This window comes from Bufo bufo, chromosome 1 (genome assembly GCF_905171765.1).
Source record: "Bufo bufo chromosome 1, aBufBuf1.1, whole genome shotgun sequence".
In the NCBI taxonomy this organism is placed as follows: Eukaryota; Metazoa; Chordata; class Amphibia; order Anura; family Bufonidae; genus Bufo; species Bufo bufo.
In genome coordinates, this window is record NC_053389.1 from 294,147,777 (window position 1) to 294,436,134 (window position 288,358).

Sequence of the window (288,358 nt, forward strand, 5' to 3'; positions counted from 1 at the left end):
CTAAATCTCTCAAAATCCTCTGTTCTATTGCTTGGTGACATGAAGTCCCTTTTGCCTTGAATGAACCCCTGCTGTGCCTGGGTGACAGGGGCCTAAATCTCTCAAAATCCTCTGTTCTATTGCTTGGTGACATGAAGTCCCTTTTGCCGTGAATGAACCCCTGCTGTGCCTGGGTGACCGGGGCCAAAATCTCTCAAAATCCTCTGTTCTATTCCTGGGTGACAAGAACCTCCTTTTGTCATGAATGAACCCCTGCTGTGCCTGGGTGACAGGGGCCTAAATCTCTCAAAATCCTCTGTTCTATTGCTGGGTGACATGAACCCCCTTTTGCCGTGAATGAACTCCTGCTGTGTCTGGGTGACAGGGGCCTAAATCTCTCAAAATCCTGTGTTCTATTGCTGGGTGACATGAAGTCCCTTTTGCCTTGAATGAACCCCTGCTGTGCCTGGGTGACAGGGGCCTAAATCTCTCAAAATCCTCTGTTCTATTGCTGGGTGACATGAACCCCTTTTTGCCGTGAATGAACCCCTGCTGTGCCTGGGTGACATGGGCCTAAATCTCTCATAATCCTTGGTTGTATTGCTGGGTGACATGAACCCCCTTTTGCCGTGAATGAACCCCTGCTGTGCCTGGGTGACAGGGGCCTAAATCTCTCAAAATCCTCTGTTCTATTGCTGGGTGACAAGAACCCCCTTTTGCCGTGAATGAACCCCTGCTGTGCCTGGGTGACAGGGGCCTAAATCTCTCAAAATCCTTTGTTCTATTGCTGGGTGACATGGACCCCCTTTTGCCTTGAATGAACCCCTGCTTTGCCTGGGTGACAGGAGCCTAAATCTCTCAAAATCCTCTGTTCTATTGCTGGGTGACATGAACCCCCTTTTGCCGTGAATGAACCCCTGCTGTGCCTGGGTGACATGGGCCTAAATCTCTCAAAATCCTCTGTTCTATTGCTGGGTGACATGAACCCCCTTTTGCCGTGAATGAACCCCTGCTGTGCCTGGGTGACAAGGGCCTAAATCTCTCAAAATCCTCTGTTCTATTGCTGGGTGACATGAACCCCCTTTTGCCGTGAATGAACCCCTGCTCTGCCTGTGTGACATGGGCCTAAATCTCTCAAAATCCTCTGTTCTATTGCTGGGTGACATGAACCCCCTTTTGCCGTGAATGAACCCCTGCTGTGCCTGGGTGACATGGGCCTAAATCTCTCAAAATCCTCTGTTCTATTGCTGGGTGACAAGAACCCCCTTTTTCCGTGAATAAAACCCTGCTGTGCCTGGGTGACATGGGCCTAAATCTCTCAAAATCCTCTGTTCTATTGCTGGGTGACATGAACCCCCTTTTGCCGTGAATGAACCCCTGCTGTGCCTGTGTGACATGGGCCTAAATCTCTCAAAATCCTCTGTTCTATTGCTGGGTGACATGAACCCCCTTTTGCCGTGAATGAACCCCTGCTGTGCCTGGGTGACATGGGCCTAAATCTCTCAAAATCCTCTGTTCTATTGCTGGGTGACAAGAACCCCCTTTTTCCGTGAATAAAACCCTGCTGTGCCTGGGTGACATGGGCCTAAATCTCTCAAAATCCTCTGTTCTATTGCTGGGTGACATGAACCCCCTTTTGCCGTGAATGAACCCCTGCTGTGCCTGGGTGACAGGGGCCAAAATCTCTCAAAATCCTCTGTTCTATTGCTGGGTGACATGAACCCCCTTTTGCTGTGAATGAACCTCTGCTCTGCATTGCTGACAGGGAACTAAATTTTGTGAAAACATCTGTTACTGATCGGAAGATGCGTGACTACAAGCGCACGCTGATGATGGCATTCCCACCTGACAGCAGGGGGAACAGTGGAAGCACAAGGCGAAGGCAGAGGAGGAGGAAGAGGTCTCCAACGCAGCTGGGGCACCACCAGCACCTGAGAAGGCATGGTTAGCATGGCCCAAATGTGGAAAAGCTTTGTCAGCCTTGGAGGTGCTGACCTGCCCTGCAACCAGTGTATAGTGTTAACGTGTGTTTAGCACGGCAGAGAGCATTATCACAGGCCGCAGCTTACGTTTATTAAAATGAACCAGGCATGGATCCCACAGGACTTGTCCGTACCTTGTGCAGAATAGACATTTATACCAGCCTCAACCATCCATTCTTGTACTCAAGTGCACTTATTCTTTGTTTTATTTTGTTATATTTTTCTGTATTTTATGTTATTTTAAGTCATTTCCCTATCCACATTTGTTTGCAGAACAGTTGCCATGCTCTTAAGCACATTTTGATGCCTTTTGCAGCCCTCTAGCCCTTTCCAGGACTATTTTAGAGCCATTTTAGTGCCCAAAAGTTTGGGTCCCCATTGACTTCAATGGGGTTCGGGTTCAACTTCGGGTCAAGTTCGGGTCCCGAACCCGAACTTTTTTTTTAAGTTCGTCCGAACTCGTCAAACCCGAACATCCAGATGTCTGCTCAACTCTAATCTTAATCCTAGAGAACATCACAGGGATGAGGGAGAAACGGCTCAGAGCATGTCACTACCTCTATCTAATTTACAGCAACTGTGAGAAGCTATCCTATCCGCAAAGGACATTATTCCTGCAGAATAATTTCAACATCTAGCGGCATCTATGCCATGACAAATTGCTGTTAAAGTTAATCCTTCATCGTTACCCACCTCTTTTCACCCAACTATTATAAAGCCTGGATAGCTAAAGAGATGCAGACACCAAAGATGTAATTATTATATCTGAACTCACTTTCACTCACCTGTGATAGACAGGAAATGGCCCATTTTCTATTGTAATGTATCCCCCAACTTGTAAACTCAGGAAAATAGTACAGCAAATCCCATTATTATGCACAGCATGGGCTGTTTGTGGGAATACTCTAGTAACATAGTAACATAGTTTATAAGGCTGAAAAAAGACATCTGTCCATCCAGTTTGGCCTGTTATCCTGCAAGTTGATTTAGAGGAAGGGGAAAAAAAACTGTGAGGTAGAAGCCAATTTTCCTTACTTTAGGGGGGAAAAATTCCTTCCCAACTCCAATCAGACAATCAGAATAACTCCCTGGATCAACTACCCCTCTCTATTAATATTATTACACTCCAGAAATACACCCAGGCCCCCTCTTGAACTCTTTTAGTGAATTCACCATTACCACTAGTGATGAACAGCAGGGGTCATATATTCGAATTCGCGATATTTCGCGAATATTTTGTAGAATATTCGTGGGTTTTTTTTACTCGAAAAAAAAAATCGGCAAGGTAATGATTGTGTAATATGCGAATTTTCGTAATTCGAATTTTTCAACTTACAACTATTAAACAAAGAAGATTATAGCACTATATTAGCTAAATTGCTCTATATTTGATTTTTTTCGAATATTCGCTATATTGCTATAACTTCGTTACGAATATTCGTAATATTCTAAAACAAGAATATATAGCAATATAGCGAATATTCGAAAAAAAACGAATATAGAGCAATTTAGCTAACATAGTGCTATAATCTTCTTTGTCTAATAGTTGTAATTTTTTTCTCATCTGAAGTCCAGATTGGAAAAAAATGACAACTATAAAAAAATGATTATAGCACTATATTAGCTAAATTGCTCTATATTTTTTTTTTTTTAATATTCGCTATATTGCTTTAACTTAATTTTTTCGAATATTCGTAATATTCTAAAACAAGAATATATAGCAATATAGTGAATATTCAAAAAAAACGAATATAGAGCAAAATTCGCAAACACTAGTACTCCTAAAGTCAAGTATATTGCAGCCTTCTTATTGGCCCACAAGCTAGAAGCAGGGAGGGATCATGTGTACTGATAAAAATAAAAAAAAGGGGGGGGGGAAATTTAATATTCGAAATTACGAATATATATAACTATATTCGAAATATTAGCGAATTTTCGAAGTACCTATATTCGCGATAAAAATTCGAAATTCGAATATTCGTGATCAACACTAATTACCACCTCCTCAGGCAGAGAGTTCCATAGTCTCACTGATCTTGTCGTAAAGAATCCTTTTCTGTGTTTGTGTACAAGCCTTTCCTCCAGACGCAGAGTATGTCCCCTCATCACAGTCCGGGGGATAAATAGATGATGAGAGAGATCTCTGTACTGACCCCTGATATATTTATACATAGTTATTATGTAACACCCCAGAGTTGTGTTACTACATGCCTCTACCGCGCTACTATCTTCTAAGAGCCTTTATACCGTCATATGATATAATTTATATTATGTCTTCACAAATGTGCATCTAAAACCATGTTAAATACTATTAACATAGTACATAACATAAGGCCGAAAAAAGATATTTGTCCATCCAGTTCGGCCTGCTATCCTGCAAGTTGATCCAGAGGAAGGCAAAAAAACCCTGTGAGGTAGAAGCCAATTTTCCTCACTTTAGGGGATTAAAAATTCCTTCCCGACTCCAATCAGGCAATCAGAATAACTCCCTGGATCAACGACCCCTCTCTAGTAGCTATAGCCTGTAATATTATTACACTCTAGAAATACATCCAGGCCCCTCTTGAATTCCTTTATTGTACTCACCATCACCACCTCCTCAGGCAGAGAGTTCCATAGTCTCACTGCTCTTACTGTAAAGAATCCTTTTCTATGTTTGTGTACAAACCTTCTTTCCTCCAGGCGCAGAGGATGTCCCCTCGTCACAGTTACAGTCCTGGGGATAAATAGATGATGGGATAGATCTCTGTACTGACCCCTGATATATTTATACATAGTAATTAGATCTCCCCTCAGTCGTCTTTTTTCTAACGTGAATAACCCTAATTTTGATAATCTTTCAGGGTACTGTAGTTGCCCCATTCCAGTTATTACTTTAGTTGCCCTCCTCTGGACCCTCTCCAGCTCTGCTATGTCTGCCTTGTTCACTGGAGCCCAGAACTGTACACAGTACTCCATGTGTGGTCTGACTAATGATTTGTAAAGTAGTAGGAATATGTTCTCATCACGGGCATCTATGCCCCTTCTGATGCAACCCATTATCTTTTTGGCCTTGGCAGCAGCTGCCTGACACTGGTTTTTGCAAATGTAATTTGCCTGGTTACCAGTAGGTGGCAGCAACACGTTGGCAAGGTACTAGTCCCAGTTTAGTGAATCTAGGCTGGAATGGATTATGCCAGTTTAGCTCCCCCTCTGTGAGAGAAGTGGGCAGTTCCCACATCCTGCAGCATGGGTGGAGAAGGAAGTTGGTGTAGCCTTCCCCCTGCTAGGGGAAGTCTGTGTGATAGCATTCATGAGAAACCCCCTGCATAGGGAAGACAGCAGCAACCGAGTCTCGACTGAGATTTGGTCATATTCACAGTATGAGCACCTTCAGCCTCAGCTGGATGAAGAAGCAGAAACTGCAGACAACCTCCAGAGTTCCAGGAAGAAAGCATCCCCTGAGAATCTATCTGTGAGTTGAGTCCAGAGACCTAGGAGAAGCATTCCTCTTCAGCTAGTCTGTCCCCATACAGCAGAAGTTACAGAAAAGTGCAGAAGATTAATTCCTATCACAATTACAGAGCTTCTAAGCAGACGACTTATCCTGCAAGCTCCAAATTTAAAGCAGAAGTATCTATTCCTGCCAATACTTGCCAGAACTTGCTGGGACCAAGAGACCAAAGCTGTATACTGCTTGGATGCAAGTTATTTCAAGTAAAGCAATGTTTGAACTTCATCTCAAGCTCTTAACATCATTTCTGCTGCAAAATTCCTCTATTACTCCTACTATCACTACACTCAAATTTAGTGTGCCAGGAGTCCAGCCGTACCCAGGTAGGAGACACCGTTGACACAATTATCACTATCCTACTGCAATTGGCGTCACGACAAATACAGAACATTAACCACCCATACCTGGCCACTGCAATTAGATCTCCCCTCAGTCGTCTTTTTTCAAAAGTGAATAACCCTAATTTTGATAATCTTTCTGAGTACTCTGGTCCCTCAAGTTACAATATTAATTGGTTCCAGGACGACCATTGTATGTTGAAACCATTGTAAGTTGAGTAATTGGTTCCAAAGCCACAAAATGTCATCCAAGATAAAAGAAAATGAAGATTTAGGAAAAATAGGCATATAACTAAGACAGATAAAGCAAGTCCTTACATATAACAGTCAGAAATAGCTGCTAACTAGCAACTAATACAGCTATTTTACCAGAGAAGCGACCTTGATTGGTTAGGTCTAACTCTGAGACATTGTATGTTGAGTCTAGCTTCAACTTACGATGGGTCAGAAATGACCATTGTATGTTGAAAATATTGTATCCTGAGGTCATTGTATCTTGAGGGATCACTGTACTGTAGTCCACCCATTCCAGTTATTACTTTAGTTGCCCTCCTTTGAACCCTCTCTAGCTCTGCTATGTGTGCCTTGTTCACAAGGCACACATAGCCCAGAACTGTAGCCCAGAACTGTACACAGTACTCCATATGTGGCCTGACTAGTGATTTGTAAAGTGGTAGGACTATGTTCTCATCATGGGCATCTATGCCCCTTTTGATGCAACCCATTATCTTATTGGCCTTGGCAGCAGCTGCATGACACTGGTTTCTACAGCTTAGTTTGCTGTCCACTAAAAAGTTCTTTTCCATGTCAGTGTTACCCAGTGTTTTATCATTTAGTATGTACTGGCGACATTGACTTTTCCTTCCCATGTGCATAACATTTGTCAGTGTTAAACCTCATCTGCCACTTCTCTGCCGAAGCCTCCAATCTATTCAGATCCCTCTGTAGCAGTATACTGTCCTCTTCTGTGTTTATTAATTTACACAGTTTAGTGTAATCTGCAAAAAAAATTATTTTACTGTGCAAGCCTTCTACAAGATCATTAATAAATATATTGAAGAGAATAGGGCCCAATACTGACCCCTGAGGTACCTCACTAGTGACAGTGACCTAATCTGAGTGTGTACTGTTAATAACCATCCTCTGTTTTCTATCACTAAGCCAGTTAGTTACCCACATACAGACATTTTCCACCAGTCCAAGCATTCTCATTTTATATACTAATCTTTTATGTTGCACAGTATCAATTGCTTTGGAGAAGTCAAGATATACGACATCCATTGATTCGCCACGGTCAAGTCTATCCACGATAGATGTTAAACTTGCAGGCATATAGTTTCCGGGCTCTGTTTTTGGACCCTTTTTGAATATTGGCACCACATTTGCTAAGTGTCAATCCTGTGGAACACTCCCTGTCAATATAGAGTCTTTAAATATTAGAAATAACGGCCTGGCTATGACATTACTTAACCCCTTCTAGACCAAGCTAGTTTTTACCTTCAGGACCAGGCTATTTTTAGAAAATCTGACATGTGTCACTTTATGTGGTAATAACTTTAAAACGCTTTTACTTATCCAGGCCATTCTGAGACTGTTTTCTCCTCACATATTGTACTTCATGACAGTGGTAAAATTGAGTCAAAAAAATACCAGATTTACCAAACAAAATTGAAAAATTTGTAAATTTCCAAATTTCAATTTCTCTACTTTTATAATAGACAGTAATATCTCCAAAAATAGTTATTACTTTACATTTCCCATATGTCTACTTAATGTTTGGTTCATTTTGTGAATGCCATTTTATTTTTTGGGGACGTTAGAAGGCTTAGAAGTTTAGAAGCAAATCATGACATTTTTCCGAAAATTTCCAAAACCCACTTTTTAAGTACCCGTTCATGTCTGAAGTCACTTTGTGAGGCTTACATAATAGAAACCACCCAAAAATGACCCCATTTTAGAAACTACACCCCTCAAGGTATTTAAAACTGATTTTACAAACTTTGTTAACCCTTTAGGTGTTCCACAAGAATTAAAGGAAAATGGAGAGGAAATTTCAGAATTTCACTTTTTTGTTTTTTTGATTTTCCATTTTAATCCATTTTGTCCAGTAACAAAGCAAGGGTTAACAGTCAAATAAAACTCCATATTTATTACCCTGATTCTGTAGATTACAGAAGCACCCCATTTGTGATCGTAAACTGCTGTACAGGCACACGGCAGGGCGCAGAAGTAAAGGAATGCCATATGGTTTTTGGAGGGCCATGTCACATTTGAAGACCCCCTGATGCTCCCCTAGAGTAGAAACTCCCAAAAATTTCCCCATTTTGGAAACTACAAGATAAGGTGGCAGTTTTTTTGGTACAATTTTAGGGTACAATTGATTTTTGGTTGCTATATATTACACTTTTTGTGAGGCAAGGTAACAAAAAATAGCTGTTTTGGCACCATTTTTATTTTATGTTATTTACAATGTTCATCTGACAGGTTAGATCATGTGGTATTTTTATAGAGCAGGTTGTTACGGACGCGACAATACCAAATATGACTACTTTTTTTGGTTGTTCAGTTTCAGTTTTACATAATAAAGCATTTTTTAGTGTCTCCATATTCTGAAAGCGTATAGTGTTTATATATAGTGTTTTTTGTTTTTTTTTGGCTACTGTCTTATGTAGGGTCTTATTTTTTGTGGGATGAGATGACGGTTTTATTGGTATTTTGGAGTGTGTATGACTTTTTGATCGCTTGGTATTACACTTTTTGTTATGTAAGGTGACAAAAGATGGCTTCTTTGATATGTTTTTTTTTTTCCACCTGAGGGGTTAGGTCATGTGATATTTTTATACAGAAGGTTATTACGGAAGCGGCGATAACTAATATGTATATTTTTTTAATTTATTAAATTTTACACAATAACAGCATTTAAAAATAAAAATAAAATCATGTTTTAGTGTCTCCATATTCTGAGAGCCATAGTTGTTTTTATTTTTTGGGCGATCGTCTTATGTATGTTCTCATTTTTTGCGGTATGAGATGACGGTTTGATTGGTATGATTTTGGGGTGCGTATGACTTTTTAATTGCTTGGTATTACACTTTGTGTGATGTAAGGTGACAAAAAATTGCTTTTTTTACACCGTTTTTATTTTAATTTTTTTACGGTGTTCACCTGAGGGGTTAAATCATGTGATATTTTTATATAGCAGGTCGTTACTGACGTGACAATACCTAATATGTCTACTTTTTTTTTATTTATTAAATTTTTATACACTAATATTTTTGAAACAAAAAAAAAATCATGTTTTAGTGTTTCCATAGTCTGAGAGCCATTGTTTTTTTTTTTTTTTTGGGCAATTGTTTTAGGTACGGGCTCATGTTTTTTTTAGCACAGTTTTTATTTTACTTTTTTGACAGTGTTCACCTGAGGGGTTAGGTCATGTGATATTTTTATAGAGCCTGTCTATACGGACGCGGCGATACGTAATATGTCTACTTTTATTTTTTTCCCTATTTTAAAAAAAACCATATACTTTATTTTGGAAAAATGACGCTTTTTTTTACTTGGAACTTTTTTTTATTATAAAAAAAAAAAATCTTCACTTTATTTTACCTTTTATATTTTTCCCACTGTGGGACTTCATCTTTCCAGGGTTTGATCCCTGTTTCAATTCAGTACAATACATTCTGTATTGTACTGAATTGAACTGTCAGCGTCTCACTGTGTTGCCTAGGAGACCCAGCACTCAGGCTGGATCTCCTGGGCTTCCGTAGGCTTGCAGCTCCGATGCCTGTGTAAGGCATTGGGGCTGCCATGGCAACCATCGACCCCCTGCCAGCACAGCACAGGGGGGGCAATGGAGTCAGAGGGAGCCCCCTTCCTCTGTATACCCTGCACATGCCACGGTCAGCACTGTCTGTGCACTGTGTGTGCGGTGATGCCGGTGGATGCAGCAGGGGCCCGGCTATCAGTAACAGCCGGGCCCATGCTGCGGATCGGGTGGGTGCAGCTCCTGCACCTGCCTGATCCCATCACGTACATACACGTGAGGATGCGGAAAGAAACCACATTCGCTTACGTACATGTACGTGATAATTCGGTAAGGGGTTAATTCTATTACGATACGGGGGTGTATGCCATCTGGTGTCGGCGATTTGTCTATTTTAATCTTTTTAAGACGCCGCCGTACTTCTTCCTGGGTCAGACAGGGCACTTTTAATGAGGAATTTCATTTTACTTTCTGTATTTCATCATTTTATTTTCCTCAGTAAATACAGTGAAGAACATTTTTTTTATAGCTTTGCTTTCTCCTCATCGTTCTCTGCAACTCCCCCCTCATCACTCTGTAAAGGGATGAAACCTTCAGTTTTACCACTTATATAATTAAAGAACATTTTAGGGTTAGTTTTACTCTCTTTGGCTATGAATCTCTCTGTCTCTAGTTTGGCTGCTTTTATTTGTCTTTTACATGTCTTTTTTTTTTGGTCATTTATTGCTTTCTTTACAAGTTTACTTATTCCCATAAGGTATGTACCTCTCACAATTAGAGTTTAGGATGCTATTAAAAATATCCCATTTTGTGGCTATATTTATTATTTTTGAGGACTTTGTCTTAGTTAGGCCAATGGCCTCTCTTAGTTGGCTAAATTTAGCTTTTTTGAAGTTTTGTATTCTTATGCCTCCCTGAAGAAACACTCTTTTGAATGACAAATAGAAGGTTATTATTTTATGGTCACTATTTCCCACCTGTCCCCCAACCTGCACATCTGTTGCTCTGTCAGATCTATTAGTACTAAGTCCAGTATGGCTGTCCCTTTAGTCAGATCCTGAACCAGTTGTGTAATTGTCTTTGGATTCCTTTATGAGATGTACAGGTTTCAGTTTTCCAGTCTAAATCTGGGTAGTTGATATCCCCTATAATAACGTCCTCATCCCGCCTCATCTTTCTTATTTAGTAGTAGATTTTCTGTGTTATATTAAGTGGCTTATAATAAACTCCTATCATTATTTTATTATTGTTTTTGCCACCATGTATTTCTACCTACAGTAACTCCACATGTTCATGTGCCTCACTTATATCTTCCCGGAGTGTGGGCTTTAGACAGGACTTTACATAAAGGCAAACCCCTCCCCCTCTCCGGTTTTGATGATCCTTTCTAATCAGACAGTAACTGCCCAGTCATAGCTATTATCCAGCCAAGTCTCAGTTATTCCCACTAGTCATAGTTCTCCTTAGACATTACTAATCGCAGTTCACCAGTTTTATTAGTCAGGCTTCTGGCATTAGTATACATACAGTTAAGAGGTTTATGTATATTTTTTACACTACACCTTTCCTCAGGACTGGTGCAAGGATTTTTGCCACCCTAGGCGAAAGCTAATTTTGCCAGCCCCTTTTTTGTCGGCCACCTATTTAATGATTGTTGCATGCAACATTTTACTTTTATCTAATTTTAGATATTCTTGGTGGTCATCTGTACCATTTTGGCCTCAAAACATTACATGACCCCCTACACTACATTACATTATTGACAACTGTAAGTTTTTACTTTGACTGGTGGTGGCCTAGGTGTGTTTATCAGCAGGTCTGCTCCAGTCACTGTTATGGGAGATCTGTGGATGACACTGTTATATGGTATCTGTGGATGACACTGTTATGGAGGGGGATCTGTGGATGACACTTATGCGGGGGATCTGTGGATGACACATACCGTATATAGCATCTTATGTGTAAGGTAGTAAAGAGATGAGCACTGATTTAAAGTTAAAATTACAGTTTATAAATGTATACTTCTGTGAGGGGAGCGGGGAGGGGGATCTGTGGATGCCACTGTTATGGGAGGGGGATCTGTGGATGACATTGTTATAGGGAGGGGGATCTGTGGATGACACATATAGCATAAGATGCTATATACGGTATGTGTCATCCACAGATCCCCCCTGTGGCGAAACCAACCTCGCCACTGGGTTTTGGAGAGGCCTGTTTATCAGCCTCTTGCCTCAGGATTATGGCCCATACTAACTTTTAAAACCCCTGAACCTATTCAAGTGAATTTTGGATAGGTTTGTCCCCAAATTATACTGTTTAAATTGATGTAAGTTATATGTATGGCCAATGTAAACTCACAAAGTTGTAACAATTTATAATAAGTGTAACTTGTCAGCTTGGGAGGAATATGCTGGGTGTGTTTCTATTGTGCCATTGTCCCATTGTGTGTTTAAATGGTGATGTCTGTCCTGTTGTCTAAGCATGTGTATTGGTGATTTCTCTTTGTCTTGAGAGATAATTGGATTACGCCTCGGGTGTCTCCAGGGCAGAGAGGAGGAAACCATGATGCATTGTGGGGATGTATTGTCTCTGTGTATCCTACAGTGCTGCATATCTGTCCTATGTCCCAGTCTTCATTCTGGTCCCCTAGGGGCGTGTACACCAGATGGGCTTGGTTGTTTTATACTTCCCTGTGGGCGGACCTGTATTTGCAAATAACTGTAATAAAAACCAGGCTGGGTGTGCCAGCACCTCAGACGACTGCTTGACCCTCAACACGGAGCCTTGTCTCGTTATTGGGGGGATCCGCTGTATGCTGTTAGAGACTGATTGCCAGTAGTGTAAGCTGATTCCTGTTCGTCTGCTAGCGGCTATTCGTGAGGTTCCAGTTTGGAGTGCTACTTTGTATCCAGTTCGGGAGGTTGGTGTCCTGCAGTAGCTGTGCCTGTCTCTCAGAAAAGGGGCATATCGCCTAAACGGATTTTAACCCCTTGTCTGCTGAAACGGTCCGTTACATTGGTGGCAAGCAGCGGGATCGTTCTTACAGCCAGAAGGACAGCTACAGGAGACACCATTTCTTTGGATTTTACAACTTAAGGGCAACGCATGTTTCAGTACAGCGACCCTAAAAGCACCAGGATGTAACCAGAAGTGGAGTACAGATACTCTGTGGAGGAATTTGACCGTATGATGTGGTTGCGGCTGAACTTCTTCGGACCCAATCCAGCTGAGAAATACGTGAAGTTCGTGAGGAGTCTAGTGTTCAAGACCCTACTATACCGGGCAGAAGGTGACGGTCAGCTGCCACGTTGGGTGGACCTCCACCGGAAGTTACAGTTGCGGGACAGAGAGAGCTCAGTCTCCTCTCCCCAGCGGCAGAGTGTCCAGCAGGGAATTGGGAGCCCAGTCTCCATTCCCCAGCGGCAGTGTGAATTGCAGGGAATTGGGAGCCCAGTCTCCATTCCCCAGCGGCAGTGTGAAGTGCAGGGAGAGGAGAGCAGCGTCCTCCCTCCCCAGCGGCAGGCTGAGTTACAGGGGGCAGAGGTAGTTGTTCCTGCCCCCCAGCAGCAGAGTGATATGCCGGGAAGGCAGTGTGAAGTGCAGTGAGAGGAGAGCAGCGTCCTCCCTCCCCAGTGGCAGGCTGAGTTACAGGGGGCAGAGGTAGTTGTTCCTGCCCCCCAGCAGCAGAGTGATTTTTTAGGAATTGGGAGCCCAGTCTCCATTCCCCAGCGGCAGAGTGTCCAGCAGGGAAAAGAGAGCCCAGTCTCCTTTCCCCAGCAGCAGGACACTGTATTGGGAGCGGAGACGGTCGGTCGCCCTCCCCAGCGGCTGGAAGTATGTATGGGAGAGGAGCTCGTTACCCCCTCTCCCCAGCGGCAGCTTAACGCACCAGGGGGAGACAGTAACCCCCACAACAGTGCAGATGGGACCGTGGTCTCTGCACCTACAGCACAGGCGGTAGAGACAGTCGGTCTCCCCCTCCAACAACCAGACTCTAAGCCAGGGAGCAACACAGAGACCGGGAGTACCAGCTTCCAACATAACCTTGGTGGACTCACTGGACAGAGACAGGCTACCAAATGCAACAGGTCCAGTATTGGGTTGTGGGTGGGCTGCCAGACTAACTCAGGTACCGACCGGCGTGAGGTCAGGTATCTGGTTAGTCTTCCCTGGGGGGGGGGGAGATGTGTGGCGAAACCAACCTCGCCACTGGGTTTTGGAGAGGCCTGTTTATCAGTCTCTTGCCTCAGGATTATGGCCCATACTAACTTTTAAAACCCCTGAACCTATTCAAGTGAATTTTGGATAGGTTTGTCCCCAAGTTATACTGTTTAAATTGATGTAAGTTATATGTATGGCCAATATAAACTCACAAAGTTGTAACAATTTATAATAAGTGTAACTTGTCAGCTTGGGAGGAATATGCTGGGTGTGTTTCTATTGTGCCATTGTCCCATTGTGTGTTTAAATGGTGATGTCTGTCCTGTTGTTTACACATGTGTATTGGTGATTTCTCTTTGTCTTGAGAGATAATTGGATTACGCCTCGGGTGTCTCCAGGGCAGAGAGGAGGAAACCATGATGCATTGTGGGGATGTAATGTCTCTGTGTATCCTACAGTGCTGCATATCTGTCCTACGTCCCAGTCTTCATTCTGGTCCCCTAGGGGCGTGTACACCAGATGGGCTTGGTTGTTTTATACCTCCCTGTGGGCGGACCTGTATTTGCAAACAACTGTAATAAAAACCAGGCTGGGTGTGCCAGCACCTCAGACGACTGCTTGACCCTCAACATTATTGGGGGGATCCGCTGTATGCTGTTAGAGACTGATTGCCAGTAGTGTAAGCTGATTCCTGTTCGTCTGCTAGCGGCTATTCGTGAGGTTCCAGTTTGGAGTGCTACTTTGTATCCAGTTCGGGAGGTTGGTGTCCTGCAGTAGCTGTGCCTGTCTCTCAGAAAAGGGGCATATCGCCTAAACGGATTTTAACCCCTTGTCTGCTGAAACGGTCCGTTACACCCCCCATAAGTGTCATCTACAGATCCCCTCCCCGCCGCTCACAGGAGTATACATTTATAAACTGTAATCCGTATCCTGCAGTAACTTTAACTTTAAATCAGCGCTCATCTCTTTACTAGCTTACACTCAGCTCCAGTAACAGGCAGTGCGGGCGGCAGCGCTCACTCACTGACGTCATGCGCCTGCGCTGCCTAGTGGGAGCAGCAGGCGCGTGACGTCAGTGAGTGAGCGCCGCCCGCACTGCCTGTTACCGGAGCTGAGTGTAAGGTAGTAAAGAGATTAGTGCTGATTTAAAGTTAAAGTTACTGCAGGATACGGATTACAGTTTATAAATGTATACTCCTGTGAGCGGCAGGGCCGGTGTAGAGTAGCGCAGGAGAGTCAGAGCGGAGAGTGCTGTGACTTCTACTGCGGCCAGAGCAGAGCCTTCAGCAAGAATGCGCTCTATGCGGTGGCCTATCTTGTATGCGGTGGCCTACCTTGCTTATGGGTGGCGCCGGCCCTGCCTTTCCTTATGAACTGTTCTAGTCCCTCCTTCCATTCCGCCCTCAGTTCCATTACCTTGCCCCAGGTCCCTATCTGCACTATCTTCCCCTCCTATAATGTAATTACCCGCCCCCAGTCCCTAGTTTAAACACTCCTCCAACCTTCTAGCCATCTTCTCCCCCAACACAGCTGCCCCTTCCTAATCATCCCTATGATACAGCCTGTAGCCGCAAAATTGGCCTAGTTCTCCAGGAACCCAAACCCCTCCTTCCTACACCAGTTCTTGAGCCACTTTTTAACCTTCCTATTCTCCCGCTGCCTTTCTTGTGTGGCTCGTGGTACAGGTAGTATTTCAGAAACCACTACCTTTGATGTCCTTGCCCTAAGCTTGTGACCTAAATCCCTAAAATCATTTAAAGGACGCGCCACCTACCTCTAACTTTGTCATTGGTTCTAATATGGACCATAACTGCTGTGTCTTCGCCAGCCCCTCCCAGTAACCTATAAACCCAATCCGCGATATGTCGAACTTGAGCGCAAGGAAGACAACACACCGTTCAGCGTTTCCAGTCTTTGTCACAGATCTCCTTATCTGAACCTCTAATAATTGAGTCTAACACTAGCAGCACCTGTCTGGTCTTCCCTGCTCTCCTTGTCCCATGCTTACTGGTGCTGACAATCCCCTGACTGGCAGAGGAAGTATCCGGCTGCAGCAGTGCTCTCCCTGAACTGTTTTTCCCCTCTAGTTTTGTTATTAAGAGAGTGTCGTGTACTTTCATTTTTTACATCCTATACATATCTTACTGAAGACACTACATTTTGAAAAGTAGATAATATTATTAAATTAGTAAATAATATTATAATTGCTTTTGCAATGAATTAATAGCTTTATAATATGACTATTTCAATCACCGTTACCTGTAATTATATATGTTCTGTGGACATTCTTGCAGTACTATATCTGTTGCTGAAAAGAGATCTGAAAACATCTTCTTGATACATATTCTCAGATGATGTTCCTAATCTCCCCAAATTATTCAATATGCTCTCATAAAAACTGGGACTTTTTCCAAAGCTTTCCTCCCAGAAATTGGATTCAGTTTAACTGTTCTCTATCCTTATTTTAGACTTGATGTCTTGTTCTGTTTCTAATCAAAGGAATGTACCCTCAGCTCAACAATCAATCACACACTTACTAATGTATCTGTGCCAAAAATCTGTCTAAAGAAGTGGCTCAAAATGGCACAAATTGGCGCAATTTGGTGCATCTATAGGGTTTTTAAACTTTTTCCGACTTACTCACAAGAAGTGGGGCTTAGTGAAAAGTCAGCAGGTCTTCATGGGGAGGGGTGGAGAACCATTTTGAAATCTAGCATATAAAACTGTCTAAAAGTAGGCCAACCAATCGTTAGTATGGAGCGAACCATATTGTAAATTCAATGTGGGGAGCCATGATGTCATGGCACCTAACATTGAATAATTAACGGTTTAATAAATAGTTATTACTTACCTGCTTAGGAAATGGTTTAATCCTGAAGCTGTAGGTGCTCGTGTGGTTTTGGGAAGTGTTGATTGGAGAATTCAGTAACTGAATCTTCTTGAACCTATAAAAGAGCAGAAAATAACGGTTTCAGCGCATTCGCGTAAGTATACCTCAAGATACATACCTGCAGTCTTCATCGCGATGGAGGATCATCTAAAGCAACTTATCTACAAAGCGGAGAGTCAAGGAGGGGAAGCATGGCTGAAGAAATGCTTACAAAGTGCTCCGGTACAGCAAGAAGATCTTCTTCCATCCACAGATCCTGTCTGCTGCGTAGGACCTGGCGCGAGCTCCGATCACATCGATTCATCTTCTGTTACTGGCGCGCGCATGCGCAGTAACACAGCGTCTGTATCTCCGGACAGAAAACGACAGAGGAAGGACAAGAGGGCATATTCTCCTTCCCAATATGCGCCTCCTCCTAGAAACAAAAAGATTCACTCATCAGTTAACCGAGTGGGCAGAAATTTCAAGCGTCCTCATCTTCAATCAACTGTCGCACAAGAGCCATCTCCTGCCACAGCTCCAACTGCCGATCATCCTCAGGCAAGATCCGTTACTGGTGAGCTAAACTCATTAAAAAATTTAAGTGACTGCAATCTGCAGGGCACTATCATTCAGGATACCAATTCATTTAGCATCGATTCTTCCTATCCGAAGATTCGCTTGTTTAATGAATTTTTATTATATTTATCTAAACAGGAAGAATCTCTTTCTAATGTCTGGTCTGATGTGATTATTGTCAGCCAAGTTAATGCAATTAATAGTGTAACTGAAGCTATTTCAAACAGTCAACCTTCATCTAATATGTGTAAAGTATCTAATCTTAATCCAGATGTGTCAGTTGTTCCTGAACTTGATTTTAGTTCAGGAATAAAGGAGACATCTGTGAAGGAAGCTCTCACTTGTCAAATTTCTCCTTTAGGATTTCATTTGCCTTTAAGTTTGAAGGAAAAAATATGGAGAAAAGAATATATAGACATATTTTCTTTACTTCCTTCTTCAAACGAAAACGTAAAAAATGAATCTTCAAAAGACAAAAAATCAGATTCTGATGAAAAAAGAAAACTGGCTGCAGGCATTCGGTATATACGCAGCAGTTTTAGGTGAAAAACACCCTAATTTATGTACTGGTTTATTTTACCATCTCGACTGTATTTTAGAAGCTTATAAAAATTTCTGCGGTACAGGATGGTGTAATTATGACGAATCTTTTCGTCAGAAGCTTGCTGTTTATCCAAATCTTACTTGGGGCAGCAAGGACGTTGGACTTTGGTTAAACCTCATGCTTCCTAACAAAAATCATACTTTTCGTCAATCTAATTCCCATACCGTCAAAAAAGGTATTTGTTTCGCATTCAACGAATCAACATGTAAATGGCAACATAATTGCAAATACCGACATGAATGTTCTTTCTCTTCCGGTGCTCACTCAGCCACCAAATGTTTTAAGAAACAGGGAATACATTTCCCAAATTCCAACAAAGAACTTCAATCATTTAAGCAAGGTGACACCTCTGAATTTATCAAGACTAATTCAGTGGCTAGGTCATTATCCAAACAAATTGATGGCTAACCTATTATCTGACAGTTTTTCAAATGGTTTTTTCATACCTGAATTTGCTGGTCCAGGTTGTATTTTAGTTGACAATGCATTATCTGTAAAACAAAATATTGATATTGTTAAAGAAAAAATTTTATCTGAAATTTCAGCAGGTAGAATAGCTGGTCCCTTTAAATTTCCACCATTTGAAAATTTCCGTATTTCTCCTTTGGCATTAGTCCCCAAAAAAGAACCAAATTCTTTTTGTCTTATTCACAACTTATCTTACCCTAAATATAGTTCCTTAAACGATGAAATTGATAAAAATAAAGCAAGCGTGAAATATTCTTCTTTTGACCATGCTTTGTCATTTCTACATAAAGCGGGCCAAAATTCTCTTCTAGCTAAAGCTGACATCAAATCAGCTTTTAGACTATTACCCTTAAACCCTATTGGTTATAATTCATTAGGTTTTTATTTTCTTGATAGATTCTTTTATGATATGGCCCTTCCCATGGGATTCACTTTATCATGCTTTTATTTTGAGGCATTTTCTACTTTTCTGCACTGGGTTGTAGATATTCATTCAGGTAGTGGATTCATGATACACTATTTGGATGACTTTTTATTTATTGGTCGTAAAGACTCTGATGATTGTTTGAATCTTTTGAATAGATTCATTAGTATCACTAATTATTTCAACATTCCATTAGCCTTAGATAAGACTGTTTATCCAACTACAAGTCTGAAATTTCTGGGCATAATCATAAACACCGTAACTATGGAATTTAGTATACCAATGGAGAAAATTCAACAAACAACTCATCAATTAAATTGCATACTCAAAAAAGAAAAAATTACGCTAAAACAACTCCAGTCACTTTTGGGTTCTTTAAATTTTATCTCTCGGGTGATTCCAGTGGGAAGGATCTTTTCTAAAAGACTTTATGCTGCCACTTCAGGTAAGTCCACACCAAAATATCATATTAGGATCACAAAACAATTAAAAGACGACATTTATGTTTGGTCGCAATTTCTATGTGAATTTAATGGTCATACCATTTGGCAAAAAGATTTTGTAGGTTCTGACACTTTATCTCTATATACCGACGCATCTGGTGCTATAGGTTATGGAGCTTATTTTAATAATTGTTGGTCCGCAGAACGTTGGCCAAAAAATTGGATCATTATTTCCAAATATTCAAAAAATTTTGTTTTCCTAGAATTATTCCCTGTTTTAGTTTCTTTAACAATTTGGTCCAAAGATTTCCAGAATAAGAGAATTCTTTTAAGATCTGATAACATGGGAGTAGTTTTTTCTATAAATTGTTTATCTTCCAAATCTCCATTGGTTTCATCTCTATTACGCAAGTTAGTTTTACTATGCTTACAAATGAATATTTGGATAAAAGCTAAATTTATTCCTGGTAAAGCTAATTATCTTGCTGATTATTTGTCCCGACAGCGCTTCAAGGAGTTCTTCTCAATGGCACCGCGAGCTTCCCGATTGGGAATTACATGTCCTACTCAGCTTTGGGAGATAACAGACGATTAATTGATGAACTAATTTCTAGTTCATTAGCCAAGAATACATGGGCAGCTTATTCTGCCGCATGGCTTGAATGGAACTTTTTCTGTTTATCTCAAAAATTTTCCTTTTTTGAATTTAATCCTGATAATTTCATCAAATTTATTCTCAATCTTTATAAAAATGGTTTACAGGCTGATTCTATTTCTAAAAAATTGTCAGGCATTTCTTTTTTCTTCAAACTAAATGGTCACAATTCTATTTTAAATAATTTCATGATTAAACAAGTTATTAAAGGAATTAAAAGAAATTCAGTTCCCAATGAAAAAATTAGACCTTTATCTATCGAATTACTACAAAAAGTTTTATGTAAGTTAGAGTCTGTTTGTTCTTCTGAATACGAAGTCTTTTTATTTTCAGCAGCTTTTTCGTTGGCTTTTTTCGCTGCATTAAGGATAAGCGAGATTGCTGCTGACAATAAAAATTCAAATCCTCCAATTTTGCAGACAGACATAAATATAGAAAACAATATTTTGAAACTTCTTATTAAAAAATCCAAAACTGATCAATTTAACAAGGGAATTTGTTTAATTTTAAAAAGTTATCCTATTAATTCAATTTGTCCGGTCAAAAATATTATAAAATGGCTCCAGGTAAGAAAACCTGATTCCAATGCTTTATTTAACCACATTGATGGCTCACATTTGTCTAAATTCCAATTTAATTTTATTTTTCATAAATGTCTCAAGGATTTAGGTTACATAAATTTTAAATTTTCTGCACACTGATTTCGAATTGGTGCAGCTACATTTGCTGATCAATTAGGTTTAGATAGTTCTATTATTAAACGTATAGGTAGATGGAGGTCCAATTGTTATAAACATTATATTCGGCCTAACCTTGTTATTCATTAATTTTAGGATCTTCGAAAGTTATATGGATTTTTGGGGACGAATTGATTCAATTGGCTGAGAGAAGATCTTCTTTTAGACTTTCTACGGTTAATTTAGGTTTCCCCAAGGACTTTTCTATAATTTGGTTTTCTTTCCCAGGCATAAAGATTTCTAATATTTATGAGAAAATCAACATGTATTCAAAAATGTCTAAACCTGATCTAATTATTTTACACATTGGTACTTCTGATTTAGGTAAATGTAAAACTCACTTATTAATTTATGAATTAAAAGATTTGTTAGGTAATATTAGTCAGTTACTTAATGACACTGTCATTATATTTTCGGATATCATCCCCAAGTTTTCTTGGTCCAAAAAGGAATTATCTTTTTTAGAAACAATTAGAAAAAGAATTAATAAAAAAATGGAGATTTATTTGAAAGAATTAGGACATAGTTCCTACAGACATGTTGAACTCGAAGGTTTTATTAGAGGAATTTACCATGATAAATATGATCAATTATCCGATATTGGATGTGATATATTTATTTCGGATTTACAGAACATGATTGATTTTGGTATTAATTAAAGGCTTGCAATGTTTATTGGGCCACTTTGTGTTTGATGTGGCGATGTGGGGGTTAAGTCACTCTTGTGAGTGGACTTTGTTGATATAGAGACTGGTTTAAATATTTATGATTATAATTGATGATTAAAAGTTTTATAATTTAACCAGTAATTATTTAATTGGTAAAGTAATAAGCATTGCGGCCTTTAAATACCCAACCATTAAATAAAGATACTTGTTTAATTCTAAATTGTGTAAGGTTTCTTTTATTCATGGGTTATATTAATAGGGGATTAGACATCATGGAGCGAACCATATTGTAAATTCAATGTGGGGAGCCATGATGTCATGGCACCTAACATTGAATAATTAACGGTTTAATAAATAGTTATTACTTACCTGCTTAGGAAATGGTTTAATCCTGAAGCTGTAGGTGCTCGTGTGGTTTTGGGAAGTGTTGATTGGAGAATTCAGTAACTGAATCTTCTTGAACCTATAAAAGAGCAGAAAATAACGGTTTCAGCGCATTCGCGTAAGTATACCTCAAGATCCCTCCCTCCCTTCCCTATTTTTCTGTCGCTCTGCTTATTGACGAGGGGTTAAGTCACTCTTGTGAGTGGACTTTGTTGATATGGAGACTGGTTTAAATATTTATGATTATAATTGATGATTAAAAGTTTTATTATTTAACCAGTAATTATTTAATTGGTAAAGTAATAAGCATTGCGGCCTTTAAATACCCAACCATTAAATAAAGATACTTGTTTAATTCTAAATTGTGTAAGGTTTCTTTTATTCATGGGTTATATTAATGGGGCATATGACATCATAGTCCAGGGATGGCCAGCTGTTGCAGAACTACAACTCCCAGTATGCCTAGTCTGCCTACAACTATTACCCTACAGCAGGGCATGGTGGGAGTTGTAGTTCTACAACAGCTGGAGAGCCGCAGGTTGGCCAGCCCTGGTGTAGTCAGTGAAAAGTGTCTATCTCTGAACCTCATTTATCATCCAGCCTGAGCCCCTGTGATAAATCTGGTGCAGTCTAGACAGCCCGTCTAAGCATCTGCCATCTACAGTCTTAGGGAATATGCACACGACTGTATGTATTTTGCGGTCCATATAAAATAAACTAGAGGTCCATTTACACAGGAGAATTCAGCAGGTGATTGTCAGTAAGGAAGCGTTCCTTGAATTACATGCTGTTACATGCAGCGATCTCCTCCACAGTATGGGAAGGAGGGATCGCTAATGCCATCACTTGACCCCACACCATTCATTGTTTGCCGGCAGCAATCGCTGTTTAGACGACATGGTTTGCTGCCAGCAAATGACTATTTAGGTGTCTGCATGAATGATCTATTACCTGATGAATTAGCATTTTGCTGGTTCTTTGGGTAATCGGTGGCACCTTTAGTCTGCCAGATAACCGCTAATGAGAGTTCCTATGAATGCTTGTTAGCGACTCTCTAGACGAGAATCAGCCAGTGTAAAGCCACCTTTACAGAGTAATATCGTGCAGTGTGCTTCAAAATGTTTCATGAATGTGAAACACATTGGGGGTCTTTTATCAAACTGGTGTAATGTAGAACTGGCTTAGTTGCCCATAGGAACCAATCAGATTCTACCTTTCATTTTCCAAAGGAGCTGTCTAAAATGAAAGGGGGAATCTGATTGGTTCCTTTGGACAACTAAGCCAGTTATACCTTACACTAGTTTGATAAATGACCCCCATTATTCTAATACAGGCTAAAGAGAAACTGACAACTAATTACTGGTAGATAAATTCCACCACTACACAGTCTAAAAATGTGCTAGATTTTTTAAAGTGGCTGATGCTAGATAATAAATCCGGCTCACTTTTAGATTGTCTAGTCTAAGGCCTCTTGCACACGGCCGTTGTACGGGCCCCATCCGTGCAGCAGTCGCGACGGATCCAGACCCATTCAACTTGAATTGGGTCGGTCATCCGTCCGCACCATAAAAAAATAGAACAAGTTCAATTTTTTTGGCGGTCCGGAGGCACGGACAGAAACACCACGGAAGCACTCCGTAGTGCTTCCGTGGGGTTCTGTGCCTCTGTTCCGCACACAGGCCACCGCCGGCAATGGCTGTGTACATGAGGCCTAAGGCAGTAATGTATCACAATTTTTTAGGTAATTTTTTTAGAGTCTGTGTTGTCATTTTATTTGAGGCAAATTTAACAAATGTTGTACATCAGTTCTTAATTTTGACACATTTGAAAACATGCACAAATAAAAATATCCAGGTCATAGTAGGGCGGATTTCAAAAAGTTGTGTGCCAGGTGATTTGTTTCAATTTGCCCCATATCGGATTAACTCTAAAAAGAGGCCAAAACACCCGTAACAGTGGTTGATTGATGCATAGCAGATCAAGCTAACATGTTTTTAAGTATTTAAAAATATAAACATGAATTAAAAATTCAAATCACCCCCATTCTCCATTTTGCTTATAAAGATAAACAATAAAAAAATATGCATCGTCACATTCAAAAATACTAATCCTACTGTCTTAAAACATAAAATCCCATATCGTGAATGGGAAACAGGAAAAACAAATGGCCATTTTTTGGTCTCTTCTCCTCCTAAAAAATGTAACCAACAAGTTATCAAAAAATCATACATCCCTTTACATGATCAATAAAAACTACAGATTGCCCTGCAAAAAAGAGTCCTCACACATCTCAGTAGATGGAAATATAGTTACGGTGGTCTGAATATGGAATATGGAAAAATTATACCTTTGGTATAGCAGTAATTATACTGACTCCCAGAATAAACATAATCTGTCTTCTTTACTACACAATAAAAAAATAAAAAAACAAAACCCATAAATAATGGTGGAATTGCGTTTACCATAAAGGTTCCATCAGCTTCCACTCTACTAGGTGAGATTTAAAAAATGCTTAGAGTGATAAAGCACTCTGCTTAGTAAATACAAAATGCCACGAATGGCACAAATCATATTAAAAATGTTGCAAACATTCTAAAAGTATACTCCACCAACATAACTAAACACAGTCCACGTTTGTTGTGCAAACTCTTTCACATTACCCCCTAAGTTTACACCACCTATTAGTTGCCCTAGTTTATGCCAGAATCGTGTGGCAGTATTTTTGCACATTTTTGGCACATACCGAATTTCTGCATCTTGCTGCATCGAAAGCCACACCCTTCAGGTAGGTCATGTCCATTTCCACACTAAGCTAAGGCCTCTTTCATCGCGTTTGTGATGACATCTGGGAAAAGGTGGTCAGTGGTTCATCCGTGAAAGATCCTTGTGTGCGTTTTTTACCCTCCATGTGTCATCCATATTCCACATAAGCTGCTTGGCTGAAAATTAGTTTCCAGAGCATCTCCTACTAATGGTCCGTGAAAATCAATGACAGATGCCATTTGTGTTGTGCCAGTGGTTTTCACTGACCCATAGACTTTAATGGGTGAGTTTGGTCAGTATCACGGACCAAAGTCGTACATGTCAGTGGTTCTTCGTTGAAGATGTCCATGATCTGTGTTTGTTCCGTGTGTTCATTTTCTTTTGTCCTCTGTGTGTCATCTGTATTCCATGTACACTGCTATGCTCAAAATTAGTTTCCACAGTTTCTCCTACCAATGCCCAATGAAAATAAATGACAGAACACGGATACTAGTTGCTCTGGAGGACCTGTCCTGTCCATTGATTTGATTTTCAATGTGCAATGCTTCATTTCTCTTTGCAGAGAAATAGGACACCTTGTGCCAGGTCTCCCCACAAATAATTGCTGATGAATGGGTGTCCCAACCGGTGGATACCCGTGATCTGCATATTATCAAAGGACCCTCCGATGTGCCAGTGGTTTGCACAAACCCATAGACTTCAATGGGCATGTTTGGACAGCATCTCTGACCAAAGTAGTGGATATCTCCCTAGTGTTTGGGTAAAAATTGTATAAGGAAGGTAGGAAGGAATGACTGGGGGGAGGGGGGCTAAAAAGAGGTTGGATTTGTAGATGTGGATGAATAGAGGTAACATCATTCTGGGTATGAGGTACATTCATCCATATTTAACCTCTTAGTGACCACTAATACACTTTTTTACAGCAGCCTAGTCTAAGTGCTGCGGAGAGTGGGGGCACTACTGTAACATAACAGCAGTGCTCAGCAGGTGTGCCGATCTGGGCTGTTTAACCCATTACATATCATGGGCAATAGCGAAAGCGCATTTAAGTTGTTACAGAGGGGAGTGGACTCCCTCTGTCTCCAATCGGCACCCTGCAAATGAGATCACGGGGGGCCGATGTCGGTGCAGGAAGGCCAGGGCCTAGTGTAGGCCCCAGGCCGGCCTTCAGCGTTTCTCAGCAGGCTGCACCTCAGTGGCACAGCCTGCTGGTGTATGTCAGTATAGCACTCTCGATAAAATACATTGCAGTACAGAAATAGTGCAAAGTATTTTAGGATAACCTATTATAGTCCCCTTGTGAGACTTAAATGGCTAAAAAAAAGTTCTAAATGAAAAAAAATTCCAAGGAAAAAAGAAACATCTTTTATCCATTAAAAAACACTTTTCATTGGAACAACATGCAAAAATCAAACCTCCTTCGCATATTTGATATTGCCGCAACCATAATGACCTGCACTATATAATTATCCTGATTTATTCCATATGGTGAACAATGTAAAAAAATAAATATAAAAACTAAAGAAATGGCAAAATTGCTCAAAAAGTGTTTTTTCCCCCAAAATTATACCAATGAAAACTAAAAATGCCCTCACACAGCTTTGTAAAATTAAAAAGTTCTGGGTCTTGGGATGCAGTTAAGTAAAATAATTGTCTTCTTTCTTTAACCCCTTAAGGACTCAGCCCTATTTCACCTTAAGGACTTGGCCATTTTTTGCAAATCTGACCAGTATCACTTTAAGTGCTGATAACTTTAAAACGCTTTGACTTATCCAGGCTATTCTGAGATTGTTTTTTCGTCACATATTGTACTTCATGACACTGGTAAAATGAAGTAAAAAAAATTTGGGGAAAAATTAGCAAATTTCAAAGTTTCAGTTTCTCTACTTCTGTAATACATAGTAATACCCCCAAAAATTGTGATGACTTTACATTCCCCATATGTCTACTTCATGTTTGAATTATTTTGGGAATGATATTTTATTTTTTGGGGATGTTACAAGGCTTAGAAGTTTAGAAGCAAATCTTGAAATTTTTCCGAAATTTACAAAAACCCAATTTTTAGGGACCACTACAGCTCTGAAGTCACTTTGCGAGGCTTACATAATAGAAACCACCCAAAAACGACCCCATTATATAAACTACACCCCTCAAGGTATTCAAAACAGATTTCACAAACTTGGTTAACCCTTTAGGTGTTGCACAAGAGTTATTGGCAAATGGGGATGAAATTTGAGAATTTCATTTTTTTGCCTAATTTTCCATTTTAACCCATTTTTTACACTAACAAAGCAAGGGTTAACAGCCAAACAAGACTGTATCTTTATTGCCCTAACTCTGACGTTTACAGAAACACCCCATATGTGGCCGTAAACTATTGTACGGCCACACAGCGGGGCGTAGAGTGAAAGGTGCGCAGTTTGGTTTTTGGAAGGCAGATTTTGCTGGGCTGGTTTATTTACACCATGTCCCATTTGAAGCCCCCCTGATGCACCCTAGAGTAAAAACTCCATAAAAGTGACCCCATCTAAGAAACTACACCCCTCAAGGTATTGAAAACTGATTTTAAAAACTTTGTTAACCCTTTAGGTGTTGCACAAGATTTAATGGAAAATAGAGATACAATTTCAACATTTCACTTTTTTGGCAGATTTTTCTTTTTAATATTTTTCTTCCAGTTACAAAGCAAGGGTTAACAGCCAAACAAAACTCATTATTTATGGCCCTGATTATGTAGTTTACAGAAACACCCCATATGTGGTTGTAAACTGCTGTACGGGCACACGGCAGGGCGCAGAAGGAAAGGAATGCCATACGGTTTTTGGAAGGCAGATTTTGCTGGACCGGTTTTTTGACACCATGTCCCATTTGAAGCCCCCCTGATGCACCCCTAGAGTAGAAACTCCAAAAAAGTGACCCCATTTTAGAAACTACGGGATAGAGTGGCAGTTTTGTTGGTACTAGTTTAGGGTACATATGATTTTTGGTTGCTCTATATTACACTTTTTGTGTGGCAAGGTAACAAGAAATAGCTTTTTTGGCACCGTTTTTTTTTGTTATTTACAACATTCATCTGACAGGTTAGATCATGTGGTAATTTTATAGAGCAGGTTGTCACGGACACGGCGATACCTAATATGTATACAATTTTTTTTATTTATGTAAGTTTTACACAATGATTTCATTTTTAAAACAAAAAAAAAGTTTTAGTGTCTCCATAGTCTAAGAGCCATAGTTTTTTTAGTTTTTGGGCGATTATCTTAAGTAGGGTCTCATTTTTGGCGGGATGAGATGACGGTTTGATTGTTACAATTTTGGCGTACATGCGACTTTTTTGATCACTTTTATTACCTTTTTTGGGAAGTAAGGTGGGCAAAATTTCAATTTCATCATAGTTTTTTATTTTTTACTTTTATGGCGTTCACCGTTCGGGTAAAGTAACATGACCATTTTATAGATCAGGTCGTTACAGACGCAGTGATACCAAACATGTGTAGGGAATTTTTTATATTTTTCATTTTTAATCAGTGATAAATGTGTTTTTTGATTTTTACTTTTTTTTCACTTTTTTTTTTACCCAGACCCACTTGGTTCTTGAAGATCCAGTGGGTCTGATGTCTGTATAATACAGTACAGTACACCATATAGTGTTTTGTACTGTATTTTACTTACACTTTGTCTGAACAGATCTATGATTTTAGCACAGATCTGTTCAGCACCATGGACAGCAGGATGCCTGAGAAGGCGTCGTGTTGCCATGGGAACCTTCCCCGTCTGCTCAGTAGTGGCCAGAACTGCGCAGACGGGGAAGGGTAAGGAGGGGGCTGTCTGGGGGTTCTCTCCCTCTCCATCGGGGGGCTGCAAAGGCACAGCAGCCCCCCGATGGGAGAGGGAGGGAGCTCCCTGAGCTGTTAACCTTTTCCATACAGCGGACCAACGATTATTCAAGGGGAGGCGGGCGGGGGATCGTGACGGGACCCCCCCGCGCATTTAGCCGAGGTGCCTGCTCAATGATTTGAGCAGGCACCTTGTTCCGATCACAGTCGGCCGGGCGGCAGTGATCGGAACAACACATGACGTACCGGTACGTCATGGGTCCTTAAGGACTCGGGAAACATGCCGTACCGGTACGTCATGCGTCCCTAAGGGGTTAAGAAAAAAGTTTTTTTAATATTTTTTATATCTTTATTGTAGTAAAGTAGTAAAACTACATATATTTGGTATTAATGTAATCGAACTAACCCAGAGAAAAAAGTTGCAAAATTTGCAAGGTAAAAACGCAATGGCAGTATTGCTGTTTTTCCTATTTTCCTTCCAGAGTTAATAAAAGTTAATCAGTAAGTTATGTGTACCCAAAATTGACACCATTAAAAACTACAACTTGTCCCACAGAAAACAAACCCTCATACGACTATATAGACAGAAAAATAAAAAAGTTATAGCTATTGGAATGTGACAATGAAAAAATGAAAAATAATCTGCTGGTCATTAAGGCCCAAAACAGGCTGGTCACTAAGGAGTTAATTAGGACAAGCGCTATAACACTTGCTGTCTCTGTGCCTGAAAATCATGCACATGAAAGCATTTTTTGTTCGCATCCGATTCACATTTTTTGTGGGTCGGATGCGGACCATTCACTTCAATGGGGCTGCAAACGATGTGGACAACACTCCGTGTGCTGTCTGCGTCCATATGTCCATTCCGTGCCGTCCGCAAAAATATGAACCGTCCTATTCTTGTCCGCATTATGGTGTTTTGCGGATCCGCAATTTATAAAAGCAAAACAGGCAATGGTGGTGTGCATAAGCCTTAGTCCTCCTGCACACGATCGTATGGCTTTTTCAGTGTTTTGCGATCCGTTTTTCACGGATCCGTTGTTTAGTTTTTTGTTTCCGTTGTGTTTCCGTTCCTGTTCCGTTTTTTCCATTCCGTTTTTCCGTATGGCATATACAGTATACAGTAATTACATAGATAAAATTGGGCTGGGCATAACATTTTCAATAGATGGTTCCGCAAAAAACGGAACGGAAATGGAAGACATACGGATGCATTTCCGTATGTGTTTCGTTTTTTTGCGGACCCATTGACTTGAATGGAGTCACGGAACGTGATTTGCGGGCAATAATAGGACATGTTCTATCTTTAAACGGAACGGAAAAACGGAAATATGGAAACGGAATGCATACGGCGTACATTGAGTTTTTTTTTTTGCGGAACCATTGAAATGAATGGTTCCGTATACGGACCGTATACGGAACGCAAAAAGCGGCTAGTAAACGGGGGAAAAAACGGTCGTGTGCAGGAGGCCTTAAAACTTCATCTCTGAAAAAGTGGCCTCTTTCTTTCTCCTATTACATCATGTTTTATTTGTAACAACCCACAGTCAATGGAAAATCACTGATGTGGAAACCCATTAAAGGGGTTATCCAAGAGTATAAAAAGCTCCCCCATATGCCCGGGCCCCTCACAATGAATATACAGTCGTGGCCAAAAGTTTTGAGAATTACATAAATATTGGAAATTGGAAAAGTTGCTACTTAAGTTTTTATAATAGCAATTGGCATATACTCCAGAATGTTATGAAGAGTGATTAGATGAATTCCATAGTCCTTCTTTGCCATGAAAATTAACTTAATCCCAAAAAAACCTTTCCACTGCATTTCATTGCTGTCATTAAAGGACCTGCTGAGATCATTTCAGTAATCGTCTTGTTAACTCAGGTGAGAATGTTGACGAGCACAAGGCTGAAGATCATTATGTCAGGCTGATTGGGTTAAAATGGCAGACTTGACATGTTAAAAGGAGGGTGATGCTTGAAATCATTGTTCTTCCATTGTTAACCATGGTGACCTGCAAAGAAACGCGTGCAGCCATCATTGCATTGCATAAAATGGCTTCACAGGCAAGGATATTGTGGCTACTAAGATTGCACCTCAATCAACAATTTATAGGATCATCAAGAACTTCAAGGAAAGAGGTAAAATTTTTGTTAAGAAGGCTTCAGGGCGTCCAAGAAAGTCCAGCAAGAGCCAGGATCGTCTCCTAAAGAGGATTCAGCTGCGAGATCGGAGTGCCACCACCAGTGCAGAGCTTGCTCAGGAATGGCAGCAGGCAGGTGTGAGCGCATCTGCACGCACAGTGAGGCGAAGACTTTTGGAAGATGGCCTGGTGTCAAGAAGGGCAGCAAAGAAGCCACTTCTCTCCAAAAAAAACATCAGGGACAGATTGATCTTCTGCAGAAAGTATGGTGAATGGACTGCTGAGGACTGGGGCAAAGTCATATTCTCCGATGAAGCCTCTTTCCGATTGTTTGGGGCATCTGGAAAAAGGCTTGTCCGGAGAAGAAAAGGTGAGCGCTACCATCAGTCCTGTGTCATGCCAACAGTAAAGCATCCTGAGACCATTCGTGTGTGGGGTTGCTTCTCATCCAAGGGAGTGGGCTCACTCACAATTTTGCCCAAAAACACAGCCATGAATAAAGAATGGTACCAAAACATCCTCCAATAGCAACTTCTTCCAACAATCCAACAACACTTTGGTGAAGAACAATGCATCTTTTAGCACGATGGAGCACCGTGCCATAAGGCAAAAGTGATAACTAAATGGCTCGGGGACCAAAACGTTGACATTTTGGGTCCATGGCTTGGAAACTCCCTAGATCTTAATCCCATTGAGAACTTGTGGTCAATCCTCAAGAGGCGGGTGGACAAACAAAAACCCAATAATTCTGACAAGTGATTATGAAAGAATGGGTTGCTATCAGTCAGGAATTGGCCCAGAAGTTAATTGAGAGCATGCCCAGTCGAATTGCAGAGGTCTTGAAAAAGAAGGGCCAACACTGCAAATACTGACTCTTTGCATAAATGTCATGTAATTGTCGATAAAAGCCTTTGAAACGTATGAAGTGCGTGTAATTATATTTCACTACATCACAGAAACAAGTGAAACAAAGATCTAAAAGCAGTTCAGCGGCAAACTTTGTGAAAACTAATATTTGTGTCATTCTCAAAACTTTTGGCCACGACTGTACTTACCTGGCTCCCTTCTCCCTGCACCGCTCCTGGTCCCTGCACCGCCAATGCTGCTTCTCCCTGTGCGCTATCCATTTTTTGTACTTAAAAATTTACCCATCCTTCTTTTTTATGAAATTTCTATTCTTGTCTTATTTTTTTTTTCTTTAGCAAAATTGTCAGTTTCTGATTTCCAGTGACCAGAGCTCTAAATTAAGTCACACCCCCTAAATTAAGTCAGATTCCTGACCAGACCTCTAAATTTAAACACCAGGAGCCGAAGAGCAAGAAGTAGAACTATTATCTATTGGATTATTCTTTTATTCTATCTATTGGAATACTCTATTTTAAGTTTAAAGAAAAAGATTGCACACTCTTAAAACCCAACCTCCTGACCCTGAGCTCCCTATAGTTTTCCAGATACAATGTTTATTCAATGTTTATCCAGTCGTCAGAGATCACAATGAGAATAAAACATTTATATGATGAATCCATTGAGATACTTAGGAATTTATTGCCAAGATTTTAATTCTTTCTTTTTTATTGGTCATTTGATTGACAGTTTATAGATTCAGTTTCTAGCTCTCATAAAGTATAAGGTTCACAATGTAACAATAAGGATGATATTTGTCAGACTTTTTCATCCTGTTTAAACCCTCATAAGACTATATAGACAGAAAAATAAAAAAGTTATAGCTATTGGAATGTGACAATGAAAAAATGAAAAATAATCTGCTGGTCATTAAGGCCCAAAACAGGCTGGTCACTAAGGAGTTAATTAGGACAAGTGCTATAACACTTGCTGTCTCTGGGCCTGAAAATCTAAAAAAGGCCTCATGCACATGAAAGCATTTTTTGTTCGCATCCGATCCGCATTTTTTGTGGGTCGGATGCGGACCATTCACTTCAATGGGGCTGCAAACGATGTGGACAACACTCCGTGTGCTGTCTGCGTCCATATGTCCATTCCGTGCCATCCGCAAAAATATGAACCGTCCTATTCTTGTCCGCATTATGGTGTTTTGCGGATCTGCAATTTATGGAAGCAAAACAGGCAATGGTGGTGTGCATAAGCCTTAAAACTTCATCTCTGAAAAAGTGGCCTCTTTCTTTCTCCTACTACATCATGTTTTATTTGTAACAACCCACAGTCAATGGAAAATCACTGATGTGGAAACCCATTAATGGGGTTATCCAAGAGTATAAAAAGCTCCCCCATATGCCCGGGCCCTTCACAATAAATATACTTACCTGGCTACCTGCACCGCTCCTGGTCCCTGCACCGCCGCTGCTGCTTCTCCCTGTGCGCTATCCATTTTTTGTACTTAAAAATTGACCCATCCTTCTTTTTTATGAAATTTCTATTCTTGTCTTATTTTTTTTTCTTTAGCAAAATTGTCAGTTTCTGATTTCCAGTGACCAGAGCTCTAAATTAAGCCACACCCCCTAAATTAAGTCAGATTCCTGACCAGACCTCTAAATTTAAACACCGGAAGCCGAAGAGCAAGAAGTAGAACTATTATCTATTGGATTATTCTATTATTCTATCTATTGGAATACTCTATTTTAAGTTTAAAAAAAAGATGGCACCAGGGCCGTCTTTACCAAGGGGCAAAAGGGGCAGCTGCCCCGGGCCCAGTTGCTCCTGGGGGGCCCAAGGCAGCTGCCTCTTGAGCCCTGCTAGCTACTGCCCCGGGTGTCAGGCTGTCAGCTCCACAGGGGGTGCTGCCATGCCATGCCTGCCGACACTGAGTCCAGGCATCATGATCGTACTGTGTTAAAGGGAACCTGTCACGGAAATTTTGTGTATAGAGCTGAGGACATGGGTTGCTAGATGGCCACTAGCACATCCACAATACCCAGTCCCCATAGCTCTGTGTGCTTTTATTGTGTAAAAAAAATTATATGATACATATGCAAATTAACCTGAGATGAGTCCTGTATGTGAGATGAGTAAGGGACAGTACTCATCTCAGGTTAATTTGCATATGTATCAAATCGTTTCTTTTTACACAATAAAAGCACACAGAGCTATGGGGACTGGGTATTGTGGATGTGCTAGCGGCCATCTAGCAACCTATGTCCTCAGCTCTATACACAAAATCCCCGTGACAGGTTCCCTTTAAAGTTGTGATCTAGGACCTTAATGACATCATCACCATATGACCAGTAACCTAGCAATTACTGGTCACATGGCTATGAGGTAATCACAGGTCCTATCAGGAGTGTTGCAGAAGTTAACTGTGGAGCTTTTTTGTGTGAAGATTACATCAGAAAAAGGTGACAGGGGCTATATACTGTAAACTACTGTATAGTGGGGTGCTGTATACTGTGTGGGGGCCTGTATACTGTGGTGGGCTGTATACTGTGTGGGGGCCTGTATACTGTGGGGGGATGTATACTGTGTGGGGGCCTGTATACTGTGTGGGGGCCTGTATACTGTGGGGGGGCTGTATACTGTGTGGGGGCCTGTATACTGTGGGGGATGTATACTGTGTGGGGGCCTGTATACTGTGGGGGGATGTATACTGTGTGGGGGCCTGTATACTGTGTGGGACTGTACACTGTGTGGTGGGCTGTATACTGTGTGGGGGCCTGTATACTGTGGGGGGGCTGTATACTGTGTGGGGGGATGTATACTGTGTGGGGGCCTATATACTGTGGGTGGCTGAATACTGTGTGGGACTGTATACTGTGTGGTGGGCTGTATACTGTGTGGGGGCCTGTATACTGTGTGGTGGGCTGTATACTGTGTGGGGGCCTGTATACTGTGTGGTGGGCTGTATACTGTGTGGGGGCCTGTATACTATGGGGGGGCTGTATACTGTGTGGGACTGTATACTGTGTGGTGGGCTGTATACTGTGTGGGGGCCTGTATACTGTGGGGGGGGGCTGTATACTGTGTGGGGGCCTGTATACTGTGGGGGGATGTATACTGTGTGGGGGCCTGTATACTGTGGGGTGCTGTATACTGTGTGGGACTGTATACTGTGTGGTGGGCTGTATACTGTGTGGGGGCTTGTATATTGTGTGGTGGGCTGTATACTGTGTGGGGGCCTGTATACTGTGTGGTGGGCTGTATACTGTGTGTGGGCCTGTATACTATGGGGGGGCTGTATACTGTGTGGGACTGTATACTGTGTGGTGGGCTGTATACTGTGTGGGGGCCTGTATACTGTGGGGGGGCTGTATACTGTGTGGGGGCCTGTATACTGTGTGGGGGCCTGTATACAGTGTGGGGGCCTGTATACTGTGGGGGGCTGTATACTGTGTGGGGGCCTGTATGCTGTGTGGGGGCCTGTATACTGTGTGGGGGGGGCTGTATACTGTGGGTGGCTGTATACTGTGTGGGACTGTATACTGTGTGGTGGGCTGTATACTGTGTGGGGGCCTGTATACTGTGGGGGGGCTGTATACTGTGTGGGGGCCTGTATACTGTGTGGGGGCCTGTATACAGTGTGGGGGCCTGTATACTGTGGGGGGCTGTATACTGTGTGGGGGCCTGTATGCTGTGTGGGGGGATGTATACTGTGTGGGGGCCTGTATACTGTGGGTGGCTGTATACTGTGTGGGACTGTATACTGTGTGGGGGCCTGTATACTGTGTGGGGGCCTGTATACTGTGGGGGGCTGTATACTGTGTGGGGGCCTGTATGCTGTGTGGGGGCCTGTATACTGTGTGGGAGTGTATACTGTGTGGTGGGCTGTATACTGTGTGGGGGCCTGTATACTGTGGGGGGGGCTGTATACTGTGGGGGCCTGTATACTGTGAACGGGGCTGTATACTGTGGGGGGACTGTATACTGTGTGGGGGCCTGTATACTGTGTGGGGGCCTGTATACTGTGTGGGGGTCTGTATACTGTGTGGGACTGTATACTGTGTGGTGGGCTGCATACTGTGTGGGGGCCTGTATACTGTGGGGGGGCTGTATACTGTGTGGGGGCCTGTATACTGTGTGGGACTGTATACTGTGGGGTGGGCTGTATACTGTGTTGGGGCCTGTATACTGTGGGGGGGCTGTATACTGTGTGGGGGCCTGTATACTGTGGGGGGGCTGTATATTGTGCGGGGGCCTGTATACTGTGGGGGGGCTGTATAGTGTGGGGGGGCTGTATAGTGTGGGGGGGCCTGTATAGTGTGGGGGCCTATATAGTGTGGGGGGGCCTGTATAGTGTGGGGGGGCCTGTATAGTGGGGGGGGCCTGTATAGTGTGGGGGGCTATACTGCTGTACTGTATACTGTGGGGGTCTGTATACTGTGGGTTCGGTATAGTGTGGAGTGCTATACTGCTGTACTGTATAGTGTGGGGGGCTGTATCGTGTATAGTTTGGGGTGCTGTATACAGTGAGGTGCTGTATACTGTGGGCTGCTATAATGCTCTACTATATACTGTGGGGTACTGTATAGTGTGGGGTGCTATACTGCATACTGTGTGGTGCTGTATACTATAGGGTGCTATACTGCATACTGTGGGGTGCTGGGGTGCACTGTAACACTAGGGTGAGCCGAGCCCTGGTCTCCTTCCTGCAGAGCGGTGCCCACTTCCAGCCTGAGCCGCTGGAGTCTTCAGAACTGGAAGTATTTACAGTCATTCACTGTACTCTACCAGATGTGTGGATTTTTTGTGTGTGTGTTGTGGTGGAAGGCGTGCTTGTCTGCTAAGGTGTGGGAAGGCGGGATCCAGGGGGCCCAAGTAAATTTTTGCCCAGGGTCCAATCAATATTAAAGACGGCCCTGGATGGCACACTCTTAAAACCCAACCTCCTGACCCTGAGCTCCCTATAGTTTTCCAGATACAATGTTTATTCAATGTTTATCCAGTTGTCAGAGATCACAATGAGAATAAAACATTTATATGATGAATCCATTGAGATACTTAGGAATTTATTGCCAAGATTTTAATTCTTTCTTTTTTATTGGTCATGTGATTGACAGTTTATAGATTCAGTTTCTAGCTCTCATAAAGTATAAGGTTCACAATGTAACAATAAGGATGATATTTGTCAGACTTTTTCATCCTGTTTAATTCCATAAAAAAGTGACTTTGACATTGATCATGACTTCCAGAATGTAGGTGCTGTGACACAGTGAGGGGTTGTGTCTCGCATGGCAGGTATTTTCCTCGCGGCATGTGCGGCTGGGCTGGTTTCCAGCCAGATGAGGTCAAATACCGGACCGGAGTTTAAGTGCCGGTCTGGGTTTTGGCAGCACTTGGCTGTCCTTAAATAGGCAGCTGGGCTCAGCAGAGATGTCTCTTTTTTGGGGATCTGAGGCTTTATGCCATGCTGGAGGGCTGAGATCCGTATGCTGGGGAAACAGGCCCCCTAAGCTTGCTGTGGACTACTGGAAGCAGAACTGCCAGCAAGGTGATTTGTGTTATATGAACTTTCCATTGTGTGTGAACTAACACCAAAACTGCAAAGTTACGTGCTGTTTTGTGCAATTGCCTCAAGTGTGAATAAACACTGACGTTTTGAGTTAAGAATTTGTATTTTGCCTCTGTACTGCGCCCGCTTATCCTATCTACCAGAGTTGACATTGACAACATGGAACTGTTATGTGTACAGTGGTAGGCACTAAACACAAGACGTGTGTGTCTACAGTATCTACAATATAAATAACCCTGTGCACTTCCAGAAGAGTGATGCTGTGAGGTGATTACGGAATTGTTGGTTTTTAATTGTTAAAGTAGAAGAAAATGTAAAAAAAAAGTCCCTCAGTCATATCAAGAATACATTTTTATATAAATTTTAGCCAAAATATTTTCTTTTAGAGGCTTGAACTTACACCCAACAATCCAAAAAGCTGTGAACAAATGTGCCACCATGTATACCATGTGCTCATGCAGATACTTATAAGCCCAATCACCAATGTCCATACTTCAGATGCAATCCATGTGGATAATTGGGCTGTGGCCCCCCAGGGGTATAGCTAAGGGGGTAACACACGTACCCTGGTGCTAGGTGCCATGGGTAGCCGAAAAGACACAATCTATTTTGGCATAGGTACTTAAATGCAGGGTTGTAAACTCATTATTTTGCCTGAGTGAAGAGACACCTAATTATGGCTCTTATGGCCCATAAAGATCGTCAGATAGTCAGCTTCAGGTGGCAGTGGCCAGTGGAACGTTCTTTATTTGGACCTTCAACTAGATGGTCAGTCATTATCATGAAACTCGGGGTCTGATAATCCACTAACATATCTGCTAGTGGTCCAAAGCTGGAGGAGTTTTTAATCACGGTGGTTGTTCTATCTCCGCATATTGTTTATCTAGTTCAGTGTGTTCTCTTGCTACTTCATCTTAAAGGGACTGTTTGCTTTCAAGAGGAAAGTGGACAACTCAGAGAATCAACCCGTATTAAGGAATGGTTGATTACATACCCACACATACAGATTCCGAGCTGTTGCTCCTGTTCAGACTCTGTTTTCCCAGCTCCCGCGGTGACGTTATGTCAACAATATGTAACTGTTGCTACCAGCCACTGGCCTCAGCTGTGCATAAGTCATTTTAACTAATTATATGAAGATTTTAGAGTAAATTGCTCAAAAGATGTAATCTCTGACAATGTAAACAGGGCTGCTTTTAGATAAAGTGTGGCCATAGGCAAAAATTCAAGATAGGGTCCCAAATGCTGAAATATTGTCCCGAAAAAGCAGTCATGCAGTCATTTTAGAAAGCTGTAGTGCTGATCCCTAGCGCTTCTATGTATATTTCTAGTGTCTTAAAAGACATGTTATACAGTATCCTCCCCACACACACAAACAAATTATTTACGTATATATAAATGTTGTATGTCCACATAGTAAGGGCCTGTTCACAAGACATTTTTGCTCTACATTTTGTGTGTAAGTGTGTATTTCAGGAAATATCCCAACAGCTACTGCAGGTTCCACAGGCAATGCAGCACTGGCAGCTGGAGGATGGTGGGGTGTGGATTCTGGACACTATTAGGCATGACAGCAGAGGAGGTGACAAGGGTACAAGAACCTGTAGGTTTCCTGCCCCCTCTCTCTGCTGCTGCCAGGGGACCCCAGGCACCTACATAGTGAAGTGATTCTGTGTCTAGGAGTGCTCAGTTCTGTGTTTTTTGCCTGCTTGTGCCAAGAGAGGAGGTGGGGGGAGTATAGGCAGTCCTCACATGCAGGAAGAGTGGTAAACAGGCCCCATACACAAAATTCAGATGTTTTAGGACACCCACTCACATTGCAGAATACGTACGTTTATTTCGGTGCAGATTCCCATACATGAAAACTGCAGCATATTACAGTACCAGTAACAATTTGCAGATTTTTTTTCTGTGCAGATATTGACCTGTTGGGCGGATTTCCAAATTTACAGCATGTCAATTATGTCTGCAGATTTCACCCTTTTCAATGGAAGGGTGAGATTTGTGGCAAAACCACATCAAATCTGCACCAAAAACCACTGTTTGACATTGCAGATTTTGGTGCAGATATGCTGCAGAAGCTAAATAAACCCACACTGAAATTTGTGTGGTTCTTATGTGTGGCTGATCAATAGCAATATGGTGCCCGTAAACCATTCCACCAATATCTGCCCTCCAGGAACCATATGGCGCTCTTTCTTCTCTGATCCCTGCCATGTGCCTAAACAGCATTTTGTGTTGCTGTGTTCAGGAGAAAATGCTTAACTAAAATAGTGATGCCTTTTTACCTAATACCCCATGGGAAAAAAATAATCATTTCCACAGCCAAGGGGGTCATTTATTATCCAGAAATATGCCTATATATATTATTCTGTGACTTTTTCCCCCTCATGCTAGGTCAAAAAAAGGGGGCGTGATGTGGGCGGGGTAGTGTGCAGGCCGGCAGGCCTGTCTCATTCATCATTTTCTACATAGGTTTTAGGCGTAGAAAATGGTCTAATTCTAAGCCAGCAAGGAAGCTGTCTTACATTTAGACTGGCGCTGGATGCACCAAAGTTATGTAGAAGCCGACGCCTCTTCATAACCTCAGCGGATCCACCGCCAGATGTCTTAAATGCCAGTCTTAATAATTGACCCCCCAAGTGTTTCTAAATTCTATTAAAAGCTTGAGGGGACAAAGTGGTCAGTGCATCCCTCAATAACTTCCTTGAGGGGTGTAGCTTCCAAAATGGGGTCACTTTTTGGGAGATTCTGTGCCTTCAAATGTAACATGGCGCCCAAAAATCCACATGGCTCTCCTTCTATTCTGTGCATTGTCGTGTGCACATACAGCAGTTTATGACCACATATGGGGTGTTTCTGTAAACTGCAGAATCAGGGTAATAGATATTGAGGTTTGTTTGGCTGATAACCTTTGTTGCCTTACAGGAAAAAATAGATAAAAATGTAAAATCTGCAAAAAAAGGTGAAATTTTTAAATTTCACCTCCATTTCCTTCAATTCTTGTGAAGGGTTAACCATGTTAGTAAAATCAGTTTTGAATAACTTGAGGGGTGTAGTTTCTAAAATGGAGTTATTTATGGGTGGTTTCTTCTACGTAAGCCCCACAAAGTGAATTAAAATTTCAATTGGTCCTTAAAAAAGTATATTTTGAAAATTTTCTTAAAAATTTGAAAAATTTGCTTCTAAAAATCAATGCCTTCTAACGCACTAAGAAATAAAATGACATTCACAAAAGATGCAAACATAAAGTAGACATATGGCAAATGTTAATTAATAACTACTTTATGAGGTATTATTATCCATCTGAAAAGCGGAGAATATCAACTGTAGAAAATAGTGAATTTTTTCAACTTTTTGGGAAATTTGGGACTTTTTTCATAAATAAAGGTAAAACATATTGACTCAAATTTACTTTTAACATAAAGTACATTGTGTTATGAGTATATGAGGATAAGTAAAAGCATTCCAAAGTTATTACCACATAAAGTGACACATCAGATTTGCAAAAATAAGCTCTGTCAGGAAGGTGAAAACTGGCTCTTTCTGGAAGGTGTTAATAAATAAATGTTCAACGTGCCGTCCCCCAGGGCCGATCATGTCCCAGGTTTATAGGAATGCAGAGTGGTGTGGTGTGGCATGGCCTTAATAGTCTCTGTGTGTCACAGCGCTCCTACCTGGATACCGTTGGTCCCCAGGGTTAGGCAATAAAGCAATAAAGGGGAAAGTAATGGTGGAGGTGAAGAATAAGTTAAGTCCAGAATAAACTTGCATCCATACAATATTTAGTCCTTCTCTTGGTTCCAGCAGGTTTCGGAAAAACTGGCAGGCGAACTTGAATATCCTGCTTTCTCCTTCTCTGTTGTGCTAAGCTCGGCTTTAGTCTGGTAGCTGGACTCTTGAGTGATTCTAGTACCTTTGGAGTGGGGTAACTTTGGATGTTGACCCCCTCGCAATACTCTGTAAATCTATAAGGAGTCATGGTGCTCTATGAGCTGCTTCCCTCTGGAGAGACTCCTGCTGAAGGGGGGGGGCTTCCCCTCACTGCTACATCTTAACACGTCTGCTTTCAACACTAGCATCCACTAAGACTGACCAAGTACTTCCTACAGCCCCTCCCTTGGTAGGAAGCAGGACTAGCCCACTTCTGCCCAAAAGGGGGGAAATGGAATGGTAAGTTCCATTCTATCTAAAGATTTTTCTCTGCCAGATACACTGCCAACCACTGGTGAACCAGGCACATTACATTAACATAACAGTGACATAGCAATATTAGGAATGCACAGTGCAAAAAACCTGGAATAAATACACAGTGTCATGCCCCGCTCTGAGGATGTGCGGAGGTCGGCCAGGATAGCAGCACGAGTTTAGTGTTTGTTTTGGAGCGCCTCTCATCAGGTGCACTGGGTGGAGTCATTAGTTTAAATAGCACACCATCCAAGTGCTCTGAGCGGATTATAGGAATCATTGTGGTCATGGAAGCTAGGAAGGAAGGTTGTCTGTTCCAGCTCAGCAAGCTAAGTGTGATTTCAAGTTTGGTTGTTTTGTGTCATCTCTCCCATCCAGGTTCTGTGCGAGCAGGCTGCTCCTATTTCCCTTCTTCACCATCTTAGGGAATTTAGGGTGTTTCAGCCCAGGCACGGGGACACATCATACCTACCATTAAGGTCTGCATGTGGGCTGAGCATTGCAGGGAAAGAGGTCAGGGATTAGTTAGGAGGTGACCCTTCCCCTGTCTCTCGTCCAGAGCCTGGTTGGTGGGTTATCTGTGAGTTTGAGTGCACGCCCGCCGTGACACACAGATGACATTATGGTTAGCATATTAGAGACAGTAGCAGGGTGTAGAAATGGTAGTGCCACTCTGGGGTACTACAAATGTATATTGAATTATTGTGAGCCAGTCTAAATTAATATATAGTTTGAATATTACTATTTGGTATTTAGCAGACTGTGCTTCAGTTGTGTGTAGCTTAAGTGAGCATCCCTATTCTAGTTATACAGTTTTAGGTCAAAAATAAGAAGAGCCTGTCATGTCCTCTCCTGAGATCATTAGGAAATGCATGGGAAGGAACAATTTGTGCTGAAACAATTTTTTATAGAACACAGCCTGAAAAACACTTTTCCAACATACCAACATCGCAGACAGATCTCCAAAGTGAGAATAGCTGGGGAGGTCTCCAGACCATTAACTGGAACATATTTCTGCACATAACATAGAAATATGATTTGTATGTATTGTACGTCACACTGAGATACGGCCTGGTCGGTAGTTTTTAAAGAGTTAGCATCTTCAGATAGCTAAGAAACCTTGAGAAATCATAACCGCTTCTTCTAAAAGCAGTGACACACTTGTCCATAGGTTCTGGGTGGTATTGTAGCTTGGTTCCACTGAAGTGAATGTATCTATGTGCAATGCAACACACAATACAAGTGGACAAATGAGGCACTGTTTTTTAGGGGAAAATGTCAAATTCTTCTATTTCTGGAGAACCCATAAGCAATACCTTATATTACATTGTAATTTGTGCTATGTGCTGTTGCTCAATCAGTTTGCCAAACTGGCTTATGTGTTAATGTGTACCTGAAAGAAGGCAAAACATGGACCAGAACAATCTGGACTACCTATGCACACTGTTGGTGGCAGAAGAGGGGTCTGGGAATTTTTGTGTCTTTATTAGTGTTGAGCGAATCGAAGTATCCGAAGTGGACTTCACTCCGAATTTCCTCGTGGTAACGAATCAATTTTCCCTGAAATGGAGGTGAAAGTAAAAAAAAAATGATACTCACCTCATCCATTTGAACGCAAAGAGGCCGCTACAGCCATCTTGTTTGAAGATCCCATGCGAAAGCTCGTGCGTGGTGACGCATGACATCACCATGCAAAGCGTGAAATTTCGAGCTGGGTATCGGACCTCCGCCGATCTGATATCGCTGACCTATCCTAAGGATAGATCATCAATATCAAAAACCCAGAGAACCCCTTTAAAGAGTGAATCCTTTGGACACTTAGTCGTAAAGGTGCTGCATGTTATTTGAAAAATTCCTGACAAATTTGATTTGAACCCGAAAATAGTAACTTGATTGCGAATCTGTATCCTTATGTGCAGTACCTGTGTAGACTCTGTCTCGTGTATCCTCTTGTTGGAACCTTCACTTTTTCTACTTTCAGTTTCTGAAAGAAATGAATCGTCTGACAGCTATAGTTGCCATCCATATTATGGGGCTAATTTCTCTGTCATTAAAGGGGTTGTCCAAGTTATTTTTTATTGATAACCTATGTTATTTTTACTATGTTATGTTTATTGATGAGACCTCAGGGTGTCGGACCCCCACCAATCTGATATTGGTGACCTATCCTGGGGATAGGTCATCAATTAAAATAACTTGGACAACTGGAATCCTTCTCCTCTTTCCTTTAAAATGTAAGTTTTTTTTTACCCTACTTATTCTTTTCTGAATAAATGGTACAAAATATATTAGTAGAATAAGGTAGAGTAAATTATTTTTGTTACCTTCATCACAGTCTACAGTGATTGTCTGCTTACAGCTAAAGCTACTTTCACACGTCAGTGTTTGATCAGTGATTTCCATCTGTAAGGCTCTATTCACACGTCCGTGGTGTGTTGCGGACCTGCAAATTGCGGGTCTGCAACACACCCGCCCGGCACCCCTATAGAAATGCCTATTCTTGTCCGCAAGCTGCGGACAAGAATAGGACATGTTCTCTCTTTTGCAGAGCTGCGGACCCGAAGATCGGGGCCGTGCTCCGCAAATGCGGTTGCGGACAGCACACTGTGTGCTGTCCGCATCCATTCCGTCCCCATAGAAAATGAATGGGTCTGCACCCGTTCTGCAAAATTGCGGAACGCATGCGGACCCATTTGCGGACGTGTGAATGGACCCTAAATGTGAGCCAAAAACAGGTACAGATCAAAAATACAGAACAGGCGAAAATCTTTCCATTCTGTCTTATCTCTGGTCTCCACTGCTGTTTTTTCGCTCACAATTACTGATGGAAATCACTGATCAAACACTGACTGTGTGAAAGCGGCCTTAGGGTGAGGTTGGAGCATGTGCCCTCAAGTGCTAGGTGTGGGGGATTCCAGTCACCGGCAGCAGGAGATAAAGGGGTTTCTCGAGGTTCACCATATGACTGACCTATACTAGCCTGCTGCTGCTCTTATCAGGACTGGGAGCTGGACATTCTTCTGCTCTGGACTCAGACCATACATGGAGTAGGCTGACTAACTGAGCCACACAACGGTAAGTGCCTGTAATGACCGACGACACGCACAGGGAGGAAAACAGGGAAAGCCCTGCCCAAGGGAGAGGGAAAGGTGGTGACCCCTAACTCACCTTGCGGCTGGCACCTGACTGCCCTGACGTCCCTAGACGGGTTCCTCACCCGTGCGGCGATCGCGTGCCTAAACCCTGGCTTTCCCTAATATGAGCCCTAGATAGTGAACAGGCCGGTGGGATCGCTAGTCCGCACCACTATCACTAAGAGGGAAACACCAGGGAGAGGACAGATAAAACAGACAAACACATACACCCAGGTGGGTGACCACAATAGACCAAAAAGGTCCAACAGGGATCCGGAGGGTAGCGTTCTGGACCAACTACCAGCGAACGCAGCAACACAGCTCCAGAAGGTCAGAATAGATGTCTAGGCAGGAAGCTCTATCTCTGGCAACCAGAGAAGTGTGAGAGAGGAATATAAGGAGGTCTGGGAGTGCTGGACAAGGAACAGCTGAGGAGAAGGAGCTACGGATCCCTGAGTGAGCCAAAAGGGTTTGCAAAGCAAACCCAGAAAGCTACCATAAGGAAAACAGCCCTATCTTAAATAGAGCGTGCAGCCAACCGCTGCGACGGTTCTCGATACCCTCGTGACAGTGCCATGGCACAGCTAGAGAGAGGGAACGGAAGGGTAAAATTATCTCCATCCTCTCTCTTTCCTTGAATTGCCTCAGAAGTCTCATTTGCAATGCTCATGTTACATTCTGGTACAGGTAGAGAGCCATCAGCAGGCTGCGTGTGGTACTGCAGAGGTGCTTACCCACAATATATAGTCCCGATTAGGCACGTGCAATAAACAGTCTGACAAGAGTAAAAGAACTGCAGAAGACTTTATTCTGAAGAGGCTCAAAAGCATAATAGTTGCAAATGAAGACTACAGGAGGTCCAATGACAAAAACACAATGCTACTTGTCATTGGCGACTGTTCTCACACAGTTGCGGAGCCTAGTAGGCATCCAGGATGGTTTTATACATATGGGACCAGCTGATTCAGCTTAGTGCTAAGAACCACTAGCACCACTCTGTCAGGCATCATGCCAGGCTGATGTACTATACCTTTTCTACATGGTGACACCTCTCCTGACCCTTTTCGCTAAGGCCAGTTTGTCACTCTACAGTCAATTTGATCTCAGGGACTGTGGCACAGATGTCACATGCAGCCACAACCAGGCCATCACTTGTCAGGCTCCTATTACTGTAGCTATAGCATATGTCACACATTATTTGACAGGAGCCAACCCCTTATAACAGTTCCCCCATTGCATCTCAACATCCATGCATTACATAGGCCATTCATTTGAATGGGTGGCATGTAATACTATGTTAATTTACATTTACTACTGATGTATGCAAAAAAGTTATCTATTGAACTCAGGATTGAGGTTATATGTAATGAGCACCTCTGCTCCCCCTAGTGGTGGCTTATTGATCTCAGGAATGAAGCTGTATAAAGTGAGCTCCTAAGCTCTCCTCGCGGTCATTCATTAAACACAGGAATGAAGTTATATAAAGTGAGCTCCCCTAGTGATTGTTTATTAAATTTTGGAATGAAGCTATATAAAGTGAGCTCCCTTAGTGGTTGTTTATTGAATTTAGGAATGATGCTATATAAAGTGAGCTCCTAAGCTCCCCTAGTGGTGGTTCACTGAACAGAGGAATTACGCTATATAAAGGGACTGTTCAGGGACTGTTCCTAATCTTCATATACCATCATGTTAAATTTGGGCTATCCTGGGCTGAAAAGAGGCAGAATGTAAATAGGCCCTGGCCATAATTGTGCAGATGGGTCTGTGGTAATCCTAGGTAGTGGAATTTACATGCCCCCAATATCCAATTATAATATATCTAGCTTAATAATAAAACCAAATAAATAGATGTGGAGAATGGGAAAGGAATACGAGGCATACGTGCAAAGGTCAATTAATCATGTTCATTGTCAGAATTTCCTAAAAAAGAGGCTATAGATCCTCTAGAGGCAGAATGTTCCATAAAAATATATAATAGCGCACAGCTTGTAGCAGCCAGGGTCCATGACTGTGCTTTGTCAGGCATTCTACATTCATTTGTGTCTTGGAAGATAAAAAATATGTGTGTTCAAAGGAATTTTTCCCTTGATAAATCATCTCAAACAGTGGTTTTACAGAGGAATATATGATGTTAGCAAGGCACAAGAGAGAATATATTCCAGGGTTCACATGAGACTTTTTTTCTAATAATAATGTGCTTGGCTTTTAATAAAGGATTGTAGAAATTGAATGTTTTTCTTTTTTAAAGGTGTTATTGACATTTCTTTGCAAAATTCACACATGTCTTTGGTAGGGATGTGCGGACCAGTGGATGTTCGAGTTTGCCGGGTTCGGCCAAAATTCAGGTCAAAGTTCGGGTTTGGGACCCAAACTCGAACCTGAACCTGAACCACATTGAAGTCAATGGGGACCTGAACTTTGGTACACTAACATGGCCGTAAAATAGTCATAGTAAGGGCTAGAGGGCTGCAAAAGGAAGCAAAATGGGGTTAAAGGGAACCTGTCACTGGGATTTTGTGTATAGAGCTGAGGACATGGGTTGCTAGATGGCCGCTAGCACATCCGCAATACCCAGTCCCCATAGCTCTGTGTGCTTTTATTGTGTAAAAAAAACGATTTGATACATATGCAAATTAACCTGAGATGAGTCCTGTACATGACTCATCTCAGGGACAAGACTCATCTCAGGTTAATTTGCATATGTATCGAATCGTTTTTTTGACACAATAAAAGCACACAGAGCTATGGGGACTGGGTATTGCGGATGTGCTAGTGGCCATCTAGCAGCCCATGTCCTCAGATCTATACACAACATCCCGGTGACAAGTTCCCTTAAAGAGCATGACAGTTGCCCTGCAACCAAATGTGGATAGGGAAATGACTTAAAATAACATAGAAAAAAAATAAAAAATTTATAATAATTTTGAACTAGGAGGTGGAGGTCAAAGTGGAGTAGGAGGTTGAGGAGGTTGAGGAGGTGGTGGACGTGGCGATGTAGGTGGAAGCGGCAGTGGAGGAGGTAGCCAACACTGTTTTTGATGGGGTTTTTTTCCCTTTATTATTATTATTATTATTTTTATAAATTTGGGAAGACCCCAAAACATTGGGAAATAGAAAAGAGAATGCAAAGAGAAAGTGTGCTGGAGTATAACAATGGCTGGGTACGGCCGGTATACTTGTCTACTCAGCACAAGGTACGGACAAGTCCTGTAGGATCCATGGCTGGTTCATTTTAATGAACGTGAGCTTGTCCACGTTGGCTGTGGACAGACGGCTGCGTCTGTCTGTAATGACGCCTCCTGCCGTGCTAAATACACGTTCAGAGAGTACACTGGCTGCAGGGCAGGCCAGCACCTCCAAGGCATACAGGGCAAGCTCTGGCCATGTGGACAATTTGGAGACACAGAAGTTGAATGGGGCAGAACCATCAGTCAGTACGTGTAGGCGGGTGCACAGGTACTGTTCCACCATGTTGCTAAAATACTGCTTCCTGCTAAGACGCTCCGTATCAGCTGGTGGCGCTGGTTGTTGTGGCGTGCTGACAAAGCTTTTCCACATTTCGGTCATGCTAATGCAGCGTACTCAAGTTGTGTTTAGAAATGTTCCTGGGTGTTGTAGTGCAATGGACACTAACCTGAGACGCTGACTCTCTGCAAGGGTAGATGATGATAGGAATGTTCGTGACGCCAGTGCCAATTAAACGGTGGCACGCCGTTTGCTGATAGCCGGAATAACTGAGGAACACGTGAGGTTAAAGCAGAACTCCAACTTTAGTAGTTATCATGAATATAGGGACATTAACGGAAGCGCAGTTTCTTGGCATACAGTCGATTTTTCAATACGGTCGATGCAGGCAATACAGTTGTAGCAAGGTGACTTCAGAGTGTAAAACACAGGACTTGCAGTACAGGCAGCTTGCACTCTATTCCTGACTGATCCTGGAACATAGAAACTCTTCTCCAAGGTCCAATACCCTAGCTCTGGCGTATATCCTTGGTTTTATCCTTATAAAGTACCTCCTCTGTTGTCTTGAGTACCTCTTGCTTTTCTTTGCTTGCCTCTGTCCCTCTCAGCTTCCTCAGGCTCTTTAAATGAGGTATTCCTGCTTCTGCATATATAAATTCAGGAGGGGAACCTTCTCCTTGGATCCGGAACCCGGTTACAGGGACTGCAATACCCTCTCCTGGTCCGCAGGCTTCAGGCCTGGACTTGTCTCTGACATAGTCTAAGCTCCAACTTCAAACTGCTGTAGACTGACTTTAGACTAGACTAGACTGACCTTTCCTTCCCTGACTGGGCCTTATATAAACTAGGGCTCCCTAGCTCCCTCTAGTGACTAAGAGCTGGAATGACACCCCTAGCAGGCCTGTACATGCAAGTTTCACAGTAACAGGGAAATACATAGCATTACATTACATGACATTTTATAAAGATGACATATACCAACTTCCCCATAAGTAAGGGGGGACGACAGCACACCAAGTGACCCTTTTGTAGTGACGGGCATTACAGTCCCCGTACACTACACTAACCCTCTCTTCTGAGGTGCTGGCGGTGCCCCAGCTGCATTGGCGACTTCTTCCTCCTCCTCCTCTACCTTCGCCTTGTGCTTCCACTGTGCCCCCGCTGTCAGGTGTGAATGCCCTCAGCAGCGCGTCTACCAGCGTGCACTTGTACTCGGTCATCTTCAGATCAGGCTCTAGTGACGAAAATAAGGACATCACGTTGTCCTTGTAGCAGGGATCCAGCAGGGTGGCCACCCAGTAATCAGCACTGGTTAGAATGTGGGCAACTCGGAGGTCGTTGCGCAGGCACTGAAGCGTGTAGTCGCTCATGTGTGCCACACTTCTCAGAGGCAACGACAAGCTGTCCTCTGTGGGAGATGTATTGTCTGTGTCCTCTGTATCCCCCCCAGCCATGCTCCATTGATGCCCATAAGCTGCTTTTGGTGTCACCCTGCTGTGAACACGGTTGCTCCTCATCATCATCCTCCTCCTCCTCCTCATCCTGCAGAACTGTGCCCTGGCTGGACAGTTGTGTACCTGGCCTCTGTTGGTGCAGTAACCCACTCTCCGAGCCACTTGTGAATGACTGGCCTGATAACTGTGGAAATGATCCCTCTTCCTCCTCCTCTTCCTCCTTTGCCATATCCTCTTCCATCATCGCCCCAAGTGCTTTTTCAAGGAGGCATAGAAGTGGGATAGTAACGCTGAGGACTGAATTATCGGCACTGGCCATGTTGGTAGAGTACTAAAAACAGAGCAACACTGCACACACGTCCCACATGGAGGCCCACTCGGTGGTGAAGTGATGCTGTTCTGCAGAGTGACTGACCCGTGCATGCTGCAACTTAAACTCCACTATCACCTGCTGCTGCTCGCACAGTCTCTCCAACAACATGTGCAAGGTGGAGTTCCACCTTGTGGGTACGTCGCATGTGAGGTGGTGTGCAGGAAGGCCGAAGTTACGCTGCTGTGCAGACAGGCAAGCAGCAGGGTGAGAATGCCGAAAGCGCGCACAGACGGCACAAACTTTCTGCTGCAGCTCTGACATATCGGGGTAATTTTTCAGGAACCTCTGCACCACCAAATTCAGCACATGCGCCAGGCAAGGGATGTGCATCAAACCGGCTAGCCCCAGAGCTGCTAAGAGATTTCACCGGTTATTGCACACCCCCAGGCCAGACTTGAGGCTCAGCGGCACCAACCACTCATCGGTCTGTTGTTCCATGCACGTTTACAGCTCCTGCGCAGTGTGGGGTTTTTCCCCGAAACAGATGAGTTTCAAAACAGCCTGCTGTTGTTTCCCCCTGGTTGTGCTGAAGTTGGTGGTGAAGGTGTTACGCTGACCGGATGAGGAGGTGGTAGAGGAGGAAGCAACAGGAGGCAATGAGAAATGTCCTGCAATCTTCGGTCACGGTAGGACATGCGCCAAACTGCTATCCTCCTCAGCCCAGCCGCTACTGCGTTTACCCAGTGTGCAGTTAGGGAGATATAATGTCTCTGACCATGCTTACTGGTCCAAAAATTGGCAGTTATGTGGAACTTACCACAGATAGCGTTGCGCAGTGCACACCTGATTTTGTCCGCCACTTGGTTGTGCAGGGCAGGGATGGCTCGCCTGGAAAAGTAGTGGCGGCTGGGAACCACATACTGTGGGACAGCCACCTCCAAAGGTTTGTAAAAGTCTCTGTCTCCAGCAGACATAATGACAGCATTTCAAAGGCCAGGAATTTTGAAATGCTGCCATTCAGGGCTAGGGATCACGGGTGGGTAGCGGGGTACTTCCTCTTTCTCCCCAGTGTTTGGGGGATAGACAGCTGAACGCTTCCATGGGACAGTGTGGACATGCTGGGTGACAGTGGTGGAGGTGGTGTTGCTGCCATATCCTCTGTTTGCGGGGTGGCAGGTGCCACTGTCACTCCAGAGGGGGAGGAAGAGGCCGAGACTGCAGCAGAAGAGGGAGCAAGAGGAGGCTGAGATCTTTTGTGGTTTTTCAGGTGTGTACTCCACTGCAGCTCGTGCTTTGCACTTAGATGCCTGGTCATGCAGGTTGTGCTCAGGTTTAGAACGTTTATGCCTCGCTTCAGGCTTTAAATGCACAGCGTGCAAACCACTCGTGTCTTGTCGTCAGCACACTCTCTGAAGAACTGCCACGCCAGAGAACTCCTTGGAGCTGGCTTTGGTGTGTTCAGTCCCTGGGTGCGGTGGGCAGTAGCAGGCATACTGGCTAGGGGACGGCCACTCTGAATTTGCAACCTGCTCCCTCGTTTGCTGTGCGGCTGACGCTGTGTGACCATCACCTCTTCCTCCGAACTGCACACGTCACTCGCATGACCTTGATTCCATGTGGGGTCTAGGACCTCATTATCCTCCACATCATCTTCCACTCACTCTTCACCCCTGCCCTCCTTGCTGGTCTGCACACGGCAGAAAGCTGCAGCAGTTGGCACCTGTGTTTCATCATCATCATCAGAGACGTGCTGCGGTGGTCCTCCCATGTACTCATCCTGAAACATGAGTGGTTGGGCATCAGTGCACTCAATCTCTTCCACTTCTGGGGCAGGGCAAGGTGGATGGCCCATGGAAACCCTACCAGCCGAGTCATCAAAAATCATAAGAGACTGCTGCATGACTTGGGGCTAAGACTGCTTGGCTGATTTGCAAGAGGGTGAGGTAAAAGACAGATGCCCATGGGCTACAGGTGCTAACTCTGCGGTTTCAGCAGGGGACCGGGTGGGAGACAATGTGAAGGAACTGGAGGCACTGTCAGCCATCCAATCTACTACCGCCTCTATTTGTTATAGCCTCACCATTCATACACCTGTATTCGGGCCTACAAAATGACACTGAATGTCCTGTCGCCTACATGCACCTGAGGAAGGTGTTTCATTTGGGCGTGTAGCTGGCGCAGATTGACCACATCCTCTCCCTGAAACTGGATCTCCACCAGCACCATCAGCACCAGGGCCACGTCCCTTATTTGATGCTCTCCTCATTCTTGGAAGTCACCCACCAAATTAAAAGACAGATTAACTATATTAATTTCCCTGTCACGTATACAGTGCAGGTGTAACTCACACCAAAAATGGGTGTATGTCACCCACCGAACTAATAGACGGATTAACTATATTAATTTCCCTGTCATGTATGCAGTGCAGGTGTACATCACATCAAAAATGGGAATATGTCACCCACCAAACTAACAGACGGATTAACTATATTAATTTCCCTGTCACATATGAGTGCAGGTGTACCTCACACCAAAAATGGGTATATGTCACTGGCCAAACTAACATTAAGATTAACTAAATTAATTTCCCTGTCACATATGAGTGCAGGTGTACCTCACACCAAAAATGGGTATATGTCATTGGCCGAACTAACAGTCAGATTAACTATATTAATTTCCCTGTCACATATGCAGTGCACGTGTAACTCACACCAAAAATGGGTATATGTCAATGGCCAAACTAACATTAAGATTAACTAAATTAATTTCCCTGTCAAGTATAAAGTGCACATTTATCTCACACCAAAATTGGTATATGTCACCCACCGAACTAACGGTCAGATTAACTATATTTATTTCCCTTTCACATATGCAGTGCATGTGTATCTCACACCAAAAATGGGTATACAGTATGTCACCCATCGAACTAACAGATGGATTAACTATTATATTTTTGTGTCAGGGGTATAAAAAGGGTGCATTGCACCCACAAAAAATCACTATAGGTCACCCACAGGATTAACAGCCGGATTAATTATTATATTTCTGTGTCAGGGGTGCAATGATGATGTATTGCACCAAAAAAATCATTATAGGTCACCCACAAAACAAATAGCCAGATTCCTAACACTCTCCCTCGCTTTAGCTGCCTGCTTCCTGTCCGTGCACTACTCAGAGCTGATGGGCAATGCTACATGTGATACAGCTTGTATAGAGGCTGGGTCACATGATGCACTGGCCAATCACAGCCATGCCATTACTAGGCATGGCTGTGATGGCTCTAAGTGCCCATAGCTTAAAAGCTTGTTGATTGGCTGCCCCGCAGCCTTTCAAAAGATTTATTAAATGCCCGAACACTGAAGTTGAACCCGAAGTTTGCCGGCAAAGTGCGGGTTTGGGTCCGGATACCCGAACTCGAAAAGTTCGGTACGGACCCAAACTTTACAGTTCGCGTTCGCTCAACACTATTTTTTGGATGAAAACTTAATAAAAAGCTTTGGTATCAAGTTTTTTTTAAGGTGTTGAATGGTTTAAAAAAAGTATTAAAAATATTAACTTACTGATCCCACACCACTCTCGTTCTGATCTCTTCTCCTATAAACTGCAATGAGTTAACATTGCAACCTATTCACTATCTTCACTGTGCCAAGGCTACATAGGACCTTCACTATGAAAGGTCTTGAGCTTGTCAATGCATAGCATGTGGATGCGTGAGCCATACATTTTTTTCTTCATATCAGAATACTGCATTTAAAAAAAAAAAATTTCATGGTGTCTGCACTCTACACATTTGGCCCAGTTGTATTTAATTAGGAGGAGACTGCAGAAGGATTAATTCCTACTTGGTTTCAGTTAGTTCTGGAGTAGAGTTGAGCAAACACCTGGATGTTCAGGTTCAAGAAGTTTGGCCGAACTTCCCGAAAATGTTGAAGTCAATGGGGACCCGAACTTTTCGGCACTAAAAAGGCTGTAAAATAGCCCAGGAAAGGGCTAGAAGGCTGCAAAAGGCAGCAAAATGTAGGTAAATCCCCGCAAACAAATGTGGATAGGAAAATGAATTAAAATAAAAGAAAAGAAATAAAAATTAACCAATATCAATTGGAGAGAGGTCCCATAGCAGAAAATCAGGCTTCATGTCACCCACCACTGGAACAGGCCACTGTCAGATATTTAGGCCCCGGCACCCAGACAGAGGAGAGAGGTCCCATAGCAGAGAATCAGGCTCCATGTCACCCACCACTGGAACAGGCCATTGTCAGATATTTTTAGGCCCCGCCACCCAGACAGAGGAGAGAGGCCCCATAGCAGAGATTCAGGCTTTATGTCATAGCAGAGAATCAGGCTTCATGTCACCCACCACTGGAACAGGCCACTGTCAGATATTTTTAGGCCCCGGCACCCAGACAGGGGAGAGAGGTCCCATAGCAGAGAATCAGGCTTCATGTCATAGCAGAGAATCAGGCTTCATGTCACCCACCACTGGAACAGGCCACTGTCACATATTTAGGCTCAGGCAGAGGAGAGAGGTCCCATAACAGAGATTCAGGCTTCATGTCAGCAGAGAATCAGTCTTCATGTCATAGCAGAGAATCAAGCTTCACGTCACCCACCACTGGAACAGGCCACTGTCACATATTTAGGCCCAGGCACCCAGACAGAGGAGAGAGGTCCCGTAACAGAGAATCTGGCTTCATGTCAGCACAGAATCAGTCTTCATGTCATAGCAGAGAATCAGGCTTCACGTCACCCACCACTGTGCAGCGTACTCAAGTTGTGTTTAGAAATGTTCCTGGGTGTTGTAGTGCAATAGACACTAACCTGAGACGGCTGACTCTCTGCAAGGGCAGGTGATGGTAAGAAATGTTTGTGACGCCAGTGCCAATTAAACGGTGGCACGCCGTTTGCTGATAGCAGGAATAACTGAGGAACCACGTGATGATAAAGCAGAACTCAAACTTTAGTAGTCATCATATCGGGACATTAACGGAAACGCAGTTCCTTTGCAGACAGTTGATTTTCAATACAGTTGATGCAGGCAATATATGGATAGCAAGGTGACTTCAGAGTGTTAAACACAGGACTTGCAGTACAGGCGGCTTGCACTCTATTCCTGACTGATCCTGGAACATAGAAACTCTTCTCCAAGGTCCAATGCCCTAGCTCTGGCGTATATCCTTGGTTTTATCTTTATAAAGTACCTCCTCTGTTGTCTTGAGTACCTCTTGCTTTTCTTGGCTTGCCTCTGTCTCTCTCAGCTTCCTCAGGCTCTTTAACTGAGGTGTTCCTGCTTCTGCATATGTGAACTCAGGAGGGGAAACTTCTCTTTGAATCTGGAACCCGGTTACAGGGACTGCATTACCCTCTCCTGGTCTGCAGGCTTCAGGCCTGGACTTGACTCTGACATGGTCTAATCTCCAACTGGTTAGACTAGACTACTTCCTTAGACTGACTTTCCCTTCCCTGACTGGGCCTTATATAAACTAGGGCTCCCTAACTCCCTCTAGTGACTAAGAGCTGGAATGACACCACTAGCAGGCCTGTACATGCAAGTTTCACAGTAACAGGGAAATACATAGCATTACATTCAATTGCATTTTATAACCAACCTCCCCATAAATAAGAGGACACGACAGCACACAAAGTGACCCTTTTATAGTGACGGGCATTACCGTCCCCGTACACTACAACTGGAACAGGCCACTGTCACATATTTAGGCCCAGGCACCCAGGCAGAGGAGAGAGGTCCCATAACAGAGATTCAGGCTTCATGTCAGCAGAGAATCAGTCTTCATGTCATAGCAGAGAATCAGGCTTCACGTCACCCACCACTGGAACAGGCCACTGTCACACATTTAGGCCCCGGCACCCAGACAGAGGAGAGGTTCATTCAACTTTGGGTTGCCCTGCAATATAATGGTAAAATGAAAATCAGTCACATATTTAGGCCCAGGCACCCAGACAGAGGAGAGAGGTCCCGTAACAGAGAATCTGGCTTCATGTCAGCACAGAATCAGTCTTCATGTCATAGCAGAGAATCAGGCTTCACGTAACCTACCACTGGAACAGGCCACTGTCACATATTTAGGCCCAGGCACCCAGGCAGAGGAGAGAGGTCCCATAACAGAGATTCAGGCTTCATGTCAGCAGAGAATCAGTCTTCATGTCATAGCAGAGAATCAGGCTTCATGTCACCCACCACTGGAACAGGCCATTGTCAGATATTTTTAGGCCCCGCCACCCAGACAGAGGAGAGAGGCCCCATAGCAGAGATTCAGGCTTCATGTCATAGCAGAGAATCAGGCTTCATGTCACCCACCACTGGAACAGGCCATTGTCAGATATTTTTAGGCCCCGGCACCCAGACAGAGGAGAGAGGTCCCATAGCAGAGAATCAGGCTTCATGTCATAGCAGAGAATCAGGCTTCATGTCACCCACCACTGGAACAGGCCACTGTCAGATATTTTTAGGCCCCGGCACCCAGACAGAGGAGAGGTTCATTCAACTTTGGGTTGCCCCGCAATATAATGGTAAAATAAAAAAAAGAGGATTGAATGAAGAAGTGCCCTGGAGTACAAGAATATATGGTTAAGGGGAGGTAGTTATAAATGTCTAATCTGCACAAGGGAGGGACAGGTCCTGTGGGATCCATGCCTGGTTCATTTTTATGAACGTCAGCTTGTCCACATTGGCTGTAGACAGTCGGCTGCGTTTGTCTATAATGACGCCCCCTGCCGTGCTGAATACACGTTCAGACAAAACGCTGGCCGCCGGGCAGGCCAGCACCTCCAAGGCATAAAAGGCTAGCTCTGGCCACGTGGACAATTTGGAGACCCAGAAGTTGAATGGGGCCGAACCATCAGTCAGTACGTGGAGGGGTGTGCACACGTACTGTTCCACCATGTTAGTGAAATGTTGCCTCCTGCTAACACGTTCCGTATCAGGTGGTGGTGCAGTTAGCTGTGGCGTGGTGACAAAACTTTTCCACATCTCTGCCATGCTAACCCTGCCCTCAGAGGAGCTGGCCGTGACACAGCTCCGTTGGCGACCTCTTGCTCCTCCTCTGCCTTCGCCTTGGGCTTCCACTGGTTCCCCTGTGACATTTGGGAATGCTCAGTAGCGCGTGTACCAACGTGCGCTTGTACTCGCGCATCTTCCTATCACGGTCCAGTGCAGGAAGTAAGGTGGGCACATTGTCTTTGTACCGGGGATCCAGCAGGGTGGAAACCCAGTAGTCCGCACACGTTAAAATGTGGGCAACTCTGCTGTCGTTGCGCAGGCACTGCAGCATGTAGTCGCTCATGTGTGCCAAGCTGCCCAGAGGTAAGGACAAGCTGTCCTCTGTGGGAGGCGTATCGTCATCATCCTCCGTTTCCCCCCAGCCACGCACCAGTGATGGGCCCGAGCTGCGTTGGATGCCACCCCGCTGTGAACATGCTTCATCCTCATCCTCCTCCACCTCCTCCTCATCCTCCTCGTCCTCCAGTAGTGGGCCCTGTCTGGCCACATTTGTACCTGGCCTCCTCCTCCACCTCCTCCTCCTGGGCCACCTCCTCTTCCATCATCGCCTTAAATGTTTTCTCAAGGAGACATAGAAGTGGTATTGTAACAGCGCAACAGGACACACAGGTCTCGCATGGAGGCCCAGTCATTGGTGGTGAAGTGGTGCTGTTCCGCAGTGCGACTGACCCGTGTGTGCTGCAGCTGAAACTCCACTATGGCCTGCTGCTGCTCGCACAGTCTGTCCAGCATGTGCAAGGTGGAGTTCCACCTGGTGGGCACGTCGCATATGAGGCGGTGAGCGGGAAGTTACGCTGTAGCGCAGACAGGCGAGCAGCGGCAGGATGTGAACGCCGGAAGCGCGCACAGACGGCCCGCACTTTATGCAGCAGCTCTGACATGTCGGGGTAGTTTTGAATGAACTTCTGCACCACCAAATTCAGCACATGCGCCAGGCAAGGGATGTGCGTCAAACCGACTAGTCCCAGAGCTGCGACGAGATTTCGCCCATTATCGCACACCACAAGGCTGAGCTTGAGGCTCACCAGCAGCAACCACTTGTCGGTCTGTTGTTCAATACCCCGCCACAACTCCTGCGCTGAGTTTCAGAATGGCCTGCTGACGTTTACCCCGGGCTGTGCTGAAGTTGGTGGTGAAGGTGTGTGGCTGACTGGATGAGCAGGTGGAAGAAGAGGAAGAGGAAGCCGAGTAGGAGAAGGAGGCTACAGGAGGCAAAGAATGTTGCCCTGCGATCCTTGGCGGCGGAAGGACGTGCGCCAAAGAGCTCTCCGCCTGGGGCCCAGCCGGACCCAGCCGCCACTACATTTACCCAGTGTGCAGTTAGGGAGAAATAGCGTCCCTGGCCGTGCTTACTGGTCCACGTATCTGTGGTTAGGCGGACCATGCCACAGATGGCGTTGCGCAGTGCACACTTGATTTTATCGGATACTTGGTTGTGAGGGAAGGCACGGCTCTCTTGGAGAAGTAGTGGCGGCTGGGAACAACATACTGTGGGATAGCAAGCGACATGAGCTGTTTGAAGCTGTCTGTGTCCACCAGTCTGAATGACAGCATTTCATAGGCCAGTAGTTTGGAAATGCTGGCATTCAGGGCCAGGGATCGAGGGTGGCTAGGTGGGAATTTACGCTTTCTCTCAAATGTTTGTGAGATGGAGAGCTGAACGCTGCCGTGTGACATGGTGGAGATGCTTGGTGACAGAGGTGGTGGTGTTGGTGGTACATCCTCTGTTTGCTGGGCGGCAGGTGCCAACGTTCCTCCAGAGGCGGAGGAAGAGGCCGAGGCAGCAGCAGAAGAGGTAGCAGGGGGAGCCTGAGTGAGTTCCTTGTTTTTAAGGTGTTTACTCCACTGCAGTTCATGCTTTGCATGCAGATGCCTGGACCTGCGGGTTGTGCTAAGGTTCAGAACGTTAATGCCTCGCTTCAGGCTCTGATGGCACAGCGTGCAAACCACTCGGGTCTTGTCGTCAGCACATTGTTTGAAGAACTGCCACGCCAGGGAACTCCTTGATGCTGCCTTTGGGGTGCTCGGTCCCAGGTGGCGGTGACCAGTAGCAGGCGAACTCTCTTGGCGGCGGGTGTTCTGCTTTTGCCCACTGCTCCCTCTTTTGCTACGCTGTTGGCTCGGTCTCACCACTGCCTCTTCCTCTGAACTCTGAAAGTCAGTGGCACGACCTTCATTCCATGTGGGGTCTAGGACCTCATCATCCCCTGCATCGTCTTCCACCCAGTCTTCCTCCCTGACCTCCTGTTCAGTCTGCACACTGCAGAAAGACGCAGCAGTTGGCACCTGTGTTTCATCATCATCATAGACGTGCTGAGGTGGTATTCCCATGTCCTCATCATCAGGAAACATAAGTGGTTGTGCGTCAGTGCATTCTAGGTGGATGCCCTTGGGAAACCCTGGCAGCAGAGTCTTCAAACAGCATAAGAGACTGCTGCATAACTTGAGGCTCAGACAGTTTCCCTGATATGCATGGGGGTGATGTGACAGACTGATGGGCTTGGTTTTCAGGTGCCATCTGTGCGCTTTCTGCAGAAGACTGGGTGGGAGATAATGTGAACGTGCTGGATCCACTGTCGGCCACCCAATTGACTAATGCCTGTACCTGCTCAGGCCTTACCATCCTTAGAACGACATTGGGCCCCACCAAATATTGCTGTAAATTCTGGCGGCTACTGGGACCTGAGGTAGTTGGTTCACTAGGACGTGTGGCTGTGGCAGAACGGCCACGTCCTCTCCCAGCACCAGAGGGTCCACTAACACCACCACGACCATGTCTACGTCCGCCTCCCTTACTAGATGTTTTCCTCATTGTTACCTTTCACCACAATAAGAAATAAGAAAAAAATATTTGGCCCAATGTATTGAATTCAAATTCAGGCCTTTTTTTTTACAGGCACCTAACACTATCTGGCTATCTATTTATGTACCGTATTACACTAATACAGGCACATCAGTAACCACAGATTTAGCTGAATATCAATTGTAGGCCTAGTATTTAGGCCCTGGATGAAAGGTTTCCTTTTACGGACAGAATTACACTTGGAGATGCACGGTAGCCTGTGAAGTTACTGAGGATGACCCTATCAGCACTTGAATTTGCACCTTGAATGTAATATACCCCTTTACGGACAGAAATACACTATGAGATGCACAATAGTGCGTGCAAATTTAAAGGCTTATGCTATCAGCAATTGTAATTTAACACTTTGTGTAATATACCCTTTTACATAAAAAAATACACTTGGAGATGCACGCTGAGTGTGATATCCCCTTATACGGACAGATTTACACTTGATCTGCAACAGCAGAAACCACTGATTTAGGGTATTGCTATTTTGGGAATTGAATTTCAAGCCAGAACAAAAATTATGCTTTGACGGACACTATAAAACTTGTCCTGCCATAGCTGGAACACCAGATTTAGGGTATTGCTATTTTGGCAATTGAATTTCACCCCAGAAAAAAATATATCCTTTGCCAGACAGCAGACAGTATTACACTTGGCTAGCCACAGCTGGAACACCAGATTTAGGGGATTGCTATTTTTGCAAGTGAATTTCACCCCTCAATAAAATATAGAAAATTCTATCCTGAGTTTCTAGGGGTGAAAATAAGCACAGCCAAGCCCCTGATGTAGGATATAGCAAAAAAAACAAACCCTACTATTGATGGTTAAATGGACTTGGTGGCAGCAGTGATAGTTGAAATGTGTCTGACATTATAATAATGTGTGTTTTATAATGTGAATACTGCCAATGAAGAAGAAATTATTTTACTCGCTGAATCCAAGCCCATCTTCTACAGGGTGTATTACACCTCTTGAGAGCTGAAACATCTACATATGTAAGTTCCTGAAGCCACATGGAGAGGTGAGTTTTTGAGATCTGCTCACATAGTGCAGTGCTACATGGCAGCTGCTGATGCTATGGCTCTGTGTCTGTGGGTTGGTGTGGCCCAGTACCACTGGGATGTTATTGGGCTGCTGGGTTGCACTGGCAGCAGATGCGGTGTTGCATTTGACACTGCCCCAATTTAGAGTAGGGACCTGCTCATAAGAGGTCACCTTGATGTGGTGAGTGGGCTCATGCACTTTGATTAAAAAGTATACAAAGTACCTCTTGTACAGTTTATAAATTATTCTTAGAAGCAAAAGATCAATACATAGCACTGGTAGTTTGAACCATACTTTTTACGTCAGAAAATAAAATTGTAAACCCTCCATAACCAGTAATGTTTTATGCAGGCAGGTAAAACGATCTTGCACTGTACCCCAACTCTGATGTCGAAGTCCCCAGGCTGCCCCAATATCTTCAATGTCAACGCAACACATACTCACTTCTCCAGCCCGAGCACTCTCCTGCTCTACAGGTGGGAGCCTTTCTGCTGCAATCTGCTTTTCCTCCTTTTCCATATCATCTAATATAGATGAGAATATGTCATCAGGAACATCCAGCTCCTCCTCTCTCTGCATCTTGCTGACTTTTCTAGTACATGGATTCCAAGTAGGATGATTTGGAAGAAAAGCCAACAAAAGATGAGGACGGTCATCATTAGTACCTGGCCCCCCTAAGGGTTGAAGACTGGATGTATTGGTTGGCACGCTGGCAATGAAATAATAGGCCTCCATTTTATTGGTGCTGAATTACATTTACGGCTCATGTAGGAATAACTGAATGTAGGAATAAATAAATTAAACTGATGCACCATAAGTCTCCCTGCACTCTCCCGTTACTCTCCCAGCACTCTGCCTGCAGTCTCCCTCTCCAATATTTTTCTATTAATCATTTTCAATGATTTTCAATGACAATGGCAGAGAGCGCAGGATGAGGGTTTTATAGGGCTGTGACATCACAGGGGATGGCTATCTGTGTATTGGCTGGCTGCATGGCATAATGGGTGATTTCACGTTCCTGGGCTTCTTACTTTCACTTTGTAACACATGTAGCCGCCATTTTATAAAAAAACTGATTTTTACCACAAAGCATGAGGAAATTTGGATTTGTTGCAAATCAAAGTTTTCCTAAACATCGAACCAAATTCCACCTCAATTGCTTCACATTTATACCAAATACCATTTGTATTTTATTCTATGGTTACTATATTCCATACTATTTTATACCATATGCCATTCCTATTTTATACCATTTATGCCATTGCTAATTTATACAGTATAATTTATACCATATAACATTCCTATTTTCAAAAATTTATACCATTTCTACTTTATACCAATTATACCATTTTTATTTTATTACATTGCATCCCATGTTATAACATTCATACCATATGACGCTCCTACCATTTATACCATGTACTATTCCAATTTTACTCCATTTATAGCATATACCAATTTTGTTGTATACCATGTACCATCCCTATTTTATACTATATGCCATTTTATATCATTATATCATTTATACCACATAACATTCATATTTTATACCATTTTTTATCATTGCTATTTCCTACCATTTATACCATATACCATTTTTATTTTATGCTATCTATACCATATGCCATCCCAATTTTATACCATTTATACTGTATACCATTCCTATTTTATACCATTTATACATACATTATTTTATACCATGTATACCATATACCATTCCTATTTTATACCTTTTTAAGTCAGTTTAAAAAAATACTGTACTGTGTTTAGTTTAAATACAAGGCAAAAAAATACTGGTCTGTGTTTAGTTTAAATACAAGGCAATAAACTGTTATTATACTGTTTGATGGCAGATAAATACTGAACATTGGGATTTGCCCATCAATCATACTGCAAATCATACAGCTAAACAAAAATAGCTGACACCCTGTTACAGGTATACCAGAGTGAGGTCCCTCACCAATACTGAACAATATCTCAAAAAAGACCTGGGTTATATTTAAAACATAGCTTTTACTAAATCTTTTAAAATAGGAGAATACAAATTTCAAAACACAGTGTACAACACGGTGAGAAATACCTGTGCAACCTATGCCAATACCAAAAAAGGCGCCTGCAAATAATCACTTCCAGGAAGATAATAATGGAATAATCTTACCCAACCCGGATAAATGAGCTGTGTAGTATGTCTTTGCCAGGTGCCGTCCTTTAATAGCAAAAAAGGAACGGGAACTCTTGTCCAGATAATTCTGTGAAGGCAAATCCTCATGTAGTAGTTGTTTAAATGAGGCAAACCTACAGAGCCCTGGTGCTAAACCCTGCCTATTATATAGATAGGGGGCTAATGGTCCCCGCCTAGCAACTGTCACGAGGGTGTCAAGACCCACGCCTGACTCCGCTGTACCCGGGGTCAGGAAGTCACAGCGGTTGGCTGCGCGCTCTATGTAAGATAGGGCTGTTTCCTTATGGTAGCTTTCTGGGTTTGCTTTGCAACCCTTTTTGGCTCACTCAGGGATCCGTAGCTCCTTCTCCTCAGCTGTTCCTTGTCCAGCACTCCCAACCTCCTTATATTCCCCTCTCACACTTCTCTGGTTGCTAGATATAGAGCTTCCTGCCTGGATTTCTATACTGACCCTCTGGAGCTGTGTTGCTGCGTTCTCTGGTAGTTGGTCCAGAACGTTACCCTCCGTATCCCTGTTGGACCTTGGTGGTCTACTGTGGTCGCCCACCTGGGTGTATGTGTTTGTCTGTATTGTCTGTCCTCTCCCTGGTGTTTCCCTCTTAGGGTCAGTGGTGCGGACTAGCGATCCCACCGGCCCGTTCACTATCTAGGGCTCATTCTAGGGAAAGCCAGGGTTTAGGCACGTGATCGCCGCACGGGTGAGGAACCCGTCTAGGGACGTCAGGGCAGTCAGGTGCCAGCCGCAAGGTGAGTCAGGGGTCACCACCTTTCCCTCTCCCTTGGGCAGGGCTTTCCCTTTTCCCTCCCTGTGCGTGACGCCGGTCATTACATTATATCTGGCCCTTATTTTGTGTAGGTAAAAAAAATAATAATTTTTACCTACTTAGAATCCAGTATGGATCCAATTGCTGCTCTGTCCAAACACTTTCATGGCCTGTCTTTGGAGGTGGCAGGATTGAAGGCGTCGGTCCTCCAACAACAACAGCAATTGCAACTGACCGCAAGCCCAGCGGTTGCTACTGGTAACCAGGTTGTTGTGGAACCCAAGGTCCCTCTCCCTGACAGATTTTCTGGGGGAAGGGACAAGTTCTTTACCCTCTGATTCCCAGGCTCTTCGGTCAGTGGATGAGTTTTTCGGGGGCCTTGGGTCTCATATATGACGACCCTGACCGAGTCGCATTGGCTGAATCAAGTTTACGGAGACTCCTACAAGGAGAGCGGCCGGTAGAGGAGTATTGCTCTGACTTCCGTAGGTGGGCTACGGATACCCAATGGAACGACCCGGCTCTCAGGAGTCAGTTCTGCTCTGGGTTATCCGAAAGGGTTAAGGATGCGGTTGCATTATATGAGACCCCCTTTTCCCTCGATGCGGTTATGTCCCTTTCTATCCGATTAGATAGACACCTTAGGGACAGGTTGAAAAAACCGGAGCAATTGGTAACCCCTCCCAAGCAGCAGTTAGTCTGTACAGACTTAGACGAGCCTATGCAGCTAGGAGGAACTACTCGTCAGGTCCGTCCTCCTGAGGCTCGCCGTAGGCGTGGGGTTTGTTTTTTTTGTGGGGAGAGGGGTCATTTAATTAATGTCTGTCCTTCTTTCCTCAGAAACAAAAGACCGTCGGAAAACTACTAACCCCAGGCTGTGTGGAGGATGTCAGCCGGGGGGTATATGTTTCCTCCATACGTGCATCGCAATTTGTGTTGCCAGCAGTTATTGTTTTTGGTGTTAAGACGGAGACTATTTCTTTCTTTCTAGACAGTGGAGCAGGGGTAAATTTGATAGATGCCAATTTTGCCCGCACTATGGGTTTGTCTCTCTGTACGCTACAGAGACCTATTCCCATATTCGCTATTGATTCTGCTCCTCTGTCTCAGAGAAACCTCACCCACATTGTTCATAATTTACACCTTCGGGTAGGGGACCACCATAACGAGATGCTTTCATGTTATGTTCTGGAGGGGCTTCCCACTCCGGTAGTGCTGGGCCTTCCCTGGTTGGTAGCGCACAATCCAGTGGTGGATTGGCAGGCCAGGGAGATATCGGAGTGGAGTGAGCATCGCAGAGAAAATTGCTTAAATAGCAATTGCTTAGTCGCCTCCATAACTACCCTACCTACATTTATTTCGGACTTTGAGGACGTTTTTTCTGAAAAGGGTTGTCAGAAGTTACCACCTCACCGTCCTTATGATTGCCCGGTTAACCTTATTCCCGGCGCAAAATTACCCAAGACCAGGTTATATAATCTTTCGGGTCCAGAGAGACAAGCCATGAAGGATTATATCTCCGAGAGCTTGGCTAAAGGACACATCAGACCCTATTCTTCACCCGTGGCTGCAGGGTTTTTCTTCGTTAAAAAGAAAGATGGGGGCCTGCGTCCTTGCTTAGATTTTCGCGAATTAAATCGGATAACCATCCGAGACCCATACCCTCTTCCTCTCATTCCTGACCTGTTTAACCAGATTGCGGGTGCTAGGTGGTTCTCCAAACTTGATCTTAGGGGGGCCTACAATCTGATTCGTATCAAGGAGGGGGATGAGTGGAAGACAGCTTTTAACACCCCTGGGGGCATTATGAAAATCTAGTTATGCCTTTCGGTCTGACCAATGCTCCTGCCGTCTTTCAACATTTCGTTAATGACATTTTTAGTCATCTAATCGGCAGGTTTGTGGTAATATACCTAGATGATATTTTAATTTATTCGTCTGATCTGAGAACACATGAGGTGCATGTCAGACAAGTACTGCAGGTCCTACGGACGAATGAATTATATGCTAAAATTGAAAAATGTGTCTTCGCCGTTCAGGAGATACAATTCCTAGGTTATTTTTTATCTGCGTCAGGTTTCCGTATGGATCCTAGGAAGGTCCAGGCAATTTTAGATTGGGATCTTCCTGAGAACCTCAAAGCTCTGCAACGGTTCTTGGGCTTCGCGAATTTCTATAGGAAATTCATAAAAAATTATTCAGTTATTGTAAAACCCCTTACTGACATGACTAGGAAGGGGACTGATTTTTCTAAATGGTCTGACGCCGCTAAAGTTGCTTTTTCCTCTCTAAAAGAGAGGTTTACCTCGGCACCTGTACTAGTCCAACCTGATGTCTCTCAGCCTTTTATTGTTGAAGTCGATGCGTCAGAGGTGGGAGTGGGGGCGGTGCTGTCTCAGGGTCCGTCTCCTGGCAAATGGCGTCCTTGTACTTTCTTTTCTAAAAAACTATCTACAGCAGAAAAGAACTACGATATTGGCAATAGGGAACTATTAGCTATTAAACTAGCGTTTGAAGAATGGCGTCACTTTTTAGAGGGGGCAGTCCACCCCGTCACTGTGATTACGGACCACAAAAATCTTCTGTACCTCGAATCAGCTAAGCGTCTCACCCCTAGACAGGCTAGGTGGTCGCTATTTTTTACCAGGTTTAACTTTGTTATTACCTATCGTCCTGGGGCAAAGAATACCAAGGCTGATGCACTATCTCGTTGTTTCCCTGGAGGGGGTAATGTGAGTGATCCGGTACCCATTCTTCAAAGAGGAGTGGTTGTTTCTGCGGTACACTCTGCTCTGGAGGGGAAGGTGTTAGAGGCCCAGGGGGACGCCCCGGTCTCTTGCCCCTCAGAGAAATTGTTTGTACCGTTGAACCTGCGTTTTGAACTATTAAAGGAACATCATAATTCGGCACTTGCTGGGCACCCGGGTAGTAAAGCAACCTTGGAGCTATTGTCTCATCGTTTTTGGTGGCCAAGGTTGCGTCAGGATGTATTGGATTTTGTATCTTCTTGTTCTACCTGTGCGCGCGCAAAAGTTTCACATACACGTCCTGCAGGGTCTCTATTACCACTCGTCATTCCCAATAGACCATGGACACATCTGTCAATGGATTTTATCACTGACTTACCTTTGTCTGCGGGTAAAACAGTTATTTTGGTAGTAGTGGACAGGTTTAGCAAAATGGTACACTTCATTGCGTTACCCGCACTACCTAATGCTAAGACTCTTGCTCAGGCATTCGTCAGTGAAATCGTGAAGCTTCACGGGGTCCCTTCCGATGTTGTTTCGGAGCGGGGTACCCAGTTTATTTCTAAATTTTGGAAAGCTTTTTGTTCCCATTTGGGGGTACACTTGTCCTTTTCCTCAGCTTTCCATCCTCAGTCGAATGGACAGACTGAGCGTAACAACCAAAACCTGGAGATATATCTAAGATGTTTGTGTCTGAAAACCAAGAGTTGTGGTCATCATATTTACCGTTAGCTGAGTTTGCCATAAATAATCGTCGTCAGGAATCCACTGGCAAGTCACCATTTCTTGGTGCATATGGTTTTCATCCCCAATTCTGTACTTTCAAAGAGGGGGGGTCTTCTGGGGTCCCCGAAGAGGAACGGTTTTCGTCATCTCTTTCATCGGTATGGCAGAAGGTGCAAGCTAACTTGAAAAATATGGGAGGTAAATACAAATGCATGGCTGATAAGAGACGGTCGCCAGGTCCGGACCTAGGAGTGAATGACTATGTGTGGTTGTCTACTAGGAATATTAAATTAAAGGTTCCCTCTTGGAAACTGGGTCCTAGGTTCATTGGCCCTTACAAAATTGTAGCCATCATCAACCCCGTGCCTTTTTCGCCTGGAGCTACCTCAGACTTTTAAAATCCAGAACGCCTTTCATAAGTCGTTACTCAAAAAATATGTTCCACCTCTAGAACCGTCACCGCTGCCACCCCCTCCTGTTGTTGTGGATGGTAATCTAGAATTTCAGATATCCAAAATTGTTAATTCTCGTCGGGTCCGCCGCTCTCTTCAATATCTGGTGCATTGGAGAGGTTAGGGTCCCGAGGAAAGAATGTGGGTTCCTGCGTCTGAGGTAAACGCCGACAGGCTAGTTCGGGCTTTTCATGCCTCTCATCCTGAGAGACCTAGTCCTGAGTGTCCGGAGGCCCCTCGTAGAGAGGGGGGTACTGCCACGAGGGTGTCAAGACCCACGCCTGACTCCATTGTACCCGGGGTCAGGAAGTCACAGCGGTTGGCTGCGCGCTCTATGTAAGATAGGGCTGTTTCCTTATGGTAGCTTTCTGGGTTTGCTTTGCAACCCTTTTTGGCTCACTCAGGGATCCGTAGCTCCTTCTCCTCAGCTGTTCCTTGTCCAGCACTCCCAACCTCCTTATATTCCCCTCTCACACTTCTCTGGTTGCCAGAGATAGAGCTTCCTGCCTAGATTTCTATACTGACCCTCTGGAGCTGTGTTGCTGCGTTCTCTGGTAGTTGGTCCAGAACGTTACCCTCCGAATCCCTGTTGGACCTTGGTGGTCTGCTGTGGTCGCCCACCTGGGTGTATGTGTTTGTCTGTATTGTCTGTCCTCTCCCTGGTGTTTCCCTCTTAGGGTCAGTGGTGCGGACTAGCGATCCCACCGGCCCGTTCACTATCTAGGGCTCATTCTAGGGAAAGCCAGGGTTTAGGCACGCGATCGCCGCACGGGTGAGGAACCCGTCTAGGGACGTCAGGGCAGTCAGGTGCCAGCCGCAAGGTGAGTCAGGGGTCACCACCTTTCCCTCTCCCTTGGGAAGGGCTTTCCCTTTTCCCTCCCTGTGCGTGACGCCGGTCATTACAGCAACATAGAGGAGCACCCGCCCTGATCAGGGCCACCCCTTTCAGAACCTGTCTCTATCTGGGGCCTAAACCTCAAAACTGTCGCTCACTTATATCCCAACATGCCATGTTTCGTCCCACAGGGGGACTCTTCAGTGGCAATAAAAGTGAAGATTGCAATTTAAAGAAAGTACCAAATAAAAAATCGGGGCGGTTGCTCTGTATGTTGCTAGGCAGGGACCATTAGCCCCCTACCTATATAATAGGCAGGGTTTAGCACCAGGGCTATTTGCAGGCGCCTTTTTTGGTATTGGCATAGGTTGCACAGGTATTTCTCACCGTGTTGTACACTGTGTTTTGAAATTTGTATTCTCCTTTTTTAAAAGATTTAGTAAAAGCTATGTTTTAAATATAACCCAGGTCTTTTTTTAGATATTGTTAAATTATACAGCTAATAGATGATGACAGTTCTGCATTGGGCATGTGGCCACTCTATAAAGGACAATATTGACACATTCTTATTAGGAAGAAAAAACATTTACTACATGGCTTTACAATCCAGTTCAATAAAAATAAAATACATAGAAATAAAAATATAAAATAACAAAAATAACACTTTTGCAACAAATGATGCTAAATTTAAGTGTTGCTGTAACCTACTACATCCATCCCCATGTCATTGGCATATCTAAAAAATATGATATATGATGCAGCTTTATAGCACTGTTCATACATGTAGCAAGCAGCCTTGGCCATTTTTGGCTGCTGTGGTGTCAGATGATACATTCTAGGAAGCGAATTCTGCCTTCTGGCAGCTGCCGCTAGCAGGAAGTTAGGAGCTTAGACCCTAGTGTTTTATCATTTAGGTCAATTTATAAATTGCATATACTGTAGTACGCTCCAATACTCCCATAGTGGTGGTTGTAGGCAGAGTTTTATCATTTAAAGGGGTTGTTCCATCTCACGGTTACTAAGGCGAGATAGGACTAAGTGCTGAGCACCAGGTGACAGGAAAAAAGCAGAGTTGGCCGGCAGTTCACCATTTCTGTAGCTTCCATTGCAGTGCATGGTAGCTATAGAAAGAGCAAAGCACATCAAGCTATGCTGTTTCCCTAACTTGGAAACAGCATAGCTTGCTGTGGTACGAGCTCCCATGCACTGCAATGGGAGTTACTGAGACAGAGAAGTGGCCGCTCGCGCCACTGTTTTCCAGCCACCTGGTGGTCGGTGCTTAGTCCCATTTCACCTTGGTAACAGTGAAATGGGACAATACCTTTAATTATATTTTTATAAAGGATATAGAGAGCTGTAAAAATATTTTTCATATAAATATATCATTACATATATATAATTACAATTTTATAATCACTCTGGTTTAACTCCCTGGATTAAAGGCTATGGACACTTGCGAAGCCATTGTTGTTTTTTTCTTATTGATGTAGGTGTATTGCCAGCTAAAAAAAAAAAAATTGTAATATGTTTTATTAAAAATGTTGTTTCATTTGGTTTCTGCAGCTTCTATGTTCCACAGTACTAATGAACCTGCAGAATGCAGATAAATCTGTCACGCTGGATGTGTGATGGCTTATTCTCCAATATTCTTTTGACCTCTGGGGAATGATCTTCTAGGCTGATTTATGAACGTATCAAAGTTGAACTTTGATTTTGTATGAGCGCTGAAGATCATTCAGCACAGATCAGAGGAGAGGCTGGAAAGTGAGCCATCAGATAGTGTGATGGATTTCATTGTGAAGGACATTCTGTAGCTTGCTATGTACTATGAAACATAGGAACTGCAGAAGCCAAAGCAACATTTTTAATAAAACACTATTACAAACACATTTAAGCTCAAAATATATCTAAATCAATAAAAAATGGAGTGAGAGTTATCAAAACTGATGCAAAGGGAAACTTTCTTAGTTGCCTATAGCAACCAATCAGATTCCACCTTTCATTTTTCAGGGCTCCTTTGAAAAATGAAAGGATTAATATGATTGGTTGCTATGGGCAACTAAGCCAGCTTTCCTTTGCACCGGGTTTCATAAATATCTTCCATGGTTTCAAAGGGGTCCATATCTTTTAAGTTCTTAAAAGTCCAAATTTAACTTCTCTCTGGTCCTTTATCATACATTACTACAACATATATCCGTAAAAATATATATTATATTTATATTCCTGGACTGGTACATTAGGCTGACAGTTAAAATCTCTGGTTTCACTTGGACATGTGCACAAAACAGTTGCTACCCAGTGTATATCTGTCATGCCAGTTACAGCTTTTGCAGGACTGTTAGACTGTTAGTTTTGCTAAGGGTGAGAACAGGATATCAAATTTCTCATTAGCAGCATATCATTTGCACAAATTCATCACTTTGTGACAGAACATATTGATAAAAAGCAGCCGGATAAAAGGGGAAAATACTGAATTTGGGCTGAATTAGCACAAAATATGGTGTACAAGGCTGTTTAGATACTTTTTGCTTCTCACTAGACACTTCTGAAAAATATCTAGAAAACAGGGTATGACTTTGAAAAGGAGTGTCGCTTTGATGCTTGATATTGAACCAGCATATTGGCACAAAATGTTGTCGACAGTAACCAAGCACAAGCTGGTGTAAGAAATTGTATCTAACCTGCCTAGTTTAACTTCAAGGCAGTAATACTAAATCTCTCCCAATGCTTTACTTTTCTGTAATAAACTACCAATGACAAGGAAATCCTACTCACTGTGGTTGCCCAAACTCTTTAATGTGGTCACTAAAGATGGTCATCCAGCAGTGCAATGGCCTCCACAGTTAATTGCCACATGTCTCCTCTAGTGTCCACAGCCGCAACAAAATTACAAACCAATATGGATGCAGCTGATCATCTTGATGCTCGTGTGGCCATCATTATGACCAGCATTAAAACATTCGCAAGAATAAAAGCACACATATTTTGGTCTACAGAAAGAAGTGTCAAGATGGTGTCATTGCACAAACTTAGATTGGAAATATGGCTACTCTAAATTTAACCAAAATGTTTCTGCATGACCTGTCTGAAGATCTGGACCAGAAGGGCAACATGTGGGTACCAAGTGATGGTATTCATCCAAGTTTTCCTGTACGGTGGAGACATGAACAATTCATTTTAGTTGGAATGTTGAGCGTTCTACTTAGGTTCACCTACTGTAACATCTCACAGATGTGCTTTCCACATATGTACAGTCTTATGATGCTGTCAGAGGGTAACAGCTTTCAATTTTTTTAAAAAATCTTCTATATGGACATGCACCTTAAAGCTATTTAAGGCTACTTTCACACTAGCGTTCGGAGCGGATCCGTCTGATGTTTCATCAGACGGATCCGCTCCGATAATGCAGACGTTCGCATCCGTTCAGAACGGATGCGTCTGCATTAAAACTTAGAAAATTTTCTAATTGTGAAAGTTGTCTGAGCGGATCCGTTCAGACTTTACATTGAAAGTCAATGGGGAACGGATCCGCTTGAAGATTGAGCCATATGGTGTCATCTTCAAGCGGATCCGTCCCCATTGACTTACATTGTAAGTGTGGACGGATCCGCTCGCCTCCGCACGGCCAGGCGGACACCCGAACGCTGCAAGCAGCGTTCAGGTGTCCGCTCACTGAGCGGAGCGGAGGCTGAACGCTGGCAGGCGGATGCATTCTCAGTGGATCCGCCTCCACTGAGAATGCATTGGGGCCAGACGGATGCGTTCGGGGCCGCTCGTGAGCCCCCTTCAAACGGTGCGCACGAGCGGACACCCGAACGCTAGTGTGAAAGTAGCCTTAGATCCATAGGCATTTAGACCATCAAACACCCTTAGTTTCAGAAATGTATGTTTAAAGGGATGGTCTAGATGGACACCCTCCTTTCTGCTAAATTATAGGCTGTTGGGTTCTCATTTCTTAATGGTAAGGTCTTAGATTCTGTGTCTGGTTTTGGTGAATTCATGTTAAGTATGTTATTGCATTAAGCCCTTACTTAAAACATTCACATAAGGCCTCATGCACACGAACGTTTTTTTTCACGGTCCGAAAAAACAGGGTCCGTAGGTCCGTGATCCGTGACCGTTTTTTCGTCCGTGGGTCTTCCTTGATTTTTGGAGGATCCACGGACATGAAAAAAAAGTCGTTTTGGTGTCCGCCTGGCCGTGCGGAGCCAAACGGATCCGTCCTGAATTACAATGCAAGTCAATGGGGACGGATCCGTTTGACGTTGACACAATATGGTGCCATTTCAAACGGATCCGTCCCCATTGACTTTCAATGTAAAGTCAGGAGTTAATATACCATAGGATGGGAGTTTTCTCCAATCCGATGGTATATTTTAACTTGAAGCGTCCCCATCACCATGGGAACGCCTCTATGTTAGAATATACTGTCGGATATGAGTTAGATCGTGAAACCTCATTTCCGACAGTATATTCTAACACAGAGGCGTTCCCATGGTGATGGGGACGCTTCTAGTTAGAATATACTACAAACTGTGTACATGACTGCCCCCTGCTGCCTAGCAGCATCCGATCTCTTACAGGGGGCCGTGATCAGCACAATTAACCCCTCAAGTGCCGCACCTGAAGGGGTTAATTGTACTATCATATCCCCCTGTAAGAGATCAGGGCTGCCTGGCAGCAGGGGGCAGACCCCCCCATCCCCAGTTTGAATATCATTGGTGGCCAGTGCGGCCCCCCCCCCCTTCCTCCCTCTATTGTAATAAATCGTTGGTGGCACAGTGTGCGCCCCCCCGCCCTTCCTCCCTCTATTGTAATAAATCGTTGGTGGCACAGTGTGCGCCCCCCCGCCCCCCCCCCCTTCCTCCCTCTATTGTAATAAATCGTTGGTGGCACAGTGTGCGCCCCCCCGCCCTTCCTCCCTCTATTGTAATAAATCGTTGGTGGCACAGTGTGCGCCCCCCCGCCCCCCCCCCTTCCTCCCTCTATTGTAATAAATCGTTGGTGGCACAGTGTGCGCCCCCCATCGGCCCCCCCTCCCTCTATAGCATTAACAACATTGGTGGCCAGTGTGCGGCCCCCCCTCCCTCTATAGCATTAACAACATTGGTGGCCAGTGTGCGGCCTCCCATCTCCCCCCCCCCCCCCCCCCCCCCCCCCCCGATCATTGGTGGCAGCGGGTTACTAGCAATAGTACAATAGTTAAAGATTCATACTTACCTGTGAGCTCGATGTTCGTGTCCGGCCGGGAGCTCCTCCTACTGGTAAGTGACAGTTCATTTAGCAATGCGCCGCACAGACCCTGTCACTTACCAGTAGGTGGAGCTCCCGGCCGGACACGAACATCGCAGCAGCAGCCAGCAGCAGGTAAGTATGAATCTTCTACTATTGTACTATTGCTAAGTAACCATGGCAACCAGGACTGTAGTAGCGTCCCGGTTGCCATGGTTACCGATCGGAGCCCCAGCGATTAAACTGGGACTCCGATCGGAACTCCGCTGCCACCAATGATGGGGGGGGGGGGAGATGGGAGGCCGCACACTGGCCACCAATGTTGCTAATGCTATAGAGGGAGGGGGGGCCGATGGGGGGCGCACACTGTGCCACCAACGAATTATTACAATAGAGGGAGGGGGGGGGGCCGCACTAGCCACCAACGAATTATTACAATAGAGGGGGGGGGGGGGGGAGGCCGCACTGGCCATCAATGATATTCAAACTGGGGAGGGGGGGAGGTCTGCCCCCTGCTGCCTGGCAGCCCTGATCTTTTACAGGGGGATATGATAGTACAATTAACCCTTTCAGGTGCCGCACCTGAAGGGGTTAATTGTGCTGATCACGGCCCCCTGTAAGAGATCGGGTGCTGCCAGGCAGCAGGGGGCAGTCTTTTACACAGTTTGTAGTGTATTCTAACTAGAAGCGTCCCCATCACCATGGGAACGCTTCTGTGTTAGAATATACTGTCGGTTCTGAGTTTTCACGAAGTGAAAACTCAGCTTTGAAAAAGCTTTTATGCAGACGGATCTTCGGATCCGTCTGTATAAAAACTAACCTACGGCCACGGATCACGGACACGGATGCCAATCTTGTGTGCATCCGTGTTCTTTCACGGACCCATTGACTTGAATGGGTCCGTGAACCGTTGGCCGTGAAAAAAATAGGACAGGTCATATTTTTTTCACGGCCAGGAAACACGGCTCACGGATGCGGCTGCCAAACGGTGCATTTTCCGATTTTTCCACGGACCCATTGAAAGTCAATGGGTCCGCGAAAAAAAACGGAAAACGGCACAACGGCCACGGGTGCACACAACGGTCGTGTGCATGAGGCCTAAATCTAACATTAGGTATTATAAGGGACTGGAGTTTTACCCATTAGAAGAACATGACCATATACATAAGGATGATTTGTGTATAAATAGCATCTGCCTTTTCAGTATTTGCCAACAAATTCACACCTTTTTTAGATGAATATATGTACTGCAACCACTGGTTTACAGATACCATCTAAACACTTACAACCTGCAAAACCCTCAAAAGCTACATCAAGATTTAGGGAATTAACCAAACACATGGACAAGTAGACAGGGCCTCCAATACTGAGACATTACTATAACATAAACACACATATGTTCATTCTGTCCCATACAAACAACTTTCAGTTGACAACATTTCTTAACGTCTTTTCACAGGGCCACAAGATTGAAGACTGTCTTGTCTTCTGTTAAGGAAGCATGTATAAGCCCCAGAAATAGAGGAACTTTTATTTCACTGAGTTTTTCTTGACTCTCTTCTTAACATCATCATATTATGGACTCCTCCTCAATTTCTTTGTCCACTTCAATGGCTGTATTTTCATAACTTGTGATACCTCCATATTTCCGCATATGGACCATCAAAGGCTTTGGAGACTGGCTACCTGCCAGAGTGTTAACGTACATGCCTGTCCTATTTTCTTCGAGTGATGGACCCCAATCCATAGCTGGTCTACTAGCCTGCCGTATTCTCTGTAAGAAAGTCAGAGGGAGAACTGTTTCAGAAAGAGGATGGTAACATAGTACATAGATATTAATCATATGCTGTTCCTTTACTGTATCTAAAGTCTAATGAACATTAAAAGTTTTCTAACTGATGATTATTGATTTTGTCAGAAATATGGGTTATTGATCAGGCGTATATTCATTTTGGCAAGTCAGAAAAGAATTCTTCCCCTACAATGAGGCAGTTGGCTACTATTGCTCTTGTACAATGATGAATTAATCTTGATAAACTTGTGCCTTCCATTCAACCTTATTACTGTATGCTAATATCTAAAAGTGAACTAGTTTGTACTTTTTTCTATCACTTGTTGTTATATACTTTAACATACTTGCATACTGTAGTTACTAGGTTGAAGAAACATCTTTGTCCATTAAGTTCAACCTGTTAAAATTACAAGTTCCAGAGGAAAGCAAAAGCCACTATTGAATGACCATAAACCAATTTTCCATAGAGTAGAAAAAAATTCTTCAAGACTTCTACAGGCAATTGGTCAGATCTCTTGCTCAATTTTTTACATTAATACCAATAATCCTGTACAGGATTTTCTATATCTGTATTGAAACGACATAGGCTACTACTGGTGCACATATGAAAAGGAAAAGCTCAGCTCAGCTTCACCTATCTGTTTTATATGTTGATGGTGTGCACCATATTGGTAGCACAGAAGGAGGGCAAGGGCAAGCCTAAAGGTCACACCAAATAGGAGAATTGGCATTTTCAGTTGCAAGAAAAAGTATGTGAACCCTTTGGAATGATATGGATTTCTGCACAAATTGGTCATAAAATGTGATCTGATCTCCATCTAAGTCACAACAATAGACAATCACAGTCTGCTTAAACTAATAACACACAAAGAATTAAATGTTACCATGTTTTTATTGAACACACCATGTAAACATTCACAGTGCAGGTGGAAAAAGTATGTGAACCCCTAGACTAATGACATCTCCAAGAGCTAATTGGAGTGAGGTGTCAGCCAACTGGAGTCCAATCAATGAGATGAGATTGGAGGTGTTGGTTATAGCTGCCCTGCCCTATTAAAAAAACACACCAGTTCTGGGTTTGCTTTTCACAAGAAGCATTGCCTGATGTGAATGATGCCTCACACAAAAGAGCTCTCAGAAGACCTACGATTAAATATTGTTGACTTGCATAAAGCTGAAAAGGGTTATAAAAGTATCTCCAAAAGCCTTGCTGTTCATCAGTCCACGGTAAGACAAATTGTTTATAAATGGAGAAAGTTCAGCACTGCTGCTACTCTCCCTAGGAGTGGCTGTCCTGTAAAGATGACTGCAAGAGCACAGCGCAGACTGCTCAATGAGGTGAAAAAGAATCCTAGAGTGTCAGCTAAAGACTTACAAAAGTCTCTGGCATATGCTAACATCCCTACGATACGTAAAACACTAAACAAGAATGGATTTCATGGGGGAGGATACCACAGAGGAAGCCACTGCTGTCCAAAAAACACATTGCTGCACGTTTACAGTTTGCACAAGAGCACCTGGATGTTCCACAGCAGTACTGGCAAAATATTCTGTGGACAGATGAAACCAAAGTTGAGTTGTTTGGAAGAAACACACAACACTGTGTGTGGAGAAAAAGAGGCACAGCACACCAACATAAAAACCTCATCCAAACTGTGAAGTATGGTGGCGGGGGCATAATGGTTTGGGGCTGCTTTGCAGCGACAGGCCCTGGACGGATTTCTATCATCAAAGGAAAAATTAATTCCCAAGTTCATCAAGACATGTTGCAGAAGAACTTAAAGCCATCTGTCCACCAGCTGAAGCTCAACAGAAGAGGACAACGACCCAAAGCATAGAAGTAAATAAACAACAGAATGGCTTAAACAGAAAAAAATACGCCTTCTGGAGTGGCCCAGTCAGAGTCCTGACCTCAACCCGATTGAGATGCTGTGGCATGACCTCAAAAAAGCGATTCACACCAGACATCCCAAGTATATTGCTGAACTGAAACAGTTATGTAAAGAGGAATGGTCAAGAATTACTCCTGACCGTTGTACATGTCTGATCTGCAACTACAGGAAACGTTTGGTTGAAGTTATTGCTGCCAAAGGAGGTTCAACCAGTTATTAAATCCAAAGGTTCACATACTTTTTCCACCTGCACTGTGAATGTTTACATAGTGTGTTCAATAAAAACATGGTAACATTTAATTCTTTGTGTGTTATTAGTTTAAGCAGACTGTGATTGTCTATTGTTGTGACTTAGATGGAGATCAGATCACATTTTATGACCAATTTGTGCAGAAATCCATATCATTCCAAAGGGTTCACATACTTTTTCTTGCAACTGTATGTCATGTTTAGACTATTTGTGGGAGTTTGGACCATAAAATAAATTTTTACGAGTCATCAACATGGAGATTATCTTGAGTATCTTCCATAAACCATAAGGGTTTGTTTCCACTTCTTAGGAAAATAACGGTTTATTGATGCAATACAATAAGTTAACTAAAACTAGTATATTAATGCAGCTATTGCAGTGCAATACATTTACAAAAACTGGTATATTAACGCTGTATATTGATGCTGGTGTTGGAGGTGCAAAAATGTTTGGCTAATCATTTACAGAAAAAAATTATATTGTTGCAGGATTTTGTTAATTGTAGACTTTGCAGTGTAATAGGAACTTTTCACTTCCCAGAGGCTGTATGAAAACATTATGAAACACACACAGACACAACTCTGAGTGACCAATTCCTCTCTCTCTATGCTTTCCCTGATTAAAAACCTGACTTTTCTACCTAATGATTAAATTTACCTAATTAAATATGTCCCTATACTGTCCCTATACTTTAACTACTTCCCCTCATGGAGAGTGCCTTTAATGGCATGAGGAATCTTATAGGCCAGGCAATGCTCCTCTGGAATTCTGAGAAGAAGGTATGCAAATGACCTCATAAAAAGCTCTGCCTCTAATGTTCAAAGAAAAAGAAAAAGAATACCGAGATAGGAGCCGCACATCTAAGAATATATCGGCTGTCTCGGCGTGCATCAGCTGTTATGTTGATCTCCCATTGAAGGTAACATCTCCTCCTCTCCCCCCGCGAGCGGGGGGTGGCTATTCTAATGTATCACATGAGCGCCCATGATACAGGTGATAATTATTACTATTGATTGCTATGTATACATATATGAGTCTATGTGCCACATAGTAACAGGCACCCCTGAGAAAGCCAGCAGAGCCTGGCGATACGCGTTGGGCTTCTCTTTTCCTGACCACCACGCATACCCCCACTATGCTACCTTAATAATAAGTATTACAGTCCTCCATTCATGTTGATTGACTGCATGCACTTTAAATTGTAATATACTTACTCATGTGGGGGAATGTTCATGGTTTTGTGGTGAGCCAAGGCGGCATGTGTACACTATTGGTTCACATAGCCTTGATTTATTGTATACAATGATTTTAAGCTACTTTCTGTTGTGTCTGTTGTCTTGAATAAATTTGATATATTTTTAGATGTGCGGCTCCTATCTTGGTATTCTTTTTCTTTGAACTATATTGCATATTTCATACGGTGTGCCGGCACTCTTATTCTAATTTTGATGTGCCCCCGTCTATTGAATTACAAGCTCTGCCTCTAATGATACCAGATGTAAGGTAGCTACCCTATAAGGCTAGCTACCTTAGCCTTTAATGTTTGACCTTTAAAGAGGCCTTGAGACATGACTTGTATAATAATTAAGCCAGCACTTCATCTGCAGACAGAAAGATGAGAGGCCTAGGTCAGCATTAGAGGCAAAGCTTGTTAAAAGATAATTTGCATAAGTGTTTTATAGGCTTATTACCAGCACCTCCAACACCAGCATCAATAGCATACATTCTGCTGCATCCTGACCTAGGCCTCTCACCCAATTAAGCTAGTACTCTCTGCTCTGCACTGATAAGGCAATTACCCAAAAACAGCTGTCTGCTGATAAGGTGCTGGCTTATTTAACATCTGAGTCATGTCTCAAGGCCTAGTTAAAGGGTCGAACATTGACTTATAGGAGAGCTGCCTTAAATCTGGTGGCATTAGAGGCAGAGCTTGTTAAGAACTTATTTGCATACCTTCTTCCTATACTTTAATACCACAGCTAGATTACTGGCTTTTGTCTGTAATCACTTTTTTGCAGATACAGCAAAGACACATGCTCTCAGATCGCAAGATGTGCTCAGAATGGCTGTGCTCCAGCAGCCCAAAGGCTCAAGAATCTGTCAAAATCCTGCCCCTCATTGTCTCACAGCATGTTTTTTTAACCTCTGAGCCAATCGGGTCAAAAAACCCCTCTCTCCCCATCTTCATCCTCCCTGCCATTTTCCCCATCAATTTGCACTATAAAATGACATTTGAAATTCGCTTATCTTTAATTTTGAGAATTAGATATGCTGTAAATAAATTTTATTTAACATGAAGAAATTGGTATATTATCTTGCAAATTTCTTTCTTTCTTTGATGTCCGAGTCTGCCCCTATGCCAGCCCTTCCCTTTATGTTTCCACAGTAGCTGGATAGAAAATAGGCCACAACAATGTACAAGCTCATTAGACCCCCTTAGTGCTAAATCCAATAAGTATTAAATACTAGACATTAAGTCCGTTACAATAACGGGCGCTAGAACATTAGTGCATAAACATTAGTAGGAACAGTCTGTACAGGGTGGGCCATTTATATGGATACACCTTAATAAAATGGGAATGGTTGGTGATATTAACTTCCTGTTTGTGGCACATTAGTATATGTGAGGGGGGAAACTTTTCAAGATGGGTGGTGACCATGGCGGCCATTTTGAAGTCAGCCATTTTGAATCCAACTTTTGTTTTTTCAATAGGAAGAGGGTCATGTGACACATCAAACTAATTGGGAATTTCACAAGAAAAACAATGGTGTGCTTGGTTTTGACGTAACTTTATTCTTTCATGAGTTATTTACAAGTTTCTGACCACTTATAAAATGTGTTCAATGTGCTGCCCATTGTGTTGGATTGTCAATGCAACCCTCTTCTCCCACTCTTCACACACTGATAGCAACACCGCAGGAGAAATGCTAGCACAGGCATCTAGTATCCGTAGTTTCAGGTGCTGCACATCTCGTATCTTCACAGCATAGACAATTGCCTTCAGATGACCCCAAAGATAAAAGTCTAAGGGGGTCAGATCGGGAGACCTTGGGGGCCATTCAACTGGCCCACGACGACCAATCCACTTTCCAGGAAACTGTTCATCTAGGAATGCTCGGACCTGACACCGATAATGTGGTGGTGCAACATCTTGCTGGAAAAACTCAGGGAACGTGCCAGCTTCAGTGCATAAAGAGGGAAACACATCATCATGTAGCAATTTCGCATATCCAGTGGCCTTGAGGTTTCCATTGATGAAGAATGGCCCCACTATCTTTGTACCCCATATACCACACCATACCATAATTTTTTTTGTTCCAACAGTCTTGGAGGGATCTATCCAATGTGGGTTAGTGTCAGGCCAATAGCGGTGGTTTTGTTTGTTAACTTCACCATTCACATAAAAGTTTGCCTCATCACTGAACAAAATCTTCTGCGTAAACTGAGGGTCCTGTTCCAATTTTTGTTTTGCCCATTCTGCAAATTCAGTGCGCCGATCTGGGTCATCCTCGTTGAGATGCTGCAGTAGCTGGAGTTTGTAAGGGTGCCATTTGTGAGTAGCTAATATCCGCCAAAGGGATGTTTGACTAATGCCACTCTCCAGTGACATGCGGCGAGTGCTACGCTGTGGGCGCTGAATGAAGCTAGGACAGCCACTGATGTTTCTTCATTAGAGACAGATTTCAAGCGTCCACATTTTGGCAAATCCAACACTGTACCAGTTTCACGAAACTTAGCAAGCAGTTTGCTAACTGTAGCATGGGAGATGGGTGGTCTTGTAGGGTGTCTTGCATTGTAATCTTCTGCAATGGCCCGGTTACTGCGTTCACCAGACATCAACACAATTTCGATCCGCTCCTCACGTGTTAACCTCGGCGACATGTCAATGGCTGTAAACAAAGAGAAACTTGTAAATAACTCATGAAAGAATAAAGTTACGTTAAAACCAAGCACACCATTGTTTTTTCTTGTGAAATTCCCAATTAGTTTGATGTGTCACATGACCCTCTTCCTATTGAAAAAACAAAAGTTGGATTCAAAATGGCCGACTTCAAAATGGCCGCCATGGTCACCACCCATCTTGAAAAGTTTCCCCCCTCACATATACTAATGTGCCACAAACAGGAAGTTAATATCACCAACCATTCCCATTTTATTAAGGTGTATCCATATAAATGGCCCACCCTGTATATTAAATGGCACTGAGACTGCTGGCACTGACTGGTGGCTGAAACTGGTGGCTGTGGCTGGAGGCCGAGACTGTTGGCTGTGGCTGAGACTGCTGGCACTGTGACTGGTGGCTGTGACTGCTGACACTGACTGGTGGGTGAGACTGGTGGCTGACACGGCTGGCACTGACTGATGCTACTGGGACTGGTGGCTGAGACTGCTGACACTGACTCGTGGCTAACACAGCTGGCACTGTAACTGGTGGCTGTGGCTGGACAACAGGCACTGACTGCTGGTGCTGAGACTGCTGATAGCGACTGGTAGGTCAGACTACTGACAGGGGCTCCTCTCTATATGGGTTATAGTGCTGTGACTGATGACTGACAAACAGAAATGGCACTGTGACTGACTAACTAAAATGGCGGCAGTCCGACCTGCTTGCCAGCGCGCAGGTGTGGGCGGTGCAGGCGCCATCTGTGGACAGTGCTGACAAACTGAATGGTGTGTGGGCGGTACAGGCAGCTTCTTCAGCACCGTATCCTACTTGCCAGCACGCTTGTGTGGGCGGTGTGTAGAGCGCCGTGTCCGCGCATGCCCAGTTTAAAACTGTGTACGCACGGACGCAGTGCACTAAATGGCATGTAGGCAGTGCAGGCGCGCTTTAGCGTCTCCTTTATGGCCACTCATCAGGTTTGCCTGGCGAAGGCGGTGCATGCTCACTGGCTGTTTATGCCCTACGCTGCTGGTGAGCCGAGAGAGGAGCGTACGGTGGCAGGGGAGCTGTGGCAGGAACGTACAGCGGCAGGGGGAGCTGTGTCCTGCCTGTAGGGTCTCAGAGGTATCCATGGCAGACAGGCTGCTGACACCCTGCAGGGAAACTTGTGTGTAGTGCTGTGTCCTGAATGCACTGGGCATGCGCATTGGGGCGTCCAAAACTGGGTACACACACACGGACACAGCACACTTACACAGGGATTTTATTATGTAGGATTCTCTCTGCCTCTCCTGTCTCTGCTCCTTAGCTATGATCTTCATTGTATCATCTGCACCTCTGCCTCTATCTCTAACCTCTTCACTTCTGTTTCTCCTATCTCTGCTTACTGTTTGCCTACTGTATCTCTGCTCCTTAGCTACTTAATTCAATGTCTGTGTCCTTTCTGCCTCTCGTGTCTCTACTTCTTATCTATAAAATTCTTTGTGTTCTCTGCCTCTACTATCTCTGTCCTCTTCACCCCTGCATCTACTATCTCTGTCCTTTTCCCATCTGCCTCTGCTATCCATCCTCTTTGCCTCTGCTGTCTCTGTCCTCTTCATCTCTGCCTCTGCTATCTCTGTCCTTTTCGCCTCTGCCTCTGCTATCTTTGTCCTCTTCACCTCTGCTATCTCCGTCCTCTTCACCTCTGCTGTCTCTGTCTTCTTCACCTCTGCCTCTGCTATCTCTGTCTTCTTCACCTCTGCCTCCGCTATCTCTGTCCTTTTCACCTCTGCTGTCTCTGTCTTCTTCACCTCTGCCTCTGCTATCTCTGTCTTCCTCACCTCTGCCTCCGCTATCTCTGTCCTTTTCACCTCTGCCGTCTCTGTCTTCTTCACCTCTGCCTCTGCTATCTCTGTCCTCTTCACCTCTGCCTCTGCTATCTCTGTCCTCTTCACCTCTGCTGTCTGTCTTCTTCACCTCTGCCTCTGCTATCTCTGTCCTCTTCACCTCTGCTATCTCTGTCCTCTTAACCTCTGCTGTCTATGTCTTCTTCACCTATGCCTCTGCTACCTCTGTCTTCTTTACCTCTGCCTGTGTAATGTCTGTCTTCTTCACCTCTGCTATCTCTGTCTTCTTCACCTCTGCCTCCGCTGTCTCTGTCTTCTTCACCTCTGCTGTCTCTGTTCTCTTCACTTCTGTCTCTTTGTTCTCTCCTCATCAGTGTGCATCTATTCTCTCTGTTTCTCCTCTCTCTCTCCTCTTTGCCCTGTGTCTCCATCTTCTCCTCCATTTCCACTAGGGTTGCCACCCATAAGGGAATGACCCGGACAGTCCGGGTTTGTAATCCTGTGTCCGGGTACAAGCCTTTCTCAGACCCGGGCACAGGATTCCATTTCAAACTGCAGACCAGTTGCCAGCTAGCCTCACCTGACTGGTCAGCTCAGCAGCAGACAATCAGCTGAGCCTGTCACTGCCGGCGCGGCAATCAGCTGAGAGCCTGTGAGTGATGCTAGGCGGCGCTGTCTACAGACACTCCCCTCCCTCTCCTTCTCTCTGCTAGTGAGAGGAAGTGACATCAGAGAGAGAGAGGGAGCGTGGGAGAAATCATTCTCCAGCAGCTGCCCTGCACGTGGAGCTGCTATCAGTGCTCCAGCAGTTTCTTCTTCTTTTCCTGGGAGTCAGTCGACCTCTGCGACCAACGCCATGACTGCCGTCCTTCTCCACACACCTGGACCTCTGATCTGAACTTCTAAAAATGGCATTTAAAACATTTGAAGACAGTGTTTAATAAAAAAAATATTAATTGGAAGGGGGGGTGGGCACAGCACTTGTTAGTATTGCACATAAAACATGCCCCCATAAAAAAATGCCACAGGTAACCAGTGACATGTTTTGTGGGGGCATCTTTTATGTGCAATAATACATATCTTTAAATACAGACATCCAAATTTCATGTTAGTGCAAAATCCATTTTATTGATAGTTTTTGTCCAATCGACAAGTGCTTTTGGGGCCATGCAGGGTCCCCTTCATCAGGCCCAGAAATGCGCTTGTCGTTTCCATGACAACTATCAATAAAATGGATTTGCACTATAGATGTACCGAACTACCGATACCGATACTAATATTGCTGCCGATACAGAGTACCGTATTTTTCGCTTTATAAGACGCACTTTTTTCCCCCAAAAGAGGGGGGGAAATGACAGTGAGTCTTATAAAACGATGGTTGACTTTTTTTTTACAGGGCTGACACTGATATATCGCCGGCCTCTATGCTGCACAGCGTGGCCGGCGATACGGTACATCAGTTACAGTGATAAACTAGCCTAATCGGCTGCATCAGTACTCACTATGAATGTAGAGTGCGGTCCCTCCCGTGCAGGACTTCATCCTGCTCCTGCTTCATTAATGAAGTGGGAGGAGCAGGACTGACTGAGTGACGTCTGTCACACGCCTGCCGGACCGCACGCTACATTCATAGTGAGTACTGATGCAGGCGATTAGGCTAGTTTATCAATAGGAGAGCGATGGATTCGGGAATAATGAAAGATTTTACATACAAAGAGACTTCTGTGTGCGGGGCCCGGTGTAATACAGTGACTGGACCGGGCCCCGCTGTGAGTTGCCTCCAGCCCCTCCTCCCTCCCCGCACTGTAACTGATGTATCGCCGGCCACGCTGTGCAGCATAGCGGCCGGCGATATATCAGTGTCAGCAAGTTTATCAAAAGGAGAGCGATTGATTCAGGATTAAAGAAAGATTTTACATACAAAGAATAAAGTACTGTAATGCTGTGAAACATAGGGCCATGAGGGGGACCAGCATAAGATGCTATATGTGTGTCATCCACATCTTATCCTGGCCCCCCTCATGGCCCTATGTGTCACAGCACACATCCCCCATAACAGTGCATCATCTATAGATCCCCCCATAACAGTGCATCATCCACAGATTCCCCCCCATAACAGTGTGTCATCCACAGATCCCCCATAACAGTGCGTCATCCACAGAGCCCCATAACAGTGTCATCCCCAGACCATTAGTTCAAAATCCACCAAAAGCACACCTTTTGGTTCAAAATATTTTTTTTCTTATTTTCCTCCTCAAAAACCTAGGTGCGTCTTATAAAGCGAAAAATACGGTATTTGGGCGAGTACTTGTACTCGCCCAAATTCTCCGATACCTTCCCCGATATTGGAACTTCCGGTCGGAGGAAGATGTCCCTCTGACTGGCAGCGCCAAGCGAGCATACAGCCGACTTCCTTTCCAATCAGGAAGCCGGGAGGTGGGTTATTATCCACCTCCTGGCTTCCTGATTGGCTAGGAAGCCTGCTTCACTTGTTGCTAGACAGCCTGGCTTCCTAACCAATCAGCAAGCTGGGCAGTATGTCATGACTCGCGTCTCGGCCTCCTGATTGGTCAGGAAGGTATGCTGCCTACAAAAAAGTGAATCCAGCTTCCTAGCCAATCACAAAGCGAATTGAAATCATGACTCGCCGCCCCTCTTCTTGATTGGCCAGGAAGCTAGGTTGCCTCTGAAGCCGGTGTTCTTTCACTTGAACGCCGTCTTCACAGGAAAGCAGGAAGCCAGGTGATGGGTCATTATCCACCGCCTGCATGCATAGTGTATACTTTACCAAACAAATTGCCGCAAGGTCCTAAAGTGTTCGAGTTTGGCTTGAAGAAAAGGTGGCAACCCTAATTTCCACCCTTGCTCTGTCCTCTCACCCCCTTCTTATTGGGCCCATATCTTTCTACACCCATGCCCTCGTGTCTCTGCACCATGACCTCCTCTGTCTTTCCTTTACTCGGCCCATGTCTGCCTTGTGTCATCCCCGGGGACAGAGGGCACAGCTGCTGTGTGTGGGAGGTGCCCACCTCCTCCTTCCAGGAAGTAGCTTGATGTGTGTGATCAGGTCCCAGATCTTCATGGACCTACGGAACACACTGAAGGCGGTAAGCGTCCCTCCTTGGCTCCTCCCCCTGCTCCGTGTTATGTTGTGTTTTCTCTTCATTTCAAACTTCTGTGTAGCGCTGTGTCCATGTGGAGCGCTGTGTCCTGATTGGACGCCGCGCTGCGTATGCGCATTTAACATCGGCATGCACGCACGGACACAGCGCAGGCACAGAGGGCTTTTATTAGTATAGATCAGGCTGTATATTTAGACATTTCCTAAATTACCATTCTTTACTAGGCAGAAAGCTATATGAATGAAATGCTGTATGCATAGAGCTGGACAAAATAATTTCCATTTGTATCCAAATCTTTTAAGAACTATTTACAGTATATAATGTGTACTGGACATGTACAGTAAGATTCCTCTAATCCAGTATAAATGTAGTTTTCAAAGTGTGATATTAATAGGAATAAACATTGAATCTCTAGAGTTATCATGCCATCCTCATCTTCATCCATCCCTCTCACACTCCAGCTCCAATTTCCTTCCTCTAGTCAGCAGGGCTGGCAGGGATGAAGAACGGCAATGCTCCAGCCTCAATGCCAATTATAGCTGTATTTTGCCCTATTTTGGTTTGTGATACTTGACCTGGATTAAAAGAGTTGGTGACCTTTCAGGCACCATGCCACTGGGTTCCCACTCCTTTGCTCCCCCACTCTTGCCTCCACTCTCCCTGTGTCCACATGCAGTTTGTCATGGGTCACATGGCTGCTGCAGCTAATGACTGGCCATAGCACTGATGTTTCCTCCATGTGTTATGTCACTGGTTCAGGTGACACTTGGGGGACACATCACCGCTCCAACCAGTGATTGGTCACAGCAGCCATGTGACCTTTGTCAAACCAGATGTTGACACGGAGACAGCAGAAGCGGCAGGGGAGTGATGAAACAGGAACCCACAGGAACAGGTAAATCTAAAGGTTCACTCACGTGGGTTACATATACTTTTTAAGGCCCATTTTCATGGACTGAGGATTGGTACAATTATCGGGGGTGAGTATTAGTACAAATGCTCATTCCAAATAATTGCCCCGTGTAAAGGTGCTACCTGATGAGTGAGTAAAGACTTTTCATTGTGAAATCACATCTTTTACGTAACATATAAAATCCTTGTTCATTAGCAGTACATCAGCCTTTGTAATCGTTACTACAATTGTTCAGCCCAATACAACAATGATCATTTCTGCACGTAAATGCAGCTAACGAGAGGTCAATGATTGGGAATAAACTTTGTTTTTGATCATTGCCCACTGTTTTGGCCCTTGTAGAAGGGCTTTTAGTAACTGTTATCTTGGACTCCATTCCTGGACCGCATAACTGGCTCTGCCTATCATTGTTATCTAATCCTTGGTGCATCTACCTATTCTTATGCTCTACTCTGTGATTCTATTTACCTGGCTCTGTCTCACCTTAATTACCTTACCTTTGGCTTGATTGACTATGCTCACTCCTTGATACCACCTCCCTGAATGGGCATGACCCCTCTTGCCAAGTACTGGACTGCTTGACTACACTCCTGAAACCCTGTCTCTGCAAGGTACTTTTTTTTTTCGTTTTATGTTTTTAGTGACTTTTACTTTTCTCTACCCATAGCAACCATACCTCCAACTTTTAAAGATTGACTAGTTTCAGTCCTAGGAAAGCATAAAAGATCTTCTACAGGTATATATCTCCATGGAGGCAGAGGACAATTTCTAAATGTCCTATAGATGTGGGTAACACTTCTGGGACCTGTTCCTATCTACAGACTTCACGTCTTCTGACTAGAGGCAGATTGGAAACTTAAAGTGGCCCCAATGTTGTAGTTGGTTCCAAATCGACAGAAGGTGGTGCTCAAAATACCATCCCACAGAACCAAATACCCCAGTGCGGCACAAAATACTTGTCCAGAAGCTGTCCCTCTGTGGTAGCCATCAATAGCTCCCACGTTCTGTCCTCCTCCTCCAATTGTCTTTAATATCAATATGGAGCAGGGTGCTTGGGAGGTGAGATGTGGGCCACAACAACAGGCTAGCCCTACCTTCAGCATGCTGCCTGGACTTCCTCTAATAATGACCTCTATTGTTAGCCTAGTAGTATGTACTTGGGTAACCTGGCGCCTCTTCATAAATTCGGCGGATCCAATGGCAGTGTAACGGGGTTCCGAAGGTGCACTCAGTCCCCCATTACCCGCAGACCTGTTGCTTAGCTTTGGGAATGAGGATCTGTGTTTGACCTCATTCCCAGGGCGGCTTTACTGCTGGGTGGCTCCCTGCTCCGTAGTCTGCCTTGAGCGCCGAGCTGATCACTCGGTGCTCAACTGGTTGGTCTGTCGGTCATGTGACGCTGGCCACGTCACATGACCCTAACTCCCCACTATAAATACAGGCAGCCTGCTAGTCACAGGTTGCCTGTTAATTTCTAGGTTCCTGGCTATTTGTTGGACTACTGAATACTCACCTGATTTTGTTCCCTGACGATCTTTTGCCTGCTCCTCCTGTACTGCGCATCCGTCCTGGTATTGTGACCTCGGCTCCCACCTGACTACTCTCTTAGGACTCCTCTTGTACTTCTCTGCTCTCCTGGTATTTGACCCCGGCTTCTCCTGACCATTCTTTGCTTAACCCTTTGTACTGCGTAGCTCTCTTGGTTCTGACCCGGTCCGTTCATGTTCCGTATTTTGTCTTGTCTGTCTTCCCTGCATGTATCCTAAGTTAGGGACTGTCGTTCAGTTGTCCCCTGTCATCAGGACTCGTGAGGCAAGTAGGCAGGGCCAGGGGTGAGGGTGGAGCACAGTGGTCACTATCCCTCCCCCTGTGTGTGTGTGGACGTGACCGTTACAGGCAGCACACAAGGTTATTATTTTGAAACGCTGGTCTTAATCAATGACCCCCATAGTACATTTGGCTGAACTCTCAGTGGGGAGTTAGGGCCATTCTGATGAATAAATAGTTAACACCATGACTCAAAACCTTTCAATAATAATAAAAAAAAAAACATACATAAGTTGTATTCTGCAGAATAACACTGAAAATGGAGAAAGTGGTGCTTTCTTTGCTTCAGTGCTTCTCTCTGCGATGCAGGATGTGAGAAACAATTTGCACTACAAGTAACATTTCCATTATGATTCATAAAATAACAGAACGGTGACAGAAGGCTCGCTTCATGTGCGGTTGCCTTAGAAACGAAGAACATGGATCAGAATGCAGATCTACTGATGGCAATTTGAAGGAACTTAGCAATGTGTGGACCAGTGTACATGCCAACTCACATGGTTTCCACACATATTTAGACTCCCTCATCCATAACCGTGAACATTTATGTAGGTGATTTCAATAGACACCCAATATCATTGCATAATTGCCCTATTTTATGTCTATATAGTGTGTATTTATGTGATATACAATGTGTGTGTATATATATATATATATATTTAAATAGAGAGAGAGACAAACACACATGTAACAGCACAATCATTAACCCCTTAGTGACCAGCCTGTTTTGGGCCTTACTGACCAAGCGTTTTTCTTCCTTTTTTCATCGTTGCATTCCAAGAGCTATAACGTTTTATTTTTCTGTCTATATAGCTTTATGAGGGCTTGTTTTTTGTGGGACAAGTTGTAGTTTTTAATGACCCCATTTTGGGATACACATAACTTTCTGATTAACTTTTATTAACTCTTTCTGGGAGGGAGATGGCAAAAACAGCAATACTGCCACTACATTTTTACGTTATAAATTTTACGGCCTTCATTTTTCGGTATAAATAACATAATATCTTCATTCTCTGGGTCAGTACGATTACAGTGATACCAAATACATATAGCTTTTTTTTACATTTTACAACTTTTTTTGCAATAAAAACCCTTTTTTTTTTTAAAGAAAAAAATTTCTTTCCATTGCAGCTTCCCAAGACTCATAACTTTTTTATTTTTCTTTCTATGGAGTTGTGTGAGGGCTTGATTTTTGCAGGACAATTTGTATTTTTCATTAGTGTCATTTCACTTTCAGTTGTGTCATTTTGGAGTAAAAAAAAAAATTTACAGCGTTCACCGTAGGGGATAATTTACATGATATTTATATAGTCGGGGTCGGTACGGACATGGCAATACCAAACATATGGGGAAGATTTTTTTTTTTGCAATTTTTTTCATTGAAAAGCGTATTTTTTTATAGGATTTTTTTAATTGAATACATTTTTTTTTGTTTTTTTACCACTTACTGGTCCCACAAGGGACTATAACAGACAGTATTTTGATATTTTTTTCAAAATGCAATGCATTATCCCTATAGTGCATTGCATTTTAATGGCAATGCTATTCTAACATTGACCAGCAGGCTGAGCCAGAGAGGTGCAGCCTGCCGGAAATTACTGAAGGTTAGGCTGGGGCCTGCATCAGACCCCAACCAGCCTTTACACACATTGGCACCCCGTGATCGCATTTGTGAGGTGCCGTTGGGAGACAGAGGGAGTCCGCTCCCTCTGTCAGCACTTTACATGCGGTCGGCAAGTTCAAGGAAACATATCCTTCTCAGGGGTGCTGAAGCTTTCTCCCTATGACTGGCACAACTTCTAACAATTGATATGACTTGTGGCAGTTGAAAGATGGAACTGAGCATGTGCGACCACCTTGTTCATGCACCAGGGTTGCCATTATAATTAAGTAAAGGAAATATCTCACTATTGGACTATTTGTGTAAGGCTTCATGCACACGAACGTTGTTTGTTTCCGTGTCCGTTCAGTTTTTTGGTGCGGATAGGATGCGGACCTATTCATTTCAATGGGTCCGCAAAAAATGCAGACAGCACACCGTGTGCTGTCCGCATCAGTATGTCAGTTCCGTAGCCCTATTCTTGTCCGTTTTAGGCATTGTTTCAATGGATCCGGAAAAAAAAACAAATAACATATGGATGTCATCTGGTTTTTTTTGCGGACCGCAAAACACATACGGTCATGTGCATGTAGCCTAACACAAAGTAAATTATAAAAACAGCTAGTGTTTTATGTCAAATTATATTAAAATCATATTTAATGGCACCACAACCCCTTTAAGTGCTTCAGCTCCTTCACGGATTTTTCCTGCACATGAGCTCGGCCACCCAACGCATAAGAGACTACCACGCAGCTCAGTGCACCTTCAGATAGTGCCCCTTTTGGGCAAAAATACCAAAAGGACCTAGGTATCTTTGTGTTTGGGATTTCTACTGGTTAGAATTTTATGACATGCCTTTGTTTAGTAATATGTTATAACATTATCATATTGAAATACCCCAAAAGTAATAGGGTTGTAGTTCTAATAATATAAAATGTGACACTTATTTTCCAGAAACAGCACAGCTCCTGTCCCTAGATTGGCTGGTATTGCAGCGCTGTCCACTTTAAGCAGATAGGGCAAGCTGCAACACTGAAGGCCTATAAAACAAAGAGTAGCTCTATTTCTGTTTTAGTCCTTTCAGCTATTTGTACTTACAACTAGATCAGTAAGTAGGACTGGAATCTCAACATAACAGGCGGTTATAAGCACTATTCATTACAACACATTCAATCTATCTGTATGGTTTACAGCCTATACATTATATTTTGCATATAGAGTATTACTTACTTCCCATAAGGTTCCTTCTTCTTTTAATATGGCAACCAGCATGCCAATGGGGATCATCATGCATGAAAGAAGCCCCATGAGGATTCCTAAAGCCTCTGACCAGAGGGGGAATTGATAGCTTCCGTACTGGGATGGCTGGTATTTTATAATACTATATGCCAGCAGACCCTGCAAGGACATGAAAACAGCTGATTACGAGGAACTATTTCAGTTTCAAATTTCTTTACTCTGTACATTAAAGAAAAAAAATGTTGCAATTCAGAAAAGACCAACCAGCAGGCCAGCTGCTGATTGATCTTTTTTTTTTTGTAATATGTGTCTCTCTCTGTGGTTACATATACAGCACTAAACAGACCTGTGCGAAGAATAAAAACCCACCAGCAAATAGTCTACATATTAGTAGTTTCCATTTAGAAAAAACACTGTCACTGGTGTGTAACAATATAAGGCAGCTCTATGAGATAAGTCACTGAATTACATATATACCCTATTAAAACATAGCATTTATTGATATCTCTTTAACCACCTCAGCCCCTATAGCTTAAACACCATGAAAGACCAGGCCACTTTTTACACTTCTGACCTACACTACTTTCACCGTTTATTGCTCGGTCATGCAACTTACCACCCAAATGAATTTTACCTCCTTTTCTTCTCACTAATAGAGCTTTCATTTGGTGTTATTTCATTGCTGCTGACATTTTTACTTTTTTTGTTATTAATCGAAATTTAACGATTTTTTTGCAAAAAAATGACATTTTTCACTTTCAGTTGTAAAATTTTGCAAAAAAAAACGACATCCATATATAAATTTTGCTAAAAATTTATTGTTCTACATTTCTTTGATAAAAAAAAAATGTTTGGGTAAAAAAAAATGGTTTGGGTAAAAGTTATAGCGTTTACAAACTATGGTACAAAAATGTGAATTTCCGCTTTTTGAAGCAGCTCTGACTTTCTGAGCACCTGTCATGTTTCCTGAGGTTCTACAATGGCCAGACAGTACAAACACCCCACAAATGACCCCACTTCTGAAAGTAGACACCCTAAGGTATTCGCTGATGGGCATAGTGAGTTCATAGAACTTTTTATTTTTTGTCACAAGTTAGCGGAAAATGATGATTTTATTTTTTTTTTTCTTACAAAGTCTCATATTCCACTAACTTGTGACAAAAAATAAAAAGTTCTATGAACTCACTATGCCCATCAGCGAATACCTTGGGGTGTCTTCTTTCCAAAATGGGGTCACTTGTGGGGTAGCTATACTGCCCTGGCATTCTAGGGGCCCAAATGTGTGGTAAGGAGTTTGAAATCAAATTCTGTAATAAATGGCCGGTGAAATCCGAAAGGTGCTCTTTGGAATGTGGGCCCCTTTGCCCACCTAGGCTGCAAAAAAGTGCCACACATGTGGTATCTCCGTACTCAGGAGAAGTTGGGGAATGTGTTTTGGGGTGTCATTTTACATTTACCCATGCTGGGTGAGATAAATATCTTGGTCAAATGCCAACTTTGTATAAAAAAATGGGAAAAGTTGTCTTTTGCCAAGATATTTCTCTCACCCAGCATGGGTATATGTAAAATGACACCCCAAAACACATTCCCCAACTTCTTCTGAATACGGAGATACCAGATGTGTGACACTTTTTTGCAGCCTAGGTGGGCAAAGGGGCCCATATTCCAAATAGCACCTTTCGGATTTCACTGGTCATTTTTTACAGAATTTGATTTCAAACTCCTTACCACACATTTGGGCCCCTAGAATGCCAGGGCAGTATAACTACCCCACAAGTGACCCCATTTTGGAAAGAAAACACTCCAAGGTATTCGCTGATGGGCATAGTGAGTTCATGGAAGTTTTTATTTTTTGTCACAAGTTAGTGGAATATGAGACTTTGTAAGAAAAAAATAAATAAAAAAATCATCATTTTCCACTAACTTGTGACAAAAAATAAAAAATTCTAGGAACTCGCCATGCCCCTCACGGAATACCTTGGGGTGTCTTCTTTCCAAAATGGGGTCACTTGTGGGGTAGTTATACTGCCCTGGCATTCTAGGGGCCCAAATGTGTGGTAAGGAGTTTGAAATCAAATTCTGTAAAAAATGGCCAGTGAAATCCGAAAGGTGCTCTTTGGAATGTGGGCCCCTTTGCCTACTTAGGCTGCAAAAAAGTGTCACACATCTGGTATCTCCGTATTCAGGAGAAGTTGGGGAATGTGCTTTGGGGTGTCATTTTACATATACCCTTGCTGGGTGAGATAAATATCTTGGTCAAATGCCAACTTTGTATAAAAAAATGGGAAAAGTTGTCTTTTGCCAAGATATTTCTCTCATCCAGCATGGGTATATGTAAAATGACACCCCAAAACACATTCCCCAACTTCTCCTGAGTACGGAGATACCACATGTGTGACACTTTTTTGCAGCCTAGGTGGGCAAAGGGGCCCATATTCCAAAGAGCACCTTTCGGATTTCACCGGTCATTTTTTACACATTTTGATTTCAAACTTCTTACCACACATTTGGGCCCCTAGAATGCCAGGGCAGTATAACTACCCCACAAGTGACCCCATTTTGAAAAGAAGACACCCCAAGGTATTTCGTGATGGGCATAGTGAGTTCATGGAAGCTTTTATTTTTTGTCACAAGTTAGTGGAATATGAGACTTTGTAAGGAAAAAATAAAAAAAAATCATTATTTTCCGCTAACTTGTGACAAAAAATATAAAATTCTAGGAACTCGCCATGCCCCTCACGGAATACCTTGGGGTGTCTTCTTTCCAAAATGGGGTCACTTGTGGGGTTGTTATACTGCCCTGGCATTTTCCAGGGGCCCTAATGTGTGGTAAGTAGGTAAATGACCTGTGAAATCCTAATGGTGCTCTTTGGAATGTGGGCCCCTTTGCCCACCTAGGCTGCAAAAAATTGTCACATATGTGGTATCGCCGTATTCAGGAGAAGTTGGGGAATGTGTTTTGGGGTGTCTTTTTACATATACTCATGCTGGGTGAGAGAAATATCTCGGCAAATGACAACTTTTCCCATTTTTTTATACAAAGTTGGCATTTGACCAAGATATTTATCTCACCCAGCATGGGTATATGTAAAATGACACCCCAAAACACATTCCCCAACTTCTCCTGAGTACGGCGATACTACATGTGTGACACTTTTTTGCAGCCTAGATGCGCAAAGGGGCCCACATTCATTTTATGAGGGCATTTTTAGACATTTGGATCCCAGACTTCTTCTCACGCTTTAGGGCCCCTAGAATGCCAGGGCAGTATAAATACCCCACCTGTGACCCCATTTTGGAAAGAAGACACCCCAAGGTATTCAATGAGGGGCATGGCGAATTCATAGAAATTTATTTTTTTTGGCACAAGTTAGCAGAAATTGATATATATTTTTTTTTCTCACAAAGTCTCCCTTTCCGCTAACTTGGGACAAAAATTTCAATCTTTCATGGACTCAATATGCCCCTCACGGAATACCTTGGGGTGTCTTCTTTCCGAAATGGGGTCACATGTGGGGTATTTATACTGCCCTGGCATTCTAGGGGCCCTAAAGCGTGAGAAGAAGTCTGGAATATAAATGTCAAAAAAAATTTACGCATTTGGATTCAGTGAGGGGTATGGTGAGTTCATGTGAGATTTTATTTTTTGACACAAGTTAGTGGAATATGAGACTTTGTAAGAAAAAAAATAATAATTTCCGCTAACTTGGGCCAAAATTTTTTCTGAATGGAGCCTTACAGGGGGGTGATCAATGACAGGGGGGTGATCAGAGAGTCTATATGGGGTGATCACCCCCCTGTCATTGATCACCCCCCTATAAGGCTCCATTCAGACGTCCGTATGCGTTTTGCGGATCCGATCCTTCTATCAGTGGATCCGTAAAAATCATGCGGACGTCTGAATGGAGCTTTAAAGGGGTGTGATCAATGACAGGGGGGTAATCAATGACAGGGGGGTGATCAGGGAGCTTATATGGGGTGATCACCACAGTCATTGATCACTTCCCTGTAAGGCTCCATTCAGACGTCCGTATGCGTTTTGCGGATCCGATCCATCTATCAGTGGATCCGTAAAAATCATGCGGACGTCTGAATGGAGCTTTACAGGGGTGTGATCAATGACAGGGGGGTAATCAATGACAGGGGGGTGATCAGTGAGTCTATATGGGGTGATCACCACAGTCATTGATCACGCCCCTGTATGGCTCCATTCAGACGTCCGTATGCGTTTTGCGGATCCGATCCATCTATCAGTGGATCCGTAAAAATCATGCGGACGTCTGAATGTAGCTTTACAGGGGTGTGATCAATGACAGGGGGGTAATCAATGACAGGGGGGTGATCAGGGAGTCTATATGGGGTGATCACCACAGTCATTGATCACGCCCCTGTAAGGCTCCATTCAGACGTCCGTATGCGTTTTGCGGATCCGATCCATCTATCAGTGGATCCGTAAAAATCATGCGGACGTCTAAATGGAGCTTTACAGGGGGGTGATCAATGACAGGGGGGTAATCAATGACAGGGGGGTGATCAGGGAGTCTATATGGGGTGATCACCACAGTCATTGATCACGCCCCTGTAAGGCTCCATTCAGACGTCCGTATGCGTTTTGCGGATCCGATCCATCTATCAGTGGATCCGTAAAAATCATGCGGACGTCTGAATGGAGCTTTACAGGGGGGTGATCAATGACAGGGGGGTAATCAATGACAGGGGGGTGATCAGGGAGTCTATATGGGGTGATCAGGGGTGATCAGGGGCTAATAAGGGGTTAATAAGTGACAGGGGGGGTGTAGTGTAGTGTGGTGCTTGGTGCTACATATTGATGAGCTATCTGTGTCCTCTGGTGGTCGATCCAAACAAAGGGGACCACCAGAGGACCAGGTAGCAGGTATATTAGACGCTGTTATCAAAACAGCGTCTAATATACCTGTTAGGGGTTAAAAAAATCACATCTCCATCCTGCCAGCGAACGATCGCCGCTGGCAGGCTGGAGATCCACTCTCTTACCTTCCGTTCCTGTGAGCGCGCGCTCCTGTGTGCGCGCGTTCACAGGAAATCTCGCGTCTCGTGAGAGGACGCGCCGGCGCGTCCAGGCGGAATCAATCAACCACCTCCAGGACGCGTCGCTGCGTACGGCGGTCCGGAGGTGGTTAAAGGATAACTGTCATATTTTTTTATTTGCTAGTTTATTAGAGTTAGGCATGTATACCTGAGTAGAGATGGCCTTGCGGATCGCCCGAAATATTCGCGCCAGCCATATTATTTTACATTGTGAATAACTTTGACCCATGATACATCCATCAGGTGGTACAGAACAGCCAATTGAGACATTTCAGCACATGGACATACCCCCTACTTTATAAATAAACCTGATCTGGCCACCATTTTACATTCAGTGTTTTGCCAGTGTAGGGAGAGGTTGCTGTGTGGAGCAGGGACACACTGTTAGGGACACAAATCGCTAGCTAATAGGGCCACAAAAGTCCTTTTATGGACTGGTATAGGTGTGCTATCGATGACTTACTGAGGGGTGTAATATACTTATAATATACTTTCTAACATAGAAAGTATATTATAGTGCAATTGTATTGTGCAGCAGCTGTGTGCGGTTCTGCTGTGATACCGCAGCTATACAGAGGGACAAACGCTATTGGAAGAAATAATTTCTACTGGTGTGATATACCTGTTGCCCCCCCAAAAAACTGATTGAAGCAGGGGTGTTATATACCAATAATATACTTTCTATATAGTGCATTTAGGTAGTGCAGCCTTTGTTTGCGGTTTAGCTGCGCTACCTCAACTGCAGATAGTGGCAAACGCTATTGGAACAAATAATTTTTACTGGTGTGATTTATCATTTGCCCCACAAAAAAACTGATTGAGACAGGGGTGTGATCTACCTTCTTGACAGGCGCCTATTTTGCGCATGCGCATACGCGAAAATTACATTGCTGATATTTTGCATTGAAAAAAATAATGAATGGAAATCGCAAATTCGAATAATACATCTGGTATGTAACTGTTGTTGGACTATTTGTGCACTTCTAGTGATTATTTGGTGGCTGCAAATATGACCTGAAGGTTTTTCAGGTTCGCCTGCCATTCAAGTGTGAGGAGGCATGTCTCTCAGTAATCCAATCTGATTGGCTGGCAGGAAACTGCTGTCTACAGCAAGTTTGTATGTGAACTGAGGGAAAGCAGTTTTGGCTTCAGAGAATTGGCAAAGAAGCAATCTTGAGAAGAGCCTCATAATATAGGATTCAAAACAGCTGTAACTAAGGGGAAAACTCAAGGAAAACAGTGGTATGTGAATAAACTAAAGATTGCTTTATGCATAATGCTGCTGCAGCAGTAACAAGTGCTAAAATTGTATTTTTGATGAAAATATGACAGTTATCCTTTAAACCTACGGCGGGTAAGTTTACTTGTCGCAGTTCCAGACTGTCCATTGGCCGCATATCATTTATGCCATTGTGCTTCCTCAACTGGTCCCATGATGAACTGATATACAATTAGGGGAAACACGTCGGGACTTTATTAACATTGGAGATCTTACTCTGTATGGGACGTTTATTTCATTTGACTGACATCATCTGCAACTGGGAATACCAGACAGGTAGGGATTCCGCAGTAAGGGTACAGCCGCGGATAAATGGGGCCGCCCCTTTTGGGGCGATTACTCCGCTTTTAGGCAGGGACAGAATAGATATTGAGGGATAGTCTCCCTGATGCCTAAAAGTGGACTTTGTATTTTTAGCCTCACATCTCTGCAACTTATCCGGAATCTCCACAACTAATACACCAGCCAAGACAACAAAGACCTGAGCAACAGTGATGAGCGGAAGAGGCAATATTTGAATATTTGAATTCGCAATATTTTGCCAATATTCATCATATATTTGCAAATTCGTGATCTCCAGTCATTTTTTTCTTGATTGCAAAAAACGGCAATCGGAAAATTTGCCATCAACACTACTCCTAAAGTCAAAGATATTGCAGCCTTCTCATTGGCCCACAAGCAAGAAGCAGTGAGGGAATATTATCTAGAATATTCACGATTACGAAGATATAGCACTATATTCTAGATATTTGCGAATTCTAGAAGTGCCAATATTCGCGATAAAAATTTGCGATTAGAATATTCGCGATCAACATTACTGAGCAACCAGAAGTAATGGATCTCATGATTGAAAATCCATCCACCACAAGTGTCTTCAGGACTGTGAGTAACTATAATTGTGGTAATATTACAACGTATGTGACCATAATAGTTGTTATATTCAATTATTCCTGATACCTTCGCTCATGTCCCATACACTCATTGCGATCTCTTTATATTTGGATTTAATTTTCTTTTTTGTGGGGATATACAGTACAGACCAAAAGTTTGGACACACCTTCTCATTCAAAGAGTTTTCTTTATGAAAATTGTAGATTCACACTGAAGGCATCAAAACTATGAATTAACACCCCCCCCCCCCCCCCCCAGTATATGAAATGGTTTTCACTTCACAGGTGTGCCCTGTCAGGTTTAATAAGTGGGATTTCTTGCCTTATAAATGGGGTTGGGACCATCAGTTGCGTTGAGGAGAAGTCAGGTGGATACACAGCTGATAGTCCTACTGAATAGACTGTTAGAATTTGTATTATGGCAAGAAAAAAGCAGCTAAGTAAAGAAAAACGAGTGGCCATCATTACTTTAAGAAATGAAGGTCAGTCAGTCAGCCGAAAAATTGGGAAAACTTTGAAAGTAAGGGCTATTTGACCATGAAGGAGAGTGATGGGGTGCTGCGCCAGATGACCTGGCCTCCACAGTCACTGGACCTGAACCCAATCGAGATGGTTTGGGGTGAGCTGGACCGCAGAGTGAAGGCAAAAGGGCCAACAAGTGCTAAGCATCTCTGGGAACTCATTCAAGACTGTTGGAAGACCATTTCAGGGGACTACCTCTTGAAGCTCATCAAGAGAATGCCAAGAGTGTGCAAAGCAGTAATCAAAGCAAAAGGTGGCTACTTTGAAGAACCTAGAATATGACATATTTTCAGTTGTTTCACACTTGTTTGTTATGTATATAATTCCACATGTGTTAATTCATAGTTTTGATGCCTTCAGTGTGAATCTACAATTTTCATAGTCATGAAAATAAAGAAAACTCTTTGAATGAGAAGGTGTGTCCAAACTTTTGGTCTGTACTGTATATATATATACATTTTTTAAGAGATATCAATAAATGCTATGTTTTAATGGGGTATATTTTTAATTCAGTGACCTTTTTAGTTTCCATTTAGCAGCAAAATGTTTTTTTTTATTACCATATTAGGAGTAGAAAATCCCAGCAATCATTAGTTAAAGTAGAAGAACACATTATGTTGACACAGTGCTTTAAAAAAGTACTCAATTCACAAAAAAAATTAATAGGTTTCCTTTGATTAAAAATACTGGCTGGCACAAACAGTTTTATTTGTAAAAGGGTATACCCACCATAGGCATTTATGTCATATTCACTAAATATGCCGTAAATGCCTGATGGGAATACCCTTTTAAGTACTCTTCAAATTCAAACTCTCCATTATTTTTTTTATAAAATTAAACCTGAATAGTATTGATTGCATAAGTATTCAACTCCGTCAGGCTCATCAAGAATGTTAAGTAGTTTTCTACTAGCTTTGCACACTGGGAGTGATTCTTCCTGACAGATTTTTTTTCCCTAAGAGGAAATGAGCAAATCGCTAAAAATTCCATTTGGCATTTGATTCAGCAAGATGGGTCCACTGATTCAATTCCGGTTCAAATTAATTCGACTCAAATTCAAAGTCCTCCAATTGACTTTTCCCCCCTCTTTTCTCCTGCCCTTTTTCTCTCCCCTCTGTCCAAAACCCCAAATTTACCTAAACTGAATCACCCAAAATTTGGATTCGGGTGCAACTTAAATTTTTACAAAATTCAAGTCGAATTAACTTGTCAATCCAGACAATATTGCCTGTTACTATGTCTGTTACAAATATGTTAGGATATTCTAACTACATAACTAATTAAAATAAATGGTAGAACGTCTCTTTCATTTGTCAATATGACATTCGATTTTTCATCTCTGGGTTATTTCAGTCTGTAGGCCAATTATTGCAGTATAATCAATTCTGCTCTCTAAAAAAAAACAACAATCATCATTTTAACCCTCTTTATTGATGTCACCTCCAAAACACAAATTTCCAAATCATTTGATGCCATTGTTCCCAATAGTTTTTGTATTTCAAATGATATTCTAAATTATTCATAATTTCCACTTGCTGTTAATACAAACCAATTATATTATGTAGATTCACCAACATTTTGCCTAAATGAATATGTTGGATTTGAAAATGTATTCATTCCGAGGAAGTGGTTATTAGCATGTAAATTAATATAAATCGCATCATAATGACGTGATCCTTGACCTTAATGAGCGCATAAAGCCAATATTTCAGATGAAAGATATAAATGGATTTTTTTCCTTAAAGGGGTTGGCCACTTTTGACCAATGTGTAAATAAGATAACTATATGACACTTACTAATTTAACCTTTGCTGATTTTCTGTGCCTTTTGCTATATTTCATGAGCCGTTCCCCCTTTTTAGGAAAATCTTCTGTGCTGTCCGCATAAAAGACCTGTCCATAAGATGGCTACTGATGGAGAGTTATGTGACCAGGCAAAAATAACTCGAGACACGTCACTCAGCCTTCTCCACTCAAACACACCACATCTGCCATCTGTACTTGCCCTGTTGGGAGTTTATTGCAGATGTACTGTATTTGAATGGATGAGACTGAGTGATTTGCCTGGTCACATGATCCTCCATCAGCAGCCAATTTGTGGACTTCTATGTAGACAGCGCAAAAGACTTTGCCAACAAGGGAGAATACCTTATGAAAAATAGAAAATGGTGTAGAATATCAACAACGACGATATTAGTAAGTGCATATAGTCTTCAAGTTACTCAGGGGCTGGCAACAGTGGCATCCATATAAGAGAGATAGTCACATAACAAAGACCATATTGAGCCACAGAATATGGTGCTTGGTTTAACCCCTTAGGGACACATGATGTACCGGTACGGCATGTTTCCCGAGTCCTTAAGGACACATGGACACCGGTATGTCATGTGTTGTTCCGATCACCGCCGCCCGGTGGTGAGCAGGCACCCCGGCTAAATGCACGGGGGGGGGGGGTGTCGGCGATCAACTGTGGTCTGCGGATTTTACCTGGTGCGGCGGCGGTGCCATTGGGTCCCCATGGGGCTGTGGGGGGGACCCGATGGCATGGAAGGCAGCACGATGCCATCCTGAGGCATCTGCGCTGCCTTCCGGTGAAGAGCCTGTGAGATCCAGCTCCCTGGATCTCACAGGCCCCGGAAGCTGTATGAGTAATACACACAGTATTACTCATACAGCCAATGCATTCCAATACAGAAGTATTGGAATGCATTATAAAGGAATATACCTCCAAAAGTTCAAGTCCCAAAGTGGGACAAAAAATAAAATGAAATTTAAAAAAAAAAAAAAAAGTTTTCCCCCCAAAAAATTAAAATTTTCAAGTAAAAATAAACAAAAACGTCATTTTCCCCTAATGAAGTTAAAAAAATTGGTAAAAAATAGGGGGAAAAAAAGTATACATATTAGGTATCGCCGCGTCCGTATCGACCGGCTCTATAAACATATCACATGACCTAACTCCTCAGTGGAACACCGTAAAAAATAAAAAATAAAAACTGTGCTAAATAAACAATTTTTTGTTCACCTTACATCACAAAAATTACAACAGCAAGCGATCAAAAAGGCATTTGCACCCCAAAATAGTGCCAATCAAACCGTCATCTCATCCCGCAAAAAATGAGACCCTACCTAAGATAATCGCCCAAAAACTGAAAAAACTATGGCTCTAAGAATATGGAGACACTAAAACATGATTTTTTTTTGGGTTTCAAAAATTATATTATTGTGTAAAACTTACATAAATAAAAAAAAAGTATACATATTAGGTATCGCTGCGTCCGTATCGACCGGTTCTATAAAAATATCACATGACCTAACCCCTCAGATGAACACCATAAAAAATTTAAAATAAAAACTGTGCTAAATAAACCATTTTTTGTCACCTTACATCACAAAAAGTGTAATAGCAAGCGATCAAAAAGTCACACGCACCCCAAAATAGTGCAAATAAAACCGTAATCTCATCCCTCAAAAATCATACCCTACCCAAGGTAATCGCCCAAAAACTAAAAAAATTAAGGCTCTCAGATTATGGAAACACTAAAACATGATTTTTTTTGCTTCAAAAATGAAATCATTGTGTAAAACTTACATAAATAAAAAAAAAGTATACATATTAGGTATCGCCGCATCCGTGACAACCTGGTCTATAAAAATATCACATGATCTAACCTGTCAGATGAATGTTGTAAATAACAAAAAATAAAAATGGTGCCAAAACAGCTATTTCTTGTTATCTTGCCACACAAAAAGTGTAATATAGAGCAACCAAAAATCATATGTACCCTAAACTAGTACCAAAAATACTGCCACCCTATCCCGTAGTTTCTAAAATGGGGTCACTTTTTTGGAGTTTCTACTCTAGGGGTGCATCAGGGGGGCTTCAAATGGGACATGGTGTCAAAAAAACCAGTCCAGCAAAATCTGCCTTCCAAAAACCGTATGGCATTCCTTTCCTTCTGCGCCCTGCCGTGTGCCCGTACAGCTGTTTACGACCACATATGGGGTGTTTCTGTAAACTACAGAATCAGGGCCATAAATATGGAGTTTTGTTTGGCTGTAACCCTTGCTTTGTTACTGGGAAAAATGGATTAAAATGGAAAATTTGCCAAAAAATTTAAATTCTGAAATTTCATCTCCATTTGCCAATAAGTCTTGTGGAACACCTAAAGGGTTAACGACAATTGTAAAATCTGTTTTGAATACCTTGAGGGGTTTAGTTTCTTATATGGGGTCACTTTTATGGAGTTTCTACTCTAGGGTTGCATCAGGGGGGCTTCAAATGGGACATGGTGTCAAAAAAAACAGTCCAGCAAAACCTGCCTTCCAAAAACCGTATGGCATTCCTTTCCTTCTGCGCCCTGCCGTGTGCCCGTACAGCTGTTTACGACCACATATGGGGTGTTTCTGTAAACTACAGAATCAGAGCCATAAATATTGAGTTTTGTTTGGCTGTTAACCCTTGCTTTGTTACTGGAAAAAATTGATTAAAATTGAAAATTTACCAAAAAATTTAAATTCTGAAACTTCATCTCCATTTGCCAATAACTCTTGTGGAACACCTAAAGGGTTAACGATGTTTGTAAAATCAGTTTTGAATACCTTGAGGGGTGTAGTTTTATTAGATGGGGTCACTTTTTTGGAGTTTCTACTCTAGGGGTGCATCAGGGGGGCTTCAAATGGGACATGGTGTCAAAAAAACCAGTCCAGCAAAACCTGCCTACCAAAAACCGTATGACATTCCTTTCCTTCTGCGCCCTGCCGTGTTCCCGTACAGCGGTTTACGACCACATATGGGGTGTTTCTGTAAACTACAGAATCAGGGCCATAAATATTGAGTTTGGTTTGGCTGTTAACACTTGCTTTGTAACCGGCAAAAAATTATTAAAATGGAAAATCTGCCAAAAAAGTGAAATTTTGAAATTGTATCTCTATATTCCATTAATTCTGGTGGAACACCTAAAGGGTTAACAACGTTTGTAAAATCAGTTTTGAATACCTTTAGGGGTGTCGTTTCTTAGATGGGGTCACTATTATGGAGTTTCTACTCTAGGGGTGCATCAGGGGGCTTCAAATGGGACATGGTGTCAAAAAAAACAGTCCAGCAAAACCTGCCTTCCAAAAACCGTATGGCATTCCTTTCCTTCTGCGCCCTGCCGTGTGCCTGTACAGCGGTTTACGACCACATATGGGGTGTTTCTGTAAACTACAGAATCAGGGCCATAAATATTGAGTTTGGTTTGGCTGTTAACCCTTGCTTTGTAACTGGAAAAAATTTATTCAAATGGAAAATCAGCCCAAAAAGTGAAATTTTGAAATTGTATCTCTATTTTCCATTAATTCTTGTGGAACACCTAAAGGGTTAACAAAGTTTGTAAAATCAGTTTTGAATACCTTGAGGGGTGTAGTTTATAGAATGGGGTCATTTTTGAGTGGTTTCTAGTATGTAAGCCTCGCAAAGTGACTTCAGACCTGAACTGGTCCCTAAAAATTGGGTTTTTGAAAGATTTGCTTCTAAACTTCTAAGCCTTGTAACATCCCCAAAAAATAAAATATCATTCCCAAAATGATCCAAACATGAAGTAGACATATGGGGAATGTAAAGTAATAACTATTTTTGGAGGTATTACTATGTATTATAGAAGTAGAGAAATTAAAACTTGGAAATTTGCCATTTTAAAAAATTTTTGGGTAAATTTGGTATTTTTTTATAAATAAAAATGAATTTTTTTTTACTTCATTTTACCAGTGTCACGAAGTACAATATGTGATGAAAAAACAGTCTCAGAATGGCCTGGATAAGTAAAAGCGTTTTAAAGTTATCAGCACTTAAAGTGACACTGGTCAGATTTGCAAAAAATGGCCTGGTCCTTAAGGTGAAATAGGGCTGAGTCCTTAAGGGGTTAAGTACCCAAGACAGAAGGGCCTGTAATTTGTGTTCCTTCCCATGCCCTTTCCCTGAAACCTGGGGCAATTGCTTCCGCCTACTTTTGCAAAAAAAGAAGTTCCTCCGGGGAGGGCCCTATAGCAACTTCATAGTCTTTCTTTATAGTATGTATGGACTTGGCTGGAAAACCACGTGGCCTATGTGCTGGGGGAACATGCACCACAAGTCACTCTGCATTGGCCAAGGTATTGAAATACAGGGCAAAAAGGTCAACTGAATATTTGCCCCGGGTGAAGGAAAATCTAGTTATGACTGACTGTACTGAGTGTGTAAGCAGAGCTTTTACATTTAAAACAAATTCACATGTAAAACAATTTTACTACACGTGGACATTAGGGAATCAGTCTGTTTCTACAAGTAAAGTTTTATCTTTGGTGCCTTTGAGTGGGAGAAATTATTTCCATTATGGCTGGAATATACACTGCCGGTCAAAAAAAAAGTTGCCACCTGTATTTAACTAAGCAAATAGTTATGAGCCTTCTATTGGATAATTACTGCTTGGGCGATTATCTTTTAGCTGGCAACAAGTTATTTAACCCCAACTGGTGCAATGAGTTGCTTCTCATTTCTTAAACAACCATGTCAAAAGACACATCTCGTGGTCGTAGAAAAGATGTTAGTCTGTTCGAGTAGGGTAAAATCATTGGCATGCATCAAGCAGAGAAAACATCTAAGGAGTTTCCAGAAACTACTAAAATTGGGTTAAGAACTGTCCAACACATTATTGAAAACTGAAAGGATAGTGGGGATCCATTATATTCGAGGAAGAAATGTGGTGGGAAAAAATCCCTAATGATCGTGATCGGCGATCACTTAAATGTTCACTCAAATTGAAGAAAAACAACAGTAGAACTCAGGGCTATGTTTAATAGTGAAAGTAAGAGCATTTCCACACGCACAATGCTAAGGGAACTCAAGGGATTGGGACTGAACAGCTGTGTAGCCGTAAGAAAACCACTAATCAGTGAGGCAAACCAGAAAAAAAGGCTTCAATTTGCTAGGGAGCATAAAGATTGGACTCTGGAGCAATGGAAGAAGGTCATGTGGTCTGATAAGTCAAGATTTACCCTGTTCCAGAGTGATGGGCACATCAGGGTAAGAATAGAGGCAGATGAAGTGATGCACCCATCATGCCTAGTGCCTACTGTACAAGCCTATGGGGGCAGTGCTATGATCTGGGGTTGCTTCAGTTGGTCAGGTCTAGGTTCAACAACAGTATGTGCTCCAAGAATGAGGTCAGCTGACTACCTGAACATACTGAATGACCAGGTTATTCCATCAATGGATTTTATCTTCCCTGATGGCACGGGCATATTCCAAGATGACAATGCTAGGATTCATCGGGCTCAAATTGTGAAAGAGTGGTTCAGAGAGCATGAGACATAATTTTCACACATGGATTGGCCACCACAGTGTCCAGACCTTAACCCCATTGAGAATCTTTGGGATGTGCTGGAGAAGGCTTTGCGCAGCAGTCAGACTCTACCATCATCAATGCAAGATCTTGGTGAAAAATGAATGCAACACTGGATGGAAATAAATCTTGACATTGCAGAAGCTTATCGAAACAATGCCACAGCGAATGCGTGCCGTAATCAAAGCTAAAGGCGGTCCAACGAAATATTTTTGGTGGCGACTTTTTTTTTGGATGGGCAGTGTATAAACGCTACAGTTTTTATATAGTGTACATATATGAAAAAGTTAAAATGAGGTCATTTCTGGAAAATGGCACCTGAGGTCACTTTACTAGTCCTATCTAGAGTTGAGCGAACACCTGGATGTTCGGGTTCGAGAAGTTCGGCCGAACTTCACGGAAATGTTCGGGTTCGGGATCCGAACCCGAACCGAACTTCGTCCCGAACCCGAACCCCATTGAAGTCAATGGGGACCCGAACTTTTGGGCACTAAAAAGGCTGTAAAACAGCCCAGGAAAGAGCTAGAGGGCTGCAAAAGGCAGCAACATGTAGGTAAATCCCCAGTAAACAAATGTGGATAGGGAAATGAATTAAAAAAAAAAAAAAAAAAGACCCAATATCAATTGGACAGAGGTCCCATAGCAGAGAATCTGGCTTCACGTCAGCAGAGAATCAGTCTCTTCATGCCATAGCAAAGAATCTGGCTTCATGTCAGCACAGAATCAGTCTCTTCATGCCATAGCAGAGAATCTGGCTTCATGTCAGCACAGAATCAGTCTTCATGTCATAGCAGAGAATCAGGCTTCACGTCACCCACCACTGGAACAGGCCACTGTCACACATTTAGGCTCAGGCACCCAGGCAGAGGAGAGAGGTCCCGTAACAGAGAATCTGGCCTTATGTCATAGCAGAGAATCAGGCTTCACGTCACCCACCACTGGAACAGGCCACTGTCACACATTTAGGCCCAGGCACCCAGGCAGAGGAGAGAGGTCCCGTAACAGAGAATCTGGCCTTATGTCAGCGCAGAATCAGTCTTCATGTCATAGCAGAGAATCAGGCTTCACGTCACCCACCACTGGAACAGGCCACTGTCACACATTTAGGCCCAGGCACCCAGGCAGAGGAGAGCGGTCCCGTAACAGAGAATCTGGCCTTATGTCAGCGCAGAATCAGTCTTCATGTCATAGCAGAGAATCAGGCTTCACGTCACCCACCACTGGAACAGGCCACTGTCACACATTTAGGCCCCGGCACCCAGACAGAGGAGAGAGGTCCCGTAACAGAGAATCTGGCCTTATGTCAGCGCAGAATCTGTCTTCATGTCATAGCAGAGAATCAGGCTTCACGTCACCCACCACCGGAACAGGCCACTGTCACACATTTAGGCCCCGGCACCCAGACAGAGGAGAGAGGTCCCGTAACAGAGAATCTGGCCTTATGTCAGCACAGAATCTGTCTTCATGTCATAGCAGAGAATCAGGCATCACGTCACCCACCACTGGAACAGGCCACTGTCACACATTTAGGCCCCGGCACCCAGACAGAGGAGAGAGGTCCTGTAACAGAGAATCTGGCCTTATGTCAGCACAGAATCTGTCTTCATGTCATAGCAGAGAATCAGGCTTCACGTCACCCACCACTGGAACAGGCCACTGTCACACATTTAGGCCCAGGCACCCAGGCAGAGGAGAGAGGTCCCGTAACAGAGAATCTGGCCTTATGTCAGCGCAGAATCTGTCTTCATGTCATAGCAGAGAATCAGGCTTCACGTCACCCACCACTGGAATAGGCCACTGTCACACATTTAGGCCCCGGCACCCAGACAGAGGAGAGAGGTCCTGTAACAGAGAATCTGGCCTTATGTCAGCGCAGAATCAGTCTTCATGTCATAGCAGAGAATTAGGCTTCACGTCACTCACCACTGGAACAGGCCACTGTCACACATTTAGGCCCCGGCACCCAGGCAGAGGAGAGAGGTCCCGTAACAGAGAATCTGGCCTTATGTCAGCGCAGAATCAGTCTTCATGTCATAGCAGAGAATCAGGCTTCACGTCACCCACCACTGGAACAGGCCACTGTCACACATTTAGGCCCCGGCACCCAGACAGAGGAGAGAGGTCCCGTAACAGAGAATCTGGCCTTATGTCAGCGCAGAATCAGTCTTCATGTCATAGCAGAGAATCAGGCTTCATGTCACCCACCACTGGAACAGGCCACTGTCACACATTTAGGCCCCGGCACCCAGACAGAGGAGAGAGGTCCTGTAACAGAGAATCTGGCCTTATGTCAGCACAGAATCTGTCTTCATGTCATAGCAGAGAATCAGGCATCACGTCACCCACCACTGGAACAGGCCACTGTCACACATTTAGGCCCCAGACAGAGGAGAGAGGTCCTGTAACAGAGAATCTGGCCTTATGTCAGGACAGAATCTGTCTTCATGTCATAGCAGAGAATCAGGCTTCACGTCACCCACCACTGGAACAGGCCACTGTCACACATTTAGGCCCCGGCACCCAGGCAGAGGAGAGAGGTCCCGTAACAGAGAATCTGGCCTTATGTCAGCGCAGAATCTGTCTTCATGTCATAGCAGAGAATCAGGCTTCACGTCACCCACCACTGGAATAGGCCACTGTCACACATTTAGGCCCGGCACCCAGACAGAGGAGAGAGGTCCTGTAACAGAGAATCTGGCCTTATGTCAGCGCAGAATCAGTCTTCATGTCATAGCAGAGAATCAGGCATCACGTCACCCACCACTGGAACAGGCCACTGTCACACATTTAGGCCCCGGCACCCAGACAGAGGAGAGAGGTCCCGTAACAGAGAATCTGGCCTTATGTCAGCGCAGAATCAGTCTTCATGTCATAGCAGAGAATCAGGCTTCACGTCACCCACCACTAGAACAGGCCACTGTCACACATTTAGGCCCCGGCACCCAGACAGAGGAGAGAGGTCCTGTAACAGAGAATCTGGCCTTATGTCAGCGCAGAATCAGTCTTCATGTCATAGCAGAGAATTAGGCTTCACGTCACTCACCACTGGAACAGGCCACTGTCACATATTTAGGCCCCGGCACCCAGGCAGAGGAGAGAGGTCGCGTAACAGAGAATCTGGCTTCATGTCAGCACAGAATCTGTCTTCATGTCATAGCAGAGAATCAGGCTTCACGTCACCCACCACTGGAACAGGCCACTGTCACATATTTAGGCCCAGGCACCCAGGCAGAGGAGAGAGGTCCCGTAACAGAGAATCTGGCCTTATGTCAGCACAGAATCTGTCTTCATGTCATAGCAGATAATCAGGCTTCACGTCACCCACCACTGGAACAGGCCACTGTCACACATTTAGGCCCAGGCACCCAGACAGAGGAGAGGTTCAATCAACTTTGGGTTGCCCCGCAATATAATGGTAAAATAAAAATAAAAATAGGATTAAATGAGGAAGTGCCCTGGAGTAGAATAATATATTGTTAAGGGGAGGTAGTTAATATCTAATCTGCACAAGGGATGGACAGGTCCTGTGGGATCCATGCCTGGTTCATTTTTATGAATGCCAGCTTGTCCACATTGGCTGTAGACAGGCGGCTGCGTTTGTCTGTAATGACGCCCCCTGCCGTGCTGAATACACGTTCAGACAAAACGCTGGCCGCCGGGCAGGCCAGCACCTCCAAGGCATAAAAGGCTAGCTCTGGCCACGTGGACAATTTGGAGACCCAGAAGTTGAATGGGGCCGAACCATCAGTCAGTACGTGGAGGGGTGTGCACAGGTACTGTTCCACCATGTTAGTGAAATGTTGCCTCCTGCTAACACGTTCCGTATCAGGTGGTGGTGCAGTTAGCTGTGGCGTGGTGACAAAACTTTTCCACATCTCTGCCATGCTAACCCTGCCCTCAGAGGAGCTGGCCATGACACAGCTGCGTTGGCGACCTCTTGCTCCTCCTCTGCCTTCGCCTTGGGCTTCCACTGGTTCCCCTGTGACATTTGGGAATGCTCTCAGTAGCGCGTCTACCAACGTGCGCTTGTACTCGCGCATCTTCCTATCACGCTCCAGTGTAGGAAGTAAGGTGGGCACATTGTCTTTGTACCGGGGATCCAGCATGGTGGCAACCCAATAGTCCGCACACGTTAAAATGTGGGCAACTCTGCTGTCGTTGCGCAGGCACTGCAGCATGTAGTCGCTCATGTGTGCCAGGCTGCCCAGAGGTAAGGACAAGCTGTCCTCTGTGGGAGGCGTATCGTCATCGTCCTGTGTTTCCCCCCAGCCACGCACCAGTGATGGGCCCGAGCTGCGTTGGGTGCCACCCCGCTGTGAACATGCTTCATCCTCATCCTCCTCCACCTCCTCCTCATCCTCGTCCTCCAGTAGTGGGCCCTGTCTGGCCACATTTGTACCTGGCCTCTGGTGTTGCAAAAAACCTCCCTCTGAGTCACTTCGAAGAGACTGGCCTGAAAGTGCTAAAAATGACCCCTCTTCCTGCTGGGCCACCTCCTCTTCCATCATCGCCCTAAGTGTTTTCTCAAGGAGACATAGAAGTGGTATTGTAACGCTGATAACGGCGTCATCGCCGCTGGCCATGTTGGTGGAGTACTCGAAACAGCGCAACAGGGCACACAGGTCTCGCATGGAGGCCCAGTCATTGGTGGTGAAGTGGGTCTGATCCGCAGTGCGACTGACCCGTGCGTGCTGCAGCTGAAACTCCACTATGGCCTGCTGCTGCTCGCACAGTCTGTCCAGCATATGCAAGGTGGAGTTCCACCTGGTGGGTACGTCGCATATGAGGCGGTGAGCGGGAAGGCCGAAGTTACGCTGTAGCGCAGACAGGCGAGCAGCGGCAGGGTGTGAACGCCGGAAGCGCGAACAGACGGCCCGCACTTTATGCAGCAGCTCTGACATGTCGGGGTAGTTGCGAATGAACTTCTGCACCACCAAATTCAGCACATGCGCCAGGCAAGGGATGTGCGTCAAGCCGGCTAGTCCCAGAGCTGCAACGAAATGTCGCCCATTATCGCACACCACCAGGCCGGGCTTGAGGCTCACCGGCAGCAACCACTCGTCGGTCTGTTGTTCTATACCCCGCCACAACTCCTGTGCGGTGTGGGGCCTGTCCCCCAAACATATGAGTTTCAGAATGGCCTGCTGACGTTTACCCCGGGCTGTGCTGAAGTTGGTGGTGAAGGTGTGTGGCTGACTGGATGAGCAGGTGGAAGAAGAGGAGGAGGAAGCTGAGTAGGAGGAGGAGGAGACAGGAGGCAAAGAATGTTGCCCTGCGATCCTTGGCGGCAGAAGGACGTGCGCCAAACAGCTCTCCGCCTGGGGCCCAGCCGCCACTACATTTACCCAGTGTGCAGTTAGGGAGATATAGCGTCCCTGGCCGTGCTTACTGGTCCACGTATCTGTGGTTAGGTGGACCTTGCCACAGATGGCGTTGCGCAGTGCACACTTGATTTTATCGGACACTTGTTTGTGCAGGGAAGGCACGGCTCTCTTGGAGAAGTAGTGGCGGCTGGGAACAACATACTGTGGGACAGCAAGCGACATGAGCTGTTTGAAGCTGTGTGTGTCCACCAGCCTAAATGACAGCAGTTCATAGGCCAGTAGTTTAGAAATGCTGGCATTCAGGGCCAGGGATCGAGGGTGGCTAGGTGGGAATTTACGCTTTCTCTCAAATGTTTGTGAGATGGAGAGCTGAACGCTGCCGTGTGACATGGTTGAGATGCTTGGTGACGCAGGTGGTGGTGTTGGTGGTACATCCCATGTTTGCTTGGCGGCAGGTGCCAACGTTCCTCCAGAGGCAGAGGAAGAGGCCGAGGCGGCGGCAGCAGCAGCAGAAGAGGCCGAGGCGGCGGCAGCAGCAAAAGAGGCCGAGGCGGCAGCAGCAGAAGAGGCAGCAGGGGGAGCCTGAGTGACTTCCTTGTTTTTAAGGTGTTTACTCCACTGCAGTTCATGCTTTGCATGCAGGTGCCTGGTCATGCAGGTTGTGCTAAGGTTCAGAACGTTAATGCCTCGCTTCAGGCTCTGATGGCACAGCATGCAAACCACTCGGGTCTTGTCGTCAGCACATTGTTTGAATAAGTGCCATGCCAGGGAACTCCTTGAAGCTGCCTTTGGGGTGCTCGGTCCCAGATGGCGGCGGTCAGTAGCAGGCGGAGTATCTTGGCGGCGGGTGTTCTGATTTTGCCCACTGCTCCCTCTTTTGCTATGCTGTTGGCTCGGTCTCACCACTGCCTCTTCCTCCGAACTGTGAAAGTCAGTGGCACGACCTTCATTCCATGTGGGGTCTAGGACCTCATCGTCCCCTGCATCGTCTTCCACCCAGTCTTGATCCCTGACCTCCTGTTCAGTCTGTACACTGCAGAAAGACGCAGCAGTTGGCACCTGTGTTTCGTCATCATCAGAGACGTGCTGAGGTGGTATTCCCATGTCCTCATCATCAGGAAACATAAGTGGTTGTGCGTTAGTGCATTCTATCTCTTCCACCCCTTGTTAACGAGCTAGGTGGATGCCCTTGGGAAACCCTGGCAGCAGAGTCTTCAAACAGCATAAGAGACTGCTGCATAACTTGAGGCTCAGACAGTTTCCTTGATATGCATGGGGGTGATGTGACAGACTGATGGGCTTGGTTTTCATGCGCCATCTGTGCGCTTTCTGCAGAAGACTGGGTGGGAGATAATGTGAATGTGCTGGATGCACTGTCGGCCACCCAATTGACTAATGCCTGTACCTGCTCAGGCCTTACCATCCTTAGAACGGTATTGGGCCCCACCAAATATCCCTGTAAATTCTGGCGGCTACTGGGACCTGAGGTAGTTGGTACACTAGGACGTGTGGCTGTGGCAGAACGGCCACGTCCTCTCCCAGCACCAGAGGGTCCACTAACACCGCCACGACCATGTCCACGTCCGCGTCCGCGTCCCTTATTAGATGTTTTCCTCATTGTTCCCGTTCACCACAATTTTGAGAATGGCAAATTTGGAAATAGTTTTTCAACCCAGAAAAAAAAATGTGCTTTTACGGTCACTACAAATAACTTGACCAGCTAAAACAGTACAGATTTGCTTGAATAGAAATGTGAGACCTGTTTTTTTTTTGCACTGTGTGACAGGTTAAGGTTTAATCACAGAATCAGACTTCTATCTGCAAGGTAGCGTGTGTCTTAGGTTTTTCTGAATGACACTATCAGTACCTTCAATGTAAGATATCCTTTTTGGGATAGATTTCAAGTAGGCCTCAAATACCAGAAACTAGTTATTTTGAGAATGGCAAATTTGGGAATAGTTTTTCAACCCAGAAAAAAAAATGTGCTTTTACGGTCGCTACAAATAACTTGACCAGCTATAACAGTACAGATTTGCTTGAATAGAAATGTGAGACCTGTTTTTTTTTGCACTGTGTGACAGGTTAAGGTTTAATCTCAGAATCAGACTTCTATCTGCACGGTAGCGTGTGTCTTAGGTTTTTCTGAATGACACTATCACTACCTTCAATGTAAGATATCCTTTTTGGGATAGATTTCAAGTAGGCCTCAAATACCAGAAACTAGTTATTTTGAGAATGGCAAATTTGGGAATAGTTTTTCAACCCAGAAAAAAAAATGTGCTTTTACGGTCACTACAAATAACTTGACCAGCTAAAACAGTACAGATTTGCTTGAATAGAAATGTGAGACCTGTTTTTTTTTGCACTGTGTGACAGGTTAAGGTTTAATCTCAGAATCAGACTTCTATCTGCACGGTAGCGTGTGTCTTAGGTTTTTCTGAATGACACTATCAGTACCTTCAATGTAAGATATCCTTTTTGGGATAGATTTCAAGTAGGCCTCAAATACCAGAAACTAGTTATTTTGAGAATGGCAAATTTGGGAATAGTTTTTCAACCCAGAAAAAAAAATGTGCTTTTACGGTCACTACAAATAACTTGACCAGCTAAAACAGTACAGATTTGCTTGAATAGAAATGTGAGACCTGTTTTTTTTTGCACTGTGTGACAGGTTAAGGTTTAATCTCAGAATCAGACTTCTATCTGCACGGTAGCGTGTGTCTTAGGTTTTTCTGAATGACACTATCACTACCTTCAATGTAAGATATCCTTTTTGGGATAGATTTCAAGTAGGCCTCAAATACCAGAAACTAGTTATTTTGAGAATGGCAAATTTGGGAATAGTTTTTCAACCCAGAAAAAAAAAAGTGCTTTTACGGTCACTACAAATAACTTGACCAGCTAAAACAGTACAGATTTGCTTGAATAGAAATGTGAGACCTGTTTGTTTTTTGCACTGTGTGACAGGTTAAGGTTTAATCACAGAATCAGACTTCTATCTGCACGGTAGCGTGTGTCTTAGGTTTTTCTGAATGACACTATCAGTACCTTCAATGTAAGATATCCTTTTTGGGATAGATTTCAAGTAGGCCTCATATACCAGAAACTAGTTATTTTGAGAATGGCAAATTTGGGAATAGTTTTTCAACCCAGAACAAAAAGTGTGCTTTTACGGTCACTACAAATAACTTGACCAGCTAAAACAGTACAGATTTGGTTGAATAGAAATGTCAGGTCTATTTTTTAGGCGCTGGGTGACAGGCTCAATTTGCCCCTGATGTAGTATATGGCCAAAAAATAAACACACTGTTGATGGTTAAATGCACTTGGGTGACACAGGCTCAGCCTGCACCAGATGTAGTATATGGCCAAAAAATAATCAGACTGTTGATGGTTAAATGCACTTCGGTGACACAGGCTCAGCCTGCAGCTGATATAGTATATGGCCAAAAAATAACCAGACTGTTGATGGTTAAATGCACTTCGGTGACACAGGCTCAGCCTGCAGCTGATGTAGGATATAGCACAAAATAACCACACTATTGATGGTTAAATACACTTGGTGATAGCTTGTGCTGGCGCACCACAAGTCACAAAATGGCCGCCGATCACCCCAGAAAAAAAGTGATCTAAAAACGCTCTGGGCAGCCTCAAAAAAGTGAGCAAGTCAATATTAGCACTTCAATGATCCACAGCTGCAGATCGATCACAGAATGAAGTCTTTTGGAGGAGTTAATCACTGCCTAATCTCACCCTAACGTCGCAGCTGCAACCTCTCCCTATGCTTCAATCAGCAGAGTGACGTGCAGCGCAACGTGACCCAAGCTTATATAGAGGCTGGGTCACATGCTGCACTGGCCAATCACAGCCATGCCAATAGTAGGCAAGGCTGTGATGGCCTCTTGGGGCAAGTAGTATGACGCTTGTTGATTGGCTGCTTTGCAGCCTTTCAAAAAGCGCCAAGAAAGCGCCGAACACCGAACCCGAACACAGACTTTTACGAAAATGTTCGGGTCCGTGTCACGGACACCCCAAATTTCGGTACGAACCCGAACTATACAGTTCGGGTTCGCTCATCCCTAGTCCTATCCCTTCTGTCCAAAAAATTAAAGCATGAGGCAGATGTGACGCACATTATTTAAGATGTGTCTGTATTACTGCAAATTATAAAGTGGAAATGATGCAATTAATCAATGTTCCACGGCAGAGAGGCTGCCATGAGTAACTACAGAGAAAGGCCTTCCACAACCTTAGGGAAACAGCAAGCTGTCACTGACCCAGGCACGGGTTTCCCTTGATATTTTTGCTTCATGATCACCATTGTAATATGTTGTCTTAAAGGGGAGCAACAAACTTTGGCTTTTTTAAGTTAGTAACAAAATAGGGCAAATTCGTAAGAATCGAGTTATCCTGTCAGTTCCTCCTAATATTTAATACATAGCCATTGGCTATTAATTTCCTTTTTCACCATGTTTCCCTATTGCCCCAGAAGATGCCAGGGCAAAAGATGTCAGGGAGTAATGAATAGCGGTTTTTAATAGTGATCTATCACAGTTACAGAATTAAAACTCACTCGTGTTTCTGATGACAAGGCAGAAACAACTAAATGTGTTACACGGTAGGGAGTGTAAGTGGTAGTGCATGTCGCCGGCAATTGAAATTGACAAAGCAATATATGGACACACAGTGATAGGTTGCTGGGTTTTTAGTGATTTATAAGCTTTGAGTGGATTAAATAAAAGTTGAGTTTTAATAAAAAAAGGTTAATAAAACTTAAAGAGGACCTTTCATCGGTCCAAACATTGTGAACTAAGTATCATGATCTGTACAGCGGCGCCCAGGGATCTTACTGCACTTACTATTATCCCTGGGCGCCGCTGCGTTCTCCCGTTATGTCCTCCGGTATGTTCGGGGACTTGGTTATAGTAGGCGGAGACTTAGGGGACTTGGTTATAGTAGGAGGAGTCTGCCCTTGTTCTCCTGGGCGTCTACTTCTCCCAGGCTGTAGCGCTGGCCAATCGCAGCGCAGAGCTCACAGCCTGGGAGGTTTTTTTCTCCCAGTCTGTGAGCTCTGCGCAGCGATTGGCCAGCGCTACAGCCTAGGAGAAGGCGACGCCCAGGAGAACAAGGGAAGTCTCCTCCTACTATAACCAAGTCCCCGAACATACTGGAGGGCATAGCAGGAGAACGGAGCGGCGCCCAGGGATAATAGTAAGTGCAGTGAGATCCCTGGGCGCCGCTGTACAGATCATGATACTTAGTTTACAATGTTTGGACAGATGAAAGGTCCTCTTTAATATAAATGTAAACAAAGGTGATTGTTAGCCAATGGCTATGTATTAACTGATACTTTTAAATGTGACATTAAGACGATTCTGAGAAACAATGCAGGAATTGCAGCCCAAATTGTTTAAAGGGGTTGTGAAGCCAGTACATATTGATCATCAATTTCTGATTGGTGAGCGTCCAACTTCCAGCACTTCCGCCTATCAGCTGTTTCAAGAGGAGGTGACGCTCGTACGACACTGCTTCCCCTTCAAGATTACACTGCATGGCGTCTCGCTTGTGGGAACCGTGCAGTATAATTACAAGTGCTCATCTTATTTAAGTGAATGGAACAAGCACTTGTAATTACACTGTGCCATTGAGACTTCCAAGACGACACGCAGTGTAATCTTGAAGAGGAAGTAGTGCTCGTACTAAATCCATTTAAGGGGACCTCTAAATAAATACAGACCCTAGACTAAACCCCCTAAATATATACAAACTCCCTAAATTCAGACATCAGAACAAAAACTGATTCCGTAAATAAACATAGATGCCAAACAAGACCTCTAAACTAATACAAACCTCTGACCCCCTAAACAAATATAGACTTCTGAGACCACAGACCGGACCCCTAAAAAGCCTGACAATAGATCTCTAAATAAATACAGAATTCAAACTAGACCAAATTAACAGACCTTCTAAAAAAAGTTAACCTCATAAACAAAAACAGACCACAGACCCACTACATGAATACATACATACTAACATAGCAAGACCCCTGACCACACTCTGAACATACTCACCTCTCCTGGTTCCTGCAGCTTGAAGTCCTCTTTACTGGCAATACTGCAGACAACATCCTGATGGAGGGGCTTGTGTCGGGACATTGTCTGCAGAGGCACCCAGCAGTGAAGAGAACTGCGGGAAGGAGGAGAGGTGCGTGGGTCATCAGAATGCAGCGCCTGAGAGACTTGACTGTGCTTCTGGGGTCCAGGAGATCTCCCCTTTTAATGCAAGCTTCCTGAATATTCTGGGAGAGTATGCAAGTATTGTTTAACATTACTGTAAACTTATAGCAAACATTTAGCAAAATTACTCACAATTAAGGTGACTGGTGATAGAAAGGCCCAACATGCTTTAAAATATATTCCTGGCTTAAATCCCAGCATCATTTGTATATCCCTGCAGAAATTCTTGATTCCTAGACAAGTAAAATATTACAAAAACAATTAAATGCCTTTTTAATAACTTTTTTGTTCATAAAAGATATTAAATTAAAGAGCAAGATGTATTGGGTATACGTCCCTATAGTATAATGACAGACAATTAATTATAAAGAGGACGTTAAAATGGAGCAAAATAATAAATATTTTATTAGTGCTACTAATGGAAAGGGGGTGAAACCTATATTGGTAATACTAAGACTAAACCGTCTATCCAGATTGATGTATCCTCACCATATATCGACAGTGCCACTGCCTATTATTGTACATGGGAGGGACTACTTGAGATATCATGCACAGATAGACGGACTAATATAACTAAAACCACCGCACTAATAATCGGATATGGTGCTCCGAACGGCCAGGTGCTGCCTGTGCAATCGATATGTGCTGGTGGAATAATTGCTGAAAGTGTGGTATATCCTAAGGGAATGATATCATAGTTTAATATCCCAGACCTATAAAGGAGATATCACACGCAGCATACAAATGAACTGACCAGTGATCGGCGTATCACTGAGCAGTAGCGGTTAGTGAAAGGAGCGACCGTGTACTATGCCGACTCTCAAACACTAACCCCCATGTAGGCGAGTAAACCACGCCGACCAATCCTGGTGTTGGCAAAGATGCGCTACAACGACCAGCAGGTCTGTACACACTGAGCTACGGCTCTACGCGTTTCTGTGCAGCTGGTTCATGCACTTCATCAGGAGCCAAGTAGCTACTACACCTAAACTGCCTAAAACCAATACATGCTACATAAAGTTGTTATTAGGTAGCACAAGGGATGGATAATATGCGGATCATTGGGACATTTGATAGTGCTCATGACCAGGTACGTCATGTACTATCAGAACATTGGTATATTCTCAGATCCGATTCGGATATTGGTCACCTTATCCCGGATAAACCAGCAATCACTTTCCGTCGTAGCCAGAATTTGCGTGATATTCTAGTTCACAGTATGTACCAAGGTCCTAAACAGCATACCTGGTTACATAATCCTATTTCGGGAACTTTTCCTTGTGGCACGTGTAAGTTCTGTGGCTACATCAATAAGACGGTGTGCTGCTTGTTGCAAACATAGTTTCGGCTCTGTAATGGCCGCGAGAGTTGGGGGCCTAACCTCTCTGTGCACCTCTGCTCCTCAGCTTTCCAGTGATGGCCACACCCCTTAGTGCACTGAATCCCTTATTTGCATAGAAAATACAATTATTTTTTACTCTGGAATTTAACAACTGATTTTCACAGGACAGGTATCATTTTTAATCAGTAGAATCAACCCTACCTGGGAGAATGCCTGGTTTGATCGTGTTGATCCTGCTGACATGGGCTGTTTAAAGAAACTGATATACATTCTGGATTCCCTGCATGGATCTAACGTGTTGATACAACAGCTTCTATTGCAGTTCAGTGTGATATCCACTTCCCTGCTGATCATTGCAATTTCCACTTCATTATCACTCTTCCAAGACATCAGCAAGATGGGTCAGATACAGCCGCCATCTACGTCACTGTACATCAGCAGTGCATATCTAATAGCTTGTGTGTGAGAGGCTGAATTTGATGCACAATCATGTGTTTCATACAGCATCACCATAATGATACTAACAGGGAAACTGAAGAACTGTCAGGGAAACGCTACACTTAGATTACAAGGGTTATATAATTTTAAATAATGGCTAATTATCACAGAATAAAGCTTTATTGTATAGAACAGAGCCCTCTATACATATATACATATACCAATCAGCCATGGTTTCGAAACTTCAAACCAACTTGCATAATACACTGCTCAAAAAAATAAAGGGAACACAAAAATAACACATCCTAGATCTGAGTTAATTAAATATTCTTTTGAAATACTTTGTTCTTTACATAGTTGAATGTGCTGACAACAAAATCACACTAAAATGAAAAAAATGGAAATAAAATTTTTCAACCCATGGAGGTCTGGATTTGGAGTCACACTCAAAATTAAAGTGGAAAAACACACTACAGGCTGATCCAACTTTGATGTAATGTCCTTAAAACAAGTCAAAATGAGGCTCAGTAGTGTGTGAGGCCTCCACGTGCCTGTATGACCTCCCTACAACGCCTGTGCATGCTCCTGATGAGGTGGCGGACGGTCTCCTGAGAGATCTCCTCCCAGACCTGGACTAAAGCATCTGCCAACTCCTGAAAAGTCTGTGGTGCAACGTGACGTTGGTGGATATGTGCTCAGTGTGAACCTGCTTTCATCTGTGAAGAGCACAGGGCGCCAGTGGCGAATTTGCCAATCTTGGTGTTCTCTGGCAAATGCCAAACATCCTGCACGGTGTTGGGCTGTAAGCACAACCCCCACCTGTGGACGTTGGGCCCTCATATCACCCTCATGGAGTCTGTTTCTGACTGTTTGAGCAGACACATGCACATTTGTGGCCTGCTGGAGGTCATTTTGCAGGGCTCTGGCAGTGCTCCTCCTGTTCCTCCTTGCACAAAGGCGGAGGTAGCGGTCCTGCTGCTGGGTTGTTGCCCTCCTACGGCCTCCTCCACGTCTCCTGATGTACTGACCTGTCTCCTGGTAGCGCCTCCATGCTCTGGACACTACGCTGACAGACACAGCAAACCTTCTTGCCACAGCTCGCATTGATGTGCCATCCTGGATAAGCTGCACTACCTGAGCCACTTGTGTGGGTTGTAGACTCCGTCTCATGCTACCACTAGAGTGAAAGCACCGCCAGCATTCAAAAGTGACCAAAACATCAGCCAGGAAGCATAGGAACTGAGAAGTGGTCTGTGGTCACCACATGCAGAACCACTCCTTTATTGGGGTTGTCTTGCTAATTGCCTATAATTTCCACCTGTTGTCTATCCCATTTGCACAACAGCATGTGAAATTGATTGTCACTCAGTGTTTCTTCCTAAGTGGACAGTTTGATTTCACAGAAGTGTGATTGACTTGGAGTTAAATTGTGTTGTTTAAGTGTTCCCTTTATTTTTTTGAGCAGTGTATATTGGTACCCCTGTTCCACCAAAACATCTGTGATCCATAGGAGCTTGGACTCCACTTCTAAAGGTGTCCTAGAATATCTGGCACCAAGACATTAGCATCAGATGCTATAAGACCTATGAATGGTAAAGTGGGGAATCTATGGATCAGATTTGTTTTTCTAACATATCCCACAGATATCAGATTGGATTTAAATGATACTGCTGAAGAACCTACTGCTATTAGAGAATACCATTATTGTGAAGGTTTGGTTGCACTTGGTTTGCAGTAATGTTTAGGTAGTTGCAGTGGCGTAACTAATAATGACTGGGCCCATGACTGGATGTGTGAGTGAGTGAGCGTTTGTGCGGCGCTCATCCCCAGCTACCGACTGCCGTCTAGCTCCTGGGCCCACACACATGTTGCTTGGTGCCTAGTTGAAGTGCCTGGTGGCTGAGGTTCAAAGCTAAAAGGCTACTAAAGATACCTACTGGAGATGAGCCCCAGTTCCTGTTCATGTGAGGCGTGTGCTCTGGCGTGGCTGGCCTGCTTGCTCGGTGCTGTGGTCACGTGGTTGCCTGGGCCCCAGTGTAACTGGAGCAAAGGTTTGGCGGAGATACTGAAGGACGGACAAGATGGGGAGGCGCCAGAAAGAAAACCTTTATCATGGCTCTATGCAAGAGAATGCCACCCTACAGTCTGTAACACATACCTCACCATTAGGCCCACAAGCTACGCCAACAGGCCTGCAAACATCTCGCCGAGGGAAGGGAGCATAGGACCAAAATACAAAGATGGAGAGGTATCTCCTTCCTGGGACACTGGATATTGAAAAGGAGGGGGATCTGAATGAGAGGTCTCATTTTCAGGGGGGGGAAACTATCCTAGACACCAAGCCTTGTAATGAGGCCGTTATGGGTATTGAAGGTACTCCATTTTGTTTTCTCATGTCCGATATGTCCTTATATTATATTGGGAGATTTTAACAGATATGTTCATCCATATATGGATAAATTCACTAGTTGTTATTCCTTGCTTGATAGTCCACGTACCCGATTCGGGCATTTATAAGAGGAATTGAGGCTTTATGATTTATGGAGGATAAATCTTCTGCCCAACAGGGTTAGGGAAAATGATTACAGATCACATCTTCCGGAGCCTTGGTATTTCTGTAATGATTAGTGTGGTTATAGCACCATCTAGCGGTGTTAAGCTGTATGACACTTTGTTTTCCTGTTACAAAGACTGCTGCATTGTGGGTGGAGCAAAGCATTGTGGGAGTACAAAGCATCCTAGGAGAGAGAAGTCTCCAGTCACCAGAGCACATCAGCAGAGCTGTCCTTCTGCATATCTCCTTCTCAAACTCTACCATCCTTGTAAAAGCGTATCTGGTGAGAGATCTACCTTTGTTTCAGGGATATTATGTTATGCAGAGCTGTTCAGCCAGTTATAATTGTTACTCAGGGAGTTACTACTGTTAGCTAGCCATGCAATCCTATGTATAGGCAGCCATTTTACCATGTACTTTAGTGTTAATGTAATGTTTTAGTACATGCTATTCTATGCTTAATACTTATACATGCTATTTGTATTCTTGTAGTTTTACCAGACAATCCTGTTTTGCCAATCAACAGTCATGTTTTACAAATCAATCGCACACTTGTACAATCTCTCACTCACGCGCACCGCGCCGAGAGTACAACCTGTTGACCAATAAACAAATTAGCCTGCAAAGAGCAGTCCTCTTTTTTGGAAAATAGGAATGGTTTATGCTGAATGTCAGACTGCACACTGTGTGAACGTGTATGAAGACAGAACAATAAAGAACCCTGATATACGGTGCTTTTCATGTCACTCGACTACCTACAATACTCTTTCGAGAATAGATATGGCCTTGGGCAATGAACAAATGTTATCTATGTGTTTAGAAGCAGTGTATCTTGCGCGAGGTTTGTCAGCTCATTCTCCATTAAAAATTAGCTGTACGTTTGGGAGTTTAGGAAACAGACAAAAAAATAACAGGCCATGGAAATTAAATCCCCATTGGCTTACAGTGATACCATTAGATAGGATTGAAAGAGATCTTAAAGCATATTTTGAAAATAATATAGGTTCTGTGGCTCTAAGTACTGTGTGGGAAGTTATGAAGGCCTGGGTTACAGTCTCTCTAATACAACAAATATATAGGGTGAAACGACAAACTAGTCTTCTAGGTAATAATCTACGTTTCCGTTTGGAGGAATCGGAAAGAGCAATGATTGCCGAGAACAATTCCATAAATAGAGATGCTTGGTAGGAGGCACAGAAATAATTTAATACCTATTTAATGGATTTGACCATACATAAGAGATCTTTTATGCATCAGAAGTACTATGAAGAGGGGGAAAAGGCAGGTCGAATGCTGGCCATCTTGGCTTGGGATCACACCACCCCTCCATGTGTCCCGTCTTTGCGAGCATCTTTGCATTGACATCTGACAAAAATGAGATACTTGATATTTTTCAAAGATATTATGCTTCACTGTACACTGCATGCAGAATTATTAGGCAAATGAGTATTTTGACCACATCATCCTCTTTATGCATGTTGTCTTACTCCAAGCTGTATAGGCTCGAAAGCCTACTACCAATTAAGCATATTAGGTGATGTGCATCTCTGTAATGAGAAGGGGTGTGGTCTAATGACATCAACACCCTATATTAGGTGTGCATAATTATTAGGCAACTTCCTTTCCTTTGGCAAAATGGGTTAAAAGAAGGACTCGACAGGCTCAGAAAAGTCAAAAATAGTGAGATATCTTGCAGAGGGATGCAGCACTCTTAAAATTGCAAAGCTTCTGAAGCGTGATCATCGAACAATCAAACGTTTCATTCAAAATAGTCAACAGGGTCGCAAGAAGCATGTGGAAAAACCAAGGCGCAAAATAACTGCCCATGAACTGAGAAAAGTCAAGCGTGCAGCTGCCAAGATGCCACTTGCCACCAGTTTGGCCATATTTCCGAGCTGCAACATCACTGGATTGCCCAAAAGCACAAGGTGTGCAATACTCAGAGACATGGCCAAGGTAAGAAAGGCTGAAAGACGACCACCACTGAACAAGACACACAAGCTGAAACGTCAAGACTGGGCCAAGAAATATCTCAAGACTGATTTTTCTAAGGTTTTATGGACTGATGAAATGAGAGTGAGTCTTGATGGGCCAGATGGATGGGCCCGTGGCTGGATTGGTAAAGGGCAGAGAGCTCCAGTCCGACTCAGACGCCAGCAAGGTGGAGGTGGAGTACTGGTTTGGGCTGGTATCATCAAAGATGAGCTTGTGGGGCCTTTTCGGGTTGAGGATGGAGTCAAGCTCAACTCCCAGTCCTACTGCCAGTTTCTGGAAGACACCTTCTTCAAGCAGTGGTACAGGAAGAAGTCTGCATCCTTCAAGAAAAACATGATTTTCATGCAGGACAATGCTCCATCACACGCGTCCAAGTACTCCACAGCGTGGCTGGCAAGAAAGGGTATAAAAAAAGAAAATCTAATGACATGGCCTCCTTGTTCACCTAATCTGAACCCCATTGAGAACCTGTGGTCCATCATCAAATGTGAGATTTACAAGGAGGGAAAACAGTACACCTCTCTGAACAGTGTCTGGGAGGCTGTGGTTGCTGCTGCACGCAATGTTGATGGTGAACAGATCAAAACACTGACAGAATCCATGGATGGCAGGCTTTTGAGTGTCCTTGCAAAGAAAGGTGGCTATATTGGTCACTGATTTGTTTTTGTTTTGTTTTTGAATGTCAGAAATGTATATTTGTGAATGTTGAGATGTTATATTGGTTTCACTGGTAAAAATAAATAATTGAAATGGGTATATATTTGTTTTTTGTTAAGTTGCCTAATAATTATGCACAGTAATAGTCACCTGCACACACAGATATCCCCCTAAAATAGCTAAAACTAAAAACAAACTAAAAACTACTTCCAAAAATATTCAGCTTTGATATTAATGAGTTTTTTAGGTTCATTGAGAACATGGTTGTTGTTCAATAATAAAATTAATCCTCAAAAATACAACTTGCCTAATAATTCTGCACTCCCTGTATTCCTCTAAAGGTGTTAAAGGGTTTCTGTCATCAGAATAATCGTTATGTAGCTGGCTGACATTAGCGATGTGCTAATGTCAGCAGAACATAACTGTGTGACTTATATCTCCCTGCCTGCCGCAGTTTGCGCTAAATAATGACTTTTATAATATGCAAATGAGCCTCTAGGTGCTAGCGGGCATTGCTGCAGCACCTAGAGGCTCCGTCCTCTCACCGTTTGGCACGCCCTTGTAAAGGTGATTGACATCCTCGGTCTCCTCCGTGCCCCGCAAATCCGACGCCTGTGTCGTCCATTTTAGTATTAGGCCCAGGCGCAGTGAGTGAAGGACGCTCCACTGGCCTGCCTTCTTCCAACGTTGCATCCTGTTGCCATCACATGCACCCAGCTATCGCATGATGTAAACGAAAATGTGATTTATCAGAGCTGGCCACCTTCTTCCATTGATCAATGGTCCAGTTCCCCATGCACATCAATGAGCCTTGGTGTCCAAGAACCAGTTCATGTGTTTTCCTTCCTTGAACTATTTTGTTAGGGAATAACCATTGGAAAAATGCCACAAGACCTGCTGTTTTAGAAATGTGTTGACCTAGTCATCTAGTCCTTGTATTGGTCTGATGAAGGGGCCATTCCAGCCCCAAAAGGCATTACCTGAACAACCTTAAATAAACTGTTTAAAGCTTCTATCAGTGGATATTTTCTTACCTTGGCTGCTCGGGCTGCTGTATCCCATCTTCTTCTGCTCTTCTAAATAACACTAATGCCATACTCATATGCCCACATTTATAACTCAAGTAATACCGGCAAATAAGTCATACAGTCATAGTGCTAATGCCAATAATGTTACTCACAATAATAATCATGACATATTAATATCATTTTATATTTCAGTACAAGTTATTACTTTCTCACATAAAACACATAGCATTGGATAGACATGAACATGGAAATGATAAAATATCACATCTTACCATAAACTCTTGAAACTGCAAGGCAGAATGTGATGACTAACACCAGTAGACCAAACCCTGCGCTATAGTCATCCAATAAGACCAACCAGTACATTCCACCCTAAGACATACAGATAAAACATTTGGTATACATATTACAAGTAGCTTCATTTAATGTTGTTCATAGTACCTCAACACAGTTCTACATGGTTTTTAAGATACATTATGTGGGAAGGGAGGTCCAGAGGTGACCTTGTGAATCTACTGCAAAATCTTTAACATGCTCCCACCTACTGTGTGCCATTGATAATGCTGATGCTGTTATTGGACCCCCTAAGGCACCAGGGTTTGTGAGTGACTGCGTTCTCTGTTCTATAACTACACCTCTGCCAGGCTTGCCACCACTAGTGTAATAATTGTAGGTGTTCTGAGGTGACACAGACTGAGCTTTTTACTTGCCATGACTAGTCATATGCTACCCTAAAATATAACTTGAGCTAACCTTATCTTATCACTTATCTCGATTATAAATATAGAGTTACTTAGTTGTAGCTTTTATATATCTATATAATTACATTTAATCCTCCTCTTCAATACCTTGGATATTATCTGGAAAGTACCTTCTACACCCAACATTTTGAAGTTTGATCATCCAAACTCTGATTTCCTTTCCCAGGATATCTCTGTAAATGTGGTTACAGTGTCAATCCCTATTTATCTAGAACTAAAAGGATGACCCGGCTTTCAAGGGTATATTTCCTCTATTTAATTTAATGTGTGTGTGTGATTAATAGATATCCACAGTGTCCCCATAACAGTGACCTCCTCAGTACCCCACCCCCTTAACAATATGTTCTATTATGCTGAATACACTTGTGTTAGGCTGAATGCACTTATTGCTGAATACACTCCATTATGCTGAATATACTCAATATCTATAGGCAGGGGAGGATATATCGCCTGTGCAGCTGGTTCAGCTGCACAGGGGACCACTGCCAGCTGCCCTTCCCACTGCCAGCTGATGTGTTTTTTATTTTATTTATTTTTTCCTCCCTTCCTCTGCCAGAGTAACCTGGTCGCCTTGGGGTGGAGGTCGGGGGTTGTTTGGGTGAGGGCTGTTTAGGACTTACTGTGAATCTGAAGTCCATTCTGCCTATAGTTCATAGCTGAAGGGCCTGCGATGACATCATAGTCATGTGATCTTTTCAACACTGGAAGTGGTGGTGGGACCTGTGATGAGGTCACCATAATGTGACCAGTGCAGAAAGAGGCAGCGCTGAGCAGTGGAGATGGAATAAATGTAAGTGCCAGAGAAATGCTGGGAGATGTGGTTTTCCCCGTTATAACTCCTCCCTGCTTAGTGGGAGGAAAATGTGTTATTTAACTGGGACTATATGTTAGAGGGGCTGAAGGCAGGAGATGGCTGTTACTTACAAGGGACTGTATGTTACAGAAGATTGGGGGGAGATGATTGGTGTTATTTACATGGGACTGGATATTATAGAGGACTGGAGGGTAAGGAGTGATGTTATTTACATGGGACTATGTGTTGGAGGGGCTGAAGGAGGGGGATTTAAGTTATTTACATGGAACTGTATGTTATAGAACACTGTAAGGAAGAGAGGTTATTTAAATGGGACTGCATCATAAAGACTCGTGGGAGAGGACTGGTGTGATTTACATGGGACTGCATGGTATAGTAGACTGGAGGGAGAGGAGTGATGTTATTTACATGGGACTGTATTGTATAGAAGACTGGAGGGAGAGGACAAGCATTATAATTTATGGGGAAAGATTATAACTCCAGGGGGTATTATAATTACAGGGGGCACTGCAGGGATCATTATCAATACTGTGGGCAGTGATGGCAGCATTACTACTGAGGGCTCCATAGGAGTGCCTTATAGATTGGCCTTATTTCTATTAGGGTTGCTTTATTAGTACTGAGGGCACTGTAGGGGTACTATGGTGGTGGTGGTGGTGGGGGTTCCGTCTAGCAGTGAGTCTGGTGACGTCACAGGCACTAATGGATGGGCTTTAGCGCTGTCTTAGACTGTAAAGCCGCCCATCGGTGCCAGTGACGTCACTGGGAACACTGCTAGGGCTATAATCAAAACAGCCCTTGCCCTACGCTTTACAGCGCAGGCCAAGGGAGAGCATCGAAGTATGAAATGTCAGAGGGGCTGAGTGGGGGGAGAAGGATATATGTCCAGGTTCAGCTCTGAACCCGGACAACTGCTTTAAAGGGCATCTGTCAGCAGTTCTGTCCCTATGACACTGGCTGACCTGTTACTCGTGCGCTTGGCAGCTGAAGGCATCTGTGTTGGTCCCATGTACATATTTGCCCGCATTGCTGAGAAAAATTATGTTTTAATTTATGCAAATTAGCCTGTAGGAGCAACAGGGGGCTTTACCATTACATGTAGAGGCTCCGGTTTCTTTGCAACTGCCGCTCCCTGTCTACTTTGGAAGGAAATGGCAGTGAAAATGTTATTGCAACTGGCCATGTCAAAGTGCAGAGGGTGCGGCAGTTACAGAGAGAGCAGAGTATCTAGGAGTAATAGTAATGCGGGCACATATCTGGACATAACTACTGTGAAGGGGCACATATTTGGACATAACTATTGTGAAGAGGGCACATATCTGGACATAACTATTGTGAAGGGGGCATATATCTGGGCATAGCTACTGTGAAGGGGGCATCTCTGGGCATAACTACTGTGAAATGGGCACAGATCTGGGCATAACTGCTGTGAAGTGGGCATCTCTGGGCATAACTTCTGTAAAGGCGGCACAGTGTGGGCATTACTACAATGTGCAGGTACAAAGGGGGAATAATTATTATGTGGGGGCATTAAGGGGACTGGTTGTGTATAGTTATGCTTTGGTTCAGAGTTAGAGGCGTGGCCTAGTATGAAAAAATATATATACATACTGTAAACATATTGATCCATATTCACAAGATGTTTTTTATTTGCACGTATAATTTGTATGTGTGGTTGGGGAAGGGGGGGGGCGACAGGTACATTCCTTGCACAGAGGCCCTCTGCTGTCTGTGTCTGCCCCTGTCTATAGGCTACACCCCTGCTCTAAAAGCACCCTCAATGACTGTCCCCCGACATGTTTCGTCAGCTAACCTGGCGTCTTCAGGGGATCTGACAGTCTACGCATTGGTGGGGGTGGCATGGATCTTTTATAGACTCCCACGGTTGCGTCATGTCTCTATACCAATTATGTGATCCATTACATTACATTTAATTGTCATCTGCTTAGCCATTGGGCCAGGTGTATCAGACGCTCCACCCTTAGGAATCTCCACGTATCACCTACTATCCTCCCAAATCTAGTGTTATCGTACCTAGTCCCGAGCATGTCAACAGACTTAAAGGGGTATTCCCATCTTAGACAATGGGGGCATATCGCTAGGATATGCCCCCATTGTCTGATAGATGCGGGTCCCACCGCTGGGACCCGCACCTATATCGAGAACGGAGCAGGGAGCGCTGTGGCTGGAGGACCCCAGATTTCCCAGGGTCCGTCTACCACCAAGCGCTAATCCCAGACTCTCCCATAGAAGTGAATGGGAGCGTGCCGCGCATGCGCGGCCCATGCTCTCATTTATTTCTATGGGGCAGACGGCAATAGCCGCACCAGCGCTCAGCCATTTTCGGCGGCCCCATAGAATGAATGGAGGGAGGCTGCGTTCTCGATATAGGTGCGGGTCCCAGTGGTGAGACCCACACCTATAAGACAATGGGGGCATATCCTAGTGATATGCCCCCATTTTCTGAGATGAGAAAACCCCTTTAAACTTCTTACCCTTATGGCTTTCATTCCGCGCATGTCAGGGAACTTACAGCACCCCAATTGCCCCCTTAACAAAGACCTCCCCAGCAGCCCGCCCCTTAACAGTGACCCTTCACAGTGATCTAACCCTTAACATTAACCTCCACAAAGCCCCACCCCCCTAACATTGACCTCCACAGCTCCCTGCCCCTTAACATAGACCCCCCACAGTGCCCCACCTCATTAAAATGTGACCTTTACAGTAACCCGCAGCCTTAACTGTGACCTCCACAGTGACCTACCCCCTTAACAGTTACACACACCACCCAGGCCTTAAATAGTGACCTCAACAGTACCCTGCCACCTTAACAGTGAACTCCACAGCACCCCGCCCCCTTAACAGAGACTTCCACAGCACCCGCCCCTTTAACAGTGACCTTCACAGTACCCTGCTCCCTTAACAGTGACCTCCACAGTCCCCCACCTCCTTAACAGTGACCTCCACAGTGGCTGCCCCTTCAATAGTGACCTCCACAGTCCCCTGCCCCCTTAACATAAACCTACACACGGCCCACCCCTTTAACAGTAACATCCACAGTACCCCACCTCCTTAACAGTGACCTCCACTGCGGCCACCCCTTTGTTAGTGACCTCAACAATACCTGATCCTTTAACAGCGACCTTCACAGTACCCTGTCCCCTTAACAGTGACCTCCACAGTGCCCAGTTCCTTTAAAATGTGACCTCCACAACACCCTGCCCCCTTAACATTAAACTCAACAGCAGCCCACTCCTTTACATTGACCCCTATAGTGGACTATCCACTTAACTGTGACCTCCACAGAAGCCTGCCCCCTTTACTGTGACCTCCACAGCACTTCACTCCCTTAACAGTGATGTCCTGAGAGCTCCGCCCCCTTAACAGTGTTATCCACAGGTGACCTATAGCAGTGAAGAAGAATGGCTTAGTTGTTATGGAAACTTGGTGTAAAACTGTGAGTATGTCAAGACTGGTGGACCTGCGAGCTTCAATCGGCTGATAAGGGTCATGTGACCGTGTGTATGGCAGTTAGAATATGAGTGAAAACAGCTGGACCGATCTGCACCGAATTTGGCACATAGGTACATCAGTTGTCTGGGAAGGTTTTAGACCGGGTCTCAGCTATCTAGGATGTACCGTTCATAAGATATTCCCCCAAAAAAATGCAAATATGGCACCATTACATGACCTGCATTAGCCAATAGAAGCCTGCAGGTCTTTCACTCATATACCAACTGCCATACACACGGTCACATGATCCTTATCAACCAATAAACGCTCGCAGCCCCTTAGTCTCGACATATACACAGTTTTACACCAGGTTTCCATAGCAATCCAGCCATTTTTCTTCACTGTTGTAGGTCACCTTTAAAGGGGCAAGGCACGATGGATGACACTGTTACAGGGGCAGAGTGCTGTGGAGGTCACTGTTAAGGGGGCGGGCACTGTGGAGGTTACCATTAAGGAGGCAGGGGACTGTGGAAGTCACTATTAAGGCAGTGGGGTAATGTGGAGGTTACTGTTAAGGGAGCAGGGTACTGTGGCAGTCACTGTTAAAAGGGCGGGTGCTGTGGAGGTCACTGTTAAGGGGCCAGAGAACCGTGGAGGTCACAGTTAAGGGGACAGTCCGCTATGGAGGTCAATGTTAAGGGGGCTGGGTGTTGTGGAGGTCACATTTTAGGGGAACAGAGCTCTGTGGGGGTCACTGTTAAGGGGCGGGTTATTGTGGAGATCACTGTTAACGAGACATGGGACTGTGAAGGTCACAAATAAAGGGCTGGCCACTATGGAGGTCACTGTTAACCCCTTAAGGACCGGGCTCATTTTCAACTTAAGGATTGGGCCATTTTTTGCAAATCTGAACAGTGTCACTTTATGTGTGAATAACTTTAAAAAGCTTTATTTATCCAGGCCATTCTGAGATTGTTTTTTCATCACATATTGTACTTCATGACACTGGTAAAATGGAGTAAAACAAAACAACATTTTTATTTATAAAAAAATACCAAATTTAAATTAGCAAATTTCCAAGTTTCAATTTCTCTACTTCTATAATACATAGTAATACCTCCAAAAATAGTTATTAATTTACATTCCCCATATGTCTACTTCATGTTTGGATCATTTTGAGAATGCCATTTTATTTTTTGGAGACGTTACAAGGCTTAGAAGTTTAGAAGCAAATCTTGAAATTTTTCTGAAATTTTCCAAAACCCACTTTTTAAATGACCAGTTCAGGTCTGAAGTCACTTTGTGAGGCTTACATAATAGAAACCACCCAGAAATGACCCCATTCTAGAAACTACACCCCTCAAGCTATTCAAAACTGATTTTACAAATTTTGTTAACCCTTTAGGTGTTCCACAAGAGTTAATGGCAAATGGAGATAAAATTTCAAAATTTCAATTTGTTGGCAAATTTTCCATTTTAATCCATTTTTTCCAGTAACAAAGCAAAGATTAACAGCCAAACAAAACTCAATATTTATTGCCCTGATTCTGTAGTTTGCAGAAACACCCCATATGTGGTAATAAACTGCTGTACAGGCACACGGCAGGGCACAGAAAGAAGTGAACCCATATGGTTTTTGGAAGGCAGATTTTGCTGGACTGGTTTATTTACACCATGTCCCATTTGAAGCCCCCCTGATGCACCCCTACAGTAGAAACTCCAAAAAAGTGACCCCATTTTGGAAACTACGGGATAAGGTGGCAGTTTTGTTGATACTATTTTAGGGTAAATATGATTTTTGGTTGCTCTATATTACACTTTTTTTGAGACAAGGTAACAAAAAATAGAAATTCTGAAATTTCATCTCCATTTGCCATTAACTCTTGTGGAACATCTGAAGGGTTAACAAACTTTGTAAAATCATTTTTGAATACCTTGAGGGGTGTAGTTTCTTAGATGGAGTCACTTTTTTGGAGTTTCTACTGTAGTCTAGGGGTACATCAAGGGGGCTTCAAATGGAACATGGTGTCAAAAAACCAGTCCAGCAAAATCTGCCTTCCAAAAACCCTATGGCATTCCCTTTCTTCTGTGCCCTGTCGTTTGGCCATACAGCAGTTTACGATCACATATGGGGTGTTTATGCAAACTACAGAATCAGGGCAATAAATATTGAGTTTTATTTGGCTGTTAACCCTTGCTTTGTAAAATTTGCCCAAATTACTGTTTTGGGACCGTTTTAATTTTTGTTATTTACATCGTTGATCTGACAGGTTAGATCATGTGCTATTTCTATAGAGCAGGTTGTTACGGATGTGACAATACCAAATATGACAACTTTTTGGGGGTTTTTGTTTCAGTTTTACATAATAAAGCATTTTTGAGTGTCTCCACATTCTGAAAGCCATATATTTTTATTTTTTTTGGGCGACTGTCTTTCGTAGGGGCTAATTTTTTGTGGGATGAGATGTCGGTTTGATTGGCACTATCTTGGGGTGCATATGACATTTTGGTCGCTTGCTATTACACTTTTTGTGATGTAAGGTGACAAAAATGGCTTTTGACACCGTATTTATATTATTTTGCTGTGTTCACCTGAGGGGTTAGGTCATGTGTCATTTTTACAGAGCAGGTTTTTACGGACGCAGCGATACCTTATATGTATACTTTTTATTTATTTATTTATGTTTTACACAATAATATATATTTTTTTAAATATATTTTTTAATGTCTCCATAGTCTGAGAGTCATATTTTTTTTTATTTATTTGGATGATTGTCCTATGTAGGGGCTCATTATTTGCGGGAAAAGATGGCAGTTTTATTGGTACTATTTTGGGAGGCATATAACTTTTTGATCGCTTGCTATTACACTTTTTCTGATGTGAGGTGACAAAAATGGCTTTTTTTACACAGTTTCTAATTTAAAAAAAATACGATATTTACCTGAGGGGTTAGATCATGTGATATTTTTATATAACAGGTTCTTACGGACACGGCGATACCTAATATGTATATATTTCTTTATTTATTTAACTTTAACACAATAACAGCATTTTAAAAAAAAAAAATCATGTTTTAGTGTCTCCATAGTATGAGAGCCATATTCTTTTTACTTTTTGGGCGATTGTCTCATGTAGGGGCAAATTTTTTGCAGGATGAGGTGCCGATTTGATTGGTACCATTTTGGCGTACATACGACTTTTTTGATCACTTTTATTACCTTTTTGGGGAAGTAAGGCGGGCAAAATTTCTATTTCATCATAGTTTTTATTTTTATTTTTTTATGGCGTTCACCATGCGGGGAAAGTAACATGACCGTTTCATAGATCAGGTCATTACGGACACAGTGATATCAAACATGTGTAGCGCATTTATTTTTTTATTTTTTTTAATCAGTGAAATTTTTAATTTTTTTTTACCCAGACCCACTTGGTTCTTATAGATCCAGTGGATCTGATGTCTGTATAATACAATACAGTACACTATATAGTGTACTGCACTGTATTTTCACTTTACACTTAGTCTGATCAGACTTCTGCCTTTAGCAGAAGTCTGATCAGACTTAGCCATACCATGGCAAGCCGGAAGCCTGTGAAGGCGTCCGGTTGCCATGGTAACCATCACCCGCTGCCACAACAGAGCAGCGGGTGATGGAGAGGGAGGAGGGCCCCCTCCCTCTGTGATCCCGTCAAGAATTGGGGGCTGAAATGACACAGCAGCCCCCGATGGGAGAGGGAGGGAGCTCCCTTCCTGTTAACCCCTTCCATACAGCGGTCCCTACAGACCGCGGCATGGAAGGAGTTAAACGGCTGACATCTGTGCCAGCACAGATGTCAGACGTTTCAAGCAGAGTGTCAGCAATGTGCTGATACTCTGCTAACCGCTCGGCCATTCTGGAAATGAGAGAGGGGGCGGGCGGATGATCGCGCGCGCGCCCACACTGCCTGCACCCTTCCCCGCACAGCCCTCTGGCACATAACAATGAGGGCTGCAAGGGGGGGTGTTAAAAATGAAAAGATGTGTCATGTTGAAGTTTCTGATCCCTGTTGTCACGGACCGCGGGGATCAGAAACTTCCGAAAGCGCTGCAAATCGCAGGTCTGAATTGGATCTGCGGTTTGCAGCTATTGCCCACGGCATTGTCACAGAGTGCCTGCTGAATGATTTCAGCAGGCACCCTGTTCCGATCACCGCCCGCCGCGCGGCCGTGATTGGAAATACATAGGGTGTACCTGTATGCCCTGTGTCCTTTAGTACCGGGACATCAGGGCGTACCTGTATGCCCTGTGTCCCCAAGAGGTTAAGGGGGTGAGTTATTGTGGAAATCACTGTTAAGGAGACGGGTACTGTGGAGGTCACTAATAAAGGGGTGAGCGCTGTCGATTTTACTGCTAAGGGGGAAGGTCGCTGTGGCGGTCACTGTTAAAGGGGCGGACACTGTGGAGGTTACTGTTCAGGGGCAGGGGACTGGCGAGGCCACTATTAAAGGGGCAAAAGCTGTGGAGGTCACTGTTAAGGAAGCGGGGTACTGTGAGGTCACTGTTAAGGGAACGGGGTACTGTGGCAGTCACTGTTAAAGGGGCAGGCACTGTGGAGGTCTCTGTCAAGAGGGCAGGGAATGGTGGAAGTTAAAGGGACTGTCCCCTTCTGGAGGTCAGTGTTAAGGGGCGGGGGGTGTTTTATTGGTCACTGTTAAGGGTGAGAGCCCCCTGTAGTGGTCACTGTCAAGGGGATGGTGTGCTGTGGAGCTCACTGTTAAAAGGGCAGGCTGCTGTGAAGGTCAAAGTTAAGGGGGTGGGCTAGTGTGGAGGTCCCATTTTAAGGAGAAGGGGCACTGTGGGGGGTCAGTGTTAAGGGGTGGGAGTCTGTGGCTGTCACTGTAAAGGGGTTGGGGGGCTGTAGAGGTCACGTTATGGGGGGGACACACACAAACATTAAATGAAATAGATGAAATATGCCTGTGCAAAGCCAGTTCCAATCCCTATTTATCTGGAATAAATAGTTATAATCCTTATTTATCTATAACTAATAGTGCTAATCACAATTTACCTAGAACTAACAGTGTCGACTACCATTTATCAAAAAAAAAAAAAAGAAAAAACGTGAATCCCTGGTCCATAGATGGTGTCAGTTATTGCAACTCATCTCATTAAAAGTGAATGGGGCTTACCGTAATTGCAATGACAGACACAGCCCATGAGCAAGAGTGCCGTTGCTTCAGGAAGAAGGCAACTATATATTTTCATTCTCTTACAAGTTCCTTAAATCTGTGATAATAAGAAATTACGTTGAACAGGTAGAACTTACATCAGTTGTAAGGATCAGGCCCAGAAGAAATAAAACCATGCATATAATAAGAGAAAAAACTGCTTTCTTTGGTCTGAGGTAGTAGGGAAATTCATCTGTTATGGCCGTCACTATTGTTTCCATGAATGCAAACTGTGGATTAAGCAAATCATAGAGGTTATAGATTTTTTTTAGTGTAGGACAGTATAAAAGGTAACTAAAACTATACAAAAGAAACTTACCTGGCTGTCTAATCCGAGGGTCAGAAGCATAAAGAAAAAGAGGAATGACCAAAATGGTGATAGTGGAAGCATTGTCATTGCTTGTGGGTATACAACAAAGGCCAGACCAGGACCTAGGGGCAGAAGAATAAACTTACATCTTAGTTTCTCACTTATTGGAATGTTTTTTGTAATAGTAGCCATTTCTGATGGGTATCATTACTACATACTGTGGAGAAACATCTAATTCTAGGCATAGCTCATACCATTAATGGCAATATATTTTAAAAATAGTATATTATGTAAATCAGATTTTTATAAACATATTTAAAGCAGTATTCTTACAATTTCTTTTTATTTCATGTCCCCTCTCCCTCCGTTGATGTAAAAGACAACTTGTCCAAACAAATGGTTTGATCATACTTTGCGTTTTGCATTTTTTTAACTAATGTTTATAATTTTTCAAATAAAATGCAGCAAAAAAAGGCATGGAGTGTGAAGAGGTGTAGTTCAATGAGTTCCATAAGAAGCAAATAACCAGAAAGACAAAAAGAATATAGCACAGGCACCTATTTCAGTGGCCATGGTTACTCATACTGGTTTGTTTTTTAAAGCTAACTGAAAATGATCGTTTATGGCGACAATTAGTCAGAAATATATTAGATATTCCTCTCTAGTGATGTAACAGGTATGTAACAGGTATCACTACAGAAGCAGTTCACATGTTTTTACGCTAAAGATCCTGAATCGGCAGGAGAGACAACAGTGTAACACGTAAGCTTTACTAATGTCTGGGTGTGTGGAGTGCAACTAACTTGGTGCTGTGATCCAAAAGCTGGTAAATGCCATGGTGTCAATAAAATTGACTAATTAGATGAAGAGGGTTGATTAGATGGACAACTGCCCATCTTCTGACTCCTTTTCTGTGTAACCCCTGCAGAAAAGGCAGTAGTCTAGAGGATGCTGTGGCTTTCAATTACAAGCAGGAACTCACTGCAGCAGGCATTAGTGCTGATTCTGCCTAGGTGAAGTGGACTACAAATCCCATGAGCACTCGCCATGGACCAGGTGGAAAGGCTAAGGGAGGAAGGGGAACAGCAGCTATATAGATAGCAGATAGAGAGACTGAGAGATCTTCACAGACAGAAGTGTGCCCTGCTTCCGTACAGATACTGCAGCACAATCCTGACAGCTCCTGTATGAGAAGAGAAAGCTCAGCTGCTGCATTGATCCTTCAGCACAGCCCAGACAGCATCTGTGTTTCCAGAGCAAGAAGGGAAAGCTCAGCAGCTGCATTAACCCTGCAGCACAGCCAAGATAGCTCCTGTGTTTCCAGTGTCAGAAGGGAAAGCTCAGCTGCTGCATTGATCCTTCAGCACAGCCCAGACAGCTCCTGTGTTTCCAGTGCAAGAAGGGAAAGCTCAGCTGCTGCATTAACCCTGCAGCACAGCTCAGACAGCTCCTATGTTTCCATTGTCAGAAGGAAAAGCTCAGCTGCTGCATTGATCCTTCAGCACAGCCCAGACAGCATCTGCGTTTCCTGTATGAGAAGAGAAAGCTCGGCTGCTGCATTAACCCTGCAACACAGCCCAGACAGCTCCTGTTTCCAGTACAAGAAGGGAAAGCTCAGCTGCTGCATTAACCCTGCAGCACAGCACACACAGCTCCTGTGTTTCCAGAGCAAGAAGAGAAAGCTCAGCTGCTGCATTAACCCTGCAGCACAGCCCAGACAGCTCCTGTGTTTTCAGTACAAGAAGGGAAACCTCAGCTGCTGCATTAACCCTGCAGCACAGCACAGACATCTCCTGTGTTTTCAGTGTCAGAAGGGAAAGCTCAGCTGCTGCATTGATCCTTCAGCACAGCCCAGACAGCATCTGTGTTTCCAGAGCAAGAAGGGAAAGCTCAGCTGCTGCATTAACCCTGCAGCACAGCCCAGACAGCCCCTGTGTTTCCAGTACAAGAAGGGAAAGCTCAGCTGCTGCATTGATCCTTCAGCACAGCCCAGACAACATCTGTGTTTCCAGAGCAAGAAGGAAAAGCTCAGAAGCTGCATTAACACTGCAGCACAGCCAAGACAGCTCCTGTGTTTCCAGTGTCAGAAGGGAAAGCTCAGCTGCTGCATTGATCCTTCAGCACAGCTCAGACAGCTCCTGTGTTTCCAGTGCAAGAAGGGAAAGCTCAGCTGCTGCATTACCCCTACAGCCAAGCCTGCATCCCAAGAGGATTTTGCCTCTGACTCCACTCCCATCCAACATTCTGATTGTTTCAGCCCCAAGTTGATTCCCAGGCAGGACAATCGTAAGTGCACCAACATTAGCACGCCAAAGTTTTCTGCAATTGGGCCTCAATGTTTAGACTGAGTTAATTGCTAGACAGTAGGGTATAGCAAGCTAAGTGCTAGGAGTAGATAGCTGGGAAGAGCATACTGTTTTTATCTTCCAAAGGAGAGCATATATGACCACCATCACTACTTGCTGTTACAGATAGCCCACTCTCTTCACCAGGGTTTTTTCTTAGACAGAATTGCAATCTGTGCTTTGTTCCTTTTACTGCATTATATTTATGTTCTTCACTATTGTTCACCCTTTCCCAAATAAATCTGTTGATCAGTCAACTACTTCCTGGGGTGAGTGTGTAATGAACTGGGTAGGGGTTTTCCAAGTCTGCCCCTGGAGGAAGAGAAGTACCCTCCTGCTATCCTATAGACCTCCAAGCAAGATTGGGGTGGAGGCATTGCATCATAATGAGGTGAGAAGCACCATATACCCTGCCTACCAAAGGATGCCCAAAGGGGTGTTACAGCTGGAAAAAAAAGACCCCCTTATGTGACAGAACAAGAATGCTCTCATTTTGAGGGAGTAATTGATGACTTGTCTTGCACAGAAGTTTATCTTAGTGGAGGCCCCATCAGAAGGGGGGAAGTGCCCCATCAGAAAACTCAATCGCAGATGCTGTCAATATTTTTGTTGTTCTGCTCCAATGATGAGAGCTAAAATGCTGATATGAACCCAGCCTTACCCCTCCCCTGGGGTCATATTAAGTTACATTCAACTTGAATGGGTCCGTGATCCGTCCGCGGAGGCATGGGCAGAAACACCACAGAAGCACTCAGTAGTGCTTCCGTGGGGCTCTGATTGGATTATGGTGGATATTAGTCTTACATAATTTGCAGACTGTAGAGCACAGGTAGGGTGGTAGATAGAAATGAAGGAGGAGATGTGTGTGTGGGGGGGCAGCACTGTGGAGAGCTTTGTGGGTAAGAATGAGCTGTTTAAAATGAATCCATACAGTGCAATGACTGGCACAGGGTGGAGGCATTGGAGTAGCCAGATAAGTTAGCCTGGCTGCTGCATTCAGGATAGATTGGAGAAGGGAGAGTTTAATGAGGGGGAGGCCAATTAATAAAGAGTTGCAATAATCAAAACAAGAACGGAGCAGGGTCACAATGAGAGTTTTTGTTGTGTCCACAGTAAGAAAGGAGCATATTCTAGAGATGTATTTGAGGTGTAGGCTACTGAAAATGACTATGAAAAAATAATGTATTCGGTACAAATTAAATATTGACATTGGCCTCCTGCTGGTAATACCGGCTACTTTGATGATTTATCAGCAAAGTGGTATCCCAGGTTGCAGACAAATTGAATGCTGACTTCTTACTGCTGGTAACTAGACATTTTATTTCATCTGTAATCTGTCTCATTTCCAGCAGGAATCTGCACAAATCAGTTCCTTTCCTGGGTGTAGGGAGAACTAAATTGGTCAGTTAATTAGTCAGAGGGGCTTTGGCAAGATGAGCAGTGTTTCAAAAAAAATATGGGGGCTTAGGTCTGCAAAAATGCAACCCAAGAATTTATGGAAATAAGCTTCCGATTTATTGTACGTTGGTAGATATAAAATATACACTATAAGTAAGTCTTATGACAGTCTTACATTTCACCAAGATATTTAGGATTATCTTAAAAGTACATTTCACTGACCACACAGTGTTGTGCTATTAAAGCTTGCCATACACATTAGATTAATATAGGCTGACTATCTAATGTGTATAGGGGGCCTTCCACTTTTCTCCTGCAGAACAGAATTGCCGTATCATTTTGCCCATCAAAGATTTCTAAATAATATTGTCCCTGACAAATACTATCAACCACATAATCATGACCATGGAGTAGTCAGTGTTTTACCATACAAATGTACCCCTATAATACATATTATATCTGTTCTTTTGTCCTCAAGCACTCTAGATTGATAGAATTTTTTTTTTAATTCTCACAGTTAACAATTAGTTAGTTACTCAGAATCTAACCTAGGGTTAGCAGTTGCACATGACGTGGCTTCCCCCAGAGATTAGAGGTAATCTCCAGGGGTGATAAAATGATCACCGCGTTCAATTTAATTTACAAAGGAGTTGTCTTCATGACACAAGCCCTTTGACCACTTCCCAACTGACTGTCACGTTCCAGAAGACATGACAAGACAGGTAACAGACCAGGAACACCAACTGAAAATGTTATTACACATAATAATAAACGAACATGACAGTAATCACTGGACAAGCAGGCAAGTGTATAGTGGCAGATACTACCACTGGACCAAGTGCACCACTTGGGGACAAACCCAGAGGGCAGAACTAAGTGATCCCCATTTTTCACAGAGCCCATGGTGGTGGGGATGAACTTGGCCGAGGGCTCACCAGGCCGCACACCTCCAGGATGGTCCCGGTGCACTTGGCCAATCACCTGCAGAGACGGTGCTGGTACAAGCACCAGTGTTCTAGACAAACATGAGACTAGACTGGAACCCAGGAACATGAACCCAAACACAGGACACTGTACAGGCAAGACAAAATGGGAACCAGACAAGACACAGAACTGGCAGATGACTAGACTCTATGTAGACACTGCTACACAGCGGTCTTAGCCAGAGCTGCACAAATGGACTAAGAAGTCCTCCCTCCGGAGAATCAACATGACCAGGCTACAAGACTAGGCAGGCAATAATCATGCTACACCCTTTCACCGAAGGAAAAGGGCAGTTAAGCACTGCCAGGCTATCAAGGAACTAGACACAGAAGACCAGGCTATACATGGACAAGGGTACAGAGGCAAAACACAATACAGACTAGGCAAATCTCAGACAAGGACAGATACCAACACAACATGGCAAGACATGGTCAAACAGAGCAAACAGACATAAATGTGTGGGAAACAACACAAATGCTTTACCAGGCAACACCACACAGAAGGGGCAGATAGCAAGCAAAGATGCTGCACCCAGCAAGGCTCAAAACAGACAAAACCCCCAAGACCCACAGCTCACAATTAGAAAAGGCTGCATAACGAGGGCATAAACCACACTCAGGCCCACACCAGGGAATGTTAACCCCACCAGAACCAGGAGTAACAAGAACTATAAAACAAACAATACAAGTGTCAGTTTACACCCGTCACTGTATGCTACAGCCAACATGCCCCAAACAACAACCAGCATACACGGGAAAACCCATAGCCAGTATGAGGTTACATTCAGCCAGCCTACACAACAACAAGGATTGACAGAACCGCACAGATACAACAAACTAATAGCATCCATACTCAGACCATGTGCACACACAAGGCCGCAGCCAGCACGCATCACAGAACCAGCATACACGGGAAAACCCATAGCCAGTATGAGGTTACATTCAGCCAGCCTACACAACAACAAGGATTGACAGAACCGCACAGATACAACAAACTAATAGCATCCATACTCAGACCATGTGCACACACAAGGCCGCAGCCAGCACGCATCACAGAACCAGCATACATGGGAACACCCACAGCCAGTACATACACTGCATGCATCCAGCCTGCACGGCACTGGTTACAGGAACCACAGACATATGGATGTGGGGAGACACAAACACAGGCAACAGTTCATACACAACACCACAGCCACAGCAGTCACAAGCAACCAGCATACACAGGTGTCAGCCTGCATCCAATACGCGAGAGAGCATGCAGTCAGCCGACACGGCCACAACTGTCACAGTGAACTGCACCGTGACACTGCCCAACGTAACAGCAGACACCCAGGGCTAACGAATGCGAGCGACGATAACGGCAATCACACACATTTAACCCTTCAGATGCCGCGGTCAAATTTGATCACTGGGAGTTCAAAAACCCAGGAGTATGCGCTCCCGGGCTTCCAGTGGCTTTCCAACCATAGCCAGCAGAATTATGATTTTCGTTCTGGGTTATAATAAAGGCTTAAAATCCAAATAAGTGCACGTAATGTATTTACAAAGTTGTAAATGTTGTTTCATGTACATTAATTACAGTAGCATGCAAAAGTTTGTGCACTTCTGGTCAAAATTACTGTTACTGTGAACAGTTAAGCAAGCTGAAGATGAAATGTTCTCTAAAAGGCATAAACTTAAAGGGAACCTGTCACCGGGATTTTGTGTATAGAGCTGAGGACATGGGTTGCTAGATGGCCGCTAGCACACCTGCAATACCCAGTCCCCATAGCTCTGTGTGCTTTTATTGTGTAAAATAACCGATTTGATACATATGCAAATTAACCTGAGATGAGTCCTGTCCCTGACTCATCTCACATACAGGACTCATCTCAGGGACAGGACTCATCTCAGGTTAATTTGCATATGTATCAAATCGTTTTGTTTTTTTCACAATAAAAGCACACAGAGCTATGGGGACTGGGTATTGCGGATGTGCTAGCGGCCATCTACTGTATCAACCCATGTCCTCAGCTCTATACACAAAATCCCGGTGACAGGTTCCCTTTAAAGATGACACATTCCCTTTGTATTTTAAGCAAAAACTATTTTTTATTTTAAATGTTTTATATTTTAACCAAAAAGGAAAATGTCCGAAGCAAAGCTTTGGGCAGATATCACAGAAAATAAATATACAGTATATTACAGATATGTATAAACCATGAGGGACAAGGGATTCACAGAAGGCATGGAGTTCAAAAATAACCTTTAATTTTCATAATAAAATATACCATAGAAATGAAAATGCCAAAAGACAAATAAATGGTCCTAGGGCAATTATCTTGCAGCATCTGTATCTGTATATTATCATTACCCTAATGGTCTATTTTGTCCTCTGATGAACCCGACAGGGAGAAGCGCATTGAGTCGGCTTAGGGTGTACTAGGGCAGGCATGCTCAACCTGCGACCCTCCAGCTGTTGCAAAACTACAACTCCCAGCATGCCTGAACAGTCTACAGCTATCAGCCTACATCAGGGCATTGTGGGAGTTGTAGTTTTATAACAGCTGGAGGGCCGCAGGTTGAGCATGCCTGTACTAGGGTATGGACAGGGGTAGGTTCCTGTGCAGGGTTCACCCACCATCAGGGTGATTTTCTGTAATTAGTAGCAGACAGGGCATATTAGGGAAAGTTTTTCTCTCCCTGTTTGTACTCTGCTTACCATCCCTACATCTCATCCGGCATTGCCCTTTTTATATATATTTTTTTTATTGTCGTTATTCCTGTTTATATGGAAAGGGCCCTATTTATTTCTTTATTTGTCTTTTGGCATATACACAAATGATATATTTTATTATTATAAATTAAAGGTTAATTCTTAACTCCATGCCTTCTGTGACAGTTTTGGGCATAACAGCTTGCAAATGCTCTTTGTAGCCAGCCAAGAGTCTTTTGATTCTTGTATGCAGGATTTTCAACCATTCTTCCTTGCAAAAGTCTTCCAGTTGTGTCAGATGTCTGGGCTATCTTGCACAAATGGGATTTTTGAGGTCTATTAACAGATTTTCAATGATGTTCAGATCGGGGAATGTGAGGACCATGGTAAAACCTTCAGTTTGTGCCTTTTGAGGTAGTCTATTGTGGATTTTGAAGTGTGTTATCCATTTATAGAAGACATCCTCTTTTCAACTTCTGATTTTATACAATTGGTTTTATATTTGCTTCCAGAATTTGATGTAAGTTCATCTGATCCATTACTCCCTCTTACCCATAAAATGTTCCCTATGCCATTGGCTGCAACACAACCCCAAAGCATGATTGATGCACCCCAATGCTTAATGGTTGGAGAGGTGTTCATGACATTATGTGCCATTTTTTCTGCAAACATATCTTTGCTCATTATGGCCAAAAAGTTCTATCTTAACCTCATCAGTCCATAGGACTTGTTTCCAAAATGCATCAGGCTTGTTTAGATGCTCTTTTGCAAACTTATGACTCTGAATTTTGTGGTGAAGACGCAGGAGAGGTTTTCTTCTTATGACTCTTCCATGAAGGCCATATTTGTGAAGGTGTCACTGAATATCAGAATAATGTACCACAATTCAAGGCTGTTAAACACTCCTGAGGGTCTTTTGCAGTCAAGAGGGGATTCTAACAATCCTATGAGCAGCTGTCTCTCAAATTTTTCTTGGTCTTCCAGAACATCTCTTGACCCCCACTGTTCCTGTTAACTGCCATTTCTTAATTACATTTCAAACTGAGGAAATCGCAACCAGAAAACGCTGTGCTACCTTCTTATAGCCTTCTCCTGCTTTGTGGGCCTCAGTAATTTTCATTTTCCAAGTATTAGGCAGCTGCTTGGAAGAACCCATGGCTGCTGTTTTGGGGACAAAGTTAGAGGAATATGGGTATTTATAAAACTTTGAAATTTGCACCACCTGGCCTTATCTAACGATGATTGTGAACAAACCTTAAACAGGCTATTTAAAGAGGACCTTTCATGGGTCCAGACATTATAAACTAAGTATCAGGATACGTAGGTTATAGTGCAGGGATCTAACGGCACTTACAATTATTTCTGGGCTCCGCTCCGTTCTCCCGCTGTGACCCCCGTTGTATTCTCCTTCCTGGTATGCTAATTTTAGCATGGGAAAAATGAGGAGGAGACTAAGTCTTTCTCCGTGGGCGTCTTCTTCTCTCTGGCTGTAGCGCTGTCCAATCGCAGCGAAGAGCGTCACAGCCAGGGAGAAGGTGAGTTTTTTTACTCTTTGGCTGTGACGCTCTCTGCTGGGATTTGAAAGCGCTACAGCCAGGAAGAAGGAGACGCCCACAGAGAAAGACTCAGTTTCCTCCTCAGTGTTCCGATGAAAAAATTAGCATACCAGGCGGGAGAATACAACGGGTGCCACAGCGGGTGAAAGAAGTGGGGCCCAGAAAAAATAGTAAGCGCAGTTAGATTCCTGCACTATGCCCTACGTATCCTGATACTTAGTTTATAATTTCTGGACCAATGAAAGGTCCTCTTTAAGGTCTGAGACTTTGGTCAAAGCTACTTAGGTTCCCATATTTTTGCAAGGCACCCCTTTACTTTGTTCACTCTGCAATTGTACAAAACCAAAATAATACACTGATATTGCTTATAATGTTGAAAAGTGTGTTTCATCTTTATCTTTATGCCTTTTGCAGACCATTTCATCTTCAACTTGCTTAACTGTTTACAGTAACAGTAATTTTCACCAGTGGTGCCAAAACGTTTGCATGCCACTGTATGTATGCACAGTATATACAGACACAGACTGATAGGCACATCAATTTATGCCCCCGGTTGGATCAGACTTCACACCTCATTGATGACCTAATTGACTGCATGCTTTATCATTGTAGCTGGGTCTGGGTTTGTACAATTGATTTTCCCCTTAATTAGAAGGGAATTTTACTAATGATGAAAATTACTGAATAAGGCAGCCTTGTAAAACCCTTAATAGTTAGAACCAAGATAGCAAAATTAGCTAAATTGATTGGATTAGGCTGCCAAAACCTACGGTACCAATCCCAGTAGAATCAGGATGGAGAAGAAAGGCACCATCTGCCTGGCAGAATATGTGTGATACGAGCATGGGTGCTAGACAGTTACAGCATTAAAAGTCGACAATGTTAGATTAATGCCTTAGGGCTCCTCTTCTAAAAAAAATTAAATAAGCAACTATACTAATAGATATTTTGAGGACCAATATGAGACCATCAATAACATAATTAAAGTACCATGCAGTTTTTAAAAAACTGTGGAGTGGATACAGTACTATCGCTATTACTTCATTATAACTTTTACTGTAAACAAATGAGTAGACTATGACTAGTACTCCAAAAATATTTCATTTAGGACTATTACTCCAAAAATTCTTCCTAAGCAAGTTCGTACCGAACTTTAGAATTCTTCCTAAGCAAGTTCGTACCGAACTTTAGGATTTTTGGACCCCAAACCCGAACATTTCCGTACAAGTTTGGGTTCGGGTTCGGTGCTTTATTAGCGCTTTTTGAAAGGCTGCACAGCAGCCAATCAACAAGCAGTTAACTGTCTGACCTTAGAAGCCATCACAGCCATGCCTACTAATGGCATGGCTGTGATTGGCCAGAGCAGCATGTGACCCAGAATCTATATAAGCTTGAGTCACGTAGCGCTGCACGTCACTCTGCTGTTACAAGTGTAGGGAGAGGATGCTGCTGGACTTGTGTTTTCAGGGAGAGAATAGGAGAGAATCTAACTCAGCGATCTACCTAGAAATAGTTGTGTGGGTGCAGGACACAATCGTTTTACCCTGCCCTGAGGCCATTGACCAGAAAAAATATAACTTTTATAACTCTGTTAGGTGGGTGGCGGCGGCGGCGGCCATTTTATGCAAGCTCAGTGCACCAGCACTGCATCTGAGCTTTTGGGACATTGCAAATCACCATTTTTTTTTTGCAAACTACAACATCTGGATTAGTCAGTGTGCAATTTAAGGTAGAAGTACACCCATCATTTTCTGGGGTTTTAAAAACACACAATTTGTTTTTAAAAAACATTATTTTCCAGATCTGCAAGTGTTAAATTCAAGTTTAATATATACAGCTTTCATATTCTGTTACAAAAAAAAAAGACTTTTTGGGCAATCTACAACATCTGTTTTAGTCAGTGTGCAATTTAAGCTAAAAATAAACCCATCATTTTCTGGGGTTTTAAAAACACACAATTTTTTTCAAAAAACAGTATTTTCCAGATCTGCAAGTGTTAAATTCAAGTTTAATATATACAGCTTTCATATTCTGTTACCAAAAAAAGACTTTTTTGGCAATCTACAACATCTGTATTAGTCAGTGTGCAATTTAAGGTAGAATTACACCCATCATTTTCTGGGGTTTTAAAAACACACAATTTAAAAAAAAAAACTGTATTTTCCAGATCTGCAAATGTTAAATTCAAGTTTAATATATACAGCTTTCATATTCTGTTACAAAAAAAAAGACTTTTTTGGCAATCTACAACATCTGTATTAGTCAGTGTGCAATTTAAGGTAGAAATACACCCATCATTTTCTGGGGTTTTAAAAACACACTTTTTTGACAAAAAACACTATTTTCAGGCCTTGCAGCATCAGCACGTGTGAAATTACAGGCTTATATACTGCTGTTAAATTCAGTTGTTGAACAAACACTCGTTTGGGCACAAAAAATTTAGTTGGCAGCCTTTGATGCAGATGTCATTGTGAGATAAACCCTTAATACATTTGGGTTACATTCAGAGATTTTAAAATCTCACCAATATTGAATTCAGGCCTACACTGGTTCAGGCCCTGTGAGATACACCCTCTACATACAGGGGTTTGATTCAGGGATTTGAAATACAGCCATTTTGGGCAAAGAAATATTTAATTTAGGCCTACACTGGTTCAGGCCCTGTGAGATACTCCTTCTACATACAGGGATTTGATTCAGGTATTTGAAATACTGGTTCAGGCCCTGTGAGATACCCCCTCTACATACAGGGGATTGAATCAGGCATTTGAAATACAGCCATTTGAAATACAGCCATTTTGTGCAAAGATATATTTACTTCAGGCCTACACTGGTTCAGACCGTGTGAGATACCCCCCTACATACAGGGGTTTGAAACAGGCATTTTAAATACAGCCATTTTAAATACAGCCATTTTGTGCAAAGATATATTTACTTCAGGCCTACACTGGTTCAGGCCCTGTGAGATACTCCCTCTACATACAGGGGTTTGATTCAGGGATTTGAAATACAGCCATTTGAAATACAGCCATTTTGTGCAAATAAATATTTACTTCAGGCCTACACTGGTTCAGGCCCTGTGAGATACCCCCTCTACATACAAGGGTTTGAATCAGGCATTTGAAATACAGCCATTTGAAATACAGCCATTTTGTGCAAAGATATATTTACTTCAGGCCTACACTGGTTCAGGCCCTGTGAGATACTCCCTCTACATACAGGGGTTTGATTCAGGGATTTGAAATACAGCCATTTGAAATACAGCCATTTTGTGCAAATAAATATTTACTTCAGGCCTACACTGGTTCAGGCCCTGTGAGAAACCCCCTCTACATACAGGGGTTTGAATCAGGCATTTGAAATACAGCCATTTGAAATAAAGCCATTTTGTGCAAATAAATATTTACTTCAGGCCTACACTGGTTCAGGCCGTGTGAGATACACCATCTATATACAGGGGTTTGATTCAGACTTTTAAAATACAGCCATTATGGGCAAAAAAATCTTTTATTGAGGCCTAGTCTGGTTCAGGCCGTGTGAGATACACTCTTTACATACTGTCGTTCTATTCTACTATTAATTAAACACCCATTTAGGGCAAGATCCTTAATTTGAAAAATATGAGGAGAGCGTCAAATAAGGGACGTGGCCCAGGTCGTGGTGCTGCTGGTGGAGCTCCTGTTGCAGGGAGAGGACGTGGTTTATCTGTGCCAGCTACACGCACAAGTGAAACCCCTTCCTCAGGTGCGAGTAGGCGACAAAACCTGCAGCGGTACTTGGTCGGGCAATTGCTGCTTTACGAATGGTGAGGACTGAACAAGTACAGGCAATAGTAGATTGGGTTGCTGACAGTGGATCCAGTTCCTTCACATTGTCTCCCACCCAGTCTCCTGCTGAAAGACCACAGTTGGCACCTGCAGCCGATGTCCATCAGTCTTTCACCTCACCCCCTTGCAAATCAGCCAAGCAGTCTGAGCCCCAAGTCATGCAGCAGTCTCTTCTGCTTTTTGATGACTCTGTTAGCAGGGTTTCCCAGTGCCATCCACCTAGCCCTACCCCAGAAGTGGAAGAGATTGAGTGCACCGATGCCCTTCCACTTATCTTTCAAGATGAGTACATAAGAGGACCATCGCAGCACGTCTCGGATGATGACGAAACACAGGTGCCAACTGCTGGGGCTTTCGAAAGTGTGCAGACCGACAAGGAAGTCAGTGGTGAAGACTGGGTGGAAGATGATGTGGAGGACGATGAGGTCCTCGACCCCACATGGAATCAAGGTCATGCGAGTGACCTATGTAGTTCGGAGGAAGAGGCGGTGGTCGCACAGAGCCACCAGCACAGCAGAAGAGGGAGAAGGGTGCAAAAGCGGAGCGGCCGTCCTCTAGAAAGTACGCCTCCTACTGCCCACCGCAGCAAGGGACCGAGCACACCAAAGCCAGCTCCAAGGAGTTCCCTGGCGTGGCAGTTCTTCAGACAATGTGCTGACGACAAGATATGAGGGGTTTGCATGCTGTGCAATCAGAGCCTGAAGCGAGGCATAGGCTGCAGTGGAGTAGACACCTCAAAAACCAAAAAAGGTCTCTGGCTCCTCCTGCTTCCTCTTCTGCTGCAGTCGCGGCCTCTTCATCCACCTCTGGAGTGACAGTGCCACCTGCCACCCCGCAAACAGAGGAACTGCCAGCAACACAAACACCTGGGTCAGCAAGCATCTCCACAATGTCCCACGTAAGCGTTCAGCTCTCCATATCCCAAATGCTGGAGAGGAAGAGGAAGTACCCCCCTACCCACCCGCGATCCCTAGCCCTTAATGCCAGCATTTCTAAATGACTGGCCTTTGAAATGCTTTCATTCCGTCTGGTGGAGACGGATAGTTTTAAAGGCCTTATGACGGTGGCTGTCCCACAGTACGTCGTGCCCAGCCGCCACTACTTTTCAAGGTGAGCCATCCCTTCCCTGCACAACCAAGTAGGGGACAAAATCAGGTGTGCACTGTGCAACGCCATCTGTGGCAAGGTGCACCTGACTACAGATACGTGGACCAGTAAGCACGGTCAGGGCCATTATATCTCCATAACAGCACACTGGGTAAATGCAGTGGCGGCTGGGCCTGAGGCGGATAGCAGTTTGGCGCATGTCCTTCCACCACCGAGGATTGCGGGACGCTTCAGTTTGCCTCCTGCTGCTTCCTTCTCCTACTCTGCTTCCTCATCCTCTACCAGCTCCTCATCTGGTCAGCATAACACCTTCACCACCAACTTCAGCACAGCCAGGGGTAAACGACAGCAGGCAGTTTTAAAACTTATCTGTTTGGGGGACAAACCCCACACCGCGCAGGAGCTGTGGACGGGCTTTAAACAACAGACCGATAAGTGGTTTGTGCCAGTCAGCCTCAAGCCCGGCCTGGTGGTGTGCTATAATGGGCGAAATCTCGTAGCAGCTCTGGGACTAGCCGGTTTGACACACATCCCTTGCCTGGCGCATGTGCTGAATTTGGTGGTGCAGAGATTCCTTAAAAATTACCCTGACATGTCAGAGCTGCTGCATAAAGTGCGGGCCGTCTGTGCGCGCTTTCGGCATTCTTACCCTGCTGCTGCTCGCCTGTCAGCGCTGAAGCGTAACTTCGGCCTTCCCGCTCACCGCCTCATATGCGACGTGCCCACAAGGTGGAACTCCACCTTGCACATGCTGGCCAGACTGTGCGAGCAGCAGCAGGCGATAGTGGAGTTTCAGCTGCAGCACGCATAAGTGAGTCGCTCGGCGGAACAGCACCACTTCACTACTAATGACTGGGCCTCCATGCGAGACCTGTGTTCCTTGTTGCGCTGTTTGGAGTACTCCACCAACATGGCCAGTGCCGATAACACAGTTCTCAGCGTTACTATCCCACTTCTATGCCTCCTTGAAAAAACACTCCTGGCAATGATGGAAGAGAATGTGGCACAGGAGGAGGAGGAGGAAGAAGAGGGATCATTTTGTAGGGTTTCCGGCCAGTCATTCACAAGTTGCTCCGAGGGTGGGTTCCTGCACCCACAAACCCAAGGTACACAATTGTCCAGCCAGGACACAGTTCTGGAGCATGACGAGGTGGAGGATGAGGAGGAGGAGATGGAGGAGGAGGAACCATGTTGACAGCAGGGTGGCAACCAGACCAGCTCATGGCCATCACTAGTGCGTGGCTGGGGGAATACAGAGGACACAGACGATACACCTCCCACAGAGGACAGCTTTTCGTTGCCTCTGGGCAGCCTGGCACACATGAGCGATTACATGCTGCAGTGTCTCCGCAACGACTGCCTAGTTGCCCACATTCAAACTTGTGCTGATTACTGGGTGTCCAAGCTGCTGGATCCCTGTTACAAGGACAACGTACCGTCCTTAATTCCGTCACTGGAGGGTGATCGTAAGATGCGCGAGTACAAGTGGTAGACGGGCTGCTGGTGGCATTCCCACCTGACAGCGGGGGCACAGTATAAGCACAAGGCGAAGGCAGAGGACGAGGAAGAGGTCGCCAACGCAGCTTGGGCACCGCCAGCACCTCAGAAGGCAGGGTTAGCATGGCCGAAATGTGAAAAAGCTTTGTCAGCACGCCACAACAACCAGCACCACCAGCTGATATGGAACGTCTTAGCAGGAGGCAGCATTTCACCAACATGGTGGAGCAGTATGTGTGCACACGCATACACGTACTGAAAGACGGGTCTGCCCCCTTTAACTTCTGGGTCTCCAAATTGGGCACATGGCCTGAGCTTGCCCTTTACGCCTTGGAGGTGCTGGCCTGCCCTGCAGCCAGTGTATTATCTGAACGTGTGTTTAGCACGGCAGGGGGCGTCATAACAGACAAGCGCAGCCGCCTGTCCACTGCCAATGTGGACAAGCTCACGTTCATTAAAATGAACCAGGCATGGATCCCTCAGGACTTGTCCGTACCTTGTGCAGAATAGACATATATACCGGCACTAAGCAGCCATTGTTATTGTTACTCTTTTGGAGTGTACCTTAATTTTACAAAATTTAATTAAAACTAAAAACCTGTGTTTCTCGTCCTCCTCCACCGCCGCTTCTACCTACTCCGCTACGTCCACCGCCTCCTCAAACTCCTACTCCATATGGAACTCCACCTCATAAATCCATTTTTTTTTTTGTACTTGTTTTATTTTATATCATTTCACTACTTTGTCATATACATTTTAGGGAGAAATTCACCAATTTTGGTGTGCATAGTACCACTGCTATACCTAGTGGACCGGTAAAAAAGAAAAAAATTGTCAGTTACATTTTCTGGTGAAATAAACTAATTTTTGGGTGTATAGTAACACTGCTATACCGAGTAGACAGGTTAAAATAATATATAAAATCCTTTCATTCAATGCTTAAACTCTGAAAAATTGTCACACTTTTATGCTTTAATAATTTCTCCCATATTTCAACTCTAATTTTAAATTTGAAAAAATGAATCCTCCCTTGGATGTGGTCTCTCTCTCATGCTCCCTCTCTGGCCTGGAACCTTGATTCCCCGCCACCCATGATCACCATGGTACGCGCATAAAAGAACATCGAAAGTTGATAGAGCAGATATCAAATTGGATGGTGAACATCACGGGGACGTGCGACATGGTGGGGCAGTAAGTGTGCACACGCCTACACAAACTGACTGACAGGGGTCAGCCCCTGCAACTTCTGGGTCTCCAAATTGGGCACATGGCCTGAGCTTGCCCTTTACACTTGGAGGTGCTGGCCTGCTCTGCAGCCAGTGTATTGTCTGAATGTGTGTTTAGCACGACTGGAGGGTTATATTTCCCAATGTTTTGGGGTGTACCCTAATTTAAAAAAATATAAATAAATTTTAAACCAAAAAGCAGAGTAGGCTACCTCCTCCTCCACCGCCACTTCCACCGCCTTCTCAACCTCCTACTCCATATGGACCTGGTCCTCCTAGATCAAGATTTTTATTTTTACGTATTTTATGTTATTTTAAGTCATTTCCCTATCCACATTTGTTTGCAGAGCACTTGCCATGCTCTTAACTACATTTTGACGACATTTGCAGCCCTCTAGGCTTTTCCATGACATTTTTACAGCCATTTTAGTGCTCAAAAGTTCGGGTCCCAATTGACTTCAATGGGGTTCGGGATCAAGTTCGGGTCAAGTTCGGGTCCCGAACTCGAACTTTTTTCCGGAGTTTGGCCGAACCCGTCGAACCCGAACATCCAGGTGTCCGCTCAACTCTAATTACAGACTGTGCCTATAGGGTGCTCAAATTTGCCTTTTAACTCTTTCCTTTCTCAAATGTTTAAGCCACATGGACCATAGAGAATAATACTCCGGAGATGACTAACTTCTATTGGAGAGTGTTCTGGACGTGCTCTGTGACCAGTAAGGAGGTCATTGTACAGGGAAGAAACATAGAAACATAGAATGTGTCTGCAGATAAGAACCATTTGGCCCATCTAGTCTGCCCAATATACTGAATACTATGAATAGCCCCTGGCCCTATCTTATATGAAGGATGGCCTTATGCCTATCCCATACATGCTTAAACTCCTTCACTGTATTTGCAGCTACCACTTCTGCAGGAAGGCTATTCCATGCCTCCACTACTCTCTCAGTAAAGTAATACTTCCTGATATTACTTTTAAACCTTTGCCCCTCTAATTTAAAACTATGTCCTCTTGTAGCAGTTTTTCTTCTTTTAAATATTGTTTCCTCTTTTACCTTGTTGATTCCCTTTATGTATTTAAAAGTTTCTATCATATCCCCTCTGTCTCGTCTTTCTTCCAAGCTATACATGTTAAGGTCCTTTAATCTTTCCTGGTAAGTTATATCCTGCAATCCATGTACCAGTTTAGTATCTCTTCTCTGAACTCTCTCCAAAGTATCAATATCCTTATGGAGATATGGTCTCCAGTACTGCGCACAATACTCCAAATGAGGTCTCACTAGTGCTCTGTAGAGCGGCATGAGCACCTCCCTCTTTCTACTGGTAATGCCTCTCCCTAGAAGGAGGTGAGCTGTGACCATTACCCATTGAAATAATGTAATCTTATGTTATCTGTATATAGGTGATATCTGTCATTATAATCCTGTCTGTGAGGTGACTACTGAAAAGTAGGAAGTGTTGTCCTACTATTAGGCTTAGTGATCACTGCAAGATTAGAGAAAACTGCAAGATTTAAATCTTTTATATATAGTCACATGCAAGAGTAAAAAAAAATAATAATCACCAAATATAATATGTTGTAGAAAGGCACAAGGGACCATCATAGATGGAAGATATGTGTCACCGAGGTTCCTGGCCTCAGTGAAGTAGGAGCCAGTAGTGTAAATGTCCGCAGCAGTTGCTGATGGACACTTTGATAGTTAGCATAGCTGTGAAAAGCTAATCCGGGCCGGCTCTTACTGGGAGCAGCCAAAGTGCAGGGAGGGTTGGCTGTTCCCCATGGTCCAGACCGGGTTTTGACGGGCTTACAAAAAGTGTGTTTTTGGAGCCGAGTGAAAAGCAGAGGGTCTCTGCTGAGAGACAAAGGACAAAGCAAGGTTCCCATCCACTCCGTGGGGAGTACGGTACTGTGCCCTAAAACTTTCTATGTGATTTTTGAGATTCAAGACTGAACTGATCACTGCCGCCTGTTGAATTGTGGTGTGCCAACAATAAAATACATTTATTACTTTGATTTCCACCACTAAAAGGCTACTGTGTATTTATCTGAAGGCTACCATTTGGGAAATCCCTACAATTGGTGTCGGATACGGGCACACCCAGGATTGCTTGAAGCAGCAACAAGTTAAATGTCAGAAGCTGTTTTTTTTCCTCTGGTTGGACTCTTAAAGGGCCAGTAGCCTAAATTACTGAATGGATTTATTTTTTTTGAAAGGAAGTTTTTCAATTGATGTCCTGGGTTAAAGCAGCAGCGGAGCTTCAACAAGAGTCAATGAAAATGGAGGATCTTATCAAGCAGATGGTGCAGAGCAATCTACAGCAGCAACAGGCATTGGAGCAACAACGGCAGGCTAATGCCCATCAGCAGGAGACGAACCGCCTACTTGCGGAGCAAATTGCAACCCTAAGAGAGAGGGTGGCCGCACAACCAGCGGGGTATGTGGCTGAACAGAATGTGGGCGGAATAAAAAACGTGCAATCTGTCTTACAAAAAATGACCGCAGAGGATGACGTAGAAGCCTTCCTCACCGTCTTTGAGCGGGTCGCTGAGCGGGAGAGACTACCAGCTGAGCAATGGGCCGAGGTGCTGGCCCCCTTCCTCTCAGGCGAACCCCAGAAGGCGTATTATGACTTATCATTGCAGGATGCACGGGAATACTCCCGACTGAAGGCAGAAATATTGGCACGTCTGGGGGTAACCATCACCGTCCGAGCTCAGAGGGTGCACCAGTGGGGGTTTCAGAGAGGCAAGCCTCCCAGGTCCCAAATGTTTGATCTACTGCACCTCGTCCAAAAATGGCTACAGCCGGATATCTGTTCCCCAGCCAAAATGGTGGAGAGGGTTGTAATGGACCGATTCCTGCATGCTCTCTCTAAGCCGGTACAGTGCTGGGTTGCACAAGGAAATCCGCAGACTGCAGATGACTTAATAGGTTTGGTAGAGAGGTACTATGCCGTAGAGCCAACCATAGCTGCCTCAGGATCCTTGAACTCCCCCTACTGGAAGGCACGGGTTGACACTGAAGTGCAGAAAAAGGGACTAAAACCCCCCCGGGGTGGACGTTATGAGGCCAAGAGTCTATCAGAACCAACGCCACGACCGTCCTTAAGAGAGGTCATCTGCTGGAGGTGCCATGGCCTGGGACATATGGCAGCCCAATGTCCCAGCAGCCCAGAACAAATGGACTGTTCTGTGGGGAGACGAACCTCACTGTTTGCGTGTAGTGCGGTTCCTAATGTTGAGGGAGGACTCCCTTTTTGTACAATTAATGTGAATGGCATCCCCACAAAGGGACTTCTGGACTCGGGGAGCCTGGTCACGCTCCTAACAGCCAGTATTCCTCATAAGTTGGTTCCTGGGAAGACCTTGGGAGTCACCTGCATTCATGGTGATACGAAGGTCTACCCAATAGCCCAGGTGACCTTAAAAACAGAAGAGTGTACGGTATACCACCAGGTAGGGGTAGTGCAGGGGTTGATGCATGAGATGAACATTGGCCAAGACTGTCCTGTGTTCTGGGACCTGTGGGCCAAGGCAGTACCGCAGCAACACCCTGGTGCTGCAGACAGCCCCGTGCTCCTTGACCCTGAGATGGTCCCTGACTTTCCGTTCTCGGCCATGGTAGGTGAGAATGAGGAAGAGTCTGCCCTTGAGGAGACGGTCCCCGACTTAGAGGTGTCTCGGGGAAACTTTGGGACTGCTCAGTTCCGAGATGAGACTCTAAAAGGGGCCTTAAACAATGTGGGGGTAGTAAATGGGGCACCTCAAGAGCCAGGGGCAGACGAAAGGTACCCTCACTTTGCAATGAATGAAAACTTGTTGTACCGGGTGACTAAAATCCGGGAAGAATTAGTTGAACAGCTCGTGGTTCCTAAAGCATACCGACGCATGGTAATGGACCTGGCACATAACCATGTATTAGGGGGACACTTAGGGGCTGAGAAAACGCTTGAAAGGGTTTTGCAGAGGTTTTATTGGCCCGGGTGTTACAGAGAAATTAAGGATTACTGCCAATCCTGCCCTACGTGCCAAGTAACCTCTGCAGTCGCAAAGTTCCGCAGCCCTCTAATACCATTACCAATTATCGAGATACCATTCGAGAGAATTGCGATGGATTTAGTCGGGCCTTTGGTAAAATCCGCAAGGGGGCACCAATATATATTAGTGGTAATGGATTATGCTACCCGATACCCTGAGGCGGTGCCCTTGAGGAAAGCTACCTCTAAAGTTATAGCCAGAGAACTGTTTCAGATTTTCTCCAGAACAGGGCTGCCCAAGGAGATCCTGACTGACCAGGGGACACCGTTCATGTCCAGGGTCATGCAGGATCTCTGTAAAGTATTAAAAATTAACCAGTTGCGTACCTCAGTGTACCACCCACAGACAGATGGCCTGGTGGAACGCTTCAATAAAACTTTGAAGGCCATGTTGAAAAAAGTGGTTGAGAAAGATGGCAGAGATTGGGATTACCTGTTGCCTTATCTACTGTTCTCAATCAGAGAGGTACCCCAAGTGTCAACAGGTTTCTCGCCTTTTGAGTTGTTGTATGGAAGGCATCCACGAGGCCTGTTAGATATCGCTAAGGAGACCTGGGAGAGTGAGGTCACGCCTTACAAAAGTGTCATTGAACATGTGACTACATTGCAGGAGCGAATAGCTCAAATGACACCTATTGTGAAAGAGCATATGCTCCAAGCACAGGAGGCGCAAGCGAACGTATACAACAGGACCGCCCTTTTTAGACAGTTCAGTCCTGGGGACCGTGTTTTAGTCTTAGTCCCCACAGTGGAGAGCAAGTTCCTGGCCAAGTGGCAAGGGCCCTATGAGATAACTGAGAGGGTGGGCGAAGTTAATTACCGGGTATATCAGCCAGGTAGGAGAAAGCCCTATCAAATCTACCACATCAACTTGTTAAAACCATGGAAGGATAGGGACCCTCCTGAGAGCCCATGTCTGTTGACCCAACCAGACGCCACCATCGACAATGTAAAAATTGCCGAAACCCTGTCCCCTTCCCAAAAATACCAATGCCGGCTCCTGTTACAGCAGAATAGGGACTTGTTTACAGAAACCCCTGGCTTAACCAAGGTCGTGGAACATGAAATTCTAACGGAACCTCAGGCGCGAGTAAATTTAAAACCGTACAGGATACCTGAGGCCCGAAGGGAGATAGTTTCCAAAGAGGTCCAGAGAATGTTAAAACTGGGGGTAATTGAGGAATCCAAAAGTGGGTGGTCTAGTCCCATAGTGCTAGTCCCGAAGCCCAATGGAGAATGGCGATTTTGTAATGACTACTGAAAATTAAACGAGGTGTCCAAAGTAGATGCTTATCCCATGCCCCGGGTAGATGAGCTCATTGAGAGACTAGGGCCAGCTCGATACATAACGACCCTGGATCTTACAAAGGGATACTGGCAAATTCCGTTGTTGAGAGAAGCTAGGGAAAAAACAGCGTTTGCTACACCGGAAGGATCCTTCCAGTACGTTAGGATGCCGTTTGGGTTGCAAGGGGCCCCTGCCACCTTCCAGAGAGCTATGGACCAAATCTTACGCCCACATCGGGAATATACGGCCGCTTACTTGGATGATATAGTGATCTTCAGTCAAGATTGGGAGAGTCACCTTAGTAAAGTTCAGAGCATCCTAGATGCACTACGAAAGGCCGGGTTCACTATAAATCCAAGTAAGTGTGCCATGGGGTTGGAAGAGGCTCGATACTTGGGATATATCGTAGGAAGAGGTATAATAAAACCCCAAGTAACTAAAGTGGAAGCTATCCAAAAATGGCCCCGCCCACTTACCAAGAAACAGGTCAAAGCCTTTCTCGGTATTGTGGGATACTACAGGAGATTTGTTCCTAAGTTTGCAGAAATAGCAGTACCCCTGACCGACCTTACAAAAGGGGGGAAGTCTGCTGTGATCAAGTGGTCCCCGGAGGCTGAAGAGGCCTTCCAAAAACTTAAGTCCGCCCTCTGTAGACAGCCCATCTTGGTAGCCCCTGACTTCTCCCGGGACTTTATTGTTCAGACAGATGCATCAGAAGTAGGCATAGGGGCAGTAATGTCTCAAGTCATAAATGAGGAGGAACATCCCGTGTGTTACCTCAGCAGAAAACTGTCCTCGGCAGAGCGGAATTACTCTATAATTGAAAGGGAATGCTTAGCCATTAAGTGGGCCACTGATTGTCTCCGATACTATCTCCTGGGACGGAGATTTACACTGGTCTCGGATCATGCCCCTCTGCAATGGTTAAGAGAGAAAAAGGGTAAGAATGCCCGTGTCACCCGTTGGTTTCTAGCTCTACAGGACTTTAGGTTTTCGGTAGAACATAGGCCGGGAAGGCTACAAGGAAATGCGGAAGCCCTATCCAGAGTACACTGCATGTTTGCTGGAGTTGCCCAGACACCCGGCTTTGGGCAGAGGGGGGGATATGTAGAAAGGCACAAGGGACCATCATAGATTGAAGATATGTGTCACCGAGGTTCCTGGCCTCAGTGAAGTAGGAGCCAGTAGTGTAAATGTCCGCAGCAGTTGCTGATGGACACTTTGATAGTTAGCATAGCTGTGAAAAGCTAATCCGGGCCGGCTCTTACTGGGAGCAGCCAAAGTGCAGGGAGGGTTGGCTGTTCCCCATGATCCAGGCCGGGTTTTGACAGGCTTACAAAAAGTCAGCCAGCAGGGTCAGTGGTGTGATTACCTGGCTGATGGTGGAGCTCTGTGTAGCTGTGTGTTTTTGGAGCCGAGTGAAAACCAGAGGGTCTCTGCTGAGAGACAAAGGACAAAGCAAGGTTCCCATCCACTCCGTGGGGAGTATGGTACTGTGCCCTAAAACTTTCTATGTGATTTTTGAGATTCAAGACTGAACTGTTTTTCTTTAAGTGTCAGCTGAAGTAAGCTGATCACTGCCGCCTGTTGAATTGTGGTGTGCCAACAATAAAATACATTTATTACTTTGATTTCCACCACTAAAAGGCTACTGTGTATTTATCTGAAGGCTACCATTTGGGAAATCCCTACAATGTATAATAATATGTTTTTCTAATGATACATTCCCTTCATATTTTTCCATACAGCACTTAAGTGTTTGCTGAGGTTCAGCAGAAAATCTTAAATATTTTTTAAATATCACACAGCGGAGAAAAAGAATATGTAGCTGTTGGGTCTCAGGGGAAAATTGTGTAATATATTTTTGCAAGTTTTGGGAAAAAGAACTTTTTCAGGCTTACCAACTCTCTGCATTATTAAAGTACATGATATACCCATGTCACAGCTTGATCATCAGCATCTCTGAGATGACAGCTCTAAAAATTAGCTAAGTGACATTAATTGAGTTATGTTTAACTCTACGGGAGTGTCCTTGGGGGTACTCCCCGCAGCTTCAGCAGCCTAGTCTGTGTTCACACCTATTGTTTGTCATTAGTTTCCATATTTTTTCTTAGAAAGAGATGCCAAATGATTAAATAGATAAAGGTATACCATAATTATCATCCGTCTGTTTAATTATTAGGCCCTGGGAATTCAATGTATGAGAAAAATATCAATTTCGTCATATTAAATTTGGTGGTGACAAAAGAAGTTTGATTCTCTCCTCTTTCATTTGTCTATCTCTCTCTCTCTATTCTTGATTCTGCCAATTTGACTCACACAACATTCAGATTGGTTAAATTTCAGAATCCTTTTACTCATTTCTAGTTTTTTAGTTTGTCCTTTTTAGAGCAAATAATGGGCAGATTTAGTCTTAATATGTATGCAGCATAAAGATGTGCCATATTTATCACAGTAGTCCGAGCTGTATGATAAATTTGGTGCATCTCGCTGCATGTTAGACAGACTTGTTTAACTTTACAACTATCTATTGATTGGCTTATTTTATGGAAAAATGTGTCGCATTTAAAGTGGTTATCTGGAAATTTATATTGATGACCTATCCTCAGATATCAGATTATATCAGATCAGTGGGAGTCCGACAACCGGGACCATCAGCTGTTAGAAGATGCCGCGGCGCTCAAAGAGCATTATCGTACATTAGTCACAAGGCCTAGTTGCAGCTCAGTCCCATTCAAGTCAATGGGGCTGAGCTACAATACCGAGCACAGTCGCTATACAATGTACAGCCCTGTGCTTGGAACACTGCTGGAAGCTGGCTGCACTCACCAGAACTCCGGTAACTGTGGAGGCTCCCTTAAACAGCTGATCGGCGGGGATAGGTCATCGTTATCAATTCCTGGATAACCCCTTTAAGTCACACACCTTACGATTAAACCATGCTTATTTTCATAGTAAGGCCAGTTTCACATTGGCGCGTTTACTGAAATACACTCCATGTCAGAGCATGAATTCCTGAAGTGGACTGATTTATAATGCTCTGTACCTCAGTCCGACATCATCTGTAAAGATTTGTACTGACAGCATCATGTTAGTACAAATCATTACATTTGAGGTCAGGCAGAGACACTCAGCATTATAAATCAGTACAATTCCAAAGGGAATGGGCAATGCCTTCTAAAGCAATGCCAGGAGAGGCCCACTTCCAGAGCCCCTTAAGAATGATGGGCACTTTAATAGTTCACTAACTATGTGTAGGCACTGTTACTCTAATCTCTCTTGGTTTTCTCCCACTTCCTAGTTCCTACCACTAAACTCTGGATTATTCTTCAACTTACAGTTCTTTGTAATGTCATGAACACCACGGCACAGTATCTTGTTCTTTTACAGCCCCCACTTTCAGGCCACACAGCAACACAACACAACACATGACTGGCAGTTATCTATGTATACACACTTACACAGAGAATGCTATCAAACACTGATACACCTCCCCTGGGTACAACTATCAATGACTTACAGCTACCTCTGTATACACACTTACAGAGAGAATGCTATCAATCACTGATAACACCTCCCTGTGTACAATCTAATTTGAAAGAACCTTCCCTTATTTAAAAAAATAACTTTTAATAAATCCTTTAAAACCACATAGAAAACCCCTCAATCAATAAAAAAAATTATAATACAACAAGTAGTTGTCATCTACATCATTAAATCTCTGTCAGATAATATATAGTAAATTACTATGGTGGGATTCGTTAGTGTCCTTCTTACTTACAGTTTGTAGAATCACATATCGTGGAATAGAAGGTAGGTGGTATAAGCTTCATGAGACAAAAATCCTTACTGTCCCTATCATGTCCCTTTCCTATCCCTACCTACAGGCAGAGCACCCACCCCAAAAGGGGAGACCCCCACCTCTCTGGATTTTTTGAATGAACAGAAATCGAATGAGAACAACAGGGACGACTCAAGCACAGATGTTGATTCTTCTGACACAGATAAAAGTCCCAAATCTAGACCATTGAGTAGGGGACGAAATTGGGGTAGAGGAGGGACAAGATGGCCCCAACGCAGCCAGGGAAGAACACAAACATAAATACACGCATCTTCTTCAACAGATGGATCATGATTGGGGGGGGGGCTCATCTTCCAGTTTTTTGGCCAAGGGAGGGGGGAAGCACACAGGTCCACCATACCAACTGAGGGCCAGGATACCCTTCAACGGGAAGACAAATGCAAATAGATGACAACCAAATTGTGAATCTAACTAACAGAATATTCACATAAGGAATTGCAGGACCTCTCAAAGGGACTTTCGTTTGTTCCATCTGTGCATTTTGTTGCCTTCTCGTGGATAAAGGATATTAATCTCTTTACCCGTAAATTAAAATGGCATAAATTTTACAAAAACAATGATAGGGAAGAATACTTAAGGTTAGGCATCCCCTAAGATTGCCTTGAAGGCACTAGACTGTTGTCATTACTTGCAAATGAAAATGACCGGATGGTAGGACATGGCCCATTTGCCAATTTAGGTCCAAAAAGTAAAAAAATGCCCCCTCAGCAAGATACTTCAGCGATTGACATTCTTTCTAAATTAGTCATACAACAGCTTGAAAAGATTCTCCCTAATAGGAGCCAGGTTTATAATTTAACAGTGGAAGAGAGAGAGGCTTTGTCCACCCTAGAAAGGGATAAGGATATAATTTTAAAACCCTCAGACAAGCGGGTAAATATTGTGATTTTGGATCACGCTACATACCGGGACATGTGTTATTCCCTTTTAAAAGATCAGTTCTGTTATGGTCATCTACAATCTGACCCAACGGCAGCCTTCACTGAAGACCTTAACATTATTTTGTTAGATGCTTTTGAAAATTTTCTTAATTTTGGGTCAATATCAGGTAGTTCGTCCACGGGCTGGATGGCCTCCCGTACGAATTTTATAGGAAATATGGGGATATAGTCCTCCCATATCTCTCAGAAGTATTTATAAAGGGGTTGCAGGGAGAAGGCCTCCCAACCTCCATGTACGAGGCACTGATAATTTTAATTCCAAAAAAAGACAAGGATATTTTGGAGATGGGTGCTTATAGACCTATTTCTTTACTTAATACTGATATTAAGCTGCTCTCCAAGGTCCTGGCTAATAGACTCTCCAAGGTGATTACATCACTAATTCACCCAGATCAAAATGGGTTTATGCCTGGGAGGGGTACCCATTATAATATACATCGTTTGTTTGCTAACATCCAATCTTCCGGGGGAACCGCCCGCTCGATCCTGTCATTAGACGCCACAAAGGCCTTCGACAGGGTTGAGTGGGGCTTCCTCTGGAAGGTGATGGGAAAAATGGGATTCGGCCCAAGGTTTATAGCCATGGTTCGTTTGCTCTACAAATCCCCCCTGGCCAAACTTAGGATCAACGGGACCCTGACTAGGTCTTTGATGTTGGAGAGAGGCACCCGTCAAGGATGTCCTCTCTCGCCACTCCTATTTAACATTTATATTGAGCCTCTGGCCATAAAGATAAGACAGGACCCGGGGGTTCTTGTATTTGGGATTGCGGGAGATCATGATCGGATCTCCTTGTATGCAGACGATATTTAGTTTTTTTTTTGCAACAGACCAATACTACCCTGCCAAAAGTTATGGAGATTGTAGAAGTGTACTCCAGGTTCTCGGGCCTGGAGGTAAATTGGTCCAAAACTACCCTCCTCCCCATAGATAAGACACAATTGTTACTGGAGAATCTACCTCTGGACCTGGGGGTTGAGGACTCCATGAAGTACTTGGGGATAAATGTTTCTGCTAATGTTCAGGACTATGTTCAGCTTAATTTACTCCTGGCCATTATGAAGATTAGATCTAAAATTAAAATATGGCATCAGTTTACTCTCGAGAGAGGAGATAGGGTCTCCTTGGTGAAAATGATAGTTCTTCCCCAACTGCTTTATGTTCTCTGAAACTCCCCGGTGATAGAGGATAAATTCTTTAAATTGATAGAGAAGATGATCAATGACTTGCTATGGGGAAGAAAGCGGGTAAGGCTAAAACTGGATTATTTTTCAATGCCGCTGGAACGGGGGGGTTTGAACCTTCTGAGTTTCAGGGGATACTTCATTGCGTCTCAGCTGTGTTTTTTTCATGAGTGGGAGGTCAGCCGCTTATGTAAAAAAATTAGTGGATCAATTTGGTTTTCTTGATTTCTTCACTCAATTAGAGTCAGGATGTCTAATGAGTCGGAGGCAGGAGTTTGGAAGCTTTGTTAAGCTTGTTACCAGGGCCTGGAAACTGGTCAGGAGCTGGCTATCTATCAAATCCTCATTGGTTTGTACTCCACTATGGCAAAATCAAAGACTTCCAGTGCTGGGTGACCTTGATTGCCAGCAGTACTGGAGGTCTAAGAATATTCACTACATAGCGCAAGTAGTTGGTGATGATCGGATCCTTTCTCTTGAGGAGATCGTGCAGAAGGAAAACACAGGAGAAATAGTTTGGTTTAGATATCTTCAGTTACGATGGGCACTTTGTAGTACTGTGGATAGAACACTATTAAGTATAGCTACGTCAAGTTTTCTGCACAGCCTAATAAGGAAAAAGAATTCCGTTAAGGCTAATATAGCTTATTGTTATAAACACTTAATCAGGGCACGTTTTTTGGATTGTCTCTCGCCTGGACAAAAGTCCTGGAGACTCACTTATCCTAACCCATCTTTTGAGGCTATGGAGAGTATATTGAGGAACATGGGTTTGGTTTATTTAAGTTTTAATCACATAGTTGTTCAGTTTAATATTATGCACAAGATATATGTAACGCCGCTGTGGCTTCAGAGGCGTGGAATACGAGATAACTCCAACTGTACGCGCTGTGGGATCCCGGATTCAGACTACTTGCATCTGTTTTGGGATTGCCCCCTTTTAGATGGTTATTGGGGAGCAATACACGAGTTTCTTGTGCGGCGACTGCAGCTGGAGCTCCCTCGCCAGCCTCAGCTATAGATCCTTGGGGATCTCTCCGCTCTAAATGGCCACAAGCCAGAGCAGTGCCTGATTTCTAGGTCTTGGTTTGCACCTACTCCTCCTCATTTGAACCAGTGGCTGAATTTAGTCAACAAAATCAGAGATTATGAGGCCATTCTGTACAGGTAGAAAGGCTCATATGATAAATGGCTCAGGATTTGGGCAGTATGGAATGGGTCAAAGAATAACTGAAAAGTCTTATGCACATTTTTTTTTTCTTTCCCTAGTTATGGCGGCGTTTTGGGGGGAGGGAAGTGGGTGGCTGGTGGGAATGTATGTATCCTGTTGCTCCTAATTTTGTAATTGTTGGTTAAGATGAATAAAGAAGATTTAAATAAAATAAAAAAAATTAAAAAAAGATGCTTTTGAAAACAAACTGATTTCTTCAGAGGAACTAAAGTTCATGACCCCAAGAAATCCACAGATTCCAACTTTTTTACCCTTCCTAAGATCCACAAAGGGAACCTGTCACCTCTACTATGCTACCCTCACTGAGCGTTTCTAAATGTTCATTGTGTTACCCTAAACATATAAATTACACCTTTAATTTCATTTGCAGACGAATTCAATAAGTATTATGCATTTTTGTACTTCCCGCCTTTTATGCAAATTAACATAAAAGAGTCATATCTTACTTGTGTGACCAGAGAAGAGTCATATTTTCAAGCTCTGACTCATCTCAGGTTAATTTGCATATGTATCAAATCGGTTTTTTTTTACATAATAAAAGGACACAGAGCTATGGGGACTGGGTATTGTGGATGTGCTAGCGGCCATCTAGCAACCCGTGTCCTCAGTTCTATACCCAAAATCCTGGTGACAGGTTCCCTTTAAATTAATTTTTTTTTTATTTATTTTTTAATTTAATTAAATAAAAACGGAATTCTTTTTCCTTATTAGGCTGTGCAGAAAACTTGACGTAGCTATACTTAATAGTGTTCTATCCACAGTACTACAAAGTGCCCATCGTAACTGAAGATATCTAAACCAAACTATTTCTCCTGTGTTTTCCTTCTGCACGATCTCCTCAAGAGAAAGGATCCGATCATCACCAACTACTTGCGCTATGTAGTGAATATTCTTAGACCTCCAGTACTGCTGGCAATCAAGTTTTTATCGTCTTTACCGTCATATATAAGAGACACCACAGATCTCCTACTTAAAATACAGGATACTGCTGTGGAGGATCATGTCCTCTTAGCATCTATTGAACATAAATGGGGTATTAAAGCTGTACAATTCTTTTTAGAAACTAGAGGTATACAGTTTTGTCCACACAATCAATTTGTTCGTTCTCTCCTTAATTTCATATTGACCCACAATTTTTTTCCCTTTGAGTCTGGATTTTACCACCAGCTCAGGGGCACTGCCATGGGGAGTCCATGTGCGCCAACCTACGCAAACTTGCTCCTGCGCTGTTGGGAAGATTGAATTATTTTTGGTGACGAAGACGATCCCTGGACTACCCACATTCTTTATTGGGGTAGATATATTGATGACATCCTTATATTGTGGGATGGTCCAGAGGATACCTTAAGCACCATTGTGGAGTCTTTGAATTCTAATCCTATGGGCCTTCGCTTCACCTGAGAGGCAAGAACTAATGAGATTTCATTTCTAGATCTTAAAATCTGGAAAAAAGGAGGTATGCTACACACCAAAACCTTTTGTGAATCGACGGCCACAAATAGTCTATTACATTGGGGGAGGTATCATACCCGTCCCATCAAGAGGGGTATACCGAAGGGTCAGTATATATGTGTCAGAAGAAACTGTACCGATATTTCTACATTTGTGCAACAGTCCAGGGATTTTAAAAATGGATCTCTCCAAAGAGGTTATCCGGAGGAAACACTTAAGAAGGCGTTTAGACATTCCTTCTTAAACAGGAAGGAACTTCTGAAACCCCAATTGAAACAACAACAGCAGAACCCTGTCAGGATAATAGGGACGTATGATAATGCCCATGAAAGATTATACGAAATCCTCAGAAAACATTGGGACATCCTACAGACAGACCAAGACCTGATGGACGTACTGACTCCCAGACATGCGGTAACATAGGAGGGGTAGATCCATTAAAGATCAACTGGTACATAGCATGTATACGAAACCAAAAACTCTGGGTACATGGTTGGACCGGAAACCTTTAAATGTAGTGGCTGTATTGCCTGCCCTTTTATTTTGGTATCTAAAACCTTCAGAAGTGTATCAACAGGAAAAATCTATAATATGAAAGACTACTCCAACTGAAAAACAAGTGGGGTAGTTTAACTTATTACATGTGACTGTCCTCTAAATTAGGTAGGAAAGACAAAAAGGGAACTCAGGAGAAGGGTCGGTGATCATTTGGTGGATATCAGACATAAAAGAGATACACCAATAGCCAATCATATCCTCCAGTTCCACAGAGGTGACCCTTTGGTTCTAAAATTTCAAATAATTGCAGTGGTTCATCCCTCTCCCTGAAAGGGAGACTAGGATAGAAAAATCTTACAGAAAGAAAGTCAATGGATCTACTGTCTGAGAACAGTGTGCCCGGAGGGTCTAAATAATAGCCTATCATTATAAAAGTTGTTGCGACGTTTCGGCTCACAAGAGCCTTCCTCAAGCTTGAGGAAGGCTCTTGTGAGCCGTACATCGCAAGTTTGCCATACTATGGGTGAATAAAAACCTTCACTATATCACTATTTCGGAGTGCAGTCCTGCTTTTTTGCTTTTATATATATATATATATATATATATATATATATATACAGTACAGACCAAAAGTTTGGACACACCTTCTCATTCAAAGAGTTTTCTTTATTTTCATGACTGAAAATTGTAGATTCACACTGAAGGCATCAAAACTATGAATTAACACGTGGAATTATATACATAACAAACAAGTGTGAAACAACTGAAAATATGTCATATTCTAGATTCTTCAAAGTAGCCACCTTTTGCTTTGATTACTGCTTTGCACACTCTTGGCATTCTCTTGATGAGCTTCAAGAGGTAGTCCCTTGAAATGGTTTTCACTTCACAGTGTGCCCTGTCAGGTTTAATAAGTGGGATTTCTTTCCTTATAAATGGGGTTGGGACCATCAGTTGCGTTGAGGAGAAGTCAGGTGGATACACAGCTGACAGTCCTACTGAATAGACTGTTAGAATTTGTATTATGGCAAGAAAAAAGCAGCTAAGTAAAGAAAAACGAGTGGCCATCATTACTTTAAGAAATGAAGGTCAGTCAGTCAGCCGAAAAATTGGGAAAACTTTGAAAGTAAGGGCTATTTGACCATGAAGGAGAGTGATGGGTGTCTTCTTTCCAAAATGGGGTCACTTGTGGGGTAGTTATACTGCCCTGGCAATTTAGGGGCCCTAATGTGTGGTAAGTAGTTTGAAATCAAAATGTGTAAAAAATGACCTGTGAAATCCTAAAGGTGCTCTTTGGAATGTGGGCTCTTTGCCTACCTAGGCTGCAAAAAAGTGTCACACATCTGGTATCGTCGTACTCAGGAGAAGTTGGGAAATGTGTTTTGGGGTGTCATTTTACATATACTCATGCTGGGTGAGAGAAATATCTCAGCAAAAGACAACTTTTCCCATTTTTTTTTATACAAAGTTGGCATTTGACCAAGATATTTATCTTACCCAACATGGGTATATGTAAAATGACACCCCAAAACACATTGCACAACTTCTCCTGAGTACGGCGATACCAGATGTGTGACACTTTTTTGCAGCCTAGATGCGCAAAGGGGCCCAAATTCCTTTTAGGAGGGCATTTTTAGACATTTGGATCCCAGACTTCTTCTCACGCTTTAGGGCCCCTAAAATGCCAGGGCAGTATAAATACCCCACATGTGACCCCATTTTGGAAAGAAGACACCCCAAGGTATTCAATGAGGGGCATGGCGAGTTCATAGAATTTTTTTTTTTTTGGCACAAGTTAGCGGAAATTGTTTTCTTTTATTTTCTCACAAAGTCTCCCTTTCCGCTAACTTGGGACAAAAATTTCAATCTTTCATGGACTCAATATGCCCCTCACGGCATGGAAGAAGTCTGGAATATAAATGTCAAAAAAAATTTACGCATTTGGAATCCGTGAGGGGTATGGTGGGTTAATGTGAGATTTTATTTTTTGACACAAGTTAGTGGAATATGAGACATTGTAAGAAAAAAAAAAAATTAAAAATTTCCGCTAGCTTGGGCCAAAAAAATGTCTGAATGGAGCCTTACAGGGGGGTGATCAATGACAGGGGGGTGATCACCCCATATACACTCCCTCATCACCCCCCTGTCATTGATCACCCGCCTGTAAGGCTCCATTCCGAAAAAATTTTGGGCCAAGTTAGCGGAAATCGTTTTTGTTTTTTTTGTTTTATTTTCATACAGTTTCCGCTAACTTGGGCCAAAAAAATTTCTGAATGGAGCCTTACAGGGGGGTGATCAATGACAGGGGGGTGATCAGGGAGTGTATATGGAGTGATCACCCCCCTGTCATTGATCACCCCCCTGTAAGGCTCCATTCAGACATTTTCTTGGCCCAAGTTAGCGGAAATAGTTTTTTTTTTTTTTCCTTACAATTCCCGCTAACTTGGGCCCAAAAAATTTCTGAATGGAGCCTTACAGGGGGGTGATCAATGACAGGGGGGTGATCAGGGAGTGTATATGGGGTGATCAGCCCCCTGTCATTGATCACCCCCTGTAAGGCTCCATTCAGACGTCCGTATGTGTTTTGCGGATCCGATCCATGTATCCGTGGATCCGTAAAAAACATATGGACGTCTGAATGGAGCCTTACAGGGGGGTGATCAATGACAGGGGGGTGATCAGGGAGTCTATATGGGGTGATGACCCCCTGTCATTGATCACCCCCCTGTAAGGCTCCATTCAGACGTCCGTATGTGTTTTGCGGATCCGATCCATGGATCCGTGGATCCGCAAAACACATATGGCCGTCTGAATGGAGCCAGCCTTACAAGGGGGTGATCAATGACAGGGGGGATCAATGACAGGGGGTTGATCAGGGAGTCTATATGGGGTGATCACCCCCCTGTCATTGATAACCCCCCTGTAAGGCTCCATTCAGACGTCCGTATGTGTTTTGGTGATCCGATCCATGGATCCGTGGATCCGCAAAACACATACGGACCTCTGAATGGAGCCAGCCTTACAAGGGGGTGATCAATGACAGGGGGGTGATCAGGGAGTCTATATGGGGTGATCACCCCCCTGTAAGGCTCCATTCAGACGTCCGTATGTGTTTTGCGGATCCGATCCATGTATCCGTGGATACGTAAAAAACATATGGCCGTCTGAATGGAGCCTTACAGGGGGGTGATCAATGACAGGGGGGTGATCAATGACAGGGGGTTGATCAGGGAGTCTATATGGGTTGATCACCCCCCTGTAAGGCTCCATTCAGACGTCCGTATATGTTTTGCGGATCCGATCCATGTATCCGTGGATCCGTAAAAAAAAAATGGACGTCTGAATGGAGCCTTACAAGGGGGTGATCAATGACAGGGGGGTGATCAATGACAGGGGGGTGATCAGGGAGTCTATATGGGGTGATCAGGGGTTAATAAGGGGCAGGGGCATAGCTAAAAGCTCATGGGCCCTTGTGCAAGAGTTCAACTTGGGCCCCTGTCCCTCAGTGCTTGTTGGCAAGGGGCAGGGGAGAACATAGCCTTCCTGCTGCCTGAGGCAAACATTAAAATAGCACCCCTTTATACCAAATCCCTAACCTAACCCCTTCCCTCTAGCCAGAGGTGTAAATTGACCAGTATGCACTTTCTATAATGCCAGTGTCTTATGTGGCACATGGGTCTTTGGGCCCCTTCAGGCTCCTGGGCCCGGTAGCGACTGCTACCTCTGCACCCCCTATAGCTACGCCCCTGATAAGGGGTTAATAAGTGACAGGGGGGGTGTAGTGTAGTGGTGTTTGGTGCTACTTATTACTGAGCTGCCTGTGTCCTCTGGTGGTCGATCCAAGCAAAAGGGACCACCAGAGGACCAGGTAGCAGGTATATTAGACGCTGTTATCAAAACAGCGTCTAATATACCTGTTAGGGGTTTAAAAAATCGCATCTACAGCCTGCCAGCGAACGATCGCCGCTGGCAGGCTGTACATCCACTCGCTCACCTTCCGATCCTGTGAACGCGCGCGCCTGTGTGCGCGCGTTCACAGGAAATCTCGGCTCACGCGAGATGCCGCCTATTGGCGTTAGTGTGACCTGGGAGCGCTGCAGCAATCACGCCTTTCGGCGTTAGCGAGACGGCAGGAGGTTAAAGGGGAGGGCGCTGTGGAAGTCACTGTTAAAGGGGTGTGCACTGTGGAGGTCACTGTTAAAAGGGGCGGGCACTGTGGAGGTCACTGTTAAAAGGGCAGGCACTGTGGAGGTCACTGTTAAAGGGGCGGACACTGTGGAGGTCACTGTTAAGGGGGCGGACACTGTGGAGGTCACTGTTAAGGGGGAAGGCCCCTGAGGAGGTCACTGTCAAGTGAGTAGTGTGCTGTGAAACTCACTGTTAAAGGGGCAGGCTGCTGTGAAGTCAAAGTTTAGGGGATGGGCTGCTGTGGAGTGACGGGGCACCTTGGGGGGTCAGTGTTAAGGGGTGGGGGACTGTAGAGTTCACTGTTAAAGGGGCAGGGTGCTGTAGAGGTCACTGTTATGGGGGATACTGTCGATAACGGCCGGTTCTCAGCTCTCTAGAAAGTACCGTTCCTGAGATATTCCCAAAAAATTATCCGCATTAGCCAATATTAGCCTGGAAGTCTTTCTCTTCATATCCCAACTGCTATACACACGGTCACATGTCCCTTATCAGCCAATAGAAGCTCGCAGGCCCTTAGTCTCCACATACACACAATTTTACTCCAGGTTTCCATAACAACCCAGTCATTTCTCTTCACTGCTGTAGGTCAGCCTAGGGTTAGACAATAAGTCGCACGACACATAGGGCACAACTACACTGCTACATGCATCCATCTTGGATGGATTTTTTGTGACTGTCGTTTTGCAGTGACAGCATGTCCCATGTCGGAATGCGACACCATAGCCTATCATTATAAAGATTGTTGCGCGACATTGGAATGACAAAATGTTTTGCGACACATGTCATCATGTAGCCCTAGCCTTAAAGGGGCAGTGTGCTGTGGAGGTCACTGTTAATGGGGGCAAGGGCCACTATTAAAGGGGCAGCTGCTGTGGAGGTCACTGTTAAAGGGGTGTTCACTGTGGATGTTACTGTTAAGGGGGCAGGCCGCTGTGGAGGTCACTGTTAAGGGGGCAGGGGCCACTATTAAAGGAGCAGCTGCTGTGGCGGTCACTGTTAAGTCAGCAGGATACTGTGAGGTCACTGTTAAGGGAGCGGGATACTGTGGCAGTCACTGTTAAAGGAACGGGTGCTGTGGAGGTCTCTATTATGGGGCAGGGAACAGTGTAGGTCACAGATAAGGGGACGGTCCCCTATGCAGGTCAGTGTTAAGGGGCGGGGTGCTGTATAGATCACTGTTAAGGGGGCGGGCCCCTGAGGAGGTAAATGTCAAGGGAGTGGGATGCTGTTAAACTCACTGTTAAAGGGGCAGGCTGCTGTGAAGTCAAAGTTTAGGGGATGGGCTGCTGTGGAGTGACGGGGCACTTTGGGGGGGGTCAGTGTTAAGGGGTGGGGGACTGTGGAGTTCACTGTTAAAGGGGCGGAGTGCTGTAGAGGTCACTTTTATGGGGGATACTGTTGATAACTTTTAACAACACACACAGCGTTTTGGTGTCCACCTCCAGAGCAGAATAGAGACTGATCGGAGGCAAACTGATGCATTCTGAGGGGATCCTTTTCCATTTAGAATGCATTAGGGCAAAACTGATTTTGGAGCGCTAGTGAGAGCCCATGAGTATGGATCTCACAAACGGAAAGCCAAAACGCTAGCATGAAAGAAGCCTAAGAAGAGAAGGGAGCATGGGGGTTAAGCTCGTAATGTTAATCTCACTCATCTTTCAAGGCTCTGATCATTCAGAGTGTTGTATCTTTATCTACTGTTCATAAAATCCTGGTACACAGACAAATAGGAGCTGAAGAATATAAAGTGTCAGATTTTATTCTTACCTGCTTTAGCCACTTGATCTACTGGAACACCTAACTCCTTGGACATATAACCCAGGACGGAGAAGATAGCAAATCCTGCAAGAATGCTGGTGAAGGCATTCCCTAGCGTGACAATAAAAGTGTCCCTGCAAATTAAAAAAAAAAGGCTTGTCACCTAAAGAGGTAAACGTTATTCTGTATATATTTTTCCAATATAAATTGCTGAATCGATTCTTCCATGGTTTTAAGATCTCTTAGATCCAATTTTGCACGGGCTGTTGCCTGGATCAGTAACAGAATATGTTTGTATATAGAAAGTCAGAATTTGCAGGTCACCTTGATGGACATAGATGCAAAGTGGTAAGATTAAGTTTGATGCACCTAGGTCCATCAGCAACAGAGGTGACCCACAAATTTAGATTTTCTGATTACCTGTATACGGACGTTTTCTGTAACTGATCCAATGGCCGAGGATCAAGCCAATTATTTGGAATGAACATTCAATAATTGGTACATATAGATTACCAAAACGCTTGTTTGTCAAGTAATCGTATATTTCATGCAGCAGCTAAAATCGTCCTTTGTCAGTAGCACATTAGCATGTGTAAATAGGGGATGTGCTGAGGACAGTCTGAAATGTTCTTGGCCCTACATCAGCCTGTGCAAGAGGATCCTAAGATTCTGCACTAAACTTACAGAGATATTGGGGGAGATTCATCAATACTGGTGTAAAGGAAAACTGGCTTAGTTGCCCATAGCAACCAATCAGATTCCAACTTTTATTTTTCAGAGCTCCTTTGGAAAATAAAAAAGATCAATCTGATTGGCTGCTATGGGCAACTAAGCTAGTTTTCCTTTACACCAGTTTTGATGAATCCTCCCCATTCTGTGTTCACACTGCACATTTTTTTCTGATGATCAGACCACCAGAGACCACCAGCTGTTTAAAGTGGTTCTCTGGGAATTAAAAAATTAAAAGAATTTAATATTACTTTATTATAAATATATTCCCAAATACCTTTTTATTAGTTATAATGGCTTGTATTGTCTAGGGAGCAATCATCAGAAGAAATAAAATGGGTGCTGTCCTATTACTACACACAAAACCAGTCCTAATCACACAGCAGGATAAGTTACTTCAGAGCATGGAGCTAAAGAGCTGCCTTAGCCTCCTCTCTTCTCTGCTTTGGCCTTCAGGGATTATGGTCCTGAATACAGATAATAAGATCTTCAGATGAATCTCTGTAGGAATGGAGTCCATGAGGAGACATGAAGTACAGAGAGGCGGTGGGTATGTGGCTAATGAGCAGCAGCACTTAAATGCAGTCTCCAATACCACAGTATGTTCTATCCATCCTCTCGGTACTTCATGTCGCCTCATAAACTCCTTTCCTACAAAGTCAGCTAAAGATCTTATCATCTGTATTCAGGATCATAATCCCTGACAAGCAGAGCAGAGAGGAGGATGAGGCAGCTCTTTACCTCAGTGATGTGAAGTAACTTGTCCTCCTGTGTGAATAGGACAGGTTTTGTGTGTACTAATAGGACAGCAGCCATTTTATTTCTCTTAATGATTGCTCCCCAGACAAAACAAGCCATTATAATTACTGAAGAGTATTTGGGAATGTATTTATAATAAAGTAATATTTAAGTATGTTCATTTTTTTTAATTCCCGGAGAACCCCTTTAAGGTGTGTGTCTGCACATTATCCGGACACGCTACTAAACACTGTGTCTTTTACCTTCTCCAGTGACTGAATGACAGCAAGCAGACATTTTGTAAACTGGGAGGAATCAAGTGGTTTTATATTGTACTTGTATATTATATAACTTTTATATTTTTATATTATACTGTTTAAATAAAAAATATTTAATTTTTGAAACTGAACACCCTATTCTCCTATATTACCTCAATTTTATTTGTAATGAACTTTAAAAAATAAATAAATCCACAGTGGAGGATTAGTAGTGGAATATACTTCAGCAGTCAGCATAATTCATTGCTCCATTGACAGATTTTGGTTGGATCTCATGAGACAGACATAAATTTACCTCATTGCTCAATTTTTGCTGGTATATTTTAATCTGTTGGGCTTGTTTCTTTTAGTTATAGGAATATTCAACCCGATTGACGCTAGAACTGGAAGAAAGAAGATTTACATATTTACCTGTATATATTTTGATGAAAAGTATTGTAGGATGCAAATGTGAGAAGTCCTCCAAACCCGACCCCGAGGGAGTAAAAGATCTGCAACGCTGCTTCTATCCACACCTAGAATTAGATGTACCATAAACTAAAAGACTGACAATAAAGTTGAGAATTTTAACACAAGCAAGTGTGGTCTGGGTAAAACAGTCTGTAGGCTAGCACCCTTTCCTGAACCATCTCTAGTTCTTCTGACTATAACTCACTCCATCATAGATTAATACAACCTTAGATGAACAACACATAACAAATTGCACCATGTCATTATTTAACAAAAATGCGGAAGTTGTGTATGAAAAAGTACACCTCTAAGAAAATACTATAGTCACCACAACAGGCAAACCCAGAAACTGCTACCAGTCTTCCTTAACCACTCCTGGTGGTTGGAAGCTTCCTTCACCATAATCTGCTGCACCGCCGTCCCATTTAAAGGGACCTTTAGTAACAGCTAAGTGCTGCTAATCAAATGCCCTTGTTTAAATAATCATCAGTAAATGTGACCAGTCTAGAAGCAGAATTTTTGACAATTTGATGGTCTGCAGCATTCAGGCATGTATTAAGCCAATGCCAAGGAAGAACGTCATCAGCAATGATCTTAGAGAGGCAATTTTTGTTGTCCATCAATCTGAGAAGGTTTATAAGGCCAGTTTCAAACAATCTAAAGTCCATCATTCTACAGTGAGAGAATCATTCTCAAGTGGAAAACATTCAGGACAGTTGACAATCTTCCTAGGAGTAGATGCCCTAGCAAATCACCCCAAGGTCAGATGTGAAATGCTCAGGGAAATTGCAAAAAATACCAAACTCCAAATAGCTACATCTACTGGCCTCAGTTAGCATTCTACATGTTGATGTTCACATCAGTACATTTGGAAAAAGACTGAACAAGTAGAGCTTGTTTGCAAAGTTGCATCTGAACAAACCACAAAATGTCAATCTGGAACAACCTTCTTTGGACAGAGAAGATCAAATTGAAGATGCTTGGTCATGCACAGCATCATGTTTGTAAAAACTAAGCACAGCATATCAGCACAAACAAATCATAGCAACTTTCTAGCACGAAGATGATTTGGACTTGTTTTGCAGTTACGGGAACTAGAGTATTGATTGAGTTGTCTATCAACTCCTATGTATACTAAAGTATTCTAGAGTCAAATGTGAGGCCATGTATCCAACAGCTAAAGCCTGGCCGAAACAGGGTTATGCAACAGGACAATAAGAAAGACAACAAATGTACAACATAAGAGCTAAAAAGAAAAGAATTAAGGACTTGCAATGACCCAATCAAAGTTCAGACCTCAACACGATTGAAATGGCAGGACCTCAAGAAAGCTGTGCATAAACAAATGCCCACAAACTTGAACTGAAGATGAACTGAAGCATTGTTGTAAAGAAGAGTAGGCCAAAATTCCTCCAGAATCACATGAAAGACTGATATAGTTATACAGAAAGTGATTACTTCAAGTAATTGCTAGTGTTGATCGCAAAAATTCTAATTGCAAATTTTTATCGTAAATATTGGCACTTCGAGAATACACGAATATCTAGAATATAGTGCTATATCTTCATAATCACGAATATTCTAGATTTTTTTCATCAGTATTCATGATCCCTCACTGCTTCTCGCTTGTGGGCCAATAAGAAGACTGCAATATCTTTGACTTTTGGAGTAGTGTTGATCGCAAATTTTTATCTCAAAATTATTATTTTTTATCGCGACTTTTCCCATTGCCGATTTTTGGCATCAAGAAAATAATGACTGGAGATCACAAATTCGCAAATATATGACGAATATTCACCCAAATATTCGTGAAATAATTCAAATTCGAATATTGCACCTGCCCCTCATCACTGGTTATTGCTGCTAATGTGGTTCTACAAGGTTTTAAATCAATGTTGTACTTAGGCTTTCACACGTGGCTTTTAATTTTTGATTTATTTGTATTGATTAAAGGGCTTCTGTCACCCCACTAAAGTCTTTTTTTTTTTTTTGTGCTAGTTAAATTACTTATCCTGAGATATATGAAAATATAATGGTGTTACTTACTTTGATTCAGCAGTTTCTTCTAAAAACGAACTTTTATAATATGTAAATTAGGTCTCTACCAGCAAGTAGGGCGGCTACTTGCTGGTAGCAGCTGCAGAAAACCGCCCCCTCGTCGTGTTGATTGACAGGGCCAGCCGGGATCTCCTCCTCTGGCCAGCCCTGTCGGCATTTTAAAAATCGCGCGCCTGTGTTCATTCTGCGCAGGCGCTCTGAGATGAGGAGGCTCGCCTCCTCAGAACTCCCTCAGTGCGCCTGCGCCGATGACATCACCGAAATAGAAGACGTCATCGGCGCAGGCGCACTGAGGGAGTTCTGAGGAGGCGAGCCTCCTCATCTCAGAGCGCCTGCGCAGAATGAACACAGGCGCGCGATTTTTAAAATGCCGACAGGGCTGGCCGGAGGAGGAGATCCCGGCTGGCCCTGTCAATCAACGCGACGAGGGGGCGGTTTTCTGCAGCTGCTACCAGCAAGTAGCCGCCCTACTTGCTGGTAGAGACCTAATTTACATATTATAAAAGTTTGTTTTTAGAAGAAACTGCTGAATCAAAGTAAGTAACACCATTATATTTTCATATATCGCAGGATAAGTAATTTAACTAGCCCAAAAAAAAATAATGACTTTAGTGGGGTGACAGAAGCCCTTTAAGTAAAGAAACAGAAAAAAAAACATGCTCACCTGTTCCTTACCACTCCATTTCAGCTCCCTGGTTCCCTTTACTGGTCTTCCAGTCTCTGCCATAGAAACTTGTGGACAGAGGGGATCATGTGCACTGCTGTGGCCAGTCATGGGCTAGAGGTACATGCGACTCTGTCCATAAGGAAGTTTACAGTGGACCAGTGAAGGGAGCTAGATTGCTGGAAAGGAAAGGTAGGGAGCTGGTGGGTATGATTTTTTTTTTTTTTACCACAGATACAGCAGGCTAGGGTTGAAATGTAAAAAAGTAAAAAGATGGGCATCTCCTTTAAGGCTTTTATATGTAGTATTGGAGCTGATAACAAGCCTACACACTCCTATGAAGTGTATTACCAAGTGCAGATACGATGAGGGGAATTCAGAAAACTCAAGAGGCATGAGATGCGCTACAAGCGCATGTCTCTTATACTTGTGGTGCATTTTTGCAGGTCTGTGTGCCAGAGATTCAACACCAGCAAGGGAGCTAGCACAAGGAAAGAGAATGCACTGCTCACTAACTCTAGTAGTAAACATCAGTTTTAAAATGTTTAATTTACCTTTGAAGACAACAAGTGGTCAAACTGTGGTGTGAGGTAGAATTTGATTCCAATCCATGCTCCATCCAGTGTCACACCACGTATCAATAGCATTATGAGAATTAAGTATGGGAATGTTGCTGTGAAATAGACCACCTAAAATTAAAAAACGGGAAAGCTGTTCCTGAGAAAAACTTTACAATGTACATTACCTCTGATATGAGAAATGTTCATATTGTTCTCTGTCACCATTTATCTTGGAGACCAAGTATAACTGAGAATAGTTATGGGACAAAATTTACCAATCGCTGTATGCCATACAGTTTTCTGATATACAACAGTCACAACTCATTGCACAAAATTTTTTGACTTTTTTCCGGTTTGCAACAGTGGCGTGAGCAGGGAAAAGTCATACATTTTGCCGCAAAACCCCTTTGCGACAGAATCTGTGACAAAAATATGCCAAAAAAGTTGTGTAAAAACAATAATAAATGACCCCCATAGTATTTTATAATCCATACCTTGCCTGAAGACTTCACTCCCTTAAGAATGCATAGGTACACAATGGTCCAGGCCAGAAGAAGACACAGACACAGGTTCCATCGAATTTGTCCTGGATCCCCAATTCCAGAACTCCCTTGTATGTGAAGAACGTAGCGACTTCAGTGGAAGCATTGACCGTAGAAATCACAATATAGAATGGATAGATAGATAGATATTATTGATAATGTTTGGTAACTGACAACTCTCCTCCACCCAACATTATCAGATATATCTTGTCTAGTTCTTTGTTTGGTCTTGATGATTCATAAACAATGAAGACCATTTTAAGCATCTAAGCACCCCCCCCCCCCACTCACCTCCAGTACTCTTCACTGGGGCTGACTGTGCTGCTGATGTTGATTGGCATCGCAGAGTTGCTGGCCTGGATGACATGGTGGTCCAGGCAGAGCTCAGTGTTCCACCAGTTGCCACAGTGCTCCCAGGGCAGACTGCTAGTCAGGGAGGCGAAGAGGTAGAATAAAACGTAGGCTATTATCATGTTGTAGTAGATGGCCACCAGGGCAACAATTAGCAGCATGCCCATGCCAACACCTTTAAAGTAAAGAAAAAGACATAGGAGAGTCACAACTTTTGCAGCACTAAAATACTATAGCACTGTCTGAATGCTTTGCTTCACTGTGATATCATTTATTGGCATGGCACACAAAACACAGGAATATTATAAACCCACAAGTCATTAAGATTGATAAGAGGCCTTGTAGTACTGCGATACAGAATGAGAGAAAAGATGCTGCACATGGCATCACACTCACCTTTGAAAAGTGGACTTATTTTCCACACAGCCAGGGGTCCCAGACTGGAAAACTGGCCTAAAGACAATTCCATGAAGAAGAGAGGGATTCCACAAATGGCCAACATGATGAAGTATGGAATTAGAAATGCCCCTGAAAGATGACAATTGTTGTTAAAGCACAGCTGGGAAGATCATTGCTAGACGGTAGGGATGGCTTCATATATTGGGTACTTGCTGAGGTACATGGGGCTTTGCCTTTTTTAAGGTGATAAGTTGTTGATCACTGAAAACTCTAATTCTGGACTTCCACCTATGCCTGATACTATAGTCTAGACTCTAGAACATATTTTTAAGATCGATATCTTGGATAGATTGAGTGTGCAAAGTTAAAGGGGTTGTCCTGCCATTTATATTGATGACCTATTGTCAGGATAGGTCATCAATATCTGATCGGGGTGGGGACAGCTGTTTGAAGAAGAGGAAGCGTTCCATGGAAATCCAAACAATCCTGTCAATATAAACAGATCCAGATAACTTTTCCCTCATGTTTATGAACTCTAAACTGACACTAGTCCAAGTTTTTGTGTCCTCTTTGACTATATATCATGGTCCAACCTTTTAGGGACATAAAAGGTGCCCTTGTGGTCTTTTTTTAAGCCAAGTTTACATTTGTATATGACTGCTGGCAGAATCCATGTATAATGAGTGGAAATGCCATCATGTCATCACACTATATTACTAAATTTAGAAAGACTCCTACTACTGTGAAAGCCATGCTGGTGATTGCACAGTGGCACAAAAGGTGACAAAAATATTTCACACAGATCTGTTGCTTCCTTTCATAAAATAACCGATGTGCACTGTTCAGCAGATTTTCTCTATAGCTTGTCTCTTTTTCTGCTGTGTTCTCAGGGGAAAGCTCAGGAGAGGTCATCATGAGCTCCCTATATTAAACACTTGATCTTCACTAGACACTAAAAGCAGTGTGAACTGGGTAATAAGTAAAAGAACAAAATACTTGTCGAAATGGACTATTTAGAACAAATTTAATCTGGTTTGGGGCCACTAAATTAACAGCATACATTTGGGTTATGGCCACAAACCCATACATCCCTCAAAAAGAAATAAAATATAATCCAAACTTACCAGGAGAAGAGCCTGGGTCTCTTCTACAGTGGCACCAAGCAAATTTGCATAGCGTTAATGACGCCAAGGACTGTACACCTCACTTCACTTATGCATGCCCTGCATATCGGACACATGCACAATGAGGCAAGGTGACAGGTACACTTTAATTACAATTACTCCTCCATGTCCATTAGGCAAACTGGCCATTGTTTCAACCTCACAAAAGTGTCCAACTTTTTTTTATACAGTATATTATAAGGTACAATAATTTACTGGTATCGGGCAAATAGTCTGTGATCTTAGTGTGTGGTTACAAAATTAGATGTGATGAAAATCAGGTGGATCCGCCAGAGTTATGTAGAGGTGCCAGCCTCTACATAATTTTGGCTGATACACCGCAGTTTCTAAATCTAAGACAGCTTCCTAGCTGTCTTGCATTCACACCATTTTCTAATGGTCTAAAAATATATTTTTGCGTAGAAGTCCAAATGAAAAAATTGAGCCTTTATAGAAGATACAAACATTTTATGCCCATGGAATGCTGTTGGTATGACCACCTGAATGATGTTCCGTGGGAGCAAAGATTGTCCGTTTATGTAATACAAGGTCATGCCAGATCTGTCAGAATGGGAGCTGCCCTTACAGAGTGCTTCTCTTTCTCCTGGTGTATAAGGGGATCCGCTTCTTTATAAAGTCCATACACCTTAGTAGGGAATATGGGCAAGGGTTTTCATGGTGAGACAACCCCTTTAATATAGAGAGCAATGATTGCTACAGTGACAACACTTGATAGGAAAATTTTTATTACCTCCTCCATTGGTATAAGCTCTATATGGGAACCTCCAGACATTGCCCAAACCAACACAGTATCCAATGCAAGACAGGAGAAAATCTAACTTTCCCGACCAATTTCCTCGTTCGACTGGGTATTCCATGTCCAGTTCTGCATCATCACGATCACTAGGGGTCATCAAAAGGTCTGGAGTGACGGGCTTGGAATAATAAGAAGAAACTGTTATGGATGACTTGTCAAATATAGAAAATCATGTCAACAAACTAAAAGCTATGCACAAAACTGTATTATGCCTCGATAAGTTGGGCTTCTATAGATACATGTGTGGGTATACTCTCCTTTATGTGGCTTTTTCCAATAACCTGGGCTCCAAAAAAAGTTAGAATTATACCCTTATGAAAGGATAATGTAATCTTAAGTATTTGTATTTTTGCTTATATAATAACTAAAAATAAAACTCACGACAAAACCAATAATAAAAAAGCAGCTATGTGAAATCTCAGAAGCGAATGCAAATTTTTATCTGAACTGAATATGATATGATCGAATATACAATTAAAGGAATAAGTGGTTAAATGGGCACTGGAAATGATGGCTTACAGAGTGTTCTAATTGGAGCAGAAATAGCTTCCAATCTAATTATAGCATTATTTATTTATTTGCCTTTTATTCTTCATTCGGAGATAAGAAACTGTAAGAATACTCAGGCGCTACAGACAGCATTATACTAGAGTATGCCCAGCACTGGAGTAAATAGAGTTATATATTGTAGATAACATTATACACAGAATACATAACACTATGCAAAATATTAATAAACTATAGAAGTAACACATCTTCCAATGTCAGGGTTATTGAGCATTATGTGGTGATATTACATATTCATACTGTAGAGATTGTGAAAATAGCAATTCCAATTATACAAAAAGGTGAAGACAGAAGAGTAATTGTAGCTGAATCTATTATAAAAGATGATAAATTACTGATATATCACTGTGTACATTATCCGTGTACTTTGACATCAGTATAGGCATTATTTTGACAGCACTATATCCATTATACCAAGACTATGACATCACTGTACCCATTATACCAAGACTCTGACATCACTGTATCCATTATCCCAAGGCTATGACTTCACTGTATCCATTATCCCAAGACATGACTGTATCCATTATCCCAAGACTGACATGACTGTATCCATTATCCCAAGACTATGACTTCACTGTATCCATTATCCCAAGACATGACTGTATCCATTATCCCAAGACTGACATGACTGTATCCATTATCCCAAGACTATGACATCACTGTATCCATTACCCCAAGACTATGACATCACTGTATCCATTATCCAAAGACTTTGGCATTGATGTGTCCATTATTCAAAGATATCACTGTATCCATTATCCGAAGACTATTACATCACTGTATCTATTTTCCAAAGACTATGGCATCGCTGTATCCATTACTCAAAGACTATGACATGATAACATCACTGTAGTCATTATTCCCAAAATATGACATCCCTGTATCCTTTATCCCAAGACTATGACATCACTGTAATCATTATCCCAAGACTATGACATCACTGTATTTATATTTCTTTTCTATATTTCATAAACTGCAACTTTAACCAGTGAATTCTTTCTGTAGTTTCATCAATGTGACTAGTATCAATATGTTGCTTACGTCAGTAGAAGAAGGGTTCTCAAGTGAGTGCTGCACAAAATAGACTGTTTATTGAATAGTAAAGCTAAAAATTACATATAAAATAATAAAAACTGGACATAAAAACTAAGAAATAGAAAAGGGGGAAATGTTGATCAGCTCATAATGCGTTTTGACAGTGGGCCGCCACCTTCCTCACATAAGCTTATCTGAGATAGGAGGCGGCTCGCTGCCAAAACATCTTATGAGCTGATCAACATTTCCCCTCATCTATTTCTTAGTTTTTATGTCCAGTTTTTATTATTTTATATGCCATTTTTAGCTTTACTACTCAATAAACAGTCCCTTTTGTGAAGCGCTCTCTTGAGCACCCTTCTTCTACTTACTATGGTAAGCCCTTCTAATTTGTGGGTCCTTTCTTACCCTGGTGATTATGCACTAGGGGAGCACCCTCTCTTCTCTATTTCACGGTATCAATATGTTCTGACATCACTGTGTGCATTATTCCATCACTTTGTATGTTATCCTGTACAGTGACATTATTGTATGAGTTTTGCCAGCCAGCTAGCATAAAGACACATGACAAGAACTGAGGACTAAAATAATCATATGATTTTCAGGTTCTGAACTTAAAGGGGTTATCCGGGAATTAAGAAAATAAAATTACTAAAAATACTTAAATATTGCTTTATTATAAAAATATATTCCCAAATACCTTTCAGTAGTTATAATGGTGAGTTTTGTAAAGAAGCAATCATCAGGGGGAAATAAAATGGCCACCGTCCTAGTACAGATAGAACCTGGCCTAATCACACAGGAGGACAAGTTACTTCACAACACTGAGGTAAAGAGCTGCTTGTCAGAGATTATGATCCTGAATAAAGTTTAATATGATCTTAAACTGAATCTCTGTAGGAATGGAGAACATAAGGAGACATAAAGTACAGAGAGGAGGGCGTGGTGTGGTTAATGAGCAGTACTTGTATGCAGTCTCCATTACCATAGCAACACATTACCACAGTCTGTCCTGTCCATCCTCCCTGGCTCCATTCCTACAGAGATTAATCTGAAGATCTTTTTACTATGTTCAGGATCATAATCTCTGACAAGCAGAGCAGAGAAGATGATGAGGCAGCTCTTTACCTCAGTGTTGTGAAGTAACTTGTCCTGCTGTGTGATTAGGACAAGTTTTGTATGTACTAATAGGACGGCGGCCATTTTATTTCCCCTGATGAGTGCTCCCCAGACAAAACAAGACATTATAACTAATAAAAGGTATTTTGGGATACTTTTTTTAAATAAATATTTTTTTAGGATGCCACTTTATTCCAGAAAGGACAGCAGTCAGCCATGTATTTTGCTTTATTTGAATGTGTAGTTTTTCTCTTCTAGAGGTTTCTTATCAGGATCTCCACCGTATTCCAGGTACAGGTTGTTGTAAGGATATTGCTTGGGAGCAACAGGGTAATATGATGGAAACACTTGTCCAATGTAGAACAAGACAAACATTGTGCCCAGGAATACAGCCAAAACTTTACACATAGAACTGAAAGGTGCAGGGGTGGGAGACGTATCAACCCGGACACGGATGAACTTATCAAAGTCCCAGTGCATCACCTCTCCCCAATTTCTCCTAGAGACAGCATAGTCCCATTTGTACCAGGGGTCTAGTTCTTCCTGCGATTTGTCAGGCAGCATTGGATAATCACCATACCTCATTCCATCATCTGGGTAAGGTTTGTAGTCCTCTAATAACATGTTATATTTCTTGGCTGCAGCCGCCCTTTCTGCTTCAGTCTTGGGGTAACGTCCAGGCAGAAGATCCTTTGGAAGGTCAGAAGCTGCCCGGACACTAGAACACTGCAGGACCCGCCCAGCAGCGGCTGCCCGTCCAGCAAGAGATGCCAGGGCAGCTCTGCGGGTCACCGCCGCCAGTAACCCGGCTCTGAGCGCCGCCATGATAACACAGCCTGCAGCACCCACCACGCAGGCGCAGACGGTACGGGCATTTTGGGATACTTTTATAATAAAGTAAAATGTAAGGATTTTTTATTTTCTTAATTCCCAGAGAACCCCTTTTAGTGCTGATGATGATAGTCCTACTGGAGTTGAGCCCAGATATAGACAAATAGACAGACAGATAGATGATAGACATCAGATAGACAGATAGAGACACTTTTTTTCCCCTTCAGATAGAATTGGATTGGGAATTTTCTTTTATATTTCCTGTGAATAGAGCTGATAGTGCTAGTAATTCTAAATTGAAAATTTCTGTCATTTATTTCCTCTCACAGATTGCTGGGCTGCCCTTTTACCAGCAAGTTGTTCTACAACTGTGCAGTCTACTGCTTTGTTTCCATGGAGACATACTAAAACAGCTGATCTAACACGTATGCATGTGTGAGGGTGTATTTATATATACAGTCTGCTACCATATTGCAATGCAAAGATGTTCTATATAAGTTGTTTAAATGCTAAGATGCACATCTATCTATCCATCTATCTATTCTATCTATTATCTATATATCTCATATCTATCCATTCTATCTATCTATCTCCTATCTATCTATCTATTTATCTATCTATCTATCTATTTATCTCTTTCATCTCATATCTATCATCTCATATCTATCTATCTATCTATTTATCTCATATCTATCTATTATCTATGTATCCATGTACCAATCTATCTATTATGTATCTGTCTAATCTGTCTCATATCTACATATCTATTATCTATCAATCTATCTATCTATCTATCTATATATATATATATATCTCTTATCTATCTATTATCTATGTAGCTATGTATCAATCTATCTATTATGTATCTGTCTAATCTGTCCCATATCTACATATCTATTATCTATCAATTTATCTATCTATCTATCTATCTATCTATCTATCTATCTATCTATCTATCTCTTAACTATCTATTATCTATGTAGCTATGTATCAAGCTATCTATCTCAAATCTATCTATCTATCTCATATATTTATTTATCTATCTATTATCTATCTATTCTGCTATCTATCTATCTATCTATCTATCTATCTCATATCTATCTCATATCTATCTCATATCTATCTCATATCTATCTATCTATCTATCTATTATCTATGTACAGTTGCAATAAAAAGTATGTGAACCCTTTGGAATGATATGGATTTCTGCACAAATTGGTCATAAAATGTGATCTGATCTTCATCTAAGGCACAACAATAGACAATCACAGTCTGCTTAAACTAATAATACACAGAGAATTAAATGTTACCATGTTTTTATTGAACACACCATGTAAACATTCACAGTGCAGGTGGAAAAAGTATGTGAACCCCTAGACTAATGACATCTCCAAGAGCTAATTGGAGTGAGGTGTCAGCCAACTGGAGTCCAATCAATGAGATGAGATTGGAGGTGTTGGTTACAGCTGCCCTGCCCTATAAAAAACTGGTCTTATCATTAGTTTTAAGCACTCCTGAAGAAGAGGGCTTCAGACCCTCGAAACGCGATGAGCCACGTATTATTAAAGTGATTGACCAGAAGCCACTTGTGTAGGCTGTGTTCGGTTATTTATATTTCTACATGCGATACTGGCCGGGGGGGGGGGTCATAAGTCCCAGGTGTCTTGAGTTTATCCTGGTGACTACCCACCCTGTGAAGTGAGTGCATTTGATTTTATAATGTCCACTTTGTAACATCTCCACTGGAGGGATTGTTGTTGTTTTCTTAAACTCTAAGCTCTTATCCCTGATTAGACCCAGGTGAAGGTCTTTTATATATATACATACAAAAAAGAACTAAATAGAATTCTCATCACGAATAGTGACTAAGGGATTGGCGCCTAGTACGTGTTTTCTCTTCCTTCCAACGTGTGCGAAGGGTTTCTCTTTCCTCTTCCTCTCTGCACCGCCTCTAATCCTATAAAAAACACGCCAGTTCTGGGTTTGCTTTTCACAAGAAGCATTGCCTGATGTGAATGATGCCTCACACAAAAGAGCTCTCAGAAGACCTACGATTAAGAATTGTTAACTTGCATAAATCTGGAAAGGGTTATAAAAGTATCTCCAAAAGCCTTGCTGTTCATCAGTCCACGGTAAGACAAATTGTCTATAAATGGAGAAAGTTCAGCACTGCTGCTACTCTCCCTAGGAGTGGCCATCCTGTAAAGATGACTGCAAGAGCACAGCGCAGACTGCTCAATGAGGTGAAGAAGAATCCTAGAGTTTCAGCTAAAGACTTACAAAAGTCTCTGGCATATGCTAACATCCCTGTTAGTGAATCTACGATACGTAAAACACTAAACAAGAATGGATTTAATGGGAGGATACCACAGAGGAAGCCGCTGTTCAGAAAAAACATTGCTGCACGTTTACACTTTGCACAAGAGCACCTGGATGTTCCACAGCAGTACTGGCAAAATATTCTGTGGACAGATGAAACCAAAGTTGAGTTCTTTGGAAGAAACACACAACACTATGTGTGGAGAAAAAAGAGGCACAGCACACCAACATCAAAACCTCATCCCAACTGTGAAGTATGGTGGTGGGGGCATCATGGTTTGGGGCTGCTTTGCTGCATCAGGGCCTGGACGGATTGCTATCATCGAAGGAAAAATTTTGCAGGAGAACTTAAGGCCATCTGTCCTCCAGCTGAAGCTCAACAGAAGATGGGTGTTGCAACAGGACAACGACCCAAAGCATAGAAGTAAATCAACAACAGAATGGCTTAAACAGAAGAAAATACGCCTTCTGGAGTGGCCCAGTCAGAGTCCTGACCTCAACCCGATTGAGATGCTGTGGCATGACCTCAAGAAAGCGATTCACACCAGACATCCCAAGAATATTGCTGAACTGAAACAGTTCTGTAAAGAGGAATGGTCAAGAATTACTCCTGATAGTTGTGCACGTCTGATCTGCAACTACAGGAAATGTTTGGTTGAAGTTATTGCTGGCAAATGAGGGTCAACCAGTTATTAAATCCAAGGGTTCACATACTTTTTCCACCTGAACTGTGAATGTTTACATGGTGTGTTCAATAAAAACATGGTAACATTTAATTCTTTGTGTGTTATTAATTTAAGCAGACTGTGATTGTCTATTGTTGCGACTTAGATGAAGATCACATCACATTTTATGACCAATTTGTGCAGAAATCTATATCATTCCAAAGGGTTCACATACTTTTTATTGCAACTGTATCTATGTATCAATCTATCTATCTATCTAGGAATTTTGCTCAATAGTCAGAGTCAAGTCAGGCTTTATAGAGTGTTACATAAAATGTAGTATAAAATAACTTGCAATTGATGTAGAGTTAAATCCACACTGCTGACATAGAATGTATATTGGTACACGAAGACGGCAGATGTTCTGTAATGGTATGTCTAGGCCTATATTTCAATTCTTCCATTCCATATTTTAAGAGGAAGAAACCCCTACATGTGTAAGACACACCTATATCTATGCTATATATGACTGAGAGGGACAGATATGAGGGAGTTCTCTTGGGGTTTGCTGCTGTAAGAAGACTGACAAGACGATAAGGCAGTCAAAGAGTCCTGAGAAGGGTCTCTGACTTTCCACATGATGCCTTTAGGCTGAGTTCACATCAGCATTCAGCCTTTCTGATCTCCTGCTCCGTTATAGGTAGAGATAAGAGAATTTCTCAAAAATTCGATTCGGCCGGTTCGCCAAATTTTTTGAAAAAGAGGGGTCTCGTTTGTCCTATATTTGTAGAGTCTCAGTGGCACCCAATCCTTGGGATAACCACTGACACTCCTTTATGCTATCAGAAGGGCCTCGGCGGTACCCACCTCCTCTGGGATAACCGCTGTTACCCTCCACCTAGTTATCTTCCCCTTGTTAGGGTTCCCCTGATTAGGGACTAACAGGGACTGGATAGTAATAGGTTCGGGGACAGGGAACCTCCACCATCAGGGGGTCGCCCTGGGCTGAGCAGTCTAGGGGGCAAATTAGGGTGAGACAATTCTGCCCTTGCCCGGTCCATAAGACTCCGCTCCTTTTCCTCGTTTCCCTTTCGTTCTATCCTGTTATTGTGGATTTCTTGCTGGGGGAAAATACTCCCCTTTAGGAAATTCAAGTGCTCACATGTCTCTTTGCACTACAGTGGTATATATATACCGATACCCCCTTTTTGATATAATAATAAAGGTATTTTTAAAAGTCACCTTTTTTTCTGTTGTTTTTCTCCTTTGATACTCTGGTGACAGTAACATCCTAGTACTAATCTGAATGATTGTGACTGCTGACAAAAGAAGCAGGATGAATTCTGAAGTATTTCAGGCAATATTATCTGCTCATATTCAGCCAAATGCTTCAGAACTCATTGGACGACGCTTCACAGTACAGATGGACAATGACCCAAAGCATACTGCAAAAGCAACCAAAGAGTTTTTTAAGGGAAAGAAGTGGAATGTTATGCAATGGCCAAGTCAATCACCGGACCTGAATCCGATTGAGCGTGCATTTCACTTGCTGAAGATAAAACTGAAGGGAAAATGCCCCAAGAACAAGCAGGAACTGAAGACAGTTGCAGTAGAGGCCTGGCAGAGCATCACCAGGGATGAAACCCAGCGTCTGGTGATGTCTATGTGTTCCAGACTTCAGGCTGTAATTGATTGCAAAGGATTTGCAACCAAGTATTAAAAAATGAAAGTTTGATTTATGATTATTATTATGTCCCATTACTTTTGGTCCCTTAACAAGTGGGAGGCACATATGCAAACTGTTGTATTTCCTACACCGTTCACCTGATTTGGTTGTAAATATCCTCAAATTAAAGCTGACAGTCTGCAGTTAAAGCACATCTTTGTTTCATTTAAAATCCATTGTGGTGGTGTATAGAGCCAAAAATGTTAGAATTGTGTCGATGTCCCAATATTTATGGACCTGACTGTAGCAATATAGCGAATATTCGAGAGAAAAAACAACTAATATAGAGCAATTTAGATAATATAGTGCTATAATCTTTTTTTTTTAATAGTTGTAATTCTTTCTCATCTGAAGTTCAGATTGGAAAAAAATTTCAACTATTAGATGAAGAAGATTATAGCACTATATTAGCTAAATTGCTCTATATTCGTTTTTTTCGAATATTTGCTATATTGCTATATTTTCGTTTTTAGAATATTCATTATTCTTCCCATTTAAAGTCTTGATTCCTCCCTGCTTCTTGCTTGTGGGCCAATGAGTCATTGGCCCACAAGCAAGAAGCAGGGAGGAATCATGTTTTTACTCGGCAGTTGAAAAATTTGCGATAAAAATTTGCATTATGAAAATTCGCATAACGAAAATAAAAAAATCTCACTATATCACTATATTCTAAATATTTGCAAGTTTTCAAAGTACCTATATTCGCGATAAAAATTTGTAATTCAAATTTTCGGGTTCAACACTAATTAGGACATATTCCATGTGTACTGATAGGACGGTGGCCATTTTATTTCTCCTAATGATTGCTCCCTAGACAAAACAAGCCATTCTAAGTAATGAAAGGTATTTGTGAATATATTTATTATTAAATAATATTTAAGTATTTTTATTTTTTTAATTCCTGGAGAACCCATTTAAGGATCAGTTCAGGGCTTTTGACCCTTGAGTCACTTAATCTTCCCCTGACTCCTACCCAACTGCAGAAGGCTTTTAACCTCCCTGGCGGTATGATTATGTCAGGAATTTTGTACCAAAAGTGGTACAATTTTTTGCATGGAAATTTGGTGTTATGCATTGAAGGCTTGCAATTCTTAGCAATTACTTACTTAAACCTGACCAAACAAGACTCTAGTAGACATCCCAGATGTGATAAAGTTTCAAACACAAAATCATGAATTATAATCTAATAAATAATAAAATTTTATTTAACCCCTTAAGGACTCAGCCAAATTTCACCTTAAAGACCCGGCCATTTTTTGCAAATCTGACCAATGTCACTTTAAGTGGTGATAACTTTAAAACGCTTTGACTTATCCAGGCCATTCTGAGATAGTTTTTTCATCACATATTGTACTTCATGACACTGGTAAAATGGAGTAAAAAAAAAATACATTTATTTATAAAAAAAATACCAAATTTACCAAAAATTTCAATTTCTCTACTTCTATAATACATAGTAATACCTCAAAAAATAGTTATTACTTTACATTTCCCATATGTCTACTTCATGTTTGGATCATTTTGGGAATGATATTTTATTTTTTGGGATGTTACAAGGCTTAGAAGTTTAGAAGCAAATCTTGAAATTTTTCAGAAATTTTCAAAAACCCAATTTTTAGGGACCAGTTCAGGTCTGAAGTCACTTTGCGAGGCTTACATAATAGAAACCCCATTCTATAAACTACACCCCTCAAGGTATTCAAAACTGATTTTACAAACTTTGTTAACCCTTTTGGTGTTCCACAAGAATTAATGGAAAATAGAGATACAATTTAAAAAATTTCACTTTTTTGGCAGATTTTCCATTTTAATATTTTTTTTCCAGTTACAAAGCAAGGGTTAACAGCCAAATCAAACTCAATATTTATGGCCCAGATTCTGTAGTTTACAGAAACACCCCATATGTGGTCGTAAAACACTGTATGGGCACACGGCAGGGCGCAGAAGGAAAGGAATGCCATACGGTTTTTAAAAGGCAGATTTTGCTGGACTGGTTTTTTTGACATCATGTCCCATTTGAAGCCCCCCTGATGCACTCCTAGAGTAGAAACTCCAAAAAAGTGGCCCCATTTTAGAAACTACGGGATAGGGTGGCAGTATTGTTATTACTAGGGTACATATGATATTTGGTTGCTCTATATTAGACTTTTTGTGAGGCAAGATAACAAGAAATAGCTGTTTTGGCACCGTTTTTATTTTTTGTTATTTACAACAATTATCTGACAGGTTAGATCATGTGACATTTTTAAAGACCAGGTTATCACGGATGCGGCGATACCTAATATGTATATTATGTAAGTTTTACACAATGATTTCTTTTTTGAAGCAAAACAAAATCATGTTTTAGTGTTTCCATAGTCCGAGAGCCATAATTTTGTCTGTTTTTGGGTGATTACCTTGGGTAGGGTATGATTTTTGCGGGATGAGATGACGGTTTTATTGGCACTATTTTGGTGTGCGTGTGACTTTTTAATTGCTATTACACTTTTTGTGATGTAAGGTGACAAAAAATGGTTTATTTAGCACAGTTTTTATAAAAAAAAATTTTACGGTGTTCATCTGAGGGGTTAGGTCATGTGATATTTTTATAGAGCCGGTCGATACGAACGCGGCGATACCAAATATGTATAATTTTTTTTTATTTATGTAAGTTTTACACAATAACAGCTTTTTTAAAACAAAATAAATGATGTTTTAGTGTCTCCATATTCTGAGCCATAGTTTTTTTATTTTTTGGGCAATTGTCTCAAGTAGGGGCTCATTTTTTGTGAGATGAGATTGGTACTATTTTGGTGAGCAAACGCCTTTTTGATCGCTTGCTGTTGTACTTTTTGTGATGTAAGGTGACAAAAAAATTGTTTATTTAGCACAGTTTTTATTTTTTATGGTGTTCATCTGAGGGGTTAGGTCATGTGATATGTTTATAGAGCCGGTCGATACGGACGCGTCAATACCGAATATTTATACTTTTTTTCCCCCCTATTTTTTACCAATTTTTTTTTTCTTTTTTGGGGGAAAATTACGTTTTTGTTTATTTTTACTTGAAACTTTAAATTTTTTGGGGGGAAAACTTTATTTTTGCAACTTTTTTTTTTACTTTATTTTTTGTCCCACTTTGGGACTTGAACTTTTGGGGGTCTAATCCTTTACAATGCATTCCAATACTTCTGTATTGGAATGCATTGGCTGTATGAGTAATACTGTGTGTATTACTCATACAGCTTCCGGCCTGTGAGATCCAGGGGGCTGGATCTCACAGGCTCATCACCAGAAGGCAGCGCGATGCCTTCCTTAGGCATCGCGCTGCCTTCCATGCCATCGGGTCCCCCCTACAGCCGCATGGGGACCCTATGGCACCGCCACACGCTGCTGCAAACCGCAGGTAAAGCCGCAAACAGCAGGTCTGAATTGACCCGCGGTTTGCGGCGATCGCTGACACGGGGGTGTCACGGGACCCCCCCCCGCGCATTTAGCCAAGGTGCTGCTCAATGATTTGAGCAGGCACCGGGTTCCGACCACCGCCCGCCGGGCGGCGGTGATCGGAACGACACATGACGTAGCGGTACATCATGGGTCCTTAAGGACTCGGGAAACATGCCGTATCGGTACGTCCTAAGTCCTTAAGGGGTTAATAATGTAATAAAAAATGATGAAATTTGTCAAACAAAGAAAATTTAATAAACATCCTGAGTGTGATAAATTTTGAAACATGGGACTGCACAAAGTCCGACGTCACAATCAGGACAATGGAACCTGGTTTCTTTTCGGACTTTCTTTCCATTGCCATCTCTCTTTGAACAGCAAACCACCCACATCCTGGTAGGTGCTGCCTTTTTTGTGTTTGGCGGGATGTAGTCCATAAAGTGACGACCAGACAGGTGTTCTGGGTGGACAACGTCAACAGCACAACGTCCAGGTCTGTTAACAGCTACTGATGGCGCCTGGTGTTTGACAAAAATCCGCTCAACCACCTTCCATATAAACTCAGAATGAACAAGATGCTTGTCACTCTTTGCTCTGTGCAGGATATATGCATTCCAAAGGCATTGTTCCAGAAGATGCCTGAAGATCTTCTTATAATATTTTTTTTGCTGTTTGCGCATAGCCGGATAAAATGTCATTGCCTGATTGGCTCTGTCGACACCTCCCAGGGTGTTATCATAGTCTATCACGACTTGCGGCTTCAGCACATCTTCCCACCTTTTGTGTGGACCATGGCAGTAGAGGTATTGTGCACAGTACTCATGAGACACACGTCCTTCTTGTCTCGCCATCGCATTGCCATCATCTTACCCTTCTGCCAGGCAACCATTTCTCCGGTTTTGAGTTTTTTCTTGGCAAACATAGATGGCATGTCACGTCGGTTAGGCCTAACGGTACCATATGCATCAGTCTTGTTTTGTAGCAAAACCTCATACAGTTCCGGAGACGTGTAGAAATTGTCTGTGGTCACACAATATCCCTGGTTCAGCAATGGCTCCAGCAGTGTAAGGACAGATGATGTGGCCATCCCATAGCCGCTGTACCTGGGGTTGAACTTCGTGCCTTTACCGCTGTAAATGACCGAATTCCAGATGTAACTAGTGGATGACTCGCAGAGCATGTAGGATTTAATGCCAAACCGCGCTCTTTTGGATGCAATGTACTCTATCCAGCTTAGGCGTCCCTTGTAGGCCATCAAACTTTCATCTACGCTGACGTCCCTTTCTGGCACGTAGGTCCGCTGGAAATTGGTCACAATAATTTGCCATACCTCCCAGATTTTTTTTGTTTGGCCGCAGGATGCGTGGCCTCATCAAATTCTTCATTGTTCGTGAAGTGGAAATACTTCATGATGAGGGAAGACCGGTATTCTGACATCACGGTGCCAAAAAATGGAGTGGCCAGTAACTTATTGGTGGTCCAATACCATTTCTGGAGCGGTTTCCCCATCACCCCCTGAAAAATGAGGAGTCCCAGAAACTGCCACATGTCCTCTTTGGTCACCGGTTCCCACTTTCTGCTTCTGGAAAACGTGGCATGCAGCGTAGCGGATTGCTGCTCTTGGTAGCGATTTGTCTCCGTGACAATTTTTTCAATTACCTCCTCAGTGAGGAATAATTGCAGGTATGCCAGAGGGTTGTCACACTCAACATCTTCCTTCATCCCAGGTGATCCAATGTTGGTCCACTCCTCTTCAATAGCTGTGCAAAGTTGCAGAATATTGGCAGGAACTGGAACACGCTGTCGTATACGCCGATCCAGAACATTCCAAACATGCTCAATAGGTGACATGTCCGGTAAGTATGCTGGCCATGCAAGAACTGGGATGTTTTCAGCTTCCAGGAATTGTGTACAGATGCTTGCAATATGGGGCCGTGCATTATCATGCTGCAACATGAGGTAATGGTTGTGGATGAATGGCACAACAATGGGTCTCAGGATCTCATCACGTTATCTCTGTGCATTCAAAATGCCATCAATAAAATGCACCTGTGTTCATTGTCCATAACATACGCCTGCTCATACCATAACCTCACTGCCACCATGGGCCACTCGATCCCCAATGTTGACGTCAGCAAACCGCTCACCCACACGACACCACACACGCTGTCTGTCATCTACCCTGAACAGTGAAAACTGGGACTCATCCGTGAACAGACGCCTCTCCAACGTGCCAGACGCCATCGAATGTGAGCATTTGACCACTCAAATTGGTTACGACGACGAACTGCAGTCAGGTCCAGACCCCGATGAGGATGACGAGCATACAGATGAGCTTCCCTGAGACGGTTTCTGACAGTTTGTGCAGAAATTCTTTGGTTAAGCAAAACGATTCTTGCTGCAGCTGTCCGGGTGGCTGGTCTCAGACGATCATGGAGGTGAACATGCTGGATGTGGAGATTCTGGGCTGGTATGGTTACACGTGGTCTGCGTGTCACACACACAGGGGATGGGGAAGTGGCCACTGAGCTCAACCCGTGCCCCTGTCCCTGCCTACTTGCCTCGCAAGTCCTAGTGACAAGGGACAACTGGTCGACAAACCCTCAGCTAGGATAAGTGCAGGGAAGACAGACAATACATGAAACAGAGTAGTCAGACAAGCGAAGTCAGAAAACAAGAGAGCGGCATGATACCAGAGGAGCAAGCGGAGGATCGTCAGGAGAAGCCGAAGTCAGAACTAGGAGGAAATGCCAAGACCAAGGGATGAGACGGACGGGTAATCAGAAAACAAGCAGGACCAACAAACCGGGTAAGTAATATCGCAGGAAGGACCTAAATAACAGGCAATCTGTGGCCAACAGATTGCCTGTTTAAATAGGGCGCTGGTGGAGTCATGTGATGTGGACTGCGTCACAGGACTCCTGAGTTCCAATACAGCCGAGCGCCGAGTGATTAGCTCAGCACTCAGCCCCAGTGTGGTTACCACGGGAACGGGCGACGCCGGGCGCGCTGATGACGCGAGCGTGCCTCGGCCGTCCCCGCCTCCTGGAACCACTCACAGAGCACATCGTGACACTGCGGTTGTGAGGCCGGTTGGATGTGTAACACCCCAGAGTTGTGTTATGACACGCCTCTACCCCGCTACTATCTGTTAAGAGCCTTTACATTTGTAATCTGATATGATTTTGCTCATGTCTTCACAACTGTGCATCTAAAACTTTGTTAAATGTAAATTTCCTTGTAATTTTCCATGTTCACCAGCAGGTGGCAGCAATGGATTGGTAAGGAACTAGTTTCAGTTTAGTATATCTAGGCTGGAATGGATCATTCCAGCTTAGCTCCCCCTCTGTGGAGGTGTGGACTGTTCCCACATCCTACAGCATGGGAGGAGAAGGAAGTTAGGTCAGTGTGTCAGCCACCCCTGTTGGGGAAGGCTGTGTGATAGAGTTCAGGAGTCCCCCTGTATAGGGAAGAAAGCCAGGATCTTGTCTCGGCTGAGACATTGAACAAATCCCCAGCCTGAGCCCTGCAGCCTTAGCTGGATGACACGCAAGCAGACAACCTCCAGAGTTCTAGGACGAAAGCATTCCTTGTGAGACTATCTGTGAGTAAAGTCCAGAGACCTAGGAGAAGCCATATTCCTCCTCAGCTAGTCAGTCCCCACAAAGCAGAAGGTAAAGAGAAGTGCAGAAGCTAAATTCCTGCCACCGTTACAGAGCTACTAAGCAGACGTCTATCATGCAAGCTCCAGAGTTATAGTGCAGAAGATTTATTCCTGCAAACCATTGCCAAAACCTGCTGGAACCAAAGACCAAAGCTGTACATTGCTTGGATGAAAGTTATCTTCAGTAAACACAAGTTTGTACTTCACCTAAAGGTCTGGACGTCAATTTCTGCTGCAAAATCCCTCTATTACTCCTACTATTACTACACTCAATTTATTGCAAGTAAGCCAGGAGTCCAGCTGTACCCAGGTAGGAGACACCGGTGACACTATTATCACCACCATAGAGAGACATTATAGACCATTACACCACTCTGGCATTCCTAACCTGGGACGTGCGTTATAACACCTTGGGAGGGCCCTGTGATAGTACCCTGCGCACGCTGCAATTGGCGTCACAAACAAAACTACAAACTATTTGTCTACCCCGTTTCTGGTCACGGCAGATGAACTACTAAATTCTCTGAAACGCCTTTGGAGGCGGCTTATGGTAGAGAAATGAACATCCTTTGCATGGGCAACAGCTCTGGTAGACATTGCTGCAGTCGGCATGCCAATTGCATGCCCCCTCAAACGTTGCGACATCTGTGGCATTGTGCTGTGTGATCAAACTGCACATTTCAGAGTGGGCTATTATTGTGGGCAGTCTAAGGCACACCTGTGCAATATTCATGCTGTCTAATCAGCACCTTGATATGCCACACCTGTGAGGTGGGATGGATTATCTCGGTAAAGGAGAAGTGCTCACTAACATAGATTTAGACAGATTTGTGAACAATATTTAAGATTAATGGGTCTTTTGTGTATGTTGAAAATGTTTCAGATCTTTGAGTTCAGCTCATGCTAAATTGGAGCAAAACCAAAAGTGTTGCGTTTAGATTTTTGGTCAGTGTAATTTCTTGCTGACATGTTTGTTCATTACAGGTTTAGTGTGGATCACCTGCTAATATAATTTAATTCCATTGTAAGATTTTATATGACTGCATTAATAGACAGGTATTTGTTAGCTATAATGTATAAAATCAAGGAATGGAGGGCACTCAGATGGATGGGTATATATATAAGGAGTCAGTTATAGTAAATATCCATAGATTTATTAAACATTGCACAGTATCCAGTAACTGAATGACTCAATCGATCTGATTGGTCACAGTTATATATATCCTCCTGTGCTAGGAGGGTTCAGGTTTACATAGAATTAAAAAGAATTAAAACTTACACAGAATTGTAGAAATTATTGTGCGGATTAATAAGATAAGGACCTACTGATGCAGGTGATCAGTCTGCATATAGGTGCTGAGGCAGTGTACACTGTATTGAATGTCAATTAAAAGGTAAAATTTGCACTGAGTGCAGTTGGTGTTTGTCCCAGGGAGCAGTATTAGGACAGGAGGATGGAAAAGTCAGGTAATCTTACCCCGTGTAGCCGGATTCCAGGTGGCTATTGCAGGGGAGTACCTCTCTCAGGGAGCGCTCCGATCCTGTGTGTCGTCGGTGCGCACGTGTTCCTCGGCGTCCTCGGCGTTCTCGGCATCCTCGGCGTCCTCGGCGTGTTCCTCTGTAACCGGAAGTGACGATGAAGCCGGAAATGACGATGTATTCCTCCGATCAGCTGACTATTGCGTCAGTAAGATGTAAATGCAACAATCGCCTGTAATATCTGTCTGTATGGGCGATCTTTATTGGGTCCAGAGTCCATGTACTATTCCTTCCTTATACCAAACGCGTTTCGGTGCACTCTTGCACCTTCATCAGTGGTGAATAGTACAACTGATCTCCTTCCTTTTATAGGGGAGGGATCATGAAGATTGGATCAAACTCAAAACATGGAATGGATGTGCCTCGAAGCAACTAGAACTTAGGTTTTTTGTTTTCATACCTATTTATATAGTTGCTAGAGTATACATTCAACTAATATACAAATTTATCACAATTAATTATAATATATTAACGAACAGTACCTTGATGATAGTGAGTACAGGATAAAAAATTTAGATAATATCGTATAATTATACATTATTAAATTATTAAATTGATAAACTACCAATGTATCAATTCATTAATAGGGACACTAGATGGCACTATAAAATATAAATAACAATATAAATACATGCTAAAACATATAAAAATATATATCTCATACTATAGATCTTGCATAAAATTTCACATAGAATATCACATACAGCTTCATATAAGAAATCACATAGAACTTCATATAAAAATATCCCATACAAAATCCCTATAAAATCTATATAAAATTCATATAAAATTCATATAAAATTACATTTGTAGGGTGGTCTTCTCATAATATTGGTCTTATACAGTTTATTTCAAGTGTGTGTCAAATATGGGAATGGGGGAGGGGCACACACTTGAAATAAACTCTATAAGACCAATACTATGAGAAGACCACCCTACAAATGTAATTTTATATGAATTTTATATGAATTTTATATGAATTTTATATGAATTTTATATAGATTTTATAGGGATTTTGTATGGGATATTTTTATATGAAGTTCTATGTGATTTCTTATATGAAGCTGTATGTGATATTCTATGTGAAATTTTATGCAAGATCTATAGTATGAGATATATATTTTTATATGTTTTAGCATGTATTTATATTGTTATTTATATTTTATAGCGCCATCTAGTGTCCCTATTAATGAATTGATACATTGGTAGTTTATCAATTTAATAATTTAATAATGTATAATTATACGATATTATCTACATTTTTTATCCTGTACTCACTATCATCAAGGTACTGTTCGTTAATATATTATAATTAATTGTGATAAATTTGTATATTAGTTGTATGTATACTCTAGCAACTATATAAATAGGTATGAAAACAAAAAACCTTAGTTCTAGTTGCTTTGAGGCACATCCATTCCATGTTTTGAGTTTGATCCAATCTTCATGATCCCTCCCCTATAAAAGGAAGGAGATCAGTTGTACTATTCACCACTGATGAAGGTGCAAGAGTGCACCGAAACGCGTTTGGTATAAGGAAGGAATAGTACATGGACTCTGGACCCAATAAAGATCGCCCATACAGACAGATATTACAGGCGATTGTTGCATTTACATCTTACTGACGCAATAGTCAGCTGATCGGAGGAATACATCGTCATTTCCGGCTTCATCGTCACTTCCGGTTACAGAGGAACACGCCGAGGACGCCGAGGAAGCCGAGAACGCCGAGGACGCCGAGGAACACGTGCGCACCGGCGACACACAGGATCGGAGCGCTCCCTGAGAGAGGTACTCCCCTGCAATAGCCACCTGGAATCCGGCTACACGGGGTAAGATTACCTGACTTTTCCATCCTCCTGTCCTAATACTGCTCCCTGGGACAAACACCAACTGCACTCAGTGCAAATTTTACCTTTTAATTGACATTCAATACAGTGTACACTGCCTCAGCACCTATATGCAGACTGATCACCTGCATCAGTAGGTCCTTATCTTATTAATCCGCACAATAATTTCTACAATTCTGTGTAAGTTTTAATTCTTTTTAATTCTATGTAAACCTGAACCCTCCTAGCACAGGAGGATATATATAACTGTGACCAATCAGATCGATTGAGTCATTCAGTTACTGGATACTGTGCAATGTTTAATAAATCTATGGATATTTACTATAACTGACTCCTTATATATATACCCATCCATCTGAGTGCCCTCCATTCCTTGATTTTATACATTATACCCACTTTCTGGCAATTGGTACTGCCATTGTGGAGAGAGCACCTATCTGTGATTTGCAGCCAGTGGAGCCTCTGAAATCTGTCTTATTTGTTAGCTATAGTTTCAAGGAATATTGATGTTAAAGACGATGGCCAGGTTGAGACAAGTGCCCTTAACTGGCATTGTGTACACTAACACTCTATAATTCTGACTTCTACTGCATCTCTCCTGATGCATACTTCCTTCCCTCCCCATACTTGATCGCTCTTCCTTTCCTTATTATACAGATCATATCTCCCCCTCCTACTCATAAGAAAAATACATTTGAAGGAATATGTTATGTGTTATATCCACAAATACAATCAATATGACCTGGTCTGTTTTTCCAGAGTAGCGCCGAAATCTCAATCTCTGTCACTGGGGCTTTTCTCCTTTAATACTGTATTGTCATTTTTTTTATGGAGAAATATACTGTACTTCTGTGTATATCATCTAAGAGATTGAACTAATGAATTTCATGGCTCACAATTACTGGGGATTGTTTGAGGGTACCCTATGATGTGCTGTAGGAGAGAAAGGGGACCATATATCCTCTTTGCACGGGGGCCCTCTGCTTTCTGTGACCGCCCTACAACAACTCATCCTTGAAGTTAAAAAAAAACAATCATCCTAGAAGACACATAGAACAATCTAATCTCAGCTAAGGTCATTTGTCATGAAGTTACTAGAAAGAGACTAGGCAAAAAGGAGGTAAATGAAATTCTTAGGATAGCAACCACTGCCATAAGCATAACTAGCCATAGCAGCTGGTGTAGGGCCTGGAGGTTTAGAGGGCCTACTCAGATGCAGGAACATTGTTGCTTTCTGTAGGGAATAACAAACCATAGGAGTTCTGCTATCTAGCACTTCTACAGAATATGGTTTTCATGATATTATCCATGTCTCTCGCAATACTACTGCTTCAGTTTCCAGTCGTATGTGTTGGGGGCCCATCTAATTTTGGTATGGGGTCCTATTAATTCTAATTATACCTATGATCACAGTAAGCTTTTAATGTAGTTGTTGTGGAATTTGCTGTTAACTATACATTTTCCCTGTAGTCGCTGTGTTATTACATGAATCCTTTGCAATGGAAGGCAATCCAATTAATACATTGAGTAGAAGAGAAAGTGACGTCAGAATGTTCTTCATGATCCTCGTTGGTGGCTGTCCTCATAATGTAAGAGAACTTATAGCCTGAGAGTAAATTCAGAAACAGCCAAGCATGGCTACACTACAAAGGAGATTGGACCAATACCCATACTGATCAGATATTAATCCTGAGGATAGCATCAATATTTTACTCCCAGGAAAGCCCTTTAAGATGTGGACTCCACGGTACAATACATGGAGACAAAGTTTTCAAAACCCTATCCAAACATTAAAAAACCCAAGTGAATTTTCAAATCTGCGGCATTATTATTAACCTTTCACTGAATAGTGGATTCACAAAACTATTCGCTGCAAAATCCACATCAAATGATTGAAAATGATGCTGTGGAATTGGAATGATTTGCGTGTGGACATACGCTAAGTAATGTCCCAGTAGCATGGTCTCATGAAGTTCCATTGGACTTGAGCGGTATAATTGCCTACATTTATGTGCTCAGCTCCCATCCACAAAACACTTGAGTTATGTTCACACTATCATCATGGCTTCCGTAAGATCGTTGCAAGACAGATTCAAATAGTGACCAATGGACCCATTGGTCACTCTTGTGGAAATGGAAACCACAAATGAACTCCCGATGGATGCTGTCAATGCAGATGTGAACTGAGCCCAATACTGTCAGTCTGCATTTTGCAGCACGGCAGAATCTACAAATTGTTGTTATCATTTTTGCATAGACTCGTTCCCGGTAAATCATGATGCACATGACTGCTATAACAACCAGGAGCAGTAATATTTCCAATTCTTTTCAGGTCAGAGGAAATAATATTGCCAAGGGTCAGCAGGAAACAAATCATTCAGTAGAAATTGTACTCATTAGATATCATGAAATGAATGATTTGTAGTTTATATAACAGATGATTGGGCCAAACTATAGATGCAGCAGAGCTGATTTGTCATTCAGCACCTCAGGGACTCATTACATGAAAGCCACAAATGACACAACATTCCCTCATCATGAGTCCTCGGTCCCAAATTATAAACTCAGCTCTGCTAATCTGACAATGAAAAGAAAAATGTCACAGAAAAGGCTCCTTCTGATTCAGTCGGAGGGTGATCACTGTGCCATCGGATGAAAGACCTTGGCCTCAGGGCCTCAGTAACACCACACGCAATACTACATTCTGGACGGCTTGATGCCGGTGACTCCAGTAATAAGTACGTCCGAAAGGTTGTCAGTGCAGGGCCGTCCGTGACAGCCCTACATAAGGAAAAAAGGCACCTGCTATAAGGACTAATTTACAAGGGGGCCTGTAACCTTTCCTGGCACTCTGCTTATAATAACAATTCTGGAGCAACTATTCTTATGACTCTGATATTCCATTCCTTAATTATTCCTACTAGAAGTTATCTATGAATTACTAGCAGTTTGCAGTAAAGGTCCAGATGGGTGTTACTATTTGGTGTGTGTCCCTGCCCAGTCTGACACTAGCCAATCTGTGCTGACAGTGCTAGGCCTCATTCACACATTCACGGATGTGTCTTGTCCATGTGCGCTACGACAGCACATGTTCCCATTCATTTTAATGTATGTATTCACTCAACCGTCTTTTAACACAGTCCGTGGGTTCATGGTTTTAGCACGGAAGCATGCCCTATTTTGTTTGTCATGTCCATTATAGTCTAAGGGGTCCGTGAAAAACACAGACTCATCATCCGTGTTTTACGGACCATTGAGAGGAGATGCTCTGAAAATTAATTTTCAGCTATCCAGTGTCCGTGGAACATGGCTGACACACTGAGAGCAAAAAACGCACACAGAGACGAAACACAGATTTTCTGCAGAAATCTTCACGGATAAATCACTGACCAACTTATAATGGATTTAATCACGGACGTGTGATTAGGCCTTAAACTGTGCAGCGACACATCCCATACTTGAAACACCCATCTGGACCTTCATTGCAAATTCCTAGCAATTCATTTGTAGTTTCTTGAAGGAATAATAAAGGAATTATACAACAGAGAGTCATAAGATTAGATGCCCCAGAATTGTTATTACATGGGGGATGCACATAGTTACTAAAACAGACATGTCAGGAGGGGTGAAAGGTCCTCTTTATGGACTGAACTGGGCTATCGGACTCTGAGTTCTGATTCTGTTATGCTGTTACCAGAATTGCTGCCTATTCATTCAAGAGACTGTTCATATACATAAAGGGGAATTCCTGATGCCAACTGTCATTGTAACAATTTACTTGCTCAAGTCACTACAGCAAAGAAAGAGTTAACTTTATCAAAGTTTGTTAAGAAAAAACGAAAACCCCTTGTGTTCTGCATACTGGTAAGCAAAAAAAAAAATCACCTTTAAAATACTGAATTTCAAAAGGTGAAAGGGTTAAGAACAAAAGGATGAGGCGTGTTGAAATACAACAGCCTGGCCCTTGTCTCCCCCAACAGTAGTCATTGTCAGGACACCACCAAACTGATCAGGTAGTCAGCCGGTCCTGCCAGAATCGTCAGCTATGACCGACACTGGTGTAATGTAAACTGTAAAAAGTTATCTATAGCGGTGGATTTGGCCACTACACAACCCACAAAATTGCATGGGGCCCCAAAGATCAGGGAGAGCCCTGCTGCCCCATGTCCACTGGGTCCCTCTGGAGCTTCCTGATCCACCATTCACCCTGTGAACAGCGGTGTGGTGCTGGCATCATCATGCCTGCTTTGCCTAGCCTCTAGATGGACTGGAGCAGGTCTGCAGCTCCGTTTCTTGTGGGATCATGGGCTAGGTGAGTATTCACCCACCAGAGAGGCACCATATTGTGTTGGGGGCACATAAGGGCGGGTAGGGTCTCTATCTGGGTATCTAGGATGAATTTACATGGTTGTGCCTGGCAAGGTTTGCAAGAAATTTACCTAAGAGTCGTGGGTACTTAGCCTTGCAGTAGGGATGCTGTTTGTTAGTGCTGGTTTTCATGTGGATCTGCACTTAAAGAGGGTGGTCATGATTAGAAAGATAGCTGCTTTGTTCCCGAAACAGTGCCCCATCTGTTCACACATTGTATGTGATCCTACAGCACAGACCCCTGCACACAAGCAACCTGTTGAAAGTGGTGGCGCTGTTTCTGGAAGCAATGTTTTACTCATCCTGACTGTAACGGATCTCCTGGCTCCCCGACCGGATACCTCAGTCGATGGATGCTCCTAGTGCTTCCGAGGATTCCAAGCACTCCACTTGACACCGTAAGCACTGCAGACCCCACGAACCGCCGAAGCTTGGTTGAGGTATCGCCGTCTCCTACCCACCCTGGACCTACGACAAGGCTCCAGGCTCCAGTGGGTGAACCTCTCCTAAATCCAGAGAGCAGGAACAGCTCTTACAAGAGCTAGTAGTTATAGCCAGGGGAGTATAGCAAATCTTCAGCGTATAGCAATCCCCAGTGTTGATCAGTTACCCAAACAGCAGCCTCAACATGATGAAGGGTAAAACAGGAACTTCCTTTATTGAAGATCAACTCAGTATATATACAGTTCAAGAAGTCTAACAACATAATGCAATCAACCATGAACAACATGCAAACAGACATCTTCACCCCCTCCATAATGAATGAATAGGGAGGGAGGAGACACATGTGATGGGATTATCTCCTGAGTGTATCATATGGTGATCTACTCATCTAGGAGGCGGCTGCTCCTATAATCAGCTACTTAATCCCATCACTAACACAATCAGTGGGAGTCTCAGTGCAGAGTTAACCCTTTTTGTGTTGCTGAATCCACACCCTGCAAATTAATGGGCAATAGGAAATATGTGGCATATAAATTCCACACATAAATCAGGGTTCATAGTTCCTTGTAACCCCAAAAGGCCTGAGGGGGTCACCATAGTTCTGGGTCCATAGTCCGTAGGCTGGCCCCCTTAGGCTTCTCCATCAGCCCCATTGACGGTTCAGTCCGTCACATTTCTCCCCTCCCAACAGTAGACTAACCAGGTACCTGACCTCCTGTCGGTCGGTGCCTGAGTTCGTCGAGTAGCCCACCCATAAAAAAACACTGGTCCTGTTCAACTCTGGGGCCTGGCTCTGTTCTGTATGTCCCCAGCGGTTGAGTGGGAATCTGCTACTCCTTGCTTCATTGTTGTTCTCTAGCTTGGAGTTGTGGGTACTTGGTGGGCAAAGGCCAACTGCGCTCTGCCCAGATGCCAGCTCTTCCGCTGGGGTAGCCTGTGGGGATTCAGCCTCTGGACAAGAGGATAGGGGAGGGCAGAGGCCAACTGCACTCTGACCAGATGCCAACTCTTCCGCTGGGGTAGCCTGTGGGGATTCAGCCTCTGGACAAGAGGATAGGGGAGGGCAGAGGCCAACTGCACTCTGCCCAGATGCCAGCTCTTCCGCTGGGGTAGGGTCAGGGAATCCTACCCCCAGGACCTTGTTCCGGTTCAGCTGTGGAGAGGAGGGATCGCTTACCTCCTCCTCCTGGCATTCCTGCAGGGTTTGTGGGGGATCTGTATCGGCCGTCCAGAATCCCGGTAAGCCTGGTGCAGAGACTGTGGTCCCATCTGCACCATCGGAGTTAGGGGTGCTGTCCCCCTGTGGTTGGGGGGAGAGACCGGTTGTCTCCTCTTCCTTCAAGGTACACTGCCGCTGGGGAGCAGGACCGACTGTCCCTACTCCCTGAAACTCCGGCTGCCGTTGGGGATCTGGGCTGACCGCCCAGCATCCCTGTAGGGCCAGTGGAGAGATCTTGGTCCCATCTCCACCTGCTATATGGGGTTCCCCCAGGACCAGTCCATGAGGTCCCCTACCTCCGCAGCTGGCACTGAAGCAGGGGATACTTCAGTTGGGTCTTCCCAGCTGTAGGGCTGTAGGTCTGGGACTGCCACCCAGCTCTCCGGCAGTGTATATTGGGGCCAAATTGAGATGAGGAAGTATTGGTAATCCTGCTCCAGCTCCCACTCCGTTGTCACTAGAGATGCCAGGTCTTGTCTCACCTCTCTCGCTGTAGCCCAATCATGCATAGCCTCCCTGTTGTCATAGATATCTCAGAACCGGGACTCTCCAGCATCTCCAAACTCCGGTTCGGCGAAGGACTCAAACCACAGGCCAGGCCCATCATAATCCTCCCCCTCGGGTCTGTCGTGCTCAGCCATCCAGGGGGAGTGCCGAATCACATACCACCAGAGTGCCTGGTAGGCGTCGTCTAGCCAAAGCTCTTTCCATACCAGGCTCTCGAGTTCTATCACCCACTCATCCAGGGGCTGCTCTCCCAGAAGGGGCATTCGCAGGGCCACTCGCATCTGCAACCGCTGCTCCTCACTGGGGAGTCTCTCGCCCCGCCGACGCTGTACATCTTCCAAGGCCTCATGCCAGACGCCTTTTCAGACTGCATCCCTCCAGTCCATGTAATCCTCCTCATCATAGTGGAACGCTGTCCGAAGACTAGCCGATTCTATCCTGCTGTAGCCAGGGGCGCTGTACGGATACTAGCGTTGCCCTCAATATGTTCCACGAACGGTGTCTCCGAGCTGATTCTCCTCGCACTAGGACGCCATCCCACTGCTGCCACCACTGTAACAGATCTCCTGGCACCCCGACCGGGTACCTCCGTCGATGGATGCTCCTAGTGCTTCCCGAGGATTCCAAGCACTCCACTTGACACCGTAAGCACTGCAGACCCCACGAATCGCCGAAGCTTGGTTGAGGTCTCGCCGTCTCCTACCCACCCTGGACCTACAACAAGGCTCCAGGCTCCAGTGGGTGAACCTCTCCTAAATCCAGAGAGCAGGAACAGCTCTTACAAGAGCTAGTAGTTATAGCCAGGGGACTATAGCAAATCTTCAGCGTATAGCAATCCCCAGTGTCGATCAGTTACCCAAACACCAGCCTCAACATGATGAAGGGTAAAACAGGAACTTCCTTTATTGAAGATCAACTCAGTATATATACAGTTCAAGAAGTCTAACAACATAACGCAATCAACCATGAACAACATGCAAACAGACATCTTCACCCCCTTCATAATGAATGAATAGGGAGGGAGGAGACAGCTACTTAATCCCATCACTAACACAATCAGTGGGAGTCTCAGTGCAGAGTTAACCCTTTTTGTGTTGCTGAATCCACACCCTGCAAATTAATGGGCAATAGGAAATATGTGGCATATAAATTCCACACATAAATCAGGGTTCATAGTTCCTTGTAACCCCAAAAGGCCTGAGGGGGTCACCATAGTTCTGGGTCCATAGTCCGTAGGCAGGAGGCTGGCCCTCAGGCTTCTCCAGCAGCCCCAGTGACGGTTCAGTCCGTCACACTGACTATCCCTTTAAGGCTAGACTAACAGTTTATTTAAATGCGATCGCTGTTCATTTACTCAGAGATAGATACATAGATAGATAATACATAGATAGAAAGATAGATAGATAATGCATAGATAGAAAGATAGATAGATAGTATCAGATAGATGATAGATAGATAGATAGATAGATAGATAGATAGATAGATAGATAGATAGATAGATAATACATAGATAGAAAGAAAGAAAGATAGATAGATAATACATATATAGAAAGATAGATGGATAGATAGATAGATAGATAGATAGATAGATAGATAGATAGATAGATAGATAGATAGATAGATAGATAGATACCGGTAGATAGATATGACATAGATATTAGATAGATAGATAGATAGATAGATAGATAGATAGATAGATAGATAGATAGATAGATAGATAGATATGAAATAGATAGATAGATAGATAGATAGATAGTATCAGATAGATAGATAGATAGATAGATAGATAGATAGATAGATAGATAGATAGATAGATAGATAGATAGATTGATAATAGATAGATAATAGATAGATAATAAATAGATAGATAGATACCGGTAGATAGATATGACATATAGATATTAGATAGATAGATATTAGATAGATAGATAGATAGATGTATTATATAACATTTATACCCCCATAACCCTTCAGGCAATGAAAGGGTTGACAACAGAGCCCATCTCCGCTCTACATAAGAGAACACACAGCCCTGACAGCTACTACATCCAAGAACAAAAACAATGGGAGTCCGTATTGTTTTCTCCAGAGCGCCGAGTGTTACAAAGCTCAACTTCCCAATTATACAAATACCATTCATTCCTGTAATTCAATTTATTGTGTTAGTTTCTTCCTTTTTATCGTCACTGCAATCCTACGTGGATTGTGAATGGTGGTAATCCTACAGGTGCCTGCTCATGTATGCACAATACAGCATATTCCCTATTAGAATGAATGGCTTGTGTGACCCAGTGGTCAATAGACTCATTACTCAGTATCATGGAGTGAAGAGTTTGCCCTCTCAGAGGGGTTCTCCAGGAATATATATAATATATATATATATATATATATATATATATAATCTCAGCAGAATACTAGACAGGATCCATTATTCTTACCCTAATGTTACAGAATGGACAGTATAGTGAGAAGACAGAGGTTCTGGACCCCTAGCCTGATGTCTCCAGTCACTAGAAGCTGCTGCCTACCTGCTGCAGATGATGTTCTTGGTACCTCTTCATCCTGTTGCTCGAGGCTTTCCCAGTCTCACTCCGTCAGATTCTGTGCCCACAGCTGGAAGATGCCAGGCCAGCTTGCTGGAAAGACGTTCCTCCTCGCCTGCTCTCCCTCGCTCTCTCGCTGTATCTCTCAGACTCAGGTTATTGGCACAGAATGGGATGAGCTTGTTCTACAGTTAACCCCTCTGGTAAGAGAGATGCCGAGGAGAGAATGACAAAGGCCTGTGCGGAGACACACATAAGGTTAACTGTCTTCCTATGAAACTGGCCATAGCATATATTAATGTGTGCCTGGCATAATGGGCATAGCTTGTGAGCCCCACAGGGCATAGGGATTGATGAGACTGATGACAATCTCTGTACAGCACTGCAATATTCTATATGTTGGTGCTATAAGAATAAATACCGTTATTACAAAGCTATTGGGGATAAGTTCTATTACCCATCTACACATATGCCAAGTAACAGAGAATACATCATAGTCTGTGATGTGCCGTCAAAACATACTACAGTCAATATCAATGAATAAACCATCACAACAAAACAATACAAAAAAACAGATATAATATACACAGAGGTAAAGAGGTATGTAGCATATATTTGTAAAATCCCTCCCCATCTGCAGTGCAGTTTAGAGGAGACCTTTGTCCTCTGATGGCATGTCTGTTTTAGTTACTACTTGCATTCCCCCTGTAATAATTCTGGAACGTCTATTCTTATAACTTTATTTATGCCTTCCTTTATTATTCCTGCTAGAAGTTATGAATAATACACTGTTTGCAATGAAGGTCCAGCTGACTGTAACAAGTCCCTGCATAGTCTGACACTATCCAATAAGTGCTGCCAATGTCAGACTGTTCAGACACCCCCCAACTGGTAATACCCATCTGGACCTTCATTGCAAACTGCTAGTAATTTATTCATTACTTCTAGTAGAAATAATAAAAGAATGGCACAACATAGAGTCATAGAGTCATAAGAATAGATGCTCCAGAATTGTTATTTCATGGGGAATGCATGAAGCTATTAAAACAGACATGTCAGGAGCGGGGACAGGTTCCTTTAAGACTGAACCACATGGGACACCCTGAACCACATGGGACAAAAAGACTTAATGCATGTTTGACCCACATCTCCTTTCCATGATCCTTGGTTTTATTTCCCACATGTTGTAGGGCCCCTGTACAGGTTGTCATCACCCATTAAAATAGAGAATACACTGCGTGCAGAATTATTAGGCAAATGAGTATTTTGACCACATCATCCTCTTTATGCATGTTGTCTTACTCCAAGCTGTATAGGCTCGAAAGCCTACTACCAATTAAGCATATTAGGTGATGTGCATCTCTGTAATGAGAAGAGGTGTGGTCTAATGACATCAACACCCTATATTAGGTGTGCATAATTATTAGGCAACTTCCTTTCCTTTGGCAAAATGGGTCAAAAGAAGGACTTGACAGGCTCAGAAAAGTCAAAAATAGTGAGATATCTTGCAGAGGGATTCAGCACTCTTAAAATTGCAAAGCTTCTGAAGCGTGATCATCGAACAATCAAGCTTTTCATTCAAAATAGTCAACAGGGTCGCAAGAAGCGTGTGGAAAAACCAAGGCGCAAAATAACTGCCCATGAACTGAGAAAAGTCAAGCGTGCAGCTGCCAAGATGCCACTTGCCACCAGTTTGGCCATATTTCAGAGATGCAACATCACTGGAGTGCCCAAAAGCACAAGGTGTGCAATACTCAGAGACATGGCCAAGTTAAGAAAGGCTGAAAGACGACCACCACTGAACAAGACACACAAGCTGAAATGTCAAGACTGGGCCAAGAAATATCTCAAGACTGATTTTTATAAGGTTTTATGGACTGATGAAATGAGAGTGAGTCTTGATGGGCCAGATGGATGGGCCCGTGGCTGGATTGGTAAAGGGCAGAGAGCTCCAGTCCGACTCAGACGCCAGCAAGGTGGAGGTGGAGTACTGGTTTGGGCTGGTATCATCAAAGATGAGCTTGTGGGGCCTTTTCGGGTTGAGGATGGAGTCAAGCTCAACTCCCAGTCCTACTGCCAGTTTCTGGAAGACACCTTCTTCAAGCAGTGGTACAGGAAGAAGTCTGCATCCTTCATGAAAAACATGATTTTCATGCAGGACAATTCTCAATCACACGCGTCCAAGTACTCCACAGCGTGGCTGGCAAGAAAGGGTATAAAAGAAGAAAATCTAATGACATGGCCTCCTTGTTCACCTGATCTGAACCCCATTGAGAACCTGTGGTCCATCATCAAATGTGAGATTTACAAGGAGAGAAAACAGTACACCTCTCTGAACAGTGTCTGGGAGGCTGTGGTTGCTGCTGCACGCAATGTTGATGGTGAACAGATCAAAACACTGACAGAATCCATAGATGGCAGGCTTTTGAGTGTCCTTGCAAAGAAAGGTGGCTATATTGGTCACTGATTTGTTTTTGTTTTGTTTTTGAATGTCAGAAATGTATATTTGTGAATGTTGAGATGTTATATTGGTTTCACTGGTAAAAATAAATAATTGAAATGGGTATATATTTGTTTTTTGTTAAGTTGCCTAATAATTATGCACAGTAATAGTCACCTGCACACACAGATATCCCCCTAAAATAGCTAAAACTAAAAACAAACTAAAAACTACTTCCAAAAATATTCAGCTTTGATATTAATGAGTTTTTTGGGTTCATTGAAAACATGGTTGTTGTTCAATAATAAAATTAATCCTCAAAAATACAACTTGCCTAATAATTCTGCACTCCCTGTATATCTGCCACAAGCCTCGGAGGATGGGAGTGGTAGTGGCTCTGGCTCCTACGGTTATTAACAGTGTCAATCCTCACATCTATACTTCTTAGGGCCAGGCAGTGACAGGAGAGCGCAACCTTTCATCAATCAGGGTAGACCTTCATGTTGAGGCTCCTGCATTAAGGTAGTTGGCTTGCTCTTGGTGTTATGAGTGTTGTATGGGTGCAAGGTAGGAGATGTAGGTGCTGTGGCTGGCGTATGGTGCTGGTGTCAGCAACCACGCCAGTTGTAGATAATAGACAAGTCTGTCTTTAGTAAAGTGCAGTATCAAACAGCCATCAGCCTTAAACAACGAATACCTCACTGACTAACTCTAATGTTCGGCCATGCAGATTCTGTACTTTTTTGGTTCTTTCTTTTTTCTCTCTGGAGTTCTGTAAAGTAGGAATGGCTTTTCTAGATGCAAAGCTCCAAGGAGTGAGCACACGAAGCTCCTCTCACTTCCTCAGTTAGTACTAGAGTCACACTGTCTGAACTAGGGGTGGACCTAAGTCCATCACCTAGCTTCCTACAAGGGGAGAGTCAGGATTGTTAACCCTGACTTATTTATATAAAACTATAATGGGCAGTACAATACATTAGAACATTAAACCCATTCATTTCCATTATTCCAAAAAAAAAAAAAAACAGCACACGGATGTCATTTTTATCTACAGTCCACAAATTAAAGAATGTGGACAAATTGTGAACAAGAATAGTCATTTCCAGTGATGGGAGTGAGAAAATTGCCGATTGCACATGGAAGGTATCCGTATTTTGGGGATTCATGGTTTGCAGACTTCAGTATGGACACGGCCATGTGCATAAGGTCTTAAAGGGCTTGTCTCACTTCAGACAATGGCATTTATTATGTAGATGAAGTTAATACAAGGCACTTACTAATGCATTTTGATTGTCCATATTGCTTCCTTTGCTTGCCTGATTCATTTGTTCATCACATTATACACTGTTCATTTCCATAGTTACCACCACCTTGCAATCCAGCAGCGAAAGTCGTGCTTGCCCACTATAGGAAAAAGCGCCGGCTTCTCTGGTGGCTTGGACTTCGGGAGCACGCATAGGCTGGTGCTTTTTCCTGTACTGTGCAAGCAAGACCACCACTGCTGGATGGTGTGGTCGTAACCATGGAAACAAGCAGTGTATAATGTGATTGAAAAATGAATCAAGCCAGCAAAGGAAGCAATATGGACAATGACAATACATTAGTAAGTGGCTTATATTAACTTTCTCTACATGATAATAAATACTATTTGCTAAAGTGAGACAACCCCGTTAAGAACAGACCAATAACTGATAAGGAGCAGGACAATAACTCATCTATAATGCACACAGGGTGCTAGGAACGATTAATCCAAGGTTTAGCTTCTCTGCTTAATTTGAACAACGCAATGGCCCAAATTTACCAATGTGAGTGTGCAGCAAACCAAGGAGGAGTAAGAGAAGAATGGCAGTGGTAGTGGCTCTGGCAAAGATATTTGTGCACACTATGGCAGTCCTCACACCAATGCTCCCTAGGGCCATGAAGTAATAGAAGGGCGCACTCTTTCTTTCCTAGAGGCACATCCTGACATTGGGGTTCCTGCCTGGTTGTAGTTGGGGTGCCATTTGTGTTACTTGTTTTCGTAGGGTGCAAAACAGGAGTGTGGATGCAGGTTCACTGGTCGGCAAATGGTGGGAAGTTGATGACCAGGCTAGTTGGTGCAAATAAATACCATATTTTTTCCCTACAGGACACACTGGCCCATTAGAAGACCTAGGTTTTAGAGGAGGACAATAAAAAAATAAAAATTTCATTAGACCTCAGGTCAGACCACCAATCAGACCCTCAATGTTAATCAGACTTTAGCTGGCAGCCCCAGTCAGATCCCCAATGTTAACAAGACCCCAATAAGACCTCAGATCAGACCCCCAATCAGACCTCAGCTCAGACCCCAATGTGAATGACCCCCAATCAGACCTCAGATAAGAGCCCCATGCCTCTCATCAGCCCCCATTGCCTCTCATATCAGCCCCCATGCCTCTCATATCAGCCCCCATGCATCTCTTGTCTGCCCCCATGCGTCTCTTATCAGCCCACATGCCTCTAATATCAGCCCCCATGCGTTCCTTATTAGCCCCTATGCCCTGCTCCGGTCCTTCGGCGCAATCATCTTCATCCGGCACCAGCCACTGCACAGCAAACAGCCTAGGACCAGGAAGCAGTGAGTACAGAGCCTTCACCGCTTGCCAGTCTTCCTGTACTAATGAGCACTTCCATAATGGAAGCACACATTAGTATTCACCCCTTAAGACGCTGGGTCATTTTTCCCCCACTTATGGGGCGAAAAATATGGTAAGTCTCTCTTTACTGACATTCAGGATAGAAGTAGTAGTACATTGATCAGTATCAAGGCACAGTTCTTAGATGTTGCCCAAAAGTTCCTTTTCCCAATAGCGGAATATTGTCAGCCACAATAATGATGAGAGTAGTAGCCCCCGAGCTCTTTTGAAACACTGTGTGATCCTTCTGAAGTGTCTACAGATATGCAAAACTCTCACAATCAGTATTGCAGTTCCCAAGTTGGGGTACAAATCCTCAAACAGTCAGCGAGTCTGTTATATAAGTGTGAAAGGTGTGTAAACCACTAATCTTTCCACAAGTCTATGGACATAAACGGGCAAATACCTGGCTAACATGCATGGCCTAGTGATCCTAGATAGTCTTTGGATATCTGTTCCTCCTTCCCTCAGGGATTCTCTCCTGTACAGAAATTATGTTTTTTCTGTAGTAAAATTGTCTTTCCTTGCTTTAGCTTCACACAAACGCAAAGGTATCTGCAGAACTCCCAAGTGTCCCTCTTTTGGAGGGACAGTCCCCGTTTTTTACTCAAGTCCCTCTTTGCTCCTTATTATTACATTCACAATATTGACCCAGAAAGTGTTCTGAGTATCTGGTTCCTCTTTATATATTTGAGCCTGTCTTGTATATTATTTCATTATTTGATGTAGTTGGGATTTTAGAAATCTCTATATTCAGATTATTTTTGTGCCATTTCATAAGAAAAACTATTGAAGCTTTGACTGTCCAAAAAGCTGGGAGTTATGCAGTTATGCATCTGCTTTCCTCACAAGCGGAGCCCAGACTGCCCGGGCTGATGCAAACCTAACTAGACAGCTTCTCCCTCAGAGGGGAAAGCTAGTTTCCCTCTGTTGAGTGAGGGCATAAATCACTATACAGTGCCATCTATAGACAGCTTTTGAACATAAGTAAAGCATTATCTCTTTTTAGTAATGTATTAAATTAATCATTTGCAGTGGCCCTGTTCTGGGGTACTGTAAGTGCACCTTGATTCTGGTGTAAATTGCCCCAAAATGTGGTGGAATTTAGTGCATTTAGGTTTAGAGAAATTAGGATTACAAGGGGACGTGGCATAACAATTCTCTCTTAAACTACGCTAACCAATAATTGGTATAAAGTTAGACAAGTGTGTAGCCATGTACCAAATGTATCATGTATCCTAAGCTCCTGTTATACACTCACCTAAAGAATTATTAGGAACACCTGTTCTATTTCTCATTAATGCAATTATCTAATCAATTAATCACATGGCAGTTGCTTCAATGCATTTAGGGGGGTGGTCCTGGTCAAGACAATCTCCTGAACTCCAAACTGAATGTCAGAATGGGAAAGAAAGGTGATTTAAGCAATTTTGAGCGTGGCATGGTTGTTGGTGCCAGACGGGCCGGTCTGAGTATTTCACAATCTGCTCAGTTACTAGGATTTTCATGCACAACCATTTCTAGGGTTTACAAAGAATGGTGTGAAAAGGGAAAAACATCCAGTATGCGGCAGTCTTGTGGGCAAAAATGCCTTGTGGATGCTAGAGGTCAGAGGAGAATGGGCCGACTGATTCAAGCTGATAGAAGAGCAACGTTGACTGAAATAACCACTCGTTACAACCGAGGTATGCAGCAAAGCATTTGTGAAGCCACAACACGCACAACCTTGAGGCGGATGGGCTACAACAGCAGAAGACCCCACCGGGTACCACTCATCTCCACTACAAATAGGAAAAAGAGGCTACAATTTGCATGAGCTCACCAAAATTGGACTGTTGAAGACTGGAAAAATGTTGCCTGGTCTGATGAGTCTCGATTTCTGTTGAGACATTCAAATGGTAGAGTCCGAATTTGGCGTAAACAGAATGAGAACACGTATCCATCCTCTGATGGCTACTTCCAGCAGGATAATGCACCATGTCACAAAGCTCGAATCATTTCAAATTGGTTTCTTGAACATGACAATGAGTTCACTGTACTAAAATGGCCCCCACAGTCACCAGATCTCAACCCAATAGAGAATCTTTGGGATGTGGTGGAATGGGAGCTTCATGCCCTGCATGTGCATCCCTCAAATCTCCATCAACTGCAAGATGCTATCCTATCAATATGGGCCAACATTTCTAAAGAATGCTATCAGCACCTTGTTGAATCAATGCCACATAGAATTAAGGCAGTTCTGAAGGCAAAAGGGGGTCCAACACCGTATTAGTATGGTGTTCCTAATAATTCTTTAGGTGAGTGTATATCTGGTGCATGGTTAGACAGCTTATCATTATCTATAGCAGTGATGGCGAATCTTTTACAGGCTGAGTGCCCAAACTTTAACCCAAAGCCCACATATTTATCACAAAGTGCCAACACGGCAATTTAACCTGAATCCTACAGTCCAATATCGTGTATCTTCCATGTACTTTATCATTTAGCTATAATAGTTGCCTACATTCAGTGCGCTGCCTGTGCTGTTCATAGTGCGCCCTGCACTGATGAATGGCAGGAAAAGTCTAAGGCATATTGGTACACCATAGACTTTTTCCAGGGTGCGGGTGCCCACAGAGAGGCCTCTGAGTGCTGCCTCTGGCACCTGTGCCATAAGTTTGCCACCACTGATCTATAGAATTGGACAATCTGCCCCAGTCTCTTCTATCTTACTCCTCAGTTTCAGTATTGGTATACCAAGTGCCTCCTGTTTATGATCGAATCTCTTTGCTGATGTGTCTCTGGCATCCTTGTAGACGCTCACACTGGCAGCCTTAACTCTGCTGTGTCTGACTCTGAGACCACTGATATGGAACCCGCCAACTTTGAGGCTGTGTGACAGGTTCTTTGATGCTGCTCCACCACTGGACCTTTTGCCACTCTTTTGGGTATGCTGCTCTCCTGTGCAGCTCTCTGCCACACATGCCCTCTGAAGCACACACACAGCCATCCTGCTTAACCATCATCTACTTCCTGCTTTCAGGAAAACTCTTCCCCTGAAAACAAAATCTTTCTTGTTCTGTACTTTCTACTGGTTACAAAAGCCTAACATGATTGTCATCCAAAAAAAATTACCATTTTAAAAAGTTGTCTGTTGAGTTAGACTGACTTCATATCTATGGCTCTTTTAGATGCCTCAAGCACAGATTTTGTCCCATTTTACAGAAAAAAATAGCACAGCATGCAGCACTATTCTTTCTGATATAACAACTAAAACCAAGAAAGAACTTGATGGACCCCATTAAAATTCAATAGGATTCATCATCTATGGAGGCTACAAATGCAGATGTAAATAGAACCTTAAAGCAGATTTCAGTGATTAACATAATGTTGCCCAAAATGCAAAAAATTTTCAATTTGCACTCCTCAACATTGAAACTGAAACACCAAGGAGGACAAGCCGTATGATCGAGGAAGCAGTAGGTTTAACTAAAATCGGCAGATGTTCATATTTTCAAGCACCTAGCTCCAATCAGGGCATGTGGGAAGGGCATAAAAGCCAGATTGAAAGTTTTTTAGTAACATGAAACCTCAAATATTGAACTAAGTCGTGTGGGATGATTGTAGAATGCCTCCTGTTCATCAATGTGTCAACTATCACCACTTAAAATGAGAGGGACAGAATCCTTGCACTGACAGACCATGGTTTATCACTCAGATTGCTATGCGCCTAGGCTGAGGTGTCAGCACTGTTCAGCATTGGATGATGGATAGAATTGAACATGTACAATCAACTCAATAAGGTGGACAGAGAGAAGAGGAAAATACAGTAGGTGCGCTATAAAAAATACATTTTATTGACTAGATCAGTGGCTATACAAAATTTTTAATTACATGAAATTACAAAAGTAGAAAAATGTTGAATCATTTTTGTACGGCAACCCTTTTAACACATCTGTAGTAGGTCACATAGTAGCTATGTAAGTCCTTTCTATCACACAGTTTTAGTTGCCTTTTACTTTACAATTCACAGCTTCCTTTGGTAGGATATTCCACCTCATATTGATAAATTTTTACAAAGAAGAAAATAGTTTCCAAGGTACACGTTGAAAGATGAAAATATAACCCTTATAAAAAGATATTAGGGGAATTTATGAAGCCCTGAATTCCAGAATGCTTGTGTTAGCTTCAAAAAGTAGCAAAATAACACTGTGACTTTTTTGGAATTATTTTCACAACAATGTGTGAAATAGAGATGAGCGAACCAGTCAAAATTAGTTTTGGGTCCGATTCTCAGAATTATTTGAAAAAGTTAGGTTCGGACCCGAATCTTGGTTCAGGCTGAACCGACGTTGCTCCAATTTCCCGGAAAGTTGGTATATAACTCCCTCTAGCCTCCTAAGACTCTGACTTTTTAGGAAAACATATTTATTTTAATTTATTATTTATAAAATTTGTTTTTCCCTCCCCAAGCTCTGGAACGCAGTGAGAGCAATAGTAAATGAATGATGAGAGACATTGACATACATATCTACAGTATGGGTAAACGCACATTTGACAGCGTTAACATACAGCATGTTTAAAAACACACCGCACAGCACATGTGTTATGCTTTTTCATATTCCAAAGCTTGCAAAAATTGTCCCTTTATTGAGGGCAGATGATGTCTAAACACACGGTGTTGTGGGATAAGAAAAAAAAATGTAGATTGGGGGACAAAGCGTCAAAAAATTATGCTTTGACGGGATCGGAATGCCTGCCCTTACGACATGCACTAGTGTTGATTGTCCTTTGGATGTGGAAAGGGTACGGTACGGATATAGTGGCATGTGGCCGCAATAGTGGCAGGAGCAGTATAGCATGGAACATACAAGGCTGTCTATAGGTAGTAGTGGCAATAGTAGTGGTAGTATTAGTATTAGTAGTAGTGATAATGGCGGCAGATTCTTTGCGTTAATGGTTGTGGCAGTAGGGCATTAACAGCAAGGAGCAGCAGCAGCTGAGGCAGCAGCAGCCTTATTGAAGATGATGGTTGTCAGGTTGCAGCAGTGTCCTGATGGTGGCAGTGGCACAACGGAGGCGGCGGCAGCAGCAGTTGTACAGAACGTGATGGTTAGAAAGTGGCATAAGTGGCATGATGCAGGCCACAGCAGCATCCGCACATAATGTGATAGCAGCATCCGCACATAATGTGATAGTTGGAAAGTGGCCTAAGTGGCATGATGCAGGCCATAGCAGCAGCCGTACAGAACTTGATGTTAGGCAGACAGACAGCAAAAAGCAAGATGGGGAACCACCAGCAAGGCATGGTCTATTAAGGGGAATCAGCTAGAGGAGTGAGAAAATGTGGGTATGGATGCAGTAATCATGTACATATGCTGCCTCATAAAATTGCACCCCCCAAAAAAAAAAAATTTTACATTTCAACCGTATGGAAACTGATAATGCATGAACAGATGTTTGAGGATTCACACTCAATTTCACCTTAATGCACACAGGTAGATTGCTATCACACCTTGAGTATTGCTGCAGTAATCATGTATATATGCAGCTTAATTACACTGAACACACCCCCACCCCAAAAAATGTTTAATTGCAACCATGTGGAAACTAAATTTACATCAACAGACCATTGAGGTTTGACGTTCAATTTCACCTTAATACATACAGGTAGATTGCTGCCACACCTTGAGTGTCGCTGCAAAAATCATGTATATATGCTGCTTAATTAAATTGAACCCCACAATAAAAAAAATGTATTTCTCTACTGATAGCAGGCACAGCCAGCCACAGCTTCTGTCTTCAGCTGCCCTGCTTATCCCTATTCTACACAACACAAACAATTCTTCTTTGGAATCCTAGCTTTTCCCTTCACTCTCCCTAGCAAGAAGCTTGATTCATTTCTGACTGTTCTTGATAGATTTCTGACTCTCCCTGACTCCTTAAGATTGTTTTCCTGGCAGACACTGTAACACCCAACCACCCTTATTCACAGCACAGCACAGAATAGCATTCTGCTCGTTCTGCTAGGGCAGCTCCCTGCCTGCTGCAGCACTGATTGGCTCATCCAGGCTGTCTGTCAACCTGGTAGCCACTCAGGGCAAGCCCTCTCCCCACACCCCAATTCCTCTCAGGGTCCTGTGAGACCCCTTCTTTTTCCTGCCTAGTGCTTTTTTCCCAAGGATATGTGCACTAAAATGGTGTTACGCACTTCACAACACTGAGCTAAAGAGCTGCCTCATCCTCCTCTCTGCTCGTCAGGGAATATGATCCTGAATACAGTTTAAGATGATCTTCAGCTGAATCTTTGTTGGAATGGAGTTCATGAGAAGACATAAGGTACAGATAGGAGCTGGGGATGTGGCTAATGTGCAGCAGCACTTGTATGCAGTCTCCATTACCACAATCCAACATTACAACAGTCTGTCCTGTCCATCCTCTCTGTACTTCATGTCTCCTCATCAGGGGCGTTTCTAGGTTAACCACTTCACATCCGGGCCATTTGCTACCTTTTTGACCAGGCCTAATTTTGCAAATCTGACATATCTCACTTTATGTGGTAATAACTTTGGAACGCTTTTACTTATCCAAGCCATTCAGAGATTGTTTTATTGTGACACATTGTACTTTTATGATAGTCATAAATTTGAGTCAATATATTTCACCTTTATATATGAAAAAATCCCAAATTTCCCAAAAAATTTTAAAATTTCGCAATTTAAAAAATTTCAATTTCTCTGCTTTTAAAACAGAAAGTGATACCTCATAAAATATTTATTACTTAACATTCCCCATATGTCTTATTTATGTTGGCATAATTTTGGAAATGTCATTTTATTTTTTTAGGACGTTAGAAGGCTTAGAAGTTTAGAAGCAATTCTTAAAATTTTTAAGAAAATTGCCAAAACCCACTTTTTAAGGACCATTTCAGGTCTGAAGTCACTTTGTGGGGCTTACATAGTGGATACCCACATAAATGAACCCATTGTAGAAACTACACCCCTCAAGGTTCTTAAAACTGATTTTACTAACTTTGTTAACCCTTTAGGCGTTCCACAAGAATTAAAGGAAAATGGAGATCAAATTTTAAAATTTCACTTTTTTGGCAGATTTTCCATTTTAATCAATTTTTTTCTTTAACGCATCGAGGGTTAACAGCCAAACAAAACTCTATATTTATTACCCTGATTCTGCGGTTTACAGAAACACCCTACATGTAAACTGATGTAAGGGCGCACGGCAGGAGCAGAAGAAAAGGAGCGCCGCATGGTTTTTGGAAGGCAGATTTTGCTGAACTGGTTTTTAGATGCCATGTCCCATTTGAAGCCCCCCTGATGCACCCTTACAGTAGAAACTCCCAAAAAGTGACCCCATTTTGGAAACTAGGGAATAAGGTGCCAGTTTTATTGGTACTATTTTTGGGTACATATGATTTTGTGATCATTCATTATAACACTTTATGGGGCAAGGTGACCAAAAAATTGGTTGTTTTAGCACAGTTTTTATTTATTTATTTTTACAGTGTTCACCTGAGGAGTTAGGTCATGTGACATTTTAATAGAGCAGATCGTTACGGACGTGGCGATATCTAATAAGTATACTTTTTTTTATTTATTTAAGTTTTACACAATAATAGCATTTTTGAAAGAAAAAAATTATGTTTTAATGTGTCCATGTTCTGAGAGCTATAGTTTTTTTTATTTTTTGAGCGATTTTCTTATGAAGAATCTAATTTTTTGCGGAATGAGGTGAAGGTTTTATTGGTACCATTTTATGGGACATATGCCTTTTTGATCACTTGGTGTTGCACTTTTTGTGATGTAAGGTGACAAAAATGGCTTTTATTTTACACCGTTTTTATTTTTTATTTTTTATGGTGTTTATCGGACTAGGTGGATCATGTGATATATTTATAGAGCCGACCGTCACGGACGCAGCAATACCAAATATGTCTATTTTATTTTTTCTATCTTTACCATTTTGTTTTTTATTCCTTACTTGGGGAATTATTTTAACACTTTTTTTTATTTTTTTTATTTTACACTTTTCGTCCCCTATAAGGTCATACAAGACCTCTGGGGGACATTTAACTTCACTTTTTTTTTTCTTTCACTATTGAGTTCTCCTGTAACTGGTTCTGACATAGTAGCCCCAAGTACAGGGGAAATACACCCCCCAGAGAGGTTGTACAGCATTATACAGCGATGGGCTGATCGAGGTCTGTGAAAGACCCAACAGCTCCTGCACTCTCCGGCCCCGGTGGTCACATGACTGCCGGGCCGGAACAGGAAAAGCATAGCGCTTCCTGCACTGTATACAAAGTGCTCGGTGAGCGCTGTGTATACAGAAATCTAGAAGGCAGGGACACCTGGGAACTGTCCCTGCCTTCTCTAAGAGTTGCCCTGCTGTCACTGACAGCGGGCAACCCGAGCTGCAGCTGCACAATTAGCGTGCAGCTGCGATCTCTGAATGGACGTTCCAAAACGTCCATTCAGAGAATAACCGACCGCCCAAGGACGTTTATAGTCAATGGGCAGTCGGAAAGTGGATAAAGGCCCTGAATGTCCTGCCTGCCTGCTAGATACAACTGTATTGCCGTCCTCAGGACTGCAATACAATTAAATCTAAGGCAGTGCCTGTCTTTCCACAGGTATTTACACTGGATGCTCTTGACTGCTGGTGGCAGGGGGAGGGGGAAGAACTTGGCGGAGGGAGCCCGTCTTTATCGCATATATTTACATACATGTATTTACACTGGGGAAACAGGAGGGATTATAGTGGGTGCACATGGCGGTAGGAAAATGTGTGTGTGTGTGTGGGTGAACATGGCCTGAAAATGTGTGTGTGGGGGGTGAACATGGCCTGAAAATGTGTGGGGGGGGGTGAACATGGTGGGAAAATGTGTATGTGGGGGGGTGAACATGGTGGGAAAATGTGTGTGTGGGGGGGGTGAACATGGCGGGAAAATGTGTGTGTGGGGGGTGAACATGGTGGGAAAATGTGTGTGGGGGTGAACATGGTCTAAAAATGTGTGTGGGAGGGTGAACATGGTGGGAAAATGTGTGTGGGGGGTTAACATGGCGTGAAAATGTGTGTGGGGGGTGAACATGGCGGGAAAATGTGTGTGGGGAAGTGAACATGGTGGGAAAATGTGTGTGGGGGAGTGAACATGGCAGAAAAATGTGTGTGGGGGGGGTGAACATGGCAGGAAAATGTGTGTGTGGGGGTGAACATGGTGGGAAAATGTGTGTGGAGGGGGTGAACATGGCCTGAAAATGGAGGTGGGCGTGTTGTGAACATGGCGGAAAAATGTGTGTGGGGGTGAACATGGCAGTTAAATGTGCGAGGGGGTGAACATGGCAAAAAAATGTATGTGTGGGGGTGAACATGGGGGGAATGTGGGGGGTGGAAATGGGGGGAAATGTGTGTGTGTGGGGTGAACATATGGGGGGAAATATGTGGGGGGTGAACATGGGGGAAATGTGTGTGGGGGGTGAACATGGGGGGGAAATGTGTGTGTAGGGGAAGAACATGGGGAGGAAATGTGTGTGTAGGAGGGTTAACATGGGGAGGAAATGTGTGTGTAGGGGGGTTAACATGGGGGAAAAATGTGTGTGGGTAGGTGAACATGCGGAGGGAATGTGTGTGGTGGGGTGAACATGGGGGAGTGTGTGTGTGGGGGGTGAACATAGGGGGAAATATGTGTGTGTGGGGGTGAACATGGGGAGGAAATGTGTGTGGGGGTGAACATGGAGGAAAATGTGAGTGGGGGGTGAACATGGGGGGAGAATGTGTGGGATGGGTGAACATGGGGGGGAAATGTGTGTGTTTGTGGGGGGTGAAGATATGGGGGAAATGTGTGTGGGGGCATGAAAATGGGGGGAAATGTGTGGGGGGCGTGAACATGGGGGAAAATGTGTGTGGGGGTGAACATGGGGGAAAATGTGTGTGTGGGGGGAGAAAATGGGGGGATGTGTGGGGGGGGGGACATAGGGGGGGAAATGTGTTGGGGGAACATGGGATGAAATGCGTTTGGGGGAAACATGGGGGGAAATGCTTGTGGGGGGAACATGGGGGGAAATGTGTGGGGGGAACATAGGGGAATGTGTGTGGGGGAAACATGGGGGAAAATGTGTGGGGGCATGGGGGAAATGTGGGGGGGCATGGGGGAAATATGTGTGGGGGGAACATGGGGGGAAATGTGTGGGGGGGACATGGGAGGAAATGTGTGTGTGGGTGAACATAGGGGGAATGTGTGCGGGAGAATGTGTGTGGGGGGTGAACGTGGAGGGTGAAAATGGGGGGAAATGTGTGTGGGGGTGAACATGGGGGGAAATGTGTGTGGGGGTGAACATGGGGGGAAATGTGTGTGGGGGTGAACATGGGGGGAAATGTGTATGGAAGTGAACATGGGGGAAATGTGTGTGGGGGTGAACATGGGGGGAAATGTGTGAAGGGGTTAACATGGGGGGAAATGTGTGTGGGGGTGAACATGGGGGGAAATGTGTGTGGGGGTGAACATGGGGGGGTGTGAGGGATGGACATGGGGGGGAAATGTGTGTGTGTGGGGTGAACATAGGGGGTGATATGTGTGGAGGGGACATGGGGGAAAATGTGTGTGTTGGGGGTGAACATCAGGGGAAATGTGTGTAGGGGTGAACATGGGGGGAGTGTGTATGTGGGGGGGTGAACATAGGAGGTAATGTGTGTGGAGGGGGTGAACATGGGGAGGAAATGTGTGGGGGGGTGAACATGGGGGGGAGTGTGTGTGTGTGAAGGGGTGAACATAGGGGGAAATGTGCGTGGGGGTGAACATGGGGGGGAAATGTGCATGGGGTGAACATATGGGGGGAAATGTGCATGGGGTGAACATGGGGGGGAAGTGTGTGGGGGGGTGAACATGGGGGGGGAATGTGTGTGTGTGGGGGGGGTTGAACATGTGGGGAATGTGTGGGGGGGTGAACATGGAGAAAAATGTGTGTGGGGGGTGAACATGGGGGGAAATGTGTGTGTTTGTGGGGGTGAAGATATGGGGGAAAATGTGTGTGGGGGGCGTGAACATGGGGGAAATGTGTGTGGGGGTGAACATGGGGGGGTGTGGGGGATGGACATGGGGGAAATGTGTGTGTGTGGGTTGAACATAGGGGGGGATATGTGTGGAGGGGACATGGGGGAAATGTGTGTGTTGGGGGGTGAACATCAGGGGGAAATGAGCGGGGTCATGGGGGAAATGTGTGTGTGTGGGGGGTGAACATGGGGGTGAAATGTGTGTGTGGGGGAAGAAAATGATGAGGAAATGTGTTTGTGGGGGGTTAACATCGGGGGAAATGTGTGTGGGGGTGAACATGTGGAGGGAATGTGTGTAGGGGTGAACATGGGGGGAGTGTGTATGTGGGGGGTGAACATAGGAGGGAATGTGTGTGGAGGGGGTGAACCTGGGGAGGAAATGTGTGGGGGTGAACATGGGGGGGGTGTGTGTGTGTGAAGGGGTGAACATAGGGGGAAATGTGCGTGGGGGTGAACATGGGGGGGAATGTGCGTGAGGGTGAACATATGGGGGGAAATGTGCGTGGGGGTGAACATGGGGGGAAGTGTGTGTGGGGTGAACATGGGGGGGAAATGTGTGTGTGGGGGGGGTTGAACATGGGGGGAATGTGTGGGGGGGTGAACATGGAGGAAAATGTGTGTGGGGGTGAACATGGGGGAAATGTGTGTGTTTGTGGGGGTGAAGATATGGGGGAAATGTGTGTGGGGGGCGTGAACATGGGGGAAATGTGTGGGGGAAACATGGGGGGAAATGTGTGGGGGGGGAAGTGGGGGAAACATGAAGGAAATGCTTGTGGGGGAAACATTGGGGGAAATGTGTGGGGGGGACTGGGGGAATGTGTGTGGGGGAAACATGGGGGGAATGTGTGTGGTGGAAACATGGGGGAAATGTGTGGGGGGAATGGGGGAAATGTGGTGGGGTAATGGGGGAAATGTGGTGGGGTAATGGGGGAAATGTGTGTGGGGGGAACATGGGGGGAAATGTGTGGGGGGACATGGGAGGAAATGTGTGTGTGGGGTGAACATAGAGGGGAATGTGTGTGGGAGAATGTGTGTGTGTGTCGGGGGGGTGAACATGGGGGGAAATGTGTGTGGGGGGTGAACATGGGGGGAAATGTGTGTGGGGGTGAACATGGGGGGAAATGTGTGTGGGGGTGAACATGGGGGAAATGTTTGTGCGGGTGAACATGGAGGGAAATGTGTGTGGGGGTCAACATTTTGGGGAAATGTGTGTGGGGGTCAACATGGGGGGGAATGAGTGTGGGGGTGAACTTGGGGGGTAAATGTGTGTGGGGTGTGACCATGGGGAGGAAATGTGTGTGGGGGGTGAACATGGGGGGGATGTGGGGGGTGGAAATGGGGGGGAAATGTGTGTGTTTGGGGTGAACATAGGGGGGACATGTGTGGAGGGACATGGGGGGAAATGTGTGTGTTGGGGGGGTGAACATATGGGGGAAATGTGGGGGGACATGAGGGAAATGTGTGTGGGGGGGACATGGGGGTGAAATGTGTGTGGGGGGAAGAAAATTATGAGGAAATGTGTTTGTGGGGGGTTAACATGGGGGGAAATGTGTGTGTAGGGGGGTTAAAATGGGGGGAAAATGTGTGTGGGTAGGTGAACATGGGGAGGGAATGTGTGTGGTGGGGTGAACATGGGGTAGTGTGTGTATGTGTAGTGGGTGAACATAGGGGGAAATGCGTGTGTGCGGGGGAACATGGGGAGGAAATGTGTGTGGGGGTGAACATGGAGGAAAATGTGTGTGGGGGTGAACATGGGGGGAAATGTGTGTGGGGGTGAACATGGGGGAGAATGTGTGGGATGGGTGAACATGTGGGGGAAATGTGTGTGTTTGTGGGAGTGAAGATATGGGGGGAAATGTGTGTGGGGGCATGAAAATGGGGGAAAATGTGTGTGGGGGGGCGTGAACATGGGGGGGAAATGTGTGTGGGGGTAAACATGGGGGGAAATGTGTGTGGGGGTAAACATGGGGGGAAAATGTGTGTGTGGAGGTGAAAATGGGGGGATGTGTGTGGGGGGGACATAGGGGGGAAATGTGTTGGGGGGGAACATGGGATGAAATGCTTGTGGGGGAACATGGGGGGAAATGTGGGGGGGCATGGGGGAATGTGTGTGGTTGAAACATGGGGGAAAATGTGTGGGGGGGCATGGGGGAAAATGTGTGGGGGGCATGGGGGAAATGTGGGGTGGACATGGGGGAAATGTGGGGTGGACATGGGGGAAATGTGTGTGGGGGAACATGGGGGGAAATGTGTGGGCGGACATGGGAGGAAATGTGTGTGTGGGGTGAACATTGGGGGGAATGTGTGTGGGAGAATGTGTGCGTGTGTGGGGGGGTGAATATGGGGGGAAATGTGTGTGGGGGTGAACATGGGGGGCGAAATGTGTGTGGGGGTGAACATGGGGGGATGTGGGGGATGGACATGGGGGGAAATGTCTGTGTGTGGGGTGAACATAGGGGGGACATGTGTGGAGGGGACATGGGGGAAAATGTGTGTGTTGGGGGGTGAACATCAGGGGTAAATGTGGGGGGACATGGGGGAAATGTGTGTGTGGGGGTGAACATGGGGGTGAAATGTGTGTGTGGGGGAAGAAAATGATGAGGAAATGTGTTTGTGGGGGGTTAACATGGGGGAAAATGTGTGTGGGGGTGAACATGTGGAGGGAATGTGTGTAGGGGTGAACATGGGGGGGAGTGTGTATGTGGGGGTGAACATAGGAGGGAATGTGTGTGGAGGGGGTGAACATGGAGAGGAAATGTGCGTGGGGGTGAACATGGGGGGGAAATGTGCGTGGGGGTGAACATATGGGGGAAAATATGCGTGGGGGTGAACATGGGGGGAAGTGTGTGGGGGGGTGAACATGGGGGAAATGTGTGTGTTTGTGGGAGTGAATATATGGGGGGAAATGTGTGTGTGGGGCATGAAAATGGGGGAAAATGTGTGGGGGGGGGGGCGTGAACATGGGGGGGAAATGTGTGTGGGGGTGAACATGGGGGGAAAATGTGTGTGTGGGGGGTGAAAATGGGGGATGTGTGGGGGGGACATAGGGGGGAAATGTGTTGGGGGAACATGGGATGAAATGCTTGTGGGGGGAACATGGGGGGAAATGATTGTGGGGGGAACATGGGGGAAATGTGGGGGGGCATGGGGGAATGTGTGTGGGTGAAACATGGGGGGGAATGTGTGGGGGGCATGGGGGAAATGTGGGGTGGACATGGGGGAAATGTGTGTGGGGGAACATGGGGGGAAATGTGTGGGGGACATGGAAGGAAATGTGTGTGTGGGGTGAACATAGGGGGGAATATATGTGGGAGAATGTGTGCGTGTGTGGGGGGGTGAATATGGGGGGAAATGTGTGTGGGGGTCAACATAGGGGGAAATGTGTGTGGGGGTGAACATGGGGGCGAAATGTGTGTGGGGTGAACATGGGGGGATGTGGGGGATGGACATCGGGGGAAATGTGTGTGTGTGGGGTGAACATAGGGGGGATATGTGTGGAGGGGACATGGGGGAAAATGTGTGTGTTGGGGGGTGAACATCAGGGGGAATGTGGGGGGACATGGGGGAAATGTGTGTGTGTGGGTGAACATGGGGGTGAAATGTGTGTGTGGGGGAAGAAAATGATGAGGAAATGTGTTTGTGGGGGGTTAACATTGGGGGAAATGTGTGTGGGGGTGAACATGTGGAGGGAATGTGTGTAAGGGTGAACATGGGGGGAGTGTGTATGTGGGAGGTGAATATAGGAGGGAATGTGTGTGGAGGGGGTGAACATGGAGAGGAAATGTGTGGGGGGTGAACATGGGGGGGAGTGTGTGTGTGAAGGGGTGAACATAGGGGGAAATGTGCGTGGGGGTGAACATGGGGGGAAATGTGCACACATTTTCCCCCATGTTAACCCCCCCACACACATTTTCCTCCATGTTCACCCCCCCACACATTCCCCCATGTTCAACCCTCCACACACACACATTTCCTCCCCATGTTCACCTCCCACACACTTCCCCCCATGTTCACCCCCACGCATATTTTCCCCATATGTTCACCCCCACGGTGAACATATGGGCGAAAATATGCGTGGGGGTGAACATGGGGGGAAGTGTGTGGGGGGGTGAACATGGGGGGGAAATGTGTGTGTGTGGAGGGTTGAACATGGGGGAATATGTGGGGGGTGAACATGGAGGAAAATGTGTGGGGGGGGTGAACATGGGGGAAAATGTGTGTGTTTGTGGGGGTGAAGATATGGGGGGAAATGTGTGGGGGGGGCATGAACATGGGGGGAAATGTTGGGGGGGGCGTGAACATGGGGGGAAATGTGTGGGGGCGTGAACATGGGGGGAAATGTGTGGGGGGGGCGTGAACATGGGGGGGAATGTGTGTGTGGGGTGAACATGGGGGGGAATGTGTTGTTGGAGGTGAAAATGGGGGGCTGTGTGTGGGGGGGACATAGGGGGGGAAATGTGTTGGGGGAACATGGGATGAAATGCTTGTGGGGGAAACATGGGGGGAAATGCTTGTGGGGGGGAAATGTGGGGGGGTGAACATGGGGGAAAGTGTGTATGTGAAGGGGTGAACATAGGGGGAAATGTGCGTGGGGGGTGAACATGGGGGGGAATGTGTGTGGGGGTGAACATGGGGGGAAATGTGTGTGGGGGTGAACATATGGGGGGAAATGTGCGTGGGGGTGAACATATGTGGGGAAATGTGTGTGGGGGGTGAACATGGGGGGGAAGTGTGTGGGGGCTGAACATGAGGGGGAAATGTGTGTGTGTCGGGGGGTGAACATGGGGGGAATGTGTGTGGGGTGTGAACATGTGGTAATGTGTGTGTGGGGGGGTGATCATGGGGGAAATTGTGTGTGTGTGTAGGGGAAATTGTGTGTATGGGGGGAATTTGTGTGTGAGGGGGGGACATGGGGGGGGAATTGTGTGTGGGGGGGAACATGGTGGGGGGGAGTGTGTGTGTGGGGGGGTGAATCCGCAGCATTTCTGCAACGTGTGTGCACACCCATGGGCTGGATTCACACAGTGCTGTGAATATGGTGTGGGATTTGCAGTCACCGCAGCGGCCATCTGATTACGGACTTTGCTATGCTGAAAATGTGAACTCTGCCAATCAGAGGCTGCTGATAGCAAAGCCACATCGGTGGCCGATTCTATCTTTTCTGCTGCCTGAGGCAAAAAATGAAATGGCGCATCCATTTCCTACTCGCTTCCTCAGTGCTTTGTGGCTAGGGGCAGGGGAGCACCTAGCCTTTCTGCTGCCTGAGGTAAAAATAAAAATGTCACCCACATGCCACATTTTCAACCTAACTCATTCCTTCCACATCGGTGGGGGTCCGACACCATTCACCCCACCGATTACCTGTGCAAAGAGAAGGCAGCGCTCATATGTTCACCTGATCACAGCAGCATTTGCAGTGGTGAGCAGGTACACTGAGCAGAGAAGGCAGCTCTTGTAGGAAAAATAATTTAAAGACATACAGTTGTTTTCAAAATTATTCAACCCCCACTGAAATTGAGTGTTTTGCCCAGTTTGACATTGATTTTGATCATTTCAGTCATCTTGTTTACAATTAAATCAAAGAGGCACTTGTAATTCAGACAAATATAACATAACATTTATAATGAAATAACCACAAATGTCTTTTCTGTGCTCACATCATTATCAGTTTTATTCAACCCCCAAGTGACATTCAATCTTAGTACTTAGTACAACATCCTTTTCCAGTTATAACAGCTTTCAAACGTGAAACATAGCTTGACACAAGTGTCTTGCAGCGATCTACGGGTATCTTCGCCCATTCTTCATGGGCAAAAGCCTCCAGTTCAGTCACATTCTTAGGCTTGCGCGCTACAACTGCTTTCTTTAAGTCCCACCAGAGGTTCTCAATCGGATTTAAGTCTGGTGACTGCGATGGCCACTTCAAAATGTTCCAGCCTTTAATCTGCAACCATGCTCTAGTGGACTTGGAGGTATGCTTGGGATCATTGTCCTGTTGAAAGGTCCAACGTCTCCCAAGCCTCAGGTTTGTGACGGACTGCATCACATTTTCATCCAATATCTCCTAGTACTGAAGAGAATTCATGGTACCTTGCACACGCTGAAGCTTCCCTGTACCTGTAGAAGCAAAACAGCCCCAAAGCATGATTGACCCCCCACCATGCTTCACAGTAGGCAAGGTGTTCTTTTCTTCATAGGCCTTGTTCTTCTTCCTCCAAACATAGCGTTGATCCATGGGCCCAAACAGTTCTAATTTTGTTTCATCAGTCCACAGAACACTATCCTAAAACTTTTGTGGTTTGTCCACATGACTTTTGGCATACTGCAGTCGACTCTTCTTATTCTTTGGAGACAGCAAGGGGGTGCGCCTGGGAGTTCTGGCATGGAGGCCTTCATTATGCAGTGTGCGCCTTATTGTCTGAGCTGAAACTTCAGTACCCACATCTGACAAATCTTTTTTCAGTTCCTCAGCAGTCACACGGGGACTTTTCTCCACTTTGCGCTTCAGGTAGCGCACAGCAGTCGAAGTCAGCATCTTCTTTCTGCCACGACCAGGTAGCGTTTCAACAGTGCCCTTTGCCTTGAATTTGCGAATGATGCTTCCTATGGTGTCTCTTGGTATGTTTAACATCTTTGCAATCTTCTTATAGCCATTGCCCTTCCTGTGAGGAGAAATCACCTCTTCTCTTGTCTTCCTGGACCATTCTCTTGACTTCACCATGTTTGTAAACACACCAGTAAATGTCTAGAAGGAGCTGAGTATCACAGTCCTTTTAAATCTGCCTAATTGGTGCTTATTATGCTTGATTGCTGCTCCTTGACATCCACAGGTGTTTTCAATACCTGATCGAAAACACTTGAATGAACCTCTGTTCTTAAGAGTGGTAGTCTTTAAGGGGTTGAATAATTGTGTCATTGAAGAAATCACAAAAAAAATTTTAATACTGTATTACAAAAACAATTGATGTCATTTTAGTTGCATTTGGTTCTTTAAAAAGTCCTTGTAAGATTTCATTCTGAACACAATTACAAATGTACACTAAATTCCCTAAAACCCTTTACAGCATTGGGGGTTGAATAATTTTGAACACAACTGTACTTGGAAAACATTAAATACATCGCTACATAATATACAGGGTAATACGGCTCACATACCTCTTACATCCAGTGATGTCTCCTCTGATGTAGATGTTCTCTTTCCTCCTCATCTCTTTTCAGACCAGACCTCCATAGAGTTGAGCGATATACCGCGGTATTAAGAAACAGCGATATGGTGATATTACCGCTGTATTTTGTGATGTCATGTGCACAAACCAATTCAGAATCTGCGTCTACCCGCCCCTTCATCCGTGCATACCACATACCAATTACTGCCTGCAGCAGCCATCCTGGCTCCTATGAGCTCCCATAATGAAGTCTCCGCCCACTGATGTCAGAATCAGATAAGCGAGGCTGCCAAGCAGCACTGGAACGATGAGGCGGGTAAAGTCTCTCTCCGACCCCCACAGAGTTCGCCTGTCTTAAATAAAAAGGTGTTATGTCTGTCTATGACTATGTATGCTATACGGAGGGGAAGGTGAGAGTCTTGTGGCTGCTCCATACAATATGTCTCGTTGTGGCTGCCCCAGTGCCCCATACAGTAAAATGTCTTCTTGTGGCTGCCCCATACAGTATAATGTCAACTTGTGGCTGCCCTCATACAGTATATCTCCTTGTGGCTGCCCCATACAGTATAACATCTCCTTGTGGCTGTCCCATACAGTATAATGTCAACTTGTGGCTGCCCCATACAGTACAACGTCTCCTTGTGGCTGCCCCCATACAGTAGAATGTCTCCTTGTGGCTGCCCCATACAGTACAACATCTCCTTGTGATTGCCACATACAGTAGAACATCTCCTTGTGGCTGCCACCATACAGTTGAACGTCTCCTTGTGGCTGCCCCCATATAGTAGAATGTCTCCTTGTGGCTGCCCCATACAGTAGAACATATCCTTGTGGCTGCCCCATACAGTAGAACATATCCTTGTGGCTGCCTACATACAGTATAATGTCTCCTTGTGGCTGCCCCAGTGCCCCATACAGTATGTCTCCTTGTGGCTGCCCTATACAGTACGTCTCCTTGTGGCTGCCCCAGTGCCCCATATAGTATAGTGTCTCCGTGTGGCTGCCCCCATACAGTATAATGTCTCCTTGTGGCTGCCCCATACTGTATAATGTCTCCTTGTGGCTGCCCCAGTGCTCCATACAGTGTGTCTCCTTGTGGCTGCCCCCATACAGTATAACACCTCTTTGTGGCTGCCCTCATACAGTATGTCTCCTTGTAGCTGCCCTATACACTATAATGTCTCCTTGTGGCTGCCCCAGTGCCCCATACAGTTTGTCTCCTTGTGGCTGCCTTATACAGTATATCTCCTTGTGGCTGCCCCAGTGCCCAATACGGTATAATGTCTCCTTGTGGCCGCCCCCATACAGTATAACGTCTTCTTGTGGAAGCCCCATGCAGTATAAAAGCTCCTTGTGGCCACGCCCATACAGTATTACGGCTCCTTGTGGCCGCCGACATACAGTAAAACAGCTCCTTGTGGCCGCCTCCATACAGTATGTCTCCTTGTGGCTGCCCTATGCAGTATATCTCCTTGTGGCTGCCCCAGTCCCCCATACAGTATAATGTCTCCTTGTGGCCGCCCCAATACAGTATAACATCTTCTTGTGGTCACCCCCATACAGTATAATGGCTCCTTGTGGCTCCCCCCATACAGTATAACGGCTCCTTGTGGCCGCCCCCCTACAGTATAATGTCTCCTTGTGGCTGCCCCAGTGCCCCATACAGTATAACGGCTCCTTGTGGCTGCCCTATACAGTATGTCTCCTTGTGGCTGCCCCAGTGCCCCATACAGTGTGTCTCCTTGTGGCTGCCCCCATACAGTACAACGTCTCTTTGTGGCTGCCCCCATACAGTATGTCTCCTTGTGGCTGCCCCAGTGCCCCATACAGTGTGTCTCCTTTTGGCTGCCCCCATACAGTACAACGTCTCTTTGTGGCTGCCCCCATACAGTATGTCTCCTTGTGGCTGCCCTATACAGTATAATGTCTACTTGTGACTGCCCCAGTGCCGCATATAGTATAGTGTCTCCTTGTGGCTGCCCCCATGCAGTATAATGTCTCCTTGTGTCTGCCCCAGTGCCCCATACAGTATAACGGCTCCTTGTGGCTGCCCTATACAGTATGTCTCCTTGTGGCTGCCCCAGTGCCCCATACAGTGTGTCTCCTTGTGGCTGCCCCCATACAGTACAACGTCTCTTTGTGGCTGCCCCCATACAGTATGTCTCCTTGTGGCTGCCCCAGTGCCCCATACAGTGTGTCTCCTTTTTGCTGCCCCCATACAGTACAACGTCTCTTTGTGGCTGCCCCCATACAATATGTCTCCTTGTGGCTGCCCTATACAGTATAATGTCTACTTGTGACTGCCCCAGTGCCGCATATAGTATAGTGTCTCCTTGTGGCTGCCCCCATGCAGTATAATGTCTCCTTGCGGCTGTGCTAAACAGTATGTCTCCTTGTGGCTGCCCCAGTGCCCCATTCAGTATAGTGTCTCCTTGTGGCCGCTCCCATACAGTGTAACGGCTCCTTGTGGCCACCCCCATACAGTGTAACGTCTCCTTGTGGCCCCAAGTGTTTTTTTCTTCTAAATGGGTATTTACTGCGATTAATTTCTAAACCCCTTAAGAACACGGCCATATTTCACCTTAAGGCCTCTTTCACACTACAGTATGTCCATTTCAGTGTTTTGCGTTCCGTTTTTAACGGATCTGTTGTTCCGTTTTTTTGGTTCCGTTGTGTTTCCGTTTCGTTCCGTCGTTCCGTTCCGTTTTTCCGTATGGCATATACAGTATACAGTAATTACATTGAAAAAATTGGGCTGGCCATAACATTTTCAATAGATGGTTCAGAAAAAACGGAACGGAAACGGAAGACATACGGATGCATTTCCGTATGTGTTCCGTTTTTTTTGCGGACCCATTGACTTTAATGGAGCCACGGAACGTGATTTGCGGCCAAATATAGGACATGTTCTATCTTTCAACGGAAAAACGGAAATACGGAAACGGAATGCATACGGAACACATTCCGTTTTTTTTGCGGAACCATTGAAATGAATGGTTCCGTATACGGACCGTATACGGACCGCAAAAAACGGACCGCAAAACTGAAAAAAAAAACGGTAGTGTGAAAGAGGCCTAAGGACCAGGCCATTTTCTGCAAATCTGACCAGTGTCACTTCATGTGTAAATGACTTTAGAACACTTTAAACCCAAATTTCGAAAAATTTGCAAATTTCCAAGTTTCAATTTCTCTACTAGAGATGTCCCGAACTATTCGCCGGCGAACATAGCTTGTTCGCGTTTGCCGCGGCGGGCGAACATATGCGATGTTCGGTCCGCCCCCTATTCGTCATCATTGAGTAAACTTTGACCCTGTACCTCACAGTCAGCAGACACATTCCAGCCAATCAGCATCATACCCTCCCTCCCAGACCCTCCCACCTCCTGGACAGCATCCATTTTAGATTCATTCGGAAGCTGCATTCAGAGTGAGAGGAGGGACAGTGTAGCTGCTGCTGATTTAATAGGGAAATCGATAGCTAGGCTAGTGTATTCAGTGTCCACTACAGTCCTGAAATACTCATCTGATCTCTGCTGTAAGAACAGCACCCCAAAAAGCCCTTTTTAGGGCTAGAACATCAGTCTGCTTTTTTTTTTTTTTCCTGTGTAATCTAATTGCAGTTTCCTGCCAGCGTTTGTGTCAGGCTCACAGCGTATACTGTGCCCCCTTGCCCAGTGCCACCACTCATATCTGGTGTCACAGTAGCTTGCATTTAAAAAAAAAAAAAAAATTTCAGTCAGTTGCCTGCACGCGCGTGTGTGTTTCATGCCCTGCAGGTGCATAGTGTCACCAGCGCAACTCATATCTGGTGTCACAGTAGATTACATTTAAAAAATATATATATATTTTGACTGTGAATAAATAGCAGTCAGTTGCCTGCACGTGTGTGTGTGTGTGTGTGTGTGTGTGTTTAAGGCCCTGCAAGTGCATAGTGTCACCAGCGCAACTCAAATCTGGTGTCACAGTAGATTACATTTTTAAAAAAACAACAATTTTGACTGTGAATAAATAGCAGTCAGTTGCACACACGTGTGTGTGTGTGTGTGTGTTTAACCACCTCAGCTCCCCTAGCTTATACACCCTTAATGACCAGACCACTTTTTACAATTCTGCACTACACTACTTTCACGGTTTATTGCTCGGTCATGCAACTTACCACCCAAATGAATTTTACCTCCTGTTCTTCTCACTAATAGAGCTTTCATTTGGTGGTATTTCATTGCTGCTGACATTTTTACTTTTTTTGTTAATCGAAATTTACCAAAATTTTTGCAAAAAAATTTAATTTTTCACTTTCAGTTGTAAATTTTTTTTTTAAAAAATACATTTCTATATAAATTTTTCTCTAAATTTATTGTTCTACATGTCTTTGATAAAAAAAAAATGTTTGGGTAAAAAAAAAAAATGGTTTGGGTAAAAGTTATAGCATTTACAAACTATGGTACAAAAATGTGAATTTCCGCTTTTTGAAGCAGCTCTGACTTTCTGAGCACCTGTCATGTTTCCTGAGGTTCTACAGTGCCCAGACAGTAGAAAACCCCCACAAATGACCCCATTTCGGAAAGTAGACACCCTAAGGTATTTGCTGATGGGCATAGTGAGTTCATAGAACTTTTTATTTTTTGTCACAAGTTAGCGGAAAATGATGATTTTATATTTTTTATTTCTTACAAAGTCTCATATTCCACTAACTTGTGACAAAACATAAAAACTTCCATGAACTCACTATGCCCATCACGAAATACCTTGGGGTGTCTTCTTTCCAAAATGGGGTCACTTGTGGGGTAGTTATACTGCCCTAGCATTTTAGGGGCCCTAATGCGTGAGAAGTAGTTTGAAATCAAAATGTGTAAAAAATGCCCTGTGAAATCCTAAAGGTGCTCTTTGGAATGTGGGCACCTTTGCCCACCTAGGCTGCAAAAAAGTGTCACACATGTTGTATCGCTGTACTCAGGAGAAGTAGGGCAATGTGTTTTGGGGTGTCTTTTTACACATGCCCATGCTGGGTGAGATAAATATCTCTGTCAAATGCCAACTTTGTATAAAAAAAATGTGAAAAGTTGTCTTTTAGAGAGATATTTCTCTCACCCAGCATGGGTATATGTAGAAAGACACCCCAAAACACATTGCCCAACTTCTCCTGAGTCAGGCGATACCACGTGTGACACTTTTTTGCAGCCTAGGTGGGCAAAGAAGCCCACATTCCAAAGAGCACCTTTAGGATTTCACAGGGCATTTTTTACACATTTTGATTTCAAACTACTTCTCACGCATTAGGGCCCCTAAAATGCCAGGGCAGTATAACTACCCCACAAGTGACCCCATTTTGGAAAGAAGACACCCCAAGGTATTTTGTGATGGGCATAGTGAGTTTATGGAAGTTTTTATTTTTTGTCACAAGTTAGTGGAATATAAGACTTTGTAAGAAAAAAAAAATCATCATTTTCCGCTAAGTTGTGACAAAAAATAAAAAATTCTAGGAACTCGCCATGCTCCTCACGGAATACCTTGGGGTGTCTTCTTTCCAAAATGGGGTCACTTGGTATCGCCGTACTCAGGAGAAGTTGGGCAATGTGTTTTGGGGTGTCTTTCTACATATACCCATGCTGGGTGAGAGAAATATCTCTCTAAAAGACAACTTTTCCCATTTTTTATACAAAGTTGTCATTTGACCGAGATATTTATCTCACCCAGCATGGGTATATGTAAAATGACACCCCAAAACACATTGCCCAATTTCTCCTGAGTACGGCGATACCACATGTGTGACACTTTTTTGCAGCCTAGGTGCGCAAAGGGGCCCACATTCCAATGAGTACCTTTTAGGAGTGCATTTTTAGGAGTGCATGGCGAGTTCATAGAAGATTTTGACAGGGGGGTGATCACCCCATATAGACTCCCTGATCACCCCCCTGTGATTGATCACCCCCCCTGTAAGGCTCCATTCAGACGTCCGTATGTGTTTTGCGGATCCGATCCATGGATCCGTGGATCTGTAAAACACATACGGACGTCTGAATGGAGCCTTACAGGGGGGTGATCTATGACAGGGGGGTGATCAATGACAGGGGGGTGATCAGGGAGTCTATATGGGGTGATCAGGGGTTAATAAGGGGTTAATAAGTGACGGGGGGGTGTAGTGTAGTGTGGTGCTGGTGCTACTTATTAAAGAGCTGCCTGTGTCCTCTGGTGGTCGATCCAAGCAAAAGGGACCACCAGAGGACCAGGTAGCAGGTATATCAGACGCTGTTATCAAAACAGCGTCTAATATACCTGTTAGGGGTTAAAAAAATCGCATCTACAGCCTGCCAGCGAACGATCGCCGCTAACAGGCTGTAGATCTACTTGCTTACCTGCAGTTCCTGTGAACGCGCGCGCCTGTGTGAGGCCGCCTCCGGAACGCGATCCTGCGTTAGGCGATCCGGAGGCGGTTAAGGCCCTGCAAGTGCATAGTGTCACCAGCGCAACTCAAATCTGGTGTCACAGTAGATTACATTTAAAAAAATAAATAAAATTTGACTGTGAATAAATAGCAGTCAGTTGCCTGCACTTGTGTGTGTGTGTTTAAGGCCCTGCAAGTGCATAGTGTTACCAGCGCAACTCAAATCTGGTTTCACAGTAGATTACATTTAAAAAAACAAAACAATTTTGACTGTGAATAAATAGCAGTCAGTTGCCTGCACGTGTGTGTGTGTTTTAGGCTACATTCACACGTCCGTGGTGTGTTGCGGACCCGCAAATTGCGGGTCCGCAACACACCAGCCCGTCAACCCCATAGAAATGCCTATTCTTGTCCGCAAGCTGCGGACAAGAATAGGACATGCTCTATCTTTTTGCGGAGCTGCGGACCCAAAATCGGGGCCGCGCTCCGCAATTGCGGCTGCAGACAGCACACTGTGTGCTGTCCGCATCCATTCCGTCCCCATAGAGAATGAATGGGTCCGCACCCATTCCGCAAAATTGCGGAAAGGATGCGGACCCATTTTGCGGACGTGTGAATGGAGCCTAAGGCCCTGCAAGTGCATAGTGTCACCAGCGCAACTCATATCTGGTGTCCCAGTAGATTACATTTAAAAAAACAAAACAATTTTGACTGTGAATAAATAGCAGTCAGTTGCCTGCACGTGTGTGTGTGTGTGTTTCGTGCCCTGCAAGTGCATAATGTCACCAGCGCAACTCATATCTGGTGTCACAGTAACTTGCACGCATAGTACAACTAAACAAATAATTTAAAAAAAATAACAGGCAGAGGCCGGCCACCCCGCAGGGGCCGTCGTGGTCGTGGTGCTGTGATTCCCTTTGGCCCTAGAATAATGCCCAGTGTTCAGAGGCCACGTACCCTGAACTCGAAAAGTTCTGAGGACATAGTTGACTGGCTAACACAGGACACCTAATCTTCTACAGCTTCCGCTCGGAACCTTGACACACCATCTTCCTCCATCTCAGCTTCGGGCACCTCTCAAGTTACCACTCGCCCGCCTGCTGCCACCACCAACACTAGCACCACAGCTGCTTCACTTGATCTGTCAGAGGAGTTATTTACACATCAGTTGGAAGAAATGAGTGATGCGCAACCATTATTGCCAGAGGATGTAGATAACAGGGATACAGTCAGGTCCATAAATATTGGGACATCGACACAATTCTAAAATTTTTGGCTCTATACACCACCACGATGGATTTGAAATGAAACAAACAAGATGTGCTTTAACTGCAGACTGTCATCTTTAATTTGAGGGTATTTACATGCAAATCAGGTGAACGGTGTAGGAATTACAACAGTTTGCATATGTGCCTCCCACTTGTTAAGGGACCAAAAGTAGTGGGACAATTGGCTTCTCAGCTGTTCCATGGCCAGGTGTGTGTTATTCCCTCATTATGCCAATTACAATGAGCAGATAAAAGGTCCAGTTTTAATTTCAAGTGTGCTATTTGCATTTGGAATCTGTTGCTGTCAACTCTCAAGATGAGATCCAAAGAGCTGTCACTATCAGTGAAGCAAGCCATCATTAGGCAGAAAAAGTAAAAAACAAACCAATCAGAGAGATAGCAAAAACATTAGGCGTGGCCAAAACAACTGTTTGGAACATTCTTAAAAAGAAGTAACGCATCAGTGAGCTCAGCAACACCAAAAGACCCGGAAGACCACGGAAAAAAAACTGTGGTGGATGACTGAAGAATTCTTTCCCTGGTGAAGAAAACACCCTTCACAAGAGTTGGCCAGATCAAGAACACTCTCCAAAAGGTAGGTGTATGTGTGTAAAAGTCAACAATCAAGAGAAGACTTCACCAGACTTCACCCTCATACAGAGGGTTCACCACAAGTTGTAAACCATTGGTGAGCCTCAAAAACAGAAGGCCAATTTAGAGTTTGCCAAACGACATCTAAAAAAGCCTTCACAGTTCTGGAACAACATCCTATGGACAGATGAGACCAAGATCAACTTGTAATAGAGTGATGGGAAGAGAAGAGTATGGCGAAGGAAAGGAACTACTCATGATTAGAGTTGAGCGAACACCTGGATGTTCGGGTTCGACGAGTTCGGCCGAACTTTCGAAAAATGTTCGGGTTCGGGATCCGAACTCGACCCGAACTTCATCCCGAACCCGAACCCCATAGAAGTCAATGGGGACCCGAACTTTTGGGCACTAAAAAGGCTGTAAAACACACCCGGAAAGGGCTAGAGGGCTGCAAAAGGCAGCAAAATGTAGTTAAATCCCCTGCAAACAAATGTAGATAGGGAAATGATGAGTTAACATAAAATAAATAAAAATTAAACAATATTAATTGGAGTGAGGTCCCATAGCACAGAATCAGGCTTCAAGTCACCCACCAATGGAGAAGGTCACTTACTATTATTTTGACCACAGCACCCAGACAAAGGAGAGAGGTCCCACAGCAGAGAACCAGGCATCATATCACCCACCACAGGAGTAGGCCACCATTTAGTTACTTTGACCCCTACACCCAGACGGAGGAGAGAGGTTACACAGCAGAGAATCAGGCATTTAGATCACCCACCACAGGAGTAGGCCACCATTGAATCAGACCCCGGCAACCATGTCAGATGGCACAAGCATAAGCTTTATATCAATCAGCACAGGAGAAGGCGACTTTGACAGACTTTGACCCCTACACCCGGACGGAGGAGAGAGGTTTCAAAGCAGAGAATCAGGCATTTAGATCACCCACCACAGGAGTAGGCCCCAATTTAATGGGACCCCGGCAACCATGTCAGATGGCACAACCATCAGCTTCATATCAATCAGCACAGGAGAAGGCGACTTTGAAAGACTTTGACCCCTACACCCAGACGGAGGAGAGAGGTTTCACAGCAGAGAATCAGGCATTTAGATCACCCACCACAGGAGTAGGCCCCCATTGAATCAGACCCTGGCAACCATGTCAGATGGCACAACCATCAGCTTTATATCAATCAGCACAGGAGAAGGCGACTTTGAAAGACTTTGACCCCTACACCCAGATGGAGGAGAGAGGTTTCACAGCAGAGAATCAGGCATCATATCAACCACCACAGGAGAAGCCACCATTTAGTTACTTTGACCCCTGCACCCAGGAAGAGGAGAGAGGCACCACAGCACATATTCTGGCATCATATCAGCCACCACAGGAGAAGCCACCATTGAGTTACTTTGACCCCTGCACCCAGGAAGAGGAGAGAGGCACCACAGCACATATTCTGGCATCATATCAGCCACCACAGGAGAAGCCACCATTGAGTTACTTTGACCCCCGCACCCAGGAAGAGGAGAGAGGCACCACAGCACATATTCTGGCATCATATCAGCCACCACAGGAGAAGCCACCATTTAGTTACTTTGACCCCTTCACCCAAACAGAGGAGAGAGGTTCCACATCAGAGAATCAGGCATCATATCAACCACCACAGGAGTAGGCCACAATTTAGTTTATTTGACCCCTGCACCCAGGAAGAGGAGAGAGGCCCCACAGCACATATTCTGGCATCATATCACACACCACAGGAGAAGGCCTCTTTCAGTGATTTAGGCCTTTGGACCCAGACAGAGGAGAGAGGTCAGAGATTAGCTTCATATCCCCCAGCACAGCAGAAGACCGCTTTATTTGACTTAGGCCTCAGCACCCAGACAGAAGACAGAGGTAGCATGGCAGAGGTTATGGCTTCATGTCACCCGTTAGTTTAACCGGCCACTTTCATCTGGTTAGGCCCCGGCGCCCAGACAGAGAAGAGTTTCATTCAACTGTGGGTTTCATAAAATTTGTATCAAATAAAGAAGTGGCCCGTAGCACAACAAGACATGTTTTAGGCAGTTAATAAGGACTACTCTGCACAAGGGAGGGACAGGTCCTGTGGGATCCATGCCTGGTTCATCTTTATGAAGGTCAGCTTGTCCACGTTGGCTGTGGACAGGCGGCTGCGCTTGTCAGTAATGACGCCCCCTGCCGTGCTGAATACGCGTTCAGATAAAACGCTGGCCGCCGGGCAGGAAAGCACCTCCAAGGCATAACATGCTAACTCTGGCCACGTGGACAATTTCGAAACCCAGTAGTTGAATGGGGCCGAACCATCCGTCAGGATGTGGAGGGGTGTGCAGACATACTGTTCAACCATGTTAGTGAAATGCTGCCTCCTGCTAACACGTTCCGTATCAGGTGTCGGTGCAGATAGCTGTGGCGTGGAGACAAAACTTTTCCACATTTCTGCCATGCTAACCCTGCCCTCAGATGAGCTGGCCGTGACACAGCTGCGTTGGCGACCTCTTGCCACTCCTCTGCCTTCACCTTCCACCTGTTCCCCTGTGACATGTGGGAATGCTCTCAAGAGCGCCTCTATCAGCGTGCGCTTGTACTCGCGCATCTTACGGTCGCGCTCCAGTTCAGGAATTAAAGTGGGCACATTGTCTTTATACCGGGGATCCAGCAGGGTGGCCACCCAGTAGTCTGCACACGTTAAAACGTGGGCAACTCTGCTGTCGTTGCGCAGGCATTGGAGCATATATTCGCTCATGTGGGCCAGGCTACCCATGGGTAAGGACAAGCTGTCCTCTGTGGGAGGCGTATCGTCATCGTCCACCGTATCCCCCCAGCCACGCACCAGTGATGGGCCTGGGCTGCCACCCCGCTGTGAACTTGCGTCATCCTCGTCCCCCTCCACCTCCTCCTCCTCATCCTCCTCGTCCTCCAGTACAGTGCCTTGGCTGGCGACTTGTGAACCTGTCGTCTGCTGCTTAAACAAACCTCCCTCTGAGCCACTTCGAACAGACTGGCCCGAAAGTGTTAGAAACGAGCCCTCATCCTCCTCCTCCTCCTCCACCTGGGCCACCTCCTCTAACATCATTGCCCTAAGTGTTTTCTCAAGGAGACATAGAAGTGGTATTGTAACGCTGATAACAGTGTCATCGCCACTGGCCATGTTGGTGGAGTACTCGAAACAGCGCAGCAGGGCACACAGGTCTCGCATGGAGGCCCAATCATTGGTGGTGAAGTGGTGCTGTTCGGCAGTACGACTGACGCGAGCGTGCTGCAGCTGAAACTCCACTATGGCCTGCTGCTGCTCGCACAGTCTCTCCAGCATGTGCAAGGTGGAGTTCCACCGGGTGGGCACGTCGCATATGAGGCGGTGAGCGGGAAGGCCGAAGTTCCGCTGTAGCGCAGACAGGCGAGCAGCGGCAGGATGTGAACGGCGGAACCGCGCACAGACGGCCCGCACTTTATGCAGCAGCTCTGACATGTTGGGGTAGTGGTGAATGAACCTCTGCACCACCAAGTTCAGCACATGCGCCAGGCAAGGGATGTGCGTCAAACCGGCTAGTCCCAGAGCTGCCACGAGATTTCGCCCATTATCGCATACCACCAGGCCTGGCTTGAGGCCCACCGGCAGAAACCACTCGTCGGTCTGTTGTTCAATACCCCGCCACAACTCCTTTGCGCTGTGGGGCCTGTCCCCCAAACATATGAGTTTCAGAATGGCCTGCTGACGTTTACCCCGGGCTGTGCTGAAGTTGGTGGTGAAGGTGTGTGGCTGACCGGATGAGCTGGTGGAAGCAGTGGAGGAGGAAGCCGAGTAGGAGGAGGAGGCTACAGGAGGCAGAGAATGATGCCCTGCGATCCTAGGGGGCGGAAGGACGTGCGCCAAGGAACTGTCCGCCGGGGGCCCAGCCGCCACTACATTCATCCAGTGTGCAGTTAGTGAGATATAGCGTCCCTGGCCGTGCTTACTGGTCCACGTATCTGTGGTTAGGTGGACCTTGCCACAAATGGCGTTGCGCAGTGCACACTTGATTTTATCGGACACTTGCATGTGCAGGGAAGGCACGGCTGTCTTGGAGAAGTAGTGGCGGCTGGGAACCACATACTGCGGGACAGCCATGGCCATCAGCTGTTTGAAGCTGTCTGTGTCCACCAGCCGGAATGACAGCATTTCAAAGGCCAGCAGTTTAGAAATGCTGGCGTTCAGGCCAAGGGCTCGAGGGTGACTCGGGGGGAATTTGCGCTTCCTCTCTAAGGTTTGAGATATTGAGAGCTGAACGCTGCTGTGTGATATAGTGGAGACGCTAGTTGACGGTGGCGGTGGTGGTGGTGTCGGTGGCACATCCTCTGTTTGCTGCTCGGCAGGTGGCAACATTCCTCTCGAGGCGGAAGCCGAGGCAGCAGCGGTAGAGGGAGCAGGGGGAGCCTCAGCGAGTGCCTGGTTTTTAAGGTGTGTACCCCACTGCAGTTCATGCTTTGCATGTAGATGCCTGGTCATGCAGGTTGTGCTGAGGTTCAGAACGTTAATGCCTCGCCTCAGGCTCTGATGGCAGAGCGTGCAAGTCACTCGGGTCTTGTCGGTAGGACATTGTTTAAAGAAGTGCCATGCCAGGGAACTCTTTGAAGCTGCCTTTGTCGGGCTGGGTCCCTGTTGGCGATGTCCAGTAGCAGGCGAACTCTGGGGGCGGCGGCTCGTCTGCTTTGGCTCCCTGCTCCCTCTTTGGCTTCGCTGTTGTCTCGGTCTCACCACTACCTCTTCCTCTGAACTGTGAAAGTCATCGCCACGACCTTCAGTCCATGTGGGGTCTAAGACCTCATCGTCCTCTGCATCGTCTTCCACCCAGTCTCCCTCCCTGACCTCCTCCTGTTCAGTCTGCACACTGCAAAAAGACGCGGCAGTGGGCACCTGTGTTTCGTCATCATCAGAGAGTCGGTGACTCTGCTGTGGTGGTATTCCCATGTCCTCTTCATCTGGAGACATAAGTGGTTGTGCGTCAGTGCATGGTATGTCTTCCTCCACTGGGGAAGGGCTAGGTGGACGCCCCTGGGAAACCCTGGAAGCAGAGTCTTCAAACAGAAGAAGAGACTGCTGCATAACTTGTGGCTCAGACCGTTTCCCTGATATGCTTGGGGGTGATGTGACAGACTGATGGGCTTGGTTTTCAGGTGCCACCTGTGCGCTTTCCGCAGAAGACTGGGTGGAAGACCATGTGGTGAACGTGCTGGAAGCACTGTCGGCCACCCAATCGATTAATGCCTGTACCTGCTCAGGCCTTACCATCCTAAGAGCGGCATTGGGCCCCACGAGATATTGCGGTACATTCTGCCGGCTAGTTGAGGGAGTTCGTTCCCTACTGTGTGCGCCTGGGGCCGAACGGCCACGTCCTCTACCAGCAACAGAGGCTCCACGGACACCACCACGACCGCGTCCTCGTCCCTTAATAGTATTTTTCTTCATTGTTGCGATTCAACTCGCACCACAATGAAATATATTATTTTTTATAAGCAAAATCCCCTCACTGGAATACTTTCAGTCTTTTGACTGTATGGATTACAGATGGAATGACTGTTATATGTGAGTACCGCTTTCTTTGACAGATTCTAGTATGGGTACATATATGTTTTCCCAACCCCAGCACATTAGTTTGCTAATTCCAGATGTATGAAACGCAGGCCTAACTGTATCTAGTATATTGAACGCCAGATAAACTAACTTGGCCTTTTTTAAATAAAAAAAAAATTCCCTCACTGGAATACTTTCAGTCTTTTGACTGTATGGATTACAGATGGAATGACTGTTATATGTGAGTACCGCTTTCTTTGACAGATTCTAGTATGGGTACATATATGTTTTCCCAACCCCAGCACATTAGTTTGCTAATTCCAGATGTATGAAACGCAGGCCTAACTGTATCTAGTATATTGAACGCCAGATAAACTAACTTGGCCTTTTTTAAATAAAAAAAAAATTCCCTCACTGGAATACTTTCAGTCTTTTGACTGTATGGATTACAGATGGAATGACTGTTATATGTGAGTACCGCTTTCTTTGACAGATTCTAGTATGGGTACATATATGTTTTCCCAACCCCAGCACATTAGTTTGCTAATTCCAGATGTATGAAACGCAGGCCTAACTGTATCTAGTATATTGAACGCCAGATAAACTAACTTGGCCTTTTTTAAATAAAAAAAAAATTCCCTCACTGGAATACTTTCAGTCTTTTGACTGTATGGATTACAGATGGAATGACTGTTATATGTGAGTACCGCTTTCTTTGACAGATTCTAGTATGGGTACATATATGTTTTCCCAACCCCAGCACATTAGTTTGCTAATTCCAGATGTATGAAACGCAGGCCTTACTGTATCTAGTATATTGAACGCCAGATAAACTAACTTGGCCTTTTTTAAATAAAAAAAATTCCCTCACTGGAATACTTTCAGTCTTTTGACTGTATGGATTACAGATGGAATGACTGTTATATGTGAGTACCGCTTTCTTTGACAGATTCTAGTATGGGTACATATATGTTTTCCCAACCCCAGCACATTAGTTTGCTAATTCCAGATGTATGAAACGCAGGCCTAACTGTATCTAGTATATTGAACGCCAGATAAACTAACTTGGCCTTTTTTAAATAAAAAAAATTCCCTCACTGGAATACTTTCAGTCTTTTGACTGTATGGATTACAGATGGAATGACTGTTATATGTGAGTACCGCTTTCTTTGACAGATTCTAGTATGGGTACATATATGTTTTCCCAACCCCAGCACATTAGTTTGCTAATTCCAGATGTATGAAACGCAGGCCTAACTGTATCTAGTATATTGAACGCCAGATAAACTAACTTGGCCTTTTTTAAATAAAAAAAATCCCCTCACTGGAATACTTTCAGTCTTTTGACTGTATGGATTACAGATGGAATGACTGTTATATGTGAGTACCGCTTTCTTTGACAGATTCTAGTATGGGTACATATATGTTTTCCCAACCCCAGCACATTAGTTTGCTAATTCAAGATGTATGAAACGCAGGCCTAACTGTATCTAGTATATTGAACACCAGATAAACTAACTTGGCCTTTTTTAAATAAAAAAAATCCCCTCACTGGAATACTTTCAGTCTTTTGACTGTATGGATTACAGATGGAATGACTGTTATATGTGAGTACCGCTTTCTTTGACAGATTCTAGTATGGGTACATATATGTTTTCCCAACCCCAGCACATTAGTTTGCTAATTCCAGATGTATGAAACGCAGGCCTAACTGTATCTAGTATATTGAACGCCAGATAAACTAACTTGGCCTTTTTTAAATAAAAAAAAAATTCCCTCACTGGAATACTTTCAGTCTTTTGACTGTATGGATTACAGATGGAATGACTGTTATATGTGAGTACCGCTTTCTTTGACAGATTCTAGTATGGGTACATATATGTTTTCCCAACCCCAGCACATTAGTTTGCTAATTCCAGATGTATGAAACGCAGGCCTTACTGTATCTAGTATATTGAACGCCAGATAAACTAACTTGGCCTTTTTTAAATAAAAAAAATTCCCTCACTGGAATACTTTCAGTCTTTTGACTGTATGGATTACAGATGGAATGACTGTTATATGTGAGTACCGCTTTCTTTGACAGATTCTAGTATGGGTACATATATGTTTTCCCAACCCCAGCACATTAGTTTGCTAATTCCAGATGTATGAAACGCAGGCCTAACTGTATCTAGTATATTGAACGCCAGATAAACTAACTTGGCCTTTTTTAAATAAAAAAAATTCCCTCACTGGAATACTTTCAGTCTTTTGACTGTATGGATTACAGATGGAATGACTGTTATATGTGAGTACCGCTTTCTTTGACAGATTCTAGTATGGGTACATATATGTTTTCCCAACCCCAGCACATTAGTTTGCTAATTCCAGATGTATGAAACGCAGGCCTAACTGTATCTAGTATATTGAACGCCAGATAAACTAACTTGGCCTTTTTTAAATAAAAAAAATCCCCTCACTGGAATACTTTCAGTCTTTTGACTGTATGGATTACAGATGGAATGACTGTTATATGTGAGTACCGCTTTCTTTGACAGATTCTAGTATGGGCACATATATGTTTTCCCAACCCCAGCACATTAGTTTGCTAATTCCAGATGTATGAAACGCAGGCCTAACTGTATCTAGTATATTGAACGCCAGATAAACTAACTTGGCCTTTTTTAAATAAAAAAAATCCCCTCACTGGAATACTTTCAGTCTTTTGACTGTATGGATTACAGATGGAATGACTGTTATATGTGAGTACCGCTTTCTTTGACAGATTCTAGTATGGGTACATATATGTTTTCCCAACCCCAGCACATTAGTTTGCTAATTCCAGATGTATGAAACGCAGGCCTTACTGTATCTAGTATATTGAACGCCAGATAAACTAACTTGGCCTTTTTTAAATAAAAAAAATTCCCTCACTGGAATACTTTCAGTCTTTTGACTGTATGGATTACAGATGGAATGACTGTTATATGTGAGTACCGCTTTCTTTGACAGATTCTAGTATGGGTACATATATGTTTTCCCAACCCCAGCACATTAGTTTGCTAATTCCAGATGTATGAAACGCAGGCCTAACTGTATCTAGTATATTGAACGCCAGATAAACTAACTTGGCCTTTTTTAAATAAAAAAAAAATTCCCTCACTGGAATACTTTCAGTCTTTTGACTGTATGGATTACAGATGGAATGACTGTTATATGTGAGTACCGCTTTCTTTGACAGATTCTAGTATGGGTACATATATGTTTTCCCAACCCCAGCACATTAGTTTGCTAATTCCAGATGTATGAAACGCAGGCCTTACTGTATCTAGTATATTGAACGCCAGATAAACTAACTTGGCCTTTTTTAAATAAAAAAATTTTTCTCACTGGAATACTTTCAGTCTTTTGACTGTATGGATTACAGATGGAATGACTGTTATATGTGAGTACCGCTTTCTTTGACAGATTCTAGTATGGGTACATATATGTTTTCCCAACCCCAGCACATTAGTTTGCTAATTCCAGATGTATGAAACGCAGGCCTAACTGTATCTAGTATATTGAACGCCAGATAAACTAACTTGGCCTTTTTTAAATAAAAAAAATTCCCTCACTGGAATACTTTCAGTCTTTTGACTGTATGGATTACAGATGGAATGACTGTTATATGTGAGTACCGCTTTCTTTGACAGATTCTAGTATGGGTACATATATGTTTTCCCAACCCCAGCACATTAGTTTGCTAATTCCAGATGTATGAAACGCAGGCCTAACTGTATCTAGTATATTGAACGCCAGATAAACTAACTTGGCCTTTTTTAAATAAAAAAAAAATTCCCTCACTGGAATACTTTATGGCTTTTCACTGTATGGATTACAGGTGGACTGGTATAAGTAGGGGGGACACAAGCACACCCAAGTCCCTGATGTAGGATTTCTATGGCACAGACCACTATTACAAGTGATTAATGGACGTTGGGAGAGATTGTGCTGCAGCACTAGTCCCAAGATGGCCGCCGCCTATCAGCCCAGTAACATGTGCCACAAAATGGTCTGCACAACCTTTAAAAAAAATAGCCTTGGACTGTGCTGCTAAATCGCTATTGGTCTGAATCCCAGGTGTAGATGTCTGACTTGTTTGGAGCTTTGGAATGCACACTGTGGCAGCTTCTGCTGCAGCACTACAAGTCGCAAAATGGCGGCCGGCGGTCAGCCCAGGTACATGTGGATGGAAAAATCACTCTGGCCACTCTAAAAATAGCCAATCCCTATCAAAAAAGCAGCTCAGCTGCAGTTGTTCAGATGAATCACAGGTGGAGGAGAGAAATTTGCTTCCAGTTATTCAATTATCCCTGCCTATTCTCGCCCTAGCATCAGCTGCGTCTATCCCTGTTCTATTCACATCGGGAGTGAGCACGTCCCGACGTGCGCACAAGCTTATAAAGAGGCTGAGTCACATGCTGCACTTGGCCAATCACAGCCTTGCCAATAGTAGGCATGGCTGCGATGGCATCTTAGGGCAAGTAGTATGATGCATGTTGATTGGCTGCTTTGCAGCCTTTCAAAATGCGCCAAAATACATGCCGAACGACGAACCCGAACCCAAACTTTTACGAAAAAGTTCGGGTTCGGGTCCGTGTCACGAACACCCCAAAATTCGGTACGGACCCGAACTATGCTCGAACTGTTCGCTCAACACTACTCATGATCCTAAGCATACCACCTCATCAGTGAAGCATGGTGGTGGTAGTGTCATGGCATGGGCATTAATGACTGCTAGTGGAACTGGTTCTCTTGTATTTATTGATGATGTGACTGCTGACAAAAGCAGCAGGATGAATTCTGAAGTGTTTTGAGCAATATTATCTGCTCATATTCAGCCAAATGCTACAGAACTCATTGGACAGCGCTTAATAGTGCAGATGGACAATGACCCAAAGCATACTGCAAAAGCAACCAAAGAGTTTTTTAAGGGAAAGAAGTGGAATGTTATGCAATGGCCAAGTCAATTACCTGACCTGAATCCGATTGAGCATGCATTTCACTTGCTGAAGACAAAACTGAAGGGAAAATGCCCCAAGAACAAGCAGGAACTGAAGACAGTTGCAGTAGAGGCCTGGCAGAGCATTACCAGGGATGAATCCCAGCATCTGGTGATGTCTGTGCGTTTCAGACTTCAGGCTGTAATTGACTGCAAAGGCTTTGCAGCCAAGTATTAAAAAGTGAAAGTTTGATTTATGATTATTATTCGGTCCCATTACTTTTGGTCCCTTAACAAGTGGGAGGCACATATGCAAACTGTTGTAATTTCTACACCGTTCACCTGATTTGGATGTAAATACCCTCAAATTAAAGCTGACAGTCTGCAGTTAAAGCACATCTTGTTCGTTTCATTTCAAATCCATTGTGAAGGTGTATACAGCCAAAAATGTTAGAATTGTGTTGATGTCCCAATATTTATGGACCTGACTGTATGTCTCAGTCAGGCAGCATTACACACATGGACGTACGCTGTGATGATGATGATGATGATGTTGTACCCGCTGCTGCTTCCTTTGCTGAGTTGTCAGATACAAGTGAAGCGGTTGATGATGACGATGTTTCCGTGGATGTCACGTGGGTGCCCGCTCGAAGAGAAGAAGAACAGGGGGAAAGTTCAGATGGGGAGACAGAGAGGAGGAGACGAATTGGAAGCAGGGGGTGGTCGTCGCAAGGAGCTAGTGGCACAGTCAGACAGCATGCATCGGCACCCGGGGTCAGCCAGACAGCATGCCAATCAACACATGCTGTTGCCACCACCAGAATGACATCATTGCAGAGATCAGCAGTGTGGCATTTTTTTTGTGTGTCTGCCTCTGACACCAGCAATGCCATTTGCAACCTGTGCCAAAAGAAACTGTGTCGTGGGAAGTCCAACACCCACCTAGGTACAACTGCTTTGCGAAGGCACATGATCTCAAATCACAAACGCATATGGGATCAACACATGAGTACAAGCAGCACACAAACTCAAAGCCGCCATTCTCCTCCTGGTCCAGCATCTTCAGCCACGTCAACCACTGCTGTCCTCCTTACCGCCTCTCAACTATCCGCCACTCCGTCTCTAGCCTTGAGCAGTTCCTGCTCATCTGCCCACAGTCAGGTGTCTGTCAAGGATATGTTTGAGCGTAAGAAGCCAATGTCACAAAGTCACCCCCTTGCCCGGCGTCTGACAGCTGGCTTGTCGGAACTCTTAGCCCGCCAGCTTTTACCATACAAGCTGGTGGAGTCTGAGGCCTTCAAAAAATTTGTAGCTATTGGGACACCGCAGTGGAAGGTACCCGGCCGAAATTTCTTTTCACAAAAGGCAATACCCAACCTGTACTCAATTGTGCAAAAGGAAGTCATGGCATGTCTGGCACACAGTGTTGGGGCAAGGGTCCATCTGACCACTGATACCTGGTCTGCAAAGCACGGTCAGGGCAGGTATATCACCTACACTGCGCATTGGGTAAACCTGCTGACGGCTGCCAAGCATGTAATGCGTGGCTCTGCAGAGGAGTTGGTGACACCGCCACGAATTGCAGGCAGGCCTGCTGCCACCTCCTCTACTCCTCCTAATCCATCCTCGTCCATAACCTCCTTGGCTGAGTCCTCTTTTGCTGCTGCGTCTTGCTCCACATCAACAGCAACCCCCCAGCTCCCCAGGGGCTATTCCACATCCCGGATACAACAGTGTCACGCCGTCTTGGGGTTGACTTGCCTGAAAGCAGAGAGTCACACCGGACCAGCACTCATGTCCGCCCTGAACGCACAGGTGGATCAGTGGCTGACTCCGCACCAACTGGAGATCAGCAAAGTGGTGTGTGACAACGGAAGCAATTTGTTGGCGGCATTGAATTTGGGCAAGTTGACACATGAGCCGTGCATTGCACATGTGTTGAATCTGATTGTACAGGGTGGGCCATTTATATGGATACACCTTAATAAAATGGGAATGGTTGGTGATATTAACTTCCTGTTTGTGGCACATTAGTATATGTGAGGGGGGAAACTTTTCAAGATGGGTGGTGACCATGGCGGCCATTTTGAGTCCAACTTTTGTTTTTTCAATAGGAAGAGGGTCATGTGACACATCAAACTTATTGGGAATTTCACAAGAAAAACAATGGTGTCCTTGGTTTTAACGTAACTTTATTCTTTCATGAGTTATTTACAAGTTTCTGACCACTTATAAAATGTGTTCAATGTGCTGCCCATTGTGTTGGATTGTCAATGCAACCCTCTTCTCCCACTCTTCACACACTGATAGCAACACCGCAGGAGAAATGCTAGCACAGGCTTCCAGTATCCGTAGTTTCAGGTGCTGCACATCTCGTATCTTCACAGCATAGACAATTGCCTTCAGATGACCCCAAAGATAAAAGTCTAAGGGGGTCAGATCGGGAGACCTTGGCGGCCATTCAACTGGCCCACGATGACCAATCCACTTTCTAGGAAACTGTTCATCTAGGAATGCTCGGACCTGACACCCATAATGTGGTGGTGCACCATCTTGCTGGAAAAACTCAGGGAACGTGCCAGCTTCAGTGCATAAAGAGGGAAACACATCATCATGTAGCAATTTCGCATATGCAGTGGCCTTGAGGTTTCCATTGATGAAGAATGGCCCCACTATCTTTGTACCCCATATACCACACCATACCATCAATTTTTTTTGTTCCAACAGTCTTGGAGGGATCTATCCAATGTGGGTTAGTGTCAGACCAATAGTGGTGGTTTTGTTTGTTAACTTCACCATTCACATAAAAGTTTGCCTCATCACTGAACAAAATCTTCTGCGTAAACTGAGGGTCCTGTTCCAATTTTTGTTTTGCCCATTCTGCAAATTCTGTGCGCCGATCTGGGTCATCCTCGTTGAGATGCTGCAGTAGCTGGAGTTTGTAAGGGTGCCATTTGTGAGTAGCTAATATCCGCCGAAGGGATGTTCGACTAATGCCACTCTCCAGTGACATGTGGCGAGTGCTACGCTGTGGGCTCTTGCTGAATGAAGCTAGGACAGCCACTGATGTTTCTTCATTAGAGACAGATTTCATGCGTCCACATTTTGGCAAATCCAACACTGAACCAGTTTCACGAAACTTAGCAAGCAGTTTGCTAACTGTAGCATGGGAGATGGGTGGTCTCGTAGGGTGTCTTGCATTGAAATCTGCTGCAATGACCCAGTTACTGCATTCACCAGACATCAACACAATTTCTATCCGCTCCTCACGTGTTAACCTCCGCGCTGTAAACAAAGAGAAACTTGTAAATAACTCATGAAAGAATAAAGTTACGTTAAAACCAAGCACACCATTGTTTTTCATGTGAAATTCACAATAATTTTGATGTGTCACATGACCCTCTTCCTATTGAAAAAACAAAAGTTGGATTCAAAATGGCCGACTTCAAAATGGCCGCCATGGCGCACTTTTTAGATATCCAGCGGCGAAACAACATGCCAGTGAGGCGCTTGATTTGCCACAGCCCGACACGTTGGAATTCAACACTCCTAATGTTTGACCGCCTGCTCCAACAAGAAAAAGCCGTCAACGAGTATTTGTATGACCGTGGTGCTAGGACAGCCTCTGCGGAGCTGGGAATTTTTTGGCCACATTACTGGACGCTCATGCGCAATGCCTGTAGGCTCATGCGTCCTTTTGAGGATGTGACAAACCTAGTCAGTCGCACTAAAGGCACCATCAGCGACATCATCCCATTTGTTTTCTTCCTGGAGCGTGCCCTGCGAAGAGTGCTGGATCAGGCCGTAGATGAGCGTGAAGAGGAAGAGGAAGAGTTGTGGTCACCATCACCACCAGAAACCGCCTTATCAGCATTGCTTGCTGGACCTGCGGCAACGCTGGAAGAGGAGTGTGAGGAAGAGGAGTCAGAGGAGGAATGTGGCTTTGAGGACGAGGAGGAAGACCAACCACAGTAGGCATCCCAGGGTGCTCGTTGTCACCTATCTGGTACCCGTGGTGTTGTATGTGGCTGGGGGGAAGAACAGACTTTCAGTGAGATCACTGAGGACGAGGAACGGAACATGAATAGATCGGCATCCAACCTTGTGCAAATGGGGTCTTTCATTCTGTCATGCCTGTTGAGGGACCCTCGTATAAAAAGGCTGAAGGAGAACGACCTGTACTGGGTGGCCACGCTACTAGACCCCCGGTATAAGCAGAAAGTGCCTGAAATGTTACCGAATTACTGCAAGTCGGAAAGGATGCAGCAGTTCCAAAATAAATTAAAAAGTATGCTTTACACAGCGTATAAGGGTGATGTCACAGCACAACGGGAATCTAACAGGGGAAGAGGTGAAAGTAATCCTCCTACCACGACCACGCCGGCAAAGACAGGACGCTTTACAGACGTGATGTTGATGGAGGACATGCAGAGCTTTTTAAGTCCTACGCATCGCCACAGCCCTTCGGGGTCCACCCTCAGAGAACGACTCGACCGACAGGTAGCAGACTACCTCGCCTTAACTGCAGATATCGACACTCTGAGGAGCGATGAACCCCTTGACTACTGGGTGTGCAGGCTTGACCTGTGGCCTGAGCTATCCCAATTTGCGATAGAACTTCTGACCTGCCCCGCTTCAAGTGTCCTGTCAGAAAGGACCTTCAGTGCAGCAGGAGGTATTGTCACTGAGAAGAGAAGTCGCCTAGGTCAAAAAAGTCTAGATTACCTCACCTTTATTAAGATGAATGAGGCATGGATCCCGAAGGGACTGACAGTGGGCAATACATTTGATTAATAAAGGACTGGTGATGAGATGAGCTGCCTTGGGCTAAAAATGGTCCACACGCTGCTGTATTTTATCTCTGCATGCCGGATGACTTGCGTGACTTATCTGCCACCAACTAGGGTTCAAGCCAAAATGTTTTAGTGCACTTTCTGCCTGGAAAACATCAATCTTTCTGGCCGCTGCTACAGCAGCGGCTGCAACAATACCTAATTTTTCAGGCATGTGTACACTGTGGCTGCAAAAACAAAACAAAAAAAAGGCACATACATGTGTCATTTCCCCTTCGTGATCGTTACCTTGTTGTGGTGAAGGGGCTTGCGTATCACAATAAAGCGACCACCTCTATGAGTGTGTTGGCAATGGCAATGTTGGCACACCCCAGATGATAAGGTCGTTGCTTCATTGTGAACAGACCAAAAGCGATCGGCTGGATAATTTCGCATAGAAAAAACATTAATTTTCTTTGTGATCATCTAAGGTGATCATTAAAGCCTACTAGGCCAACAATGAGCCCACACTGCAGAATCATTGTTTTCTGGGTCACTTAACTGTCACTGAACTACCTCAGTCAGCACGACCATAGACTTTGAAAACGCCCATCGCCTGCAATCTCCAAAACGTGCACACGAGCACAGTCATCACTACACCAAGATTGACGCATAGAGGAATAAAATTTATGTCATGAGTGTGTCAACTATTAACAACTCTTTGCGGTTGTCTAAAATCTATTCCATACACGTCCCCTGATAGGGGACTTAACAGGGATTAAACTGATAGGAATAGTACTACTTAACACACCACTCATATCTGATGGCACAGTACATTGCACGGTGCACGCGCAGTGCCCCAAATTGGAAGTAGGAGGACCAACCAAGCATCTTTTTCCATCTCCCGGTTCCTAAAATCTATTTCATACACCGGCCCCTGATAGGGGACGTAACAGGGATTAAACTGATAGGAATAGTACTACTTAACACACCTAATTATAATAATAATAATAATAATAATAATAATAGGGAACGTAACAGGGATTAAACTGATAGGAATAGTACTACTTAAACACACCACTCATATCTGGTGGCACAGTACATTGCAAGGCGTACGCGCAGTGCCCCAAATTGGAAGTAAGAGGACCGACCAAGCATCTTTTTCCATCTCCCGGTTCCTAAAATCTATTCCATACACCGGCTCCTGATAGGGGACAAAACAGAGATTAAACTGTTACGAACCGATTTTTTTTATTTGAAAAAAAGATGACAGCCTCTGCGGAGCTGGGTATTTTTTGGCCGCGTTACTGAACGCTCATGCACAATGGCTGTAGGCTCATGCGTCCTTTTGCGGAGGTGACAAACCTGGTCAGTCAAACCCAAGGCAACATCATCGACCTCATCCCATATGTGTTTTTTTTTTATCTGGAGCGTGCCCTGCGAAGAGTGCTGGATCAGGCCGTAGATGAGCATGAAGAGGAAGAGTTGTGGTCACCATCACCACCAGAAGCAGCCTTGTCGTCGTCGATTGCTGGACCTGCGGCAACGCAGAGAGAGGAGTCTGAAGAAGAGGAGGAAGGTGGCTTTGAGGAGGTGGAAGACCAACCACAGCAGGCGTCCCAGGGGGCTTGTTGTAACCTTTCGGGGACCCTTGGTGTTGTACGTGGCTGGGTGGAGGAAGAGACATTCAATGACGTCAGTGAGGACAAGGAACGGGACATGGCAAGCTTGGTATCCAACCTTGTGCAAATGGGGAGTTTGCGGTTGTGCAAATGGACTGTTTGTGGTGAGTTTGCGGTGCGTTAAACGGGGAGTTTGGTCTGTCACTGTGAAGTGGGCGTAACCCTTACACTACCTGATCGATACATCATACCTGATGTTTTAAAGCACGTTATTCCAAACAATTTAGGAATGTTAGGTGATTTATGCCCTTTATGGATTAAAACCCGACTCTGCGTCAACTACGTAATTTTCCATGGGAGTTTTGCCATGGATCCCCCTCCGGCATGCCACAGTCCAGGTGTTAGTCCCCTTGAAACAACTTTTCCATCACTATTGTGGCCAGAAAGAGTCCCTGTGGGTTTTAAAATTCGCCTGCCTATTGAAGTCTATGGCGGTTCGCCCGTTCGCGAACATTTACGAAAATTCGCATCTGCCGTTCGCGAACGGAAAATTTTATGTTCGTGACATCTCTATTCTCTACTTCTATAATACATAGTAATACCTACAGTGAACACATGCGGGCTGCCATCTTAACTCACAAGTCCGGCGAGGCACAGGTAAGCCCTTACCTGTAATATAAAATAAAACTAAAATGGGCGAGCACTCATACAATCGGCATCCAATTGACATATATAAAATAATTTATTCAGAACATATATTGCACATAAAACATTTGTACATAAAATATTAAAACACAATGCGTGGGACCGAATCGCTATGATTAGCAAACTGCAATTTCACAACCGTTCCTAGAGCACTAGTTCCAACATGTGAACATAATAATGCAAAGGTCCATATATAAATGTCTCTGAGTACTGAGGTCGCAATAGGGTCACACTAGCGTAGTATCCCAATGTACAATATCACATTATGCACATGTACTGTGCCTATGGAATTATTCTTGTTTGTCTCAGATTTCAATCAAGTCCCGCTGATGCACTAATAAACGAGTCTTTCAAAGTCTCTAAGGTTTTTCTCTTACCTCCTTCCTTGTGTGTAATCCGGATAATCCCTGGCGGCTTGACGAGGAACGAGTGGAGCGGAGGATTGTCAGCTTCTCGCTCCGCACTCCTTAAGCCGAAGCAACTTGGTCTCGCGAGAGTACACGGGATTTTCAGCCGCGATATTACCTTAGTCGCTGTATATTCAAAAGCTGGGAACAGAGGTAGTAAGGTGTTCGTTACCTTTTCTTCTGAAGTTATTTCTGCATGGCCATACAGTTCTTTAGGAGGAATTTGTAGCGGGTCCGTCCACCTTCCAACCAGACGCATTTCGGGATATTGCGCTATCCCTTCCTCAGTGGTTAGGTGTTGCCCGCCATGCCTCCTTCTTTTATATTGCCTCTAATTGAATCCAAAACCCGGACACCTGATTTTCCATCTTCTCCTTAATTCAGAAAAGGGGGGTTGCAATGTTCATGTGTTTTTTTTGCGACACTTATTGCGATTTATTGCATAGGTGCGTTTTTTGTATAGGTGCGTTTTTATACGTTTAAGCCCTTACCTGTGCCTGTGCCGCGAGCCGGTCTGAAACAAATGCGGTCACCGGGAGCAGGCCGTTCCGAGAACAGCCCGATGAAGGCCCCCGGCAGCTGTTCTCGGAACTGCCTGCTCCCCGTGACCGCATTTGTTTCAGACCCGCTCACGCACAAGCACAGGTAAGGGCTTACCTGTGCCTCGCCGGACTTGTGAGTTAAGATGGCAGCCCGCATGTGTTCGAGGGCGAACACGGCGAGCTGGCCATCACTGAATACTTACAAAAATAGTTATTACTTTACATTCCCCATATGTCTACTTTATGTTTGGGTTATTTTGGGAATGACATTTTATTTTTTGGGGACGTTACAAGGCTTAGAATTTTAGAAGCAAATCTTTAAATTTTTTTCAGAAATTTTCAAAAACCCACTTTTTAAGGACCAGTTCAGGTCTGAAGTCACTTTGTGAGGCTTACATAATAGAAACGACCCAAAAATTACCCCATTCTAGAAACTACACCCCTCAAGGTATTCAAAACTGATTTTACAAATGTCGTTAACCCTTTAGGTGTTCCACAAGAGTTAATGGAAAATGGAGATAAAATTTCAGAATTTAGATTTTTTGGCAACCGGGCACACGGTAGGGCGTAGAGGGAAAGGTGCGCCGTGTGGTTTTTGGAAGGCAGATTTTGCTGGACTGGTTTATTTACACCATGTCCCATTTGAAGCCCCCCTGATGTACCCCTAGAGTAGAAACTCCATAAAAGTGACCCCATCTAAGAAACTACACCCCTCAAGGTATTCAAAACTGATTTTACAAACTTTGTTAACCCTTTAGGTTTCCACAAGAGTTGATGAAATGTGAGAATTTAGATTTTTGAGATCGCCCAACCCCTAGACCAACATTGTGACTTCTTTCATCCATCTCTTCTCTCTGCAGAGTTTGACAAACAGACATCTTAGTTTCCTACTTTTCATTCATCCTCCCCACCTTCTCAACACCCTGTCCTGCCACCTCTAATAATGTTTCCGCTGTGCTCTTCAATACTATACTACAGAAACAGTTTCCTTGAAAATACTGGTACCACACAGAGTGCGCCACTACAAAAAATACCCCCTTACCTTTAAGATCAGACCCCCCATATCAGACTTCAGATGAGACCCCCATTAGGTCTGCATGTCAGAAAACCCCCCATGTATTAGACCTCAAACCAGACCTCTCAGACCCCCATATCAGATCAAACCTCCAGACCCTCATATCAGACCCCTTTTAGACCTCCATATCAAAGCCCCACAACACCTCCAGGCCCCCATTAGATTTACAGACCCCCATATCAGATTTCAGACCAGACCCCATTAGACCTCCAGACCTCAGACCAGACTCCCATTAGACCCCCCCAGACCAGACCTCAAGAGCCCCATATCAGACCTCAGATCCCCCATATCAGACCACCGTTAGATTTCCAGACCCCCTATATCGGATCTCCAGATCCCACTATATCGGACCTTCAGACCCCCTTTCATATCGGACCTGCAGACCCCCCATATCAGACTTAAAAATAAATTAATTAACTTGCCTCTCCTGCTCCACTGCTCCTCTCCCAGTCCAGCGGTCTTTCCGTTCTCTTGTCTTCTCAGGGCCCGCGCTGCATGGTCACCTGACTTCCTGCAGCGTCAGCTCAGAGTGCGCTCTGTACATCCTAACGCTGCAGGCAGCCAGGACACAGCAACTTGGGACTTGAAAAGAGCAAGCAGGAGGAGGGGTAAGTACAGCGCTCACAGCGCTTCACTCCCCCGCCTCCTGCATACTAGTGAGCGCTTCCATAATTCAAGCGCTCACTAGTATTCCCTTTATAAGATACAGTGCATCTTATAAAGGGAAAACTACTGCGCCACTGGTAAGGGGAGCGTCGGCCACAGGCTGCTCTGATGTTGCCCCTTCAAAGCCAGCACAAGACGCCGCCTGAGGCGAGATTCTTATTTTACCTCATGGCAAAAGCCGCTGCAGGTCTCTTGAGAAGCATGTGGAGAAGTGTTCAGATCACGTCAACTCTGCTTGAGTGGCAAAAGCTGCAGATTTCCCTGTGGCCGATCCAATGTCAATTGAGTGAGGTGCTGTGAAACTCACTGTTAAAGGGGCGGGCTGCTATGAAGGTCAAAGTTAAGGGTATGGGCTGCTGTGGAGGTCCCATTTTAAGGTGGCTGGACACTGTGGGGGGTCAGTGTTAAGGGGTGGGGGACTGTGGAGGTCACTGTTAAAGGGGCGGGGTGCTGTAGAGTACACTGTTATGGTGGATACAAACATTAAATTAAATAGATGAAATATACCCGTGCGAAGCCGGGTTCTATATATATATATATATATATATATATATATATAGCAACGTTTCAGCTCTCTCAATGGAGCCTTTGTCCAGCTGAATAAGCCGATCTCCCCTTGCTCCCAGGCACCACTATATCTACATTCAGCGAGAAACAAAAATAATTTTCAGCTGAATAAGTATATGAAGAAAGATGTGTATAAAAAATATATGATGAACACTGTTTATAAAAAATATATGATGAACACTGTTTATAGATTGGGCCTTTTATAACAACTGAGAAGGTATATGAAAAAAACGCATAGAAATACATGTGTGCACTGAGACCGAATACTATGAAGGAATTAAGCTAACACTAGTCACATTATAAATATCTTTTTGCGATTTTGGATATCTAGAGAGAAAAAAACATAGAAGATATATATTTAGTTTGTGTGGTATAGAAAAATACTAGATATCTTGATATTTGTCTGTTTTTACGTTTGTCTCCATTTTATAATCCATTTCATGTTTTACTCGATTTCTTAACCTGACCTCAGGTTGTATCAATGATTTTAATTATTTTAATTGTGTACCCTATAAAATGTTTGGAAAAGCGCAGTCTGGTAGCTACTGAGGAAGAGACAGGTAGTCTCGAAACGCGTCTAGCGGACTACGCAAATTTCCACATCTAGTACTGGTCCGGACCCCAAGTACAAAGGATTTCGTGGAGAAAGAAAATTATTCTTTGCAACAGCTATCTGCCAACATAATCATTTGTTGCAGTATAGGACCTGGACCCATGCTATGCCATATTACCACTACGGTATAAGGACCTGTGCAGCACGTAATTGGGCGATTTGCACCAGCTGACCTGATCATCTGATTCAGCCACAGAGGATCACCTGACCTAAACGTACGTCTTCTGAGCGGAGCACTCAGCGTCTAATGTTCAACGTTTTGGTGACCGCACCTCTCACCGGACCACCTGACTTAACGTACGTCTTCTGAGCTGAGCACTCAGCGTTCAGCGCTTTGGTGACTGCATCTATCACCGGTACGTGATTACTCACCCGGAACACGTCCTCCAAGCTGCACGCTTCTTATCTACCCAGCATCCAGGATCCAGAGTCCAGCGCTTTGGTGACTACATTCTTTCACCAATTCATGCAAGTAGACCATTCACTGATATCACCGATACTACTGAGTGGTAAGAGTCTCATGGAGACGATTTTATTTGGCAACAATTGACTGGTTGACTGCATATTTGCTACACTCTATCTCAAGAGACATTATCTCAGGAGACTATATAACAGTTTGACATTATTCAGAGTGCAGTCTCCAATTGGGATATATATTCATTTGATTTTATTTATTATTTTACATACTGTTTTATTGTATTGAATGTTGTATGTATTGGCCTTTTTAAGTGTGATATTTTATCATTGATTAAATTTTCCAAGTCTTCAACTACATTCCAGAAGGTGGTGTGCCTGCTTTTTCTCTGCTTACACACTTTTATTCTTGATTGGGTGAGTGACCCAATTGGCAGTGAACCCACCGCTATCCATTCATCAGGGTGTTGAGCCTCCCTATTTTGTCACTTTTGCTATTTCTATTCACTCAAAGGGGTGTGCTCCACCAAGATGACGGACATCTGGAATTGTGTGGAAGACAAGCGAAAAAAAGTTGAGGAATTTAATTTATATTCATGAATGATAATAGGAGACAGATAGAAGACAAATCTGTATCTGAATCCTTTCGGAATTTGGAGATATTATTGCATAAGCAATTAAGACAGCGATGGGAAATTAAAACATTGAACTATTACATTGCTAATGAAAAAATTCCAAAAGGATTAAATATTATCAAACAACCAGCACAGGACTTATATTGTGAGGACTTTAACAGGGAATGGGAGTGTCTGTTAAAGACACAATCCATGGCACTGATACAATTGATTATAACTCGTAGAACCCAAATACTGAGTGACATTAACCAACAAATTGAAACCAGCAAATCTATGATTGAAAAACTTCCTCACAATGAAGAATATAATTTATGGCAGTCACGTATCTGCAAAAGTCTAGATTCCTTAGAACAAGACATTATTTACAGAAAAACTAAAAAGATTTTTAATAGGGGAAATGACAAAACACATAATACGGATAGGGCAGAAAATCCTCAGAATCAAGAACACTATTCTAATGATTCATCTAGGAACACCTATAGAGCATATAACTCATATAATGTGGAATCCCAGAGGAAGGTACAAAGAGATATAGGACCTGAACAAGGAGACCCAAAAATCATTTACAATATACCTATCACAAACCAATATGAAAGTCTATCCGAATCACATTTTTTAGACAGAACACCCCCTCACCACAAGTCCCGAATATATCGGCCTATGGAGAAAGTAACTCCGAGAAAAGATCAATACCAGACACCAACACAACCACACAACTACAATCTAAGACACAGGGACCTCAGCCCAACAACACATGCACAAAGGAGAGAACGGACACCACCGAGAGGGAGACAGCACTCACGATCGCCCCCAATACAATATCACAATCCACAGAGACCACAACGCACACAAGTCACTCGGACTCACGACCAGGAAGGAAGAACCGTAGGGGAAAGAGGAAAAAGAAACACACGGAGATAAACACCCAAATAGAGGTAGATTGTCCCATCATTAATTTAAGTACACATATACTCACTGAAGCACAGAGCACTTTATTGAACAAGGGTCTGAAATTTGCACCTACAGTCCTCTTAAATAAATTTGAGACTTATATCAACATAGAAAAATTTGTGAGGAAATTATGCCTTAAAAAGCACTTTATTAAAAACCCTTATGAATATACTCTATTAAATCAATCTAAATACCGGCACACTGACTTGAAACCGAAATCTAGAAAATATCCTCAACAAGAAATAGGATATGAAATATCAACTTTTAGAAAAAACATGGAGACAGATATTAGAAAGATTAATACATCTATACAAAAAAGACATTATAACAATCTAACTAAAGGTGAATGTGAAGCTTTGAAGCAGTTACAAAAATTGGATAACATTACGATACGTCCGGCTGACAAAGGAGGCGCAATCGTGATCCAAAATACAGAGGATTACGATAAAGAGTGTCGTAAACAATTGAGTGACCAAGACACATATATTAAGCTAGATAGAGACCCTACACAGGAATTTTATAGATCCTTAAATGACTTATGCAAAAGAGGCAAAGAACAGGGACTCCTGTATGAGAATGAATACAAATATATATTAGATACAGAACAAAGAATCCCTGTTTTTTATTGCCTGCCAAAAGTGCATAAAAATAGCGAAAATCCCCCAGGACGTCCCATTATTTCGGGAATAGGATCTATTACATGTAATTTATCGCATTATATAGACCAAATCCTACAACCTTTTGTTAAAAAGACGCCTTCCTATATCAAGGACACAACAGATATTATCAAAACTGTTGAAGCCCTTAGTTATGATCCCGAATGGTTTTTAGTGACATTGGATGTCAGCTCTCTGTACACCTCCATTAAACACAAACAAGGCTTGGAGGCAATACAAGCAGTACTAAGGAGAGAAAGTGAGTTGGAAGAAAGTCAAATCAATTTTACAGTTGAGGGGATCCAACATATATTATCACACAATTATTTCTGGTATGGTTCCGAATTTTATTTACAAGCCAGGGGTACCGCCATGGGGACCAGGTTCATCCCCAGCTATGCCAATCTCTTTGTGGCACAATTTGAACACGGAGTGATTGGATCGAGGCTGGGGACGAGCTTGGTCCTCTGGCGACGATACATCGATGACATCCTCTTTATTTGGAATGGGAGAGAGGATGACCTGAGCGAGTTTATTATGGAACTGAATCGGAATGATCAAAATCTAATTTTCACTGCTAACATCAGCCAAAAACAAGTCGAATTTTTAGATCTATGTATTTCTGTAGAAGCACAAAGATTGGTTTGTAGTACATACTATAAACCAGTGACTCGTAATAGTTACATTTTGCATACGAGTTGCCATCTTCCTCGTTGGTTGGCGAATATACCAATCAACCAATTTAGGCGCTTAAAACGCAATTGTACGTCTGAGAAAAATTTTGAGGAAGAGGCAGAGATAATGAAGAAAAATTTTGACGTCAAACTATATCCATCGTCTCTGTTGCATAGTTCTTTGAATAAGGTAAAAATGATGGACAGAACTACCTTTTTCGAGGATAAATCCAATAGAGAGCAAAAGATGGATGTAGATGAAAATAAGATAAGACTCATCCTTCCCTTTAATTCGCAGTACAGGAAAATTGGGAAAATGATTAAGACACACTGGCATCTCCTCCGTGAAGATAAAGTCATTGGACACCTTCTTCCAGCTGTGCCCGATATTACATACACTAAAGTTCCTTCGTTAGCATTAAAAATTGCCCCAACTATTAAGAATAGGAATTTCACTCAAACAAATACCATTGTGAACTGGGTAGGCCTACAGGGATTTTTCCGTTGTGGGAGCTGCTCAAATTGTAAGACCACTAAAAATCAGAACAAAAAAACAGAAGTAGTGATGTCAACAAGTAATAATCACAGATGGAGAATTAGAGAATTCCTAACATGTAGCACCACAGATGTCATCTATCTGCTCCAATGTACATGTGATAAGCAATACATTGGAAGAACAAAAAGGACACTAAAAAAGAGAGTGTCGGAACACATTGCGAATATACGCAAGGGATATGAGAAGCATACGGTCTCTAGGCATTTTAAAACTCACCACAATCAAGATCCCAGTACACTACGATATGTGGCCCTAGAAAGAATACAACCTAATTGGAGGGGAGGGAACCACATTATGCATATGTCCCGGGTAGAGTCAAGAAGGATTTTTGAATTTGGCTCATTGGTTCCGAAAGGTCTCAATGCAGAATTAGAAGTATTCGGCTTTTTATAGGTTGCCTGGGACCGATGAGATATCGGGGTTAGCTGTTTTATCCAGCACCCCGATCTCCCCTTGCTCCCAGGCACCACTATATCTACATTCAGCGAGAAACAAAAATAATTTTCAGCTGAATAAGTATATGAAGAAAGATGTGTATAAAAAATATATGATGAACACTGTTTATAAAAAATATATGATGAACACTGTTTATAGATTGGGCCTTTTATAACAACTGAGAAGGTATATGAAAAAAACGCATAGGAATACATGTGTGCACTGAGACCGAATACTATGAAGGAATTAAGCTAACACTAGTCACATTATAAATATCTTTTTGCGATTTTAGATATCTAGAGAGAAAAAAACATAGAAGATACATATTTAGTTTGTGTGGTATAGAAAAATACTAGATATCTTGATATTTGTCTGTTTTTACGTTTGTCTCCATTTTATAATCCATTTCATGTTTTACTCGATTTCTTAACCTGACCTCAGGTTGTATCAATGATTTTAATTATTTTAATTGTGTACCCTATAAAATGTTTGGAAAAGCGCAGTCTGGTAGCTACTGAGGAAGAGACAAGTAGTCTCGAAACGCGTCTAGCAGACTACGCAAATTTCCACATCTAGTACTGGTCCGGACCCCAAGTACAAAGGATTTCGTGGAGAAAGAAAATTATTCTTTGCAACAGCTATCTGCCAACATAATCATTTGTTGCAGTATAGGACCTGGACCCCTGCTATGCCATATTACCACTACGGTATAAGGACCTGTGCAGCACGTAATTGGGCGATTTGCACCAGCTGACCTGATCATCTGATTCAGCCACAGAGGATCACCTGACCTAAACGTACGTCTTCTGAGCGGAGCACTCAGCGTCTAATGTTCAACGTTTTGGTGACCGCACCTCTCACCGGACCACCTGACTTAACGTACGTCTTCTGAGCTGAGCACTCAGCGTTCAGCGCTTTGGTGACTGCATCTATCACCGGTACGTGATTACTTACCCGGAACACGTCCTCCAAGCTGCACGCTTCTTATCTACCCAGCATCCAGGATCCAGAGTCCAGCGCTTTGGTGACTACATTCTTTCACCAATTCATGCAAGTAGACCATTCACTGATATCACCGATACTACTGAGTGGTAAGAGTCTCATGGAGACGATTTTATTTGGCAACAATTGACTGGTTGACTGCATATTTGCTACACTCTATCTCAAGAGACATTATCTCAGGAGACTATATAACAGTTTGACATTATTCAGAGTGCAGTCTCCAATTGGGATATATATTCATTTGATTTTATTTATTATTTTACATACTGTTTTATTGTATTGAATGTTGTATGTATTGGCCTTTTTAAGTGTGATATTTTATCATTGATTAAATTTTCCAAGTCTTCAACTACATTCCAGAAGGTGGTGTGCCTGCTTTTTCTCTGCTTACACACTTTTATTCTTGATTGGGTGAGTGACCCAATTGGCAGTGAACCCACCGCTATCCATTCATCAGGGTGTTGAGCCTCCCTATTTTGTCACTCCAGCTGAATAATTGCCAATTTTTACACTATATGCACTTTATATATATTATTATGTATTCTATGATTGAAGAATCATGACATCACTATACTTTGATAGATTAATTATGTTTTTAAAGTCACTTTGATATTTATATAGCACTTTATTAATCAATTATGGATTTTTATCATGTAAATTGTTTGCACTATTTATGCATGACATCGTGCACGTTATTCAGCTGGACAAAGGCTCCGTTGAGAGAGCTGAAACGTTGCTGTCAGATGGGTTAATAAACCATCCACTTTTTTTCATCACAATTTGGAGTGTTGCCGTCTTTTTTCAACATATGTACATGGGACCTTGGTCACAGGTCCTTGAAAGAATTTGCACCCGTTTTTAATGTGTGCTGCTTTTTTTCTTATATATATATTGTAGGAAGGCGCAATGGTCTGTCATTGACGGAAGGTACGTGTCACCGACGTTCCTGGCCTTGGTGAGATAAGAACCGGTAATTTTGTGTGTCAGCGGCAGCTAGTGCTCGCTGACACTGTTTTACTTAGTGTGGCTATAAAGCCAATCCTGGCCGGTTCTTATTGGGAGCAGCCAAAGAGCAGGGTGGGTGGCTGTTCCACATGTCCAGGCCAGGTTTTGGGCTGGGAATAAAAACCCAGCCAGCAATCACAGCTGGGTGTGGATTACCCTGCATTTTCATAGTGGATCTGTGAAGCACTCTGGTTTTTGGGTTCCAACCAGTTGGTAGCGTGCTGGAGAGCCGCACGCTGAAAATCAGGCACCCTAAAGCCTGCTGTGGACGGCTGTGGAATGCCCTGGACAAAACAGTCCGCCAGGTGACACGTTTGTGCTGTGGACTTTATGTGGTGTGAATTAACACCGGGACTCTGCACAGTGTTATTTTTGCTTTATTGCTTTTTTGTGTGAATAAACACTGAACTTTTGCTTTATTACCGTGTTCTTGCCTCTGTACTGCGTCCGCTTACCCTGCCTACCACAGCAAATCCCTACAATTGGTGGCTTGGAGCGGGCAAGCGCAGTGAGGCTGGCATGATCGCCAAAATATTTTTGGTTTGCACACGGGTGTATGTCGTTTATAAAACCTGCTAGATTTAAACCTGTGTCACGTGACAAAATGGAGGCTGTTTTGAAGGCCCTCATGGAGGCTAATCTGAAGCAGAAAGAGACCAACCTGCAGCAATGCGAGGCTAATAAGCAGCAGCAAGAGACCAACCAGTTGCTGCTACAACACGTGATGGCTTTGCAAACAACAGGAGCAACCCTCAAGCGTCTACGATGCCCAGAAAGCAGTCCGTGCAGCGATCCCTAAAATGACCCCCGCAGATGACGTTGAGACCTACCTGGCGATGTATGAGAAAGTGGCCACCAGGGAAAAGCTGCCCTAAGACCAGTGGGCTGAGGTCATCGCTCCTTTTCTGACATCAGAGTCACAGCGGGTGTATTTTGACTTGCCGGACGATCAAGCGGCCAACTACTCAAAGGTAAAGGGTGAGATTTTGGCAAGACTGGGGGTGAATGTGCTGGTCCGGGCCCAGCGGGTGCATCAGTGGGGGTTACAACCCGGCTGAGCCTGTGAGACTCCAGTATTATAACTTGCTCAACCTGTTGCAAAAGTGGCTACAACCTGACGTGCTGAGCCCCACTGCTATGCTGGACCGGTTGTTAGCAGACAGGTTCTGGAGGGCTCTGCCACCCCCTCTCCAGCAATGGATTGACCAGGTCTCTCCAGGTAATGCGCTGGAGATGGTCGACCTGGTGGAGCGCTATGAGGCTACCTGGGACTTACAGGGTTTTTTTTTGGGAGGGGGGCAGTGAAATCCCATAACTCTCCACCCCGAACCTGGCAACTGGTGCCGCTCTAATAATCTGCTGGCGGTGTTGGGAGCCTGGCCATGTTCGAGCTGACTGTCTACATCAGGTGGAACCCATGGACACGAACTATGGCTTCTGTCAGTCATTGTATGCCACGAAACTGTGTGCAGTGGGTGCTACGGAGTCGCTGAACTACCTGTGCCAGGTTAAAGGTGGGAAACACTCCAGCGGAGGCTCTATTGAACTCAGGGAGTCTGGTGACCCTGGTAAGGGCTTCCCTGGTACACTCCGCTGAGTACACCGGCCGTAAGGTCGGAGTCATGTGTATACATGGGGACTTAAAAGACTACCCTACTGCTATGGTGTCTCTGTCCACGGTTTCTGGCAGGTGGACCCACGAGGTGGCTGTCGCAACCAACCTACACTATGAACTTATAATAGGGAGAGACTTCCCGGGCTTCCCGGCACTGTGGCCTGTTCCGAGACTAACTGATACCCATGAGACAGGTGTAACCCTAGCAGAGTGGACCGGCTCAGGAAGGAGACCAGAACCCTGGGAACCTGAGTCCGAAGGGCCAGCGGTAGGGGTGACCACCACTTCGGTGGAAGAGGGGGAAACAACCCCGCTAAGTTTAATGGTGGGAGACATGGAGGACTTGCCGCCGGGGCCTGAGCTGGCAGACCTCAATGTCTCCGGGGATAATGTTGGTACTGCACAACACCGGGATCCAACCTTATCCCGAGCCAGGGAAAATGTACTAATAATAGATGGTGAACCACAACAACCAGTGGCAGAGTTGATGTTCCCCCGTTTTGTGGTTCATCAGGATATGTTGTATTGGGTAAATCAGCTGCGAGGTGAATCCATTGAACAGTTGGTGGTGCCCCAGGCTTATCGCAAACTCGTGTTAGAGTTAGCCCACCAGCATGTTCTCAGGGGTCATCTAGGAATGCAGAAAACACAGGACCGGATACTACAATGGTTTTACTGACCCAGTGTGTTTAAAGAGGTGGACGAGTTCTGTAAGTCTTGCCCGACCTGCCAGGCAACTAGCCCCCAGCACCTTTTTACAGTCCCTTGGTACCTCTCCCGATCATCGAGGTACCGTTTGAGTGAATCGCTATGGACCTAGTAGGCCCAGTACAGAAGTCCGCTAGGGGACACCAACACATCTTGGTTATCCTTGATTACTCCACTCGGTACCCGGAGGCAATGCCACTGCAACATACATTAGCGAGACTTATAGCTAAGGAGCTAATAGAGATGTTCTCCCGAGTGGGGCTTCCAAAAGAGGTTCTGACTGACCAGGGGACCCCTTTTATGTCCAAGGTCATGAGGGAACTCTGTAAGTTGCTGCATATTAAACAGTTCTGGATGTCCGTGTACCATCCACAAACGGACGGTATGGTGGAAAGGTTTAATAAAACTCTAAAAACCATGTTAAAAAGTGTGGTGTCCAAAGATGGGAAGGATTGGGATCTTTAACCCGGGCGATCGTGTTTTGGTTCTGGTGCTGACCGTGGACAGTAAGTTCCTAGCCAGGTGGCAGGGGCCCTACGAGGTACGGGAAAAAATTGGATAGGTAAATTACAAGGTACACCAGCCGGGGAGGCAAAAGCCGGAGCAGGTTTACCATGTTAATTTACTAAAACCTTGGAAAGATAGGGAGACCTGTACAGAAGACAGCCCGCGACCAGGTTTTCTAGGGGAAGAGGTTCCGGCTCCTCTGTCTGATGCAAGGGAAGCGGTTGCCACAATAAAAATTGCTGACAGCCTCTCCTCTAAACAGCCTCAGGAGACCAGTGAGTTTGTTAATCGGAACACGGATGTGTTCTCGGACCTCCCTGGATGCACTTCCGCAATCCAACAGGACATTGTCACTGAGCCTCAGGCAAAAGTCCGGTTAAAGCCATACCGGGTACCCGATGCTCGGCGAAAAGCCATCTCGGAGAAAGTGCAGCTCATGCTGCGGCTAGACGTCATTGAGGAATCTAGAAGTGAGTGGGCTAGTCCTATAGTCTTAATTCCTAAGCCAGATGGAACTTTATGATTTTGTAACGATTTTAGGAAGTTGAATGAAATATCTAAATTCGATGCATATCACATGCCTCGGGTAGATGAACTGATTGAGAAGTTAGGCCAAGCCAGCTATTTTTCTGTTTTGGACCTCAAAGGGTACTGGCAGGTGCCCTTGACGGAGGCTGCCAAAGAGAAAACTGCCTTCATCACACCAAAGGGGCTGTACCAATATAAGGTGTTACCCTTTGGCCTGCATGGTGCCCCCGCCACTTTTCAATGTCTAATGGATATTGTACTTCGTCCACATTGGCGGTACGCCTTGGCTTACCTGGACGATATTATCATTCACAGTACCAACTGGGAAAGTCACCTTCCCAAAGTACAGGCCGTAGTGGACTCCCTTCGAAAGGCGGGACTAACCCAAAGAAATGTGTGATAGGGTTAGAGAAGACTAAATACCTGGGGTATGTCATTGCTTGCTGAGTAATCAAACCCCAAGTAAACAAAATAGAGGCGATACGGAATTGGCACAGACCTGCCACCTCTAGACAAGTAAAGTCGTTCCTGGGAATGGTTGGCTATTATATGAGGTTTGTCCCCCATTTTGCCACTTTAGCGGCTCCATTGACAGGGCTCTTAAAGGGATGGAAGTCCGTTGGAATGACCAGGCGGAAGAGGCTTTCTCCGCTTTGAAGTCAGCCCTGTGTGGGTCCCCGGTTTTGGTGACGCCCGACTTCAAGAGGGAATTTGTGGTACAGACCGATGCCTCCGAAGTAGGCCTCAGTGCGGTACTGTCTCAGGAAGTCAACGGGGAGGAGCACCTTGTTGTCTTCCTCAGCCGTAAGCTCACTCCAGCGGAGACCCAGTACTGTATAGTGGAGAGAGAGTGCCTGGCCATAAAGTGGGCACTCGAGTCTCTCCTGTCATGCCCTGCTCAGGTCATGTGCGGAGGTCTGCTAGGTTAGCAGCACATGTATAGACTTTTGTTATTGTTTTGGAGTGGAGCTGTATCCGCCTCCCTTCAGATGACTGGGTGGGGTTATTGGTAAGAGTTTGAATTACGCCCACTCCCAGTGTCCTGGGCGGGTTATAGCTTCTGTCTGGTTCAGAGGAAGGAAGGAAGGATTGGCTGTTCCTGCTCAGCAAAAGATAAGTTGGTTTTGTTTTATTGTGGTTGTCTGTCTGGGCTGTTAGAGAGACGCCTGCCCCCTCCAGGTCTGAGGGAGCAGGCTGCCTCTTTCCCCCTTTCACCATCTTAGGGATTCTAGGGAATCTTCAGCCCAGGCACGAGGACACATTCATTCCCACCTTCAGGGTCTGAATGTGGGCATAGCAGTCTACGGAGAGCTGGTAGGGATTTGTCAGGAGGTGACCCAATTCCCCAGCTTCTTGCCTAGACACTTGTTTGTTAGGTCCTGTGTATCTTGTATCCTGTCTGCCGTGACATTATAACCCGCCAATACTTTGTCTGCCATTTCTCAGCTGTTTTGAGATGGAGTCAATTGATGCTTTAGTTGATCGCATGCAGGGATTATCCCTAGAGGTTGCGGGTCTGCGTAATTCGGTCACACGGTGTCAGAATGCTCTGGCATCAGGTGCAATAGGAGGGAGTCAAATTTATGGGGAGCCTAAAGTCGCTCTCCCTGATAGATTTGCAGGGGGTGTGGATGACTTTATCCGCTTTAAAGAGTCATGCAAGTTGTATTTTCGGCTGCGTCCATCTTTGTCTGGTGATGAGTCAGAGGGTAGGGATAATAATTTCCCTGCTTAAAGGGGACGCACAATCCTGGGCCTTTTCTCTACCGTCCGGTTCTCTGGCCCTCTGGTCGGTGGAAGAATTTTTTAAAGTCTTGGGATTAATTTATGATGATCCAGATTGGGTCTCGATGGCGGAATCTAAATTGCATAATTTATTACAGGGTGAACATACTGCAGAGGCTTACTGCGTTGAGTTTAGGAGATGGGCTACTGAGTCAGAGTGGAATGACCCTGCGTTACGTACTCAGTTTTGTCAGGGGTTATCAGAGAGATTGAAAGATGCCCTAGCTTTTCATGAGTACCCGGATACATTGGAGAATGCTATGTCTTTGGCAGTACGGTTAGATAGACGTATTAGAGAGAGGTGTAAGGTTCCCTCCGCGCAAGGGATCCCTTCTGTGAGTGGTTTCGTCTCACCTGCTCCCCAGGGTGATATGACATGTAACTCTGGGGTAGGGGAGGAATCCATGCAGTTGGGTCAGGTATCTATCCGTTCTGGTAGTAGAAACTTTAGGAGGTTGCATAAACTATTTTACTACTGTGGAAAAAGTGGTCATTTTATTTTTGCTTGTCCTTTTGTTAAACCGCATGTTGATGAGAAAAAATCACAAAGAGGTTTACTTAAACAGAAAAAAGAAACATCCCTGACTCTTGGTAGTGTGAATAGGGTGGTAGAACAAGCAGGTATGCAAGCTCCCTGTAATACTCGTTTTCTCCTTCCAGCTATGGTGGTGCTAGACTCAAGAAATTTTTTTGTTTAAGTATTCATTGACTGTGGTGCTGGGGTAAACCTTATTGATTTTCTTTTTCTTCAAAATCTGAGTCTAAGTACTTGCACTTTAGAAAGAGATTCCGGTTTTCCCAATTGATTCTTCCCCTCTTTCTCAAAGGAGTCTCACTCATATTGCTCATGGTATTCAGTTAAGGGTGGGTGATTCACATGTTGAGATCATGTCTTGTTTTGTCATGAAGGACTTGCCCGCTCCTATAGTCTTAGGGTTACCGTGGTTGACTAAACATAACCCAATTATAGATTGGCAAGCAAGACAGATCATTGGTTGGAGTGAATTTTGTTCGGACAATTGTCTTGGCACATCTATCTCTGGTGTGTCTACTACGGCTTTACCTCAGTATCTCTCAGATTTTGCGGATGTCTTTTCGGAGGGTGGGGCTCAGGAATTGCCCCCTCATCGTGACTATGATTGTCCAGTTAATCTCATCCCAGGGGCTAAGTTGCCAAAGTCTCGGCTTTACAATCTTTCTCAACCTGAAAGAGAGGTCATGCGGAAGTATATTGCAGAGAGTTTGGCAAAAGGTCATATTAGGCCATCTAAGTCTCCGGTGGCAATGTGTTTATTCTTTGTAAAGAAAAAGGATGGATCACTGAGACCTTGGATTTCCGGGAATTGAACAGTATTACGGTCCATGATCCGTATCCCCTTCCTTTGATCTCCGATATTTTTGATCAGATTGTTGGAGCCAAGGTGTTCTCCAAGTTGGATTTAAGAGGGGCCTACAATCTGATCAGAATCAAGGAAGGGGATGAGTGGAAAACGGCCTTCAATACGCATGAGGGTCATTTCGAAAATCTGGTTATGCCTTTTGGGTTAACTAACGCGCCAGCGGTATTTCAGCGATTCGTCAATGACATTTTCCATTATTTTGTGGGGAGGTTTGTGGTAGTTTACTTGGATGACATTCTAATTTACTCTCCTGATCTGAAGACCCATCAGGATCACGTGAGACAGGTTTTGACGATCCTTCGGGAGAATAAATTATATGCCAAATTGGAGAAATGTGTGTTTGCTGTGCAGGAGCTTCCGTTTCTGGGATATCTGCTTTCTGACTCTGGCTTTCGTATGGATCCCGAAAAGGTCCAGGCGGTTCTGGAATGTGACCGACCGGAGAATCAGAAAGCTTTGATGCGGTTTCTAGGGTTTACTAATTATTATAGAAAATGTATTTTGAACTATTCTACCATTGTAAAACCTCTAACCGATATGACTAAGAAGGGCGCCGACATCTCTGTCTGGTCGGATGAGGCATTGAAGGCCTTTTCGACTATTAAAGAATGTTTTGCGTCTGCTCCCATTCTGGTGCAGCCCGATGTGTCTCAGCCATTTGTGGTGGAGGTTGATGCATCAGAGGTGGGGGTTGGAGCAGTGCTGTCTCAGGGTTCATCTCCTGGCAAATGGGTTCCGTGTGCTTTTTTTTCCAAGAAGCTCTCTGTCGCCGAGAGGAATTATGATGTAGGAGATAGGGAATTGCTGGCCATCAAATTGGCCTTTGAGGAATGGCGTCACTGGTTGGAGGGGGCGTCTCATCCCGTTACTATATATACGGATCATAAGAATTTGGCTTACCTGCAATCTGCCAAGCGTCTGAATCCTAGACAGGCCAGATGGTCACTGTTCTTTACTAGGTTCAATTTTGTGGTTACTTTTCGTCCGGGGGTTAAAAACGTCAAGGCTGATGCGTTGTCTCGCAGTTTTCCTGGGGGATGTGATTCAGAGGATCCTGCTCTGATTTTGGCTGATGGGGTGGTGGTCTCCGCTCTGTATCCCGAATTGGAGATGGAGGTGTTGGGAGCCCAGGAGGGGGCTCCTAATTCTTGTCCCCCAGGGAGGTTGTTTGTTCCTGATGGACTGCGATACAAGGTATTCAAGGAACATCACGATACTGTCCTTGCTAGACATCCTGGGGGTAAGTCCCCCTTTGATCTTGTGTCCCGGAGGTTCTGGTGGCCCGGGTTACGTAAGAGTGTTGAGGATTACGTAGCAGCTTGTGAAACCTGTGCACGTTCAAAGGTTGCTCATACTCGACCTGCTGGTTCACTTCTTCCTTTGTCTATTCCGTCTCGTCCTTGGACACACTTGTCTATGGACTTTATTACGGATCTGCCGAGTTCCTCCGGGAAAACAGTAATGTTGGTGGTTGTTGACCGTTTTAGTAAAATGGCTCACTTTGTATCGTTAGCCAGTCTGCCTAATGCCTAGACTCTTGCTCAGATTTTTGTGGATAATATCCTGAAATTGCATGGCATTCCCTATGATGTGGTTTCTGATAGCGGCACGCAGTTTGTCTCCAGGTTTTGGAGGGCGTTCTGCTCTCGGCTTGGCATTCAACTTTCGTTCTCTTCGGCTTTTCATCCGCAGTCGAATGGGCAGACAGAGCGTACTAATCAAAACCTGGAGACCTACTTGAGGTGCTTTGTGGCTGAGAATCAGGAGGACTGGTCCTTATTTTTGTCCCTAGCAGAGTTTGCTTTGAATAACCGTAGACAGGAGTCCCATGGGTAAGTCGCCATTTTTTGGCACATACGGTTTTCATCCTCAGTTTGGTACCTTTTCTGGGACAAGTTCCTCTGGGATGCCAGAGGAGGAGAGATTTTCTTCTGCCTTGTCTTCTATCTGGTGAGGATCCAGATGAATTTAGATAAGATGGGTGAGAGGTATAAACAAATGGCTGACAAGAGACGTATGACTGGTCTGGACCTGTGTGTCTGGACCTGTCATGCCCTGCTCAGGTCATGTGCGGAGGTCTGCTAGGTTAGCAGCACATGTGTAGACTTTTGTTATTGTTTTGGAGTGGAGCTGTATCCGCCTCCCTTCAGGTGCACTGAGTGGGGTTATTGGTAAGAGTTTAAATTACGCCCACTCCCAGTGTCCTGGGCGGGTTATAGCTTCTGTCTGGTTCAGAGGAAGGAAGGATTGGCTGTTCCTGCTCAGCAAAAGATATGTTGGTTTTGTTTTATTGTGGTTGTCTGTCTGGGCTGTTAGAGAGACGCCTGCCCCCTCCAGGTCTGAGGGAGCAGGCTGCCTCTTTCCCCCTTTCACCATCTTAGGGATTCTAGGGAATCTTCAGCCCAGGCACGAGGACACATTCATTCCCACCTTCAGGGTCTGAATGTGGGCATAGCAGTCTACGGAGAGCTGGTAGGGATTTGTCAGGAGGTGACCCCATTCCCCAGCTTCTTGCCTAGACACTTGTTTGTTAGGTCCTGTGTATCTTTTATCCTGTCTGCCGTGACATCTCCGCTATTATCTGTTGGGGAGAAAGTTCCGACTGGTGACCGACCACTTCCCTCTCAAGTGGATGAGCCAGGCCAAAGAGAGGAATGCTCGGGTCACCAGGTGGTTCTTGTCTCTACAAAACTTTACGATTACAGTAGAACACAGGGCAGGCCGGTTACAGGGAAACACGGATGCTCTGTCCCGAGTACACTGTCTGGCATGTGTTCACCCCCTCAGGGTTGAATAAGGGGGGGAGTTATGTAGGAAGGTGCAGGGGTCCGTCATTGACGGAAGGTACGTGTCACCGACGTTCCTGGCCTCGGTGAGATAGGAACCGGTAGTTTAGTGTGTCAGCAGCAGCTAGGGTGGCTGACACAGTGTTTATACTTAGTGTGGCTGTAAAGCCGATCCGGGCCGGTTCTTATTGGGAGCAGCCAAAGAGCAGGGTGGGTGGCTGTTCCCCACGTTCCAGGCCAGGTTTTGGGCTGAGAATAAAAACCCAGCCAGCAGTCACAGCTGGGTGTGGATTACCCTGCATTTTCATAGTGGAGCTGTGAAGCACTTTGATTTTTTGGTTCCAACCAGTTGATAGCGTGCTGGAGAGCCGCACGCTAAAAATCAGGCACCCTAAAGCCTGCAGTGGACCGCTGTGAATTGCCCTGGACAAAACAGTTCGCCAGGTAACACGTTTGTGCTGTGGCTTTATGTGGTGTGAATTAACACCAGGACTCTGCACAGTGTTATTTTTGCTTTGTTGCTTTTTGTGTGAATAAACACTGAACTTTTGCTTTATTACTGTGTTCTTGCCTCTGTACTGCGTCCACTTACCCTGCCTACCACAGCAAATCCCTAGAATTTATATATATATATTTGTGGTCAGGGCGACGGCCCCTGGACGTAGGAACTAGAGCTAAACACGGGCTGGGAAATGCCGGGAGCCCGTAAAGAGGATAGGCCTAAAAGGGGGCCCATCCTTAAGGAAGAGCTAAGAAAAAGGGAAGGGAGGGAGGGGTACCTGGCCGCACGTCCCGTCCCTTGAAATTGCGGGGTTAATATAGCCAAGGGGCGTGGCCTCTGCCCCTCCCACAAATACAGGCTGCACAGCAGCCTTAACTACTTGTGGTCAGGGCGACGGCCCCTGGACGTAGGAACTAGAGCTAACCTCTGGCTGGGAAATGCCGGGAGCCCGTAGTGAGGATAGGCCTAAAAGGGGCCAAAAAGGAGACCTAACCATACCGTCAACACTTATTGCACCGATACAGGGCAAGTGAACAGAAAGCATCACGGACCTCTGATTGAGGATTTGGAACATATCTAGAAAAAACACGACTACCTCCAACGTCCCATGCACCTGATAACCTGAGGAGGCATCTGGTGCCTAGATGCCGCTCCAACACGAAAGGAGTGGAGCAGACCCTGTTTAGAGTAAATATATACATACCGTTTTGACACCCGTTTTTGAACGAAAAGACCCTTCACGATGGAGGTGCGGAATATACCGTCTACATCACAGTGACTTCCATCTACCTTACCTCCTTGTGATGTGTACCGCCACATCGTACTTGGAGATGGTTAAATGCTGATGCAATTGAAAAGGTGTCTGGAACCAGGAATGATTCATTCCTATGTTGACTAACAAATGACCATATTACGAGAAGGTCTGAATCCCGAGAGCTGCAGACTGAAACAAACAATGGTAAATCTGTTGGAAGTGCCTAGATCAGGCAACCCAAAACGCGGCCCCCCCAGCCGCCGCAACCACAACCCCCACAACGCCCTGCTGCAGGCTGATACCTGCAGGCTGTCCGGGCACCGCGGGAGCCGCAGCTCTGCAATGGCCGGAGGGCCGCAGCCCGAGATCCCCGGCCTCGATGAACCCCCACCATCCGCCAAGGGCCCCGATCGGGCACCAACTGTTCCTGGTGGCAAAATACTTACCTCTACTTATTCCCCAGGCCACACTTCCTATTAAGGGCCAAAAGTCAGAACATGGTGCCTGCCGTCTTACCGTAGTAGTAAATTCAGTGAAGTGTAAACCCACCAGGCCTGAGGAACCATCCACAGGAAGACATGGCTATTACGATTAACGAGCTAATGTGCCTGTAATAAGGACAGAACGTACCCCAATACCTGCATTTGACAGAAAAATGCTTAAGGACGTGATAAACTATGTACGCTGCGCCTGTAATCGTGATAGGCCCTGCCGTGTCAGGCGACACGACAGACTTCGTAACTTGCGCCTTATTACTGTACCTCCTACTGGAAGATGGACCGATACCCAGGACTTAGGCCGGACACCAACACCCTCAGCCCGAGTTTGTAGTTGACGAAAGCATGCCTGGGAGAAGATGATGCCCGCAAAGGCAGGCTTGGGATGACTGCTTATAATGAAAACCATGAAGACCCAACAACCTAGAAAATAAAAGTCAGAGAAAACAATAACATGAGTGAGACTCTAATGGCACAAGTCACACGTGCGAGCCACCACAAGAAAATTGTATTGCGAGCCACAGATGACCGAGCCATGCGGGCGGATCTGAGGACAGAAACAACATGGAACTTACTTGTTGTGGGACCACGCAGCCGTCATCGACTGGCGTTTGTTGTGTGTAAATTTTAAAACGAAGAAGCCATACGTGAGAGACTCTAATGGCGAAGCCATGTGTGAGAGACTCCAATGGCAAAACATGTGCAACACTAAAAGGGAGAAGCCATGCGTGAGACTAATGGCGGAGTCATATGTGTAAAACTAAAACGGAGAAGCCATGTGTGCGAGACCAATGGCGGAGACATATGTGTAACACTAAAACGAAGAAGCCAGGCGTGGGAGACTAATGGTGGAGACATACGTGTAAGACTAAAATGGAGAAGCCATGCGTGAGACACTAAAGGCAGAGTCAAAAGTGAAAGACTAAACCGGAGAAGGCATGCGTGAGACTCTAATGGCGGAGTCATATGTGACCCTAGGGATAAGCCATGCATGAGAGACTCTAATGGCGAAGTCATACGTACACTAACAAAGGGGGAAGCCATACGTGAGAGGCTCTGATGGCAAGCCATGCGTGAGAGACTCTAATGGCGGAGTCATACGTAACACTAAAAGGGGGAAGCCATACGGGAGAGACTCAAATGGCAAAGCCATACGTGAGAGACTCTAATGGCGGAGTCATACGTAACACTAAAAGGGGGAAGCCATACGGGAGAGACTCAAATGGCAAAGCCATACGTGAGAGACTCTAATGGCGGAGTCATACGTAACACTAAAAAACGGAGAAGCCATCCGTGAGACTCAAATGGCAAACCATACGTGAGAGACTCTAATGGCGGAGTCATATGTAACACTAAAAGGGGGAAGCCATGCGTGAGAGACTCTAAATGGCAAAGCCATGCGTGAGAGACTCTAATGGAGGAGTCATGAGTAAACACTAAAAAAGGGGGAACGCCATACGTGAGAGACGCTAATGGCGGAGTCATATGTAACACTAAAAGGGAGAAGCCATGCGTGAGAGACTCTAATGGCTAAGCCATGCGTGAGAGACTCTAATGGCTGAGTCATGAGTGACCCTGAAGGGAGAAGCCGTACGTGAGAGACTCTAATGGCGGAGTCATATGTAACACTAAAAGGGAGAAGCCATACGTGAGAGACTCAAATGGCTAAGCCATGCGTGAGAGACTCTAATGGCTGAGTCATGCGTGACCCTGAAGGGAGAAGCCATACGTGATAGACTCTAAAGGCGGAGTCATATGGCGGCTTCATTTTCTCTTAATAAATTAATAACCACTATGCAGCACCAGTATGCCTTGGGGACTCGCATAACCATGACCCTCTCCGACAATGACCTAGGACGCTAACCAGCCTACAACCATATTGTACCCCTAACGAACAACATGAAGAACAGTCATCGGGCCCCCGAAGCCCTGAGGCCCCCCGAAGCCACGAGACTGACCTTACAGTGATGATAAGTATTCAATCGTGAGCCAGACCTAAAGGCAAATGCATAGACATTAAAGATCCGAACCACTTGCATGACTGAAACATTAACCAAACGCGAAATTGAACCAGATGGGAGAAAAACAAGAGCCAGAGGCATTGCAGTTCGCTAAGAAAAGGCCCTAGTCGTGACAAACGAATGAACAAACAAATGAACAACTGTGAACACATCGTAGGAACTTACTCCTATCGGCCCACCGCCCGCTATGGAGCTATTCGGTTAACTGGGGCAGGCGATCAATCTGCGTGAATGCGGACCAGAAGTAAAGGAGATCAGTCTGGGAAACAAACCACTGAGGAAAGAAACTTAACCTAAAAAAGAAGCAGCTATGTTTATCAGAAGAGCAGAATCAGAGCGGTGTGCTGATAGTCCTAGCAAGAATACTGGAAGCCGAGTAGAACACATGATGTAAGAACAAGTGGGTAAATGCAGCTCTGGATGTGAGAGGTGCCTAACATGGTATGGGCCCAGCTCTGAGTATGAGCATGAGGAGCATGGTATAACGCCACCGTATGAATGCAATCTGAAAGGGGGCAGAGTATTAACGTAATGCAAACGCGCACGCTGCTCTAGTAGTGAATGGCGCATAGGACAAAATGTACATGCAGACACACGGATGTAGCTTGAAGGTAACAATTCCAACCACGATCATTGACCATGGAGCCCCAACTCCCTTTGCCCCAGAGCGCTACAAGTCATGGACCGTGGAACCAAGCACTCGCCTGGCACCTTCTAATTTTTTTTTTTTTGAGAAGATATCTAGAAGCTTGAGGTATTCATATATGACAATCACAGACAGGTACCGCAACGGCCGCAGGTTAAATGTACAGTAGAAGCCCATATAAACAGAATGAGAACTGTGCCACCATGAATTCATGTCTAGGTTCCCCGACGTGTGTCGTATCTATCCGACTAGGCAATTCAACTAAAAGTGGTGCTTACGAAGTATACTGTATTATTAACTGTCTTGACTGCACAACATTACCCTATGGGAAGTAATAGCAGATCTATGTAGTATGCAGGTAGACAGTGGAATACGTTTGGGCGAATGTTCACGTGAACAAGCTCAAATCCCAGACACGATACCCATGACAATAATACACACCTGTGGAACACTGGGAACCGAGTAAAAATGGGTGACAGCTCCCATGAAACCAGCCCTGTGCCTAGTAATGTGCCCGTGCTGGTGAACCTGCGCCTCTGTACATGCGACCGCAGACTCCCGGCCGGCGGCGGGGTACCCAATACAGTGCGAGCACCAGGACCACCAAGTAGGCCTGCAGATGCCACACATTTGGCCCCAATTGAAGCGAGACTGGGACAGTGAGTGGGGAACAACAGAATGTTCCCCAATGATGATCAGCAACGTGCCTGATGGAAACAGTGGGTACATAAAAACAAGGTATTAATTGATACAACTTATATATCTATATATATATAAAATACCATTAGACGAAATAAAAATAAAAATAAAACACATCTACTGTTAGTATACGTGTGAGACTCCAGCTATGGTGGAAAGCTGGTGCCTGAGAACTATCATACGTAGCAAGACCACCAGATGGAAAAATTCCAGGATAGTGACAAAATCACATCTACTGACGGTACATGCGATACTCCAGCCACCCTGGAAAGCTGGTACTTGAACTTTTTTTTTTTTTTTTAGAAGAAAATTAAAACAGCCTTTTGTCCATGCAGAATATACATTTTTCTTAAATGATGCTTTACGCCAACATATATAAACCTGCATTTTACACTTTTATACATTGCTTTACACTTGTCTTTTCTGGACTGCAGATTCCCTTTATGTCTTACTTGAGAACATTTCCTGGTAGCTCTTGGGACCAGGGATTAAGGTGTCCAGGACTGTGTGTGAGTTATCAGCGGCATGCAGAAAGACAAGTTTTAGTCTTAAAGCACGTACAGCCAAATGTAGTGTTTACTTCTGAACTTTGCTAGAAGACGTTTCTAAGGACGCGTAATATTAGCTGTGATTTGTTAATGTCATCGGTGAGTAACGCAAAAACAACAGAGGCAGGGATTGCCATGGTGCGAGGGATACATAATTCACACCGAAGCCTGAATGTGCGGCTTGCTGTGTAACCCTGCTGGCAAACGTCTGCGTCATGTTTACTGTGGTTTGTGACTGTTTAACCAGTACAAGGATTTTAGTAAGTTCTTAAACATAAAAATGCTCCTCCTTGTACCATTACATTACCTGAATGTATGTATCTATGGACCTGAACATAAGGAGGCTCTTGTAGGCGATAGCTGAGAAACAATATAGGACGCCTCTGACTGCAGGAAGGATCCCTCTAGTAGGAGCGAGCGTGGCAGGGGCGTGGCCGGGGCGTGGCAGGGGCGGGGAGCCGCCGAGCGCGCTTAGCAACCGGCACCCGCGGCCGCCGCCGCAACCCGAACATGTGCCCGACGAGGGCGGCCCTTCGCCGTCCGGCCTGCCCCGTGAACGCGAGCTGAGGACCCGACATCCATCCCTCTGCCCTGGGGTAAGTACCTGTGATTGCTACGTGCGAGCAGCTGCCACCGATGCCCGGCACCGGACCCCACCGCTTAACTGTGGCAGCATGAACTGGTGAACCGCCCTGCCACGATACTCACCTAAACCTGGACGCGATGTTGCGGGACGTGCAGGGAACCAGGCATGTAGACGTAACCAGAAGTACCTGGCCGCACGTCCCGTCCCTTGAACTTGCGGGGTTAATATAGCCAAGGGGCGTGGCCTCTGCCCCTCCCACAAATACAGGCTGCACAGCAGCCTTAACTACATATATATATATATATATATATATATATATATATATAAATTCAGAAAAATGAGCGGCACTCCAAAGGATAAAAGCAGTGAACCCTTTATTCACACCGGTGGTGCAACGTTTCGGCTCTAATCACGAGCCTTCCTCAAGCAAAGATACAACTCAAATGGCAGTGATTATATAGGGAATACAGATCATGTGGTCACAACCCGGTGGGTGTGTTCAACAAATCATAACAATACATAACAATAATTTGCAGTGAATACACATGGTACCTTGTAGTGCAGAAAAATATGCTGATCATAATTAAAGAACAGTGATATGTGCTAAACATAGAGCATGTATACGGATCGAGTACATAGACTCGGTCAAGTAGTGTAACAACATATGATATATTCATTGTACATAAGTGTATGGAGGGGGAGGAGCAACGAAGTAATATCGCAGAACATACCCATGTAGTGTACGGGGACGGTAATGCCCGTCACTACAAAAGGATCACCTTGTGTGCTGTCGTGTCCCCTTATTTATGGGGAGGTTGGTTATAACATGTAATTGAATGTAATGCTATGTATTTCCCTGTTACTGTGAAATTTGCATGTACAGGCCTGCTAGGGGTGTCATTCCAGCTCTTAGTCATTAGAGGGAGCTAGGGAGCCCTAGACTATATAAGGCCCAGTCAGGGAAGGGAACAGGGGAGTAGTCCAGTCTAGTCTAACCAGTTGGAGATTAGACAATGTCAGAGTCAAGTCCAGGCCTGAAGCCTGCAGACCAGGAGAGGGTATTGCAGTCCCTGTAACCGGGTTCCAGATTCAAGGAGAAGGTTCCCCTCCTGAGTTCACATATGCAAAAGCAGGAACCCCTCAGTTAAAGAGCCTGAGGAAGCTGAGAGAGACAGAGGCAAGCCAAGAAAAGCAAGAGGTACTCAAGACAACAGAGGAGGTACTTGATAGAGATAAAACCAAGGATATACGCCAGAGCTAGGGCATTGGACCTTGGAGAAGAGTTTCTATGTTCCAGGATCAGTCAGGAATAGAGTGCAAGCCGCCTGTACTGCAAGTCCTGTGTTTAACACTCTGAAGTCACCTTGCTATATCTGTATTGCCTGCATCAAATGTACTGCAACAAACTGTCTGCAAAGGAACTGCGCTTCCAGCTATGGCCATGTTTGATAACTACTAAATTTTGAGTTCTGCTTTAACATCACGTGGTTCCTCAGTTATTCCTGCTATCAGCAAACGGCGTGCCACCGTTTAATTGGCACTGGCGTCACAAACATTTCTTACCATCACCTGCCCTTGCAGAGAGTCAGCCGTCTCAGGTTAGTGTCTATTGCACTACAACACCCAGGAACATTTCTAAACATAACTTGAGAGCGCTGCACCCATCCAGCAAGGAGGCTCATTCAGCGCCGTGAAGTCGGCGTTGTAGATATCATTCTGCGCAGGCGTGGCAGCGCACCAATAGCGAGTACTCAGCAAGCCAGGAATGCTACGCATCATCACAGTGAGCCGACACCCCTGCGTCACTACAGACGTCCTCTTCTTTTGTCATATACATTTTTTTCTTTGGTATTGGGAGCTGAACTATATACACTTTTGCAGCATCTGTGGACCAATTAGAGGAGATCCCTCTCGGGCAGGATGGGAGGTTGGAATCCCTGGTGTTATCCCTGCAGGTACTGCAGTTACCGTGGCTGCGGTGGATTTTCTGCCAGGGTGGGGCATATAGGTACCCTGCTAAATGGGTTTCCTTTTGCCCTTCTCTAACCCCCTATGCCCGTTTTTGTCTTTGGTTGGGTGCGATATGCATAGTGGCTTTTTAAGGGCAGCTCTCCAGCAACAAAGATGGCGCGTCTAGCTCGATTTTCCATTGAGCATGCGCATAGGATTACACACTGTGTCCCTCCGGGAGGACGTCTGTAGTGACGCAGGGGTGTCGGCTCACTGTGATGATGCGTAGCATTCCTGGCTTGCTGAGTACTCGCTATTGGTGCGCTGCCACGCCTGCGCAGAATGATATCTACAACGCCGACTTCACGGCGCTGAATGAGCTTCCTTGCTGGATGGGTATGTTCTGCGATATTACTTCGTTGCTCCTCCCCCTCCATACACTTATGTACAATGAATATATCATATGTTGTTACACTACTTGACCGAGTCTATGTACTCGATCCGTATACATGCTCTATGTTTAGCACATATCACTGTTCTTTAATGATGATCAGCATATTTTTCTGCACTACAAGGTACCATGTGTATTCACTGCAAATTATTGTTATGTATTGTTATGATTTGTTGAACACACCCACCGGGTTGTGACCACATGATCTGTATTCCCTATATAATCACTGCCATTTGAGTTGTATCTTTGCTTGAGGAAGGCTCGTGATTAGAGCCGAAACGTTGCACCACCGGTGTGAATAAAGGGTTCACTGCTTTTATCCTTTGGAGTGCCGCTCATTTTTCTGAATTTATCCATCAGGGAAACCAGTCCATTCCCTTTGGGACGTGCACCCGCCATCTCCCTCTGGAGCCAGTGCCGCCATTTTTCTTTCTATATATATATATATATATATATATATATATATATATATATATATGAAAAAACGGACAGCACTCCAAGTAAAAGCTAGTGGTGTTTATTCACCCATGTGGATGGCAACGTCAAGCCTGAAAAAGGCTCTTGTATGAGCTGAAACGTTGCCATCCACATGGGTGAATAAACACCACTAGCTTTTACTTGGAGTGCTGTCCGTTTTTTCATCTCT

At 44.1% G+C, this 288,358-nt stretch overlaps 2 protein-coding genes across 2 annotated transcripts; both read right to left on the reverse strand.

Moving 5' to 3' along the window:
- Positions 1–74,682: 74,682 nt before the first annotated feature.
- Positions 74,683–210,451, reverse strand: SLC6A7 (solute carrier family 6 member 7). The gene is made up of 14 exons (XM_040440693.1): positions 210,329–210,451; positions 182,456–182,639; positions 180,539–180,670; positions 180,083–180,317; positions 179,744–179,882; positions 179,244–179,378; positions 175,929–176,032; positions 173,782–173,906; positions 136,705–136,817; positions 136,484–136,615; positions 126,423–126,522; positions 118,269–118,369; positions 91,452–91,619; positions 74,683–74,886 (listed from the first exon to the last, which is right to left on the reverse strand). The coding sequence occupies exons 1-14, from the start codon at positions 210,359–210,361 to the stop codon at positions 74,683–74,685; spliced, it is 1,905 nt and encodes a 634-aa protein (XP_040296627.1). The 5' UTR covers positions 210,362–210,451.
- Positions 177,514–186,101, reverse strand: LOC121008263 (NADH dehydrogenase [ubiquinone] 1 beta subcomplex subunit 8, mitochondrial-like). The gene is made up of 3 exons (XM_040440704.1): positions 185,451–186,101; positions 179,876–179,882; positions 177,514–177,523 (listed from the first exon to the last, which is right to left on the reverse strand). The coding sequence occupies exon 1, from the start codon at positions 186,068–186,070 to the stop codon at positions 185,474–185,476; it is 597 nt and encodes a 198-aa protein (XP_040296638.1). The 5' UTR covers positions 186,071–186,101; the 3' UTR covers positions 177,514–177,523; positions 179,876–179,882; positions 185,451–185,473.
- Positions 210,452–288,358: the final 77,907 nt, after the last annotated feature.

Bases quoted from the DNA above. Each gene is read 5' to 3' on its own strand.
- LOC121008263 (XM_040440704.1), bottom strand. From the start codon at position 186,070: ATGGCGGCGCTCAGAGCCGGGTTACTGGCGGCGGTGACCCGCAGAGCT.
- SLC6A7 (XM_040440693.1), bottom strand. From the start codon at position 210,361: ATGAAGAGGTACCAAGAACATCATCTGCAGCAG. The intron at 180,671-182,455 runs GTAATAAAAATT...GTCATCTTTCAG, and splicing joins AGCTTATACCAATGGAGGAG to GGGCATTTCTAATTCCATAC. The intron at 91,620-118,268 runs GTGAGTAATTTT...ATGTCCTTGCAG, and splicing joins TATCACCAGTCACCTTAATT to GGTCTGCTGGCATATAGTAT.